Genomic DNA, 288,358 nt, shown 5'->3' with positions numbered 1-288,358 from the left:
TCTCGGTTTTTTATCTAGAAAAATAAAAAAGTTATAGAGATGAGCCACTTTTGAGACGCACCCGGTATAGATTATTCTATATACTTAATGAGTATACGGGGTGGTTCGAATTGTATTTGGGAAACTGCGGCAGTTGGCAGCATCTTCTGCAGTTTTAAATTAATTTTTTACTTATTTTTATCTGAATACAATTCGGACCACCCTGTACATCTCAAATTTGCCAACTTGGGTTGATTAACGCTGAAGGATGTGAAGAACTTGAACTTTTCTGGTAGTTTAATGTTTTATTTTGCTGTTGTAACACCAAAGGTTCCAACCCCCAACTGTAATGAGTGTAATGTAACTATGCCTAAATTTTAACACCTCGTTGAAATGCTTAATCGATTTTCAAAGTGTTTAATCAACAGGAGCTGTTGATGTTTTTAAGGCTTTAATTAAATATGCCTTAGATATGCCTTAAAATTGAGTCTTGCTACTGTTCTAAACCATTATAAACACTTTTTTTTAATTCCAAGCCTGAATTCCATCAGATATCCTAATTTAATATCAGAAAGACAAAAGCATGCAATTATGTCATGAAAATGGAAGATATACATCACAGACTGGGTATTGTACACAATAAAAATATCAAAATATTCAAGAAATTGCAGACTCCTACCGAAAAACAGTCAGAATATACAAACCAAATTTAGAAAACGTTGAAAATGATTAATTTATGCTACGAGTATTGTACAATACTTACAAGTACCGTATGATCGAATAAAAACGGCGCCAGCGATGGCTATGAAACGAAGATGGCTGTCATTTTATATGTAAAATTTTATTGGAGATGTCATCGATCGTCATTTCCAAGCCAACTGGACGCCATTTTTTTTCGATCATACGGTATTACAGTACACTATTTTTCCGTCCATTTTGTATAATAATTTCACTTTCCGATCGCGCAATTTTTCAATTTCTGACTTCGATTAAAATAATTATTGCCTACGTCTTAGACATTATATTTTTAACGTCGGGTAACCCGAAACCATATAGATTCTAAAAATAACATTTTTAAAACACACCAGCCATATTATTCAGTACAAACCGTATTAGAACATCAACGGTAAAGGCCTTTTAATCGTCATACTTTTTCATCCCATACTCACCAACCACTTGTTGATCAAGAATCAACAGGTCGTCAGCGATAGATGCAGAAAAACGGCCTAAAACAGAGCGTTTTTCTAACAATTTCTGACTAGTATATGCATAGAAATAACTATTTTTTAATAGTTTGTTATATATTTAATGGTTAAGACTTAATTTTGGGAAATAGAGGTTGAGAATTATTGCGCTTTTTAAAAATATCCGACGACCACTTGTTGAATCTTCTGATCAACAGGTGTCCTCGATTGGGACGCGCCACATTGAAATTTTCGGATAAATTTGCAAGCGTATAATAGAAAATTGAAAATCTGACGATATTTTAAACGATCCACTGCATTTTCTTCGTTTTCCTGTGGATCTGACCGTATAAGGTGCGGGGAATTGTCGATTTTAGAAAATTGAAATTTCGCATCGGGTGCGACAAGGACGGAAACATGGGAGCGTCGGCACGGGGGCGGGGGGGAAGGGGGGCCCGCTTGTTGCACACGACGCTAATCGTCGTCGCGACGCCCGAAATAATAATCGCGGTTTGCGAGGGCGAAAGACAGAGAGAGAGAGACGTAGCGAAAAAAATAAAGGACGGGTTACAGTGTTGATAGTTACCTACCTGAAAAATTTGACGTCTTTGAAAAATATCTGGTTTTCGCTAGGATGCTACGGTCTGTTTAGTTTCAGAAACGGAGCGGAGAAACGATGATTTATTCAGATAGTAATACTATTTTTCTCCAAAAAAATCCTTTATGGGTATTTCGCCACTGCACTGCAAAAAAATCTACAAAATAAAATAGTTATTTTTTGTAAACACTTCTGCGTTAAACCTAAACGGACGCTGCTTGTCAGAAGTTATGTTTACAGTAATACAAATTTGCCTAACAAAGCAAAAAAAAATGCTTAACGTTTCGGAAAGTTTTATCTCTTTCCAAACCAAAACAAAAAAATACAAAGAATAAGAAGAAAACTATTTAAAATATTTAAATTCAACTATTCGAGAACACTTTACTTTTTTAAAACAGATACGTCTACAAGAAACCGTTGACGTTCTGTCAAAATGACATTATATCAAGTTAAACTTAAAAATTAACAATTAACAACTTTCACAAAAAATAAAATACCCAATTCAAGGACAAAATCTGAAATAGAAGACTATTTTCAGTATATTTATCCAAAAAAAATAGTTCCATGACATTGAATAATTTTTTTTATAGGCCCTCAAAATTACTTTAATTTGAAATAATTTTAAAGTGCCAATTGATGACGTATGAAAAATACGCCCAATCACATTGCAGAACCGTGCTAGTGCGCCAGCCAACAACTGGCAACATTGCGATTTGATTTGACCAGCACCACCTCAACTCAAGGCCAATCAACATGATATGGGCAAGGCAAATATGGCGGCAAAGGCAGCGCATTATTAAATTGTTTACCTTTAACCTGAAATGCCGGTAGTGGTTTCTCGTTCCGATTGCATACCAGAAATAATTAATTATCTCTAGTTTGTTGTGCTTCTGCAACACGTTTGTTAAGAACTAAACAAACGTGTTGCAAAAGTGTTCAGTGCATGGTGTGATCAGAAAATTGTGATAAAATAACAGTGTAATAAAAATCCAAACCAGACATTCCACATAGGGAAACTCAAACTTTTGTGCTTGTCGTACTCCTTCTATTATTAATTATTTTAAGGTAAGAACTAGAAGTATTTATCAAGATATTACACCTAAATGAGTAAAAAACCTTCGCCGCCAGTCTGCATAGTACTTTATAATGGTTACTTACAATAATCAAAAGATAGGTGTTAAAGGGTAGGTATTAACATTTTATTGTAGCATGCCTTTTACATGCTCTGTTCCAAATTGTCACGGGAATTATAGAGGGAGTCCCACGGTTTCTGCTTTTATATTCCCCAAAAATGACGAGCTTCGTAAAAAATGGTTGACAGCTATTAAAAGAGATAATTTCACTCCTACTAGTAGTTCTCGGGTAAGAAGTGCATTAAATATGCCTCAAAAAGGCCAAAGGCCCCAAAGCCTCTGTTACCCTAGTGAAGATGTAGTTATGGCTACTGCTTACACTTACCTCACTATAAGTAAAATATTGGAAGAAGAATCAAGCTTTTTACATCAAAAGGATCACAGAAAGATATTGACAACATTGACATTTGAAAATATAAATGGCCTGGATGTAAGTCCTTTTTTAGGTCACAATTGCCCCTCGCATACGTCAGAATTTATTATTAAATCCATCTTGTTCAGAATATCCAATATTTTATTGAAGAACTAAGCAAAAAAAGGAATGACGTCTTTACCACAAAGACAATGCCCTATGTAAAAAGAAAGAGTAAAGAAAACTAAGCTAAGCGTAAGTTTTACTTACGAACCTCCAAAAAGGTATTTAGTTTTTTTTCTATATAAAATCTTGAAACACAAATCTTGTGAATGAGTTGAGAAATAAAGCTTCTTCGTCTAGCAATATCTCTACCTCGCCTGAGAACCTTAACCATTACTTTGTAAATGTAGCGAAAAACTTAACTAATACCATATGTCCTCCTCATGATCCACTTTCTTATCTCTCTAATGATAATGTAAACTTACACAGTTTCTTTTTTTCGCCCGTAGTTCTCGAAGAGCTTCGCAGTACAATTAATACCATCAAAAATAAATCCTCTTCTGGGACCGACGGGCTAACTTTAAAAATGTTTTCGAATCTGCCAGAAAGCACTCTGAATCACCTAACAACTTTAATAAACATGTCGTTCCAAAATGGTATTTTTCCAAAATGTCTTAAGACGGCAATAATCATTCCTCTGCCAAAGGAGGAGACAAAGATGAAGCTTCTAACTATCGCCCAATTGCACTCCTTCCAACGCTATCTAAGATCATAGAAAGGTTGGTTAAAAGAAGGCTGGTATCTTTTCTGTTTAAGTACAAAATACTTACTGAATATCAATTTGGATTTCTAAGCAACAAGTCCACAAATGACGCTATGTTTTCCTCCTTAATAAAGTTTACTCCAGCCTAAACAACCATCATTCTACAGCAACAATTTTCTGTGATTTTTCTAAGGCGTTCGATTGTGTAAATCATAAGATCCTAATTAATAAACTACAGCACTATGGGTTCAGGGGATCATCTCTCGAATGGTTTAAGTCGTATCTGAGCAACAGAAGTCAACTTGTGAGGGTGGATACCACGTTGTCTTCTAGCAAGCCAATAGAATGTGGAGTACCACAAGGCTCAGTACTAGGCCCTATTTTGTTTCTTCTTTTTATTAACGACATTGCTAACATAAACATCAGTGGCAAAATATGTCTTTTTGCGGACGACTCTAGCTTCACTTGGAGCAACAAGGACATCACGGCACTTCATAGGATTATATCAAATGACTTAATCACCATTAAATCTTGGTGCGATTCGAACCTCCTTAGTCTCAACATTTCTAAAACTAAAGCTTTGTCGTATAAAAACTCGTTGCAGCCTTTTGTACTTAACAACACCACCATTGACGTCGTAAAATCTGTAAAATTCTTAGGGCTTGTTGTGGACAATTCTCTGAAATGGGACATACATATCGAAGCTTTGTCGAAAAAATTGAGTTCTGCCTGTTTTGCATTAAGGTCTGTTTCTAAGGAGCTTAACTTGTCAGTGGCTAGAGCTGTTTATTATGCACTTTTTGAGTCGCACCTCAGGTATGCCCTTCCATTCTGGGGTACGTGTTGTGCGACTCAATTTGACCGCATTTTCAAGCTCCAGAAGAGAGCTGTTCGATATTCTAGGACTAAACAGCAGAACTCATTGCCGGGACTTTTTTAAAGAATTAGGAATATTGACTCTTCCTTCCTTATTTATATTTGAATCCGTTTGCCTAATACGTAAACATGTATCAGCTTCTCAAGAAAGGCCATCTCACACTTATCCACTCAGGAACGCGGAGCAAGATCTTTATCTACCTACCCCACGCTCAGAGTTAGTTAAAGTTCAATATTATACAACTCGAAAAAAATGCACAATCACCTGCCATTTGAAATCAAATCCATAACATCATTTTTTTCATTTCGCAAAGCATTGAACTCTTATTTACTAGACAAGGCTTTCTACGCCGTAAATGAATTATATTTGAATTGGAAATCGAATTTGATCTTGAAAACACTGGTCTAATGTTTGCTATTGCTATATTTACTAATGACATCGAAATTAATTTATTTAGAGGTCATTAATATTTTGCTATAAACTGGCTAAATATTTTTGAATATTATTTCAATTTTTTTGTTCTTTGACATTGTAAACATTTATAAATGTTTATTGTAACAATAAGACTGACAATATTATTTATATAATGTTTTGTATTATCTTTTGTTTGTTTGTTTGTGTACCTTGTTTTTTTTCTACTTTGTTTGTTAGTTTACCTTTGTCTACAAATTGAAAATTGTTTTGACAATAAAGGCATTTATTTATTTATAAAACCACACTTTAAAATATTTTTGTGAAAATATTTTTATAAAAATATCTCCCCAACGAAAATCACACCTATGAAACGTATACAAAAGGATTATTCATGGTTTTCATATAGAACATCAGTCAAATTCCAAGAAAAATAGTTCAAAAATTAACAATTCTTGTTACACACGTCACAATTTTTATAGTTTTTTTTATATACACATAACGCCCAGATGACTTTTTACAGTCTCTGAATTTCTCATTGATGATTGGCCGAATCTAATGTATGATTTGTATGTACTACTAAAACACTTAAAAAAATATACAGACCAGCCGAGTAGTAAGCAGAAATGCACGGTGGCCGATGATACATTGTTGATTTATTTGGTTTTTGCTCTAAACATTTATTGAGCGAGTTGTACAATAAAATGAGAAATTGAAAAGGAATTTCGTTTAGTTAAGCTTTGTTAAAATAGTCACTATGATATAAGTTAGCGTTCATAGAACTTTCAACGAAAATTGAAATGTATGTACTTGTATAGGGAACGATCAAGAATGATTGAAATAACGGAATTCAAATATCCCGAAGGAGAAATTTTTTTAGTGTTTAGTTAAAAAACATAATTTCTTGATAATATGGCAACATAGGTATTGGATTAAATTTACAAGAAAGAAAGTCCAGAAAAGATCCAGTGGTTCTCAAAAATTTTTTTAGCAAAAAATCACTTTTTTAAGAAAAATTTCAAAGTAAAATAACTCCGTTATTTTGGACTTATTTGAAAAACGATAAACAGAAAATATGTTTCTTTTATCGAGATCTACCACCAGTACCACCCCTTAAAATACTTGCACTTACTTCTGGGACACCCTATAGATTAGAATATATACCGTACGATCGAATAAAAACGGCGTCAACGATGGCTATGAAATGAAGATCGCTGTCATTTTATATGTAAAACTAGCGTGTACCAGCGACTTCGTTCGCGTCGAATTAATCATTTGTAAGCAGAATCGTGGTATAAAATACCCAATTTTTTGGAACACCCTGTATGATTTTTTAAAAAAATTCAAAATATGTAAAAAAAACAAATTATGCTTGTCCATGCGTTTTCCCGAAAGACTAACCGTTTTTTAAATAACAAATATTGTAATATTTGAGGGGCGTTTTCACCCTCTTGGAATTTGAGATTCGAGAAACCTCTCCTTATCGAACCTCTATACCCCACAGTCAATCCGTTTGCCAAAAATCAGCTTTAAACGTCAAGCAATTTAAGCAGAATCGTGATTACTCAATGGTCATTTATGAAACACCCTGTATAAATTTATAAAAAATCTTAAAATATTGTTACGTTTTTCGTCGGTTCCGTGTGGATAGAAAGTAACAATTTATTTAAACACTATTTATTTAACAGTAATTAACAAAAACAATAACGATAAAAGACTTAAAGAACTATTTACAAACGATTTATAACTAAGAATTTATTTTGAATTTTAGCGCATCAACTGTACTTGTCTATTTATAACTGCCCTCTTTAGGCTACAGCCGCCGGTTCTTATACCTACAGCTAAAGATTTCTAGAATAGTCCATAGATCGTTAGGTGCATAGAGAAGGTTTCGATTGTTCTCGTATGTACTACTCCATTCCAGTGGAACTCGATTCTTCCCGAATCTTCGAATGAATCATTACGGTGTCTATTCTTTTTTTTCCGAGGGCGGGCCATATAGTTAGGTTAGGTCGAGTCCACACCGGTCGGCAACAATATGTAAAACAACAAAATAAAATAAACGTGTTTAAGAGTTTTTCCGAAAAACTCACCGGTTTTTAAATCAAAAATATTTTAATATTTGAGGGATAGTTTCACCCCCTTAGAATTCGAGTTTCGAAAAATCCTCCATTTCGAACCTCTACACCCTAAAGTCAATCTGTTTTCCAAAAATTAGCTTTTTACGTCAAACGTTTTAAGCAGGATCGTGAATTATCAATGACCAGATTTTTCGAAACACCCTGTATACATTTTTAAAAAATTTTAAAATATGTAAAAAACAAAATGAAATATACGTGTTTAAGCGTTTTTTAAATAAAAAATATTGTAATACTTGAGGGGTGGTTTTACCCTCTTGGAACTGGAATTTCGAAAAATCCCTTCTTATCGAACCTCTACACCCTAGAATCAACCAAAATTGAGCTTCTTACGTTGAGTGGTTTGAGCAGGATCGTGATTAATCAGTATGTCAGTCACTTAAGGATTTTATATATTAGTATAGATTATATGGGAAATGCCATCGATCGTCATTTCCAAGCCAACTGGACGCCGTTTTTTTTCGATCATACGGTAGAATATCTAAATATCTAGATAGAATATTATATAGAATTTCTTAAATTAATTGCCAGCCAAACGAGCAAAATCAGAATTGCAACTATATCAATCATTGTTGATTGCTACGTACTATTTCCGTTCACAACATCATAAGGTACCATGCATAGACTTAAAATAAAATATAGACTGAGCATCTCATTCATAAATAGCTGGAACATGCGGTCAGAGACTGTCTTGTTATTGTTGTGTTATTGTTTTAGGTTATAACGAGTGCGACACTAGCGATAGATAGGTTGTCTCTGTCGTAACGGTCGTTCCCTGACGACTCTGCCGAGAAACACAACACTGTCTTTCGTTTCTCAAGTACACCTGAACTCTCCGTATCATAGCCGGGTATTTTTTTTATTTTAATGAAGCTATAATTAAATTAAAAATATATCGTATTTAAACTTTTTTATATTTTATTAAGATTTAGGACAGTTTTTTTAAATAAAAGTTTAGAAAAAACAATTTAGAGTCCAAAAAGGATAAAAATAATTAAATACACGTTATAGAAGAAATTTTATAATCGAAATTAATTAATAATAAATTATTAATTTTAGTCAAACATTTACAAACCCTAATATTAATCAAAACAGGATCTATTCCACAGATATAATAGAATCGGCGACAGGGAGAGAAAAAAAAATATGATTGTTGTAATTTTTTTTCTGGTTAAGTGATGTCTTATTATGTAAATTAGAGAAAACATAAATCTGTTCCATTAAAGCAAGGAAGGTGATAGGAAGGGGATAAAATAAAAACTACATTTATTTAATTCGGTACTGTCTTTATTATACCGGGTGCGTCTCAAAAGTGGCTCATCCCCATAATTTTTTTATATTTTCAAATAAAAAAACAAGATTTAGTATGTTAGTATATGAAATAAATTAGGATTGATTGACGCATTCAATTGTTTTTGGTTTTCTTCCTGTTTCACCGGAAATGACTATAACTTTTAATTTTTAAACGGCACCCTCGGTATATTTCTACTTTATTCGATAGAAAATGACACTCTGAATAAAATGACATATCATATGTCAACTTTTGACATTTTCGCATATGGTTTAATTGTAATTGTAACACGCGGTTCATAACGACAATTTGACTCGAAATACCAAGTGTGTGGTATCAATATATTCATAAAAAATGTTTTTCCAAATATGCTAATGAGTCACCATTGTTCCATTTGAAAAAATTGACATATGTATGATTAAAAATACGATTTGTACATCTTTTAACCGGCCTAGACAAGACACGAAACCTATTAGACGATCAAAACTATTTTTCAAGGCTCCTTGATTAAAACTTAGTGGATTGAAAAAAACTGGATTGAAATTTAAAATAGGATATGTTTTTAAGCGACAATGTCAAAAGTTGACATATGATATGTCATTCTATTCAGAGTGTCATTTTTTATCGAATAAAGCAGCAATATACCGAGGGTGCCTTTAAAAATCAAAAGATGTAATCATTTCGGTGAAACAGGAAGAGACCAAAAACAATTGAATACGTCAATAAATTCTAATTTATGTCATATACCTACTAACATACAAATCTGTTTTTTTATCTGAAAAAAATAAAAAAAATATAGGGCTTTTGAGACGACCCGGTATATTAAAAAATATTCTTTCATAATGTAATATCATTTTAAAATTCTTGTATGTTATTTTAGATTCTGAAGATAATTTTAGAATAAACCGGAATATATTTTTAATAAAAATATTATTAATTATTAACAGGGTTATAATTATGATTTTGTTACAATGTAAGTAAGTAAATAATGTAATGTAAAAGAAAAAAATCAGATTTTACATTTTACTAAAATATTATCTAAATAAGCGCCTTTCTACAACAACGCCACTGACTGCCAATGGGTAAATTGAGAGTTGCCTACCGGTCCAAAGTCGTTTCAAGACTTAAATGGATTATTTAAGTCAAATTTCTTGCAAATTTGGCACTGGCGAACCATATTTTATAGTTCCTGAACAGAAAAAGTCAATAAAATAAACACTTAAGGACTACAAGCTAAGAGAATGCGTTAATACAGCCGGGGAGATAGCGGCAACAAAGCTTTACCGCACACGTGCGACACGTACTACAAGGTAATAAATGAATGAATAGGCTCCCTCGCCTCTAATCGGTGTTGTCATATTGTAAAGAACTTATCCTTATTAAACAGTATCCGACTTATAATTTAGTAGTATAAGGACTATTTAATACATCTATGGAATATTAAAACCTACTTTATTAAACTGTAGTATTAATATCTCAATATATGTGTATAACAAGAAAAAAAATATTGATAATATTAAAGACGTGACAACATAGGCTGGATGAGGAAGGCTCGGTCGACTGTACCCAGAAGTAAACATGTGTACAAAAAAGGTTGTTTGTCCACGTTGAGATGTAAATAGTGTAGTCTATATTTTATTTTAAGTCTATGGTACCATGTATTTATAAATTTGGTTTGGTCTTAAATGTAGGTACTCTTTATTATAATAGTCGACTACTTGATATCTGACATGTGACAGTCTGTATAGCAAACAAACGATACGCATAATTTTCTTATTAGTCTAAAAACAAATTTTTCAAATTGTCCTTAACCTAAAACATAGAAATAGCGAAACTAACAAACCGGAGTTTTGTAGCACGTATTTTCGTGTAAACACGAGTTGAAGTTTTATCAAAAATTTCTTGCCATTGAGTTTAGCACGACTTAAGTGACTCAACTGATGCTATTTTTGTGATACCGGATGAATCGTACAAGGATAATGATAATTATTTAAATTTTATGTGCTCGGTTGTGTTCTGTAATGTAGTTTTCTGTACAAATTTAAATGGCGTGTGATCTATAGGTTTATGTAAAGATTTTTGAAACACTTTTTATTATTTCACTGATTGATGTCATGAAGCTGAAGAATAACTTAACTTAAGGATATGTCCTGAATTTTCAGAAACTTGTATGGAAACCCTAACTATAAGATACCTATTATCACAGAAACGTAGCATTTCTTCATTCTTTAAAAGTCGGTGATGTTCAATTTAAATTACATAAACACAGGATTTTCCGTTAAAAAAACATAATGAAGAAGCAGGATTTCTTTAGGTAGAATTTGGACAAATCAGCACCACCCTATATTGCGACGAATAACTTTTAATAAACTGTAATAAATCCCATCAAAAACAAAAAAAATGCCAAGTCTAGCAACACAATTCTTCCACTATAAAAAGTTGTGAGATCTCTTGTAAAACCAAGTCAGTTTATTTTATTTAGTCTCTCTTTAAGCATTACAGTTGAGGGTTGGAACCTTTGGTGATACACAGCAAAATAAAAACACTAAATCACCACAATACACCAAAACACTTTTACTTTTACACTGGACGCGCGTTTCGCTAACCATGTTAGCATCATCAGCAGATGATTATAAACTAAAGTACAGTCTACAAGTTGAGCGTTTATATACTCGCCCAGTAGGTACCGAGTGGGCGTGGCAAAATCTAGCCAACCGAGTCAGAGCCAGCTGAGCGTAACAGTTAATTTCCGCCACTAGAGTAGTAGGAACAAAGAACTTGAAGGAATTGGACCGTTGACTCTGTTCATACTATCTTTACATTTATTAATTCTGATGCTTTCATATGCATCTAATTGCCTGTAATTTGAGACTTGTTTAATTAATTTTAAATTATCAAGATCTATACAATGTTCTTTATCAACAATATGTTCGGCAACGCAAGGTTTATCCGGTCTACCATATCTTATCTGAGCTAAATGTTCTTTAAATCTAGTTAATATCGATCTTCTAGTTTGCCCAACATATTTCTGATTACAATCTTTACAAAAAATTTCATAAATACCCGACCTTTCCAGTGGAGGTGTTTTATCCTTTGGATTACCTAATAATTGTTGTAATTTATTATTAGCACTATACACAAGTTTATAATTGACATTCTTAAAAATTCCTTTTAGACCACGGGATAACTCTCTATCAAACGGTATTGAAAAATGTTTAGACGTATCTTTCTCCACTTGAAAAGTCGAATTTTCAGAAATCATTAACCTATACCTACGTTTTCTAATTAATTTATCAACTAGTGAAGGAGAATATCCATTACACTCCGCTACATTCCTAATGTAATCTTTTTCTATTTCATATCTTTCGTTGGAAAGTGGGAAACTAAGTAATCTATGAACTAAGAAATTTAAACTAGCCATTTTATGTTCAACACTATGATGTGATTCATTAGGAATATATCTGCGTGTGGTCGTATTTTTCCTATAGATATCAAATTCCAGGCAATTATTAGTATTTCTAATAACTAATACATCTAGAAATGGTAATCTGTCGTTGTTCTCAATTTCATGCGTAAATTTAATGGAAGGAAAACGATTATTTAACTTAGAAATAAAATTATCTATGGTGTCTGAATGTGTGTCAAAAACAGCAAAAATATCATCCACATACCTAAACCATACTCTTGGAAAATACTCAAACTGATTCTTAGCCTCCACTTCAAACCTGCTCATGAATAAATTAGCCAAAAATGGAGACAATGGATTACCCATTGCTGTACCTTCCCGCTGTTCAAAAAAGTTGTTATTAAATTGAAAACAATTTTGTTTCATACATAACGATGTAAGCTCAATATATTCAATCACAGTTTTGTTGACGAGACCATTTGCGTTCAGTAATTCCCTCAAGTAGCCTAAAGTCTGCGAAGAAAGATTCTCTACTATGTTTATGCCTCTTTGGAAAACATGTTTGTTTTTAGAGCTTTTTAATTTTTTAAACTTATTATTCAAAATGGACATTTTCTTAACAAATTTTGAATTGATAACCACAAACATATTTCTCTGAAAGAGACACCGACATTCATACTCTACATACGTTTTTTGTAAAGTCCATAGGCTTCAATTTCAAGCATACTTCGTTTACTATACAGAAATTTGATTTCTAAATCAAGCCTTTTTGGTTTTGCAATTTTCTCTACCTTATCACTAACGTTACTTTTTGGAATATCAACTTTAATAAAACTAGGATAAACTGAATTGGCTTTGCATGATTTAAGAAACCAAATATCTGCTCCTAATAACCTAATCTTAGTACTAAACTTACGATAAAGATTCAAATTATTAATTATTATTAATTATTAATTAAATATTATTGATTGATGTCAAGAAGCTGAAGAATAATGCCTGAAACATTTCCAGAAACTTGTATGTACATACACGATTTTCGGTTAAAAAAATAATGAAGAAGCAAGATTTTCTTTAGGTTGAACTTAGATAAATCTGCCCCACCCTATATTGCGATGAGTAACTTTTAATGAAATGTTAATAAATTACAATAATATAGGTACTACATTTGCTAGCATTTTTAGTTTAGCAAAGTCAATTTCAGGTTTTGATAATGAATACTAAAAAAAAATTAATCAGCTATCTTTCACTTAATTATTTCTTGTGATCATATATTGTGAAATGCTGAAAAGAAATTACGTGATTTTAAAGAAGTAAAATAAAATTTTGGCAATGGTATGCCTAATAAAAGATTTGCATAATATATTTTTGAACTGTATGTTAAATGTACTGCTTCGCGTGATTCCATTTAAGGAAGTAGTGATTTCATACCTAACAGAACTTACCACACGTCAGTGGCGGAGGTATTTAACTTTAGATATTTTTTTAGACTTAGTTTTAAAATTCAAAATAATATTTACTACTCAGTCGATAAGTAGTTCATCTATACTAAAATATAAAATCCTTAAGTGACTGACTCACTGATTAATCACGATCCTGCTCACACCACTCAACGTAAGAAGCTCAATTTTGGCATACAGGTTGATTCTAGGGTGTAGAGGTTCGATAGGAAGGGATTTTTCGAAATTCCAGTTCCAAGGGGGTGAAACCACCCCTCAAATATTACAATATTATTTATTTTAAAAACGGTCAAGTTTCCGAAAAAACGCTTAAATACGTATATTTTATTTTGTTTTTTTACATATTTTAAGATTTTTAAAAATGTATACAGGGTGTTTCGAAAAATCTGGTCATTGATTAATCACGATCCTGCTTAAAGCGCTTGACGTAAAAAGCTGATTTTTGGAAAACGGATTGACTTTAGGGTGTAGAAGTTCGATAAGAAGGGATTTTTCGAAACTCGAATTCTAAGGGGGTGAAAAAAAAAATCATACAGGGTGTTCACAACCAAAAAGTTGGGTAATTTCTTAACCACGATTCTGCTTAAACTGTTTGACGTAAAAAGCTTATTTTTGGCAAACGGATTTTTCGAAAGTCAAATTCCAACGAGATGAAACTACCCCTCAAATATTACCAAGTTATATAATAATATCGCCATATTGTTTTTTCTCATGCTGACATAAATGTGAGAAAATTTTATCCAGTTTGTATGTTAATGGAAATTCTTGCTTTGCTTTATCATCACCATTACAAATGATTAATTCGACGCGAACGAAGTCGCGGGTACACGCTAGTACAAGTACAAACTTATAAAACAAATGAACTATATATTATACAATTTTTTCATAGATTTATTCATAGGAAATCTGGCAGTAAATGAAGAGTACGCCTATGATTATTCTTTATTGTACTTTACATTAAGCTTTTCGTGGCTTTTACAAGGATATCTTCTTTGGTTTTAGGGTACTTACGGCAAAACCCAGCCGGCGTCCGGCGCGCGAACTTACGGCAGCGGCGGTGGTACTGTCAGCGGCGGAGGTTACGGGTCGTCGGGAGGTGGTGCCGCCGATAAACCGCACTACGGCAACAATCTCTCGGAACTGGATAGTTTACTGGAAAATTTGAGCAATAGCCGATACGCAAATATGCCAGGTGAGTGTTTAATTTGTATTTAATGCACTAATATTATTTTCTTATGGAAAATATAATTGCGTTATTATTAGATTGTACAGGGTGGGTCAAATTGGTCGTTTTTAAAGAGAAACACCCTTTTCTATAGGAGATAGACGAAAACTAATATCGGAGTCCGGAGCTCAATTTTTATCAAAAACATGATGGTGAAAACCGCATATCGATATTTATTACCGTTTCGGAGTTACGGGGTGTTTTTCAAAAATGTGCATTTGTAACAAATCGCTGTAACTTTTTTGCAATGGAAAATTTTGTAATTTTATGAAAACATTTCCAAACCACCTTTTTACGTAGAATTTAATGGTTTAAGTATAATTTTTTTAAAATTAATAATTCAGGAATTATCAACAGAAAATTTGATTTTTTATATGGGACACCCTGTATATTTTTAATTCATTGAAAAGAATTTAAAATTACCTTTCCAAAAAATGTAACATACTTGATATTTTGCTCGATTCCTCTTCGAGATATAGAGTTTTTAAAAACTCGCCCACTTTCAATAAGTAGGCTTTGAACAGCACCGGCTGTAATGCAAAATAATTCTATAGTCTGTCCAACGAGAAGATCCTTGACAGTGATAGATGTGTCTGTCATTTTAATTTCAAAGTAGTTTATTTTATTTTACAAAGAAATAAGTTGGTACAACTGGAACGCATAGCAGGAAATATTTAAAATTTGATTGACAAGATGACAAGTGATTACTTCAAAATATTGTGAAAAAAACTGTATAAAACTGAAAAAATGTAATCGAGTTATTTTATTTAATAAAAACGGTATGTGTTAATACAAAACAAACAAGAACAAGACACTACATACCAAAAAAATATAAAAAAGAACTATTATTTACTTTCAAGCTTTATGAAACTACCCGCATTTATGATTATATTTATCAATATAACTTATGTACAAATACAAATTTGTAATATTCCACAGGAATAAATAAAAAAACATAGGTAAATAAAACAAACTATTTTATTAATAACACCTACCAAATTTTATACCTTAAAGGTTGATTAATTAACTTTAATCTTAATTTTTTTTAAACCAGTACCTACCTTTTGACATTATTTTTCTGCAGTACTAAAATCCATTATTTACCTATCGTGTGATGTCGATATTTTACAGCCACTCCAGTTTTTAGTATGTGTTTAGTTTGATCCTTCTACCATATACGAGATGCACTTATCTACGACGAAATGGTATACAAACTTTATCGATGGCAACTTCATTGGTGTATAAGACTTTCTGCCTGGCGAGTATTAACCATAAACTGTGCTCTGGGTCTACAGTTAATTTTCACTCGATTTTTCCTCCACTTGACTTCAAAAGACACAAAACACGCGTAATAATACAAATCAAAATGCATCATCTTCCAAAACGCAGGGTATTTAACAAAAGTTGACACAAAATTATAACCTATAATTTGGCAAGACTTTGACAAACGTCAAAATGACAAAAATCTAAAGGCGAGTTCATACGCATCGGCGTCCGTTTGTCGTTCATCGTTCCGTCAAACCAATAAAATTGAAATACGATCTGTCATTTTTAAATAAACCAATAAAACTGGTTAAAAACAAGACACGACGCATGACGGATTTATATTTAAACCCATCCATAGATAACTTAAAAATTATTAGAAACTTTTTTTAGTAAAATAAATAGATTGGTATGGGACGTCATCTGCTTTTCTTCTGTCATCGTCTGTCGAAATCTTACCTGAGAAAAAAAACAGAGTATAGCTCAGTGGGGGTAAAAGAAACCCTCGTATAACCGCTAAGTACTTGTAAATTCTTGTCTAGATTATACGGGCAATTTAAAAATAAGAACCTTTATTCTTCCGCAAAAATATCCATAGGATTAGACCCATAAGCACTAAGTCAGGCGGCCTCGATGGCCAACGACTGGGATCTTGGTTAGCTATTCAACTATTCTCGAAATTAAATGCAAAAATTTGCTGATAACTTCAGCATTCTGAGGCGGTGCCTCGTCTTGTTGGAAAAATATGTTTTCGAGTTCTATTAGGGGCAGATCATCAATAAGGGGTCCAAAGCCTACTAGTTAAAAGTGTCAAACTTTTATAAATTCTGTATTTCGAAGGGGACTATAACAAAATATCAAGTGTGCTATATTTTTGGAAAGGTAATTTTAAGTTCTTTTCAGCTAATTAAAAATATATAGGGTGTCCCAAATAAAAAAAATACTTAAACCATTAAATTCTACGTAAAAAAGTGCTTTGGAAATGTTTTCATAAAAATAGAAAATTTTCCATAGCAAAAAAGTTACAGTGATTTGTTAAAATCACTGTAACTAGTGTTACTATCTCCTATGTTTCGTCTATCTCCTATAGAAAAAGGTATTTCCCTTTAAAATCGTCCACTTTGAGCCATCCTGTACATTATGATCATCAAATGATATGAACAAATGGTGTCTTTAAAAATTTCTAAATACAAACATTAATAATTGTTAAAAGTCCCGCTTATTTTTAAGAAAGAAAAGTAAATAAGAAAATAAAATCATAAAACATAAAAATGGTCAAAATTAACTTAAACTTAATACTTGTTAAACAACGAAATTAGTGTGTAGACTTTGGGGCGGATAAAATCTATATTTTATCTCCCACACTGTAGCAAATTATTTCATTCTCTAAAAATAGGTATGGTAGAATGAGAATGTCTTTTCAGTAGGCCGATACCTTTTTACGAAGAAACATGAATTTATTAGTTTCCTTCATGTTGTTAATTCATTTTCATAACTTATTATTATATTGATTTCTGATTCAAATCCACATCTATTTAGAATAATTTATTAACTAACACAATTATGTATGTAATTAATTAATATTTGGGCGGAAATAATGGTGTTATACTCTTTATTAAGATTTAAATAGTTTTCTTTTTGTATAAAAATGGGCTAGTAATATTATTATTTTTACCACCTGTATATTTGTACATTTGTTGCTTTAAAAACAATCTAAAATGTCAATATTCCATGGGTGTATTGATAAATGAGGTCTAAATTATAAGAAAATACATTTTCTACGAAAACTTGAAACGATAGGTAAAAATAGTATAATACAATTTGATAGACAATTAAATTGTGCATCTGATTCTCATAAAAAATACAGGGTGTTCCATTTAAATTAAACAAGTTATTGCCGTTTAAAGCTAGAAATTATTTAAACTAAATTTTCAGACACTCTGTATGAGGTAGTATTATTTTTATTATTGCAACATAATCACTGATCAATAAATAAACTTCAGTAAATATTCAGTATTAAAAACTTTAATACCCTTGTAGAAATGAAGCCTTAAAATTTTTACTGCAATTTCATAAAATTGAAAATATTTCAAAAACGGTAAGGTTTAAGTGTAATAAACCTTAATCAAAAAAAAAATAATATACAGGGTGTTCCATTTAAAAAAAATACAACAACCGATCTCCATGGGAATGTGTAGATAATGATCTCCTATTTAACCCCTCAAAAGTCCCATTCGGTCCCAGTGGGGGAAGTTTGAAAAAAAACGCCGCCATCTTGGATTTTTTCGTTTTTTTCAAATATCTCCGTTTGCATAACTTTTTTCGAAAATACTAAAGATATATTTTTTGTAGAGAATTCAATTTAGAATATTTTATCTTCAATCATTTTTTTTCTAAAATAAATAGTAATAGAGATAGAGCAATTTTTTACTATACGTTTTATACATTTTCCAGTTTTTTAAACCAATCAGCTATAATTTTTGCGTTAACAGTATAGTGTTAATATAGATAAACCAAGTATAAATTTAAGCATTAAAACAATTAAAAATAACGTTTGAATATTATTTATTAAATAAAATTATTGTTAAGAAAATTATTACTAAATTAAAGTTGTTAAATAAAATCTGTTATGGGGTCATCCTGAGCGTCATTTTCGTCCTCAACTAAAATACGAACGTTTGTGCAACTGATTCCGTAGCACTGACCACACTTTGAAGAACATTTAAGACCCAGTTTCTACAAGAGCAATTTTTAGAGCATTGAGTCTCTTTAAAATCCATTCTTGAATCTAAAAAATACAATTTATAACATTTCCTATAATAGATATATCTTTAGAGTTACCCGATAGTATGTCCTGAATAAATGGAGTTTTGCAGAGTTCCCAGTTGGAGGGAAATTAGCTAAATTAAAGGTAGTCTTAAGGGCTTGTCTCGATGTAATCCTATATTGTATAGAGTGTATCTCAGATGGTTAATATATTTGATATAGCTTGGGCAGTGGCTAGAACAAGAAAACAAAATTTGCCTGTCGATACTGAAAAAAGATGACGATCTTTATCAATATCTCGACGTATTTTTAGGAAAAAATGCTAACAAAGATGACTGGCTTCAGTCAGGATTAAATGATCTTTTAAAGCTATATCACTGCCCAAGGTATATTAAACATATTAATCATCTGAGATACACTCTGTACAATAGGATTGCATCAAGACAAGCCCTTAATACTCCTTTAATTTAGCTAATTTGCCTCCAACTGAGGACTCTGCAAAACTCCATATACTCAGGACTAAAAATTGCTCTTGTAGAAAACTGGCTATTAAATGTTCTTCAAAGTGTGGTCAGTGCTACGGAATCAGTTGCACAAACGTTTGTATTTTAGTTGAGGACGAAAATGACGCTCAGGATGACCCCATAACAGATTTTATTTAACAACTTTAATTTAATAATAATTTTTTTAACAATAATTTTATTTAATAAATAATATTCAAACGTTATTTTTAATTGTTTTAATGCTTAAATTTATACTTGGTTTATCTATATTAACACTATGCTGTTAACGCAAAAATTATAGCTGATTGGTTTAAAAAACTGGAAAATGTATAAAACGTATAGTAAAAAATTGCTCTATCTCTATTACTATTTATTTTAGAAAAAAAAAATTATTGAAGGTAAAATATTCTGAATTGAATTCTCTACAAAAAATATATCTTTAGTTTTTTCGAAAAAAGTTATGCAAACGGAGATATTTGAAAAAAAAACGAACAAATCCAGGATGGCGGCGATTTTTTTCAAACTTCCCCCACTGGGACCGAATGGGACTTTTGAGGGGTTAAATAAGAGATCATTATCCACTCATTCCCGTTGAGATCGGTTGGTTACTAATTTTTTCCACCTCAACCTCCAGATTGACTGGCCTAATTGTCCATTTTCATATTGATTTATAAATATTTTGTTTGTCCATACCAAATTAACATCATAAATATCCACTAATCGGGGCGATAAATTCAATTCTGGACATCATCCAGATGTCGGTTTTAAGTACCTTTTAACGCCTTGTAATATTTTTACGTTGAGCTTTTTAAAAATTTAAAACTTACATTAAAAAAATCCTAATTTTTCAGAAAACGGTTTAAATGGTACCGCTGTATCGCCAGGCGGTTACAATGGAGCTTACAGCGGATCTGGCGGTAGGAGTCCAGCAAGTTACTCCAGACCATCCAGCGCACAGAATAGTCTAAACAGGCCATCTGTGGATGACTTGCTAGAAGAACTGGATCACGGGTAAGTCATATAGTTGCGAAGTTTTCTTTCAATTATGTGTATTATTGATTGGCAAAAGTTGCGGTAATCCTAAAAGTCAGTCACCAAAAGTCGTTTCTTTATAAAATCTCTGTTTTTTAAGCATATTTTAAAAATATATACCGGGTGCGTCTCAAAAGTGACTCACCTCTATAACTTTCAGTTTTAAGATTTCAGTTAACGTCTCTTTTTTGCTGCCAGGGCTAATCTGGACGGGGCCTACTTTGCTTACGCGGAATCCGAACCGCGGTCCTCGGCCATATCATGGTCAATGGCCTACCGACTTGGCAAGTGTCTAAATCGACTCTTACTCACGAGATATCCGATCTCATCCGGCCTCGAACCAGCGTGAATGAGCAGTCTGTGTCAATAGATTTTACACTTTTGCCTTTTTTTGGACAACAGCACGATACAGAGTTTCGAACCGGTCACCCGTCCATCCACTAGTATCGCCTTACGTCGCTTAACTTCGGTGTTCTAATGGGAACCGGTGTTTCGATGTAGCTGGGCCGTTGCCCCGAACTGTTTTATTTTGTCAGATAAAAAAACGAGATTTGGTATATTAGTATATGACAGGATTGATTGACGTATTCAATTGTTTTCGGTCACTTCCTGTTTCACCGGAAATAACTAAAACTTTTTATTTTTAAATGATACTCTCGGTATTTTTTTACTTAACCAAAATGTCAAAAGTTGACATGTGAAATTTCATTCTATTTAGAGTGTCATTTTCAAAAGTTGTAGTCATTTCCGGTAAAACAGTTTTAAATATTAGTTATACAAATTTTACTTTAAACATGCAAATTTAAAACCTTTTGCAATTTTATAATTATTGATTAAAATCTAGAATAATAATGTCAAATAGCTAAAAAATGCTAGGAAGTCCTTAGTACTCAAATTTCAAATACAAAAAGTATAAGAAAATTAAAAAAAGTTACAGTGAAAATATGCCTTTATCTCAAAATTCATTACATCCAATGTTTGAGAATCTACATATAACTCTGTGCTAGGATCAAAGCAAATGGATAATATATACAATTTAATAAAATTCAAAGACAGGCTCAATAAATAAACAAATGGTTGTTTATTGGGAGATGTTCATTTTCATTAAATTCTTGTTCTTGAAATTTTATTTTCTCAAATTTACTTTTTTAGAAATAAGAAAATAATGAGAATACTTAAGAAAATATACATAAAAATATTGAATACCTAAAGCAAATTCTCAATACGTAGTAATAATATACCATACAAATATATGGTATATTATTACTACTAATAAGTAAAAAACAGAAAGCAGTACCAATTTGTAAATTAATATATGTGGCTTGTTTCTTTTCACACACAAATAAGTCGTTTTTTTATTGTAGTGTAGTAATATGTCTCGTCGATGTTGGCATTCTGCGACAATATTTACAGGATATGTCATAAATATCTTGTACAAACAATCTTTTTGCATAAAAATTGCCGTCATAATTGCCACCATATTCATATTAGTATTTTTTTAATTCGATAATAAAGGCACTTTACATTGAAAGTGGAAAAAACACCTGTTTAGAAAAATTGGCAATGACCCCACAAATTAGCAACGATGCCAAATTTTAATGGAAAAGTTCGTATATAGTATGTAATTCTGTTAAATTATATTTAGATTGCTTTTAATATTACTTTGTCATAATTTTTATTGTAATTATTGTTATTATTATTGTGTATCAAACCAAACCAAACCAGTAAAAAGTACATCTATGTATTTCATAGATTTAACTCTCACAGGATGATTTTACCACGGTTTTAAAAAACATATACAGGGTGTCCCAGAAATAAGTGCAAGTATTTTAACTGGTAGTATAGTTCAACCCCAGAAACACGCCTATGAGTTTTTTTTTCGTGAAAAAAAAAAAATAAAAATTCGAAATTTTTTGGATTTTTTTAGTTTTTAGTTAAAAAACAATTTCTTGGTAATATGGCAACATAGGTATTAGATATATTATTATTACATAGGTAAGAAAATCTAGAAAAGATCCAGCGGTTCTCAAAATTTTAGCAAAAAATGATTTTTTTGGAAATTAACTCCGTTATTTTTGACTTATTTGAAAAACAATAAAGAGAAAATATGTTTCTTTTATCGAGATCTACCGCCCAAATACTTGCACTTATTTCTGGGACGGCCCTGTATATCAGAAATGTATCAGTTTGAAGTTTTAACCACAACCTATTTATTAGACAGCCAGTCGACTATGCAAAAATTCTTAAGCAAAAATATTTACTAACTACTTTTTAAGTTTCCTCTGTACAACCGATAGTTTTTTTTATTACACAGGGATTACAGCATATTTTTAGGATATCCTATTATGTCAGCTCACATCATAAAATTATTCATTCACTTATATGGAACAGCTGACCTTACATTATTTGTTTTGTATATATTTGCATAAATATATTTTTATTTACATTCTCGATATTTATTTAAGATCTAGTAGTTAGTATGTAGTACACTATCGACAGAATAAGTTAATATAATGTATTAATTTATTTAAGTAAGGAAATATAGTGACTGAATTCAGTTATATATTTCTAGCTGTATATGGGATTTAAGTGATTTTTAGTGTTTGTTTTCTAGAAATAACATGCGTTATTCGGAGTACCTTTATTTGGAAGAGTAAGTGTTCATTAATATTAAATGCAAACTGGTGCATGGTAGTAATATAATGGTAATTTAAAAATTGACCTCTATAATAGAATAAAATTTAACTGTTACTATATCTCTACCACACAATAATTATTTAGGTTAAATTATTTAAAAACAATTATTAACATTTATACATATTTTAAAATTATCATTGTAGCTGAAAAATAATCCTATAGTTACCACTACAAAAATTATAACCATTTATTACTAAAGAAAATCATGATTATCCAAATTGAGTAGTAAATTACTAAGTAAGTAACCCATTAATCCCGTAATATAGTTATTACTTTTACAGTATGGATGATAACACTCTCATTAGAGAGATATTTACTTCAGTAATCGGTATGTTTTAGTCCAAATTTTATGTGTTATATTTTTGTTATTTTTAGCCCTATTTTCATGATTTTTTTAGCAAGCTGTATATAATTATTATTATCAGCTTTAATTCGTAAACTAACTGTTTTATAAACTTCAGTATTCAGTGTATTATACAGGGTTAATCGAAGGATTGTTTTTTTTACCTTAAATTTAAAACACCCTGCGCAATAATTGCGTGCATAAATTTTTCTAAAATATATATTTACGGTCAGAACCATGACTCCTGAGCATTTTCTTTGAGTAACGAATGAGCTGATCATGACCAATTTGCAATTTTTTCAATTATCATTACTTTTTGATGTAATTGAAAAAGAAAATTCGAAATTTGGCCCCCATATACGAACATAAACATTTCCAATGTTAAATTGTTAAAGACTAAAGATATAGTCCTGGTTTTAATAAACATTAATAACGTTAACAGAACCAACGATATTAAAGAAAACATCTGTAATACTCAACTACACAAACAGAAAAAAAAAATTGTAAAATATATCCTAATATTTTGTATTGCCTCCCTTGGATACTATAACTGCCTGTATATGTCCGTTCATACTGTAATTGAGGCTGCATATGTATATGATATTGAGTTATGTTTTCCCATTCTTCTTTAAGGAACAAACGAAGTTTATTTAATGAAGCTGGGGTGCGACTTTGTTCAAGTTAGCAACCGATCGTTTAGAAGCGATGTCGAAACCAGATCGATACTATGTTCATTGCAAAACTAGTGTCGCTCAAATGCTGCGAAATATGGTATCACTATCACACTCTTGCACACGTGTCTAGACTGTCGCCTCGCCACAAAGCGAGAAATCAGAATATCGCTACAAATCGATGTTGCTACTGAACATAGTGCATCAAGCTACAAATTACTTTGCTATCGCTTTGAAACATGAACAAAGTTGCACCCCTGGTACCGCTTCGCGACCTCTAACCCTCCTGCCAAGCATTTCCCAAACGTCGAACATGATGGGCAGTTCATAGTAGTATCACAGATTAGGTATACTATAAGCAGTCCTTCTATTAAAAGATCAGCCTACGGACGAGATTTATGACGTCACGCTAGTTAGATATAACGGATTAATAAATATGTTGTAGAAAACATGGAAAACATAATTATTCCTCAGATTTTTGGTTTGTATTTTAAAAATGATATAGTTTACATGAAATATACATAATATACAGTTAATAACTACAACATATATACCTATTTATAGTAATAAATACTTTGGCAAATAAACTATGAACCATACAAATGCAGCAAATGTTTTACAATGTACAAATAATGTATAGGTACTTAAGATAATGGGTAAAATGTAAATATATTTTAAATTTTGGGGTTTGAAAATCGATCTAATTTAACAAAAAACATTCAATATCTACTAATAGTGATGTATTATTATTTGCATTCACAAAATTTATATGTATATTTTGCAAGTATCAATGTTCGAAAAATCATATTTACAAATAATACAATATTATCTAAAAAAAGGCGTCAGCGATGGCTATGAAATGAAGATCGCTGGCATTTTATATGTAAAATTAATATAAAATTTTTGATTTTCTTGGGATTTTTAGGTTCGGGAACGCTGATTTAAGTTTTCATTTGGGTTTTCAATATTTTTATTTGGTTTAAAAAAACGTTTCGGCTAACTATAGCCTTCATCAGTGTTGTGTAATATGAAAAAAATAGTGTCGAATATAATCCAAAAAATTACATATACAATATAATTCACACCTCATAATATTTACGGCAATTAATAAACTAATATAAACTTATCAAAAGATAACCACATATTTTTTAATATTATTATTCTTAACGCTAAAATTATCTACATTGACTATGGAGTACGCAGTACGCAGTACGCAGTAAACATTATGTGCGCGGTGTAAATATTTTATATGTAATTTTTTGGATTATATTCGACACTATTTTTTTCATATGACACAACACTGATGAAGGCCATAATGTTTTGATGAAGGCCGAAACGTTTTTTTTAAACCAAATAAAAATAATGAAAAACCAAATGAAAACTTAATCAGCGTTTTTCCCGAACCTAAATCCCAAGAAAATCAAAAAATTTAGAATATTTAGAAACAAGGTTCAAGAATATCAAATTTTCCAAGATTGTAAAATTCTAGTTAATTATTTTATGTGTACAGTTATTTAGGGAATGTCATCGATGTTCATTTCCAAGCCAACTAGACGCCGATTTTTTTCGATGATACGGTATAATTCTTACATAAAATGTAAATAACATTCGACCAATTAAAACAAAGAAATATGAATTTCTTAGTATTTTTAGTAACACCTTTATTCTTAAAACTTAATTTTGTATTATGCAAATATACCAATTTTATTGTTATTTTATTCATATTGTATTCAGCCATCACTTAAATATTTGATATTAATTTGGTATTATAAATAATCAACACTATTCATTAAAAATTACTGAACAAAAATATATGTTATGCTTGACAACTTGACATACATTATAGGTATATTATCAAACAAAAACACATTCTTCTTTTAAACTGTATCAGTCTTGTCTTTACAAAAATCTTTTTTAAAATTTGAAATCAAAATAATAATCTTTTTCATGATCTTTAATACACATATTCTTTATTTTTCCCTAGATCATAATACCAACTTACGTGTTTGAATCTATCGAAGCTGAACCAACAACACTTGGAGTGGATATTCCACAATATGAATAAAATAAACATAATTGTCCAGTTTTCATTAATACCATCATGGGAGAATATTATTTTTAAATTTATTAAAGATATTTTCAATAGAATTCTCTTGATTTATAACTCGTACCCACTTTTCTTGCTCTTCCGGACACTTTAGGCTGCCTAGTATAACTACCCTTTCCACCAGGAACACAACAAAGATGAGGCATAGCATCAAAAACACACTCCACTTAAGCTTTATTGATGAATTGTTAGTCTTAAAAAACACACACAAAAATCACAATAAGTAAAAAATGTATGGGCACATTTAGGTTAAATCACTTACACAACGTGTAATTTTTCTATTTTTTTATGCGAAACCGAGAGTGACCCTATATCTAATAGTAGTTTATGTCACTTAAACACCAAAATAATTAGTTTTTTGCACTACAATAATAAATAATACCAAAAATCAAAGAGTTAAAACCAAAAATCAACCGACAAAATATGAAACGGAATCTAACCCAATATCTAAGTATGTACAGCTGATGAAGTAAACAAAAGTCCGCCCCCAGGCTGATCTTTTAAAGAATGGCAGTGCTATAAGTATATAGATAAAAATCTTGTCCCTAATTCGTGGTACGAAAATTGTTTTTTATGGCGATGTGCAAACGAGTAAAATTTCTTGTGCGCAAAAATAAACTCGCGCAAAATAACAATAAACAGCGTAATAGAGAGATATCGCTAAACCAAATAGCGTGCATGGACGTTAATAAGGCCAGGTGTTATTTCCTTTACGTGAGGTGGTATTAACTCTCTTCATTTATAGTTATCGGATCGGAAAGAATTCTGTTCGCGTCGCGTCCGCTATTTAAACTTAACCTAACTTTGAATTTAAAACTTTGAAATTGTTTTGTTTACTAGGTATTTTAAAACTAAAGGGCTAAAGTGCTTATTTCCAGTGCTTTATTGTTCAACGTCTGCCAGTCGGTTTAGGGCAACAAGCAACAAATTCTCTTTGAAGGGCTAAGTCGTCATCTGCTGTAAACCTAAGACTCTTTATAGGTTCTTTAGTATTGGAAGAGGTGGAATCCATATTTTGGGCCATATTTATTTAATCAAAACTAATCCCAGCTACCTAAATATCAAATTACCTAATAAAACTAAAGTAATAATTCAAACATAACCTAAAATAAAAGATCTCGCCGGCCGGTCCCGGTTGTCTAATACCCACACATGTCCATTTAAGCAATTTTTAAACGTTATTTAGAAATAGCGCTTGGTGTAATTGATCCGCAAATTACGTCAGGCGGTAACGTTATTAGCGGGTGTTGCGTTAAAAATTGACTCGCGCATATCGTAACCATGATAAGGTACGCATAAATACTGCATGACGCTATTGGGTTTTGCGATATCTCTCTAATAACTGTGCCGGTCAGGCGCTGTTCACAATATTAGAGGCCATAAGTGGGCGTGTTATGTGCGTAAACTAGTAACCTAACTAGTGCCCGATTCCGAAAATTGGAACCACGAAAAACAATAAAGAAAAAACAACGTTTTTAATCTGTATAATCTGTGGTAGTATATAGTTCACAATAATCACCAAAGCCGCCTTGTCATATTGAAAAATAACTTCAAAAAGAAATGATAATTGAAAAAATTGCAAATTGTTGTTGGCAAGTTCATTTCGCTCTCTTAAAAAATAACCAAGGCATGTATTGACATGTTCCAATAAACACAATGCTCAGGAGACATGATCCTGACCGCAAAAATATATTTTAGGAAAATTAACCCACGAAATTATTGCACAGGGTGTTTTAAAGTTAAGTTTACAAAAAACTGAGTTTAGTAATGAAAGTTGATGTAATTACATACAGCTTGGTAAAGAAATCATGAAAATAGGGCTAAAAATAACAAAAATATAACACTTTAAAGTTTGAGCAAAATTTTCTCTGGTTCGTTTTTTTTGCATCTCAGTGTAAAACATTCGTAACACTTTTGACTGTTTTCTTTTTCGAGAAATCCCCAAATACACCAAAATACGACACGATCTAGGTCTCCATTATTATTTTAACACAGATGTCAACCAAACGATTTTATCTTCCAATAAAATAACAAGAATATCTCTGCGATATCGGTGTCACGGGCAGTGGTAACCTGCCAACGTTTTTTTTCTTTTCGATTTTTAGAGATGTGATTTACACCGGCCCTAAAAAAGTGGTGATAACGGTGAAGGAGACCAAAACCGAAACGGGTTTCCCTGGTGAAACCGAACTGATATCGTCGCACGTCACTGCTACACACGCACCAGCGGCGTCCTCAGCTACCAGGGAGTTGGACGACTTGATGGCCGATTTATCCAACATAAAGGTACTGTCTGTTGTTTGCGTACCATAATTAGCATAAGTTTCTCATTTTCTGACGTCCTATACAGGGCGAGTCTTAAATAAGTGCAAATATTTTCAGGGCTTGTAGATCTCGATAAAATATGTTTCTTATATTTTGTCTTTACCGTTTTTCAGATAAGTCCAAAAAAACCGAGGTATTTTACTTTGAAAATGTCAAAAAATTGTTTTTTGCTTAAATTTTGAGAACCACCGGATCTTTTCTGGATTTTCTTTCTTGTAAATTTAATCTACTATCTTTGTAACGCTGGACATTATTTTCAATTTCGAACTTGAATGTCCGCTAAGGTTAATGAGAAAATCATCATATCTCATAAAATACAGTGGTGGGGCACTATTTTCAAAGAAAATTTACTACGGATGAAAAAAAATATAGTTTATCTCATGTAACATTTTTTTAAGCATTTTAAAATGTGAGTTAATTTTACATTTGATAGAACTTCTTTAAAACAAAATTAAAGACATCAAAACATACTTCTCTAAAGGACAAATTGATGTTTATGTATAGAGCTACCGAGAAAATTGTTTCTGTGGATTTTTAATCCAGTGGCTGGTTTTCATTTTTTATATAGAAACAGATTTTGATTTGATTTTTAAATCCTAATTTTGTGGAATCGCATATAATTAAGAAATTTGACCACACCACTAATATCTATAGTTCAAGGAATAGTTAAAAATATAGCTGTATTTTTATCAGTTTTACTTAAATATGTAGTAAACATTTTCGTTTGAATAAATTATGAAGTGACTCTGTGATTTTATTTAATTTTTCTTTTTTTGGCAACACATTCATATGTGTATTATAAAGATACATAATCATAACACATTTATCATGAAAATGTGATATTTTCACAACTAAAATAATAGATTATTTTTGACTTGACGATTTAATAAAGTTTAGTCTATGCTATTAATATTCCCTTTCAAATATCTCTCCAATTTGTTAGAGGTTCGTAAAAGTTAACATTTTTCTGTTGTCGTAAGAGTTTACTCAAAACTTTTTTTCCCATAATTTTCTGATAGCGTTATAAAGAGAAAATTTAGTCCAAACATAACGAATATTCTTTGATGTTTGACCATCAAAATCTTAAAAATAAAGAAATGGGCTCTTTCACTATATTTTGGAATTAGCATAATTGAATAAAGCAGTTAATTCTAGAATTTTCTGCTATCTCACTTTCGAAAAATTTGAAGTCGTTCTTAAGAAAATAAATAAAAACAAAAAAGCCCAGAATAAAAATCCGCACTTTATTTTTAATACGTCACACCTGGCATGTTGAAAAGCGGCAACACGGCCGCGGCTGGCCACCATACTGACCCACCACCACCTCCACACAAAGCCATTCAACCTTTTCCAATATGGCGGAGATAGAAGTGCCCTTGATTTGGCGCGTATTTTAAAACCTAAAAAACCTAATATAATTATTACCTAAAATAAAGGTAATTAAATTAAAAAAAATAAAATTTAATTAAAAATTACCTAAAATAAAGGTAAATTTGATTAAGGTTTATTATACTTAAACCTTACCGTTTTTGAAATATTTTCAATTTTGTGAAATTGCAGTAAAAATTTTAAAGCTTCATTTCTCCAAGGGTATCAATGTTTTTAATACTAAATATTTAATGAAGTTTATTTATTGATCAGTTATTGTGTTGCAATAATAAAAATAATACTACCTTATACAGAGTGTTTAAAATTTTATTTTAAATAATTATTAGCTTCAAACGGCAATAACTTCTTTAATTTAAATGGAATGCCCTGTATATTTTAGGAGAATCAGATGCACAATTAAATTGTCTATCAAATTGTATTATACCATTTTTTACCTATCCCTTCAAGTTTTCGTAGAAAATGCATTTTCTTATAATTTAGACCTCGTTTATCAATATATCCATGGAATATTGACATTTTAGATTGTTTTTAAAGCAACAAATGTACAAAATGTACAGACTAGTAATATTATCGTTTTTAGCAAAACGATAATATTACTAGCCCATTTGTATGCAAAAAGAAAACTATTTAAATCTTTATAAAAGAGTATACCATTAATTAAATATAACACCATTACTTCCGCCCATATACTAATTAATTACATACTTAATTGTGTTCGTTAATAAATTATTATAAATTGAGTCAGAAATCAATATAATAATAAGTTATCAAATTAAAGTCTCTGTTGTTATAAATAAGCATTTATTAAAAAATGAAATATCATTTTTAAGGTGTTACTTTTTATCACACTGTCTAATGCCCATACAAAATTCAGTTTTTTAGTATTTGGAGCAATTATTATTAATCAACGCAAACAGTCAGTTAATGTAGTTTGAATACTGGAATCATATTAATTGGTCCTCTTTAACAAATATTGAAACAGTTTTTTTTTTTTTAATGAAATAAACGAATTATATCGACAATATTAGTATCTGTACTCTTTAAAAATTTGGTACATCTTTAAAAATAATCTAAAATGTCAATAGTCCATGGGTATATTGATAAATAAGTTCTAAATTACAAGAAAATGCATTTTCTACGGAAACTTAAAGAGATAGGTAAAAATGGTATAATATAATTTGATAGACAATTAAATTGTGCATCTGATTCTCGTAAAATATACAGGGTGTTCCATTTAAATTAAACAAGTTATTGCCGTTTGAAGCTAATAATTATTTAAAATAAATTTTTACACTCTGTATAAGGTAGTATTATTTTTTATTATTGCAACACAATAACTGATCAGTAAATAAACTACAGTAAATATTTAGTATTAAAAACTTTTATACCCTTGGAGAAATGAAGCCTTAAAATTTTTACTGCAATTTCACAAAATTGAAAATATTTCAAAAACGGTAAGGTTTAAGTATAATAAACCTTAATCAAATTTACCTTTATTTTAATCGTAGAAACTAAAAATGCAATAATATACAGGGTGTTCCATTTAAAAAAATACAACTTTTGATATTTTTTACTTATTTGGGACACTCTGTATCTTGTAAAATTATTTTTAAATTGTACCTCTAATAGTCCGTCATCGAACCCAAAACTTACAATTTGTAAAAATCTCATAGTTTAGCTACAATACTCCGTGTCGTATGTGGTGAACAACCCTGTATACTAAACATGTATCATCGGCATATCGAGTAATCAAATGGACACTTACCTTAACTTCCTTCTTCAGTTTTGGGGAAAATACCAAGCCATTTTAACATAAAACGTTAAAGAAATGCCTAGCTGTTTCCAGTAAAATATTTTTTTTAACTTATAATTTTCTCGTTTTTAATTTATTAAAAGATAATTGAAAAAATTAACTGTAAAAATACTGAGAAATAGAAAATAATAAAATGAAAAACTCAGAATTCTCGTCGCTAATAAGACGAGATCAATAGTTTTCTATTTCTTCCAAGCGAATTATCATTGAAAAAGCGCGAAAAATCCTCGACGTTTGACCCATTTGAAACGGTTTCAAACCTCGCCGAGCGTAATGTTTGTAAATTACAACGGCCAAAAACCAAAACAAGCCAGTCCTGTGACATAATGGTCTTAAAAATCGCTCCACAAATAACTTACGTATTTTCGGAAACGGCCACGCGTTCATTCTCCATCCCACCGTCTCGTTTTCACACTTCACACTCAATAGTCTGGATTTTTAAACGTATGTCTTGTTAGACTTCGGATCTTTAAGTGGGAAGGGTGGGGAGCGCGTAGGAATTGGTCTTTACCTCCTCGGAAATCGCCCCGATTGAAATTTAGTTTCAGCATCGGCTTCTTCTGGGTCAGTTTTCCGATATATTCCAACATTTTTTTTTATCGTATAATTCGTTTTTTAATAGAGGCTTTTTTTATTCAGGTCAACCAAGCGCCCCAACAACACTCGGTGAACGAACAATACGCCCGACCGTCGAAAGCCAGTCAGACGCAGGGATCCTTGCCACCACCCAAGAACTTGGATTCTATGCTAGATAATCTTCACGCAGATATGAGTCGTCAAGGGGTAAACACCAGCCAGAAGGGATGTTGCAGCGCCTGCGAAAAACCCATCGTGGGTCAAGTGATCACTGCTTTGGGCAAAACATGGCACCCGGAACACTTTACCTGTGCCCACTGCACCCAAGAATTGGGCACGAGGAACTTTTTTGAACGCGACGGAAAACCCTACTGCGAACCAGACTACCACAATCTCTTCAGCCCCAGATGCGCGTACTGTAACGGACCTATCTTAGATGTACGTTTGAATACTCTGCGTTTGTTTTTATTTAAGTTTGTATTTCATTAATTCTTTCCAGAAATGTGTAACGGCGTTGGAGAAGACCTGGCACATGGATCACTTCTTCTGCGCTCAATGCGGGAAGCAGTTTGGGGAAGACGGTTTCCACGAAAGGGAGGGAAAACCTTACTGTCGCGACGATTACTTTGACATGTTCGCTCCAAAATGCGGCGCTTGCAACCGTGCCATCATGGAAAACTACATCTCGGCCTTGAACAGCCAGTGGCATCCGGATTGTTTTGTTTGCAGGGTGAGTATCGTGGTGGTGGGTACTTCTGAAACCTATTTATCACCACGAAAATCCATTAATGTTATTGGGTCACCTCCCTAAAATATTTTGCCTTCTTAACTTCCTAGGATTGTAAACTACCCGTTCAAGGAAAATCTTTCTACGCAGTAGAGGGAAAGCCCGTTTGTCCAAAGTGTATTGGAGCAGACGAAGAAGAAGATGAATGAACGTCCCAAAAATCTATATTAACCTTTCCCTGACGCTCCACGAGTTTTGTACTTATTCTAAGTCATTTTTAGTCGTAAGAGTTTTGTTTATATATTTGTAATATGTTACTATGTAATAAAGAGGAAATAATAAACCGTCTATGAATCAGTGAAACGAAAAACAAGGAGAAAAAACAAGCGCGATGGCGAGTTAAAAATAGTCAAACACCTGTCGCTAGTTGCCTAGCTTTCGAAGTCGATTTATTATTAGAGATCGTGTCAGATGTGATGTGGTTTATTTTTGGAGGATTTGGCACAGTTTTTATGTTTTGGAGGGTATTTTATAACCGCTTGTTGTTTCTCTACAATACGTTAAAAATTTTCGCAATTGGATTAAATTTATAGTCGTAATTTTTTGCATATTTTCAACTCAGGTAAATTACCTTGACATTGGCTTCATGTTTTAAAAATATCTTAAAATAAATATGGATCAAATTTAAGTTGATTTCCAACCGTCGATATATTTTTTTTAAAACCGTTTAGACATTTTTGGATGATGAATGTTATCTTGGTTAAACGTAACAGTCAAAATTCTAAATTATATTTTTTACAATTTTTGGACACTTTGTAGTTTTTATAACAAAAAATGATGGAAATTTTTTTTATATAATTTATTTTGTTGCTAAATACACTCAGCGACACGAAAAACAAGCACCTTCAAATTTTGATGTATTTTAAAGTTTAATAAATTTTGTTATAATGGGGCGATTTTGATGATTTTTTACTATCATTTGACTTTTTAGTATCTCTTTCTAAATTAAACATAAAAGTTTACATATTTCAATAATTATACGAGGGAAAACAAAATGTTGATATTTTGATGAAAGTTTGTAACACCCTGTGGAATATGTTAACAAAGCAAGGATTTTAAAAATCATTTTATCATCTAGGTACGTCTTTTCTCGAGAGTTTGGTTTTTGATTCATCGCAATAGCTCTAATTTTATGGGAGATATTCGTTTTTGAATAAGAGAGTAACGATTTACAGCAATTTTAGTATTGGTTTTGGATCCTCATCACTAGCGATGGGAACTATCGAATGAATTAGACTATCGAATGGTTAATGAATGAATGATTTCAACTATCGAATGGTTTTATTCGAATAAAATCATTCATTCATTTGTACTAAAGCATATGTGACAACCTCGCCGTGCGACTAAATGGTTATCGTTGAGCCACGACTATCGAATGCTTTTGATAAATGAAATTTAGTATTCGTTTGATTTTTGTATGCGTCAGTGCATTATTAGTTCTTCCAAATTTTTATAACTTCGCCGTATAAATACTGTGCTATTTTTGCGTTTATTAAAATAGTTAAAATACTAAAATAGTAGTTATTTTTTAATTTTATTTATTGACGATTGTGTGCATGTGCAGGTGGTCAAAATTTTTCCAAAAATTTGTGTGGTTTTCCGTAGTCCGATCTTTCAATTATTTAATTTTATATGGTATATGGTCTATTTTTTAATTTTGAGAAGTAGCAATTTTTAAGAGAGATGAGATGAACTTACAATTAATTTTAAAAATACATATTTGTATTTTAGATGTTTTAATAATATGAATTAGTTGAACTTAATAATCATATTTAAGTAATGTGGTTGTATAATCATATTTAAGTAAATGGTTATCGAACTCAAACTATGGGGTGAGAAAATTAAAATGAAAGTTTTACACGTGCCAATTTAAAAAAAAAAAAGTTAACGATGTTTGTATTTTGTTTATGCTAATTCTCTTACATGTAGTTTTTTGCGAAGAAATATTTCATTTATTTTTTAAAGTAAATGCCAGTAAAAGTAAATATAATTTTTAAATAGTAATATAAAGCACCTAATATAAATAATTTTGATTTCTAATTTTTTATTTATATTTTCCTTCCATTACACTGCATGCTTAGAAAATTAATAAATGTTTATATTTCATGATTTTAAAATTTGTTGTTAATATAACAAATTAGTTCTGTAATTATTATTAATTAATAAACCAACGTTGCCAAAAAATTTAGAGACTATATTATTTTTAAATAGGATCTAATATAAATAATTTTGACATCTAATTTGTTGTTTATATTTTGCTACTACTTAAAAGAAAATATTTATATTAAATGATTTAAAATTTTGTTGTTAATAGGTATAACAAATTATTACTGTTATTATTATTTATTAAACCAGTCTTTGCTAAAAAACATTAAAAATAATTTTCCTACATCCAAAATAACAAGTATTATTGCAGTGTAACAACAGAATATTAATAAAAAAAATGCAGAATATATAGACATATTATCCCTAATTAACTAAAGCCAAACAATAATATTCTTTGCTAATATCAACTAATACCAAAATATGGCAACAACGCCTTTCATAATGTATTTTCTGTGTAAATACTAGCACCTCAATAAAAAAAATAATGTGTCCTTATCTATATCTGACTCCGCAAAAAATCAAAGATGCCGGCTTCTTTCATAGCATTGCCACCGACCGCTGTCGGGTTTCTCGGAAAGAAACCTACGTCGCCGGGCGACAACTAAAATTCAGTTAATATTTTATTATAATCGATCCTGACGAATGAATGAATTTCATAAATGAATGAATTTTATAAATGAATGGTTTTTGCTGCCGAATTACTAGAATACAATATTTCAAGGCAGATGACGGATCTATTCGATAATTTTTACTCGAATAGTTTTCAACGAATGTTTTCATACTAACTATCGAATTATTCGAATGAATTGCAACTATCGAATGTTTCGATAGTATTCATTCGATAGTTCCCACTACTACTCATCACCACACTTAAAATAGTGTTTATTGTTTTTGTAACGTCACTGTCATTGAAAAGTCATATTATTATTGTTTATTGGCGTTTACTTTAGTAGAGATGGTTCTAAATTCTGAAGTATCGGCTATTGCTGCTTTAGATCATGGCAGAGATCAACTTTTGGACTTAAAACCATATCTACTCTAGTAACTGCCTAACAGACAATAATATAATATGATTTTTTTAAACACAGTAACATTACATAAATCATAAACATTATTTTATAGGTTTGTTGACTAGAACCAAAAGGGCAAGGACATTGTTTTAATGTAAAAAATACGAAAAAATATTAGTTCTTCAAAAGCGAATACCTCCAAAAAGAATAAAGCTATTTTGTGACGAATCAAAAAACAAGCTATTGAGCAAAGATACACCTAGATGATAAAGTTATTTTTCAATTCCTTGCTTTGTTAACGTACTCCGCAGGGTGTTTCAAACTTTTACCAAAATATCAACATTTTGTTTCCCCTCGCATAATTGACAGATATGGCAACTTTCATTTTTAATTTAGAAAGAGACACTAAAACGTCAAATAATTCAGCTACAAATTGATTCAAAAATCATTAAAATCGGCCCACTAGAACAAAATATATTGAACTTTAAAATACATCAAAATTTTAAGGCAGCCCGTTTTTTTGTGCCGGTCAGTGTATAATGTGGGTATATTTAAAAAGAAGTCAATGACCAGTTATTAAGTAACAGTTATAATATTTGACTCATAAAATATGTCAAATTTTGTAGGATGAGATTTATTATTAAACGTATCGTTCATTCGTCAAAATTGTCGTTCTTCATTTTTACATTGTTTTTTTATTTAAGTGTTGCTAGCAGGGTTCGGAAGTAGTTAATTAAGACGTAATTTACCTGCTTAACTACGTGTAGTTTTTCTTCAAAAATTACGTCTTTTCCCGTTCATTAACTACATGAAAACTACGTTAATCAACTATGTATTGATATTATGAATAATTTTCATTTGTATGAGGTGTAATAGAGATAATATGATGTAAATATTATATTTAAAGCCATATTTCTTCTGTTTTCTTAAATACATTATGTGGTTTTAAAGCTTCAACTTATTATAACCTCACCTCAAACCTTTGATATTTGAAAGTTATATACATAGGTTACATAAACTACACCCTCTACATAAACTACATTAACTACATGTAATGTAGTTTATGTAGTTTTTAAAAGTAACATGTAGTTTTCCGAACCCTGGTGGCTAGTTATATTATGCTGGTTACATTAAATTCTCTAAACCAACTTGCGAACGACAAGGCATCATACCATCGAAAAAAAAAAACCGGCGTCAGAGATGGATTGGAAATGAAGATATCTGTCATTTTGTATGTAAAATTATTAGTCTAAGAGCTAGCAACGTTTTCGAGGAAGTATTTTAAAAAATCTGGCTCTTTAATATATCTATTACTATGCTTTCATCATTACTATGCTCTCGAACAGCATCTTTACTACTGCGCAGCCTTTACTACTGCGCATCGGAAGAAGATCCTATATTTTTTTTTATTTAGTCCGTTAAATTCTAGAATTGAATATAAATCGAACAAGTTTCCATAGCGCAGCGCGCAGAGGTTCAGCCTATGACGAATATTAATTTAAAAAACAAGTCACTTTGAATTCCCTGACTTACGATTTTAAATAGTATGGACACTGTGAAGGGAAATTCAGTACAATAAACCTATGCGCTGACCTGTAATTTTTAGTTGGCCGACTATTTTTTAGTTGCGAAAGTGAAAACAATACATACTTATGAAGTCGATCGACCGACTGTTTAATTGCATGTGAGCGCGGCTCAATAAGGATATATCCGTTACAAATATGCATCTAAATAGTCGGCCGATTAAAAATTGCCTGTCAGCGCATAGCCTAAGGCAACGTAATCAAATATTGGGCCGTTCGGCTCCATAAGAATGTATTGTTTTCACTTTTGCAACTAAATAGTCGGCCGTTTATACAGGGTGTCCCAGAAATAAGTGCAAATAGTTTAAGGGGTGGTAGATCTGGCCAAAATAAACATTTTTTCTCTTTACCGTCTTTCAAATAAATCCAAAATAACTGAGTTATTTTACTTTGAAAATTTCCAAAAAAAAATAATTTTTTGCTAAAATTTTGAGAACCACTGGATCTTTTCCGGATTTTCTTTCATGTAGATTTAAGCTACTACCTATGTGGCCATATTATCAAGAAATTATGTTTTTTAACTTAAAATTTAAAAAAAATCAAATTTTTTTTCGAAAAAATCCAAATTTTAAAATTTTTTTTACAAAAAATACCTCATGGGCGTGTTTCTGAGGCCGAAATATACTACCAGTTAAAATATTTGCACTTATTTTTGAGACACCCTGTATAGTAGGCCGTACCATAATTATCCTAAAAATACTCACAAGAGAAAGGCAGAAAAATGCATGCTTCATTTATAAATAAATATTATTTTTATTCAAATATGCGATAATTGTTTTGAGTAGTGTATTTGTTTTTTTGAATCACCAGAATATAAACGAAAATAATAATATTTTTATAATTTTTATTGTTGTCGATCCAATAATATATAATGTGTTCTTTTTTTATAAATTGGATTAGGATCGAAAGAAATCAACAGAAGTCCTTTGTTTTAAATTTGTCGACGTTTCGCAAAATTTATTTGCATCTTCAGGACACTACAAAGTTAAGAGAGCAAAAATACAATCAAATAAAAGTTTTTTCAAAAATTTAACAAACAACCTAAAATACATATCAGTGGAATTCCACACATATACAATTGGTAAAACTACCCTAATGTTAACAATTAAATAAAATATATGTATATGTTACTCACATTTAAATCTGGACTTTCTTAGTCATATCCATTAATACACGGATGGTATAGAGGGGAGTGGTATATATCCCTTTTTTCCTTTTAAAACACATAACACACTTACATAAAAAAAAACATATAACACAATTATGTATAGAGAAATATCACGAAAATCTTTTCCTTTCACAGACAAGCAGTGCAGATGTACCTACGTTGACCGTATACAGAGAGCAACTAATTCTAGTTGATAAAATACTAATATAATTTTTACCTGGAGATAAAGAACAGTTGAAAAAAGAAACATATAAAAATATTATTTGGATTTAAACCATTATTTTGAAGTTATATTATTTAATTTTTGAAAGAATATTAAAATATGCTGTACTCAGGTTTTCTACGTCTGTTCTTTTATTAACGCAATTTTTGTTTTTTTGGATTTCTATCATCTCTGCAAATAATCTTTTCTTATAATTAGATTGTGTTTGTAAAATAGTGGTATTGTCAAAATCGAAGTTATGGCCTGTCTCTATTTTGTGTTCTACTAATGCGGTAGGATTAGATTTCAAAAGAAAGTTCCTTTGATCATTTTTATGTTCATTCAATCTTTGTTTTAAATATCTACCGGTCTGCCCAACATAGCTTTTAGGACATTGAGTACAAGGAATGTTATATATTATGCCGGATTTCAGTTCTTTTTATTCTTTGATTTTGTTTTTGAAAAGAACCGTCTCTTTATGGTGTTGTGACTCCTTGTTGTAATTTTTATTTTTTCCTGTTTTTTGTAGTATGACCCTTAAATGTGTTTTTAATTTGTTCTGACAGACAGTCGATATAAGGTATTTTACAATAAACTTCTCTCATTTTGGTTAGTAGATTTTACAACGGTTTTCTTGTTAAGAATTTTTTTTAATCATAGATATTGGATAATTATTTTTAATCAACATGCTTTCGATATATTTTAAATTTTTATTATGAAAATTAATTGATGATAGTGATGTAGCTCTGATTTTCAGGTTATTAATAACATTAATTTTTTGTTTCAAAGAATGTTCGGAGGAATAATTGAGAAATCTCTCAGAGAATGTCGGCTTGTGATACCAATCTGTCTCTATTAATTGATTGTATCTAATTAGTCTCACGTCAAGGAATGCTATGCTGTTGTTTATTTCTTTCTCCAATGTAAATTGTAGTTTAGGGTGATAACAATTAAATATGTCTAATATACTTTGTTCTTGATTAATAGGAATTGAAGTTATAATATCATCAACATAACGTTTAAAAAACGGCAATTGAAAAGGAAGTTTTTTAATACATTGATCCTGTAAATCCTGCATAACTAAATCAGAACAAATCGGTGATAAACAATTACCCATTCCCAGTTGATTTCTTTCGATCCTAATCCAATTTATAAAAAAAGAACACATTAAATAATATTTTTGACGATTTTTTACGAAAGATAGCGATTGTTGTAAATAGGTTTTGTGCTTCTGCTAAAAATAAGAAGGTTTATTCATTATCTCTTACTTCATTACAGCTTATCTGGCCATCACATAGACAATGAAATCTTTCAATCCATCGGTATATTTTTTTAATTTTTATTTATTTCAGCATTGTTCATCTAGGAGCTTCAAAGCCTGTTTCTGTACCTTCTGTTACTTGGTACCTTAAAGTATATATTATTTAAATAACATTTTCTATTTTTCTGTTACAGGATTGCCGTCAACCTTTCGTAGGAGGTTCGTTCTTCGACCACGAGGGCCAGCCGTACTGCGAGACGCACTATCACTTAAAGCGGGGTTCGTTGTGCGCAGGATGCCACAAGCCCATTTCCGGTCGCTGCGTCACGGCCATGTTCCGGAAGTTCCACCCGGAACATTTCGTTTGCGCCTTCTGTCTGAAGCAACTCAACAAAGGCACGTTCAAGGAACAGAACGACAAACCTTACTGTCATATGTGTTTCGAAAAACTATTCGGATAAAGAGAAATCGTTCGAATATTGGCGCTAAAAAGGTTAAATTATATAAAAAAATTCAAAAAGTCCGTATATAGTAAGAAGAAAATAGATATACATACATAGTTTATTGAAATTTATATACTTAAAGAATTTATTATTCGTCTGAATTTGTGAAGAAGAGAACAGAATACCTTGAGATATGCTAAAGCTAAAGGGCTCAATAATTCAGATAAGTTATATTACTACTCTCTGATTCTTAAAGATTATATACTATGTCTAGAAATGAATTTTTAAAATACAAAAGGTAGTGTAAAATGTAAAAAATAATTAAAACAGAGTTAATCTTCTAATTAATATTGAAATGAAAAAAAAATCTGTCACATCTACACCCATCATAGAACGGCGCAGTATATGTAGAAATAACATGCTAGTTCAGTGTGCAGAAATATAAGTTTGCAGCTCTGTAAAGTTACCTCAATACTAATAAAATAATAAGGAAAACATTAATGTATTTCTGAATGTAACAAAAAATTCTATGTATTTTTTTCTTGACTTACTTTTTTATGACCATAAAACAGCCTGTACTGCGAGTCCCCGAAATGTTTTACGAAATAATAGGAATGGATTGTTAACCCAGATTAACAATAAAAAACAAACAACCAATCACGGTGCGTCTCAATCTATTTCGGGAAACGTGAGAACTAAAAGTATCTTTGATTGACATCGGGTCAATCGAAAATTTTCTCAATCAGCTCTATATATTGATGATGTTGCCAGTATTACTCATCAAGCAATACTACTGTTATTATTAAATTAATTAAGACAGGCGTAAACAAACATAACATACAATTTTATATACTAACTAGCGTATACCAGCGACTTCGTTCGCGTCGAATTAATCATTTGTAATGGTGATGATAAAGCAGAGCAAGAATTTTCATTAACATACAAACTGGATAAAATTTTCTCACATTTATGTCAGCATGAGAAAAAACAATATGGCGATATTATTATATAACTTGGTAATATTTGAGGGGTAGTTTCATCTCGTAGGAATTTGACTTTCGAAAAATCCGTTTGCCAAAAATAAGCTTTTTACGTCAAGCAGATTAAGCAGAATCATGGTTAAGAAATTATGTAACTTTTTGGAACACCCTGTATGATTTTTTAAAAAAATTCAAAATATTTAAAAAAAATAAATAAATTATGCTTGTCCAAGCGTTTTCCCGAAAGACTAACCGTTTTTTAAATAACAAATGTTGTAATATTTGAGGGGCGTTTTCACCCTCTTGGAATTTGAGATTCGAGAAACCCCTCCTTATCGAACCTCTACACCCCACAGTCAATCCGTTTGCCAAAAATCAGCTTTAAACGTCAAGCAGTTTAAGGAAAATCGTGATTACTCAAAGGTCATATTTTATGAAATACCTACCCTGTATAAATTTATAAAAAATCTTAAAATATGTAAAACAACAAAATAAAAAATACGTGTTTAAGAGTTTTTCCGAAAAACTCACCGGTTTTTAAATATTTGAGGGATAGTTTCACCCCCTTAGAATTCGAGTTTCAAAAAATCTCTTCTTATCGAACCTCTACACCCTAAAGTCAATCTGTTTTCCAAAAATCAGTTTTTTACGTCAAGCGCTTTAAGCAGGATCGTGATTAATCAATGACCAGATTTTTCGAAACACCCAGTATACGTTTTTAAAAAATCTTAAAATATGTAAAAAAACAAAATAAAATATACGTGTTTAAGCGTTTTTCGGAAACTTGACCTTTTTTTAAATAAAAAAATATTGTAATATTTGAGGGGTGGTTTCACCCTTGTTTCACCCTCTTGGAACTGGAATTTCGAAAAATCCCTTCTTATCGAACCTCTACACCCTAGAATCAACGTGTACGCCAAAATTGAGCTTCTTCCGTTGAGTGGTTTGAGCAGGATTGTGATTAATCAGTACAGTACATCTGCTGGATCTGTGTCTATGAAAGGAATGCGGACAAAAAACATTTAAATAAACAACAATATATTTTATACGTCGACTTAACGAGTACGTCACCGCTAATCGCTCCGCCCACTCATTTTATTGGCTACTTGCAAATTTGTCGAATTTTTATTGATGGGACGCGTCGTCTAATTTTTTACGAAAAACATCGAGAGAATATCGTTTCCCCTATCACGGATACCCCGTAGCTACAGAACGGACAGACGTACTGTATGTTAGTCACTTATGGATTTTATATATTAGTATAGATTCCATTATAATAAAATTAAAAAATAAACATATTGTAATTATATTCCTGCAGATTGAGTGAAAAATTTTGTTCTTAAATATCTACTCTACATATTATTAAACCCGTGTTCAAATATTAATCTTGTGGAATATATATCAACATAAAATGAGATGTAATTAACGAAATACCATCGTAACAACAGCTATTTTCGAAACGTCTAGGTTTACTTATTTCACTGAAATTATGAAAAAAAAATCCTTTGCCTCGGGTACAGATACCGCCACGTTTTGGAAATAGCTCAAAACTAAACAAAATTGAACGAGGCAACAGGAAACGCCAAAAAAAATCCCCTACACCCTCCTCGCGAGTATTTTTCTGGCGCTTTTAATAATCGAAAGTAGGTCGAGGCAAACCGAAGTGGGTCAAGATAACTGGGAATAAATTGAAATGCGACAAAGTTGGACGACGAAATGCGACCTTGACCTGCTTCGAAGAGTTCTCCGCATAGTGTAGAGGCTGTATAAGGATCAGAGAGTTATTAAGAGCAGATTTAATACAAACAATAGGTCCAGTTTAAGTACTTAAATTAGTCGTTATATAATAGATGTAAAATTCTGACTTAATTATTACAGCTTTGTAAAAGTAATATTACTGAGCCCTTTAAACTGTATTTAACTTAAAATTCCGTGTCAATTTGTAAAAATGTGCTCTAAAATGTGATAGATCAGCCATATTGTATGATAGTACTAGTCAAACTGTCATCTTTTGTCGATTGGTATTGTACTGCGTAATATTCGTTGTTTATTGAGTGGTGTTTATAATTAACTAACCGATATTGCACATAAAAAGTTTAGAAGAAAAGTAGTCTATCTCACATATTTTGATGTAAATTATTGTCATTTATCAATTTAAATGCCAACTGGAAATTGCGATACACTAATAAGTAAAAATAAAAATGGAGGTTTTGAACGTTTTTAGCTAAACATTTTGTTTGAGATACCAACTAATGCAATTTAAATTATAAATTATACCGTATGATCAAGTAATGGCGGATGACAATGATAGAAAAAAAATGGCGTCGAGTTGCCTTTGAAACGACGATCTTGCGTTTCTAAGCCATCTCTGACGCCGTTTTTTTTTGCTCGTACGGTATTTTGTAGCTGTATTTTTAAAATTATTGGCAAAGAAATTGTGATTTTCTATTGTGTCATTACAATTTTTGGTCTTCGCGAAATTCGAATTTTATGAAGTACTTCAATAATTATTTTTTAACGAAATAAACACATATTTACAGGATAGAATAGATTTCACATTTTATACATTTTTTCCTTTAGTTTTAAAACATGCATTGACAGATTGATTTTTTTTTAATTTTTTTTTGGATTTCATGATATATTATGTAAATATTTTACAATATGAAAATAATTTTCTATAAATATTTGTTCACATTGAATCTGTCATCGCATACCTACACTGTATAGTACTGTATGATTGAAAAAAAACGGCGTCCAGTTGGTATATAATTTTACAGATGAAATGATAGCGATCTTCATTTCATGGCCATCGTTGACGCCGTTTTTTTCGATCATACGGTATATACCTGATTAAGTTGGTTTTAGATGAGGGCAGTTTAATACATTTTAAACAAGAAATGTTTGTTTATTGTCATCATCTAAAATCTCTTACTTTATTAAACTTTTTTTCAAAGCTTCACTTGTTATTTATGCATTTTTAATTAGACTAGTTTGGCAAATTTATTTTTTATAACAAAATGTTATTTGTTATTTTATATTTACTAATTTTAACAAAGTTATTTTGTGTACTAAAGTGTGAAATAAAGTTGAATGAATTTTTTATGGTTTAATTATTTCCCATTTCAACTATCCATCCAGAACAACTCTAAGAGCTTAAAAAGACGACCAGGGTTACAGGTTACAGAGACAATGTGATATTTTAGAAAAAAATTACTTATATTTGCATTCATGACAATAAAAACAGATTTTTATACTTGAACACAATAATTTATATATTTATTTATTTCCGTTTGCAAAATTAATTTTTCTAAACGACCATTTGATAATTATTAACTTCAAATCTCAATTGTCCATGTTAATGAATTTTTTATCAAGTTCACTTATATATAAAATAAATATGAATAAAGTATGTATTTGAATATGCTTTTCACAAATTAAAGTTTTTCTACACATTAAGCTTGATTTTCATGCATCCGTTGTCCGACGATACGATGATACGATATTAATTTTATTGGTTGAATTGAAAGGCTTCGATTGGTTAACCATTTCTAACGAATCGAAGACTTTAAATTCAACCAATAAAATTAATATCGTATCATCGTATCGTCGGACAACGGATGCATGAAAATCAAGCTTTAGGGTGTGGCATAAAATAAACATATACAGGGTGGTCCGAACTGTATTCCGGAAATTTCGGCAGCATATTCTGCAGCTAAAAATAAGTAAAAAAGTTCGTTCGGAGGTACAGGGTGTAGAAGTTTCATTTTTATTTAGATTTTTTCCAAATAATTTATGAAGTAATGTGAATATTTGGATGAAATGGTGTCTAGTGGTTTTTTGACATGAAAAATTTGATTTTGATTTCAATATGACTCCTACTTACAGAGGGCGCCACCTCCATATTTTTTAACTGTTTTGAGGAGTAATAACTTTTCGTCCATACCTGTATAAAACTACTGAGTAAAAATATACATTTACGACAGTTTTTTACGTAAATAAGATCTCTTGGTAAAAATTGCTATAAGTAATGGTTTTCGAGATATTTGGAATCAGTACCTGTCATCATTGACATAAACATGTTGAACAGAAACAAGTTCAAGTTCAACAGAAACTGTTTTATCATTATTTTTTCACAGAAAAATTTATGATTAAAAAAAAGTTCCAAATTTATTATTTCAGTCATATACCTAACTAAATCTACTCAACATGTTTATTTTTTGTAAATAATGACATTTATTGATTCTTTCCATTCTAAATATCTTGAGAACGGTTTTGTTTATAGCGATGATTCACCAAGAGACATTTTTTACGTAAAAAGTCACGGAAATGTATATTTTTTCACTCAGTAAGTTTATACAGGTATGGACGAAAAGTTATTACTCTTCAAAACAGTTAAAACCTTTGAATAAGAAGACTAAGGAAGAAGCATATCAAAAATCTTAGGTACACCGCGATGGGCCTCAAATATGGCCGACTTAAATTCCGGTTTTTCAGTGTCGTTCTAATTTTATTTAAAAAATGTAAAACTATGATGTAGGGTAGACGTGGGGTAGACTCAATAATTTGTTGTTTTATTTTACGTTGTGAATAAATGTTGGTAGTTATTAAAATTGTTATAAAAATATATAATTCTAATAAAAATAGATAAGTGATAATAAGTATTTATTAACACAAACATCCGGTACGCTACTGAAGCAGGTAAGTCAAATTAACGTATCTCAGATCTAAATTCTTTGACATCTAATCTTTGACAAGTAACAAAAAAAGCTAAAATGCAAGAAAAATATATAATTTAGTTAATTTAAGTGAATTTCATAAATGATGGGTTTACTACACGTATGTATATTATATAGTCACTTACTAGCGAAAAGTTGTTCCATTATTTCCTCGATTATTTCACTCAATTTTTGCCGAGATCTACCGCTACACAACCAACTATTTTAGAGTCTTTTTCGATAAATCGCGATAGTGTCACTGTTAATTTAAGTTCTGCCACAATTTCCATCTAGATTTACTACCTTTATACAACTATCAGTAGTAGAATAAATAATAAATAACATAAAATAAGCTCCGTAAAGACTGACAAATCCACAAAATTTCAAATTAAATTCAAATGTGTCAAATGAATCGTCAAACAGAACTGTCAAGGATCCCCACCCTAGAGTGTTTTTTCCGCCCACCATGCATGAATACATGGATAGCATTATGCTCCTTCCTTAGTCTTCTTTATTGGTCTTCTTATTCAAAGGTTAAAACGCACGTAGGCGGCCCCTACAAATAGGAGTAATATTAACATCAAAATCCAAATTTCTCATGTCAAAAAACTCCCAGACACCAATTTTCATCGAAATATTGACGTAACTTTAAAATTATTTGGAAAAAACGAAATAAAAATGAAATTTCTCCACCCTGTATCTCCGAAACTAAGCATTTTAGGGCATACATTCATAGGAACTTTTTTACATATTTTTATCTGCAGAATTATGTTATTTTTTTATATTTATTAACGATACATTAAAAAAGGATCTAAATCGGTGATAGATAAGTTACCTTTGTACCAAATTATTAACGAATCAGAATATTATGTTCCCAAAATTTCAATAAGATATAGAGAACAACGGCACATACTACAAACACGTTAACGTTTACGTACGCATGTGTATTTCTTATATTTTTTATACGCGTAAAAGATTCTTTACGTCTACGTATACGTGCCAGCAGCGGCCGATTCGACCGTAGGCCGTTGTTCTCTATTAGAGACACGTATACGTAGACGTAAAGCATCTTATACATGTTAAAATATAAGAGATGCGCGTGTGTACGTAAACGTTTACGTGTTTGTAGTCTGTGCCGTTGTTCTCTAATAATAATTATTAGAGTATATGCTTCAAAATAGTTGTGGCAGTAAAAAAATAAAAATAACTTTATCCTGAATGTCTCTCACTTTGCGGCAGCACCTCAATGGTACTGCTATCAAAGAATATACCTAGCTAGAAAAAGAATGGACTCTGCCATACTGAAAAATGGTCCTACAGAAGTGGCGCCATCTATTGAGTAGGGTTTGTTTTAAATGGATCGAAGCGCGGGCTTTTTAATTCAGCGTATTTATTGAATTTTACTCTAAAATAATTAAATTTGATTATTAAATCTTATTTTTTACACAAATTCAACAATAACAAGTATCGTTGTGATGTGTAAAAAATAAGATTTAAAAGTATAATTTATACAATTATTAGATAAAATTAAGGCCAAACATGTGAAATATTATTTATTATTTAAAATTTTTATTTATAAGTGAAATATTTAAACATCGTTTATTATAATACTACAAGACCAACGTAATACGCCCAAAGTTTTGTAAATGGTGTAAATATAAATAGGTACTCAAATGATGGCAAAAATAAAAGACTTACATTATACTTTTAGGGCCACAAACAAAAGGAATTGTCTAATTAAAACACATATAACAAATTATAGTTTGAAAAACGTTTTGATAATAATTTATTTGATAATATTATGATTGGCGCTATGACAACGACAATATTTTTTGAGAATTTGACAATAATATGACAATGGCGTTGGAAACTATGGAAACTACAAAAAATTCTGATTTAACGCCATCTGGCAATAACTAGTAGCAACTTCTTAACCTAAAAATTAATTGCACTACCACCTAGTGACTAGGGCTGGAACTATTTTATTTGAGATTTCCGTGGAAACGGTGGAACCGCTTTTGCTATTTTACTTTCCCGCCCCTGACTGCTATGGTACAAAACAGACAGTTTTTCGTTGACGTTTGTCTTCTAGCATGCAGCAAAGCTACAACTGGCTACAAACATGGAGCAATTACACAGAACTTAGGAGAAATATTAATAGAAAAAATAAAGCAAAATATTATTAAAAGACCAAATATATTTTTTACATACAATAAATATATTTATTTTCTTCTGCTTTGACGTCTGGAGTCTTCTTCACTACTATCGCCGCGTCTGTAACGGCTCGATTTCATTTTCCTCCTGTTTCTCTTATGATCTGAATCACTGTCGCTTATACTACTCTGTCTTGTTTTGCTTTTGTAACTACTACTCTTTTTGTGCCTATCACTAGACCTACCTCTGTCCTTATAATTAGATTTATTTCTATGACTTTTCTTACTACTGGTATATTCACTATCCGACGAAGAACTGCTTCTCCTTTTATATCTTGATTTCTTCGATTTTTTGTAATGCTCTTCTTTCGTATCTTTTTCCTCATCAGATGAAGATGCTTCACCTTTTATATGACCTCTATCTTCGTATTTATTAGTTTTAGAACTGCTTTTATATACCCTATGATCACTAGAACTTTTTTTAATATTCACTTCTACTTTTGAATCTTGTCTCTCCTGCTTCAATTTTCTGTCTGATATTTCTTTGAACTCTTCAAATTTTGCATTATCTAAAAAATATAGTAGTTAAATACATAAACCGTATTACCAATTTCAATATTCCCTTACTTAAGACTTTCGAACCCTTAGAAAATTCTTCTTTAGTTACAGGCATTAACATTATTTCGTTTATATTTATAATCTCCGATTTTGGATGTACTTTAATAATAACTCTACCACCGTCCTCATCAAATCCTTGAACCTATAATATTAATGTAATATTAAATGAAGTATTATTACAACTAGTGGTCGGACAAAACAAATTTATTGGGAAATAAGTTAAAAATATGGCTTAGTATTGCTTCAAATAAATAAAAAACAAATTCTGCCAATTCTTCCACTTTGTTCTATACACAACAAAGATTCTCTTTGCCTAAATTGTCACACTGAAATCTATAAAAATTCAGGAAAGTGACCACGTTTGTTCTTTGTAATTTTTGCCTGGAGGAGAGATAGTTTTTAAAATTTTGTAACTAATTTTTTCTAAACTATCCAACCACTAGCTAATTCACCCTATTTATAACACAATCTTTTTACCTGGCAGTAATTTCCCTTTTGTGCTCCAGCAATTATTTTTGCATATGCTCCTTTAACTAAAATCAGCTCATTTCCTTCTTTGTCTAATTGTTTATTGTTTGATTTTTCTGACTGAATCATTTTTGATGCTCCTAAACCTAATCCTTTTGGTCGAAGTTCTGGTTCAGGCAACACTGCCGATTTGGATACTTTTTTGCCAATAGGCATACCCTCCTTCCAACCCATTCCCCTCAGAAGGGCCAGGCCAAAATCAGCTATCGGTATGGATTCATAGTCTTCTAAAGTGGGTTGTTTTTCACCTTCTAGTGTTAGTTGCTGTTCTTTTATAGGTAGAATAGAAACTTTATTAGCATTATCTGAATCTCCATTGATTAATCGATTCTTAGCCTCTAAAAATAATATATTAAAATAGACAAAAGTAAACAATATTGGGATAAACAAACCTTTTAATAACTCTCTAGCAGCTAGTTCGTCAGGTGTTAGTTCAGAATCTGAGCGAGTGTCTTCTGTATCAGCCTTCACAACGCGGTTTTTTCCTTTAGCCTCCCTAATACGGTCTAAAAGACTTCTCTCGTTGTCTTTCATCGGTATAACAAGAGGTTCTTTTATCTCTTCAACAGCACTAAAGTTTGAGTTATAAGAAATTATAATTTTAAAGAATATGAATACTCACCCTTTAATTTTAATGGATTGTTCTTCCAAACATTCTATTAACTCTACTTTAGTCTCTTTAACTCTTGAAGTTGAAGGTATTATATTAGTTTTTTTCGAAAGTTTGTTAAAACCAAAAGATATTTTCTTTGAATCCATTTTAGGTATTTGTCAGAGACAAATTTTAATGGCTTCTTTTTACAGTTCTTACTCATGCGATTTATTCACTTTCTACTTTCTAGAGTTCCAGAGCAAAAAATTTATTTACATTTTTTATCACAAAAATACATAACCTAACTTTATAATTTCTTCTTATGAAAAAAGTAGGTATTAGCACAGAACAGATCTGCTCTGTGGTATTAGTACATTAGTCTTACGGCCATAGCTGCTAGGGCTTTCCGGCCGTCTAATAGAAGAGGCACGGATGGGACAATTTAATGAATTGGCTGTGATGTTATCAAGGATGGCATTCTTCCAAAAAGTAAGAATTTTTTTTTAAATATCGATAAGAAATTAAGACGAAATATCGATACGTAGGTTTACCGTTGTTTTTAAATTATAAAATAGGACCTCCTGAATCCTGAAATTAGAGCTTTACCCAAATCCCCACATCTCTTTGAGGAAAATACAACTAAAAAGACAATTTCTTTTATTCATGTTTGAACAAATTTTAGTTTTTTTGTGTTTAGGCTACACAGTTCCATTACGTAGAAAAAATATATAGAACAATTCTTTAAGGCCACTCCAAATTAATATCAATACAATCTAATGCAACTATGTCTGTTGAATAGCCCACTATAGAACATAAATTGGGGCAGGTCCTCTCAAGATCTCCATGTACAAACTCCTTTACGTATGTGCCTGCTTGGGTTACAATTTCTACTTCAAATAGATTTCCTAAAATACATACAAATACAGAGCATTCATAAATTAGAACTTTTAATAAACAAGTACCTACCTTCAGTCTCTTTGGCTTCCATTTTATGAATAGTTTTTGTTCTAGGTAGTAAACTTCTTCTATGTAATACCCTCATCGGAGTTGCTTGAGTGATTTCAAGTGCCTCCAGTGCATTGATTTTCTCTATTGCTTGTTTAATATCCGGAGCATCAGTTTTACACAGAGCCTTGTATGTTTTCTTTTTCGACTCTTCTCCGGTTTTTATCTTGTTCAAGTCAGAGGCATATACAATTTTTAGTTTTACAACAGCAGCTAATTCCGTTTTTAAAATGCTTTCTTCTATGGCTAACAGTTGACTTTTTAAGATATTTCTGTTGGCTGGATTTTCAATTTTGATATAAAATGGACGTCCTGTGCCCAACATTCGTACATCAAGGTCTTCCCTACCGCTCGCTGAAAAAGTCATCTGTTTTCTATCAAATCTACAACATTTTATGCTCATATATAGAGATCTAATATGTTTTAATAACATTAACTAACCCGAGTGTATCACAAATAGCATCAAAAATTATGTCTTGGACGTTGTGTTCAGAAACACTTACTCCATCAATAACCCAAGGAGTCTGTCCCACATTTCGCTTAAATTTAAAGTATCTTCCTCCAAGATATATAGGATCAGCGCACAAATCAATCTTTTCAATAGAAATTTCTTCTTGTGGAATAATAGGAGGTACCGGAAAGTATTTTTTAAATTTTTCTTCGTCTATATCTTTAAGAAGTTCAAATATGTTATTTCGACTGACTTCAAATTTGTTTCTTTTCTTTTTTCCTAATATGTTTGTTATAGCTTCTACTTCCTTTATAAAAATAGTAATACATATTTTTTAATGCAAATATTAAGTAAGTACTTACTGTATTATCATCTTTATATGCTAATGTAATTAATAAACTTAAATTGGATTTTGGGTGAAATGTTTTATTTAATGTTTTTGACAAGATACTAGATGCAACAGATCGAAAAATTCTGTGAGGTTGTTCTAACATTGTATCTAAAAATGTTATACTTGTTACAGAATTTTAAACTTTTAAAATACACACACTACCTACCTGTTGAATTATATAAATTTCCAAAAGGAGTATTCGGGAATTTTTCTACTAAATACAGATACATGCTATGTGCTCTTATAGATAAGCATTTTGGAAAGCTTACATTAAAAAAGAAAGTGTTGTATGCATTGTATTCCTTGCTTACTAACTTATAACTTTCTAATATTTTTTCTAGTGTTTCTGAATTATAACAGTTTAAACAAACTGGGCAAACATTTGCTTTAATTCTCTTAGGTTCAGGTCCTGTGTAGTTTTCTGTATTATGGAGAAGTTCTTTCAAATACTCTTTTGGGTTTTGATATGCTTTCTCGTTATCCAAAACATGTATGCCCAAGAAACGAACGATACATCTATGGCAGCAGCTTAATTCCGTAAGGAGGTTGCAAATTTTTTCCTTAAAACCTTGTTCCAGGGTAGTCATTATTTATATAAATATAAAATTTAATATAACTATTCAAAAAACACTTTATTAATGTTTTTAGGTGATGCCATAGATTTGGGTGATGCCAAATGTTGGGTTATGTTACTAGTAAGGATGTGACAAGAACGAATTATCGATTCTCGATGAAGTTTATAAGATCTAAGTTCTCGATACATCTACTGCCGGGTGTTTTAAATTTGAATACAGGGTGGCTCATTGTAAGACAAAGTGGCATGTCCTGGTATATTATGAGTTGTGAGCAGTATAACAATAAAATGTGAGTATACTGACTATTTTCTTTGTGTGTGTCAAAAGTCCGAGTTTGGAAAAATAGTGTCGAAGGTAGAGAAAAATAGGAAGATTAGATTTACATATTTTTTTACAAATAATATTTAACAGTTGTGCAAAATCTTCAATTATTATCCTCAAAGAACTTATTTGAGCTTCACATTTTGCTGCAATTGAATTTTATTCAAATTACTAAACAGAAATTTTACTGATTGAAAATCCAAGATAAAAATATGTATATAGAATTGAAAAGACAATTTAAACCTAATTACTGAAGTTAAATCAACATTAAATAACTACTAATACAAATATTTAGGAAACAAATAATAAAAACAAACCAATAATAGTTAACAAACCAATAAAAAATGAAATTATAAGATTGAGGAATATCTTCTGTACTAGTGGTATGTAACAGATGTATGTTCCAAAAAGGCTCAGACCTTTCAAAAGTAGGAGAAATAAATATAAAAATCTTAAATAATATTTAATCTACATCTGGCCACATTGTATAATAGTTACAGGAATTTTGGGTTTATTATTTGGTCCAGTAGGAACATTTTCAATCTTACGCATAACTAAAAGTCCATCAATAACTCTGCCAAATACCACGTGTTTCCCGTCAAGGAAATTACATTTAGCACATGTAATAAAAAACTGACAACCATTAGTGTCCTTTCCACTATTTGCCATAGAAAGTAATCCAGGACTATCGTGTTTCAATATAAAATTTTCATCAGCAAATGTCCCTCCTCCATAGATGCTCATCACTCCTGTTCCATCACCCTTAAAATTAATTAAAATACATATATATAAAAAATGGTAATGGAAAGAAGATATAAAATACATACATTTACAAAATCGCCACCTTGTATCATGAAATCCTTTATAACTCTGTGAAAACCAGCACCTTTATAACCCAGTGGTACACCATCTTTTCGAAATTCTCCGGTACAAAACTGTCTGAAATTTTCGCTGGATTTTGGTACAACGTCGGCAAATAGTTCAAAAATCATACGACCTATTTCCTATAATTAAGAGGATCATTAAAAAATGTTAAAAAATACTCTCTAAATTACTTACAGTTGTGCCTACAGAGACATCAAAAAATACCACAGGATTGGCAGGGTGTCTTAATTGACTCTGGATTTGATTCCAATTCGGCATTTTATTAATTATAAACAGTGAAAAAGCAAAGATTTTCCCTTTCCCTGTTCTTGTCTTCTGTTATTTAACCTCAAATGAAAACAAAATCAAATGTTCATCCATAGATTAAAGATTAAACAAGATAGCGTTATCTGCTCTATGGCTCTAATACCTAGTTGTCCATATTTCAGGGACTGTGGCTTCTGGCGGCTGAGGCCATTAAATCATACAAAACGTCAAACATTTAGCTACTAACTTCGCTAACCTGGTTTTTGTTTACATCTATTTTTAAATCACTTGAATTTTAGTATTTTGTTATCTACAACTTTATATTTTACGAAAATCTTATCAGTTATGAGTTAATACCTTCCCATAATTATTCAACAAAATCAGTAGAAAAGAAACACGTAAAAATGGATGACATCCAAACTGAGCATTTAGATTTCTCTAAATTTGATCATAAATCATCACAATTTTATATAGGTTTAATCTTAGCTATAAGTTCTTCTCTATTTATTGGGTCAAGTTTTATCATTAAGAAGCTATCCTTAAAAAAACTAAATCAAGTAGGTTTAAGAGCATCAGCAGGTGGATATGGATATCTTAAAGACTGGACATGGTGGATAGGCCTTCTTACAAGTAAGTCCATTGAGAACGTATTATCATTGAAAAGTAAATAATTTGAATTTTAACAATTTTAGTGGGCGTTGGAGAATTAGCAAACTTTGTGGCTTATGCATTTGCACCGGCTTCGTTGGTTACACCTTTGGGTGCATTAAGTATTTTAGTTTCAGCAATACTAGCTTCCAAATTTTTAAACGAAGCTCTTAGTACTAAGGGAAAGGTATTATTATAAACATACATTAAGCTTTTAATTGTCATAACTGATATTTTTTAGATTGGTTGTGTATTGTGTATAATAGGTTCAACAATCATAGTTGTATATGCTCCAAAAGAAGAGGAATTTCAATCTTTGGATGAACTACTATCTCGAGTTACTCAAATGGATTTCTTATACTATCTTTCTACTGTTTGTTTAATAACTATAATAGTGTGCTTTATGGGGCCAAAGTATGGAACTCGATACGTTATAGTTTATCTTTCAGTGTGTTCATCAATTGGTAGTTTAACAGTCATGTCTTGCAAGGCACTAGGATTAAGTATAAAGAGTTACTTCCTAGGTAGGTTTTATTAATCACTTTTATTCAGCATTTGCTTTGAATTTAATCTTTTGTTTTTAGATGAATTACCTATAAAACATGCCTGGATGATATTTGTCCTATTTCTTTTAGTGGTTGTATTTATCTGTACACAGATGAATTACTTGAACAAATCTTTAGATATATTCGATACAAGCGTAGTTACTCCTGTATATTATGTTATGTTTACGTCGATGGTTATAATAGCATCTGGTGTATTATTCCGTGAATGGGCAAATATGGATATCGTCAGTATATTCGGTACATTATTGGGTTTTACAATTACTGTTGGGGCTATCTTTTTGTTGAATGCCTCCAAAGAGAAGCAGGTTAAAGTAAATCTGTATAATAGGGTGCCATAACATAATAATTGACGAAAAATGCCAAAAAAAAAAAACAAATCCTTTATCTTATATCAGAAAAAAATTATCTCAATAGAAGTGATATAGTATTAATATATTATACATCCTTTTGTTTATAATTTTTAAAATGATTCAAAATCTTATCACACTCAATGCATAGGGTGTGTCAATTATTACATGAAATTATAATTTCTATATATAAATGATTGAGGATTTGATATATATCAAATTTTGATATATTTTCCTTTATTGAAGATCAAAAACTTCCAAGCAGTAGATTTGTCACACAAATAATTTATTCTGCTGATATAATTTATCAGAAATGCTTAATAATAATAATGTTTATGTCCAAAAAAAATCTACATGTATTTTGCAAAATACGGTAAAAAAGTTTTTTGCTAAAGAGAAAAATTTGTATTTTACAAATAATCTAAAATAATTAATTTATACATTATTTGCAGAAAATTTTTGATCTTTTTTTATTTTTTTTTGATCTTTTTTAAAAAAATGATTATACAGGGTTGTTCACCACATACGACACGGAGTATTGTAGCTAAACGATCAGATTTTTACAAATTATAAGTTTGCAAGATACAGAGTGTCCCAAATAAGTAAAAAATATTATAGTTGTATTTTTTTAAATGGAGCACCCTGTATATTATTCTATTTTTAGATTCTACGACTGAAATAAAGGTAAATTTGATTAATGGAGAAGCCTTACCCAAGAAGATACCCTTGGAGAAATGAAGCCTTAAAATTTTTACTGCAATTTCATAAAATTGAAAATATTACAAAAACGGTAAGGTTTAAGTGTGATAAACCTTAATCAAATTTACCTTTATTTTAATCGTAGAATCTAAAAATATAATAATATACAGGGTGTTCCATTTAAAAAAATACAACTATAATAGTTTTAACTTATTTGGGACACTCTGTATCTTGTAAAAATATTTTTAGATTGTAGCTCTAATAGTCCTTCAACGAACCCAAACCTTACAATTTGTAAAAATCTAATCGTTTAGCTACAATGCTCCGTGTCGTATGTGGTGAACAACCCTGTATATTATTGATTTACTTTTTTCACTATAAAATATTTGAAAATCAAAATTTTTAATTTTTGTTTTTTATTTTTTTGCTTTATACAATTAACTGAAAATGTACATTCCCAAAAAAGTTTTTCAGTCATTTCTTTTTTTTACTTTATTTATACATACTATTGAAATAAGTAAAAATAAAGTTACAAGTATTTATTTTATTTTATTTACATTTATAAAACTAATTATAGCTCTAAAGCTTATGTACAATGCTAAAATATTTAAATCCTTCTCAATCATTAAAATTGGGAGAAAAACATAGTGTAGATAAATTAAAAAATAAATTTTATTATTAAAGTACTTATAATAATTTGTTTAATAATACTCTATAGAACCTTTTTTTCTTCTATTTGTCAAAATGCAATTTATATAGAATATCAACATGTATCAAGGAGAAATAAAAATATATATATCAGCCTTCAGCCCATTAGTTGACAATAAAAACGAATATGGACTGGTAAGTCTCACTGTGTTTTCATTATCTTTTATTTTTATAATTTGTGTCCTTCAGTCATAAGGTGAGAAAATTCTGAAAAAATAAAAATAAAATTAGGGTCTTGTTATTAACATTAATTGTTTAACACACACAAAATTTAAAAAAATCGTTATCTAGATAGCACAGAATATCTAACTACGCAACAGAAGCCTCGTTACATTTATAAATTCGTAGGTATCAAAAGGAGACAGGGTTTTAAAGCCTGTCTCCAAATCAGATATTTTGATGCGGTAGTTTAGCTACTACATAATAGAGGGCGATAAATTTAAAAGAAAACAGTTTTCTACAAATGAAATTTAAAAGAATTTTGTGCAGTGTTGCCATTGTGTAATTCATATTGTAAAACTTCCGATAAAGCCTACCTTCAAATTTGCTACCGAGTTTAAATATTTTTGGCTACATCATTTAAACATATTAAAATAGATCAGTGCTCTTTTTTCAAACTTTTATGTATTTAACTTGCCATGTTAGTTGGAGTTAAATCTTAAGAGCTGAATTACAATCACTTTCTGACGTTTGATTATAATTGAATCCTGAATTTTGATTGTAATTCGGCGACAATATAATAAGTATTGTTCTAGTATTATGATACCACTTCCTGACGTCCGATTGTGTTCATACCGTATGATCGCGAAAAAACGGCGTTAGGCTATGAAATGAAAATCGCTGTAATTTTATATGTAAATTTATATGGGAAATGTTATCGATCGTCATTTCCCAGCCAACTGGACGCCGTTTTTTTCGCTATTATACGGTATTTGATATATACCTGCGTATTTTTTATGACATATTACGATACATGGCGTTTGATTGGGCTTAAACTTGGTATACTACGTATCTTCAGTGATATTGTAATATTATAGTACCATGGAGCATAAATATAAAGTGGTACCTTCTATAGTACCATATTATGATATCACTTCCTGACGTTCGATTGGGCTCATATTTGATATATAATTGTACCATGAAGCATATCAAGAGGTACCATAATAGTACCATATACGATACCATTTCCTGGGGTTCCTTTGGACTTAAACTTGGTATACTAAGTATCTTCGGTAACATTGTAAAATATGATGGTACTATGATGCATATAAAATGGTACCTTAATATAGTACCATATTGCGATACCACTTTCTGACGTTCGATTGGGCTCATATTTGATTTTACTTGCATATTTTTGATGACATTGCAATATTATGGTACCATAATATATATAAAGTGGTACCTTAATATAGTACCAAGTACCATATTATGATACCATTTCCTGGTGTTCGATTGGGCTTAAACTTTGTATACCACGTATGTTCGGTGACATTGTAATATGATGGTACTATGATGCATATAAAGTGGCACCTTTTATAGCACCATATTATGATACCACTTCCTGACGTTCGATTGAGCTCATATTTTATATATACTTGCGTATTTTTGATGACATTGCAATATTATGGTACCATGAAGCATATCAAGAGGTATCATAATGTAGTACCATATTACGATACCATTTCCTGGCGTTCGATTGGACTTGAACTTATAAAGTGGTACCCATATAAGGTGGTTACCTTTATACATATAAAGTGGTACCTTTTTTATTTCCTGGCGTTCGATTGTGTTTAAATTTGGTATACTACGGATCTTCGGTGACATTGCAATATTATGAGGCATATGGAGTGGTACCATAATATAGTACAATATTATGATATCATTTTCTGGAGTTCGATTGGGCCCAAATTTGGTATACTTGCGTTGCTTTATAAAGATTTGTTTAATTAAATTAATTTTACGAATTTTAATTTATTGTACGATGTCGTGACAGCAACTTTTATGCCGAACTAATATATTTATTAATTGTACCTGTGTGACTTTTTAAAATAAACGTTCCAGCATTAATAAATATCACTATCAATCGCCCAGTATATTATTAATTTTAAAGGAAAGGTAATTAAAGTTATTTTCTTAGTTAACATTATAAGGTAGTGCCAATTAAAGTCTTTTCGAATCTGGCAACTGTGCATATATAGCCAAGCTACAAGGCCGTCGACGTGCCGTCGATCCAAAACCGAATGTTCAAAATTTCCAATTATATTCTGATTATGATATTGTCGCGCCATCTAGTATTCTATTTGTGCAATTTTAGCTCTTTCATTTCCAGTATTTTTCTGTTGCGTAGCTAGATATTCTGTGCTAGATAGTCTAGATAGTGGTTCTCAGAAGTGAGGGACTAATTATAGACCTGATTATACACTGTATCAATTTGAAAACTTCCCACCATTAATATCTTTCTTGCAGTTAAAAATATGAACATCGTTTTAAAGGGCTTTTAATTCTCTTTTCAATGATATCCTACTTTGTTGCTTTTTGTCCAGAGGTTTCCGAATAATCCCGTTCCAAAGTTGCAGAAACAATAATTAAATATGCCCGCATTGAGATTTTGGTTTTCAGGCTAGTCTGTTTACACAAAAATTATTGCAATGGGTCTCTTTGTAGTATAAATGATTAGAAGATTAGGTGGTAACATGGACGTAGCCATTACATTTTTCTAGGGGGGTCGAAATATTAATAAACAGAAAACATCATAACCATTAACGTTTCTTTTCCCAAGTTATTTATTCAATTGATGAATAAATAAAATGAAACTCAAATTGATGCAGAGGGTAATCCACTTTTATAGGAGGGTTTGTTAATATTCCAGAAGGACGGTGCTCCACCTTGTTTTCTTCCGGTGCGACAGTGGTTAAACGAGACATTTCCGGGTACATGGATTGGCAGAAGTGAACCAACTGAATGGCCTCCAAGATCACCGGATTTAACACCCTTAGACTTCTTTCTTTGGGGACATCTTAAATCCAATGTTCATTTATTGGTATAGTAAAATTAAAAATTAATTATTGATTATTTTTTTTCTAATTCTTATAAGTCTAAGACATGAAAAAATAATATGATCATGATTCCTAAACGAAAAGCCGATTTTTAGTGGAGGAAAGAAAACTAAAATGTTCATTTTTTTAACCTTTGTGAAATATGTCACTCACTAAAAATCGTCAGAATATGTCTTTTATACTTCTCTACACTCAGGAATTTTTTGAAGTGGTGGAACAATATGAAAAAAATTAAAAACTCAGTTTCTTTCTAAAATCTTCTGTTTTAACTAACTTATATTTTTCTTTAGTTTAAAAAATCCAAATTTCGCACTTATAATAACTGAAATTATCATGTGTTTGATAAGATTTTTCTTTAAATTTCGTTAACAAGAATGATAGGGGTAGTTTATTTCAACCCCTTCCACTCTTTTTAAAAAAGTAAAAAAATTACCTGAAAGTGTGTTTTCATAACAGTAATGCTTCCATAAAATTTCATTAGTCTATCTCTTTTCGTTTTCAAGATAAAAAATAAAAACATTATTTTTCCGCCATCTTTGTACCGCGATATCTCCCTAATGGTTGACTTTTGACCCAACGTTTATAAAGCAAACTACCCTTTATTTTGAACAAGGAATCACCCCCTAAAGTTTTTCGCATTTGTTTTGAAACACCCTGTATAAAGTCATTTTTTATATAACAGATTTCAGCTAAACGAAAGTATTTAGAATACTAAAAACGCACCTCTGTAGTTAATTTTTCCATCCTTGTCAGTGTCGGCGATTTCCATAATATGGTTTAGCTGATCCTCCGAAATCTCCTCTCCTATCATCTCCATCGCTATTCGTAGTTCGTCTTTTGTGATGTAACCGTCATTGTCCAAATCGAAAACTTTAAACGCCGCCAACAAGTCTTGTTCTTCGTCTTCCGACGTATTATTCCTCACCGGAAACAAATCTTGAATTTGCTTGACGAACTTGAGAAAATCATTCTCGTCAATTAATTCTTTACCTAAAACACATATGGAAAATAATGCCTGATACTAATTACAAAAAAGGAAAATAAAAAATATTGTTTAATATTGTTTATATCGAAATGAAATTTTGGTAGCACATGTAGGTTAACTGAAAGCATTTTATAAAAAATATATAGGATTATACAGGGTGTCCCCAAAAAAAGTTACACATCAATGTTGTGTTTTTTCTAATGGAACACCCTATATATTAGTTCATTTTCGGATTCTAGGAAAAAAAATAAAGGTTTAAAGAGTTTTACTAAAGAAGCATATACCTAAAATCTAAGGATTTTGACATATTTCACATTTTGTGAAAATGAAGGATAAAATTTTAAATTTCGATAACAGATTTTTTACAATTTTGATTACTTACCCGCATGGCTAGCGCTTTTAATTAGTTGTTCTATTATGGTTTCCTTTACGTCTATACCTAAATTATTTAACATTATTTTAAATTCTCTAGTGGTGACTTTTCCATCTTGATTGCGATCCAATAGGTCAAACGCTGTTCTTAATTCTGGAAAATAAATAAATATATTAAGGAGATTTAAGTTCTCAAGCTTTTTTCCTTACTTTTGATTTTTGATTCATACAGTTTATACATTATACAGGGTGGCCCATCGAAAACGTTCCGCAAGGCATAACGGCCGGGGTAATTTTTTTTTCAGAAAATTCAGAAACACGTCAATTTTGTTTGTGAGGGGGACAACGTTTGCCCCAAAAATGATTTCAAAATCTTCAACCCTTTAAGCGGGGTGTCATCCCCCATTTTTTTCAAATGGGAAGGGGAGTACCGCAATGAAGAGAGCTTTCTATTCTTTATACTTTCCGGCTTCGTTTTTGAAAATAGGTCCAGTCATTGAGAAGAATGAAGGATTGAAATTTGAAAAGTTTATTTAAACATTTATCAGAGTAAATGATAACGATAAATTCCTTCGACCAATTTGCTGTTTTTTCTTATTATTTCTAGATGTTTACGCATTTTTTCACGTGCCACAAGGTTGAACGATCAGGGGCCTGTAACTCAAAATCTACAACTGTAACAAGTGTAGAACTTGTTGAAGATTCACTTGTGGCTACAATTCGTGTTAATTTCTGTAACACAAAGTTCTCAAAATGCCTTGTAATAACGGCGAATATTTCTAACAAGTGTAGCTAAAGCGCACAAGAGTTGTAGGACGGACGCACTAGATCGGTAACGTTCGTTTGTGTATTATTGCGTATGGGGATAAAGGACTTGTTTAGACAAGTTCGTTCTAAAATTAATTTTGGTAAAAATGTCTTCGAAACAAGCGGTGTTTGCTAGAAAAATGCAATGGCTTATGCAAATTAAAGAAAATAAAGAGGTTCTTTTTGGGGCATTCTCGGATACTCTTCGAAAAAAAGACAAGGTGAAGCAATGGAAAGAGTTAGCTTCTCGTCCTCAAAGCGTATGCTTAATGCCCTTAGAGAAAGATTGGACATGCGCAAGAGATACCCTTTGGCAAAATCTAAAGAAGAGTGCAGTGTTTTTATGTTGTATTTTGGATTAAAACAGATTCTCAAAATTACAAAAACAGAAAGCTTCTAATCGCGTATCTGTTTTGTTAGTGTATGTTATAATCATAGAGTGTTTTGCAAAAAAATACCTACTAATCCATAATAATTTAGCCTGCTATTAGCTTGCACATACATATACTATGACTATAGTATAGTGAAAGCTTTTGTTTCTTTTTCATATATCGCTGAAGAACGGAGTATTTGTTAGTATCTATTCTTTAAATCTCCTATTTTAGTTAAAATTGGATAATGCGAAAAATTTGTCCCCCATTGCCTAACCAGTGTAGTGCAATCAACATTTTCTGTAGAGGCTGCAGCCCATACCACCGATTACTGCTGTTTTTGTAGCTCCCGGGAGAGGTCTTCTACGAGATCCTGGCATTGCGCTCTACTTAGTCGAAATCGCTCCTCAAATTCTTTATCGGAAAGGAATGCAAAGTCAGTTCTCTCTCTGAATCGATATGGCAAACTTTTTTCAACATTTTCGTCATCACTTGAACTTGACCACATTGCGCTAGACGTGTGAATAAAGCAACGACTTCTTCTAAACTGTTTCTTGTAGAATTTTGTACCCACCTTTTAAGCATGGTTAAAATTTTCCTACAATTGTAATGGAATGCGTAACATAAACTTACAAGTGTTATCTTTGAGTTACAGAACAGAACTACAATTGTAAAATATTTTCCGTAATTATAAGTCCTACACAGGTAAGTACAAGTTGCCGTGTGTTACGAAACTTTACAAGTCTATATCCAAAAGCGTTTAAGTGTAGCACTTGTAGGTCTTGTGTTACAGGTAGCGATGGGAACTATCGAATGATTAGACTATCGAATGGTTAATGAATGAATGATTTCAACTATCGAATGGTTTTATTCGAATAAAATCATTCATTCATTTGTATACTAAAGCATATGTGACAACCTCGCCGTACAACTAAATGGTTATCGTTGAGCCACGACTATAGAATGCTTTTGATAAATGAAATTTAGTATTCGTTTGATTTTTGTATGCGTCAGTGCATTATTAGTTCTTCCAAATTCTTATAACTTCGCCGTATAAATACTGTGCTATTTTTGCGTTTATTAAAATAGTTAAAATACTAAAATAGTACTTATTTTTAATTTTATTTATTGACGATTGAGTGCATGTGCAGGTGGTCAAAATTTTTCCGAAAATTTGTGTGATTTTCCGTAGTCCGATCTTTCAATTATTTAATTTTATATGGTCTATTTTTTAATGGGAAATTTTGAGAAGTAGCAATTTTTAAGAGAGATGAGATGAACTTACAATTAATTTTAAAAATACATATTTGTATTTTAGATGTTTTAATAATATGAATTAGTTGAACTTAATAATCATATTTAAGTAATGTGGTTAAGTAAATGGGGTTATCGAACTCAAACTATGGGGTGAGAAAATTAAATTGAAAGTTTTATACGTGCCAATTTAAAAAAAAAGTTAACGATGTTTGTATTTTGTTTATGCTAATTCTCTTACATGTAGTTTTTTGCGAAGAAATATTTCATTTATTTTTTAAAGTAAATGCCAGTAAAAGTAAATATAATTTTTAAATAGTAATATAAAGCACCTAATATAAATAATTTTGATTTCTAATTTTTTATTTATATTTTCTTCCATTACACTGCATGCTTAGAAAATTAATAAATGTTTATATTTCATGATTTTAAAATTTGTTGTTAATATAACAAATTAGTTCTGTAATTATTATTATTTAATAAACCAACGTTGCCACACACAAAAATTTAGAGACTATATTATTTTTAAATAGGATCTAATATATATAATTTTGACATCTAATTTCTTGTTTATATTTTGCTACTACTTAAAAAAAATGTTTATATTAAATGATTTTAAATTTTGTTGTTAATAGGTATAACAAATTATTACTGTTATTAGTATTTATTAAACCAGTCTTTGCTTAAAAACATTAAAAATCATTTTCCTACATCCAAAATAACAAGTATTATTGCAGTGTAACAACAGAATATTAATAAAAAAAGCAGAATATATAGACATACTATCCCTAACTAACTAAAGCCAAACAATAATATTCTTTGCTAATATCAACTAATACCAAAATATGGCAACAGCGCCCTTCATAATGTATTTTCTGTGTAAATACTAGCACCTCAATAAAAAAATAATGTGCCCTTATCTATATCTGACTCCGCAAAAAATCAAACATGCCGGCTTCTTTCATAGCAATGCCACCGACCGCTGTCGGGTTTCTCGGAAAGAAACCTACGTCGCCGGGCGACAACTAAAATTCAGTTAATATTTTATTATAATCGATCCTGACGAATAAATGAATTTCATAAATGAATGGATTTTATAAATGAATGGTTTTTGCTGCCGAATTACTAGAATACAATATTTCAAGGCAGATGACGGATCTATTCGATAATTTTTATTCGAATAGTTTTCAACGAATGTTTTCTTACTAACTATCGAATTATTCGAATGAATTGCAACTATCGAATGTTTCGATAGTATTCATTCGATAGTTCCCACTACTAGTTACAGGCCCCAGGTGCGGTAGTTGCTAGATAGCTGTTCAGTGACTTATGCAAGTTCTTCTCAATATCGTTTAACTTTTTAATAATTATGGTGTACTCACTTGCAGAAAAAGTAGAAATAATCGAACTTTATTATAAAAATAATGAATGTGGCAATCGGGTTGCGCAGATATTCAATGATTGCCATCTTGACAAATACCTTGATGGCAAAATTGTTCGCGAGTTGGTAACAAAATTTCGCGAAACTGGTTCCGTGCCGTTATGAATAGAAAGAGGCAGAGGGAAAATCCTGTAGTAAATGAAGCTATGCAGGTATTCGTATTGGGCCAAATTGCCATGGATAGTACGCTGAGTACAAGAAAATTAGCCAATGAGACCGGCGTGAATCGTACAAGTGTCTAAAGTATATTAAAAAAACACAAGTTCCACTCGTACAAAATTCAGTTGGTACAAGAACTCAACGAAGACGATTTTGATCGTCGCTTGCAATTTTGTGAAACTATGAGTGAACGAATGATCGTTCAACCTTATGGCAAGTGAAAAACTGCGTAAACATCTAGAAATAATATGAAAAAAACTCAAATCAATCGAAGGAATTTATCCTTATCATTTACTCTGATAAATGTTTAAATAAACTTTTCAAATTTCAATCCTTCATATTTTCTCAATGACTCGGCCGATTTTCAAAAACGAGGCGGGGAAATATAGAGAATAGAAAGCTCTTTTCATTGCGACGCTACTTGACCCCCTTCCCATTTGAAAAAAGTTGGGGGATGACACCCCCGCTTGGAGGGTTGAAGATTTTGCAATCATTTTTGGGGCAAAAGTTGTCCCCCTCACAAACAAAATTGACGTGTTTTTGCATTTTTTGAAAAAAAGAATACCTTAGCCGTTATGCCTTGCGGAACGTTTTCGATGGGCCACCCTGTATGTATTAGATCAGTAAATATTATCTATTTACTTTAACAGGCTCTGGTTGAAAAATCGACCACCACCACCCCCCAACTCCCTTATTTGTTAACTTTTTGAAAAATGTTATTAAGAAAATATGCTTCCTTTGTGCTAGTTTAACAAACAACAAACAAACAACGCTTTATTGTGCAAAAAGCCAAAACAGCTTCATCGACAAAGCACTCACAAACAACAAAATCGCAAAAAAATACAAACAACAAAAAATACACAATACAAATAATACAATTCAAAAAAATTTAAGTCTTTAAAATTACGAAAAGAATATACATGGAAAATTTCAGAACAGTACGCAGTAAATAGATATAATTTTAAAGTTATAGAATATTAAATACTTGACCTTTGACCAGTGTGTGAGATGATAAAAATTTTAAAATTCAAAATTGTTCATAATTAAACATCAACAAAAAAGTCGTTTACCGCATATAGGGCTCTCTCCAGTAGGTATGATTTTAGAGCCTTGCGAAATGCGGGAAAGAACGAAAGCGATTTGATATTCAAAGGCAGATGATTGTACATTTTTTTGGCATTGTACAGTATTGAACCCTTAACTAGTTCTGAGCTCGGGTTGGCAGATAAAGATCGTGCTCTGCATTCCTAAGTGGATAGTTATGAGATGGCTTTTCGGGAATAGCAGGTATGTGCTTGCGGATTAAGCAAACGGATTCAAAAATGAATAAAGAAGGAAGAGTCAGTATTTTCAAATTTTTAAAGAAATTCTGGCAGTGAGTTCTACTGTTCAGTCCCAATAAATATCGAACTGCTCTCTTTTGAAGTATGAAAACACGATCAAATTTTGTTGCGCAGCAAGTACCCCAGAATGGAAGGGCATAACGAAGATGTGACTCAAAAAGGGCATAATAGGCTATTCTAGAGGTTGAGAAGTTAAGTTCCTTAGAAACTGATCTTAGCGCAAAACAGGCAGCGCTTAGTTTCTTTGATAGAGCTTCAATGTGAAAGTCCCATTTTAACGAGTTGTCTACAAGAAGTCCTAAGAATTTCACAGAGTCCACGACGTCAATAGTAGTGTTATTAAGTACAAAAGGTTGTATAGTACTTTTTATATGACAAAACTTTAGTTTTTGATAGGTTGAGGCATAGGAGATTAGAATCGCACCAAGACTTAATGGTGCGTAAGTCATTGGATATAGTATCATATAGCGCCGCAACATCTGGGCCGCTCCAAGTGAAACTAGTATCGTCCGCAAAGAGCCAGATTTTACCGCTAATGTCTAGATTTGCAATGTCGTTGATAAACACCAGAAACAAAATAGGGCCAAGTACTGAACCCTGAGGGACACCATATTCTATAGGCTTACAAGAAGACATAGACGTATCAGTCCTCACAAGCTGCCTTCTGTTGCCAAGATATGACTTAAGCCATTCGAGCGGCACTCCCCTGAAACCATAGTATTGCAATTTGTTAATTAAGATATTATGATTTATACAATCGAAAGCCTTAGAGAAATCACAGAAAATTGTAGCTGTAGAGTGATGGTTATTCAGGCTAGAGTATACATTATTAAAAAGGTCGAACATAGCATCATTTGTGCAACTGTTACTTAGAAATCCAAATTGATGGGTAGTAAGTATTTTATATTTAAGGAGAAAAGATAGAAACCTTTTTTAACCAATCTTTCAATGATCTTAGATAATGTGGGCAGGAGTGCAATTGGGCGATAGTTCGAAGCTTCATCTTTATCACCTCCTTTATACAGAGGAATAATTATTGCTGTCTTAAGGCAGTTTGGAAAAACTCCTTTTTGGAATGACTCCTTAATTGAAGTAGTAAGATGGTTTAATGTGCATTCAGGAAGTTCAGAGAACATTTTGAGAGTAAGCCCATCAGTCCCAGATGAGGATTTGTTTTTAATACTATTAATTGTACTACGGAGCTCATCTAATGCTACGGGCGTGAGGAAGAAACTGTGTAAATTCTCATTTGCTTTAGGGAGATATGAAAGTGAATCATGGGAAGGAGTTATGGTGTTCACTAAATTTTTAGCCACATTTTTTTTATATATTTTTTAAGTCAATTTGATCAAACTAGAAAATAATTAGTACTGCCCTATAAAGGGTTAATTTAATCATCTTTGCTTCTTGTTTACGTGATCCCTGTAGTGTGCATATTATATGGGATACCATGTATTTTTTTTATTTGGATACTGGAAAAACGATTTATATATTTTTTCTCTTTCAAAATTATTCTTAATAAAGCGTGTATTACCTAAAGCATATGACTTAATTTGGCTAGAATGTATACAATATTGATATTGTGCTGCGTAGGAATATATTATGTTTGTGAAGCATGTATACTTACTTAATAGACCTATAAAGATGATTTACGGAGATTTACTTGTTGTACGATTAGCAAGCATCAGGTGGATAATGTATTTTAAATTATATTCTTGGCAGTTAATCGCATGGTGCATATATTAGCGGCTGAAAATATCGACTGGCTGCTAAAATTATAAAAAGTAATGTTCGTGGACGGGCTACTTCACGTCTGGACGATCATCACTAATTATTTATGGCAGTATAGGTGCATTTTATAACTTGATTAATGACTAGGAACATATTTTTCAACGTATTAAAAATGCTTTCAACACCTGTTAGGTCTCGGCTATGATTTATTAGAGATGGAACTGATAACCATGTCTCAGACGTATCGGTCTTTGAAAAACCTAGCTGCGAGAGCTCCGAAGTCATGATTACTAAATCCCGCTTAAGTTAGGCTGGTCACGCATGCAGGATGCAAGAAAACCGCCTACCGAAATCTCTTCTTTACGTTGAGTTTGTAGATGTTAAGAGGACACCGGGTGGACAACTCAAAAGAAACAATGATATTTTGATATTTTCCACGAAAATTTAAACGGGATAAGCAGCGCATAATAAACTAATCGAAAAAAGTTAAGGATATCGTGTTTTAGCTAGGAAGAAAATTTTTCAGAAAAAATGTGTTATAACTATTAATACCTATGTCGTGTGTGTTTAAAAAAAATACTGTTTGTAAACATAAAAAATTGTACCCAAACAAATAAAAAGCATTATCATCAAAAATGTACAGGGTGGACCATTTTGGTTGTTTCTATAGGGTATCTAGGAAGCCGTGAGAAATATACAAATTTTGATGCTCCAGTCTCGGGTTCTTTTTTTGAAAAAATTACAATGGCGCAAACGGATCGTGGCTATCTTGATCGGTTTCGAAGCTACAGGGGATTCTCAATTTTTTTACTTTTTGAAGATGTTCGATAGTTTGTTTATTTCAGCAACCACGGAAAAATGGATTATACATTCGTAGTCAGACTTTTTTCGCAAAAAATATTTTTTGAGATATTAACTATACTTATGTTTTTTTAAATAGAACCCCCTGTATATTTTTAAATTTTCTTATTCAGCTTGGCATGGGCTTCTCGAAAATATATAACACACTATATTTATTTTCACTATTAACCTCAACATTTTAAATTTTTCTTAAAATATCTACTTAGTAGATAGTAGGCCGCGCCGAGTAACAAAGTAAACGGTTGTCACGGTGATCGGGACATACCTTTGATGGATACGTGACATTTCATTTCAACAGATTGAAGTGTGTGTATTTTAAATAATAAAAAAATGAGTAAATTTGAAAATTTTGAGAAATATAATATGTTAGAATGTTATATTGAGTCTAACAAACATAAGCAAATGGCAGCTGATTTATATTTTGAGCGGTATCCAGAGCGCGAGCAACCAAATCCAGCCATTTTTAAAAGGCTAGAAGATAGTTTAATCAGTTTTGGATCTTTTCAAAAACCGCGTCCGAAAAATTATCAGAAAGAAGATGGACGTCACCAGGACGGATAGCGTTTGTGGATTTATGAACCATACTGTATATAAGTAGAATTGAATATGTTCATTTGTTTTGAAGGATTATGGTAACAAATAATTCTCAGACAAGCTTAGTATGGTTTATTTTTATTTTTAGAACTATTATGATAGTCTAAAACTGAAAAATACTTTTAATACTAAAAATTATTTGCTGATAAAATTGTGTTAAATATTTCGTCGATTTGTATGGAGACTAGTAGTGGGAACTATCGAATGAATACTATCGAAACATTCGATAGTTGCAATTCATTCGAATAATTCGATAGTTTTAGTAAGAAAACATTCGTTGAAAACTATTCGAATAAAAATTATCGAATAGATCCGTCAGCTGCCTTCAAATATTGTATTCTAGTAATTCGGCAGCAAAAACCATTCATTTATAAAATTCATTCATTTATGAAATTCATTTATTTGTCAGGATCGATTATAATAAAATATTAACTGAATTTTAGTTGTCGCCCGGCGACGTAGGTTTCTTTCCGAGAAACCCGACAGCGGTCGGTGGCAATGCTATGAAAGAAGCCGGCATCTTTGATTTTTTGCGGAGTCAGATATAGATAAGGACACATTATTTTTTTTATTGAGGTGCTAGTATTTACACAGAAAATACATTATGAAGGGCGCTGTTGCCATATTTTGGTATTAGTTGATATTAGCAAAGAATATTATTGTTTGGCTTTAGTTAGTTAGGGTTAGTATGTCTATATATTCTGCATTTTTTTATTAATATTCTGTTGTTACACTGCAATAATACTTGTTATTTTGGATGTAGGAAAATGATTTTTAATGTTTTTAAGCAAAGACTGGTTTAATAAATAATAATAACAGTAATAATTTGTTATACCTATTAACAACAAAATTTAAAATCTTTTAATATAAATATTTTTTTTAAGTAGTAGCAAAATATAAACAACAAATTAGATGTCAAAATTATTTATATTAGATCCTATTTAAAAATAATATAGTCTCTAAATTTTTTGTGCCTGGCAACGTTGGTTTATTAAATAATAATAATTACAGAACTAATTTGTTATATTAACAACAAATTTTAAAATCATGAAATATAAACATTTATTAATTTTCTAAGCATGCAGTGTAATGGAAGGAAAATATAAATAAAAAATTAGAAATCAAAATTATTTATATTAGGTGCTTTATATTACTATTTAAAAATTATATTTACTTTTACTGGCATTTACTTTAAAAAATAAATGAAATATTTCTTCGCAAAAACTACATGTAAGAGAATTAGCATAAACAAAATACAAACATCGTTAACTTTTTTTTTTAAATTGGCACGTGTAAAACTTTCATTTTAAATTTTCTCACCCCATAGTTTGAGTTCGATAACCATTTACTTAACAACATTACTTAAATATGATTATTAAGTTCAACTAATTCATATTATTAAAACATCTAAAATACAAATATGTATTTTTAAAATTAATTGTAAGTTCATCTCATCTCTCTAAAAATTGCTACTTCTCAAAATTTCCCATTAAAAATAGACCATATACCATATAAAATTAAATAATTGAATGATCGGACTACGGAAAACCACACAAATTTTCGGAAAAATTTTGACCACCTGCACATGCACACAATCGTCAATAAATAAAATTAAAAAATAACTACTATTTTAGTATTTTAACTATTTTAATAAACGCAAAAATAGCACAGTATTTATACGGCGAAGTTATAAAAATTTGGAAGAACTAATAATGCACTGACGCATACAAAAATCAAATGAATACTAAATTTCATTTATCAAAAGCATTCGATAGTCATGGCTCAACGATAACCATTTAGTCGCACGGCGAGGTTGCCACATATGCTTTAGTATACAAATGAATGAATGATTTTATTCGAATAAAACCATTCGATAGTTGAAATCATTCATTCATTAACCATTCGATAGTCTCATTCATTCGATAGTTCCCATCGCTAATGGAGACGTTGAAGTTTTTTTTTGGTACAAACAGCAAATGGTTTTTTGTAGGATCGACGGGTAAAAACCGTTCTTTTTTACTGTAAGGAATCTTGATGGGAGGTAGGACGATGGTAACCGAACGTGGTTCGTGGTTCCCGACGGGAAAGATTATTTAAGCGACGGGAGCGCGAAAACGGGGGCCTTCCTGTTGAGACTAAGTACCGGTGATCTTTTCTAAGTAAACCTCGTGAGTTTAAGTCAATTCTGATCCTTTTTTTTTATCAGCGCTGCTGTAAAAAACCGAATTCTTGAGTTTTAAAGTAAAAGTACCGTACCTCCGTTTTTGATTTTAAATAAGTATAAATCGTGGTCCCAGAGATTTGATTTAAAATCAGTGCAAACCGTATTTCCGATTTATGAGTATAGATAGTTAAAAAAACCGAGCATTTAAGTTTTTTTTATACCTGACCGTGAATAGACAACCAGGCCGTTTCGTTTTGATGCGACGCCGATTTTCTTAAGTTTTCTTTATCCCTGACCGTGAATAATTAGTGTGACCGGATTCCGGGCTGCTGTACGCGATTCAGACAACCAGACCGTTTCGTTTGATCCGACGCCGATTTCCTTCAGAAAAAAAGGTAATCGCATTCTTTCTTTTTTTTGTAACCGCCAGATACCCCATCAGAGTTCTAGTAATCACAAATTTTAGTTTCAGCACAGTAGAGTTTTTGATTTTATTTTTATGGTAAAAAATTCCTTTACGGAGGAGGAGTTAATTAAGGTTCCTCTTTTGTTTTACCATGAAATTAACTGATTTAATTTCTCTGTGTTAGATTTTGCGATATTTCATGTTTTAATATTTTCTTCATATTTGATTTATTTGCAGATATTGGATTCATAATTAATTTATTTAAATAAACCTCGTTATGGAATATATTCGACTTTAACTGGCTTTTGCCCCATTTCCCTGGATTCTCCACTGTAGAAAAGCTACCCGTATTGGCCGAAGCGATCTCTCAAACATTTTAAATTTTGGGGGTGGCGCCCGAGAGAAAAAAGACCGACTGTTAGGCGTTAGTAATAGCTCTCTAGAAAAAAAAAGATTGTTACAGTATTAATAGCTATAACACATTTTTTCTGAAAAATTTTCTTCTTAGCGGAAACACAATATCCTTAACTTTTTTCGACCAGTTCAGAACGCAATGGAGAAGAATTGTGAACTCAGATAACAACGATAACCAAAAAGCAAAGAGGCAACAAAGTAATGACATATTTGAAGGTCCGGAGTGCGGAAGAGAGATAAAGAAAACGCCATCCGTAACTATCCTCTGATACGTGTTAAATACTCGTCGGCGAGTAATGGCAGTAAGTAAATATGCTGTAAATATACAACACAAATAATCTGAATAAGATATTTTTCTCACTAATATCGCACGAAACTTTTAAAATGAAAGCAAGACACATTTCTTATAAAGTGTTTTAGATTTTTTTTACCTTTTTGAGCTTTTCGAACTGGCAAAACAAACTTTAATATAGGCATTTTATTTTAATTTAGTATAAACAAAAACGAAACTGTATTATTTGCCCATAAATTTGAACACATGCACGCACTCGGACCACATTTTGTTTTTGAACAGTTCAAAAATACTTTATTGTTTCTAAAAATACTGGAAATTTGTCAAAATGTGCGCCGTTAAATTTATTTCTGTTCGAAAATTTTCTATATTTGTTTTTCTTTACAAATTAATTTCGTTAAAAATACATACCTTGAAGTTCCTTTTCCGTAAATTCCTTTTTTATTGATGAACTCTAAAAAATAAAAATAATTTTTAATTACATTATTTGAAAAAATAATGTACTGGGTATGAGAAAAGAAATGGAGAAGTTATAAAATGACATGTAATGAAATGAAGGTACAGAAATCCTGTGAACAAAACCTTTTTAATATACCCAGAAAATATATTTAACGCTTACTAAAAACTTCCCATCGTTATACTAGCCAAATGCCTTACATATTTTAATATAAGTATGACAAGTAATGGCATCAAATACAAGTTTATATTTATATTTCACTAAAATAGATTTTAATTTTAAAATAATATGCCTGGAAATAGAGTTAAATTTGTTATAATTTAATTAATAAACATTGTATATATTTTGAGGGTCCCATCATGCTAATAAGCATAATCCACAATGCATAATATTGACCGGTTTAATAATTTTTGTTGTTTACATAATTCTGTATCTAATTAAATAAATAATAATACAATTTAATTAATTAAAATTAACAAAAATGTACTAGGAAACAAAAAGATAAATAATAGGGTACTATGTTTCACGAAATATTTGAAATTTTAGGAGAATATGTAAGTTAACAAAGAAGAAGAACTGAAAGCATTTTATAAAAATACATAGAGTTCTACAGGGTGTCCCCAAAAAAGTTACGAGTCAAAGATATGTTTTTTTTGTAACGGAACACCCTATATATTAATTGATTTTCGGATTCTATATAAAAAATAAAGGTGAGTTTTATTAAAGAAGCATATGCCTAAAACGTAAGGATTTTGATATATTTCAAATTTTGTGAAAACGAAGAACACATTTTAAATTTCAATAACATCTATGTAAATTGTTATTTACCCTGTATAACCTGATATTTAATTGCAATAACCATTGTATGTTAAACCAAATTAAAATTTGACCCGAAAAGTTATACAGGGTGACACAAAATTAATATTGAATATTCGTAACATTTGAAAGCATGTTACTTCTCTATTTTAAATAGAACACCCAGTATATTATTCCGATGTTCAATGGAGAATTCATATATCTTGAAAATATTATTAAGGTTGCTGCCATTACAAAACTCAATATTCTAACTAATCATTTACTTTTCAAATTATCACTATACAGGGTGCTACAAATTCGAGGTGCGAGCATTGGTATCTTGGAAACCGTAATAGATGCGAAGATAGTTAAATTGGGGCAAAGTTGCCCCGCCCTTGGGATGTTCACCAAGATTCCATCAAAAAAGTTTTAAAAATTTCAAGGATTGCTGAGTTTTTTGGAAAAAAACGGATTTTTTTGAAAATCCATTTTATTTTTTCCTGTCGTTACTTTTTAGAAAATCAAAAAACTAATTGCACATTCTGATAGCCACTTTATTAGGACTATCTGATAGTAAATAAATAATAAATAAATAAATAAATGCCTTTATTGCCAAAAAAATTTTCAATTTGTAGACAAAGGTAAACTAACAAACAAAGTAAAAATACAAGGTACACAAACAAACAAACAAAAGATAATACAAAACATTATACAAATAATATTGTCAGTCTTATTGTTAAAATAAACATTTATTCAATATTCAAATATAAATAAGGAAGGAAGAGTCAATATTTTTAATTTTTTAAAAAAGTCCCGGCAATGAGTTCCGCTGTTTAGTCCCAGTGAATATCGAACAGCTCTCTTCTGGAGCCTGAAAATGCGGTCAAATTGAGTCGCACAACACGCACCCCAGAATGGAAGGGCATACCTGAGGTGCGACTCAAAAAGTGCATAATAAACAGTTCTAGCCACTGACAAGTTAAGCTCCTTAGAAACAGACCTTAATGCAAAACAGGCAGAGCTCAATTTTTTCGACAAAGCTTCGATATGTATGTCCCATTTCAGAGAATTGTCCACAACAAGCCCTAAGAATTTTACAGATTTTACGACGTCAATGGTGGTGTTGTTAAGTACAAAAGGCTGCAACGAGTTTTTATACGACAAAGCCTTAGTTTTAGAAATGTTGAGACTCAGGAGGTTCGAATCGCATGAAAATTTAATGGTGATTAAGTCATTTGATATAATCCTATGAAGTGCCGCGATGTCCTTGTTGCTCCAAGTGAAGCTAGTGTCGTCCGTAAAAAGACATATTTTGCCACTGATGTTTATGTTAGCAATGTCGTTAATAAAAAGAAGAAACAAAATAGGGCCTAGTACTGAGCCTTGTGGTACTCCACATTCTATTGGCTTGCTAGAAGACAACGTGGTATCCACCCTCACAAGTTGACTTCTGTTGTTCAGATACGACTTAAACCATTCGAGAGATGATCCCCTGAACCCATAGTGCTGCAGTTTATTAATTAAGATCTTATGATTTACACAATCGAACGCCTTAGAAAAATCACAGAAAATTGTTGCTGTAGAGTGATGGTTGTTTAGGCTGGAGTAAAATTTATTAAGGAGGGAAAACATAGCCTCATTTGTGGACTTGTTGCTTAGAAATCCAAATTGATATTCAGTAAGTATTTTGTACTTAAACAGAAAAGATACCAGCCTTCTTTTAACCAACCTTTCTATGATCTTAGATAGCGTGTAGCGAAAAACTTACTACTTAGTATTTTTAGATTTTCAAATTAGCTGATAATTTGTGAGATACAGAGCCCAACTTAATTATTTTAAATACGGACCTGCCTTTTTTATTTCATGTTTTGAAAGAACTCGGTCTCTTACAAACGAATTTCAAGTCCGGCTCTGTTTTTTATAAATATTTGATTTATTTATAATAACTACGATTCATATGATGCATATTATTAGATCGTACATTGAGATTTTAAATTCACAATAAAAAAAAAATAAAAATAATGTCTTTAAATTGCTTACTTAAAAGTATAAAGTGTGACGTTGTATTCGGGAGATCGAGTTCTTTCAAAACATGAAACGTGGCTAACGTCATATTCAAGGCCTGACTGTTTTGACAGTTCTACCGAAGTGGTCCAGAATTAGTAGTCGTAAACAAACCAATTGTTTTCATTAGTTTCGCAACAAATCTGTGTTTTTACGCGTTTCTATGCTAATAAAATTATACTAAATAATTTTGAGTGAATAGTGAACTATCTAGATCCGATTCATAACATTGAACCCGCAAAAAAAAACATACTTTTGGTAAAAATTGTAGTAACACCGGCAATGCCGGCTGTGTGTCCGTGCTAGAAAAAAGTTGGGGAATTTATATAAAATCATAACTAATAGCGTTAGTGTTAGTGTATAGTGTTAAACCAACGTAAGTGACGTGTATTTTTATGTAAAACAGTTTTCGTTTCTTTATTTTTACTTTGTGAAATAAAAAATTCCGCGACATTGTTCTGTGCCTGTGCCTTGTAGCATCAATTATAATAAGTCCTCAGGATCTGTCTACATTCTCTTTCCCAACAATATTAACTGTAACTAAGTCACGTCCAAAACCTACAGAACATGCTGTGCCTACAATTTTTCCAAATCAACCCTCTTATGAACCCTCTGTGCATGTTCCCATAAAGAGAAAACGTCCCGATGAAAGAAAACAAGATTTGGAAATTCAGGATGAAATAAATATTGAAAAGTATTATTATTATTATGAAATGGCAAATATATTTTAAAGAAATTAAATGAATTTGTACTTTATTTCAGTATTTTATATAAAAAAAATGATATCATTATCTTTTTATTTACGATTTATGGAGATGGTTACTTGATGAACATCGAACTACAAATTACTTAATCTTAATAGTTAGTTCTATCTGATATCCACATTTTTTAAATATGTTACGCAAATTTTTACAATTATTTTTAATTAAACTTTAAAATGTATTCTGCCGTTATCATATACAATACATTTTCTTAACTTGTCGATAAACGTATAGTTTTCAAATTTTTTAATATTTGGAAACTTTTTATCACAGGTATATTATCACTAGTTGCTAAATACTCGCTAACGCAATTTTAGGACACGCTTTTTATTATCTAGATTTAATTTTTTCATCTTATGCTGTAGTTTATGTCATATTAATATTCGTGCTTTAGATCTAAATTTTAATGCTATTCAGTTACTTTAACGCGATAAAAAGTTAATGTTATTTTTTAATACCTTTCTGTATAATATTTTTCATATTTATATCTGGCAAAACTATCAATAAATACTATTATTTATGCAAAACCTATATGCAGCACCATATGGCACAATACAAAAGCCGGACTAGTGCGGTGACGTCACAAATCGATGTCTCTGGCCTGTCTGTCATGTTGGTCATGCATGAAATAAAAAAGGCAGGTCCGTATTTGAAAAAAAAAATAATTTGGGCTCTGTATCTCACAAATTATCAGCCAATTTGAAAATCTAAAAATACTATCAGATAGCCCTAATAAAGTGGTTAGGAGAAAGTGTAATTAGTTTTTTAATTTTCTAAAAAAAAACTCAGCAATCCTTGAAATTTTTAAAACTTTTTTGATTGCATCTTGGTGAACATTTTTAACGAAAAAAAAATATTGGTACTCACCCTTCTTCTGCCTAGACCAGCCAATGCCATGACAAAAGCACTCTACTTTCCTTGGAGCAATCGGACCATTTAGTAATGAACAACCAAAAGTTTTTTTCCCCAAAATCTGGTTTTTTTTGTTGACGATTGTATCGTAGTAAAATGTGTTAGGAATTGCGGATCTCACACTTGTTTACATTGGATGGCACAAAAATAAGTTCGGCGATCGGTGCCAGCTTAGCAAACTTTCATCGCTCTAAACATGTCGCAAAACGTATATTTCATTTGGTGTCGTTTGGACCCCCCCCCAGTCTCAGCGAAGCTCTGAAATTTTTTCGAAAAAATATCAAATGGGTTAGCAGGAAGCGAGAAAATATCGAAATTGCACCGGTGTGAGTCATCCAGTGCTAACATTGACACTGACAGATGATTTGTTGATGTTTTGATTTTTTTTCTGGATTTTTGAATTAAGGCTTATTTTTAGAATGTAGTAAGAATGTTTACTTTTAAATCAATCAGTGCCTTCTATTAAAAGATCAGCCTACGGGCGAGATTTATGACGTCACGCTAGTTAGATATAACGGATTAATAAATATGTTGTAGAATACATGGAAAACATAATCATTCCTCAGACTTTTGGTTTGTATTTTAAAAATGATATAGTTTACATGAAATATACATAATATACAGTTAATAACTACAACGTATATACCTATTTATAGTAATAAATACTTTGGCAAATAAACTATAAACCATACAAATGCAGCAAATGTTTTACTATACAAATAATGTATAGGTACATAAGATATTGGGTAAAATGAAATATATTTTAAATTTTAGGGTTTGAAAATCGATCTAATTTAACAAAAAACATTCAATATCTACTAATAGTGATGTATTATTATTTGCATTCACAAAATTTATATGTATATTTTGCAAGTATCAATGTTCGAAAAATTATATTTACAAATAATACAATATTATCTAAAAAAAAGGCGTCAGCGATGGCTATGAAATGAAGATCGCTGGCATTTTATATATAAAATTATTCTAAAATTTTTTATTTAACTTGGGATTTTTTTAGGTGCGGGAAAAAACGCTGATTTAAGTTTTCATTTGGGTTTTCATTATTTTTATTTGGTTTAAAATAACGTTTCGGCTAATTATAGCCTTCATCAGTGTTGTGTCATATGAGAAAAATAGTGTCGAATATAATCCAAAAAATTACATATACAATATAATTCACACCTCATAATGTTTACTGCAATTAATAAACTAATATAAACTTATCAAAAGATGACCACATATTTTTAAAATTATTATTCTTAACACTAAAATTATCTACATTGACTATGGAGTACGCAGTAAACATTATGTGCGTGGTGTGAATATTTTATATGTAATTTTTTGGATTATATTCGACACTATTTTTTTCATATGACACAACACTGATGAAGGCTATAATGTTAACCGAAACGTTTTTTTTTAAACCAAATAAAAATAATGAAAAACCAAATGAAAATTTAATCAGCGTTTTTCCCGAACCTAAATCCCAAGAAAATCAAAAAATTTAGAATATTTAGAAACAAGGTTCAAGAATATCAAATTTTCCAAGATTGTAAAATTCTAGTTAATTATTTTATGTGTACAGTTATTTAGGGAATGTCATCGATGTTCATTTCCAAGCCAACTAGACGCCGATTTTTTTCGATGATACGGTATAATTCTTACGTAAAATGTAAATAACATTAGACCAATTAAAACAAAGAAATATGAATTTCTTAGTATTTTTAGTAACACCTTTATTCTTAAAACTTAATTTTGTATTATGCAAATATACCAATTTTATTATTTTATTCATATTGTATTCAGCCATCACTTAAATATTTGATATTAATTTGGTATTATAAATTATCAACACTATTCATTAAAAATTACTCAACCAATATATGTTATGCTTGACATACATTATATATTATCAAACAAAAACACATTCTTCTTTTAAACTGTATCAGTCTTGTCTTTACAAAAATCTTTTTTAAAATTTGAACTCAAAATAATAATCTTTTTCATGATCTTTAATACACATATTCTTTATTTTTCCCTAGATCATAATACCTACTTACGTGTTTGAATCTATCGAAGCTGAACCAACATACCAACAACACTTGGAGTGGAGATTCCACCAATATGAATAAAATAAACATAATTGTCCAGTTTTCATTAATACCATCATGGGAGAATATTATTTTTAAATTTATTAAAGATATTTTCAATAGAATTCTCTTGATTTATAACCCGTACCCACTTTTCTTGCTCTTCCAGATACTTTAGGCTGCCTAGTATAACTATCCTTTCCACCAGACCAGGAACACAACAAAGATGAGGCATAGCACCAAAAACACACTCCACTTAAGCTTTATTGATGAATTGTTAGAGTCTTAAAAAACACACACAAAAATCACGATAAGTAAAAAATGCATGGGCACTTTTAGGTTAAATCACTTAAACAACGTGTAATTTTTCAATTTTTCAATTTTTTTATGCGAAACCGAGAGTGACCATATATCTGGTAGTAGTTTCTGTCACTTAAACACCAAAATAATTAGTTTTTTGCACTACAATAATAAATAATACCAAAAATCAAAGAGTTAAAACCAAAAATCAACCGACAAAATATGAAACGGAATCTAACCCAATATCTAAGTATGTACAGCTGATGAAGTAAACAAAAGTCTGCCCCTAGGCTGATCTTTTAATAGAAGGCACTGAATCAATTATCCAATAGTTAGTAGACTTAAATAAATATACCTTTGTGGTGGGCTCATTCTGGATTGGATTCAATGAAGGAAAAATTAAAAAAAAAGAGAGATATAAGTACATATATAGCTTCAAAGCTTATATAAACATCATTTTTTTATTGAAAAATGATTTTTGTATGCCATTTTTAGAAAATTTTATGTAGTATTTAAGATTTTATTTATTATTGAATATCTATACCGGGTGCGTCTCAAAAGTCGCTCGCCCCTATAACTTTTCAATTTTTTCAGATAAAAAAACGAGATTTGGTATGTTAGTATATGACATAAATTAGGATTGATTGACGTATTCAGTTATTTTCGGTTACGTCCTGTTTCACCGGAAATGACTACAACTTTTGATTTTTAAATGACACCCTCTGTATTCTTTTACTTTATTCGATAGAAAATGACACTCTGAATAGGACGACATATGTCAACTTTTGACATTTTTGTATATGGTTTATTTGAAATTATAACTTGGGGTTCGTAACGAAAATTTGACCCGAAATACCAAGTGTGTGGTATCAAATTATTCGTAAAAAAATGCTTTTTCCAAATATGATAATGAGCCACCCTCGTTCCATTTGAAAAAATTGATATATGATTAAAAATACGATTTGATCATTTTCTGATTGGCCAGGACAAGACACTAATAACATTAGACGATCCAATCTATTTTTCCAAGGCTCCTTGATTAAGAATTAGTGTTTTTAACATTGCCATGGCACTCCAGATTGAATTTTAAAATACGATTTTTTATTAAGCGATAATGTCAAAAGTTGACATACGATATGTCATTCTATTCAGAATGTCATTTTCTATCCAATAAATTAAAAAAAAAAATACCGAGGGTGCCATCTAAAAATCAAAAGTTGTAGTCATTTCCGGTGAAACCGGAAGTGACCAAAAACAATTGAATACGTCAATCAATCCTAATTTATGTTGTATACTAACATACCAAATCTCGTTTTTTTATCTGAAGAAATAAAAAAGTTATAGGGGGTGAGCCACTTTTGAGACGCACCCGGTATACAGGGTGTTTCAAAACAAATGCGAAAAACTTCAGGGGGTGATTCCTTGTTCAAAATAAAGGGTAGTTTGCTTCATAAACGTTGGGTCAAAAGTCAACCATTAGGGAGATATCGCGGTACAAAGATGGCGGAAAAATAATGTTCTTATTTTTTATCTTGAAAACGAAAAGAGATAGACTAATGAAATTTTATGGAAGCATTACTGTTATGAAAACACACTTTCTGGTAATTTTTTCACTTTTTAAAATGAGTGGAAGGGGTTGAAATAAACTACCCCTATCATTCTTGTTAATGAAATTTAAAGAAAAATCTTATCAAACACATGCAAAAAAATTAATTTGGATAGTTTAGTTTGTTTAGAAACTTTTTTATCTCTTGTATTTTTTTTATAAAACTCACGGATTTGAAATTAAAAAATAAAATGTAAAGCATTACATGTCAGGACTAAAAATATTTTTAGATTAAGAATCTAGTGATAATAATGATAATAATAATAATCTAGATAATAACGTATTGCAGTAGGGTAATAAATAAAACAATATTAGAAACATCCTAAAAAGTGACAGCGGCCGACTAGATTTTTTCCTAAAAAAATTACAGCTGCCCACTAGATTCTTTATTATATTTTTGCATGTGTTTGATAAGATTTTTCTTTATTAACAAGAATGATAGGGGTAGTTTATTTCAACCCCTTCCACTCATTTTAAAAAAGTGAAAAAATTACCAGAAAGTGTGTTTTCATAAGTAATGCTTCCGTAAAATTTCATTAGTCTATCTCTTTTCGTTTTCAAGATAAAAAATAAAAACATTATTTTTCCGCCATCTTTGTACCGCGATATCTCCCTAATGGTTGACTTTTGACCCAACGTTTATAAAGCAAACTACCCTTTATTTTGAACAAGGAATCACCCCCTGAAGTTTTTCGCATTTGTTTTGAAACATCCTGTATATCATTGTAATTATTAACAAATATATTTTCATTTTTAAAAATACGTTCTACTCAAAATACTTACAATACAAATGCAATTAAATTTGTAGCAAAAATACGGTAGTTGCAACTTAATAAATTAATTAGCTGGTTTTATATAGCGCGTATGTTATTTTTGAACTAAACCTTACTAACGTTTATTGCGAAAATATTTGTGAAACCTGGCGAAACACAATGTGTAACGAGTGACAATTTTATCTTTTGATAACGCTTGATTATAACTTTTCAATGTAAATAGTTACATTCAAAAGTAGCATGTTTTTAAAAAGAATGATTTACAACATCCGTCGCTTTTGTTCTTGGGATTAAGATTAATCATTTGTTGTCCTGTACGAATTGTTTTTCTCTGCTTGTGTTTGACACACCATAACACTGAAGAACGAAATAGTTTATTTCAACTTATAGACTTATACAGGGTGGTCCGAACTGTATTAAAAAATTAAAAACTTGTATAAATAAGATATAAATATGTATATCCTACAATGTTTAGTTTCGGAGATAGAGGGTGTAGAAGTTTCATTTTTATTTCGATATTTTCTAAATCTATACTAATATATAAAATCCTTAAGTGACTGACATACTGATTAATCACGATCCTGCTCAAACCACTCAACGTAAGAAGCTCAATTTTGGCATACAGGTTGATTCTAGGGTGTAGAGGTTCGATAAGAAGGGATTTTTCGAAATTCCAGTTCCAAGAGGGTGAAACCACCCCTCAAATATTACCTACAATATTTTTTATTTAAAAAACGGTCAAGTTTCCGAAAAAAACGCTTAAACACGTATATTTTATTTTGTTTTTTTACATAATTTAAGATTTTTTAAAAATGTATACAGGGTGTTTCGAAAAATCTGGTCATTGATTAATCACGATCCTGCTTAAAGCGCTTGACGTAAAACGCTGATTTTTTCGATTTCGAGGTTCGATAAGAAGGGATTTTTCGAAACTCGAATTCTAAGGGGGTGAAACTAATCCTTCAAATATTAAAATATTTATATATTTTTATAAATTTATACAGGGTGTTTCATAAAATATGACCATTGAGTAATCACGACTCTGCTTAAACTGCTTGACGTTTAAAGCTGATTTTTGGCAAACGGATTGACTGTGGGGTGTAGAGGTTCGATAAGGAGGGGTTTCTCGAATCTCATATTCCAAGAGGGTGAAAAACGCCCCTCAAATATTACAATATTTGTTATTTAAAAAACGGTTAGTCTTTCGGGAAAACGCTTGGACAAGCATAATTTATTTGGTTTTTTACATATTTTGAAATTTTTAAAAAATCATACAGGGTGTTCCAAAAAGTTGGGTAATTTCTTAGCCACGATTCTGCTTAAACTGCTTGACGTAAAAAGCTTATTTTTGGCAAACGGATTTTTCGAAAGTCAAATTCCAACGAGATGAAACTATCCCTCAAATATTACCAAGTTATATAATAATATCGCCATATTGTTTTTTCTCATGCTGATATAAAAGTTAATTATGTTAGGTAGCATTGCTGTTTACATAAAAAGCCATGAAACCACTTATAATATTGTACAGAATATTCACTAATTTTAAAAAGAATAACTTATCACGTTTAAAAATATTTATATAATTTTTGAAATCTTAAAGTTTGTTAAAAAACTGTATCATAAATCGAGAAGAAAATATTTGTATATCTAAATTTAATTATTTTGTTTGCTTAAGTGTTATAAATCAATTTAGATATTAGATTGTAATGATTACGTGACGAATGATTTATCTCATTCATCATCGAGAATAAAAAAAATTAAATATAGTTAGCATTATAGGCAACTAAACATTCAACAGGTACACTATAGTTTTCTGTTTTATTTGGCAAATTAAAGTTGATGTAAACGCTAAATATATTTCGGTAATTTTAGGCAAGATTTTCCACTGAATTAGATAAAAATAAAATAACATTTAATCATAACCAAATCACCTTCACAAATTTTGATGAAATTAGACATTTGATTATTTTATGATAAGGTATGAAAAGATATTATGAAGTTTGAACCTATTGATATGGTAATATTTTTCAAAAAGAAGTTTTGAAAATATTGCATTGTCTCTTAATAATTAAAAAAATAAGGACAGGAAAACAATATAGCATACGAACATCTTTCAAAACCTAAAATACACTTAGATCCATTTTAACACACACTAAACCAATGAACACTGGACAACAAACAAAAAATGTAATATATAAAATACCATGTGAATGTGATAAATTTTATATTTGTAAAACATCTAAACCTTTAAATATTCGAATTAAAGAACATAAAGATTATTTAAGAAAGGGCGACTTTCACAAATCTAAGATTTGTTAGCATTTATGGGGCACAGGGCACAAAATGGATTTTAACTACGCAAAAATTGTAATGAGAGAAGCGATATCCTCTAAAAGAAAAATAAAAGAGGTTTTTTTAATACAATCTAATAAAAATAAATGTATTGCTCATGCATCAGTAGATGTTAGTAATGTATGGCAATCGCTTCTTTGATTTTAAAGAACCTAATACATAATATACGTAAAAATTAAAAACAAATTAAAAATAATCATACAGAAAGTTTGAAGCTTTTTGGTTTTACCTTATTGAGTAGTAATTGTTAGTTTTGAAGTTTAACTTTTTATAATGTTGGCAATACCTTTTAAAATTTAGTCTAAACATTTTCTTATGTTAAAAATCATTCGGTGTAAATTATGTTGGTACCCTTGTAATGGAAAATTTATAATAAACCTATTGAACCCTAACGAAAAAAATACGGAATTCCATTTCAAAATCTACAACATTTGGATAATATTTTGAATCACCATAAATATGCGGTATTGTTACTCGCATTATTTTCTGGAAATTGGATTGAAACTGAATTAAAAAACTTGATATGGAGCTTGTTCGGGGTTACCCTGTATTTATTGCACTATTGGTACTGTCTGAAAGGCTGCAATGAGAAAATCTACTGTCTGAAAGTGTTAATCTTCATTCAGAACCTCGCAATTAGTGAACTAAATTAGTGGTTTCAATTGAAGGGTGGCTGCAATAACCAGGCAGCTCCACTTTTTTACGAAAATGAGATTTTTACTGAATTGTCCTTTAAAAAATAGTCCAATCATTCCCCGCAGCAATCAGATAACTCCATTTTTAGAATTTTTTAGAATTTAGAATGAGTGGGAGGGGGGTTAATCACTTCGACCTTACAGATCCATTGTGTCCCCCTTTCTTGAATCATAACTCATCATACAGTCCCAGGGCTTTGACAAAAGCCAGTATCTGGGACGGTTTTATAGAGGGTAGTTCTCCATCTCCAATATCAGTCGTACCAAAATTCATGGCACGAATGGTTGTCGTCTCGGCGCACTCAGTGATGAGGTGTACTGGTGTTTCACCATCTTCCCCACAGAATCTGCATTCGCCGTTTCTTCTTAGTTTCAATCTACTGAGGTGTTCATGAGGAGACAGTGTCCTGTTAAAAACCCCGTGACAATCCGAAGATTGTTCTTACTTAAACCCAGGAAGATCTGTGATTTTTCTTAATCATAAGCCCTCAGAAACTTCTTCGAGTGTCTTAGACCGTTGCAAGATTTCCATTCCAGGTTGCGGATGGAATCTTCCAAGTTCTTGAGTTCCGCCTTGAGTTGGTTACCACTTGGAAAGCAGAACGGTTCTGGTCCAGTTAGTGGAGTGTTCGCTCCTTTCCTAGCTAGATTATTTGCTTTTTTATTGCCTTCTATCCCTTGGTGAGCAGGCACCCAGTGTAGGAGGACTTAGGAGTAACTCCATTTAACAGTACATAAATGACAACGTTATTTGGAGTTAACTAGTTTGACCAGTATAATTTTAATCTAACCTAACCAACTAGCTTTTAGTTCTATTTCTATTCGATGGTACAAAAATCCAGTGACAATATAACAAAAACAAGAATTTTTGAAAATTTTATTTTATTTTATTGTTTAAATTTATACGTAAACCTTAATCGAAATTAAAGCGCTTTAATTTTTTGCCAAATACATACCTATAATCTACCAGTAAAATTTTCGGCGCAACAAAAATTGTCCCTACTTTTCAAACCCTATTAATGATTTTTTATATTACATATTTGTTGTACCTTCTGGCTCTACCCGCCATTTTCATTGTCGAGTAAAGTCCCCTTTTTAACAATCCACATCTTCTAGATTCATTTTACGACACGCTTAAAATATAATTTGCTCCTAATATTCTTCGGTAAAAAATAAAATACTCTTTTACCTCACTAAATGATCAAATGTTTTTATTGTTCTGTTTCTTAGTTGTGACCACGTAATACACAATAAAACAAGTTTTATAATAGTTATATAACGCTGTGTAAAATAATTGCATAAGAGTTGTATACACTTTTTATAGAGCTTCTATACTACTAAACGGTTGTATAAAAATGGGCCTTTTTTGGTTGTAAAGCTATCATATTACGGTCTTATAGCACGTTATATGAATTGAGATATCCTATAAAAATTATCACATAGCTGTTTATACAGCCTTTATAAAATAAAATTTGCTACTTGGGGTCTGCTTGGTCTGGGCCCGGCATTAGACTTTCTCTATGGATACAACTGACTAACTCAAGCTGTTGCTAGGATATTCTATTAATTTTATTTAGTGTTTTTTAAACTTTGTGAATGATCGTAAATTAAAAAGTATAAAGTGTTTAATTTATTCCACTAATTGCGAGGTTCTGAATGAAGCTTTACTGTAATAATGCAGTGGCAATGTAAATTTTTAAACAATCAAATAATATCGTAATCGAGCAAGAAATTATTTTGTCGATAACGCGTGCAAACAATAAAAAAAAACTATATTAATAATGCAGTACAGTGGCAGACAAGCACCTTACTGTTCTAGCAAATATTTTATATATACCGACGTGGATACATGAAAATCGACAAAAAATCGATCGTCCACGTAATATATTCAGTTTTTGGCAGATAATGTACTTAATTCTAAAACGCACATAATTGAAGATTATTATTATTATCAGCTCGGCTAGGCTGTTAATCTGATATCGCTGATAAGCAAAGTAAGTAGGATCATTGTCAGAGACACTTTAAATGAGGCTTGTTTAGTTAAATTTGCACCTTGGTTGCAGGGACGTGTAAACGAAATAAAAAAATAAAATGGCTTCCCAAAAAGACCTAGATTTTGGAATGAGATGCATAAAGTATATGTTATGCGTCGCCAACGTGATGTTTGTGGTGAGTAAACTTCCTTTTCTAGTGCACTTCTTGAAAATACCTTTACTTGCTAATAATTAGAATCCTTAATTGATGTTGTGTTTTTGATTCATTGACCGGAAAGACGTATATATGTATTTAAAACAATCTCTAAAATTGTTCATAGATAAAACTACCTATCGCTATTTTTAAGTGATCAAAAATCACATGTGACGTGACCGTTACTATTTAGTTGATAACATTGTTTTACATACATGTTAAAATATAACATATCTGATTGAAGGAGAGCAAAACAACAACAATTAAATTTCACAGAGTCTAAATAACAATATTAATTATATTTGTTCGGGAGATTTTTCTTAGATAAGAGTACTTGAGAAAAAAGATATTTTCTTGCATATTTAATTTAAAAATAGACCTATATAATATACACTTGAGTCTTGAGTAAGGGGTATATTTCCATAGACTAATATTCTAGTTGTACTGGGTGTATTATTTTATTATTTATTTATTTATAAAATACCTGATTTTATGGTTTTCCATGTCCATCCTTCACAAAGAACAAAACGAGAGCAAGTGCAATTTCCTAAAATGACTTTATACAAATATATTTTTTATTTCCTTAACTAATAATTTTAAACATTTTTAGTAATATAATTTGACAGTAGCTTGATGTATTAAAAGATAACGTTACTGTTTTTTTTATTCTAATACAGTTATCCGGTATCTAATACACCTTTATAGATCTAAAACAATATGTAATAAATAATTAAGAAGTCTGTATAGAATTTCTTAACAATACTTTATACCTACTTATTACATGCTGTATTTATTGATTAAACTTAGTACAGGATATTTTTAACAATGACTACTGTTAATCGATCAAATTGCTATTAATTATAAGGAAAGCATGATCATTTTGGTCGATAATTACTAAATTTATGTTTTTAATACCTTGTTTTACCTTATTAAAGCACAATAATTCTTAATTATCTTCTTAACCGAATACGCAGATTTGTGTTAATCCTGTTTTATTAAAAAAAAATAACAAACAATAGATTAAAATATGTACATTTTTTCCCAATTATTGTTTTCAAAATTAAGTTAGATAATTTAGTATGTAAGATAACAGCTTAACCATGATTATCATCGAAGAAAAAACGGTGCCAAGTTATTTTTTAGAAAATCAAAAAACTATTTGCACATTTTCATAGCCACCTTATTAGGGTTATCTGATAGTATTTTTAGATTTTCAAAATAGGTGATAATTTGTGGGATACAGAGGCCGGCTTAATTTTTTTAAATACGGCTCTGCATTTTTTATTTCAGATTTTGCAAGAACTTGGTCTCCTGAGTACAATGATATGCCACACTTTTTATATTAAGTCCGGCTCTGTTTTTTTTTAATATTTAATCTATTCATCGTTACAATATTGATAAGCCTTCAAACTAAAATTGACGTTGGGTTAAACATTGTATACGAAAAATCAAATGCAATAAAAAATAAAAAAAAAACATAAAAAATAATATAAATATAATATAATATAAACAATCAAATAATTTCCCCGGAAGATGGATTGGAAATGGTGGAGCAGCATAATGGCCAGCGAGGTTCCTGAACCTGTTGCCAAGGGGCGCGGGCGGGGGCATTACCTTAACGTCATTTATAAAAGTGAAATCAATAGATCATATACATTGAGATTTCAAATTCACAGAAAAATTAAAAATAATATCTTTTAAATTGCTGACCTGATTGAAAGTGTGGCCAAAGACTACATAGACTATAATGAATAAATTCCTAGATAACAGTTGAGTATCAGATTTGAAATAAATACTGTCTTAAAGGTAGTTTACTCTTGACTCGAAAAATATCAAACCCCATTAAAACGTACGTCTATGAGGTATCGCATTTCTTGCCCTGGGCAAAATGTACGTCTTATAGCCATACAGCCTCCTGCCAAAAATGAAAAAGATCGCTCAACAAACAATCAAGATATTGGCTTGTATCCATCTTAAGTGGGACACCCTGTATATATTCTCCTACTATTTCCAGTATTGTGTTATTTCTTAGAATGTCTTTTCTTTCTACTAGTTTGTTGTACATATTATTATGCTATTTACTTTTAATATATATATTTTTCTGTAGTTGGTAGGATTGCTATTGATATCCATTGGATATACAATCAAGAGCATCTACACCAATTTTGAAGAATTTATGGAAACCTATTACTACAATCCAGCAACTCTTTCCATTGTAATTGGATTCTTCATCTTCATCATTGCTATGTTTGGCTGCGTTGGGGCTATTAGAAAGAGCACTTTCTTGGTAAACACGGTAAGTTGTTCTAATATTCCATTAAGATAAAGATTAAATATATTTAGATAATTCACAATTTTAAGTGATAATATGTTTCTTTCCAGTATGCCTTTTTGTTAAGTCTGGTCCTAGTTTTGGAAATTTCTGTGTGCATTGCGGCGTACGCGATGAGGTCCAACATTGAGAATAACATTGCTTATAATATGAGAGTTGCAATGAGTCACTACGATATGGAATATAATGCTTTCACCTGGAACTCCACACAGTACAATGTACGTATAAAAATATATCATATAGTTCAGTTGTAATATTTTACCGATTTTTATATTATTTTATTTACACTGCATAGGGTATGCAGATGACATAGTCATCATTGCACGGGGGAAACATGAAGGCACCCTGTGTGATATTATCCAAAGAGGACTCCGCCTCGCTGAGAGATGGTGCAGGACTGTCGGGCTGAGTATTAACACAGATAAAACCGCAGTAGTGCCATTCACCAGAAAGCGAAGTTTGAAAAACTTGAAAAGAATCCATCTAGATGGAAAGGAAATACTGCCATCACAGGAAGTGAAATATCTGGGAATAACCCTGGATAGTAAACTTCTCTGGAACAGGCATATTGAGAACATTACCAGCAAAGCCACAAAGGCTTTCATGATAGGCAGAAGACTGGCGGGAAATAGGTGGGGCTGCGCCCCTAACATTTTGCGCTGGATGTATACCATGATAGTAAGACCCATGATTACTTATGGAGCAGTTGCTTGGTATACAAAACTAGAGCAACGTACAGCAAGGCAAAACCTGTGCAAAGGACAGAGACTGGCATGTATCTGCATCACAGTGCCATGAGAACATGTCCAACAGCAGCAATGGAGGTCATTCTAGACCTAACACCACTGCACATTGTCGTCGGTAGTTACGCCAATGCGACAATGATTAGAATGGTCATTGACGGAAATAGTACTGGGAGAATTTTCAGGTCAGTGGCTTGGAACACCCTCAAAAAGAAAATTCCACTTCTCCAACTCCCAGTGGATGACATTCCAAGAATTTACAACTTTGAGAAACACTTCACTGTAGTATTGAGTAATAAAAAGGATTGGGAAGAAAGAAACGCTTAGTCAGCATATAAAAGATCATACCATCACGTGGTATACTGATGCTTCCAAAACCAAAGCAGGGACAGGGATAGGAGTATTTGGGCCGAAAACTAAATACTCCGAACCAATGGGCACCTACCTCAGTATCCTTCAGGCAGAAATTTGCGCTATCGAAAGATGCGTACAATTTATCTTAGATAGGAACTATCGAAAACAGGAAATTGCCATCCTATCCGATAGTCAAGCAGCACTTAACGCGATCAACTCAGTAACCATCATTTCGAAGTTGGTCAAAGAATGCCTAGAGAAGCTCAACAAATTAGGCAAAGAAAATAAAGTCTTCCTACTCTGAGTGCCTGCTCACCAAGGGATAGAAGGCAATGAAAAAGCAAATGATCTAGCTAGGAAAGGAGCGAACACTGCACTAACTGGACCAGAACCGTTCTGTTTTCCAAACGGGAACCAACTGAAAGCGAAACTGAAGAATCTGGAAGACTCCATCCGTAACTTGGAATTGGTGTCCTCCAACAACGGTCTAAGACACTCGAAAAAGTTCCTCAGAACTTATGACCGAGAAAAATCAAAGGTTTTCCTTGATTTAAGTAAAAACAATCTTCGGATTGTCACGGGGTTTCTAACAGGACACTGTCTCATCAACAAACACCTCAGTAGGCTGAAACTGAGAAACAACGGCGAATGCAGATTTTGTGGGGAAAATGGGGAAACACCAGAACACCTTATCACTGACTGCGCCGAGACGACGACCATTCGTGCCATGAACCTTGGTACGTCTGATGTCGAGGATGGAGAGCTGGCCTCTGTGGAGCCGTCTTAGATACTGGCTTTGGTTAAAGCGCTGAGACTGTATGATGAGTTATAACTCGTTATAACTCAAGGAAGGGGAACAAACAATAGATCTATAAGGTCGCAGTGATTAACTCCCCTCCTAAACATTCTACATTCTACATATTATTTTATTATATTTATTTTCAATTGGATCTTGGATCTCTACTAAAAAAAATATGGTATGGGATATATTTTTGAGTGTTGAGCAATTATATACAATTTTTGGTATAGGTACACTAAAAACAACAGCGCTCATTATACTTTAACATACAATTATTTATCCTCAATTTTGAGAAGAGCAACTGAAAAATTGGATTTTCTCTCATTTTTTGGTTCTGTCTGATGAATTTACTCGTTGAACAGATTTTACATATTACTAGTAATGTCATATCCTGTCAAATGTCTTAGTTATTTGTATAATCAATAAATTTTAAAAACAGGTTCTGTTATTACAGGGTGGTCCTGTCTTACAGGGTGGTCCTGTCACTGTATTCCGGAAACTTCGACAGCATATTCTGCAGATAAAAATAAGTAAAAAGTTCGTATAGATGTATGTCTTAAAATTCTTATTTTCGGAGATACAGGGTGTTGAAGTTTAATTTTTATTTCGATTTTTTTTAAATAATTTCTGAACTAACGTCAATATTTGGATGAAAATTGGTCTCTGGGAGTTTTTTGACATGAGAAATTTGATTTTGATATCAGTATGACTCATATTTGTAGGGGGCGCCACCTACATATTTTTTTAACTAGTTTGAATAGTAATAACTTTTCGTCTATACCTGTATAAAACTACTGAGTAAAAAAATACATTAACGACGTTTTTTACGTAAAAAAATGTCTCTTGGTAAAAATCGCTACGAGTAATGTTAGTTAGAGTACGAGTAATGTGTGTCGTCAATGACATAAATTAAACATGTTGTTGAAACTAAATAGTTATTAGACTAAAATCATAATTATTTTAAAATGTTTTTGTGCCAAACGTTTGACAGAAACTGTTTTATCATCATTTTTTCAACATTAATTTAAAAAAATAGAAACTTCCCAAATTTATTATTTCAGTTAAATAGCTATCTCCTCGACATGTTAATTTTTTTGTCAAGTTTGTAGTTTTATACAGGTACGGACAAAAAGTTTTTACTCTTCAAAACAGTTAAAACACATATAGGTGGCGCCCCCTACAAATACGAGTCGTATTGACATCAAAATCAAATTTCTCAAGTCAAAAAATTCCCAGACACCAATTTTCATCTAAATATTGACGTTACTTCAGAAATGATTTGGAAAAAAAATCTTAATAAAAATGAAACTTTAACACCCTGTATCTCCGAAACTAAGCGTTTTAGGACATACATTTATACGAACTTTTTTACTTATTTTTATCTGCAGAATATGCTGCCGGATTTGGTTTGATATTTTTTATTTTTTTGGGACACTCTGTATCTTGTAAAAATATTTTTAAATTGTAGCTCTAATAGTCCTTCAACGAACCCCAAACTTACAATTTGTAAAAATCTCATCGTTTAGCTACAATACTCCGTGTCGTATGTGGTGAACAACCCTGTATAGTGTTTCGAAAATTTTAAAGATTTTGAATATGTTTGGAGTATTAATACATATAGATCTCTCAACTCTAAGACACTAGAAAAAACAATATATATAGATAGCTTTAAGCAAATGTATTACTTTATAGTTATTTTGTAATTTGACCTCCAAGCTGTTTTTGGCAAATAAAGAAATAGCTAAAAACATTAAACGACTATTTTCACCAAGCATAAAACAACCCAAACGGGTTCATCTTTTCATATTTTTCAATTTTAATATTAAACACATCCTGTATATTAGAAGTATATTATACAGGGTTGTCCAAACTGTATTGCCGTTTGAAGCTAATAATTATTTAAAATAAATTTTTAGACACTCTGTATAAGGTAGTATTATTTTTATTATTGCAACACAATAACTGATCAGTAAATAAACTTCAGTAAATATTTAGTATTAAAAACTTTGATACCCTTGGAGAAATGAAGCCTTAAAATTTTTACTGCAATTTCACAAAATTGAAAATATTTCAAAAACGGTAAGGTTTAAGTATAATAAACCTTAATCAAATTTACCTTTATTTTAATCGTAGAAAGTAAAAATGTAATAATATACAGGGTGTTCCATTTAAAAAAATACAACTTTGATATTTTTTACTTATTTGGGACACTCTGTATCTTGTAAAATTATTTTTAAATTGTACCTCTAATAGTCCTTCATCGAACCCAAAACTTACAATTTGTAAAAATCTCATCGTTTAGCTACAATACTCCGTGTCGTATGTGGTGAACAACCTTGTATAAACTTGTCATTTTTAGTTCTGCACCTAAAAGAAAAAATAAAGTTGCAGGACTACTGTATGCATCCTTTCAATTAGTTAATTACATATATTTTCACACAGTTACAATGTTGTGGTGTCGATTACTACGAGGATTGGAACGTATATTCCGAAAGAACAAACTTTCCATTAGTTGCAGTTGAGGTCAATAACCAAACTATGCACATGCCTACAACTTGCTGTGAATTCGAAGTTTGCACTCCAGGTAGTATCTATCTGCGTGGTTGCTTGCCTAGACTTTCCAGCATCATTTCCCAATGCGCATTACTATTGGCTGTCGGAGCTCTCTGCGTTTCAATGATACAGGTAGGTACCATAGGAAATTAAGTAGTTTTATAGCATCAAATCATGGATTTTTATTTATTTATTGATTTAGGTGAAATATAAAATTGGTGTTCGGATTTGCTTTGAATTTGGCATGTTTCTTTCTGAATACTTTGTTGCTTTTTGTCCAAAGGTTTCCGAATAATCGCGTTTCAAAGTCGCCTAAAGGTTTTCAGGGTTGTGTTTACACAAAAATTATTGCAATGGGTCTCCTTGTAGCACAAATGATTTACATTTTTTTAGAGGAGTCGTAATACTAATAAACAGAAAACATCATAAACATTAACGTTTCTTTGATCGTGATTTGTATCTATGTGACAAAACTTTCAAGATTTTGTCCGTTATCATGGTAGTGTGGCCTTTATATTATTATTATAATTAAAATAATTTATTGAGCGGTAGGCAGAACTTGGATTAATGAGAGCACCGTCTTTTCAGAGCGTAAATAGAGTTTATTGTTTATATATAAGAAAACAAAATATAACCAGCTAAAATTAGAAATTAAAGGTATCGCACTTTTATAGAAGGGCTCTTTCTAAATTCAGTTACTATAAACTCTATTGCCACTTACCTTATTACGTCAACATCCATCAGCAATACATCAACAACAAGAACCTGTCGAAGATTTTACTGATCCCCTTGTAGATCTACCTCTTCGGTCTTGGACTCATACTTCAGATTGAACCACTCGACAGGTTATCACAGTGTTCTTTTAAATAACTTAATATTTTAGTGATTAGGTGAAATAAAGAAATAAAATGCCGATTTTTCACAACACCTAACTATATTTAATATAAAGAAATAAATAAATAAAAAAATAAAGAAAAAGATTTAACAACAAAACATTTATAATTAATGAAAAAGAAAGAAATTGAATCAAAAATAATTAATGACAATTAGAGAATTGAAATTAAAAGTCAGAGATGATAAAGTTAAAAAAAATACAAAATATTCTTCTTATTAGTCCAATTTAAATTATCTACAATTCGCATACACTCTCAAATCTCTCTTAGAATTATCGTTGGCAGAAAATTAATATGTTAAAAAAATATTCACCCAACAATTAAATTTAAATTAGAATTTAATAAAAAGAACAATTGCAAAATAATCACTTATGCAATGACATCTAAATTTTACTGAAGCGTTTAGAAGAAACAGAAAGTCTTAAATAATTAATAAAGAAAAATATTAGAGAAAATCCAAAAACAACAATTAAAATACTTTAAGCATGAATAGTTTAGAATTTCCTAACTTGAGAATTTATTTGAGACAATCTTTAGATAGAGAACTTACTAAAGCAATTAAAAAGACCACTGGATAATATAAGATCTACACGGAGTAAATTCGACCGTCTAATTTAAAAGTCAGTACCGAACTCATTTTGAAGATGAAAATACTGATGTTGGTACTATCTCGGAAAGGCGTTACTACATCTTCGGCACGCCCCTGTTTGAGGAACCTTCGAATACCCATCCAAATGCATATTTTGCACCTTTTTAATTGGCCGAAGGGTTCCTTCCCCGAAAGATCCCTAGACTTCTTTCACCTGTGTTTCTGGTCCTTATCCCGAGAGGGCATCAGCATGTCCTATTTATTAATTAAATGTAATTTTTTAAACCCTTCCGTGTAAATCTTTCTCTTTTACCAATTTGCTGAATAATATTCATAATCTAAGCCTTAACTAATACAAATGATATCGTGCCATAGGATTACCTTAGAAAAAAACCGCCTAGAAATTAACTCTTTATTTCTTCACATTTTTGTCTATTTCTATTTAACTCTAGGAACGGAAACAAAGATAATCCTATTTCTATCATTTTCAGACATTCATCTCGTGAACATTTGGATTCTGATTTTAAAACATATATTTAATACTTTTAATTTTCAATGTAAAACCTCTAGCGAGGGGATGATTTAATTTTACTTATTTCCTTAAGCATGCCTACCTGCTTTTTCTGCGTTGTTTATTTTGAGATATCCCTAGGGTACACAACTGGTACCACTCTGTCAAATAGAGTTTTGATAATAAGGGATGAATGTTTGTTCTACTTTACCCTCGTTTATGTGACTTTAAATTATTTAGAAGATTGTATTATTTGCTTAGTTAGTTTCTCAGGATATATGCGTACTTTTAGAGAGTTTATGTGTCTTGAATATCATTAGATTATTTGCTTAGGCCTTTTAAAATTCGTTTGCCTATGTCGACTGATAACTTCGTAAACTGAAATGGTCCCATCTTAGAATAACAAACCAAAAAGATAAAATTTTACAGAGCTTGATATTATTCTATTACATCTAAATATGCTTCAAGAGACTATTGATCCTCTTATCACCCAAGAGCTACAAACTCAAATTGATGCAGAGGGTAATCCAGTTTTGCAGGAGGATTTGTTAACACTCCAGCAGGATAGTGCTCTACCTCATTATGTTTTTCCGGTTCGACAGTAGTTAAACGAGAGATTTTTGGGTACATCGATTGATAGAAGGGGACCAATTGAATAGCCTCCAAGATCACCGGATTTAACACCTTTAGACTTCTTTCTTTGGGGACATATTAAATCCATTGTTTATAAAACACAATCTACTGATATTGATGATCTAAAAAAGCGAATTGCAGTAGAATTTCGGTCAATTCCCGGTGAAGTTTTCCGAAATGTTAGGGAGGAGTTTGAAAATAGACTTTATTATTGTTTATAGAAAAATGGAAAACATTTTGAACAACTTATAAGATAGGGCGTAAGTGGTGTAACCTAATCTTATAATCATTTGTGCTACAAGGAAATACATTGGAATCATTTATGTGTAAACACTAGTCTGAAAACCAAAATCTCAACGCAGGCGTGTTTAATTGTTTCTGCAACTTTGAAACGCGATTATTCGGAAATCTATGGACAAAAAGCAACATAGTAGGATACCATTTAAAGGAGAATTAAACGCTCTTTAAAACGATGTGCCACTTGATCCCCATTCCCATTTAAGATTGTAAGTTTGACATGTGGTTGACAAAAGACTAAAAATATTCATTTAATTTCAAAAGGACATTTTTTGAAACAATTATTGAGTTAGTGGCAGGTATTTTTGTAGTATGTAGTTTTAAACTGACAAAACTGAAATAATTTTTAGGTCCTGGGTATTGTATTTGCACACATGCTGGCTAAATCTATCAGGAAACTCAAGACCCAAATGCTGATTGCCAAAGAAGAAAGGAGAAGACATTTTTATGAACAAATGGTGAAAAATGAGAGCGAAAAATCTAAGAAAGACATATTTGCTCCTCAAGAATCCAATGCTTAAAAAAGACAGTACTTAAATTAATCTATATTGTAACGATTTTTTTCTTATCGTGTTCCTTCACAGGCTTTAACTGAATCATATAATTTGTTTGTACATTCTAGTATTTTATAACCTTATGCAAATTTATATTTTATTATATAGATAGAGATTAAAAATATGGTTAAACAGATAATAAAATTAATTTGTTTTGGAAAAAATCGAATTTTTTAATAAAGCATACTTTTTTTTCTCCAAAATTTTGATGTTAGCAAGATAGGTAGAAAAATAAACGAACAACTGAAATATTTTATTTTCAAATTAAAATATTTAGTGTCCTTGATGTGATAGGTCGTTACATACATAGGGGGTATCTATTGAAGTTGTTACCATCATTTTACAATATACTTTATATTACACGAATTTGTGTTTTGAATGAATAAAAATAAACAAAAACCAAAACAACAATAACTTACACGCTAGAAGTTTGCCATCATTTAATTAGTCAATATGTACAATTAGTTTATATTGAGAGTCGCCTATCTCTTATATTTTACTATGTGTTCAGTAGGGTGAGCCAAAAAAAAAAACAACCTATGGAATATGTGGGTTGAAATGAACCTAATGACCGAGAAAAAAATATCCCCGAGCTCAATTTTAAAAGGTGTCGGTGAACATTCAAAATTTTCCATGTAAATAACACGTAAAAAATCTTTTTCCATTAAAGGTACCAGAAACTTTGAAACGGTTTACCATAAAAAAAAATAGATCACGGATTCTTGTAGAGCGTGAAATTTCCTAAGAAAACTATCTGAGCGTAATTTTTTTCAATTCCGTAACTCGTATATTTGAAAGTTTTGAAAAGTGAAAAAAATCAAAAAATGCAGAATTAATAACGAGTGTATAAATTATTTCAAATGGTTGTGGTTTGGTTGTTTGTCGTTCGTAATCGTTCGAACAGTTGCTAAGAAGACTTGTTTGTTTCCACGGTTTTTGCCAAAATTCCAGCAAAAACCCCACAAGTCAAATAAATTCACGTCCTTCCAACCAAACCAAACTTAAAAATAATAACAAAAATAAAGAAAACTAGTTTTCTGTTATTTCAGATTATAACCAGAGCTCACACAAAAAAAACGGCAATTTAAATTTAAATGGGAGCGAGATACACGTTTTTTTTAGTTTTTCCAAATTTCGAAATATCTCGTAAGTATACACGGTTTTGGACCTGAACAACTAAAAGCAATTTCTAAGATAATTTTTGGAGCTGAATCCAAATCAGCAGTCCATATTTTAAGATGAAGACAACAGAAACGTTCATTTTCATAACTTATTATTATATTGATTTCTGATTCCAAATCTACATTTATTTAGAATAATTTATTAACTAACACAATTAAATATGTAATTAATTAATATTTGGGCGGAAATAATGGTGTTATATTTAATTAATGGTATACTTTTTTATAAAGATTTAAATAGTTTTATTTTTGTATACAAATAGGCTGGTAATATTATCGCTTTTAGCATCTGCACATTTTGTTGTGTTTGTACATTTGTTGCTTTAAAAACAATCTAAAATGTCAATATTCCATGGGTATATTGATAAATTAGGTGTAAATTATAAGAAAATACATTTTCTACGAGAACTTGAAGAAATAGGTAAAAAATGGTATAATACAATTTGATGGACAATTAAACTGTGCATCTGATTCTCCTAAAATATACAGGGTGTTCCATTTAAATTAAACAAGTTATTGCCGTTTAAAGCTAGATATTATTTAAAATAAATTTATAGACACTCTGTATGAGGTCGTATTATTGCTATTATTGCAACACAATAACTGATCAATAATTAAACTTCAGTAAATATTTAGTATTAAAAACTTTGATACCCTTGGAGAAATGAAGCCTTAAAATTTTTACTGCAATTTCACAAAATTGAAAATATTTCAAAAACGGTAAGGTTTAAGTGTGATAAACCTTAATCAAATTTACCTTTATTTTAATCGCAGAAACTAAAAATGTAATAATATACAGGGTGTTCCATTTGAAAAAATACAACTTTGATATTTTTTACTTATTTGGGACACTCTGTATCTTGTGAAAATATTTTTAAATTGTAGCTCTAATAGTCCTTCAACGAACCCAAAACTTACCATTTGTAAAAATCTAATCGTTTAGCTATAATACTCCGTGTCGTATGTGGTGAACAACCCTGTAAAGAGGGGAGAGATATATATAGGCAATTTTAATGCTGCTATGGAAAAAACAATATTTTTTAACAATATTATTCTATTTTATTTAAATCTAGTTTTTTTGCTAAATATGGAAATTTTTAATCAACAAACACTAAAACTGCATTTTTTTCACTTTTCAAAGCTTTTAAATATACGAATTATTGTATTGAAAAAATTACTCTCAAGGGCCGGCTACACGCACAGGCTTTACCGAAGACTTACTTGCGCAAACTGGTTTGTATCGGGAAGCCCGTGTATGTGGACGGTAAAACGGTAGCACGCACAAATCAACAAGTGCGGCCTGCGTAAACGTCGCGCTGCTAAAGTGGCGGCTATACGGTAGCGACTTGCCTGCACGGTATAGTTTGCGCAAACTAGAAGGAGCACCAGGCGGATGAAACTGCCATTTGAATTTTGGAAACACGGCGGAGTTTCTGCCAGTAGAGGGATAGATGGCGCTGCGTAGAAATTTCATCCAAAGTCCCTAGATATTCATCTAGGGACTTTAATTTCATCATGATTTTATCAAGTCATCCACAGAATATAGTTTAATTAACAATTCGTTTGATTCTCTGTGGAGTAATTGGAGTAGTTGGAGTAGTTGAAAAATATAAATATTTATATAAAATGTTGATAATTTAACAGCGATGTGCTTTGTTACCCTATGAATAAACATTGATATGAAGTTGCTTTCGCCAGAAACAATTATAATTAAATAATTTAATAAAAATTTAATTTCTAAGTGACCCGGATCAGTTAGATCAGTAAAATAAATTGAAAAATAAACGTCATTCCATATCTGGCAATGTCTGTCAGTTTCTGTGAAGTGGAAGTGAATTGTGATTTGTTTTTATGGGAATATTTACGGATTTTTGCGAATTTAGAGTATTTTGGACGATAGGATTGTGAAATTTAAAAGCCAAGTAGTTTCATATATAAGATTAATTAATCCCTGTGATAATTTTTATGAAATTTCTCATAATCAAAACAAATTCTTTCAACAAAATGGCTGTCTCAGAAATTTGGAAGATCATTAATTTTAAAGTTTTATTTAAGTGTATTTATATCGAATCAAGAATTTGTATAACATATTAAAAGCTTAATTTTAAAGGTTGTGCAGTAATTTATGTAAGTGTACGCTTTTAGATAAATATTAAATATACAAATTTGCAAAGACAAACAAGTAATTTTAAAAAGATCATTTATTTATTTAAACGAGTATAATCATTAATCATTAGGTTGAAAATATATTTGTATTTACTTATTTATATATTTTCTATACCCTTGTATTATTTATAAGCCCTATATGTCCTGTTTTATTTGAAAAAAAAATGCTTCGAGTCATCGAGAATAGATTTAATAACAATTTTGTCCCTTGGCTTTGTGTATTATATAATGTGAATTGTAAGATGTTTCTATTTGAATAGGTCATTAAAGTTGAGATTAAAGTTATACCAAATTATATTCACGGTAACTATATGTCTTTTATATAATGAATTATTTATTTATAATTTATAACCTTTTTTATAATTACTTATAACTGATTGTATAAATTCTGATAACTTTTATATATACTTGTATAGTGTTGAATGTGTTATATGTAATTTTATTAACAATGTTATAATAAAATAATCAAGTTACAAATTTTTCGTGTTTTATTCTAATTTCAGGGATAATTTCAACCTAGATTATTAATTTATTTGTATCAAAATACATTATTTTTATTTTGTAAAATGTTTTGTTACAAATAAGTTCATAATCTAGATTGAAATTACCAAATATAAGTAAAAAACTTATGAACTGGCAGTAAAGGTCCATTTAAAAATATGGCGCGAACTTTTAGTTCTGCCAGTAGCCCGCTTGGATCGCGTCGAGCGTTTGTTTCCAGGCTTTAACATAGCAGTTTTCATTTCTTTCAGTTAGTTATTCTATGAGAAGCACTGTGCGGTGTCCACACCATGCAAGTAAGAGCATACATTCATCATTATTTTTATTTTGAATTTGTTTCCGTTCGTGGAAATGTCAAGTAACGAATTACTGTTTTTTTATTGCTTATTGTTAAAGAAAAAAACGGCAAAATAAACGGTATAGTTCGAAGTGGAGTAAAAACTGACTTTTAAATAGAAAACCATTTCCTTGTACGCATCATTTTTTTCTGTTTGTATACACTATATACTGCTGTAAACCGTTTCGAAGTTATGGTACCTTTAATGGAAAAATATTTTTTTACGTGTCATTTAAATGGAAAATTTTGAATGTTTATCGACACCTTTCAAAAATGAGGCAAAATTCCTGCCTGCTGGGGATATTTTTTTTCGGTTTAACCCATAAATTCCATAGGTTAGTTTTTTTTTGGCTCACCCTAGAGTTCAGGTAACCAAAGTTTATGTTACATTACCAAACTGCACTTGTTTTCTTTTGTAAATTTATATGATTCGTTTAGAGTGCAGTTCATGACATAACATGGTTTGGAGATACCTTAATTAGAGTTTATTTTATTTTAAATATACATAGATATCAAAAAGAATGGAAGATATAAACAAAAATAATAATTTTAAATCTAAAAATTAAGTATATGTCAAGCAGACCTTGTTCTTTATCTTATGGACAATAATATCACTGACATAATTTTTTACACAGCCATTTGTACAGCAAAATCTTTATACGTCTGTTCTAAACATACAGTCCTATCTAAATTACATAAATAAATTATCACTAAAAATGATTAGAATAATAATATTTACAATAATTACTTTAAAGAAAATTAACATGTTCTTTTAAAATCTATACAAAGCGTCAGGATGTAAAATGCATTCCATAATCATATACTATATTTCTAGAGACCAAAAAATGTGTCGTCATAATATTTAATTATACAGGGTGAGTCTTAAATAAGTGCCACTATTTTTAGGGTAGTATATGTCGAGCCCAAACACGATATTGAGGTTTTTTTCCCGAAAAAAAAAAATTGGAAAATTTGGAATTTTTTTTAGTTAAAAACAATAATTTCTTGATAATATGACAACAATGCAGCGGTTCTCAAAATTTAAGCAAAAAATCATTTTTTTTTTTGGAAATTTTCAAAGTAAAATAACTCTGTTATTTTGGACTTATATGGAAAACCACAAAGAGAAAATATGTTTCTTTTATCAAGATCTACCAGCCCTAAAAATATTTGCACTTAATTAAGACTCACCCTGTATTTTTCAATATACAGGGTATTGTAATGACATGCTAATATTTAAAGGGATGATTCTTGGACCTATTCTTAGAGAAAAACTTCATATGAAAGTATATCCTAAGCACATGGGCGCCGGACAGGGGGGGCAAGAGGGGGCATTTGCCCCCCCCCTGGATCACTGAAACAATAAAAATAAAAGCTATCTTCTTATATCCGTCTGTAAAAAAAAATAATCATTATTATGAAATTGTTAGGTGTTACCTGTAAAATAAAAATGTGGTAATTGTTGGGAAAACTGGAAATCGTCCGATTTTCACCAAAATTGGTATACACACTATTTTGAGGTCGTAGATTGCGAATCTATTTTTTTCTTGGCGGTCTCTTACCGTTTTTCAGAAAAACGGAAAATTATTTCAACATTGAATTTTTCTTTATTTCGGCCCTATAAAGTAATAATTTCACTATATTTTCATTATATTATAGTTTATCTAAAAGCCACACTTGATTGGGGATAGAAAAGTGTCCAACATTTTACTGAAAAACACTTTTCTTAACAAAATAGCAAAGAAAATTGAGACCAGATGGAAGTTTGATATTTGATATATCCTTCTTTCTCTCTCCTATGTAATAAGAGAGACAAATATATTCTAGACCTAATCTAGAAATTTGAGAATTTACAACGTTGCCATATCTTCTATTTTTTCGGGTGATTACGGATTTTAAATAAATTACCTATTATGAGATCGACAATAATTAAATATACACCTATATCCACAAAAAGTGGAAGAGTTTTGATTGCATTGGTTTTAACTTCTTTGCGGAGGGGTTAATCTTTTTAGTTAATCTAATAATATAACAACAAAAGATTAACACCCTCTGCATGGAAGTTGTAACCAATGCAATCAAAACTCTTTCGTGCAACTTCGTGGGTATAAATAGTCAGATCTCGTTGGTAAAATAGCAGTTATGGGAAGGAGCCGTTCTTCTGGCGACCGCCTTTCGTAATTCCAGAATGAGCGAAAAAACACGCTAAATTTAGGTTTAGCATTGGCAACGTTGCTTTAAATGCCAGAAACACATAAACTTACTTCGGGTTTCTCTTATTACCGATTCTGAACCGTCCTAGAACTGTGATGCGTATGCGCAGAAGGAAATATGAAGACATTATTTCATTTGCGCATGCGCTGCGGAGTTCTTGGACGGTTCAGAATCGGTAATAACAAGAACCCGAAAAAAGCTATAATCTAACATTTTCAGATTGTTTACAAATTTATTTTAGCAAATTTTCCTCTATTATGCATAGAATTGGTTAAAAAAGTAACAGAAAATAGCAAAAACATTATCGATTATTGAATACCTAACAAAATATGTGCTAGAAAACCTTAAAAATATGAGAAATTAAGAAAAATTCGATATTGAAATTATTTTCCGTTTTTCTGAAAAACGGTAAGAGACCGCCAAGAAAAAGTCCAGATTCGTAATCTACGACTTCAAAATAGGGTGTATACCAATTTTGGTGAAAATCGGACGATTTCCAGTTTTCCCAATAATTACCAAAAATGTCAATTTTTTATTCATTTTTACCTTGCCCCCCCCCTAAATTTCATTCTTCCGGCGCCCATGCCTAAGCATCTTAATTTTCTGAGATCCAGGTTGGTAAAATTTTCTAATTTTTTTTTATAATAACTCTGATTTTATTACAGCTATCTTTATGAAACATGATACACGTCTTATGTGCATCAAAATACCTTTTTTGGTGTACAAAGAATTTTATTTATTTCGACCAGTGTCGTCCATACGGGTTTTACATTGAATATTTTTGGAGAAAAGAGTGGTACATCACTGACTTCTCTTAAAATAAAAATTAATTTCGAAAGCTACATTCATTTCTAAACATTTTTTATCTCTTGATTTTTCTCGTCCGATGCATATGTAGTTTTTGCTTAAAAAAATTAAAGTCAGTTTACTTCAGAGCCAAATTGCTCAAAATCTAATGCAGTGACTGTTGTGGGGAATTTATTTCTGAATCGGCCGAAAGAAGATTAAAAAATAAATAAATTTTTTTGTATATCAAAATAAGCGTTTTGATATATGGAAATCGTGTTTCATACATATACAGGGTTGTTCACCACATACGACACGGAGTATTGTAGCTAAACGATGAGATCTTTACAAATTGTAAGTTTTGAGTTCGATGAAGGACTATTAGAGGTACAATTTAAAAATAATTTTACAAGATACAGAGTGTCCCAAATAAGTAAAAAATATCAAAGTTGTATTTTTTTAAATGGAACACCCTGTATATTATTACATTTTTAGTTTCTACGATTAAAATAAAGGTAAATTTGATTAAGGTTTATTATACTTAAACCTTACCGTTTTTGAAATATTTTCAATTTTGTGAAATTGCAGTAAAAATTTTAAGGCTTCATTTCTTCAAGGGTATCAAAGTTTTTAATACTAAATATTTACTGAAGTTTATTTACTAATCAGTTATTGTGTTGCAATAATAAAAATAATACTACCTTATACAGAGTGTCTAAAAATTTATTTTAAATAATTATTAGCCTCAAACGGCAATAACTTGTTTAATTTAAATGGAACACCCTGTATATTTTACGAGAATCAGATGCACAATTTAATTGTCTATCAAATTATATTATACCATTTTTTACCTATCTCTTTAAGTTTCCGTAGAAAATGCATTTTCTTGTAATTTAGAACTTATTTATCAATATACCCATGGACTATTGACATTTTAGATTGACATTCTGTATAAGGTAGTATTATTTTTATTATTGCAACACAATAACTGACCAATAAATAAACTTCATTAAATATTTAGTATTAAAAACATTCATACCCTTGGAGAAATGAAGCTTTAAAATTTTTACTGCAATTTTACAAAATTGAAAATATTTCAAAAACGGTAAGGTTTAAGTATAATAAACCTTAATCAAATTTACTAATCCTCTATTTTAATCGTAGAAACTAAAAATGTAATAATATACAGGGTGTTCCATTTAAAAAAATACAACTTTGATATTTTTTATTTATTTGGGACACTCTGTATCTTGTAAAAATATTTTTAAATTGTAGTTCTAATAGTCCTTCAACGAACCCCAAACTTACAATTTGTAAAAATCTCATCGTTTAGCTACAATACTCCGTGTCGTATGTGGTGAACAACCCTGTATAACATCAGAGATAAATAAAATCAACTCCTTAAATCTTAGCATGTTATTAAGAAACACCCTGTATTTAATTAATAATAACTAACCTTAAAATTATAACATGGTATAAATTTTGATATTAATTTCAGTAAACTCTGGATTTTTTCGAATAAAAACATTTTCCTCTTGATTATAACAATTTAATTTAAGATCAATAAAATAAATTAAAACAATTTATATGATATAAAAATGGGACAAGGTCTGTTTGATTCACAAATAATTCAATGCTGTATTAGATAAATGTTTAAAAAAAAAGAAAAGGTATAAAAAATATACAATGCCTAATTGATACAACGTTTTTACATAAATATAATTTGAAATACACATTCCAATCTAATTTAATTTCTCAAAAACAATAAAAATAATTTATCTGTACAGATCGTAGCTCATAAAAAACTAAACACATATATAAATTTTTCTCTTAATATATTTTTATGTATTTCGTAACACTTATTCCTAAGTTCCATTATTTTAATATTTTCTTTCTTTGTATGTACAACAGTATCGGTGAGCATAAACCACACATCTACTTTTTTTTGTTTCTTTTAATTTGTTTATATTTTTTATAAGGTAAAAAGGTAAAGGGCTAGACTTCTTGGGGAAGGGATGCTAGGAAATATGACGTTATGCGATGCATAATATATAAAGGTGTATTGTGAATAGAATATTTATCTTACACAGCATTGCTCTGACAGAATTAGATGTATATTAGTTTTAGCAATTCTTAACTGAGAATTCAATACAAAAATACAAATTACAAAGGTAATAGTATTAGATATTTTAATTAGGAAATAGGAAAATTGGAAACAGTCATTAGTGTCATTCCTGTCATCTCCTGACGACAAGTATGGCCGCCTAGACAAGGACAGCAATGTTTCTCTCTAACTATTGTCTAACTTCACAGTTTAGAATTGACAGATTTCAGAGACAACTTCAGATTTGTTCTAGAATAAATTTCGACGCCATTTTAATTCTCTCCGTTTAGTTTTGTTTATATTTTGTTTTGTAAATTCAATTTGATATTTCGGCAGAAATTTATAAATATAAAGGTAATAAAGTATATAAAATATATATTACATGAAAAATCCTGGAGTAAAAGACGTTCTGCAGTACTAGGTATGTCCCATGTATATTAAAAATAGGTAGTAAATAAACACTATTTCTGTATTTTTTAGATGCAAGAAAATGTTGTTATGTTTATGATCGGCGATTTTTTTGCAAATGGAAACAATTTACAGCAAGGTAAGATCATTTTTAACTATAGTCAACATTAGTTATCTCCAGTATGTGCGATTTATTGTCAATAATGCAATAAATCTGACTGATACAATCCGATTGTTATCCGACTAAAAGTCTCTTTTTGCTTCTTTTTGATTTATAAACTCTTTGGGAATAATGGACGCTTTTTTTAAACAGTATATTTGTATTTTATACCTATTGATATTTTTACATTGTTAATTTTGTATAAAAAAAATTGTTTTTCTGTTTTCAGGTTTTTGTATAAGGCTCCCGTTTTCATGTTCCTGCCCCCGTTTTCTGTCTCTGATGGCTGTGAATACGTGTATTTATTTACAAATTACTGTAAGTCATGCTTATACCTTACTAATTTACGTTAAAATTTAAAATTGCATATAATTAAGTAATTGCTGTTGAAATCATTCAATTCTTTATTTTTTATATATATTTAGTCACGTTGTCTCATATTTCAAATAAATATGTTTGAATAAAATTTTGTTTTGTTTAGTTATGATAAAAAAGAGTACAAAATACATTTAAACTGAAAGAGGGCCCGCCGAATAACCGGAAACGGAAATAAATACGAAGCCATCATGTCAACCTGTCAATTGGAAAATTAGTTCTCTAGACGACAACGAAGGCTTTCGGTGGCGTATCGTGTTTCCACGATTTAACACAGAGTTGACACTTCTTTCTAGTTAATTATTTTATGTTAATAAGATCAATATGGGGCATTTGTTACTGCTTCTTCGGAGAATTTAAAATATCTTTTAGTAGAGGTAAATAGGCCAACAAAGTAAAATTAATATTTTGTTAAATAGTAATATTGTTGGTAATGAACTATAAATTGGTAAAATTGACAAATTACAATTTTTAGTTCAATACTTACTTTGAATAATACAATTAAATGCAAGAAAATGTAAAGTTTGTCAGGTAAAAATCCTGTACAAAAAAATGCGAATCATACGTAGTAAAATTATGAGTTTTTTGTGATCGTGATTAACAATAATAATCTATCATTAGTTTTGTATAATCTGAGATAAGAAGTTCGTATAAATGTATGTCTTAAAATGTTTAGTTTCGGAGATACAGGGTGTAGCAGTTTTATTTTTATTTCGATTTTTTCCAATTAATTTATGAAGTAACGTCAATATTTGGATGAAAATTGGTGGTCTGGGAGTTTTTTGACAGGAGAACTTTGATTTTGATGTCAATTTTTGTAGAGGACGGAGGTTATTACTCTTCAAAAGAGTTAAAACATATACCCCCTACAAATAGGAGTCATATTGACTCCCAGGCACCAATCTTCATCCAAATATTAAGGTTACTTCACAAATTATTTGGAAAAAATCGAAATAAAAATGAAATTTCTATACCCTGTATTTCCGAAACCAAGCATGTTAGGATACATATGAACTTTTTTTACTTATTTTTATCTGCAGAAAATGCTGCCGAAGTTTCAGGAATAAAGTTCGGACCACCCTGTATATCAATATTAATTTATTTTGGAGAGATTTACGTTTAATTAAAATATCGGTATAGAAAAGACGAAGACTGCATAGAGAATTATAATACTACTGATTAACTAAATAAAAACTGTATATTATATTTATATTCACAACAATTTTAACAAACCTCAATGCTGTTATCTAAGTTGTTATCTTTTCTAAGGAAATTTCCTGTGTTTGTGCTCAATTTATCGTAGTTAAATATACCGGATGTATGCAAGAAACATTATGAGGGAAGCTAAATAGGTTAATATGTCTTAAAAGTTTTAGTTACTGAAATTTATTAGTTAGTTTTTTGCTATATCCATAGAAATTATTCTCAGAGAGGCTCTGTATAAATAATAAGTTAATGATAGTTAAAATTGATTATACCGGGCACCTTAAAATTTTGATGTATTTTATCTTAAGTTTAATATATTTTGTTCTAGTTGGCCAATTTTGATGATATTTTAAGCAATTTGTAGCTGAATTATTTGACTTTTTAGTATCGCTTTCTATATTAAAATGAAAGTTGCCATCTGTCAATTATACGAGGGGAAACAAAATGTTGATATTTTGGTGAAAGTTTGCAACACTTGTACTCAATAGTTTGTTATGATTTATTTAACACTGTCTTTGAAAAATCATATATTATTGTTTGTTAGACAGTTACTTTAGCAGATATGGGGTTTTAAGTTCCAAAGGTAAAATATCTGCCATGATCATGGGCGCCGGAAGAATGAAATTTAGGGGGGGGGGCAAGGTAAAAATGAATAAAAAATTGACATTTTTGGTAATTATTGGGAAAACTGTAAATCGTCTGATTTTCACCAAAATTGGTATACACCCTATTTTGAAGTCGTAGATTACGAATCTGAACTTTTTTTATTGGCGGTCTCTTACCGTTTTTCAGAAAAACGGAAAATAATTTCAATATCGAATTTTTCTTAATTTCTCATATTTTTAAGGTTTTCTAGCACATATTTTGTTAGGTATTCAATAATCAATAATGTTTTTGCTATTTTCTGTTACTTTTTTAACCAATTCTATGCATAATAGAGGAAAATTTGCATAAATAAATTTGTAAACAATCTGAAAATGTTAGATTATAGCTTTGTTCGGGTTCTTGTTATTACCGATTCTGAACCGTCCAAGAACTCTGCAGCGCATGCGCAAATGAAATAATATCTTCATATTTCCTTCTGCGCATACGCATCACAGTTCTAGGACGGTTCAGAATCGGTAATAAGAGAAACCCGAAGTAAGTTTATGTGTTTCTGGCATTTAAAGCAACGTTGCCAATGCTAAACCTAAATTTAGCGTGTTTTTTTCGCTCATTCTGGAATTACGAAAGGCGGTCGCCAGAAGAACGGCTCCTTCCCATAACTGCTATTTTACCAACGAGATCTGACTATTTATACCCACGAAGTTGCACGAAAGAGTTTTGATTGCATTGGTTACAACTTCCATGCAGAGGGTGTTAATCTTTTGTTGTTATATTATTAGATTAACTAAAAAAAGATTAACCCCCTCCGCAAAGAAGTTAAAACCAATGCAATCAAAACTCTTCCGCGTAATTTTGTGGATATAGGTGTATATTTAATTATTGTCGATCTCATAATAGGTAATTTATTTAAAATCCCTAATCACCCGAAAAAATAGAAGATATGGCAACGTTGTAAATTTTCAAATTTCTAGATTAGGTCTAGAATATATTTGTCTCTCTTATTACATAGGAGAGAGAAAGAAGGATATATCAAATGTCAAACTTCCATCTGGTCTCAATTTTCTTTGCTATTTTGTTAAGAAAAGTGTTTTTCAGTAAAATGTTGGACACTTTTCTATCCCCAATCAAGTGTGGCTTTTAGATAAACTATAATATAATGAAAATATAGTGAAATTATTACTTTATAGAGCCGAAATAAAGAAAAATGCAATGTTGAAATAATTTTCCGTTTTTCTGAAAAACGGTAAGAGACCGCCAAGAAAAAAATAGATTCGTAATCTACGACCTCAAAATAGTGTGTATACCAATTTTGGTGAAAATCAGACGATTTCCAGTTTTCCCAATAATTACCACATTTTTTATTATTTGACAGTAAGTAACACCTAACAATTTCATAATAATGATTATTTTTTTTACAGATGGATGTAAGAAGATAGCTTTTATTTTTATTGTTTCAGTAATCCAGGGGGGGGGGGCAAATGCCCCCTCTTGCCACCCCTGTCCGGCGCCCATGGCCATGATCAATTAAAGCAGAAATAGCCTATACTTCGGAACTTAAAAACATCTCTACTAGAGTAAACCTCAATAAATAATAATAATATGAATTTTCAATAAGAGTGTCATTACAAAAACAATAAACACTATTTTATAAGTCAAAATCAATGCTAAAATTGCTGTAAATCGTTACTGTCTTAGTTTTGTGAAAATTGTTTGTTTGTGTCTTGGTTTTTTGAAACAGCCTCAAGAAACAATCTAACGAATTATTTGGTTGAATTGCCTTTGTAATTAATTGTGGAAATGTTAAAATTTCGTACATTTTGTTCTAAATTGGTAGTCGGCCAAAAAATATAGGCTGCATTAATGTTGACGATACCAATCTTAAAACAAAATTTCCTTCAAACTAATGCACTAATTTCCTGCAATAAACGAAGGAAGTATACATCGTATTCTGTCAGATAATAGACGAATGTAGTTATTCCGTTAAACACGACAACATAATGGACACAGTACGGTATGAAGTTCTAGGCGGCACGAAACCATACGACGTTTTCATGGAAGGAAAAAGTTCGACAGTGTAAAAGTCACGACATTGGTTTTTATTCTCTTTGTTTATTCTTGCTTTATTAGTGCGAACGGGTTGGATTTCTTGGGCGTTTAACTGTACGCCAGCAGAACGTAAGCGATGAATGCCAGCACGCCTAGGGAGGGCCCCATCCGTTGGTTGCCGCCATGTTGCATTGCTTCGGGATGTTCACCTAGCAACAAAAAAAGGAGTTAAAAATATATGTATCAAGAAAAAATCAAATATCAAGGAAAATTGTATAGAAATATACATAAAAATAATTAAAAAAGTTTGTATAATTGTATGTTCTAAAATGAACGATTAATTTAGGAAAATAAAAAGTTCCCAAACTTTAATTTCAGTGAAATAACGATCTACTCAACGCAGACAAAATTATGATTAATTTAAAAAAAATACAAATTTGCCAAATTTATTATTTCTACTCAACATGTTTATTTTTTGTCAATAATGACATGTATTGACTATTACCATTCTAAATATCTTGAGAACGGTTTCTCGTAGAGATTTTTACCAAGAGACATTTTTTACGTATAAAATCATGGAAATGTATGTTTTTTTTCACTCAGTAGTTTTATACAGGTACGGACGAAAGGTTATTACTGTTCAACCCTCTACAAGTAGGAGTCATACTGACATCAAAATCAGATTTTTCATCTCAAAAAACTCACAGACATCAATTTTCATCCAAATATTGACGTTACTTCAGAAAAAATCGAAATGAAAATGAAATTTCTACACCCTGTATCTCCGAAACTAAGCATTTTAGGACATACACGAAGATACGAACTTTTTTACCTATTTTTATCTGCAGAATATGCTGCCGCAGTTTCCGGAATACAGTTTGGACCACCCTGTATAGTGTCCACAAAAAATTCTGCATCCAATGGTATTTTTTAGAGAGATGAAAAACAAATAAAGTTTTACCACAATAGTTGTTATACTTGGACTAGATAGTTTATAAGTAACTAAAGCTCTAAGCTAACTAAAAGTTACTGTTTGATCCAGCTTGAAACAACAATTATTGTGTGTTGAGTATAGTAATTGTTTAAAAAAGTGATTTTAGTTCGGATCTATTTCCGATGTATTTTGAATATTTTTATAAAGGAAATTCCTTGTGATTCCAAAGTCCAATAATGTTAGTTTGTAAGGCCTTTGTAGGGATGTTGTTTTGTTAATCAACTCATTCAAACTGTTCTGATGACGGAAACAAATTTCTCGAAAGCTGAACAAATTGAAAAGTAGTTTTATTATCCTATGTGGTGATTATTGACTGTTTCCTCACTAAAATTAGTAGCTTTTTCTTAACTAACTAACAAAACCGCGTAGTTTTGTCATAAATATTTTAGATCAACCATGAGTACTCAGAATTGATCGTTACCTAGTTAACTGTTAACCAATTATGAAAAAGTTCGGAGTACCCAACAAATCTCTTACAGTGTGTAAGAAACAACAAGTCAAGAGTGTCACATCATGGATCACTGAGCGATCCCTTTCTAACAAATACAGAAGTTAGGCAGGGATGCGTTTTAGCGCCTATCCTATTCAACATATTCATGCCAGCGCTCTCCATTATAGTGGACAGCAAACTGCATGAAAGAGGATTGGGCATTAGATACAGATACGACAGCGGCGGCGGTCTGTTCAACATAAAAAGACTCATGGCAAAAACACGTACAAAACTCACCAGAGAACTTCAATACGCTGATGACTGCGATCTAGTTGCAAAAACGTTACATCAATTATGTGACAAATCTTTTCGGATTAATCACTTGTCTATGGGTAGCGTGACTATTTTATAATTATAAAAAACAACTAAGTTGAGCGGAAGGCAAACTTGGATAAAAAGTACACCGACTCTTTGGAGCGTATGTTTAATGCTTTGTCTTAGTGCTGTTAGTCTCTCAAATCTATTATAACTTACCTTAATTGCGGCCCGACCTCTGTCTGTAAATCTGTAGCTCATTTCTCGAGACTTTTCCGGACTGCTCTGGAGATATTCTGCCCGTTCATAAGGATCTTATTTATATACTTTTAAAACACTCTTATTTTTTACTATCTAAATAAAACGGCCGAGTTTTTAGAAAACATTTAAATTTAATATTAAAAAGAAAATAAAGAACAAATAAAAAAATATATATGTATATGATCGAAATTACTTGTTATTACTAAAAATGGAAAATAGATGGAAAAATACAAGAAAGTCTGGTGTCTGCTTTGTTGAAAAATCTGATAATTATATAATCAATTGAACCTTCATTACTAAATATTACTACAACACATTAAAATATTTTAGAAGAAAATTAAAAACATTTGACAAAAGGACATAAAAAAAATACTATTAGCAGATACCAGACTTAAAAACTTCAGGGGGTCACATCGTGAACCTTACCGAGTTTCGCGAACCCGAGAGAGAACCGTCTCTTTTAGAAACTTAAACCGAACTAACTTTTCTGCCTAAAAACAGCCCCGAGGTTCCAACATTACAGGGTTGAAGGGTGGTGCATTCGGTACTTCGCCAATAGGATCATCCCTAAAGGTACTGTTCTTTGCTTGATTGGTCAGCTTGACACCGCCCTTCAAACCAAATTGGTTCGACCTCCCGTTGTTAGATGGCAGTACTATGACCATTTTACGTATTTCATCCTAGTTTACGTCTAGATACGTGCTTTCCTAAAGTTCCCAGATCCTTTACAAACATCCGGCGATTGTTACATGCCATCAAGGGTGGTTATTGGTTTTACAATGTCCCAGCGTTTTTATCTAAGGTCTATCTTTACAATTTTCTGTTTACTTCTAAGTTCTACAGTTTATTTGCTTTGCCCTTCTATAAGTTTGGGAATTTAAAAATAGTCACGTTTGAAAGATGTTTGTTTTATTACTTCCTGCTAAAAGACCCTCTCCCGAAACTAATAACCGAAAACATCGACTTGAACGTAAAGGACATAGGAAATAATCTGTTAATCATATAAATAATAATATAAAGGAAATAATCTGTTACAATTACAAGAAATGCTGATTACATATACCTGGGCATACGAGCCTTTGGACTTTGAGCTGAACATCGATAAAACTAAAATCATGTGCACTCCCCCGGAAGATCACAACAATGTTATAAAAATCGGAGAAGAACTATTGAAATATGTAGCGGAATTCAATTATCTCGGCAGTTTGATTTTGGAAAAGGTCAATATCGACTCTGAAATTCAGCACAGGATTAGCAGCGCCTCAAGAGCATAAATTAAAAGACAGGGTTTTCTACAATCATGACTTGAGCACAAAAACAAAACTTGCTGTTTACCGAGCAATAATAAGAGACACCTAAGACAACTCTTGAGAATCAAATGGTTCTACCATGTCTCAAACGTATTGATCCTTGAAAAAGCTAACTTGGAGAGCGTTGAAGTCATGATTACAAAATCCTGTCTAAGATGGGCAAAATCCTGTCTAAGATGCTTTACAGTGAGCTTGTAAGGTGTAGCTGGTAAGAGGAAACCGGGTGGACGATTCAAAAGGTACAAGGATATTTTCCACGAAAACTTAAAGGGGATAAACATGCATAATGAGTGGGAAGAAGCAGCGCACAATGGAACGCAATGGAGAAGAATCGCTAACTCAGTTAACAATAAAGTAAAGAGGCAACAAAGCAATGAGCTTTTTGAATGTCCGGAGTGCGGAAGAGAGATAACATCACGTATCGGGCTTTTTAGTTACAGAAAGGCTCATGAAAGAAAATGCCTTACGTAACTATCTTCTGATGCGTATGAATTACTCGTCAGCGAGTAATGGTAGTATGTATGTATGTATGTTGTTGGAAATAATAAAAGAATATCCAATTAATCAAGGAAATTTTCCAAGAAAGTGGAACTTTACGGATATTTTATAGTTAAAGTTTAGAATATTTTCTAGTAGTGGGAACTATCGAATGAATACTATCGAAACATTCGATAGTTGCAATTCATTCGAATAATTCGATAGTTAGTAAGAAAACATTCGTTGAAAACTATTCGAATAAAAATTATCGAATAGATCCGTCATCTGCCTTGAAATATTGTATTCTAGTAATTCGGCAGCAAAAACCATTCATTTATAAAATTCATTCATTTATAAAATTCATTCATTTATAAAATTCATTTATTTATTAAATTCATTCATTTATAAAATTCATTCATTTATAAAATTCATTCATTTATAAAATTCATTCATTTATTCGTCAGGATCGATTATAATAAAATATTAACTGAATTTTAGTTGTCGCCCGGCGACGTAGGTTTTTTTCCGAGAAAGCGGTCGGTGGCAATGCTATGAAAGAAGCCGGCATCTTTGATTTTTTGCGGAGTCATATATAGATAAGGACACATTATTTTTTTTATTGAGGTGCTAGTATTTACACAGAAAATACATTATGAAGGGCGCTGTTACCATATTTTTGTATTAGTTGATATTAGCAAAGAATATTATTGTTTGGCTTTAGTTAGTTAGGGATAGTATGTCTATATATTCTGCATTTTTTTATTAATATTCTGTTGTTACACTGCAATAATACTTGTTATTTTGGATGTAGGAAAATTATTTTTAATGTTTTTAAGCAAAGACTGGTTTAATAAATAATAATAACAGTAATAATTTGTTATACCTATTAACAACAAAATTTAAAATCATTTAATATAAAAATTTAATTAGTTAGTTTATTAAGTTAAATATAAACAAAAATTAGATGTCAAAATTATTTATATTAGATCCTATTTAAAAATAATATAGTCACTAATTTTTTTGGCAACGTTGGTTTATTAAATAATAATAATTACAGAACTAATTTGTTATATTAACAACAAATTTTAAAATCATGAAATATAAACATTTATTAATTTTCTAAGCATGCATTACTTATATTAGGTGCTTTATATTACTATTTAAAAATTATATTTACTTTTACTGTCATTTACTTTAAAAAATAAATGAAATATTTTTTCTTCGCAAAAAACTACATGTAAGAGAATTAGCATAAACAAAATATAAACATCGTTAACTTTTTTTTTTGAATTGGCACGTGTAAAACTTTCATTTTAATTTTCTCACCCCATAGTTTGAGTTCGATAACCATTTACTTAAATATGATTATACAACCACATTACTTAAATATGATTATTAAGTTCAACTAATTCATATTATTAAAACATCTAAAATACAAATATGTATTTTTAAAATTAATTGTAAGTTTATCTCATCTCTCTTAAAAATTGCTACTTCTCAAAATTTCCCATTAAAAAATAGACCATATACCATATAAAATGAAATAATTGAAAGATCGGACTACGGAAAACCACACAAATTATCGGAAAAATTTTGACCACCTGCACATGCACACAATCGTCAATAAATAAAATTAAAAAATAACTACTATTTTAGTATTTTAACTATTTTAATAAACGCAAAAATAGCACAGTATTTATACGGCGAAGTTATAAAAATTTGGAAGAACCAATAATGCACTGACGCATACAAAATCCAAACGAATACTAAATTTCATTTATCAAAAGCATTCGATAGTCGTGGCTCAACGATAACCATTTAGTCGCACGGCGAGGTTGTCACATATGCTTTAGTTTACAAATGAATGAATGATTTTATTCGAATAAAACCATTCGATAGTTGAAATCATTCATTCATTAACCATTCGATAGTCTAATTCATTCGATAGTTCCCATCGCTAATATTTTCCTTTTCACTAGTAACACAAAATTAAAATTTAATTTTCTTAAAGTTAACTACATACACGCGCGAATAAACTCTTTACAAAGTTTATCCAGCCAAAGTTAAAATATTAAGACAACGTTACCATATATTTTTATTCGTACTTTATTGTTAATAATTCATAATTAACAACAAAAAGGGGGTTAATTTAGTTTATTCTGTGCAATATAACTGGCCGCTGAACGTATTAAATTTTCCACTAACTAATGCGGTGCATAAATACAAAGTTAACAGGCTTTATTACTGCTACTTTGTTTTCATTTTAAAATTGTTTTTAACAAAATTTATCTAAATTAATCTAGTTCCTTAGTTTATATGTAGGTACTGCAATCTTGTTTAAGTGTCAGTGCTTTTTCAATCATAAATAAACTATATTGCTTATTAAATAAAACTAGTTTGAATATTGTCTGAATAGAAAGTCCAACATAATGTCTAAGTGTTAACAATATCTTAGTGTTACCATACACGATGTTATAATACATTTTATTACTTATTGCCATTACTCGCTGACGAGTATTTGACAAGCATCAGAAGATGGTTATGCAAGGCGTTTTCTTTTATGAGCTTTTCTGTGACTGAAAAGCCCGAAACGTGATGTTATCTCTCTTCCGCACTCCGGACATTCAAAAATCTCATTATTTTGCTGCCTCTTTACTTTTTGTTTGTCGTTGTTAACTGAGTTTACAATTCTTCTCCATTGAGTTCTATTGTGAGCTGCTTCTTCCCACTTATTCTGCATGTTAATCCCCTTTAAGTTTTCGTGGAAAATGTCCTTGTATCTTTTGAGTTTGGCCTCCTCTTACTGACTACAAGCTCATCGTAAAGTAGAGATTTTGGTATGCGGTTTTCTTGCATTCTGCATACGTGACCAGCCCATCTTAAGCGGGATTTTGTAATCATGATTTCAATACTCTCGCAGTTAGCTTTTTCATGGATTGATACGTTTGAGACATGGTTGGTACCATTTAATTCTTAACAGTTGTCTAAGGTGTCTCTGTTGCAACTTGTTCAATGCGTTCGTGTGCCGAGGTACACTCAGCAATTTTCGTTTTTATGCTCAAGTCATGATTGTAGAAAACCCTGTCTTTTAATTTCCAGAACGCTTTTGAGGCGCTGCTAATTCTGTGCTGAATTTCAGAGTCGATATTGGCCTTTTCCGAAATCAAACTGCCGTGGTAATTGAATTCCGCTACATATTCCAATAGTTCTTCTCCGATTTTTATAGCATTGTTATGATTTTCCGGGGGAGTAAACATGATTTTAATTTTATCGATGTTCAGCTTAAGGCCCAAAGCCTCGTATGCCCAAGGTATATGTGTTTGACATTTCCTGTAATTTTGCTGTAAGGTTTTCGCAACTAGAGTGCAGCCATCAACGCATTGAAATCCCGTGATGTATTATATACGTGTGAGGCCCTGAGTCTTTTTATGTTGAATATACCGCCTGCATACCTGTTTTTAACACCTATTCCTCTATCCTGGAGTTTGCTACTGTCGACTATAATAGAGAACGCTGCCATAGATATGTTGAATAGGAGATAGCTAAGACACATCCCTGCCTAACTCCATGTTATAATATTCTGTTAAATAGAGCAATATTCTTCTAATATCGACTATAATAAATTATATACGATAATATGAACGTACTTAACATGGTGGACTTATTAGTTAGGTACTCTAGGAATATTAAGAACACAACTATCTAAAAGCAGTTAAGTGGCACGATAATTTTGGAAATTCAATGTACATATCGAATGAAAACCATATCGATCAAATAAAGGGTAATATGTCTTGAACTAACGTTTCAATTAGAGACTTTACGGTCTGAATTAAGCAATTTAATTGGTTACCGACAGCAAGCTTCCACCAATCCGGATTGAAAATACGGCGTACTCTCAGTGGCGCTACAACTATAATGTAAGAAGGGTACTGGAAGAAAATAAGACGTCCATTTTTGTCGAAATTGAGATTACTACCGCAATCTGTTGATAATTCCATTTACTATATATCTATACTAATATATAAAATTCTCAAATGACTCACTGATTAATCACGATCCTGCTCAAATCACTCAACGTAAGAAGCTCAATTTTGGCATACAGGTTGATTCTAGCGTGTAGAGGTTCGATAAGAAGGGATTTTTCGAAATTCAGGTTCCAATATTACAATATTTTTTATTTAAAAAACGGTCAAATTTCCGAAAAAACGCTTAAACACATATTTTTTATTTTGTTTTTTACATATTTTAAGATTTTTTAAAAATGTATACAGGGTGTTTCGAAAAATCTGGTCATTTATTAATCACGATCCTCCTTAAAGCGCTTGACGTAAAAAGCTGATTTTTGGAAAACGGATTGACTTTAGGGTGTAGAGGTTCGATAAGAAGGGATTTTTCGAAACTCGAATTCTAAGGGGGTGAAACTACCCCTCAAATATTAGAATATTTTTTATTTAAAAACCGGTGAGTTTTTCGGAAAAACTCTTAAACACGTATATTTTATTTTGTTGTTTTACATATTTTAAGATTCTTTAAAAATTTATACAAGGTGTTTCATAAAATATGACCATTGAGTAATCACGATTCTGCTTAAACTGCTTGACGTTTAAAGCTGATTTTTGGCAAACGGATTGACTGTGGGGTGTAGAGGTTCGATAAGGAGGGGTTTCTCGAATCTCAAATTCCAAGAGGGTGAAAACGCCCCTCAAATATTACAATATTTGTTATTTAAAAAACGGTTGGTCTTTCGGGAAAACCCTTGGACAAGCATAATTTATTTGGTTTTTTTTACATATTTTGAAATTTTTTAAAAAATCATACAGGGTGTTCCAAAAAGTTGGGTAATTGATTAACCACGATTCTGCTCTAGTTTGTATGTTAATGGAAATTCTTGCTTTGCTTTATCATTACCATTACAAATGATTAATTCGACGCGAACGAAGTCGCGGTTACACGCTAGTTTTATTATAAAAATATTAATCTTTGAGTGGTAAAGTAGTACTGCCACTGACTAGACTATTTCTTGCGGTAGGAATCTGATAATTGCTCTAGAAGGAAAAGCGAGTTGGAGCTGTTTTCTCTCTTCTAAAACTCGGAACCTTTAAAGAATTTCAAAGTGTCGACCAATTACCTTTAAGAAACGTCGGTAAAAGTTTCGCAACATTATTTATTGTTTCGTTTGAGTTTCACTTCTTTCAACTCTTAATCTGTTCTCCGTTATCAGTTTACGGGATGGTGAGCTCGAAAAGAATCTTCAAAGTTTCAAAAATTTAATAACATACATTTTGACCAATATTTTCTTATCGTTTTTATTCTAAAATTAATAATATATTTATATTATTAAAAAAACTCTACATATGCTTTTTTAAAATGAAAAGATCCTTTTGAAAAGACAATCGTTTTATGATGTAGCGTTTTTTAAACAACTACCACTGCGAACGGCAGCTTTTCATCGGAGAGCAGTCGTGGATAAGGTATTTCACTAGAGAGAAAATTAACCAGTAATAATTAACAAAAGATATATAGATATTGGGCGCCAGGCGTGTACAGAGAAAGAAAACACAGTTGTATAATACTTAAAACTAATGACTATATTTATTCATGATGAATTCTGATGGTAAATAGCATTGTACAATTTTAATAATTATTATAGTGGTTATTTGTTGAGTAAAACTATGTATGTAAATAATATTAAATATGTTCTATGAAAAAACTATGTAAAAATACAATGCGTGTAACGTTATAGAAAATATAAGAAAAGTAGCATTACTTTATTTAAATTGTCAAATTTTATGCGGTGTTAAATCTGATATATTGCAACCTGTAGATTCTAGAATCTATGTCTCGTTATTCATCTGTTAATATAGCGCAATAATAATATCTATAGAAAGTAATACTATTACAAGGCGTAATACAATGAAACCTAAAATCTAAATCACATTGTAACTACTGAATCGACATAAATGTTCTTAATAATCTAACCACTAAATATAGTCTGTACGATATTATTTAAAATGTACGTTACTGTTTAAGACTGAAAATATAGAAAATCTAAAACATAAAAAACTAGAACGTAAATCTACACTTAGCTGTTCTTTATGTAATCTTGCTTCAAACAGTAGCAGCGTGAGGTGGTCTCGGGTCTCTGTACTCAGCCATCCAACACAACCAAAGGGGCCAGCATGAGACACCATAAATTGGTACAGCCGTAACTACCTAGCTTACAGCTGGGAACGAAGCAGCATGGGACTCAAGCTACATCCACGCTGTGGCACTTATATGTAAGAAAAAATCGTTCTTACTGGGGACACTCGTCCACAGGACATCCGTACATAAGATAATGTCCGTACACAAGACACTACCTTGGACACAGTCCGTACCTTGGACACAGTCCGTACCTTGGAAATAGTCCGTACCTAGGACACAGTCCGTACCTGGGACGCAGTCCGTACCTTGGAAATAGTCTGTACCTTGGAAATAGTCCGTACCTTGGACACAGTCCGTACCTTGGACACAGTCCGTACCTTGGAAATAGTCCGTACCTTGGAAATAGTCCGTACCTTGGACACAGTCCGTACCTTGGACACAGTCCGTACCTGGGACGCAGTCCGTACCTTGGAAATAGTCCGTACCTTGGAAATAGTCCGTACCTTGGACACAGTCCGTACCTTGGACCCTAAAAATATGAAACTCTTGTTTAAAACCAAACAAGGTCTAATAAACAAAATAAACCTACCTCGAAATACTTCCGAGGGCTCAATAAATAATAAACAACCTGTCCTTTCTTCCATGTGACATTCTGGAGGACAAAAAGAAAAGGGACGCCAACGTGCCAGCAAAACACAAATACAAGTTGGGACATCCGTAACTCTACCCTAAAAATATTCAATAATAATATCGAATCTATAAAAGGTAATAACTCATCTTTACCTGTAGCCTCGAAATAGCAGCTGATTCAAATTATACAGCAAGACTTAAATAATCACCATTTCCAAAAGCTGGGATACAACAGAGCGTCAAAACAAAGTGAGGTTAAGCACGGAGAGAGTTGACAGAAGCGACGTTGACAGCGCGCGCCTCCACAGAATAGTAACAGGGTTGTGTCGAACGATAACAGGGTTGGCGACTAGGGAACGTAAAAATTACGCGTCAAATAAACTATCCGGCCTGAACGAGAGGGAATCCGGTGATGATAGGCCAGACATCATATATCATATGTAAAAAAGACATGTAACGAACTAAAAACGTTACAATGCAGTTAACAGGAAAGGAAGCATTTTGAGCATTTGCTTTCATCTAGCTAATTTTTGTCACATAATTATAGGTTTATATCTAGTTTTAATTGTGTAATAATTAGAATATGTTTTAAACGTGTATCTTTTTATTACCGTTGAGTATTTTACTCTACAATCTTGAATTTTTGTTAAATTAACAAAAGGTATATCATACAAATTTTTTCAAATAATAAAGATCTACTAATGCAAAATCATAAAAATTAAAATATCTAGGAAAATCATTATCTGAGGGGTAGGCAACCTTAATAATATTTTAAAGATATATAAATTCCCCATTGAACACCGGAAAAATATACTGGGTGTTCCACTTAAAAAAATGTATATAAACTTGTACCAATTAACTTTTTACAGCTTTAAACACAAAATAGGAAAAAAGGATTTAAAAAGAATTATTAGGGGTATTAGTCGGGCTACCCGCAATAGCTATTAATTTCATTGGCAAGCTACGAAAAAAGGAATTGTCTTCAATGGCTCGTAGCGCTTTGCGAGCGAACAAAAACCTGACCCGACACGAGGCTCCAAAACGGCCGACCTCGTTTTTTAACCAAGACCCATTTTACAGTAATTAATCAAAGCGATGTCAGAAAGTTATTGGAATTAGAGTATTTGTATTGCAAATGAAATTTCGAGCTTTAATGAACTGGCAAATGAAATTTTAATGTATTTAATACAGAGGCTCAAATAATAAGGTTCCTCAATATTTAGAAAAAAAAACTGCATGTTGTAATAGATATTTACGATACAAGTGAGTTAACAGCATCATTAAAATACGCGTGAGTACACAAGTATCTTAATGGAGTTAACTGGCGTGTATTGTACCGGGTGTCCCACTAAGATTAGCTCTCGGCTGTATCTCGGAAAGTATTCGCCGTAGGGGCTGCGGAAAAAAATATTTATAACTAAAGAGACTATGAGAAATTGTTGGAAATTATTTTCAAGTTTCTAGAACGACCGCTAGGGGGCGCAACTGCAACAAAAAATAAGAAAATGGAGTTTTTACACAATTTTGCCTAGATAAGGTGAACTATAAGTAACAGCTTCATAATCTTCAGTAAATTTTGAATATTTTTTGTTAGAGCCATTTTCCTCTATCCACCAAAATAAAGTGGTGGGGGAAGGTTAGATCTGTTTTTATTTAAATATTAATAACTCTGGACTGGATGATCGGTATCCAACAAACGAGGGCTCGTTTAAAAGAGCGTTTCTTACTCTATATTATACTATATAAACAATAATAATAAGCTTTTGAACGTAGACGCTAGGGGGCGTTGTCTTACAATTTAACAAACACTGCGCGTTTTTTCAAAAAAATTATATGCAATAGTATATGTAATTATAGGTGATCGGAAAGAGTAGTAAAAGATTAAAAAGTCAGCGAAAACCGCATCTTGATATCTTCTTTCAAACCGAAGATATTAGCAAAATTATAATAAATACCAAAAAATAAGCCCTTAATTACCTTGTTTTTACAATACGGTATCAGTAGCCCTCTTGATTATGCCCATTCTAACAAAAAATAAGATAAAAACAGTTAGTTTATTTTAAAATCGACGAAATACCACAATACCATAATGCCAGAGGTATTAATATCTAATAATTAAGATATTAATAACAGTGGACAAGAAACGATGATCCAGTGAAGTCATGGTAGGCTTTGGAAAAAAGTTGCTTTTGACGTAATAGTCTAAACGTCAAATTGTTATTAGATCAACATTTTGATAGCCTTAGCAGCGTTTTTTAATGCTTTTATTATTTGAAGTAGTTGAAGTTGTTGGTATTTTAAAAAAGCAATCAAAAGATAAAAAACGCTGCAAAGACTATCAAAATGTTGATCTAATAACAATTTGATGTTTATACTATTACGTCAAAAGCAACATTTTTGCAAAGCCTACCATGACTTCACTGATTCATCGTTTCTCTTGTTCACTGTTATTAATATCTTAATTGTTAGATATTAATGTGACCCACTCTTAGTAAAATACAATACAAATAGATATTAATACATCTGGTATTATGGTATTCTAGTATTTCGTCGATTTTAAAATAAACTAACTGTTTCTATCTAATTTCTTTGTTAAAATGGGCATAATTAAGAGGGCTACTGATACCGTGTTGTAAAAATAGAACCACTCTATTAATGGGCGAGTATTAATAAATTTATTTTCTAACATGTCTTGAAAACCTTTCTCTACAAAACGTAAGTAACGTTCACTGGTTAACGTATCCTCGAAACTGTATGGCCAAGAAAAGTTGAACCAATAATCCTACACGCTTTTCTTCATTTGAAAAACTCTTATTTACAATTTTTGTTTATTTTAATTCACAAAGATTGAATATGACAATTTCATATTTTTGAGAGCAACGACGATTGAACTTGTTTCCATGGCTAACTAAGTGAAATTAGTCAAGAAAGATAAGAATTGGCTATAACTCAGTAATTTTGTGAAAAAAACATATTATAGCTTATATCGCTGAAAAGCTTAGAAAATGACGCTGTTTATGAAGTCATGGCCAACTATGGTTTCCATTTAAAAAAACATATGTTTGTGTCATATGTCAAAAATGACAGGCTTTAGAAAAAATCGGAGAACACAATCTCATTAGGGATGTGAATATCTACAACTTTTATCTGAAAACTTTTTGTCTAAAATAGATTATAATGGAATTAGGGACAATTTTTAAAATAGCCAAAATTTGTTTTTTTTCGAAATATCTAGTAAGCCATGAACTTTTTCAAAAATCTGAAAGGCGCTTATTTATGATCCCATAAAACTGCAATTCTTTCCCTATTTAATTGACTCTCTATCTCCAGTAGTTTCCGAGATACCCGTAGAACATCGTAGGAAACTCACCCTGTATACCTATCCTAAAAATCAAATCAATTACCTTAATACCTTTGTTCAAATAACACCATGCATGGCAATGTCAATATGACAGTAAGTAATATTGATGTCACTAGTTTAGAAAATGAGCGATTCGGAAAGTATTTCCTCTGACATTGAAGAAGAGGCATTCAGAGCCATTTCTGGATTGCTTCCAGTAAGGTCGAAACAGAAGTACGAATATACATACTCTATGAAAAATGGCGCACCGAAACAAAAATAACACAACTTTGGAAATGAAAAGGTACTCATAACATATTTTTCCAATTTATCCGCTACTTATAAGCCCTTTGGGCTTTCTATTCAATGATACGTACGATGATATCTATTAAAATGAATTCAAACTGTATCATTAACATTTATAATAAATAAGTTTTCATGTTTTTATAATTATTATTATCAATTGAACAGTTTATATAAATATTTTTTCTCTTTGGTAGTCGTCTAAACAAGGAATACGGTAATGAAAATGCGTGAGTTAAGAGCTTCTTAACTCACTGACGTAGATAAAGTATATTATCAATTACTAACTGGTTTAAGAACAATTATAATTCAGTAAGGGAATCCACCTACAAACCGCTGTGTATTGAGGGTTATCATTGTCACGTGCCCTAGAAGGGATTGCAGAGGTTTAGAGCAAATATCCTTGAGTCCGATAAACAAGAGTAGTTTGGAGAGTTACGGGTCAATTTGGGAATTAATGAGGATATTGTAAGTCGGTATGTCTAGCTCTCGTCTCTGATTTGATTTAAACAAAGAAAATTGAAGAACCTTTAATAAATATTAAGAATAATTGGCGAAAATATGAAGTTTTATGTTAGTATCACAAATTATATTTGGCAATAAGATTCCAAACAGCTTAAAAAAATTGAAAAAAATTAAAATAATTCAAAAAATACGTAGTTGTTCTATGTCCACAGAATAATGGAACTCCCCGTATATTTTGTCGGTCTGCTATGGAAATTAAATCCTCCAAAAAATGTTTAAAAATTATGCAAAATATGAAGCAGACTATACAGGTATAAAAGTATTATTATAAAAGGTGTGTCATAATTTGACAAATTATGTATGAGTTTACTGATTTTGCTGGTATATAAAATAAAAAGGAAGGAAGGTTAGACGTATACCGGTTATGTATGGAAAAATAGGCATATATTAAAACTTACAGAACCTAAGTTTAGAATGTCTTTTAAAAAAGGACATTAAAGAGATTTAGAAATTTTATCTACTTTTCAGATGCACAAAATAAATAAAAAAAGAAAAATAATTATCTCATTTCTGGTTTAGACACGTAAAACAAACAATACATACCGTTTAAAACGTGTACCGTCACGTTGGCTGGTCTAGCGTTAGAAGGGTTGCACTGGTAGTTACCGGAATCGGATGGGCGTGCTTTCTGAATTAGAAGAACGCTTCTGCTGGTTTCGCCTCTCTCTGTAGCTACGCTGACTCCACCTCTTGAGCTTGAATAACTGATTATCTAAAAAATGCGTAAAACGAATGTCATTATAAAAGAATAATAAAAATTTTTGCTAAACTAAAAAAAAACACAGAAAGTTTAAAATAAATTGCATGTTTATCTGAGATTGGTTAGTTTCAGATAACATTTATTCAGTCGGAGTTAGAAATAAATTAAGCAATTCAAGGTTTCTGTAAAAAATTGTTTTAAATTTATACTGGATTGTTTTTACAAGAGGAAAATCTTTTTTGTTACTGACATTTTGAGAAAAATGCATTCTTCATAAAAAAATTGCTTGTACTAAAATTATTAATCACGTTTACACTTTTCAAAATGTCTATACCGTTTTAGAGAAAATAATATGGTTGAATTTTCTAATCCTAAAGATCAAAAAAATTCTAAAAATCAAAAGATGCTTCTATGGTAAAATAAATTCGATTTCAATCTTTGATAGATGGTTATTATTAATTTTGAATGTTTGTTAAAGTGTCACATGTTCCGATAACTATTATCACTCTTTCCGTAGCATTAAACTAAATAAATTTTGTGCTTCTTTAACATCTTAAATCAACAAAAAATATGATATTAATTAAAATTCTATCAATAACAATCTATCAAAGAACGAAAACGAAATTTTATTACCATAGAAACGCGTTTATAGAACTTTTAGGAAAAAATTCAACCATATTTTCATGTTTATTTTTTTGTTCTTTAAAACGGTGTGGAAGTTTGAACGGAATTAACCATTTTCGAACAAACAAAATTTTTTATGAAGAATGCGTTTTCTCAAAATTTCAATAATAAAAAAAGTTTTCCTTTTATTTTATAATAACGTTTAAAAAATAGTAGGAAAAAATATATACACCATAATATTATTGTGGTAAATATTTATTGCCAGTTTTACGAAGAAGGAATATAAGTAACAAATATATTTACGAGAAAGTTCTATATTCTCGCTAAGCCCCAACCTATTACTTAATGACAAATGTTCGAAGGCAATTTGCAAATTACCATTTCGTTCCTCCCTTCCAAAAACGCCACTTTGAATGTTTTGCATTTTAAATTCGTTACAGTTCAACCGCGAACGATACATAAGTGTACGTATGAGAGAGTGTTTGTGCGTTTGCACGTGTGTTACGGAGCAATGCCGCCTTAAAGACAAAAGGCTTCACTGACGTCATTTTATTAGATTTCTTTCTAGAACTAAACTAAATCCTAAAACTACCGAGCTTATACAGGGTGTTTCAAAACAAATGCGAAAAACTTTAGGGGGTGATTCCTTATTCAAAATAAAGGGTAGTTTGCTTTATAAACGTTGGGTTAGGGAGATATCGCGGTACAAAGATGGCGGAAAAATAATGTTTTTATTTTTTAACTTGAAAACGAAAAGAGATAGACTAATGAAATTTTATGGAAGCATTACTGTTATGAAAATACACTTTCAGGTAATTTTTTTACTTTTTTAAAATGAGTGGAAGGGGTTGAAATAAACTACTCCTATCATTCTTGTTAACGAAATTTAAAGAAAAATCTTATCAAACACATGCAAAAAAATTAATTTGGATAGTTTAGTTTGTTTAGAAACTTTTTTATCTCTTGTATTTTTTTGATAAAACTCACCGATTTGAAATTAAAAAATTAAATGTAAAGCATTATATGTCAGGACAAAAAACATTTTTAGATTAAGAATCTAGTGATAATAACGATAATAATAATCATCTAGATAATAACGTATTGCAGTAGAGTAATGTCAAATAAAATAATATTAGGAACATCCTAAAAAGTAACAGCGGCCGACTAGATTTTTTCCTAAAAAAATTACAGCAGCCCACTAGATTCTTTATCAGAAAATGTTTTTTGTCCTGACATGTAATGCTTTACATTTTATTTTTTAATTTCAAATCGGTGAGTTTTATCAAGAAAATACAAGAGATAAAAAAGTTTCTAAACAAACTAAACTATCCAAATTAATTTTTTTGCATGTGTTTGATAAGATTTTTCTTTAAATTTCGTTAACAAGAATGATAGGGGTAGTTTATTTCAACCCCTTCCACTCATTTTAAAAAAGTAAAAAATTACCAGAAAGTGTGTTTTCATAACAGTAATGCTTCCATAAAATTTTATTAGTCTATCTCTTTTCGTTTTCAAGATAAAAAATAAAAACATTATTTTTCCGCCATCTTTGTTCCGCAATATCTCCCTAATGGTTGACTTTTGACCCAACGTTTATGAAGCAAACTACCCTTTATTTTGAACAAGAAATCACCCCCTGAAGTTTTTCGCATTTGTTTTGAAACACCCTGTATACTAGAGCGGCTTAACCATGAGGTCAAATGGTCAATGCTCCCCCCAAAAAATCAGGAGGAAATTAGAAAAACTTATTTAAATTATACATTTTGAAAATCACTTTTTTTTATCCTAAAATATTCAAAACTATTCCCAATCCGTCCAATTTTCGCTTGAAAACATTTTATTTTACCCACTTTCTCTACTGCCGGTCAAAATTTAATTTTGTCCTTCGTTCCCGCTATGTTTGACACGCATTAAACTCCAAGTGCCGTGGCTCGTGACGTCAACAGGGTAAGGTATGTATAGAAAATATAATGGGTTAAGGTGCGATAGATATAGTTTATATTGGCCATTGACCGCGTCATTCATTAAAGGATTTGTAAGGTAGGCAACTTTATATACACTTGTATTTGGTAGTTTACTGACAGACGATATAAAAAGTGGCTGTTTTTGTCTTTGTCTAGAAACCAGCGTGTTATTATTAGTAGTGGGAACTATCGAATGAATACTATCGAAACATTCGATAGTTGCAATTCATTCGAATAATTCGATAGTTAGTAAGAAAACATTCGTTGAAAACTATTCGAATAAAAAATATCGAATAGATCCGTCATCTGCCTTGAAATATTGTATTCTAGTAATTCGGCAGCAAAAACCAATCATTTATAAAATTCATTCATTTATGAAATTCATTTATTCGTCAGGATCGATTATAATAAAATATTAACTGAATTTTAGTTGTCGCCCGGCGACGTAGGTTTCTTTCCGAGAAACCCGACAGCGGTCGGTAGCAATGCTATGAAAGAAGCCGGCATCTTTAATTTTTTGCGGAGTCAGATATAGATAAGGACACATTTTTTTTATTGAGGTGCTAGTATTTACACAAAAAATACATTATGAAGGGCGCTGTTGCCATATTTTGGTATTAGTTGATATTAGCAAAGAATATTATTGTTTGGCTTTAGTTAGTTAGGGATAGTATGTCTATATATTCTGCATTTTTTTTTTATTAATATTCTATTGTTACACTGCAATAATACTTGTTATTTTGGATGTAGGAAAATAAGTTTTAATGTTTTTAAGCAAAGACTGGTTTAATAAATAATAATAACAGTAATAATTTGTTATACCTATTAACAATAAAATTTAAAATCATTTAATATAAATATTTTTTTAAGTAGTAGCAAAATATAAACAACAAATTAGATGTCAAAATTATTTATATTAGATCCTATTTAAAAATAATATAGTCTCTAAATTTTTTGTGTGTGGCAACGTTGGTTTATTAAATAATAATAATTACAGAACTAATTTGTTATATTAACAACAAATTTTAAAATCATGAAATATAAACATTTATTAATTTTCTAAGCATGCAGTGTAATGGATGAAAAATATAAATAAAAAATTAGAAATCAAAATTATTTATATTAGGTGCTTTATATTACTATTTAAAAATTATATTTACTTTTACTGGCATTTACTTTAAAAAATAAATGAAATATTTCTTCGCAAAAAACTACATGTAAGAGAATTAGCATAAACAAAATAAAAACATCGTTAACTTTTTTTTAATTGGCACGTGTAAAACTCATTTTAATTTTCTCACCCCATAGTTTGAGTTCGATAACCATTTACTTAACCACATTACTTAAATATGATTATTAAGTTCAACTAATTCATATTATTAAAACATCTAAAATACATATATGTATTTTTAAAATTAATTGTAAGTTCATCTCATCTCTCTTAAAAATTGCTACTTCTCAAAATTTCCCATTAAAAAATAGACCATATACCATATAAAATTAAATAATTGAAAGATCGGACTACGGAAAACCACACAAATTTTCGGAAAAATTTTGACCACCTGCACATGCACACAATCGTCAATAAATAAAAATAACTACTATTTTAATAAACGCAAAAATAGCACAGTATTTATACGGCGAAGTTATAAAAATTTGGAAGAACTAATAATGCACTGACGCATACAAAAATCAGACGAATACTAAATTTCATTTGTCAAAAGCATTCGATAGTCGTGGCTCAACGATAACTATTTAGTCGCACAGCGAGGTTGTCACATATGCTTTAGTATACAAATGAATGAATGATTTTATTCGAATAAAATCATTCGATAGTTGAAATCATTCATTCATTAACCATTCGATAGTCTAATTCATTCGATAGTTCCCATCGCTAGTTATTATTGTAATTTGTAATACTGTTTATTAGTTGAGAATCAACATAGTTGATTAAGAAATATCGAATGCATTATTTCTATATAAATATATTACAGGATTTCAGTCATATCGCTGGAAAAAATTTTGCCGTTTGGGCAGTGCCATGCCCTTTCTAATTTGAAGTTCAATAAAACACAAGTTTACTTAATTAGGATGAGTTGCATAGAGGCCACTAGCTTTTTAATTTTAACAGCCGGGTGGTTGGGGTTCAAAGATATTAATAAAAGGTCGCCACGAGATTATACTCTATGAACGCGGCATAAAAGATGTTACTATTAAGTAGACTTCAACACTAACCTTGAACTGTTGCGTGTAACTACCATGAACTTCAAATATACTATAATTACTTGAACTTAAGTGACTCTAACTTAACTATGAGACTAGACTGTAAATAATACTACTAAAAATATTTAAGCAATTTATTAAAATATTAAAAAGTTAAATATATATAAAAAAAAACGAATGAAATGTAAAATGTAATACGTTAAGAAATTATTTAAATCGAAAAGTTGGAAAAAAATAGAATTTTAAATTAAATGTAATAACTAAACCTATGATGTCAAACCCCCTTATCTAACTTAATACTAGATACAATCAGGGTGGTTCAAACCCATAAATCAAATCTAAAATTATACAAATATCTAAACAGTCTTTCTCTACTCGTTGTGATATACTTGAAAACTTTCTCCGGCTGAGCTACGGCGTATAGCTACAGGGTTGCTACGGCGGTGTACAGCAGCTCGGTGTACTGTCACTGGAGCCCCCTGTAATGTCAGCAGAGGTACAGGTGAAAGGTAGGTGTTGAGAGTTCAAATGATGAACATAAAAAAACCCTAAATAACATTGGTTGTCTTAGAACAGAGCCTCAGTATTAGAACAAGGACTAGCACAACGTGTAGGAGTTAATAAAGGTAATAAAGAAGGACTAATCAAATCTGAACTTTACCTCAACGAGGGTTTATGATGTCCAACGGGTAACTCTACACACGGGCAACAGGAACGGATGGAATTCTGGACTGTTCTGTGCTGTACGGTCTGGATCGGTCTTATTGCTCTACAATTACGAACAACCAAATAAGATTTAAGAAAGATAACACTCAACTAATCTTTCTACACCACGTGGGCGTGGAAAAGTCGAAAACCAGACAACAATATGAACAAAAATCAGTTGAGCATTGACTTAGAATAGGCAGAAGAATTATAGTATACCTTGGAACTGTTCGGGGACTTCTTGGGCACGTGGAATCGAAATATCGGTCGGAAAATTTGGCTATTTTAATCCCATTGCGGAAATTGGTCGGCGGTCCATAAAAATCATCAAAATCCAACCACGTCTCTGACCAAACGTGTTTCGGAAGCCTTAATCCTTCTCTAGGAAGACCTGCTATTCACCAACAGGGAATGCTTCACGAAACGGCAGCCAGTTCTTCACGACGACATTCGGACGGTGGGTACACAAGAAGTGATGCAAGGATTTCATTTCCTTCACAAAATCAGATTTCAACCGGAAATCTCCCTCCAGGATATAGATAGAGAACTATATATCTTGACTAGTCCAACTCACAAAAAGGCATAAATATAAAACGATGTTCTAGAATATTTTCTCCTCAGCCATATTCCATATCCGGTCAATGAACGAACTTAACTCACAAATTCCACAATTAAATGAACAAGTTGCACATTGCGATCCACATCAAAAATAACCAATTTAACTACGAAATTTTATCTGATAATTATAAAATTTCAATAACCAAAACAAAGGATAAATAAATCCAAAAACATCTGATTTGATCTGACAGTGACAAGTGACAAGTGATGATCAAAGATATAGAGAGGTCGACAAAAAGCCTACTGCTGGTCGGCATCAGTGACAATAATGTGTAGCCACGGGGGTGTCACTTGTCTGGGAAAACAGGCAACAGTCAAATTTAAACGTGCCAGGACCAACGACAAAGAAAACAACATCTGCCAGGCATTGTTTTTCTTTGTCACTCACATTGCTTAAATCATGATACCGCGGCAATTTTGCCAACAAAGAAGCTGGCCGGGCTGTCCTGGCAAGTGATTTAAAACAATTTTGCTTTTTTACAATATTAAATTACCATTTGGATGTATTTAATGCGATTATTCAGTTAACTGGTAAGTCAGAAATTACACACAAATACTTTATTCGTAAATACAACTAAGGTGTAAACGTATTTTTGTATTTTTAGATATCAACTTTTGCAAAGACCCGCCGATAGAACTTGCCTGGCAGCGTACCTGTTTAACTAAACGTATTATTTCCTGATAATAATATCAAAACACGTAAGTACCTCTATAATTTATGATAAAAAATGATTTTGATTATGTTTTATATTATTTAAATACTTTCTAACCTCAAATAATAGTAAGATCCTAGTTTATATCGCACAGCCCGTTCAAAACTGTATTGTCTTGAAAAAATGTTTACAAAACAAACAATTATTACAAAAACAATGCCCTTTTAATCTGATTTATACCTCAGAAGGATGCCAGTAAAATTTTATTAAATCAACATTATATTATTTGGCCATTAATACGCAAAAAGGAGCATATTGCCTTAACTTAAATTTTCTTTTACTTCTCCTGACAATGTTCTCTATATTCTCTATTTTGAGTTAGTAAACTTTTGAACGGGATATGCGATATATAAAATACATAATATATCCAAGGGTATGATCTGATAAAAGTATTTTTTGATGCATTTTTTGGTTGTTTATGGACATTGGCTTGGTTTATGTTTTATTCAGCTTATATTTATTTGGTATAACAGTTTTTTTTTGCCTTTGGAATGGCATGCATTGAGGCTAGATAGTGTTTCATTAGATCATTAAAGGAATTTAAATTAGCATATATTTTTTGTGATATTAGTGTGTTATCATGATACAGGTAGTTGTATCATAGTGCCTTATGCATGTTATTTACCTATTATATACTTATGTATTATCAGTAAATAGATGATAACATACTACTAAAATGTCTTTTTAATAGTATGTTTATCTTTCCAATTCACTAGTTATTTGCAAAATGTATTTTGAACTAATTTAAGTCATTAATTGATCATCTTTCTTTTCAGGTTCCGGGATATTCTTTTTCATTGTTAAAAAAATATATATATATATTTCAATATTATTGTAATATAAATCGCAGCTCTAAAAAATAAATGATATTGTTTACTAATGTGTAATTTATTTACTATGAATTTTCTCTGAAAATAATAAGCCTTTAATAATATCATTGATTTGCTGTGTAAAGTTAATAGACATATTTTTTAATACGTTAAATTATATTAAAGTAATAAAAGATATGTTTATTAACTTTAAACAGTAAGTCAGTGATACTTATAAAAATATTTTTTTTTAAATTTCCCCTCTTTTAAGCCCCGCCCCTCCAATTCCCCTCAATTTAGCTAGTACTGCCAGGCGACACCAGGTGGCGTCTGTTTCCATTTTTCAACATGAAGTTAGCATTTCTTTAATGTACCTATTCTCTGTGTGTAGCTGAATAATATCGCGGTGTATATCGGGTTGCATAATTGTAAAATTTAAATAAAATATTATTTAACAATAAAATTATAGTAAACATGATGCAAAAATAATAGTTATTGGCGATAATTTATGAGCTAGCACACAGAGGTCGTTGCGAGGGAATTTGACTGTTACAGCAGTTTGGGTGTTGATAAAAACTCTAATTAGATTTCATTCATACATTCTATCTAAAGTTTTAATTCTTTTCAACAATTGTTTTCCTTAGTAGAATTCTCCATAACTAGATGCAACATCACGCGGAAAAGCTGAAGCTTTGGGTTTTTAGGAGGTATTGGTTAGATTGTGTATACTTTGCGTTGTGGCATAAATACGAACTAAATGAAGGTATTTCTCAAAACATGTCCTTTGACGTCACGGACACCCAGGGAAATGGAAACGGCTTTCTGAATAAACGTGATATCATAAAAGTTAAATAGCCACACAATAGCGTATTAAGCGAGGTGGGTAAATATGCGTTTCCACATGAGGAAATGGGATTTTCTTTGCCGTGAACAGAGTGTTGTAATTGCAAAACTGGTTTCTTCAACGTTGCTTTACAGGTTTTTAGAAAAAAAATCGGTTCTTGGGAATGCCTTAATATATATTAGACTAAGAGTTCTTTGAGAACTCATGGTTTTGTAGGAAATTCTCTGCTCTACAAAAATGGTTTCTTATAATTAGTCGATTAAATTAACCTTTTAAAAGATATTCATTGTCAAACTTCAATGCACAATAATTTTAACAGTTTTTTGATTGATAATTCGAACAATTACAATTTATTTATATTTTTTATTATTCCAGGATAGCTTCATTCGGCCTATTCCCCTTTTGTCCCCCTCTATTTTACCCTGGAGAATGAGACGCAGAAAGTGATAGTGTTCTCCACGTAGTATGTGTCCCAAATAGGCTATTTTTCTCTTATTGATGATTTCGAATAGTTCACGTTGTTCTAGACTAGTTCTTCTGAGAATGTCTTTATTCCTAACACGGTCGACTCAGGGCACCCTTAGCATTCGTCGTAGGGTCCGCATTTCGAAGGCTTCAATTCGGTTTATTGTTGCTACCTTCAGTGTCCATGCTTCCACACCACATAACAAAACAGACCAGACATATTCTGTATCTGAGGGCGAAGTTCAAGTTCCTATCTGTGAGAAACCTTTGAAGTTTAAGAAAAGTAGATCTTACTTGTTCGATCCTGCATTTGATCTCCTGATCTCGATCCCACGCTTCGTTAACCATGAATCCCAAATATTTAAATTGTGTGACCTGCTTGATGACCTTTATCGATTTTCGAAAGAAATCAGTACATGTATATTATTTCGTATATTTTTCATTTTATTCATGTTATGGAAAGCACTGTTCATTAAAATGTTGTATCCTATGTTATAGGGCTTGTTTCTCTCTACAATTTCCTGTCTCACAATGTACCGTTTGTGTCCGGGAAGGATTCATAATTTCATAGTTGTCGATTTTCGAAAGAAATCAGTACATGTATATTATTTCGTATATTTTTCATATTATTCATGTTGTGGAAAGCACTGTTCATTAAAATGTTGTATCCTATGTTATAGGGCTTGTTTCTCTCTACAATTTCCTGTCTCACTATGTACCGTTTGTGTCCGGGAAGGATTCATAGTTTCATAGTTGTCGATTTTCGAAAGAAATCAGTACATGTATATTATTTCGTATATTTTTCATTTTATTCATGTTGTGGAAAGCACTGTTCATTAAAATGTTGTATCCTATGTTATAGGGCTTGTTTCTCTCTACAATTTCCTGTCTCACTATGTACCGTTTGTGTCCGGGAAGGATTCATAGTTTCATAGTTGTCGATTTACGAAAGAAATCAGTACATGTATATTATTTCGTATATTTTTCATTTTATTCATGTTATGGAAAGCACTGTTCATTAAAATGTTGTATCCTATGTTATAGGGCTTGTTTCTCTCTACAATTTCCTGTCTCACTATGTACCGTTTGTGTCCGGGAAGGATTCATAGTTTCATAGTTGTCGATTTACGAAAGAAATCAGTACATGTATATTATTTCGTATATTTTTCATTTTATTCATGTTGTGGAAAGCACTGTTCATTAAAATGTTGTATCCTATGTTATAGGGCTTGTTTCTCTCTACAATTTCCTGTCTCACAATGTACCGTTTGTGTCCGGGAAGGATTCATAATTTCATAGTTGTCGATTTTCGAAAGAAATCAGTACATGTATATTATTTCGTATATTTTTCATTTTATTCATGTTGTGGAAAGCACTGTTCATTAAAATGTTGTATCCTATGTTATAGGGCTTGTTTCTCTCTACAATTTCCTGTCTCACAATGTACCGTTTGTGTCCGGGAAGGATTCATAGTTTCATAGTTGTCGATTTACGAAAGAAATCAGTACATGTATATTATTTCGTATATTTTTCATTTTATTCATGTTGTGGAAAGCACTGTTCATTAAAATGTTGTATCCTATGTTATAGGGCTTGTTTCTCTCTACAATTTCCTGTCTCACTATGTACCGTTTGTGTCCGGGAAGGATTCATAGTTTCATAGTTGTCGATTTACGAAAGAAATCAGTACATGTATATTATTTCGTATATTTTTCATTTTATTCATGTTATGGAAAGCACTGTTCATTAAAATGTTGTATCCTATGTTATAGGGCTTGTTTCTCTCTACAATTTCCTGTCTCACAATGTACCGTTTGTGTCCGGGAAGGATTCATAATTTCATAGTTGTCGATTTACGAAAGAAATCAGTACATGTATATTATTTCGAATATTTTTCATTTTATTCATGTTGTGGAAAGCACTGTTCATTAAAATGTTGTATCCTATGTTATAGGGCTTGTTTCTCTCTACAATTTCCTGCCTCACAATGTACCGTTTGTGTCCGGGAAGGATTCATAGTTTCATAGTTGTCGATTTACGAAAGAAATCAGTACATGTATATTATTTCGTATATTTTTCATTTTATTCATGTTGTGGAAAGCACTGTTCATTAAAATGTTGTATCCTATGTTATAGGGCTTGTTTCTCTCTACAATTTCCTGCCTCACAATGTACCGTTTGTGTCCGGGAAGGGTTCATAGTTTCATAGTTGTCGATTTTCGAAAGAAATCAGTACATGTATATTATTTCGTATATTTTTTCATTTTATTCATATTATGGAAAGCACTGTTCATTAAAATGTTGTATGCTATGTTATGGGGCTTGTTTCTCTCCAAATTTCCTGTTCACAATGTACCGTTGGTGTCGGGGACGGGATCATTGTTTCATAGTTGTCGATTTGACCTTACCATTTAAGTAAATTCTGGTGTTCGGAATGTTGTTTCTGCTGACAGTAATAAATTTAGTTTTTTATAGTATTTATGTTTAAATCCAGTCTTTGGTTTTCATTGTGAACCTTGTTTAGAAGCATTGTCTGCCAATATCACTGTGTCATCTGAATATCGGATATTATTAATTGGAATGCCATTTATTTTCAAATCAATGGGACTGTCGGAGATTGGCTTTGACTCTGAATGCTCTTTCCACATATAAATTAAACAACATTGGAGACAGAATACACCCTTGCCTTACCCCTTTTTTTACTTCAAAATCTTCTGTTTTTTAAATTTTTATTCAAGTTCATATCAATTTCTACGAAATACATAAATCTAAAAGTCCATCAAATTCTTAAATCTGAACACTGAATGAAATGAAACTGAAAACTTTAAACTTAATAACATCTCTTGTTATTATTAATCTTCCATTACGAACTCTATAATGTCTGTACGTTAAATACCTCTCTATTTCTTTTTGCTCTGAGCGAAAGCCCATCACGTCAAATAGCGCTCCTTTCCGAATCGAACCGTACGATTAAGCCCGCTTCTAATTGGCTATAAATCCGCTTATAAATTAATCGAGTAGACGCATATCAAAAATTAATTCTTTCCATTTTGAGGGTGAAGTGTTCATTAGATGCTGCGGTACTGCATTCGTAGCTCTATGCAAAATATCTTTAATTTTAAGTAACTGAACTTTAATTTTTAGTTAAAAAAAAGTTAGAAATAGCAAGTAAAAATCTAAATGTCTTCAAAATATTATTTTTTTTATTATTTATTTCGTTCTTTTAGTGACCCCAAAATAGTTAAAATTGTGACCCTTCCAAATAATAACAGGAAAAGGCAGGAGTAAAATAAGACACCTTAATAATGGGCTCCCTCAAGTGCAAATAGTTTAGAATAATTACTGCAAATAAATATTTTAGTAACTACTAATTTCGCTGCTAACTACTAAATCACAATGGATAAAAAACATTTAAGTTGTGTAGTTTGTAAAAAAGTTACTAGTGACAAAGTTATTGTTTTTGATGAAGGCAAACTACAAAAATGCAAAGAATTTTTAAAAGTGCGCCAACAACATGGTTTAAAATTTAAAGAAGTGGTTTTACCAGAAAACGTAGTCCCGACAAAAGGATACCATGTACAGAGCTAAAAAAATAAGTATTCTGGAATTTTATTAAAGTACCATTGTTAATCTTTCTAAATAGATTCAAAAGTAAGTAAAAGTGCTTTACTTTTATGCTTAGGCGTTAAAATGACTTTTTTATATTGTCAATCAGGTCGCAAAAATTAATAATAATATAATATGTCACAAAAGTATAATAATAATTATACTTTTGTGACGTTTGAAAAAAATATATTTTATATTATTCTAATTTATAAATAATTATTCGTCTTTTTATTCTTTCAGATACAAAATACTTAAATTAAAAAGTCTACTTATTGAAAGGATTTCAATCATACACTTTTATTAAGAAATGTTTCTTTTTATTTATTCAATATTAGTTATTTTTTTTTAAATTTTTACGACTCCAAAATGCTGTTACGTCAGCCGCATCGGCTGCCGACGGGTCTCAATAAACTATCTTTCTCGCGCTTATAGATACTCATAAGACTTTATTGTCGCGCTCATTTAAAATCTTTATTCGCGTCTGGCAAGTATTAAATCCCATTGAATTCGTCTGGCGCTGTAAAAATTTTAGAATGCCTAAAGTATGTTTTCCAGGTATAATAATTAAACATATTTGGAATGGTCGGCTTACACTTTAAACCCGAAAAAAAGTCTGGCATACTTATTTCTAGGTTAAATAGATGCTAAAATTTAAGAACAAACAAATTTCAAGTTGCCTAAAGAATGTTTTTTGGATTTATTTTTTTGCAAATGTTATGGGTTGCGCAGTAGCGAAATACCCCCAAACCCCCAGCCAGACTTAGGATTCTGGGTTCACCAGTTAATAAACTATACATTTTTAGTTATTCTAGCTTGCCTAAAATATATGTTCTCTAAATATGTCGTCAGCTCTTAGGCTATGAGTGTCTGCGGGTGGTCGTGTTGTAGTCATGTCCCATGACAAATCTTACTGTAGGCTTGCCCAATAAATTCTTTCTCCTTTAACTCTACGTATATTTCAGCTTGTTAAGCCTTTTTCAAGAGTTTTTTTAAAACTAACCATCTGTCACATCTGTCACTGTCAAGGATCCTCCCGTCGGACAAACTATATTAATATTTTATGTACCAATTAATATTAAAACTTTTAAACCCATATACTTTTACATATAAAAAAATATGGAAATATATTTTCATGCTTTTTTTCCTGGAAAGACTTGAAGCAAGACGTGCACAGACGATCACATATTTAGGGTTGTTGTCAAAGACTGGATAGGGGAAATTTAATATTTTTTTCTTTATGAATATATTCATAAAGAAATCAATTTATTCATAAATTCACGAATTTTCTTGTTCGGCTTTGGTTCCGTGACAGCTGTGACACTAACTAATCGAAAATTTCGCCGGGAAAAATTCCATTAACACGAAAAAAATATTTACAGCCTATAAAATAATAGGACTTTTATGGTAAACGTACTCTTTATATCCTTGAACGTCCCACAAGGAGATTAAAAATTAAATTACCAAGTAAATAAATAAATAGGATATGAATAAATCTCTTAATTATTATAAAATATTCTGTAGATCAGATAATAGAGCTATTAATGGGATATAACAATTTAATTACATTTTCTGGGTACTAAAAATAAATAGGTCGAAAATAGAATCGATCCAAGTAAACTCAATAAATAAATTAAAATGTTAAACAATAAACTTTAATGAGTATTGTGAATATTATAATGTGTTACGTAGTTAAATTTGGAAATTTAATACATTAAATCATAAACGTAATGAAATTAATAATAAAAGGAAGTTTGGAATAAAAATATATTTGATTTATTAAACTTATTGATTAAAATAAATTACTAAATTACTAAAAAATCAATTTTTTTAAAAATATTAGTATTTATTTGTAAAAACAGAACAAATAAGAAATATCGATGACAAAGTTTTAATAATTTAAGCCTAGAATTTAATTAAAAAATGGATGACTTCTCTTCTGTCTAAACCCGATAGCTAATTTAATAGAGAAACATGGATTGGGGTATCTAAAATTAGAGCCCTTTAAAGTTTTAGACCACTCTCCATGTCGGATCTATCCCTTACAAGACCCTTACAATAGTTTGACCGCGGTTAACCGCCACTTAGGCACGATATCAGAAACGGGTCGTGGAAATAAATGTCATACCAAAGCTGTTTATACTATTTGGGGCTTTAATTAAAACCCTAAAGAATATATTTAAGGTTTCGGTTTACTTCCAGCCTCTCGAGATTCTCACAAAACAGAACAAAACGTATAGTTAAATATATAACAAATTGTTAATAAAAACGAATTCAACAAAAAGAACCAAACATCTCATGATTTAAAAATATAATTAAAACCAAAGATATTTAAACTCGGGCGATACAATGATCCATTCGTAAAACGCTCTAATGCTTCATCACACATTGGTTTGCGAAAATCAACGAGTGCAAGAGAGAATGGATAGAGAAGGAAATAGGGGTATCTGCTCGATGGCAACAATGTAGTTGTGTACAAAGATTAGACGTTTGAGGTCAATTTCCAGTGGCGTGCCGATCGACCGACAGTATTTTAAGGAAATTAAAATAATTGTTTAATGAGTTAAAATAAAATAATAATAAAACTTACATCTTACATATTTGTCGCATTGTAAAAAAATAAGTTGAGGGACGATAGCGAAATAAAATAAAAACCGGCATAATTTTTTATTATAAGATGGCTTTTCACATAAGAATAACGATTAAAAAATTAATTACTTACTTAAGGCTTACTTTATTTTATTAAATAAAATATCAAATTTTAGGTGTATTAGTAAATGCAGTTTCAATATCTTGTTCCAAACTTTGTTCGTCTCCGGCGAATGAGATTCCCTCTATTAGCAATAACAAAATAAAATAGTTATTTTAACCTAATACAATATTTTATATATAAAATAATACAAACTTTATTATTATATAACTATATGAATTTATAACTACAATAAAAAACAGTGAATAAAATTTAAAATGTGCCTTATAATTTTTTAAACGGTTTTATTTAGCTTTAAAATTAGAAATTGAAATTTAAGTAGGTACCTTCCTGTTGTCAGATTGATCTGAAATTTGGTACACACCTTTAGTTCCGATGACAATACAATATAGTAATATCGATAACATTGTAAATCTAAGATGGCCGCCGGTACAAAATGGCGGATTTCATATTTTTCCACAACCCCCTCAATATGGGTATCAAATGAAAGGGCTACACTAGTAGAATACTGTGATTATGACAAAATTTAAAATCCAAGATGGACGTCGTTACAAAATGGCGTATTAGGTGAGGGCATGAGTAGTCGTGTCCAGAACAGTTGTGTCCAAGATTGTGTGACGTTAGAAGGACAGATAAAAAAATAGGTGATTAGATGTACCTACGTAGTTAGCGGTAGCTTTACCACCCAAGTTAAGGTAATAGGTTAAAACGTGCTTAGGACTGTATGGCATTAGGGTGGCTAAAAATGTAATGTCGCAAGCGTTTTCCCCTCAAGATTGGGCGCCTCTTGTTGTATATTATAGCCTTGCCCCTCTACTGAACCTCTGGGGGGGTCGACCGTTAAAATGTCCATTAATCGTGGGAACAACATGGAAACAGTAAATAAAAAAACAAACAAAAATAAAAAATCGGTAAAAAAACTTTTAAGTTAAACGGTTTTATCTTATGTGCACTGTAAACTAGAAAATAATAATAACAATTAGGTATTTTGAACTTCTAGTTCAGAAATATTTTAGTACTAGGCAGAATAGCTTTTAGGCATATTAGACTAAAATAAAAACGTGGGGCCCCTCTGAAATCCTACCTATGGCAAAGCATATCTTTATACTTTGGTAGATCATGAGCTCGGCGTTCGCTGGTGAAGCCGCCACGGCTGGTTATTGATTGTCAAAATCTCCAGTTACGATTATAGTAAGTCGATGCAATCCACACTTAGTATAGAAGAAAGTATTACAGCAATAGTTAATGGGCCCCACGTTTTTATTTTAGTCTAATATGCCTAAAAGCTATTCTGCCTAGTACTAAAATATTTCTGAACTAGAAATTCAAAATACCTAATTGTTATTATTATTTTCTAGTTTTCAGTGCACATAAGATAAAACCCTTTAACTTAAAAGTTTTTTTACCGATTTTATTAGTTCACAATTATTCATTAATGAGGGAATAAGAAGTAAGAAAATTCAACATTTATTTACATTAACTTTCATTTTAGGGATGTTTCAAACACAGTTAATCAGAACTGAAAATATAAGATGTATATTATACCGTATGCTCGAATAAAAACGGCGTCAGCGATGGCTATGAAATGAAGATCGCTATCATTTTATATGTAAATTTATATAGGAAATGCCATCGATCGTCATTTCCAAGCCAACTGGACGCCGTTTTTATTCGATCATACGGTATGTGTATATCTAAACAAAATTATTTGATATTATAATACACAGTCATCAGAAAAGTCTAGCGATAATTTTACAAAATCATAAATAAAATAAAATGGTGATTGTTTAGTAAACGGTTCTTTGTTTAAAAAAATATTTAGTTTTTTTTCTCTTGTTTGCAAAGGAAAATTCATATTGTGTATAAATGATAAAAAGTGCATGTGCAAAGAATTTCAATACAATAAAATGTAAGAAAGTCATAAAATTCATGTAATAAGAACATTAATTATATGTATGTCAAAAGATGTCCATTTACATTATAGCAACCAAAATTTAAAAATAAATAAATAAATAAATAAATGCCTTTATTGTCAAAAAATTTTTCAATTTGTGGACAAAGGTAAACTAACAAACAAAGTAAAAAATAACAAGGTACACAAACAAACAAACAAAAGATAATACAAAACATTATACAAATAATATTGTCAGTCTTATTGTTAAAATAAACATATATAAATGTTTACAATGTCAAAGAACAAAAAAATTAAAATAATATTCAAAATATTTAGCCAGTTTATAGCAAAATATCAATGACCTCTAAATAAATTAATTTCGATGTCATTAGTAAATATAGCAATAGCAAACATTAGACCAGTGTTTTCAAGATCAAATTCGATTTTCAATTCAAATATAATTCATTACGGCGTAGAAAGCCTTGTCTAGTAAATAAGAGTTCAATGCTTTGCGAAATGAAAAAAATGATGTTATGGATTTGATTTCAAATGGCAGGTGATTGTGCATTTTTTTCGAGTTGTATAATATTGAACTTTTAACTAACTCTGAGCGTGGGGTAGGTAGATAAAGATCTTGCTCCGCGTTCCTGAGTGGATAAGTGTGAGATGGCCTTTCTTGAGAAGCTGATACATGTTTACGTATTAGGCAAACGGATTCAAATATAAATAAGGAAGGAAGAGTCAATATTTTTAATTCTCTAAAAAAGCCCCGGCAATGAGTTCTGCTGTTTAGTCCCAGTGAATATCGAACAGCTCTCTTCTGGAGCTTGAAAATGCGGTCAAATTGAGCCGCACAACACGTACCCCAGAATGGAAGGGCATACCTGAGGTGCGACTCAAAAAGTGCATAATAAACAGTTCTAGCCACTGACAAGTTAAGCTCCTTAGAAACAGACCTTAATGCAAAACAGGCAGAGCTCAATTTTTTCGACAAAGCTTCGATATGTATGTCCCATTTCAGAGAATTGTCCACAACAAGCCCTAAGAATTTTACGGATTTTACGACGTCAATGGTGGTGTTGTCAAGTACAAAAGGCTGCAACGAGTTTTTATACGACAAAGCCTTAGTTTTAGAAATGTTGAGACTCAGGAGGTTCGAATCGCACCAAGATTTAATGGTGATTAAGTCATTTGATATAATCCTATGAAGTGCCGCGATGTCCTTGTTGCTCCAAGTGAAGCTAGTGTCGTCCGCAAAAAGACATATTTTGCCACTGATGTTTATGTTAGCAATGTCGTTAATAAAAAGAAGAAACAAAATAGGGCCTAGTACTGAGCCTTGTGGTACTCCACATTCTATTGGCTTGCTAGAAGACAACGTGGTATCCACCCTCACAAGTTGACTTCTGTTGCTCAGATACGACTTAAACCATTCGAGAGATGATCCCCTGAACCCATAGTGCTGCAGTTTATTAATTAGGATCTCATGATTTACACAATCGAACGCCTTAGAAAAATCACAGAAAATTGTTGCTGTAGAATGATGGTTGTTTAGGCTGGAGTAAACTTTATTAAGGAGGGAAAACATAGCGTCATTTGTGGACTTGTTGCTTAGAAATCCAAATTGATATTCAGTAAGTATTTTGTACTTAAACAGAAAAGATACCAGCCTGCTTTTAACCAACCTTTCTATGATCTTAGATAGCGTTGGAAGGAGTGCAATTGGGCGATAGTTAGAAGCTTCATCTTTGTCTCCTCCTTTGTGCAGTGGAATGATTATTGCCGTCTTAAGACATTTTGGAAAAATACCATTTTGGAACGACATGTTTATTAAAGTTGTTAGGTGATTCAGAGTGCTTTCTGGCAGATTCGAAAACATTTTTAAAGTTAGCCCGTCGGTCCCAGAAGAGGATTTATTTTGATGGTATTAATTGTACTGCGAAGCTCTTCAAGAACTACGGGCGAAAAAAAGAAACTGTGTAAGTTTACATTATCATTAGAGAGATAAGAAAGTGGATCATGAGGAGGACATATGGTATTAGTTAAGTTTTTCGCTACATTTACAAAGTAATCGTTAAGGTTCTCAGGCGAGGTAGAGATATTGCTAGACGAAGAAGCTTTGTTTCTCAACTCATTCACAATAGACCATGTTTCCTTAGCAACATTACCAGAATTGACTATTCTCCTATTATAATAAAGGTCCTTAGCGGCTCTTATAGTCTTATGATAAATTTTTCTGTATAGTTTTACGTAATTGTGGAAGAAGAGACTGTCTGAGAATTTTTTTAGTGAGATAATGAACGCATGTTTTTAGAAGATATGCGTAGACCTTTAGTGGTCCAAGGTTTATTATGCTTATTTTTATAGGCCTAAGAGGAAAGGATTTGAACGCTAGACTGGTTAATGTTTTTACGAAAATAGAAAATTCGGTGTCGACATCATAAGAGCTAGTATCCCAGTTGGTTGTTTTACATAAGTGACCGAACTTTTGAGCATTCTTTTCTGAAAAAATACGGCATAATTTACGAGGGGCATTTTTGATTTTGGACTTTATCGAAAATTCAGTTAAAACTGCTTCATGATCAGAGAGACCCGAGCTAAAGACGTTGCAGGCGATGGAGTTAGGATCAAAAGATGACACAACATAGTCTATAGTACTAGAACTGGTATTGGATATTCTGGTAGGTGAGCCTACATGCATGACCATTCCAAAAGAATCAAAAATGGACTGAAGAAACTCCTGAGCAGCACATACACTAAGAAAGTCAATATTAAGATCACCACACAAAATTAATTTGCTTTTCAAGGGCAGGGACTCAAGCAAGCTTAGTGGATTATGACAGAATAATTGCACGTCAGAGTCAGGTGTTCTATAAATACAAATAATGTAAAGGTCATAAGCATTATGGTGGACAATGGAAAATTCGAATACTTTTTCAGATAACAAATCATTGTACCTAGTTACCTCGGAAAAGTCGTTGTTTAAAGACATTATCATAGTACCTCCATGAGAAAAATTTGTTCTATCAAATCTGGCTACTGTGGTATAATTTTTAATAAACACAGGCTCATCAAAATTCAACCAGTGCTCAGTTATGGCAATGATATCAGGAAATTCAAGTTCTTCTAGTAAAAGATATAAACAAAAGCCGTTTAAAATTGTAACGGAACAAAAAAAGTAAGGCCGCAAAATTCCATCTTTGGTACACCCCAATAAAATTTTCACAAAAGGTAGGTAATGGTTTATCAAACCCAAGTAGGTACCTAGATTAGATTTATTCAGATAAGAAAGTACAGTTTTTCGAAAATAGATGTTGTTTATAAATTACAGGCGGTTTATAGAACTTAAATTTAATTTTTAACATTCAATACCCTTTCTTAAAAGGGAAACAGAAATTGTTATTAACTTATTGGTAATTAGTATGTACCATGTATCTTTTTCCTACAAATAATTTAATTAATAAATATATAATTTAAAAAACATAATAAATATATGATTTAAAAAATAAACCTTAAAATATAATTTAGAGATCTGCTATTTTTTATGTCTAGGTACGCCTCTGATCTACAGAGAATAAGATATAATAATATACCTAACCCTACTTATTTGTATTTACCGGTGAAAAGTTAAATTTGGATTTAAATGATACACTCTCTTGTACACAATACATGAATGCATCATATTTTCAAATTAATGTCCACAGAAGTCCACAAAATAACGCACAAATACTATAATACTGCAAATAAAGAATATGGAGCTTGATCGGCGGCATAGCAACATCGCAAAAGGAGAATCTAGGATTTTCCATTCATCCTCGAAGTACGTCGTACTACGCCGGCATATTTCTAAAACTGACGTTGCCAAACTGCTTTTTCTTATTAAAAGAAACACGACCATGATATTTTTATTCCATTATAAAATTTAAAATAGTAAAGCAGTTAAGAATACTAATACCAATATACAGGTAAATCTGGCAAATGTTTTCTGTGTAAGAGAGATGGGAAAATAAGGATAGAATAATGGCTGATGAAGGAGAAAGGTAAACAATTGTATCCCTTGAGTTTAAATATCTTTGATTAAACCCAATTATTTTTATTAAAAAAAACCAGTTTGCGCAAATTAAATGAGAGTGTAAACGGCTCTTTAAACTTTTTCGTTTTTGTTTTGAAGTTTTGAAACACTCTGTATAGATATTAAATATAATGCGAGTGGTAGACATAAACAGCTTAAGGAAAAGCAAGGAACAAATTTATATATTAAACTCTGGGAACAGTTCCTGTTCCCGATCATATTTCATGGGATATAAAAGAACTTTCCTAATAATAAAAATGTCTTATCGATTATGTCCGACATACCCTCGGAGCATTTCAAAATATTTTAAAGTCAAATTTAACTTCATCCCTGTCTTGCAACTTTTTTTATGAATAATTATTCCGAGCTATGTTTTTTTACTAAAGGGGAAGAGAAAAAGTGCTTTCTTTAAATTTATCGTTCGAGTTTTATAAAGCCAAGAAAAACAAAACTGTTTTCTTTTTTTAATCTGACTCGCAAAAAACATTTTGTAATCCGCGAAATTTCTAGAGGCACTTTAAAACTGTCTGCGTTAGTTTGCGTGTTTTTTTTTTATCTTAATTTTAATTATTTGGCCAGTCATATTTTAACTAAGCTTGCAAATTTTTCTCAGTCTCATAAAATGTCGATGCCTAAATTTAGCTATGTTCAGAGTGTAGTACTTTATTATTATCTGGTTCAAAACATCAAAATTGTTAGAAAGTATCAATGGTCTTTCGCCATGTAACAAAAAATATTTTTTTTACTATTTTCACAAGTTTCGAAAGTACCAAAAAAAAACAGAATGTCGAGTCCCGGTTTCTTGAGGTCTTGAAAGAAGTGGGAATTTTCGGTAATTTTGGTACCGGAATTTCCCGGTTCTGTACCCTAGTTCTGACCAATTAAGAAAATATAGTATTATACAGGGTGGTCCAAATTGTATTTCGGAAATTCGGCAACATCTTCTGCAGATAAAAATAAGTAAAAAAGTTCGTATAAATGTATATCCTAAAATGCGGAGATACAAAGTGTAGAAGTTTCATTTTTATTTTGATTTTTTCCAAATAATTTAGTAACGTCAATAATTAGATGAAAATTGGTATCTGGTAGTTTTTTGACATGAGAAATTTGATTTTGAGGTCAATATGATTCCTACTTGTAGAGGGCGCCACCTACATATCTCTTAACTGGTTTGAATACTAATAACTTTTCGTCCGTACCTGTTTTTGTGTCAAAAGTTCGACAGAAACTGTTTTTCTTTGCCGAAAAAATTATGATTAAATTAAAAAAATAAAAATTTCCCGAATTTATCATTTCAGTCAAATAACTATCTAAATAAACAAAATACGAGTAGCGGAAAAAGGGGCCAAAAAACCCTACATATATGCTTATTCTCTGCATTAAGTTCATCAGACCGAAGGGCACATATTGGTGCCCCCTTTCTCTGATAGATATGTTAAAGACACCCGGTAAAATAAACGTAAGTAGTTATATTTATCATCTTATTAAGAAAAAAGTAGAAGTAGTAGTGTCAAAAATATTTCGAACCCCTTAACATAACAAATTAATACAATTTTTTTCATTTTTTGGGTAGGTAGTTTATAGCTGGTTTATAGTAACCAGAAACTTTATTAATATACCTATTTTACTTCCGTTTTAAGATTAAAACTGAACTTGAATATGATTCAGGATCATGATTCTCGTAAAGTCTTCTTTGCTTGGATATTCATTTTGTTATTGCAATTAGGCAGTTTTTTCGAAAAATGCTCCTAATGCCCTTTAAAAAAATTGGCCGATCGTTTCCTGCAACAGTCAGTTCTTCTGCATTTAAAATTGGTAGGTGGATGGAATAAACACTGTTATTTTTTGTTATTATATTATAAAAAGTTTATTTATTTTAATGTATAAATAAATATGTTTATAAAACAGTACAATTTTTGCCTTTTTTATAATTTCCCTTATAATAGTAGTATTCTTTCGTTCTGAAAGAAACTGCAAATTTTCACTTAAACTGATTTATTCCCTACACCACGTTCCCTTTACGTGGTATAGGGAATAAATCAGTTTAAGTGAAAATTTTCAGTTTCAGAATGAAAGAATACTACTAATAATGGCTAATTTAAATTTTCCGCCAGCCAGAATGTGCGATAATGTCTTACGATACGTTTGATACCTATCTCTTTCTTTTTCATATAAAGCACACATAATAAAGAAAGATAGCAATAAAGACGGACGTCCTGCCATGGGGAACGCGGTCCCACTCTTTACTATGGGATTTGTCAGACTCTTTTTATTTGTTTGTCTATGCCCTCGATCTGACCAACGAAAGGCAGAGAATAGCATTTGAGTACAAAACGTACTACTATGGTGAGAGTGCTAGACGCTCTACGCCATCTAGCGGCAGCTGTGACAATCACAGATCGTACCGACAAAATTAAAACCAGCGGCCTACTGGACAAACATGATTGCTTCATCCACGTTACCGTAGATGGAGCTAAGAAGGCTTAGGTAGGGTATATATAAATAAACAAAATACGAGTAGCGGAAAAAGGGGCCAAAAAAAGAAGGCTGTTCCCTTCTGTCTGATGAACTTAATGCAGAGAATAAGCATATATGTAGGGTTTTTTGGCCCCTTTTTCCGCTACTCGTATTTTGTTTATTTATATATACCCTACCTAAGCCTTCTTAGCTCCATCTACGGTAACGTGGATGAAGCAAATAACTATCTAGTCAACGCGTTTATTTTTTTGTCAATAATGACATGTATTGACTATTCTATTATAAATATCTTGGGAACGGTTACTCGTAGCGATTTTTACCAAGATATTTTTTTAGGTAAAAATTCACGAAAATGTATATTTTTTCACTCAGTACTTTTATACAGGTACGGACGAAAAGTTATTAGTCTTCAAACCAGTTAAAAGATATATAGGTAGCGCCCTCTACAAATAATAAGAGTCATTTTGACCAGTGGCGGCTTAACCATAAGGCCAAATGGTCAATGTCATCAAATCAAAAGAAAATTAGGAAAAAACTATTCAAAATATACTTTTTCTAAAACACTTTTTTTCATCCTAAGATATTCTAAACTATTCCCAAAAACCATCAATTTTTTAGATTTATTTTCCTTTAACTAAACGTACAAGTACTTTGTAAGAAACCCATTAAATTTGGGCGCGTCTTAAAAAAAATCGACGCAATATTTTTAGATATTGACCTCCCTACAATAATTGACATCAAAATCAAATTTATCATGTCAAATAACTCCCAGACATCAATTTTCATCTAAATATTGACGTTACTTCAGAAATTATTTGAAAAAATCGAAATAAAAATGAAACTTCTACACCCTGTATCTTCGAAACTAAGCATTTTGGGACATACATTTATACGAACTTTTCTACTTCGGACCACCCTCTATAGCTTCCTTACCACTCTGAACACATTCGCATGTGCGTCTTTGGGTACTTACCGCATCGTTGTGGTTCCAGAAAATGTAAGCGGGCGGCTCGGGACTGTGCCGGACCACGCAGGTGAGATTGATGGTGCTGCCGCGATCGATGAACAGTTCGGGGCCGCCCACGATCTCCGTGTCGGGCTCTGAAAAGTTAAAACCGCAGGTTAGTTCTGGGAAAGGCCGTGGGGGCGCCGCGGACCGCAGCGGCCGATTAGTTTCGTTCCAACAATTATTTTACCGTTATCGGCAAAATAATTGTAAATGTTTCGCGTTGATGCGAAGGCGGATAATGTACGTATTCGAATAGAGGACTGGATTTGTCCTAAAATATGAATGAAAAGGGTAATTATAAGACTAAATTGAACGGGAGATTGTTTTTGTGACAAATAATATCGAATTGCTTCAATGCCCCTACAACAATTGTAGCGTTTTTTTAAACCACTACCACTGCGAACGGCAGCTTTTCATCGGAGAGCAGTCGTGGATAAGGTATTTCACTGGAAAGAAAACTAATTAAGAACAATAAACAAAAAAATAGATATTGGGCGCCAGGCATGTACAGAGAAAGAAAACACAGTTGTATATTACTTAAAACTAATGACTATACTATATTTATACTATATTTATTCATGTTGAATTCTGATGGCAAATAGCATTGTACAAATTTTTTAAATTGTTAAATTTTATGCGGTGTTAGATCTGATGTGTTGCAACCTGTAGATTCTAGAATCTATGTCTTGTTATTCATCTGTTAATATAGCGCAATAATAATCTATAGAAAGTAATACTATTACAAGGCGTAATATAATGAAACCTAAAATCTAAATCACATTGTAACTACTGAATCGACATAAATGTTCTTAATAATCTAACCACTAAATATAGTCTGTACGATATTATTTAAAATGTACGTTACTGTTTAAGACTGAAAATATTTTAGCTGTTAAATGTAAAACTAGAACTTAAATATACACTTAGCTGTTCTTTTATGTAACCTTGCTTCAAACAGTAGCAGCGTGAGGTGGTCTAGCATCTCTGTACTGTCTGTCGGCCATCCTGTTGGCCAAAACAACAAAAGGGGCCAGATTGAGGACACCGTGAATCACTTAGCCGTAGCTACTGACTAGGCTTAGAAATGGGAGTGAAGCAGCATGGGACTCAAGCTAAATCCACGCTGTGGCACTTATATGTAAGAAAAAAATCATTCTTACTGGGGACACTCGTCCACAGGACATCTGTACATAAGATAATGTCTGTACATAAGACACTATCCGTACCTTGGACACAGTCCGTACCTTGGAAATAGTCCGTACCTTGGACGCAGTCCGTACCTTGGACACAGTCCGTACCTTGGACCCTAAAAATATGAAACTCTTGTTTAAAACCAAACAAGGTCTAATAAACAAAATAAACCTACCTCGAAATAATTCCGAGGGCTCAATAAATAATAAACAACATGTCCTTTCTTCCATGTGACATTCTGGAGGACAAAAGAAAAGGGACGCCAACGTGCCAGCAAAATACAAATACAAGTTGGGACATCCGTAACTCTACCCTAAAAATATTCAATAATAATATCGAATCGATAAAAGGTAATAACTATCTTTACCTGTAGCCTCGAAATAGCAGCTGATTCAAATTATACAGCAAGATTTAAATAATCACTATTTCTAAAAGCTGGGATACAACAGAGCGTCAAAACAAAGTGAGGTTAAGCACGGAGAGTTGACAGAAGCGATGTTGACAGCGCGCGCCTCCACAGAATAGTAACAGGGTTGTGTCGAACGATAACAGGGTTGGCGACTAGGGAACGTAAAAATTACGCGTCAAATAAACTATCCGGCCTGAACGAGAGGGAATCCGGTGATGATAGGCCAGACATCATATATTATATATAAAAAAGACATGTAACGAACTAAAAACGTTACACAATTATTCTTTTGTTTTCAGTTTATCCTTTTCTTTCTCATAATAACTTTCTAAAAAATAAGAGTTATATAGATACAAAAATACAACGAGTTATTCTTGGTTACAAGTGCTGAATTGACTAATTATTTATCTGAAATATTATATATAGAACTCTAATTTAGAACTAAGCTAAAACCAACATTTCCCCAATTAGCATGTTGTTGACTTGAGCTAAAATAGACTAAACATCAGTTAGTTCTGTTTCAAGTTTTAATTAGAGCATTCAATTAATAAGAATTAAATCGAACTGTAGGTGTCCGAACTTAAAAGTCAAAATGTTAATGAACAATACATTTTAGTAAAACAATTTGCAGAGGTAACTATAATTAGAACTACAATTAATTGTGTACGATTTTAATTTTATAGTGTTTAAAAGTTAAGATTACAGATATTAATACTTTTTTAATAGTCATTCACTCTCTTTTTTATATTTTTTTTATATGATCAAAAAAAAAATTGGTCAAGTGCGAGTTGGACTCGTTCACGAAGGGTTCCGTACCATTTATTATCTATACAACATTAGACACAATATATTATTATAAACTTTTTTTTTCCGATTTAACTGAAATTTTGAATGCGCGTATAAGTAATTAAAAAAAATATGAAGAAACACATTACTAAAAATTGTATTAATCAATAATAAATATGTAAAAAGTAAAAATAAATATGTAAAAATTAAAAAAAAACGATTAAAAAAAGTCGCCTTGACTGGGATTCGAACCTGCCTTACGTCATAGCAGGGTAAAGTCCGAACGCTTTAAAAACGCGGCCACCGAGGACTTGAAAGATTCTATGTAAAATTCTTACTTAAAAGATATTGTTTAGTGAAAGTACTTTTTTATAAACATTTATTTAATTTAGTTTTTAGTATTTGTTCTTATAACGGCAACATAGATACATTATCTGCAACAAATTCAACTGTCTAGCCTGGACGGATAGCGAAGTCTTAGTAATAGGGTTCCCGTTTTTACCTTTTGGGTACGGAACCCTAAAAACTAAGTTAGGATTTTGGATTTAACATAGTTTGCTTCTACGGTAGAGATCGTTCATTGGAAATATCTTAGACTTTTTATATATTTATAGCGGTCTGTTAAGTGAAAAGTTTAATTAGTAAAAATTACTGTTACACAGACCATCGAATTTATTATATATTTTCTAACAAAACGATAATCATGGTTTCTAGAATTATGATAAATTTGTATTGCAATAAATTGTATATTTATTTTTTTTTAATTCGAGTAAAAATTATATTTTGAGTAATTTAAAAATTAAGTTACGGAGAAAAAGAGAAGTCGGGTTTGATTGAATACCTTTAATACCTTTAAATATTTGATACGGATATGTTACAAAATGGCGAAGAAGAATTCGCAATAAAAAAAAGAAATGAATAAAGGATCACCTCTCTATACGGCTGCCTGAAATATTAAGCAAGGATCGAGATATGATAAAAACAAAAAAAGTAATATTTTTTTCTTTCTACGTATATGTAGGCCAGAGTTCAAGGTGTGTCTTATAGCATATATAGGAGTATAGAAAAACCAATATAAAGAAAATCTGCCTTATAAAATATATCTTATTGTTATATAGTATTTTACTTTAATATAAGTTTGTTATAAAAATATATTGTATTAAAAAAGCTTTAAACATAAGCAATGATAATTAAAAAAAGTTCGTATAAATGTATGTCCTAAAATGCATAGTTTTGGAGATACAGGGCGTAGAAGTTTAAGAGATACCGGGCGTAGAAGTGTTTTTTTTCGAATAAATGATATTAAAACAGTTTATGTTGAACTTTTGGCTGAAAAACATGTCAATTTATGATTTCAATAATCTAATCTAGTCTAATAACTATTTTTGCTTGCTTCATCCACGTTACCGTAGATGTAGCTAAGAAGGCTTAGGTAGGGTATATATAATAAATGAACAAAAATACAAGTAGCAGAAAAAGGGGCCAAAAAACCCTACATATATGCTTATTCTCTGCATTAAGTTCATCAGACCGAAGGGAACAGCCATTCGACGACCGGTCAGGCCGACTTTGCTGTAACCCTCGATCTGACCAGCGAAAAGCAGAGAATAGTATTTGAGTACAATAAGTACTACTATGACAAGAGTGCTAGACCTGGATTTAGACCAGATTTTGGCGGTACGATCTGTGTTTGTCACGGCTACCGCTAGATGGCGTAGAGCGTCTAGCACTCTTGCCATAGTAGTACTTATTGTACTCAAATGCTATTCTCTGCTTTTCGTTGGTCAGATCGAGGGTTACAGCCAAGTCGGCCTGACGATGGAGAAAAATCTCCGAAACCCGTCGTCGAATGGCTGTTCCCTTCGGTCTGATGAACCAGGTGGATGACACTTCTTATGGGAGAACTGGCAATAATTGAAAACTTGACTACAAGCGATTTTCTAGGAATCTTCCTTACCGATAAATTATTGACAAGAATGACAGATAAAGCCTTGACATTCTTTCAGTATTCCAGCTCATCTCTTTTTCTTTCTAAAGTGTGCGTTGAAAGGAGACAAAAACAATTTTTGGTGACCCATAATTTGTTATTCGAACACCACTTTTCTCCTTGTCGGGTCGTTGACGTTGACTTGACTTGTCGCCATTTTATTTCTTTTGTTTACACGCTGCATTTTGCTTTGCAAATTTAATACATAAATTATTTAGGCAAATATAGGTTTTTAATAAAACTCCTCGGACTAACGTGTAGCTAAGTGTTGATAATTTTTTTTTTCATCTTAACATGCTCATTGTCGTTCTCTTGATTTTAGGTGACAGAAAAGGATCATAAAATCAAATTGAATTTTTGTATTTTCCTTCCTATTTATCCTTCCTAAATATCAACGAGATGAGCCATCGGAAGAAAGGGACCATAGTACAAAACAGAAAGGTGATCTTGTTTCTTTCCACTTCGGATATTGAAATTATTATATACTGTAGTCCTGTTCGGCATTATGCTCTGAGAAATATAGATAAACAAAGAACAACAGATATAAAGCATCCCAGAGGAAAAGAGAGGCAATACCTGTATGTACTCTCTCTGATATTTGTGAAAGTTACAGCAAAGTATTGTTGTAAATGTCATCTTTTTGATCGACCTGAAAATTCGAGCAAAAAGATGACACTTTCAACAATACCCTGACAGATATCAGAGACGATACAGGTTTTTCCTCTCTTTTCCCCTGGAATACTTTTAATTTATTATTCTTTGTTTATCTAGATTTCTCAGAGCACTATGAACGAACTCAGCTTGTATGTTTGAAATAATCGTCCAGTTGGCTTAAAATGATGATCGAAGATATTTCCCATATAATTTTACTTTCAAAATTACGATATATCTTTTATTTCTAAGCCATCTATGACGCCATTTTTTTCAGTTTTGTTATAATTAATTTTGTCTCTTGATCTACTTGTAACATTATTCTTTTAATTTTATTAATTTATTGTGGTGAAATTAATTTCTGTTGTATATTTGATATTGATATTAAACATATTTTTAAAAAATGTATATATTGACATCAAAATAAAATTTCTCATGTCAAAAAACTCCCAGACACCAATTTTCATCCAAATATCGACGTTAGTTCAGAAATTATTTGGAAAAAATCGAAATAAAAATATGACTTCTACATCCTAAAGTATTTTAGGACATACATTTATGCGAACTTATTAACTTATTTTTATTTGCAGAATATTCTGCCGAAGTTTCCGGAACAACAACATAAAGATATTTGAGTAATACTTATAATCTAACCAGAATTAATATTTTTAATTTGAGTGTTTTATCTAAATTTCCACAAACATTTAGACATATCTAGAAGGATCAGATATTATATTCATTGTTGGAATAACCCGTCCCATAATATTAAACATACTTAACCCAACCAAAAGTACAATTTCAGACCTTTCGACCACATTCTGACCCAAAAATTACCGGTAAATTTAGGAAAGTTTTGTTTATGCTATTAAAATTAATTCTAGAAATTTTGCCGTCCATTCCGTTTCGGGGATCTACCTAAAGCAATTTTAATAACAACGCCAAACTTCCCGTTTAACGTGTAAGTGTAATAATTTCTGGGCCTCTTTAGAAGTTCCACTTTATGGACTAAGCTATTATCTGAACTAAAAGGGGAAGGCTATGTTTTAGTTGTTACTTAGCTGTATTAGAACGAGGCATTGAGTCTCGCGGGACCCGGTGGCATCATGCCTGGATAATAGCCATCTGAAATGTTTTGTTTACGGTTTCGGGAAGTTTGGTTTAGGCGACACGTTTTGTGGATAAAGGGAGGGCATTGATTTTTGTTTTTTATCCAGATTTTTAGAGAGTTTTTTCTCGATTAAACGGTATACAGGGTGTTTCTCAAAAGTGGCTCGCCCCAATAATTTTTTTAGATAAAAGAACGAGATTTGGTTTGTTAGTATATGAGAAAAATTAAGATTGATTGAATAACCAAAGCATGTGGTGACATGAGCCAAAAACAAAATGTTCTATGAAAATTTTGTCACTAAATTATTGCATAGGGTGTTTTAAATTTAATGTAAAAAACAACTCTTCTACTAGCCTTGTATAATAAGTTAGATACCATACCTGTATAATAGCGTTAACCATAAGTAGTAGATTAAATTTACAAGAAAGAAAATCCAGAAAAGATCCAATGGTTCTCCAAATTTAAGCAAAAAATCATTTTATGGGCTATCTCTCAGTTATTTTGGACTTATTTGAAAAACGGCAAAGAGAAAATATGTTTTTTTTATCGAGATCTACCAGCCTTGAAAATATTTGCACTTTTTTAAGACTCACCCTGTATAAATTATAGAAACTGATAGCTGATATAGACATTTAAACTTATATAAACCCTATCCTTTGAATAAGAAGACTAAGGAAGGAGCATAATGCTATCCATGTATTCGTGCATGGTGGGCGGAAAAGCCACCATAAAAGCTCTCTAGGGTGGGGATCCTTGACAGTTCTGTTTGACGATTCATTTGACACATTTGAATTTGATTTGAAATTTTGTGGATTTGTCAGTCTTTACGGAGCTTATTTTATGTTATTTATTATTTATTCTACTACTGATAGTTGTATATGTTGAATGGCACAGTCAAACTCAGTGAATCGAAAGAAAACGTATTTATTTATAGCTTCTAATTGGTTTAACAATAAACAATAAGTTCTTCAGACTGTGTTCAGACTACGACTTCTCGCGTTCTTTTTTTTAATGTTCTTTTTACATCCACAGATTACTAACTACTAATCTGGTTATGCAACCAGTAATTCTTAGTATTGTCATCAACACCCCCTTTCAATACTACAAACTTACATACTAAAATCCCTAGTTTTTGATATCTCTCTAATAACCTTCAAATTTCAATATTTACTATAACCTAAATGTTACAAAACATTAAACAATAATTTCTTATCATTTTTATACATTGAAATCAAATTAAAATATCGTTAAACCAAATAAACATTTATAACAATTGCTTGTGTATTAATTTATACCAAAACAACATTCAAACAATCTCTAAAATAACAAAACTTAATTTTTGGTAAGGCTTTAGTAAAAATGTCTGCTTGTTGCATTTCTGTCGAGATGTACAATAACTTAACTTTGTTTTCTCTAATACAGTCACGTATAAAGTGATGTTTTATATCGATGTGCTTTGTACGTTTCGACTCAAATGTCATAGCCATTTTAATGCAAGACTGGTTATCTTCATAAATCGTAATAGGAAATACATTTATATTTAAAATTTCTGAAAGCATTTGTCCTAAATATAAATTTTCAGTTATACACAATGATAGAGCTACGTATTCAGACTCTGCACTTGATAATGTAACTACATTTTGCTTCTTAGTTTTCCAAAAAATAACATTATTATTTAATTTTATTACAAAACCACTAATACTTTTTCTATCAATTACATTATTTGCAAAATCTGCATCAACATAAGATTTTAACGTTATCTCTGAATTATAGCTTTTTGTAAATTTTAAACCATAATCTTTAGTTTGATTTAAATATCTTAAAACTTGCTTTAAATGTTTCCAATGTTCTTGTGAATAATTATTTTGAAATTGACTAAAATAAGTAACACAATAACATAAATCTGGTCTAGAGCCTAACATAATATACATAAGACAACCTATCAGTTCTCTATATGGTAAGTTTACATCTGTTACATTATCATCTATTTTTAATTGTAACTTCGATTGCATTGGTATTTCAGCAAATTTTGATTGTGTCATATTAAAACGATCTAAAGTCTTTCTTATCAAATCTTTTTGAGTGATATATAGTTCATTTTCATACTTTTTAATTTCTAATCCTAAAAACATTAACTTTGAATTTTCAAATTCTTTCATTTTAAAGTCTTTAGAAAGCTCTAACTTTATATAATCCAAATTTTGCTGATGCTTAGAAAATAAAATCACATCATCAACATAAACTAATAAAAACGTTACTTGGTTAAAGTAAAAACATGGATCTTTCTTTGATCTTTGTAAACCTAAATCAGTAAGCTTTTTATGAAATAAATCGTTCCAAGTTTTTGGTGCCTGTTTTAAGCCATACAAAGATTTTGTTAACTTACATATAAGTTTAGGATTTTCATTCAAACCTTCTGGTTGTTTCATAAATACTGGATTTTGAAGAGTTCCATAAAGAAATGCACAGTTAACGTCTAGTTGTTGAACATATAAATTCAGTTCTAGGTAGAGTGATAGTAAAACACGAATTGTAGCTAGACGAGCTACTGGTGCATATACTTCTTCATCTAATGCACTTTGCTTAAAACCACGTGCCACTAGTCGAGCCTTTTTCACCACAACACTATTGATTATTTTTTCACGAAACACCCACTTTGAGTCTATAATTTCTTCATTTTCTGGTAGTTCAACTAACTGCCATGTTTCTCTTTCTTTGAGTGAGTTGAGTTCTTCATCAATTGCTGTCTTCCAATTCTTGTCTTTTATAGCTTCCTCAAACGACTCTGGTACTTCAGATAGTAAATTTCCAGTTGTTAAGGCAGCCATTAAGTTGGATTCAAAATCTACATCATAATTTTCAAGGTATTTGGGTTTCTGTCTTTTTCTTGTACTTTTTCTTATTTCATTAGTTATATCTTGGTCTTCTTCACTTGAACTATTATTTTTCTGATCTTCTATGTTTTCTAAGTCTACTTCTTGATCTATGTCTTGAACTGTTCCAGATATTGTTTTTATTCTCAACTTTTCATCAAAAATTACATCTCTTGATGTTATTATTTTCTCTTTCTTAGGATCCCATAGTCTATATCCATTCGCTGTATATCCCATTAATATCATTTTTCTTGAATGTGCATCTAATTTTCCATGTCTTTCTTCCTTAGGAACATGTACATATGCATCACATCCAAAAACTTTTATTTTATCTAAATTTAGTTTTCTTTGATACCAATGTTCAGCTGGGGTCTTGTCAGCTTTTAGTACTGTTGTGCGTGTTCTGTTAATCAAATATATTGCTGTCAATATAGCTTCACTCCAAAACTTTTTATCAATATTGGCTTCATATATTAAACATCTTGCACGTTCCATTACTGTTCTGTTATACCTTTCTGCTATACCATTCTGCTGAGGATTATAGGGTATGGTATATTGTACTTCAATTCCTTCTTTTTGACATAATTCTTTAAAATTCTTTGATATATACTCGCCACCATTATCACATCTTAGATGTTTTATGTTACAACTAAATTTTGTCTTGATCATGGCTAAGTATGTTTTAAATTTTTCAAATACTTCATTTTTATGTGTTAACGTATAACCTACAGTAAAATGTGAATAGTGATCGATAAACAACACAAAATACCTTTTTCCATCATGAGATATAGGTGTTATCGGTCCACACACGTCTGATGACACTACTTCAAACATTCTTTTCGGTTTTCTTTCCTCTTCCAGACTCCTATAAGATAACTTCGTTTGTTTTCCCTGTAAGCATGTTTCACATATCGATTTTGTAGGATACATTGAACTGTGACCCATTCTACGATGCATTAAATCATTATCTACATCTAATAAATTTACTTCATTCATCTGTATTTCAAAATTGATATAGTATAGATTTCCTACTAGCTTACCTTGTGTTATCTTCTTTTCTTGTTTCATAATACTTACAATTCCATTCTCAAATATTACCTTTAGTTTGCTTTGTTCTATTCTTTTTACTGACATTAGGTTGTGTGATAAATTTCTACATACAAGTACATCTTTCAACTTTATTTTCATACCATTTGTATTCAATAAACAAAGATTTCCTTGCTTATATGCTTTAATCACTTCTCCTTGTTTGGCTACTTTAATATCAAGATCTACATTTATGATATCTGTCAAAAATTGTTCTGCCTTTGAGGTAATTAAGTGATTTGTAGCACCACTGTCAATAACAAAAGATATTTCGTTCATTCGGTTGGAATTTATGACATTTTCTGATGATAAAAATGCTATGTCTTCATTTTCATCTGTTTCTGCCACGTTGCCTACAAACTTTTGCTGTTTTTCTACTCTTTTCTTCTTACAGTCTACTCGTTTGTGTCCTTTTTCGCCGCAGTTATAACATTTAAAAGGAAATTCTGACTTTTCTGAATAGTTTTCTCTTGTTTTTCCTTGATACTTTTTGAAATTTTTCTTCTTACTTACGAAAGCTTGTACTTCTTCTCCACTTTGTTCTTCTCTTTGCTTCTCCTGTCTTGATTCTTCCATTAACAGTTTGTTCTTCACAAAGTCTAGAGTTATATTTGTGTTTCCTTGACAGAAAACTACGTCAATAGCTGTTGATACTACTTGATAGCTTTCGGGCATTGCTGCAAGTAACTGGGTTATGATTTCTGAGTTATCAATTGATCCACCGCTGTTCTTGATTTCAGTAATCGTCTTTTCAAAATCAAATAGGAAGGTACTTAGTTTTTCTTTTCCTGTAAACTTCATGTTACGTAACTTTCTTTGTAACATTATTTGATTTGCTATTCCTTGTGTTTTAAATGTTCCACTTAATTCTTCCATAATTTCTTTGGCTGTTCTTTTGGATTTTACCATTTCTAATACGTTATCTGCCAGAAATTGTACGATTATATTTCGTGCTTTTACGTCATTCTTCTTGAAACTTGCCAAATCAGCTGGATCTTGTGGAGGTTCTGTTTCAATTACTTCTAATACTCCATGCTGTTCGAGACACAACTTTACTCGAAATTCCCAGTTGGAATATCCATTTCCATCAAAAGGTTTTACATTTGCAACCTGCGAAATCGATGCCGCCATTTTGTCTTTTTACCAGAACTTTCTTCCGTTAGCTACTTCCCAATAAAACCTTTAATTTCGTTCACTTTTTCCGATGTTTGGGTGCCTGGGCCCATAACCTGTTGAATGGCACAGTCAAACTCAGTGAATCGAAAGAAAACGTATTTATTTATAGCTTCTAATTGGTTTAACAATAAACAATAAGTTCTTCAGACTGTGTTCAGACTACGACTTCTCGCGTTCTTTTTTTTAATGTTCTTTTTACATCCACAGATTACTAACTACTAATCTGGTTATGCAACCAGTAATTCTTAGTATTGTCATCAACAGTATAAAGGTAGTAAATCTAGATGGAAACTGTGGCAGAACTTAAATTAACAGTGACACTATCGCGATTTATCGAAAAAGACTCTAAAATAGTTGGTTGTGTAGCGTGCGGTAGATCTCGGCAAAAATTGAGTGAAATAATGGAACAACTTTTCGCTAGTAAGTGACTATATAATATACATACGTGTAGTAAACCGATCATTTATGAAATTCACTTAAATTAACTAAATTATATATTTTTCTTGCATTTTAGCTTTTATTTATTACTTGTCAAAGATTAGATGTCAAAGAATTTAGATACGTTAATTTGACTTACCTGCTTCAATAGCGTATCGGATGTTTGTCTTAATAAATACTTATTATAACTTATCTATTTTTATTAGAATTATATATTTTTATAACAATTTTAATAACTACCAACATTTATTCACAACGTAAAATAAAACAACAAATTATTGAGTCTACCCCACGTCTACCCTACATCATAGTTTTACATTTTTTATATAAAATTAGAACGACACTGATAAACCGAAATTTAAGTCGGTCATATTTGAGGCCCATCGCGGTGTACCTAAAATTTTTGATATGCTCCTTCCTTAGTCTTCTTATTCAAAGACCCTATCCAAAAAATATCAATCTCTAAACAGTCGGTTACCTTTGGAAAGAGAAAAGCCAAATTATCAATTGCGTAACGGGAATGTATTAACGTAAAATTACGGCTATAATTAACGACCCTATTGTAATTTACGGGTCCGTGACAAAGCTTATTGTTTTTGAATGGAATAGTTTCTGTTTGGATTCCAATTTAATTCGTATTACGTACTTGCGCCCTAATCCTTATTGGTTTGTACTGGTTGCGGTTTTCGATCCCATCTGCACCCTGCCCGAATAGTAAATGGGCCTCTCATTTACATCGGTATAACAAGAAATTGCCCGATAACTATTCGATTTTTCGCTGGTTGACATCGTTTACTTCAGGTACTCTACAAAGGCTGCAAACCTATCCATATTGTAACGATGTTACTTAATTTTTGTGATAATTAATTTGTAGTGATTAAATTAATTAGCTTTTAATTATCAAATTATTTATAAAATCATTATTTTGTTAAAAGCAAGTAGTAGAGTCTTGGTTCGTATCGATCGATACTCGCGGGGATACGGCGCGTGCCGTTGTCCCCACTGTGTGCTCCTGTCTCCACCATAGAGAAAGTTAATAGTTTAGAGAGTGGTGAATCGCGTGGTAAAATGTTGGGAGATTGCGCTTTTAGCGCCCTCTACTTGGCTACAGGTACGAACTATGAAAGAGCGGGAGATTTAAATTATTATTATACTTATTATTTTTAAGGCAATTGTGTCTTAGAGTGCCCTTAACAAAAACAGTGATATAAATGGAGATACCTACTCAAATTTTATATTATCATGATACTAAAGGATATAAATACAGCATTTATAATCCTTTTACACCTTTTTATTCAAAGTCTTACACGCTAATATAAAATTTGACTATCTCCATTTACTTCACTATTTTTGGTTAAGGGCACTCTTAATTTTAATTTTCCTTTTTTTATGGGAAAATGATTAAATGGGAAGAATTGAATGGGAATGGAAAGAATGACCAATTATTGTATTTTGTATTAATTTATAATACCCCTATTCTACTAAATATCTAGCTACATTGTACTTACAGTTAAATAGCTACATTGTACTAGTTATATACATATTTACAGTTTTATGATGGCTATTATTTCTTTTCATCGTGCTATCAATTGATTCGCTCCGACTTGAGTACTATACCTCGAGATGGCTCCAGGAATTATTTACCTTTACAGGCCTAGAATATGAAGATTCACAGTAGAATTTTTGGTTTTACTGCCTATTAGTAACAAACCTACCCCCCTACATCAAGGGACATACAATTATGCCTTGTTCTCGGCCATGATATTCCTTCCATTCTATATCCAACATCCAACTTAGCAGACCTTCTGGTTCACAACAGGGCCTAGACTGGTCGGATGATATTTTAACAGAATAGCACTTGATATCTTTTTCACACTTTCATTTAATAATTAAATAGGAGGGCTGGATGGTATAATTTCTAGAAAGAATAGCCAGTGAAATAAAAACTTAGGCATGGACATTACCTTTCTTACCTTTGTCTGCTATTTTTTAATAAAAAACAACTGTTTAGTTTGCAGAAAAAATAAAATTAACAATCAAAAAATTTCTTAAAAATGATCAAGCCTTTGTACTACGCCGCGTGCCGCTTTTGAACAAACAACAAACAAAAGAATGACGTTAGCGGCGTTGCCAATGTCAATTTTCTAAACTACCCAAAAATCTAAATTAAATTCGCCAATTTGGGGAGAAAAATGTCCCGATTCACCAAAAATTCCCCATATGATTATTTTAACAAAAAAAAAATAATTTTAATAAAAAATACAATATTTATTATATATGTTAGAGAGATTAAACTGTAAATTACCTCCTTGTTTTTAATCCCTTCCCTAGTAGTCATTAAATAATTTGAGGTCACTAAATTTTCTTTCAACTGAAGCATTTGCAAAGGGAAGCACAAGTAAAAAGCAGATTATAATTTTTAAGTTGGGAAAGATATATCGTCCCGCTCCATTTTTAAAGCTAAAAATTTTACGCCATTTTCAATCAGCAATAAAATGTTGAAACTCCCCTTATTTTCGCCCCCTATTGCTAAAATCCCCACAAAACTCCCAATCGGCTCCGGATTCCCCAAAATTTGGGGAATTCCCCGCAAATTGGCAACGCTGGAGGTTAGCGTGTTCTTTCTGAATATGCTAAGACTAACGGACTAGTGTCGAAACACAGATAGCTAGATGGACGTATTTCGGCACTTGCGAAATACGTCCCTTATATAAATTATAAGGCCGATTATTATATACAGCCAAACCACAAACCATTCGATAGTTGAAATCATTCATTCATTAACCATTCGATAGTCTAATTCATTCGATAGTTCCCATCGCTACTAATAATCGATCGTTTCCATACTTAACAGCGACCCTGTATATTACGTTCTAGTGGGCCGATTTTGATGATCTTTTAAGCAGTTTGTAGCTAAATTATTTTACTTTTTAGTTAGACCATCTGTCAATTACACGAGGGAACAAAAAATGTATTATTAAAATGTTGTTTTGGTGAAAGCTTGGAACACCCTGTGAAAAAAGTTAAAAAGGGAATTCATTATAGAATTTACGAAGAAGCAATATAATTTCCAAACTTTAATGAAACATCAGACAGGGATAAAGTTAGAATAATAGGTTATTAATAAGTATCAAAGAGTTCACAAATGTCGTTACAACAAATGGAAGACTATGCGAATGAGAATTTGGAATGTTTATCGTGATATTAACAAAGAGTTATTGTTACGAACCTATTGTTTCTCCGCATAATTGTATTCGGTATTATTCAGGAAAAGTTTTGAGTTCTTGAGTTATATATAGAGGGGACTTAAGGGAGATTAATACTGATATTTGAACTAAAGCACCTGGCAATATTTTATGAAAAAAATAATTAATTAATACGACTCTGGTTTCCTTTCTATCTTGTATTAAATTTTAGATTTAATTGTTACGTTTTTCGTCGGTTCCGTGTGAATAGAAAGTCACAATTTATTTAACACTAATTAACAAACAAATAAATCTTCTCTGTTTAAGTACAAAATACTTACTGAATACCAATTTGGATTTCTGAGCAACAAGTCCACAAATGACGCTATGTTTTCCCTCCTTAATAAAGTTTACTCCAGCCTAAACAACCATCACTCTACAGCAACAATTTTCTGTGATTTTTCTAAGGCGTTCGATTGTGTAAATCATAAGATCCTAATTAATAAACTGCAGCACTATGGGTTCAGGGGATCACCTCTCGAATGGTTTAAGTCGTATCTGAGCAACAGAAGTCAACTTGTGAGAGTGGATACCACGTTGTCTTCTAGCAAGCCAATAGAATGTGAAGTACCACAAGGCTCAGTACTAGGCCCTATTTTGTTTCTTCTTTTTATTAACGACATTGCTAACATAAACATCAGTGGCAAAATATGTCTTTTTGCGGACGACACTAGCTTCACTTGGAGCAACAAGGACATCGCGGCACTTCATAGGATTATATCAAATGACTTAATCACCATTAAATCTTGGTGCGATTCGAACCTCCTCAACATTTCTAAAACTAAGGCTTTGTCGTATAAAAACTCGTTGCAGCCTTTTGTACTTGACAACACCACCATTGACGTCGTAAAATCCGTAAAGTTCTTAGGGCTTGTTGTGGACAATTCTCTGAAATGGGACATACATATCGAAGCTTTGTCGAAAAAATTGAGCTCTGCCTGTTTTGCATTAAGGTCTGTTTCTAAGGAGCTTAACTTGTCAGTGGCTAGAACTGTTTATTATGCACTTTTTGAGTCGCACCTCAGGTATGCCCTTCCATTCTGGGGTACGTGTTGTGCGGCTCAATTTGACCGCATTTTCAAGCTCCAGAAGAGAGCTGTTCGATATTCACTGGGACTAAACAGCAGAACTCATTGCCGGGGCTTTTTTAGAGAATTAAAAATATTGACTCTTCCTTCCTTATTTATATTTGAATCCGTTTGCCTAATACGTAAACATGTATCAGCTTCTCAAGAAAGGCCATCTCACACTTATCCACTCAGGAACGCGGAGCAAGATCTTTATCTACCTACCCCACGCTCAGAGTTAGTTAAAAGTTCAATATTATACAACTCGAAAAAAATGCACAATCACCTGCCATTTGAAATCAAATCCATAACATCATTTTTTTCATTTCGCAAAGCATTGAACTCTTATTTACTAGACAAGGCTTTCTACGCCGTAAATGAATTATATTTGAATTGAAAATCGAATTTGATCTTGAAAACACTGGTCTAATGTTTGCTATTGCTATATTTACTAATGACATCGAAATTAATTTATTTAGAGGTCATTGATATTTTGCTATAAACTGGCTAAATATTTTTGAATATTATTTTAATTTTTTTTGTTCTTTGACATTGTAAACATTTATATATGTTTATTTTAACAATAAGACTGACAATATTATTTGTATAATGTTTTGTATTATCTTTTGTTTGTTTGTTTGTGTACCTTGTTTTTTTACTTTGTTTGTTAGTTTACCTTTGTCCACAAATTGAAAAATTTTTTGACAATAAAGGCATTTATTTATTTATTTAATAACGATTAAAAAAAACTTAAAGAACTATTTATAACTTATTTACAATTTATCTAACTATTTATCTAACAGGAATTTATTTTGAATTAGCGCGGCGATTGTAACTGTACGCGTCGACCGGTTGTTTTTCTCTGTCCTTCTCAGGCCTCAGGCGTCTGCTTATATATGAGAGCAACAGACAATCCAAATTTGTCTCGACTTATTCTCTCTCATTCTTATTCAGTTCACAGGGGTCCGCAACACTGCCCCCTTCTTAGGTACATGCTCGTCCCGAGATGTACACGCTGAATGAAGGTATTTGCAAAGCTGGCCCCTGGTACATTGAGAAGTCTGATAGAAAAAACAGTTTACAGTTTTCTCGCCCGATCTCAGCTTTGGGTTGTAGCAGCAAACGAGGATCTCGATTCCCGTAAATCTAAACAAGACTTCAATCATGTTCCGGATTGTACGCCAGCTCAAACCATCGAGTCCACACGCCAGCTTCGGAATGGCTAATCGTGCAATGTTGTTGTTTAGCAGGGCTTCTCTCAGTTCAATCAGGGTCTTCCATAGATTGAGATAAGTCGGCTTACTCGGGGTGTATTAAGCCATCTGCTTCGATATTATTTCTAATAAATTATAAAGTATAAAATATAGCCAGTCGCCGAAAGAAATGTAATTTCGAGCAGAGGAAAACAGATCAAGACGTCTAAAAACTCTTTGTTGTAAAATTTAATCTTATCAAAGTCGAGCCGGAGATACGGAGACAAAGGAAACGAAAAATTAGAGCTTAAAAAGAACAAACCGCTTTATCTTTTTCCGTTGAAATTATAACAATTATTTTATCGAGAGCGTTTTAGTCCGCCCGGCCTTTCGCATCTATGTAGTGTCTGTCGGGGCGGAGCCTTTTGAAAATCTCCGAATTCAAAGGGACGGGTGAAATTAAAAATATTTCCCGTTAGTTTAAGCCCTGATCCGAAAAAGGAATTAATAACTCGAGAAAAGATACAAAGAGAAAAACGTAAAAGGGGGAAACACGTAGCTGTTATTAATACTGAAAAATTTAACTCTCTCGAGTTTTCTTGTAATGCTTTTAGGGTTATTTTAATTTTAATTTTCCGAGAGCAAGCGTTTTTGAATTTATTCTTTCTAAGAGAAAGAAAAAAAAACGTACTTACTGCTCTAAGATTATTTACTTTTGTGTATCACAAAAAGGGAAATGTAAAATGGCCCAGTGCAATTTCTTTATACTAAACGAGAACAATAGCTTTGTTCCTGGTTACTTTACGAACCGATCCTGAGCTAAAAGCGAACCAATTTAGTATTGTTCAAAAAAATAGACACAAAGACTACAATAATTCGAATTAACCACATAGGTAATTTAATTAGAAAGATAACTAGTTCTTTTCTGTTAATATTTATAACTATTGTAAGTCTTGTTTTCCGTTAAAAAAATTGTTTATATTAAATTGTGTTATTTTAAAAAATAATATTTTATTTGAAACTCTAATTGACTTTTCTTGGCCGCATTACAATGGAAATTATAAATTGTCGTTTCCTAGACGATGCGGTTTGCATTGTTGATGATTATTTTGACTGACGTCGACATTTATCAAAAAATGTTAAATTCAGATTATAATTGTGTGGAAAATATTTCTGGGACTGAATAGAAGGAATGAAGTATTATACAGGTGAGTGTATTTTGTTCACTCACGGGCATTACTGGGATTTGTATGAGAGTAGTTTAATATTTAGTTAACAGTTATTGAGCTTTAGTAGTAGATAGAGAAGGGTATTTTAGTATTACTTTTGTGCGTGTGTTTTATAGTAGACAAATATTTATCAAAGGGCATTTTAATATAGTTTAGTTAAAAGATAGATGTTTATCAAAGAGTATTTTAGTGTTATTTATTATAGATACGTAATGGACAGCTATTTATCAAAGAGTATTTTAGTAATATTTATTGGGTGTGATTTATAATACCTGGCAAATTATCAAATGGTATTTAGAGATTAAGACGCCTTGTCGCTTAGCTGCGGAACAACAATATTAAGCTATGTCGCTTTGTGGCCATCCCTTTTGTACGTGGGAAAGACGCCTTGTCGCTTAGCTGCGGAACAACAATATTAAGATATGTCGCTTTGTGGCCATCCCTTTTGTGTGTGGGAAAGACGCCTCGTCGCTTAGCTGCGGAACAACAATATTAAGCTATGTCGCTTTGTGGCCATCCCTTTTGTGTGTGGGAAAGACGCCTCGTCGCTTAGCTGCGGAACAACAATATTAAGCTATGTCGCTTTGTGGCCATCCCTTTTGTGTGTGGGAAAGACGCCTCGTCTCTTAGCTGCGGAACAACAATATTAAGCTATGTCGCTTTGTGGCCATCCCTTTTGTGTGTGGGAAAGACGCCTCGTCGCTTAGCTGCGGAACAACAATATTAAGCTATGTCGCTTTGTGGCCATCCCTTTTGTGTGTGGGAAAGACGCCTCGTCTCTTAGCTGCGGAACAACAATATTAAGCTATGTCGCTTTGTGGCCATCCCTTTTGTGCGCGGGAAAGACGCCTTGTCGCTTAGCTGCGGAACAATAATATTAAGCTATGTCGCTTTGTGGCCATCCCTTTTGTGCGTGGGAAAGACGCCTTGTCGCTTAGCTGCGGAACAACAATATTAAGCTATGTCGCTTTGTGGCCATCCCTTTTGTACGTGGGAAAGACGCCTTGTCGCTTAGCTGCGGAACAACAATATTAAGCTATGTCGCTTTGTGGCCATCCCTTTTGTGTGTGGGAAAGACGCTTCGTCGCTTAGCTGCGGAACAACAATATTAAGCTATGTCGCTTTGTGGCCATCCCTTTTGTGCGCGGGAAAGACGCCTTGTCGCTTAGCTGCGGAACAATAATATTAAGCTATGTCGCTTTGTGGCCATCGTTTTTGTGCGTGGGAAAGACGCCTTGTCGCTTAGCTGCGGAACAACAATATTAAGCTATGTCGCTTTGTGGCCATCCCTTTTGTACGTGGGACAGACGCCTTGTCGCTTAGCTACGAAACAATATTAAAATATTTAACTATTTTATATACTAGATTATGGTGATGTGATCATGTGCGTTTCCAGTGATGCTCAAGTATATTTTATTTTTATAGATTGCAAATTGCGTGATCATAGAGTGAGAGCATTACACAAGTGTCCCGGCATCTAAGGTGAGTTTAGCTTCTTTTGTTTATGTTGTTTGAATATTAAATTGATATTAACACCATTCATATATTATGCTATATAAATTAAAAAAATTATATTATATTTTTTTTATTCGCTCTTACACAAGGTATATATGTTTCATTCAAAGCTTTCAACTAATTCGTCTGCGTTAGATGTCAAACACACGTCTAAGTGCTCTCGAACCCGCGTTATTGATAACTACCGCCCGGCCTTCACGACCCTATATAAACATTTCGAAATGCGGTAATCGCCAAAAGGCCGCAACGAAATGCGGCCTAGAGCCCCAATCGACAAACATCGACGTTCCGCTATGTTTAACTTGGCGATATTGAGGCCACCTGGCGGTTTTCCTACACCACGAAAAGCCCGAGGCGTTCCAACTCTCGAAGATAAATAATTATTAATAGTAATGGTGAGTAGAAGCATATGACATTGTAGCATGTCTTTTATTATTCTACCTTTTTTAATAATAGCTTATCTATATATTTATTGTATGCGACTGTTAAAATTGCCTTATATCTATCAAAAATAGTAGATAAAATAGTACTTTAACCACAAGGGTAGATTAAACAGCGAGGATAGGTTAAAAACTTTATTTCTTCTCGCACGTTTTTAAATTACTTAAATCACTGAAAAGGTATTTTTTGATTTATCAGCAGTCATTGTCAAGTTGACAATATACAGGGTGTTTTCGAATTAGTCTAAACAAATTATGGTGTGATTCCTCATGTGTTCTTAAAACAATTTTTATATAACCATTGGGTCTAAAGTACTTCCTTTCTGATCTACAGGGTGTTAAAAATTAAAAAAAAACGATTTTTTTGCTTAACATAAATGGTACACCACTGCTTTTTTTAAAGAAAAAGTATTTTTTTCTTGACTGGCCATCCTTTTTCAACAAAATTAATCTTTCGAGTTTTTCTTGTTCATCAAACGGTTGTCGAGAAAAAAATAAATATACTTATTAAGAGCCCGCCTTAATTCGTTTTCTAACAATTTTTTATTTTTTAGATTAATTAGGAAACACCCTGTATATGCATATCACAGGCAACTAAATAAACTAGTAACCTCTAAAAATTATTTTTCCTACCACTAGCGACATACCGTGTTTTTAGTGTGTACTAAATTATTTTATCAAAATTTCACCATATAAATTTCCCGGCAATGGTCGACAGCACAGAGAGTTGACAGAAGCGATGTTGACAGCGCCTCCACAGAGCGATAACAGGGTTGTGTCAAACGATAACAGGGTTGTGGACTAGAGAACGTAAGAATTCGTCAAATAAATTATCCGGCCGGAACGATAGGGAATCCGGTGATGATGCGCCAGACGTCATTATATCATAATCAAAGACATGTAACGAACTAAAAACGTTACAATATAGTAGTATACATTAAGCTGTAAGAATTTTGTTCATTTCATATAATTTCGTAGCTTTTATATTCTCTACCTGATATGTATTGATCTCGTGTAATCTAATTTATTTCTAAAAGTATGAGTTAATACCGTTGACAAATTGAACCCGATGTGCTGGTGAAGCGTTTCAAACTAAAGAAAATTGAGATTCGGTAAGCGACGTTTTATAGCCAGCAAATTTAATTTTCTTGTTCGAGGCTTATTTGGTTCATTATAAAAAGACCTTTACTGCTTCCAAACAGTATACTACGCGTTCAAGGGGAATTTGATTAAATAAATTGAAACACTGGAGCAACTTAAATAATTAGGTACATTAGCTCCGTTATAGGGATTCCGCAAAATACTCCTTTTACATTAAACGTGCCCGTTAGGCGAATTTAATTCTATTATCTTTTCCCCATATCAACGAAACGGCGACATAGTTCTGGCAAACTTGGAACTGGATGGAGATTCTCAATCGCAGTCGGAACTGAGCTAGTATTTAAGTTAGATCTAGCCAGTAATGTCTACCTCTCTTTTATGTACTCCCATTAGAAGTTTTGAATGTTACAGGATTATCAAAGATTAATTAAACATAGCGTGTCATTCCAACGATAGCTATTTCCATTATATTTACATCGTTTTCATTCTCTTGTTCTTTATCTGTTGTAGCATTTTCATTTTCCAAATGCTACTTTGTTTTATTATAGACGGTATTTTATTATTGTATCGATATTCTTTTTACATTCCTACAACACATAAATTTCGGAACGCTCTCTATCGAAAATATTGGATCGTACCCTGGTGTATCGACAAGACGGGAAACGTCAAAATCGTCACCTCGGATTTGGCCGTTACCGAGGTCACTGTGCCATTTTGAGAATTAAATTTATTTGGCTAGTATTTTTCACAATATGGGAAAAATATTGTGATTTTGTTATCCAATAGATGGTTGAAGGTATATTCTTCATTTTATTGATTTTATGGAAAGCACTGTTCATTAAAATGTTGTATCCTATCCCAAGTAGCATCTATCTGACTTCGAACTAAATCTGACCTGAAGCGACGTCAGACTTTGTGCAAATTTAGGTCGGGTGCTGGTGATACGACCTGTGACGTCGCTTTCCTATTAAAAGCGACGTCGTTGGATCCAAGTCGGTAAATCCAACGATCTGTCGACGTACAAAATCTCAACGTACCATTTTTATTAATTTCCCAACGTCGTTCCCACGTTGGCTTGCACGACGTACATATACTTGAACTAGCCCGACGTCTACCCGTTGTCCGAATAGGATACGTCTCACTGATAATCTCTAAACTAACGTCCAATTATATTTTGTTGTATTTTATGTTCATATTTATAACCTAATTTACGTATCTCTATTTACGTCCGTAAATACAACCCATTAAGTAGCATTTGCGACCTAATGAACATCATGAACATAACCTAATAAAAAGTTTTTGCAAACAAACTTAATTTTTTTTATTATGCCTAAAAAAACACTAAAAAGGCATTTAGACATTCATCTACATTTTACAGAAAAAGGTCGAGGCTTTTGCAAACTAATAATAGTAGTAGTGATGTCTTGCCTCCACCCGTAAATGCTTTTTATCCGGAAGAGATGCTGCATTACTGGTGCATCTTAATTTCATTTTTTTAGCTTAGAAAACCAGCAGACCCCATCCTCCTCCGACATGTGAGGTTAGGCTTAAAAAAGTGGCTGCCCATTTTTTTTAAGGAGAAAACAAAAACTAAAATATAGTTGCACAAATCCACAAATCACTGATACGCAAAGTGAGGTTACGTGGCGTACGTTGGAATTAGATACGTCATAATACGATTGCCGGTCGTCCGGTTTGATGACTTCGGTCGTGTGAGACGACTAATGTTGGAGACCCGGTCGGAATTGGTATATTGGTAGTTCATATTAAGTCGGACACAGAAATCCGCCATTCTTAACACGTATCTGATTGTCAGCCATTTTAAAATCGTTTTTTGTTTTTAAAATTTATATTCACATTTCGATTTCTAGTAGAATAATATTGATAAGGTTGAGTTTGGGGAACCACAGTACAGTTTATGATTAAACCAGCTAGAAAATTAAAAAAATATTTTGCGAGTTACTTTTTTATAGATATTTTTATTTCATAAATCTACCTAATTTTGAAGGCGCTCGTTGTTTTCCGGAGTATTTTAATCAGATATATCAAGAAAGTGACTTCCGTTGACAAAACTGATGTCTGGATTAATGATTCAGAATTATTATAATATTCGATTTAGATAGGCACTTATAGTTATATTCGAGGAGTGATTATGAATCCATTTGTAATTAGGTAGTTTGGTTAGGTTTTTATGTATTCTTGGTAGCGAATATGAAACCAAACGTAACGTAAGTGCTTAGCGACGAATTTTAAGTAACTAAAATCCAACGTAATATGACGTTGGTAATTGGTAGAATTACATTCCCTATTAGGTCAGATACCGACGTCGAGGCGACCCGAATCTGTATTCCCCATTTAGGTGCAAATAAGGGTCGTCAGGCGGTCGAACCGACGTTGGTACCCGACGTCGGGTTTATTGAACGCGACGTATACCCGACGTTAGATAACGTCCAAATGCTACTTGGGATGTTATAGGGCTGGTTTCTCTCTACAATTTCTTGTCTCACAATGTACCGTTTGTGACCAGGAAGGGTTCATAGTTTCATAGATGTCGATTGTCGAAAGAAATCAGAACATGTACATTATTTCGTATATTCTTCATTTTATTGATTTTATGGAAAGCACTGTTCATTAAAATGTTGCATGCTATGTTATAGGGCATTCTCTCTACAATTTCCTGTCTCACAATGTACCGTTTGTGACCAGGAAGGGTTCACAGTTTTATAGATGTCGATTTTCAAAAGAAATCAGAACATGTACATTCACGATTTAATTTCGTCTCGTGATAGTTTATTTGTTTATTTATTTCTATAGCTTGTAAATTTTTAAGTGCAAGTTAGAAACACTTGCACTTTACGTAAAAATAAGTGGAATTGAGTTGGTGTTCGACAGTGGTCGCGCTATAAGAACTCTGAATTCAAAAATCGATATCTCGAAATCCATTAGAAACGATTGTAGCTTTTTTCAAAAACTTTCTTAATAATTCTGCTATATTTCCTTCGCAGGCAGTACGTGAGAATCTTTATAAATAAAAAAGTTACACGATTGCTGAAAATTGCTATGTACTAAAAGTAAATAGATGGGTTTTTTTAAATTTTTGAATGAAAAAAAAACAAGTCTATCGAATTTTTTTATTTAAACATCTTGTAAAAGTTCCGAACATTAAAATAAAAAAAAGTTTCAATATCTAAAGTGGTTCTTGAGTTATCGCGTGTTCTGTGTTAAAAAGTCGAGTTTTTAAATTATCGTGATTATTGACGTTTTCTCGTTATAAAAAAATGAACACCCTAACGAGCTACACCCTAACGATATCCTTATAATTCCATTTCAGATCCTCAGAAACATATTTAATGGTTTTATCTAGCTGTCATTTCAAAAAAAGTCTTCCACACATGTAAATACCGATACAAAAGTAAGAGTTGCCAGCACGGTATAGCCAGTTTCATTTTATTCCCATTAGGGAGATTAAAATTCGATATCATCTAATTAGGGTACAATAAATATAATCTAATTATATAATTAGATTATATTTATTGTACCTTTATATAAAGGAGCATATTATTGTTTTATAAATATTAGTTTTTAATTATATTAATATAATAATAATATTAATATAGTATATTAATTCTTAATTTACGAAACAGTGACTATTACAAATTTAATCTTCGATGACAGAAAAATCTATTAATATTTGGCCAAAGAAGAAAACGAGGAAATTGTCAGAAAGAAATCCTATAATTTAAAAATTTAAGAAAAACGAAACTAGGAAGGATAGTAGAGTGGATTTTCCGGATTGCTTTTTGCATACTTTCCAAGAAAATGGAGGAATAAATTTTTTTGGCCATGAAAATGGAAGTTTTTTTCGGAAGTTATGGCATTATTAGCGGAAATGTCGTCAACCGAGATAAATAAATGAGAGACTGTTCAATATGAAATTTTATACGTCGTTAGAAGCTCAGGGTTTGATGTGTTTGGATTTTAACGAGCCTTTTTGAATACCTTAAAGAATTTGATACTTGTATGGTACCAGACTGGAATATTTTATTTTAAATTATATTTATTTATTTTTAGGAATTTTAAATGCTTTTTCAGGGTTCTTTTATTTTTGATATACAGGGTGAGTCTAAAATAAGTGCAAAATAAATTTAGTAAAAACTAAAGTAATGTACTAAAGGAAAGGAATTCACCACCAAACATCAAACAACTGATATAAAACTCTTTTAATTATATCAATTTTATCTACTAAACTGTACTACAAAATTCTTAGCTGTCTTTTCAACTTTTCGTAGAAAATGGATAATTAACAATAATTCTAGGATTTCTAATTTTCTAAATATTCCAATATTTATAATTCGTAAAAATCTAATCATTTAGTTAAAATACTTTACGTCAATTATACAAGACGATAAAATGGTATTTTATCGTCGACCGGAAAAGATTAATTCACGAACGATGAAATCGCGAGTGAATTAATTTCGGAATTAATTTCGAAATATTTTTTTCCATAGCGAGTTACGTTTTAAAAAATATTCAGAAATTATTATTTTAATGAACATATGACGAGTAGAACCTTTGAATAAGAAGACTAAGGAAGGAGCATAATGCTATCCATGTATTCATGCATGGTGGGCGGAAAAAGCACTCTAGGGTGGGAATCCTTGACAGTTCGGTTTGACGATTCATTTGACACATTTGAAGTTGATTTGAAATTTTGTGGATTTGTTAGTCTCACAAAACATCCCCCTTTAGAACTTTTTCTTTAATAGCCATAAGCGGGAGTAAAAGACCAACCGCCCGAACAAACACTAGAGGCGCCACCGGTCATCAAATGGTGTAAAAATTGGGAAAATTTAATCATCTAATTTTGACACAAGGGGTCGCGCTTAACTTTTTTAATTTTAATTCAATATTCATTGTTTTCAAACTATATTATTAGACTTTGTTGTATTTTGTGAATGTATAAATGTTTTCTTAGTATAAAGTTGCATTATAGGAATTTAAATTATATTACATACATATTTAAGATTCAAATATTATGACATATAATGTCAGTTGCCGTCTAAAATGTCATCTTGATAACAAAAAGTTAGTTATTGTCAAAAGTAGTTAAAATCATGTTAAAATATTAAAATTTACAAGTTATAATTAGATATTTTATATTATTTCAACAACAAACATATAATAGTACAGCGTAATGTTGATATGCAGGTCCAAAACAAAAAGTGCCGTTATATTTTTCAGTTTTCGTTGTCAGCCGCTGAAGTTTCAGTGATTTTAGTGTTGTCGGATATTTTTATTTGTGAAATAGAAATATTGCGTTTGGATTGCAAAACTAAAAGTGGAAGTTTTATTGCAATGTAAGTAAGCATTTGTCCATTTTATATTTTACTTTTTTCATACCTACGACAAATATACATATATTGAAATTTTATAATTCGATTTATTTAAAAAATGTTAGAAAACAAACTTGTAATCCTGTAATTGACATAATTGTTATGTAATATATTCCATTTAAATCTTATATTACTTTACAATTAAAAAAATGTAAATTTAAAAAATATATTAAAAATATATACAGGCATTAATTGAAATTTTTTGAGTGCGAACAAACACGAGAGGCGCTTTATTATATACTTTCATTTCTTAACATGACAGATGAAGTTCTAAAGGGGGATGTTTTGTGGTTAGTCTTTACGGAGCTTATTTTATGTTATTTATTATTTATTCTACTACTGATAGTTGTATAAAGGTAGTAAATCTAGATGGAAATTGTGGCAGAACTTAAATTAACAGTGACACTATCGCGATTTATCGAAAAAGACTCTAAAATAGTTGGTTGTGTAGCGTGCGGTAGATCTCAAAGCAAAATGGAGTGAAATAATGGAACAACTTTTCGCTAGTAAGTGACTATATAATATACATACGTGTAGTAAACCGATCATTTATGAAATTCACTTAAATTAACTAAATTATTTATTTTTCTTGCATTTTAGCTTTTATTTATTACTTGTCAAAGATTAGATGTCAAAGAATTTAGATACGTTCAAAGAATATACCTAGCTAGAAAAAGAATGGACTCTGCCATACTGAAAAATGGTCCTACAGAAGTGGCGCCATCTATTGAGTAGGGCTTGTTTTAAATGGATCGAAGCGCGGGCTTTTTAAATGAGCGTATTTATTGAATTTTACTCTAAAATAGTTAAATTTGATTATTAAATTTTATTTTTTACACAAATTCAACAATACTAATGACAAGTATCATTGTGTTGTGTAAAAAATAAGATTTAACAGTATAATTTATACAATTATTAAATAAAATTAAAGCCAAATATGTGTAAATATTATTATAAAACAAGACCTACGTAATACGCCCAAAGTTTTGTAAATGGAGTAAATATAAATAGGTACTTAAATGATGGCAAAAATAAAAGACTTCCGTTATATTTTCAGGGCCAGAAACAAAAGGGATTGTCTAATTAAAACACATACCTATAACAAATTATAGTTTGAAAAACGTTTTGATAATCATTTGATAATATTATGATTGGCGCTATGACAACGACAATATTTTTTGAGAATTTGACAATAGTATGATAAAGGCCGTTGGAAACTATGGAAACTACAAAAAAATTCTGATTTAACGCCCTCTGGCTATAACTAGTAGCAAAGACTAGTAGCAACTTCTTAACCTAAAAATTAATTGCACTCCCACCTAGCGCCTGAGGCTGGAACTATTTTATTTGAAATTTCCGTGGAAACGGTGGAACCGCTTTTGCTATTTCACTTTCCCGCCCCTGAATTTAGATACGTTAATTTGACTTACCTTCTTCAGTAGCGTATCGGATGTTTGTGTTAATAAATACTTATTATAACTTAGGTATCTATTTTTATTAGAATTATATATTTTTGTAACAATTTTAATAACTACCAACATTTATTCACAACGTAAAATAAAACAACAAATTATTGAGTCTACCCCACGTCTACCCTACATCATAGTTTTACATTTTTTAAATAAAATTAGAACGACACTGATAAACCGGAATTTAAGTCGGCCATATTTGAGGCCCATCGCGGTGTACCCAAGATTTTTGATATTCTCCTTCCTTAGTCTTCTTATTCAAAGAGTAGAACAAATATTGTACTGGGTTGGCGTTGGTTTCTATGTAATTTGACAAACAAATAAAGCTGTCTGTTTAGTTGTCAGTTTTGAGTCAATATTTTTTAATTCTCTTTCGTGTCGATTGCTGATTGAATTGGAGCCAGAAATGGCTCAAAACGAAATAAGTAAATTACCAACAGATATTCAGGCTGAAATGGAAGCAATTAAAGCAAAATAAAGTTTTTAACCTATCGTCGCTGTTAAAGTATCATCTAATCTACTCTTGCGGTTAAAGTATTATTTTATCTACTATTTTTGATAGATATAAGGCAATTTTAACAGTTGCTATAGAAAAAATGTTTTTTAACCTTGACAAAAGATGAGAAAAACATCAAAATATTTTATGGGTCAAAGTTAATAGAGCCATCCTTAAGCTTCTTCTCCTACGCAGTACTTTAACATCCAAAAAACAAAATCAACAGGTTTTCGAGCCAAAAAACGATCGCATTAGTAGTGGACCGGAAGAAAAAGTTGGTCGTTGTCAGGAACAACGAGTTCTATAATTCAAAAATTTCAGAAAAAAAAGGAAAACAAAACTACGAAGTCTCGTAGGGAGGATCTTTTCTGGATCTCTCTTTGCATACTTCTAAAAAAAAGTAGAAAAAAAGGAATGAATTTGGTATTCAGAATAAGTTTTTGCACCAGAAAAGGATCGTTTTTTCGAGGGTGAGTTTTGAAAAAAAGTAATTTAATTTTAAGTTTTGCTCAATACTTACATATAAATTAATATTTTTGATATCTAATGTTTAAGATTTAATTTTATTAATGATTGGTTTGGTAGTTTTTTTCTACAGTATGTTTCCTGGTTGTCTTTACAGGAGGAAAAAAATTGAGAAAAATGCATTCTTCATAAAATCTTCTGCTTGTTCTAAACTGGATAATTTCCTTTATGATTTTACAAATTTCTATACCGATTTAAAGAAAAATAAGAAAAATATGAAAATATAAATATAATATAAGATAATTTTGATTAACGTCATTTTTATTTGCTGTTTTAAAATGTTAAGGAGTATAAAATTTATTTAGTTCTACGGAAAAGATGACAAAAAATATCATCGAATTTAAAAACTATAGTATTATTCCTGCATAAAGCTGTTTCGGGTAGTAAAAAATAAGTGAAAAAGAATCCGAACTAGGCGTCGTATAGTGTTGTGACAATTTCAAATGTTACTAAAATTGCCGAAAAAATGTAACGCATAAAGGAGAGAGTAATTAGGGCGTTGTTAGGTGCAATAATATTCAATAACTCAACTTTCCTTGATATTCAACTCTCCCGAAGCAACATTTCATAGCTTCATAGTTTCTCACACCGACCGATTTGATCGAATGCCAAAATGGATTCAAGCAGTTCAACGAAACAAGTGAGTAAACAAAGTACTCATTACATAATCAAAAAATTAAATAGACTATGAGAGAATAAAATTTAATTTGTAATATTAATGGTATGGATTTTTTAATCCATTAGTGATTAAATGGTTTTATGAACTTCTTCTAATATTATAATTATGTACCCTTAAAAAATTCGTTATAGACGAAACAGCCCCAATTATGACCATACTAGTAAAACCAGTACGTAAAACTATGCTCGCTACGGTAGTTGAATTCATCTAAAAAGTTTGATTAGTTGTAATACCATCAACATTATGCGAATGTGGTTCAGAACAAACAACCAGACATCTATATAACTGCCCTGTGTCCAGTTTCTTGTACGTTTGACGACCTGTTGCAGTCCACAGGAAATGCCGTCGATGTTGCTAATTTTTGGTCTGATAATATTTAGTGTTTGTACAATGTTCATTTTTTTTTCTTGTTTTTTTTTACAATTTTTATGTTTGTAACTGTCTTCAATTTTACCTTTGCAATTTTCTTCTGTTTGTCTTTATACACCTTGTATATATTTTTTTTATTAGTATTTTTGTACATATATATATATATATATATATATATATATATATATATATATATATATATATATATATATATATATATATATATATATATATATATATATATATATATATATATATATATATATATATATATATATATATATATATAAGTGTTTCAAAACAAATGCGAAAAACTTTAGGGGGTGATTCCTTGTTCAAAATAAAGGGTAGTTTGCTTTATAAACGTTGGGTCAAAAGTCAACCATTAGGGAGATATCGCGGTACAAAGATGGCGGAAAAATAATGTTTTTATTTTTTATCTTGAAAACAAAAGAGATAGACTAATGAAATTTTATGGAAGCATTACTGTTATGAAAACACACTTTTGGGTAATTTTTTTTTCACTTTTTTAAAATGAGTGGAAGGGGTTGAAATAAACTACCCCTATCATTCTTGTTAACGAAATTTAAAGAAAAATCTTATCAAACGCTTGCTTGAGTCCCTGCCCTTAAAAAGCAAATTAATTTTGTGTGGTGATCTTAATATTGACTTTGTTAGTGTATGTGCTGCTCAGGAGTTTCTTCAGTACATTTTTGATTCTTTTGGAATAGCCATGCATGTAGGCTCACCTACCAGAATATCCAATACCAGTTCTAGTACTATAGACTATGTTGTGTCATCTTTTGATCCTAACTTTATCGCCTGCAACGTCTTTCGCTCGGGACTCTCTGGTCATGAGGCAGTTTTAACTGAATTTTCGATAAAGTCCAAAATCAAAAATGCCCCTCGTAAATTATGTCGTATTTTTTCAGAAAAGAATGCTCAAAAGTTCAGCCACAACAACCGTTCAGTAAAACAACCAACTGGGATACTAGCTCTTATGATGTCGACATCGAATGTTCTATTTTCGTAAAAACATTAACCAGTCTAGCTTTCAAATCCTTTCCTCTTAGGCCTATAAAAAATAAGCATAATAAACCTTGGACCACTAAAGGTCTACGCATATCTTCTAAAAACATGCGTTCATTATCTCACTTAAAAAAATTCTCAGACAGTCTCTTCTTCCACAATTACGTAAAACTATACAGAAAAATTTATCATAAGACTATAGAGCCGCTAAGGATCTTTATTATAATAGGAGAATAGTCACTTCTGGTAATGTTGCTAAAGAACATGGTCTATTGTGAATGAGTTTTTTTTAATATATATATATAAACACTCCTGTATATATATATATATATATATATATATATATATATATATATATATATATATATATATATATATATATATATATATATATATATATATATATATATATATATATATATATATATATATATATATATATATATATATATATATATATATATATATATATATATATATATATATATATATATATATATATATATACATATATATATATATATATATATATATATATATATATATATATATATATATATATATATATATATATATATATATATATATACATATATATATATATATATATATATATATATATATATACAGGGTGTTTCAAAACAAATGCGAAAAACTTTAGTGGGTGATTCCTTGTTCAAAATAAAGGGTAGTTTGCTTTATAAACGTTGGGTCAAAAAGTCAACCATTAAGGGAGATATCGCGGTACAAAGATGGCGGAAAAATAATGTTTTTATTTTTTATCTTGAAAACAAAAAGAGATAGACTAATGAAATTTTATGGAAGCATTACTGTTATGAAAACACACTTTTTGGTAATTTTTTCACTTTTTTAAAATGAGTGGAAGGGGTTGAAATAAACTACCCCTATCATTCTTGTTAACGAAATTTAAAGAAAAATCTTATCAAACGCTTGCTTGAGTCCCTGCCCTTAAAAAGCAAATTAATTTTGTGTGGTGATCTTAATATTGACTTTCTTAGTGTATGTGCTGCTCAGGAGTTTCTTCAGTCCATTTTTGATTCTTTTGGAATAGCCATGCATGTAGGCTCACCTACCAGAATATCTAATTCCAGTTCTAGTACTATAGACTATGTTGTGTCATCTTTTGATCCTAACTCCATCGCCTGCAACGTCTTTAGCTCGGGTCTCTCTGATCATGAAGCAGTTTTAACTTAATTTTCGATGAAGTCCAAAATCAAAAATGCCCCTCGTAAATTATGCCGTATTTTTTCAGAAAAGAATGCGCAAAAGTTCAGCCACTTATGTAAAACAACCAACTGGGATACTAGCTCTTATGATGTGGACACCGAATTTTCTATTTTCGTAAAAACATTAACCAGTCTAGCGTTCAAATCCTTTCCTCTTAGGCCTATAAAAAATAAGCATAATAAAGCTTGGACCACTAAAGGTCTACGCATATCTTCTAAAAACATGCGTTCATTATCTCACTTAAAAAAATTCTCAGACAGTCTCTTCTTCCACAATTACGTAAAACTATACAGAAAAATTTATCATAAGACTATAAGAGCCGCCAAGGACCTTTATTATAATAGGAGAATAGTCAATTCTGGTAATGTTGCTAAAGAAACATGGTCTATTGTGAATGAGTTTTTTTTAACTATATATATATATAAACACCCTGTATATATATATATATATATATATATATATATATATATATATATATATATATATATATATATATATATATATATATATATATATATATATATATATATATATATATATATATATATATATATATATATATATATATATATATATATATATATATATATATATATATATATATATATATATATATATATATATATATATATATATATATATACAGGGTGTTTCAAACAAATGCGAAAAACTTTAGTGGGTGATTCCTTGTTCAAAATAAAGGGTAGTTTGCTTTATAAACGTTGGGTCAAAAGTCAACCATTAGGGAGATATCGCGGTACAAAGATGGCGGAAAAATGTTTTTATTTTTTATCTTGAAAACGAAAAGAGATAGACTAATGAAATTTTATGAAAGCATTACTGTTATGAATACACACTTTCTGGTAATTTTTTCACTTTTTTAAAATGAGTGGAAGGGTTTCAAATAAACTACCCCTATCATTCTTGTTAACAAAATTTAAAGAAAAATCTTATCAAACTGCAAAAAATTAATTTGGATAGTTTAGTTTGTTTAGAAACTTTTTTATCTCTTGTGTTTTTTTGATAAAACTCACCGATTTGAAATTAAAAAATAAAATGTAAAGCATTACATGTCAGGACAAAAAACATTTTTAGATTAAGAATCTAGTGATAATAACGATAATAATAATCATCTAGATAATAACGTATTGCAGTAGAGTAATGTCAAATAAAATAATATTAGGAACTCTTAAAAAGTAACAGCGGCCGACTAGATTTTTTCCTAAAAAAATTACAGCAGCCCACTAGATTCTTTATCAGAAAAGGTTTTTTGTCCTGACATGTAATGCTTTACATTTTATTTTTTAATTTCAAATCGGTGAGTTTTATCAAAAAAATACAAGAGATAAAAAAGTTTTTAAACAAACTAAACTATCCAAATTAATTTTTTTGCATGTGTTTGATAAGATTTTTCTTTAAATTTCGTTAACAAGAATGAATGGGGTAGTTTATTTCAACACCTTCCACTCATTTTAAAAAAGTGAAAAAATTACCAGAAAGTGTGCTTTCACAACAGTAATGCTTCCATAAAATTTTATTAGTCTATCTCTTTTCGTTTTCAAGATAAAAAATAAAAACATTATTTTTCCGCCATCTTTGTACCGCGATATCTCCCTAATGGTTGACTTTTGACCCAACGTTTATGAAGCAAACTACCATTTATTTTGAACAAGGAATCGCCCCCTGAAGTTTTTCGCATTTGTTTTGAAACACCCTGTATATACGCCACCGGGTAACGATTCACTCTTATACGGGTACTTGCCAGCAGGGTATAAAATAACGGCGATTTCATTTTAGAGTCATCGCTGCCGCCCTTTTTTTTCGATCATATTGTATTTAATAAAAAAAACTGTTCAATCGGACTCAGTATTTCCGCAATCATACCTAAACCAGGTCAATTCATTCTATCTGGCGTGGTACATTTTTAATTCCGTACTCGATAAAACCGAGAAACAACTCGAATAAAAACGTAAAAAAAACACCGGCTACACGAGTGGTCGAAGTGATAAAGCGAATACCGTTTCGGTTATTCGGTTAAAACGTGGAACGTAATAGGTAAATTTGTCTTGATCATTCCAAAGAGAGAAGACCAGATCAATCTAAATAAAGTTCCCCTTCCTCCTCCTCGCCGTACCACTTTTAGCTGTAAAAAGAGTAGGCGATAGGTAGGATCGGCCCGTCCGGTATATCGATTGCTTTCCTGTTCGTACGGTTTCAATGAAAACAAATTATACCGACCGGAATAGCGTTTGAACTGTTTGTACGATGCGGGAGGGGGAATAAATGGAGGGGCAGAAGCGAGTGGTACACATCGCCAAGTTTTCTAGTGCTATCTTCAGAGTAATAATGACGTCAAAGCATTAACAGTGTTTTTTTTATAAAACTAAACTAAACTCTTGTTTTTTAAATAACAGCAAAAACAAGCCACTAACAAGTTAAGCTCCTTAGAAACAGACCTTAATGCAAAACAGGCAGAGCTCAATTTTTTCGACAAAGCTTCGATATGTATGTCCCATTTCAGAGAATTGTCCACAACAAGCCCTAAGAATTTTACATACATTCGACGTCAATGGTGGTGTTGTTAAGTACAAAAGGCTGCAGCGAGTTTTTATACGACAAAGCTTTAGTTTTAGAAATGTTGAGACTCAGGAGGTTCGAATCGCACCAAGATTTAATGGTGATTAAGTCATTTGATATAATCCTATGAAGTGCCGTGATGTCCTTGTTGTTCCAAGTGAAGCTAGTGTCATCCGCAAAAAGACATATTTTGCCACTGATGTTTATGTTAGCAATGTCGTTAATAAAAAGAAGAAACAAAATAGGGCCTAGTACTGGGCCTTGTGGTACTCCACATTCTATTGGCTTGCTAGAAGACAACGTGGTATCCACCCTCACAAGTTGACTTCTGTCGCTCAGATACGACTTAAACGATTCGAGAGATGATCCCCTGAACCCACAGTGCTGCAGTTTATTAATTAAGATCTTATGATTTACACAATCGAACGCCTTAGAAAAATCACAGAAAATTGTTGCTGTAGAATGATGGTTGTTTAGGCTGGAGTAAACATTATTAAGCAGGGAAAACATAGCGTCATTTGTGGACTTGTTGCTTCGAAATCCAAATTGATATTCAGTAAGTATTTTGTACTTAAACAGAAAAGCCTTCCAAAAGATACCAGCCTTCTTTTAACCAACCTTTCTATGATCTTAGATAGCGTTGGAAGGAGTGCAATTGGGCGATAGTTAGAAGCTTCATCTTTGTCTCCGCCTTTATGCAGAGGAATGATTATTGCCGTCTTAAGACATTTTGGAAAAATACCATTTTGGAACGACATGTTTATTAAAGTTGTTAGGGATTCAGAGTGCTTTCTGGCAGATTCAAAACATTTTTAAAGTTAGCCCGTCGGTCCCAGAAGAGGATTTAGTTTTGATGGTATTAATTGTACTGCGAAGCCTTCTTAAAACTACGGGCAGAAAAAAAGAAACTGTGTAAGTTTACAATCATCATTAGAGAGATAAGAAAGTGGATCATGAGGAGGACATATGGTATTAGTTAAGTTTTTCGCTACATTTACAAAGTAATCGTTAAGGTTCTCAGGTGAGGTAGAGATATTGCTAGACGAAGAAAAGCTTTGTTTCTCAATTCATTCACAATAGACCATGTTTCTTTAGCAACATTACCAGAAGTGACTATTCTCCTATTATAATAAAGATCCTTAGCGGCTCTTATAGTCTTATGATAAATGTTTCTGTATAGTTTTACGTAATTGTGGAAGAAGAGACTGTCTGAGAATTTTTTTTAAGTGAGATAATGAACGCATGTTTTTAGAAGATATGCGTAGACCTTTAGTGATCCAAGGTTTATTATGCTTATTTTTTATAGGCCTAAGAGGAAAGGATTTGAACGCTAGACTGGTTAATATTTTTACGAAAATAGAAAATTCGGTGTCGACATCATAAGAGCTAGTAATCCCAGTTGGTTGTTTTACATAAGTGTCTGAACTTTTGAGCATTCTTTTCTGAAAAAATACGGCATAATTTACGAGTGGCTTTTTTGATTTTGGACTTTATCGAAAATTCAGTTAAAACTGCTTCATGATCAGAGAGACCCGAGCTAAAGACGTTGCAGGCGATGGAGTTAGGATCACAAGATAACACAACATAGTCTATAGTACTAGAACTGGTATTGGATATTCTGGTAGGTGAGCCTACATGCATGGCTATTCCAAAAGAATCAAAAACGGACTGAAGAGACTCCTGAGCAGCACATACACTAAGAAAGTCAATATTAAGATCACCACACAAAATTAATTTGCTTTTTAAGGGCAGGGACTCAAGCAAGCTTAGTAGATTATGACAGAATAATTGCACGTCAGAGTCAGGTGTTCTATAAATAGAAATAATGTAAAGGTCATAAGCATTATGGTGGACAATGGAAAATTCGAATACTTTTTCAGATAACAAATCATTGTACCTAGTTACCTCGGAAAAGTCGTTGTTTAAAGACATTATCATAGTACCTTCATGAGAAAAATTTGTTGTTGAAAAGTTTGTCTGAAATAATGACATGTATTGACTGTTTCCATTCTAAATATTTTGAGAACGGTTGCTCGTAGCGATTTTTACCAAGAGACATTTTTTTATGTAAAAAATCACGGAAATGTACATTTTTTCACTCGCTTGTTTGTAGCGTTTTATTTTTCTTTTTATAAAATTCCAAATTTTAATATTGCTGGCGCCATCTATTCGCTAGATGTTAAACTTCATTCAGTACAGGTAGCGGTTCCTTTCCATAAAAACAAATTTCATTCGGTATAGACGATAGAGTTCACTTAATTGCCTTTGGTCATATGACTTGTCAATTCGAAGACTTCGGTTTTGCGAAAAGGAGGAAGGAGGTTTTTTCCGAGAGATTGAGATCAGAAAAAGACGCGTGGTTCAGCGTCCGACGAATCTCAGAGAAAAAGGGCTTTCTGAAACACTTTTCCTAACAGTAAAGGCACGGGTATCCAAAAGTGGAGATTTGAAATCCTGTAGAATATACTGTTCAGAGCCTAGTTCGTGTTTTTTTGGCCTTTTCCTGGAATAAGATCACATTATTCCCGTTTTTTATTTATTTTGATAATGTTTGATGTTGCATTACTGGTTTGGATCGGCATTTAGTTTGGCTATATTTTGGAATGTGTACAGCTGATTTTCAGACCAGTAACTGGCGTATAAGTAATTGGCATGTGAGTAACCACTTTTGAGACAGTATTTATGACTCTACATTTATTCTACTGATATCGAAGACTCCTGCTACTATCGAAGAGTCTACATCCACTTCCGTTAGTCTGGAGACTGCCTGCCTACCTGTTCACTACGTCATAAATTAAAAAAAAAATACAGATAAGTTCTAAGTTCAACACACAAGGTATTCCCTAAATTTTTTTTACTTTGAGATAATATTTTGAATATCTCTGTAAATTGTTGTCATTTATTCCATATATTATAGTCAAAATTTACCTTTTAGTTAACATTATAAGTCATGCTTTGTCCTTAACGGTACGTTTTACTTCAGTATGATCTTTTATGTGAGAATCGCTAACACGGATTCATTTTTGAAGGTTATTGTACACGATTTGTTTCGAAACATCATCGTATTGGTACTTACATAAATTTCACCTGTTTATATATTACGTAGTATAGTATACTGAAGAGAACTTTAACTAAATTTGAGTTTACTTAAAGCAACTAACGATTTCATTGGGATAATTGAAACTGGGTTTAAACTGATTGATAATTGTGTTCGTTTTTAAATAAATGTTCAACGTAGGATATTATATCTGACTTTTTATTCTTGATGAACATAATAGACCCTTATTGCTGTTGATTATTTTATTTTAGCTATTTCATGATCAAATTTTCTTACTGGTTTCTTACTTTACCTTTTCATACTCAAAGTAAGTGGCGCCCTTTTTACTGTCTTTGACCATTACTATTTGAATACTTAACATCAATTTTAGAATCTTTGCAGCCTATACATTATTACTTTTATTTTATTATTTAACAACATTATTAAGTCACCACATGTTTTATACGGGTACGGACGAAAAGTTATCACTCTTCAAAACAGCTTAAACACATGTAGGTGGCGCCTGCTGCAAATAGGAATCAAATTGACATCAAAATTAAATATCTCATGTCAAAAAACGTCCAGATACCAATTTTCATTCAAGTATTGACTTTACTTCAGAAATTATTTGGAAAAAATCGAAATAAATATGAAACTTCTACACCCTGTATCTCTGAAACTAATCATTTTAGAACATACATTTATACCAGCTTTTTTACTTATTTTTATCTGCAGAATATGCTGCCGAAGTTTTCGGAATACAGTTCATAATAATTGAGTACATAATAATATCAAAATATTTTCTGGATACTTGCAAAAAAATTGCAAAACCTTTGTTTGATTTTTCCTCTAAATTTAATGTAGTATAAAAATATAGTTCCAAGTTGCAAAAAAACCGGTTAACTATAAAATTAAGTTCTGGTATGTTAAAAATTACAGTTGTAGAATGTAGAATGTAGAATGTTTAGAAGGGGAGTTAATCACCGCGACCTTACAGATCTATTGTGTGTTCCCCTTTCTTGAGTTATAACGAGTTATAACTCATCATACAGTCTCAGGGCTTTGAGAAAAGCCAGTATCTGAGACGGCTCCACAGAGGCCAGCTCTCCATCTCGACATCAGACGTGCCAAGGTTCATGGCACGAATGGTCGTCGTCTCGGCGCACTCAGTGATAAGGTGTTCTGGTGTTTCCCCATTTTCCCCACAGAATCTGCATTCGCCGTTGTTTCTCAGCTTCAGCCTACTGAGGTGTTCGTTGAGGAGACAGTGTCCTGTTAGAAACCCCGTGACAATCCGAAGATTGTTTTTACTTATATCAAGGAAAACCTTTGATTTTTCTCAGTCGTAAGTTCTGAGGAACTTTCTTGAGTGTCTTAGACCGGTTGGAGGACACCCATTCCAAGTTACGGATGGAGTCTTCCAGATTCTTCAGTTCCGCTTTCAGTTGGTTCCCGTTTGGAACACAGAACGGTTCTGGTCCAGCTGGTTCGCTCCTTTCCTAGCTAGATCATTTGCTTTTTCATTGCCTTCTATCCCTTGGTGAGCAGGCACTCAGAGTAGGAGGACTTTATTTTCTTTGCCTAATTTGTTGAGCTTCTCTAGGCATTCTTTGACCAACTTCGAATTGATGGTTACTGAGTTGATCGCGTTAAGTGCTGCTTGACTATCGGATAGGATGGCAATTTCCTGTTTTCGATAGTTCCTATCCAAGATAAATTGTACGCATCTTTCGATAGCGCAAATTTCTGCCTGAAGGATACTGGGGTAGGTGCCCATTGGTTCGGAGTATTCAGTTTTCGGCCCAAATACTCCTATCCCTGTCCCTGCTTTGGTTTTGGAAGCATCAGTATACCACGTGATGGTATGGTCTTTTATATGCTGAGTAAGCGTTTCTTTCTTCCAATCCTTTTTATTACTCAATACTACAGTGAGGTGTTTCTCAAAGTTGTAAATTCTTGGTATGTCATCCACTGGGAGTTGGAGAAGTGGAATTTTCTTTTTGAGGGTGTTCCAAGCCCCTGACCTGAAAATTCTCCCAGTACTGTTTCCGTCAATGACCATTCTAATCATTGTCGCATTGGCATAACTACCGACGACAATATGCAGTGGTGTTAGGTCTAGAATGACCTCCATTGCTGCTGTTGGACATGTTCTCATGGCACCTGTGATGCAGATACATGCCAGTCTCTGTACTTTGCACAGGGTTTGCCTTGCTGTACGTTGCTCTAGTTTTGTATACCAAGCAACTGCTCCATAAGTAATCATGGGTCTTACTATCATGGTATACATCCAGCGCAAAATGTTAGGGGCGCAGCCCCACCTATTTCCCGCCAGTCTTCTGCATATCATGAGAGCCTTTGTGGCTTTGCTGGTAATGTTCTTAATATGCCTGTTCCAGAGAAGTTTACTATCCAGGGTTATTCCCAGATATTTCACTTCCTGTGATGGCAGTATTTCCTTTCCATCTAGATGGATTCTTTTCAAGTTTTTCAAACTTCGCTTTCTGGTGAATGGCACTACTGCGGTTTTATCTGAGTTAATACTCAGCCCGACAGTCCTGCACCATCTCTCAGCGATGCGGAATCCTCTTTGGATAATATCACACAGGGTGCCTTCATGTTTCCCCTGTGCAATGATGACTATGTATCTGCGTACCCTATGCATATATTGTCAAACGCCCCTGCAATGTCCAAGAAGGCACAAAGTGTTGTTTCTTTTGCTATCCAGGCTTGCCTGTATTAGCTCAGTTAACTGGTACAGAGCAGTTTCTGTGGATCTGCCCGCTCTATATGCATGCTGACCATCGTGCAGTGGCTTAACCTGTAGATGATTTACTCTAATATGGTTGTCCACTACTTTCTCCATCGTTTTTAATATGAACGATGTGAGACTAATAGGCCTAAATGATTTGGGGTTAGCCCAGTCAGTTTTGCCTATTTTGGGTATGAAGATGACTTTAGCTCTTCTCCAGATGGTTGGTATATATCCCATCGCTAAAAATTACAGTTACAAAACTTCACAATTTCTTAGGATATGATTGTCGTGTATTTATACAAATCCAGGCAACATTATTTTCAAGTCTATACCCTTTTTATTTTGTATCTTTAAATTAATTTAAATTACATTTTTTAATACAAAATTAGAATAACTCATTTTAATATTATAAATACGAATTAAAAGTAAGTTGGTGATAAGGAACTTCAAGACCTTCAACACTTAAAGAAAAGAAAATATTACAATTTTAGCATTATTAGTCATTAGCAATAATATTTTTATGATCACTGCAAAGATTTATTCTTTAGTTTAGAAAATATATAATTATTGCAAAATACTTTCCTTGTGACGACTTTTTCTGTCATCACTCAAACAGAAAGAAAAAGGTATCCGTTGCTCAGGGTTAGAGGAGAGCTGGGTTCGTAGGTAAGGCTTGTGACCTGTGGTGACTTAATAATGTTGTTAAATAATAAAATAAAAGTAATAATGTATAGGCTGCAAAGATTTTAAAATTGATGTTAAGTATTCAAATAGTAATGGTCAAAGACAGTAAAAAGGGCGCCACTTACTTTGGGTATGAAAAGGTAAAGTAAGAAACCAGTAAGAAAATTTGATCATGAAATAGCTAAAATAAAATAATCAACAGCAATAAGGGTCTATTATGTTCATCAAGAATAAAAGTCAGATATAACTATCCTACGTTGAACATTTATTTAAAGACGAACACAATTATCAATCAGTTTAAACCCAGTTTTAATTATCCCAATGAAATCGTTAGTTACTTTAAGTAAACTCAAATTTAGTTAAAGTTCTCTCCAGTATACTATACTACGTAATATATAAACAGGTGAAATTTATGTAAGTACCAATACGATGATGTTTCGAAACAAGTCGTGTACAATAACCTTCAAAAATGAATCCGTGTTAGCGATTCTCACATAAAAGATCATACTGAAGTAAAACGTACCGTTAAGGACAAAGCATGACTTATAATGTTAACTAAAAGGTAAATTTTGACTATAATATATGGAATTTGTATCTGTATTTTTTTTTATTTTGTGACGTAGTGAACAGGTAGGCAGGCAGTCTCCAGACTAACGGAAATGGATGTAGACTCTTCGATAGTAGCAGGAGTCTTCGATATCAGTAGAATAAATGTAGAGTCATAAATACTGTCTCAAAAGTGGTTACTCATATGCCAATTACTTATACGTCAATTTCTTATACGCCAGTTACTCTATAAAAAAAACTCTCAGAACAGTCACCGAATACCAAAAAAATAACTTACGGTCTGAAAATCAGCTGTACACCTTCCAAAATATAGCCAAACTATATGCTGATCCAAACCAGTAATGCACAATCAAACATTATCAAAATAAATAAAAAACGGGAATAACTGAAATAAAATTTAGTTAGACATGGCGATACAAAATGGTAGAATACACTTACTGTGATCTTATTCCAGGAAAAGGCCAAAAAAAAAACACGAACTAGGCTCTGAACAGTATATTCTACAGGATTTCAAATCTCCACTTTTGGATACCCGTGCCTTTACTGTTAGGAAAAGTGTTTGGAAAGCCCTTTTCTCTGAGATTCGTCGGACGCTGAACCACGCGTCTTTTCTGATCTCAATCTCTCGGAAAAAAGCCTCCTTCCTCCTTTTCGCAAAACGGAAGTCTTCGAATTGACAGGTCATATGACCAAAGGCAATTAAGTGAACTCTATCGTCTATACTGAATGAAATTTGTTTTTATGGAAAGGAACCGCTACCTGTACTGAATGAAGTTTAACATCTAGCGAATAGATGGCGCCAGCAATATTAAAATTTGGAATTTTATAAAAAGAAAAATAAAACGCTACATCCTATATAAATAGTTAATATAATATAAATATTTCGGATTTAAGTTTATTCAAAAACTTTTACTAAATAAACAAACAATTATTAAATAGCAATTTTATAAATACTTCGTATAAATAAAAGGTCCAATTACAATATTAATCAAATAATGTTAAAATTATTCCGACTTTTTATTACTCTGAGGTGTCATCGATGTTGGTAAAGTTCCGCATGTTCCAGAATTAACGATCGTCCGGTTGATTTGCAGGAATTTGTCGCCGTCGATGCAAATTGGATTGGGAAAAAGTGCCGCTACTCTATCTAGAGCTTTCTCTCCTTTTTTATTCATTACCGGATAAAATAGTACAATGTTAGAATATCAAATCGATGTGAAAATTGTTACCTCATTTACTCTATCTACATTAATCTAATGAACTTTTTTTTATTAACGTACGATTTATTACAGTACAGTTATCCAACTCACAAACAAAATTGACGTATTTTTGGATTTTTTGAAAAAAGAATACCTTAGCCGTTATGCCTTGTGGAACGTTTTCGATGGGCCACCCTGTATAAATCATTGTACAAGTAAAAATAAAAAAATGAGCATATAAATAATAATGTAATTATTTTAATATAAATAAAACATTACTATCAATAATTACTTCTAAATCCTGCAATATTATGAAGCTGTAATATAATAGTCTCAGAAAATTAACTCGAATCTAAAGTAAATTAGACAAATCTGTATAAAAATAATAAAGCACAAAGCAAATGTAAATCGAATAAGCTTCACGAAAACCCCTAGCAAATATAAATTGCAAATTATATTTTGAAAGGAAATGAGAAAAAAAACGGCGAATCGTTAAATTGACCAGAAAGGTCGTCGAATTCAACTTATTTTTTCATCTCTCCCTCCTTTTTGACTTTGCGCAGGTAGAGGAGAGAAAAAAATTACCTTTGATAAGTCGTTGGAAAAGGACAAAAGAACCTTTGAATGATACTTGAAAGGACCCTTTCATCCTCGAATCAAAACAGGATTGTTTTGTCTGATATTTTCTCTTTGATTAACAAAAACGTAAATAATTCGTGCTGGCGAGTGTTTTTTTTTGTGAAAGCGCTTTTGTAAAACACAAAAGTCCTGTATTTAATTACTGCTGCGTAGAAAGTAAATATTTTTCTAGCTCTAATTAATAAATGTTCGGTATTTTTTCACATTTTCTGAATTAAAACAAACAAAATTGTATAAATACAGGTTTGTGTGGTATATATTGGTGTACTTGTCGGATTAACGTCAAAACACTGCATATTTAGTTATTAATTGTTTGATTGATTTTCTGCGCCCTGAAATGAAAGCAGAGGCAGTAATAATAATTAATTACTGGATTACATTATAATAATTTCATGTGTAATAATTTCATGTGTGTGTAGATATAGCATTAGTTGCTATTCGTATTTTGTGTATAATTATTCTAGCTTATTATAGAGCGCTATTTTAAAAGCGAATGTGTGTAATTAAACAGATCGATAATCGATAATTAAAATTTAAAATAAATTTGCAGGTTGGCTTTTCTTTTGGTGGTTGGCTTTTCTTCTTATCGAACCTCTACACCCTAGAATCAACCTGTATGCCAAAATTGAGCTTCTTACGTTGAGTGGTTTGAGCAGGATCGTGGTTAATCAGTATGTCAGTCACTTAAAGATTTTATACAGGGTGTTTCAAAACAAATGCGAAAAACTTCAGGGGGTGATTCCTTGTTCAAAATAAAGGGTAGTTTGCTTCATAAACGTTGGGTCAAGTCAACAAATTAGGGAGATATTGCGGTACAAAGATGGCGGAAAAATAATGTTTTTATTTTTTATCTTGAAAACGAAAATAGATGGACTAATAAAATTTTATGGAAGCATTACTGTTATGAAAACACACTTTCTGGTAATTTTTTCACTTTTTTAAAATGATCGGAAGGGGTTGAAATAAACTACCCCTATCATTCTTGTTAACGAAATTTAAAGAAAAATCTTATCAAACACATGCAAAAAAATTAATTTGGATAGTTTAGTTTGTTTAGAAACTTTTTTATCTCTTGTATTTTTTTGACAAAACTCACCGATTTAAAATTAAAAAATAAAATGTAAAGCATTACATGTCAGGACAAAAACATTTTCTGATAAAGAATCTAGTGGGCTGCTGTAATTTTTTAGGAAAAATCTAGTCGGCTGCTGTTACTTTTAGGATGTTCCTAATATTATTTTATTTGACATTACTCTACTGCAATACGTTATTATCTAGATGATTATTATTATCGTTATTATCACTAGATTCTTAATCTAAAAATGTTTTTTGTCCTCACATGTAATGCTTTACATTTTATTTTTTAATTTCCAGTCGGTGAGTTTTATCAAAAAAACACAAGAGGTAAAAAAGTTTCTAAACAAACTAGACTATCCAAATTAAAGCATTTGCATGTGTTTGATAAGATTTTTCTTTAAATTTCGTTAACAAGAATGATAGGGGTAGTTTATTTCAACCCCTTCCACTCATTTTAAGAAAGTAAAAAAATTACCTGAAAGTGTGTTTTCATAACAGTAATGCTTCCATAAAATTTCATTAGTCTATCTCTTTTCGTTTTCAAGATAAAAAATAAAAACATTATTTTTCCGCCATCTTTGTACCGCGATATCTCCCTAATGGTTGACTTTTGACCCAACGTTTATAAAGCAAACTACCCTTTATTTTGAACAAGGAATCACCCCCTAAAGTTTTTCGCATTTGTTTTGAAACACCCTGTATGTTAGAATAGATAAAAAAAAATTATATATAAAGTAAAATTTATATTATCTAAATTGTTCCACGTATACGGATATAAATCACAAAAACCGTTACCTACTTTACCTCTCCGAGTTTAAAACAAACTTGCGGCGGTGCCACTCCCGCAAACTATCACAACAAACGCGGAAATACCGCATCAGATCAACAAATCGTTATTTATGAACGAGAGGGTTAAGGTCAGAGCCCATTTGTTTCTGGACGGTGGTCCCTGTAGTGCAACGTCCGAAATAAAACTGGATTAAACGACAAATCTTTATATTAATTAGTCGCAATCCGACAGGGGTAACAGTCCGAAAACGCGGACGAGGCTTAAGTGGAATATATGGACCGCAAGAAGAGATATACTATCTGATGCGGAGTGGACACTGCGTTGGATTTACGGGATAGATATATACTGTGGTAGTCTGATGTATCAAACGAAAAATATTACTTTTTGCCGCCGTAAATTTAAGATTTTTGAAAGTCGTGACTTTGTAATAATTGTGTATTATCCAACAATATCAGTAGATCTTTCTTATTTGATAAAACTTAGGTGGCTGTGTAGAGTATCACAGTATCGCTACTCAAAATACTCAACGGTACTAAAAATATATATTTTAATTATTACAGAACTGTAACTAGATATAAGCGTAGAATTATGACACAAAAAATAGTTAGATGAAATAAAATGCCCATGTAACAGATTATTTCCTTTATATTATTATTTATATTATTAACAGATTATTTTCTATGTCCTTTACGTTCAAGTCGATGTTTTCGGTTGTTAGTTTCGATAGAGGGTGTTTTTAACAGAAAGTAATAAAACAAACAACTTTCAAACGTGAATATTTTTAAATTCCCAAACTTATAGAAGGACAAAGCAAATAAACTGTAGAACTTAGAAGTAAATAGAAAATATTTAAAGGTAGACCTTAGATAAAAACGTTGGGACGTTGTAAAACCAATAACCACCCTTGATAACATGTTTAACTATTCCCGGATGTTGCAAAGGATCTGGGAACTTTAGAAGAGCACGTAACCTAGATGTAAATGGTGCCAAATGAGGATTAAATATGTAAAAAGGTAATAGTACTGTCATCTAACAACGGGAGGTTAAACCATAGTATAAGGAAACTAGTAGTTTTACTCCTTGTCAAATCCTTTGTTCTTTTTCTGCCACTTTATATGACCTTGTTCTCGCCTCCGTAGCCGACGATGTAGCTGTATTGTTGTGGTCTAACTAGGCAAAGTATAGACGTGACACTCGCCATAGTTTCACAGATATGTATTTAGGAAAATATGAGTTCACAATAAAATAAAATAAAAAAAAAATGATCATCGAGTAAAAACTTGTGTAGGTAACAATTCTTCTGTATCTGAAAATCTTCTGATGGGAAGAAATGCGGAAAAAATATGTAATGACATATTTTTATATTATTATCTATTTCAGAGATTTTCTACGACTTGTTTTTGATTTAAAGCAAGTTTAATTTTCTGTAGATAACTGGATTCGGCATAAAATTATGCTATAGTACACTGTCTTTATTTAAAGCACACTGCGGTGTTGCCAATCTATTTCTTATTTACTAAAACTTTGGTTAAAAACATTATATACGAAAAGTGGTAAAAAACTAGAGTGAATATAACCTTATTAATACTATGCTATGTTTTCTTAAACATGAAGGATATCGGAATAAATTCGTGTAGAAAAAATTACTTTATCGTATACAGGATATTTTTTATGGCGTCACCAAAATCGTAATATTTAAAAAATGTTGTATCTCATTTTTTTTAAATGCAACACCTTGTATATTATTTTTCTTTTAGATGTAGAATTGAAAGGTGAACATTTTTTGACAAGACAAGATAGACAAAGATCATATTAGGTGGCTTTGAAAAAAAATTACTGTTGAAAGAGCCATATGTAATATAATACTGCGAATATCTGCGATAGCGGTAAAAATTTAGAAATACTTTAAATTAATAAAAAAATGTTCACTTTTTAATTCTGCATCTGACAGAAAAATAATATACAGAATGTCGCATTTAAAAAAGTTGAGATATACCGTTTTAAATATTGCGATTTTGGTGACGCCATAAAAAATACCAAATATAGAATAATGTATATAGAATGATGTAAAATAATAAAAAAAATCAAACTTTACCATAACTTTTTTTGTGACACCCTGTATATAACAAAATATTTTAGGATACACCCCTTTATAAGCCTTGAAACATATGAATAAAACTTTTTTCACATCGTCGACAACGACGACGATATTAACTTCCTCGCACTAATGGGCCACCCTGTATATTTACGGTGGTTTAAAGCTAGGTGTGGCACTTTTCTTCCCTCAAATATAAACTCAATATTTTGTCTATAATATTTTGAATATTGTTATATTACGACCACTTATAATAAAAAATAAATAAAAAAACATAAAAAAATACAGTCCACTAAATTTATAAGAGATTATGCTATTATTAAATTCTTTCAATTAAAAAATATGAATAATTTGCGGAGACTTTAGATGTACAAAATATTTACTCTAAAATTGTTTCAAAAACTTTTTACGTTTTATTCTTCTTTAAAATTATTTTAATGTGTTGTAGCAAGATTTAGTAATGAAAGGTTTAATTGATTATATATATAATTATCATATTTTTCAATAAAAGCATACGCCAGACAATTTTCTTGTATTTTTTCCATCTTTTTTTTATTTTGAGTAATAATGAGTAACTTAATTTTTTATATATATTTTCTTTTTGTTCTTTATTTTTTTCTTTCATATTAAATTTAAATGTTTTCTGAAAACTCGGCAGTTTTATTTCTCTAGTAAAAATAAGCACGAGTGTTTTAAAAGTATATAAATAAGATCCTTATGAAGGGACAGAATATCTCCAGAGCAGTCCAGAGAAGTCTCGAGAAATGAGCTACAGATTTACAGATAGAGGTTGGGCCGTAATTAAGGTAAGTTATAGTAGATTTGTGTAACGAACATCATTTTTTAACACTAACAGACCTTTTCATGTTAAAAGGCATAATAATATGTGAAGTTTTACTTCGAAAAGCCAGTCACAATCATTTCTCTCATGTTGTCGACAATAGTGGAGTTTTGCAAACACTGTCTTTACCCCAATAAAAAAGTCAAGACTAGATAAATTTGGAACATTTAAGTATTCTATTAAATGGTGAATGCACACTGCAGTCACCAATTAAGACAATCATATCAATTCTCTCTGATGTAGGATCTGTTTCCATTTTTGGCAATTTCCTTTTATTAATTTCAACTGACACAAAATAAAAACTAGTTATTAAAGTTGAACTAATTTTACAGCTATTTGTGATAGAGAAATCATTTAAAACCATTTTCAAAACTGTGGCATTTTTTATACCGATTTCTCGAATTTGAATGGGCTGAATGAGGTTTTACAAATTTTGCAATTAATAAGATAAGTCCCATTTTTGGCTAATATCTTATTTTTAAACATTTTACCAAAAGATGAAATTTTCCTGTATTAGTCCAATTATAAATTGAATGAAACAGGCTAAGACAGGCTAACTCTTGTGACCCTCTATCCCCTTAGAACATAATCTATTAAGGGAAACGACAGCCCTGCTTTTAATGGAGTCCCATCTTTGACAGGCGAGACCAAACCAAACCTAGCGGGAGTTATATATTTTTTTCTCGTGCTAATGTAGAATTTACGCTTTGTGTTGGTAGGATAAAGAAAATGGAATTTTCTTTTAAATTTTCCATTGAAGTGTCATCTGTTCTTTTTAGTATCATACATATATTCAATGTAGTGTCATTTTTAATGCATTAAAGCAGTACAGAAATATTAGAGCAATCGTTGTCTTTGATTCGACAAGCCTGAAATTTTTGTTGTCATATTTCTGTAGCTCTCTAAAATTTTAAATTACTATATTATACAGGGTGTTTCAAATAACATGTGCCATTTCTCGTGGGGAGATTCTTCACGTAAATTCACGTCCGATTCTGCTTTATTTCGTAGCTACAGGGTGTTAAAATCTTAATATTTTTTCGATTTATTATACTTTTTTTCCAAGTAATTTTATCGTTTCGAATGAAATTTTGAGGGTAAAAGTTACTATAAACGCGACATATTTTAAAAAAGGCTAAACATTTTTGCCATATTCACCAGCGACGTGCATTTGGGTTATCAGTGAAATGTTTTTATAAAAAAAGCATGTACGCCACTGACTTTTTTTCTTTTGTTAGCGAAATTATTGTAAGCAGTTTAATGCCGATTAAAAGTTGTTTCTTGAAATTTTGTCAATTTCGGCCTCCTTGATGAGATAATCGCAATTTTATTAATTTGCCTTGATCCAAGTCTAACAGCAACGTTAAAAAAAATAATATCATTAACTTGCGAAATTTTAAATGAGTACTCATTAATTCCACATCAAAGAATATGAAAAAAAGTTCCCATAAACATGGGTATGGTTTGGTTTGGTTGTAAAAACTTTTTAAAATTAGGTTTTTAGTAATTATTTTAAATACCATAATTTTATTACTTGAAATTACTGCATGTTGGACTAATAGTAACAATAACTAATAGTAATAATATTTAATAATAAATTAGGTAAAATATATAATTTGTTAATTTTATTTTTATTTTAATTTCATTAATTGTAATTAATGAAATTGCGTTTATCTCATCAAGGAGGCCGAATTCGACAAAATATCAAGAGATAACTTTTAATTGGCATTAAACCGCCTACACAATTTTAATATCAAAAGAAAAAAAGTTTAAAATATGTAGCAGATATAGTAACTTTTACCCTCAAAATTTCATTCGAAACGATAAAAGTACTTGGAAAAAAAGTATAATAAATCGAGAATTATAAAGGCTTTAACACCCTGTAGCTACGAAACAAAGCAGAATCGGACCTATGTTGATATGAAAAATTAATCTTATTTTTACGTGAGGAATCTTCCCACCAAAAACTTGAAACACCCTGTAAATACATATCAAAATTCGAAAATTTATGGAAAAAAATCAGAATCTGAAGTATTACGATCAGAAAACTTATATTTTTCATCTTTTACATCCGCAAACTTTCCACACACATCATCTGTTACTTACCAATGACAGTCAAATGGATGAAATGGCTGAGGTGCGGGGTGGAGGACACCTGGCACTCGTACACTCCCGAGTCCCTATGCTGGGGATACTTGATTTGCAGCGTCCAGTCTTCGGAATGGGACTGATGGATGGCCCTGAAGCGCTGGTCGCTCGTGTACGTATACCGGCCGACGGTCAGTAAGTGGACGTCCCGATGTCTGACCCAGGACACCTGAAAAAAGGTTTTGCCAGTCTTATGAATTTTGTATGGGACGGTAAAAGCACGGATTTATTTTTATTTCTTTCCTTTATAAGTGAAAGTGAGTCAGCTTATATTTAATTTTTTTAAATGTTCTATTCAGGGTAAAAATGTATTTTTTGTGTCCTGTCTGTAAATCTTTTCATTCAGAACCTTGCAATTAGTGAAATAAATTAGTGGTTTCCATTACATTTTATACTTTTATACTGTTTACGATGATTCACAATATTTAAAAAAAAAACAATTTTCGAAAATTTTGAAGTATAATTAGTGGAAAAGTTAAAAGTTTGATAACTTTTTGTACTAATTGAAAATTCCTACCACTAATTTTGACGTTCTGATTGCTTACATTCAAATTATAGTAACAAACTTCTACGCTAAGTAAGAAGTGCACTAAATATGCCTCAAAAAGGCCAAAGGCCAAAGCATCTGTTACCCTAGTGAGGATGTAGTTATGGCTACTGCTTACACTTACCTTACTATAAGTAAAATATTGGGAGAATAGTCAAGCTTTTTACATCAAAAAGATCACAGAAAGATATTGACAACATTCACATTTGAAAATATAAATGGCCTGGATGTAAGTCTTTTTTTAGGTTGCACAATTGCCCCTCACATACGTCAGAATTTATTATTAAATCCATCTTGTTCAGAATATCCAATATTTTATTGAAGAACTATGCAAAAAAAAGAAATGACGTTATAAAAAGGTATTTAGTTTTTATTCTATATAAAATCTCGAAACACATATTATATTTTTTAGTTATCCTCACCTATTATAGTTTAAATTTATTCCCATTTGTGTAATGCTGCAAAACATAGAAAAAATATTCCATATTTTTTGACCCAAGCCAGTGTAGTTTATAATTCCAAGAGCATTTACCAAGGCTTTTACTAAGACAAGTAACTTCCATAATAGGTATATATTTATCAAACGTGCAGTAAATTCTAATACTATGGTAGGTAAGTGTTTGCAATTGAATATTTAGTTTATATTGCTATTTTCTGTTATATATTTCTGGTTATTTCTTTTTCCGATGATTTTGAACACCCCCTATATATGCTACCTCAAGTTTGAATATTTACACACTAGTACACTATCTACCTATTTTCTGAGAAAGCAAACCTTTTTATAAAAAGTAACTGATGTTTTCATAAAAGTAATAATACAAAAAATTCCATACTGATGTGGAGAGCATTAGACTCCCTGTATATTAAAAAATTAGTGAAATATTACGTAATCTAACCCGACATTTGTGTGAAAAATGTCTATTTGGAAATAAAACAGGTTTTAAAATACGCGCCAAATAAAGCACTTCTAACTCCGCCATATTGGAAAAGGTTGAATAGCCTTGTGTGGAGGTGGTGGTGGGTCAGCATGGTGGCCCGGCCGCGGCCGTGTTGCCGCTTTTCAACATGCCAGGTGTGACGTATTAAAAATAAAGTGCGGATTTTTATTCTGGGCTTTTTTGTTTTTATTTATTTTCTTAAGAACGACTTCAAATTTTTCGAAAGTGAGATAGCAGAAAATTCTAGAATTAATTGCTTTATTTAATTATGCTAATTCCAAAATATAGTGAAAGACCCCATTGCGAGGTTCTGACTGAATTTTTACTTACTAATAAAACAATATACTATTATAATATGGCCATAAAATGGCATTTATAAACTTGAAAATTTATCGACACAATACTAATATTAATAATTTGTTGTTTTTATTCTGTAATTGTTAAATTTTCGTTGGTGTGATGCTCGTGGACGCATAATATGAACATATGATGTAAAAGTAATTTTTGTACAATTTTGTTAGTATACAATGTTCAACGAGAGGATCAATAACAGTGAAAGTTGTGTCTATTATTTTAGTTCACAGTTAAATTGTATTTTCTGCCAAATCTTGCCTCACTCAGAGGATAGAATACCGGGTGAGCCACTTTAGAGACCCACTCGGGATATATGTATTGATGGTATTAACATATAAACTAAATACCCTGCTGGCAAGCGAACCATTAGGTCGGCGCTTACGTGTATAGGAGTGAGTCGTTATGGCAATCTAGTAAGTCGGAATGAGAAAAAATGCGAAGTATTTGTTACAAAACTACTTAACCTGATGCTAGATTCCATGCGCTTGGAAAAATACTTTTCTGTCTTTATTCAGAACATCTTATTTTACTAAGCGTGTCGACCGTACTCTTCGTACACATGAAAACCGGCACCCAAGACCAGAAATGCCGACTCTTGGTATATTTATTTAGTTTATAACTAATATCTCTACTTATAGTTTTTTTATTACAAACTATGTAAATATGTTAATACATTATAATTAATGTACCTACTTAAACAACTTCTCTTTATTTTATTTATGCATTATTTGTCTTTATGTGATAACCATTTAAATAATTACACGAAATAACAGTATAGTCAATTTTAATACAATTATTAGAATGAACTATACTGTCATTTAATCAATTGTTGTTTAATTAATTAGACGACCATCATATAAAGACAAATTATGAACAAATAATATAAAGAAAAATTATGTATTTCTATATGACAGTTTTACTATTATAGAAAAAAATTGGGGTCTGCTTCGATTCCTAAGCACAAGTCAAGGACTCATGTGTTTGTATGGTTTTAACTACAGAGGCCATCAAACCCTGAAGCGTTTATTTTCCACAAGAAATAGTTACAATTTTCATCATTTTCAAACTTTTCAGCCCAAATTCTTAACATGTAACGGATTATCATACAAATCGAAATAAGCAGAAATAATTTTGAAAGGTTCAAAATAGTTTATCAGGAAAGCTACAAGCTCTTTGCTTCGACTGTTTAAACGCTTTGGCATATATTTTCGACGTACTATTTCAAGAAATGCAATAGAAAAACTCGAAAATTTAGTTCTTAAAAGAAATGTTTGCGGTTAAAACTAAAAAACGAGAATTACTCCCAAAGATTGAACAACAACACGATATTATACAAAATAATGACTGACATTATGATAATTCTCAAATAATAACCTTTTTTCATTCTGTTAAATCAAAATTATGTTGGCTTATCCTAAATCCCGACTCTTCTAATCCCATTATCTTGCCTACTTAATGAAATATTAAATAAAGTACAAAACAATTTTAAGAACGTTTTCTCTAGGCACATAACAACTTCTTTCTAAAACAAAAAGTAACATGCAGAACTTTGAAATCATTTCTAAAATAGCAAGTGCAATTCTATGAAATGGCAATACTGTACGATCTTCCTTCCAGTCGCCCCGACACGCGGCGGCGGTGACAAAGGAATTAGGCCGAAAAAACTTTATAAAGGAGTAGCCGAACAGGGTTGCCGGGTTTGTTAGATTATAATTCCATACAAGAACAAAATTCTCGGTAGATCTTCAACAAAAATCAAAAGTACAGAAAAAAAATTTAAAAATTAATCATAAAAAATCGCTTTAAACTAATTTTTGCAGCTTTAATCTAAATTAAATATCTGTTAAAATCATTTGCCTTTTGAAATAAAATGAAGAGCCTAACCGGTATCTTAAATTATACAATTAATTTAAACATTTTTGCCAAAATTTAATTTAGTCAGGTTTATAGGCTTTAGTGTCAAGTTCGATATGATTGATAACGTGCATGGGAAAATGTTTTGCGATTACCGTATGTAAGTATTCTTTGTTTTAAGTATTCTATGTTTGCATCGTTTATGCAGTATATTTTTTAAACGGGTATATCTGAGTGAAAAGTACACAATACGATATGATTTTCTCCAAAACCTAAATAAATCTTCATTTTATTTCTATCCAAAACACGTCAGGGCAGGCTTCTAACTTCTCTTTGAATTTCCTTTCCCACCTGAAAACAATAGACAAGTGGGAACAAAGGAAGGTCGACGGGTTTAAAACAAAAAAGCCAAGTCGGCTTCATAGTCGATACAGCCCAAGGTCGTCTTTGCCTCGTAATAAATTATTTGTTTGAGGTGCTTGTGCGTACTGGTATTTGCTTGCTCTGGAAAGTTTTGTGGCTCCAGTGCTGCTTGCCGCAGGTTTCATACGTTGTTTTTTATTATTATATTTAATTTGAAGTTGGATTAGTATATTCTTTTGATGATAATAATGTTATTTAATAATGAATTTATACCCTCCAATACAAAAATCATACTTCTTGAGCTAATGGTAAATTGCTGATGGACATATGCCATCAAATTCAAAAGGACCCAGTCCAGGTCAGTTTTCTCGTTATAATTCGGTTTTAGTATATTCTTTTGATGATAATAATGTTATTTAAAAATTAATTTATACCCTCCAATCCCAGAATCATATATCTTCAGCTAATGGTAAACTGCTGATGGACATATGCCATCCAGTTCAAAAGGACCCAGTCAAGGACAGTTTTCTCGTTATAATTCGGTTTTAGTATATTCTTTTGATGATAATAATGTTATTTAATAATGAATTTATACCCTCCAATCCAAGAATTATACTTCTTCAGCTAATGGTAAACTGCTGATGGACATATACCATCCAGTTCAAAAGGACCCAGTCCAGGACAGTTTTCTCGTTATTATTCGGCTTTGCTATATTCTTTTGATGATAATAATGTTAATTAATAATGAATTTATACCCTCCAATCCAAGAATTATACTTCTTCAGCTAATGGTAAACTGCTGATGGACATATGCCATCCAGTTCAAAAGGACTCAGTCCAGAACAGTTTTCTCGTTATAATTCGGTTTTAGTATATTCTTTTGATGATAATAATGAATTTATACCCTCCAATCCAAGAATCATACTTCTTCAGCTAATGGTAAGCTGCTGATGGACATATGCCATCCAGTACAAAAGGACCCAGTCCAGCACAGTTTTATCGTTATAATTAGTATATTTTTTTGATGGTAATAATGCTATTTAAAAAATTAATTTATACCCTCCAATCCCAGAATCACATTTCTTCAGCTAATGGTAAACTGCTGATGGAGATATGCCATCCAGTTCAAAAGGACCCAGTCAAGGACAGTTTTCTCGTTATAATTCGGTTTTAGTATATTCTTTTTGATGATAATAATGTTATTTAAAAATTAATTTATACCCTCCAATCCCAGAATCATACTTCTTCAGCTAATGGTAAACTGCTGATGGACATATGCCATCCAGTTCAAAAAGGACCCAGTCCAGGACAGTTTTCTCGTTATTATTCGGCTTTGCTATATTCTTTTGATGATAATAATGTTAATTAATAATGAATTTATACCCTCCAATCCAAGAATTATACTTCTTCAGCTAATGGTAAACTGCTGATGGACATATGCCATCCAGTTCAAAAGGACTCAGTCTAGAACAGTTTTCTCGTTATAATTCGGTTTTAGTATATTCTTTTGATGATAATAATGAATTTATACCCTCCAATCCAAGAATCATACTTCTTCAGCTAATGGTAAGCTGCTGATGGACATATGCCATCCAGTACAAAAGGACCCAGTCCAGCACAGTTTTATCGTTATAATTAGTATATTTTTTTGATGATAATAATGCTATTTAAAAATTAATTTATACCCTCCAATCCCAGAATCACATTTCTTCAGCTAATGGTAAACTGCTGATGGAGATATGCCATCAATTCAAAAGGACCCAGTCAAGGACAGTTTTTCTCGTTATAATTCGGTTTTAGTATATTCTTTTGATGATAATAATGTTATTTAAAAATTAATTTATACCCTCCAATCCCAGAATCATACTTCTTCAGCTAATGGTAAACTGCTGATGGACATATGCCATCCAGTTCAAAAGGACCCAGTCCAGGACAGTTTTCTCGTTATTATTCGGCTTTGCTATATTCTTTTGATGATAATAATGTTAATTAATAATGAATTTATACCCTCCAATCCAAGAATTATACTTCTTCAGCTAATGGTAAACTGCTGATGGACATATACCATCCAGTTCAAAAGGACCCAGTCCAGGACAGTTTTCTCGTTATTATTCGGCTTTGCTATATTCTTTTGATGATAATAATGTTAATTAATAATGAATTTATACCCTCCAATCCAAGAATTATACTTCTTCAGCTAATGGTAAACTGCTGATGGACATATGCCATCCAGTTCAAAAGGACTCAGTCCAGAACAGTTTTCTCGTTATAATTCGGTTTTTAGTATATTCTTTTGATGATAATAATGAATTTATACCCTCCAATCCAAGAATCATACTTCTTCAGCTAATGGTAAGCTGCTGATGGACATATGCCATCCAGTACAAAAGGACCCAGTCCAGCACAGTTTTATCGTTATAATTAGTATATTTTTTTGATGGTAATAATGCTATTTAAAAATTAATTTATACCCTCCAATCCCAGAATCACATTTCTTCAGCTAATGGTAAACTGCTGATGGAGATATGCCATCCAGTTCAAAAGGACCCAGTCAAGGACAGTTTTCTCGTTATAATTCGGTTTTAGTATATTCTTTTGATGATAATAATGTTATTTAAAAATTAATTTATACCCTCCAATCCCAGAATCATACTTCTTCAGCTAATGGTAAACTGCTGATGGACATATGCCATCCAGTTCAAAAGGACCCAGTCCAGGACAGTTTTCTCGTTATTATTCGGCTTTGCTATATTTTTTTGATGATAATAATGTTAATTAATAATGAATTTATACCCTCCAATCCAAGAATTATACTTCTTCAGCTAATGGTAAACTGCTGATGGACATATGCCATCCAGTTCAAAAGGACTCAGTCCAGAACAGTTTTCTCGTTATAATTCGGTTTTAGTATATTCTTTTGATGATAATAATGAATTTATACCCTCCAATCCAAGAATCATACTTCTTCAGCTAATGGTAAGCTGCTGATGGACATATGCCATCCAGTACAAAAGGACCCAGTCCAGCACAGTTTTATCGTTATAATTAGTATATTTTTTTGATGATAATAATGCTATTTAAAAATTAATTTATACCCTCCAATCCCAGAATCACATTTCTTCAGCTAATGGTAAACTGCTGATGGAGATATGCCATCCAGTTCAAAAGGACCCAGTCAAGGACAGTTTTCTCGTTATAATTCTGTTTTAGTATATTCTTTTGATGATAATAATGTTATTTAAAAATTAATTTATACCCTCCAATCCCAGAATCATACTTCTTCAGCTAATGGTAAACTGCTGATGGACATATGCCATCCAGTTCAAAAGGACCCAGTCCAGGACAGTTTTCTCGTTTTATTCGGCTTTGCTATATTCTTTTGATGATAATAATGTTAATTAATAATGAATTTATACCCTCCAATCCAAGAATTATACTTCTTCAGCTAATGGTAAACTGCTGATGGACATATGCCATCCAGTTCAAAAGGACTCAGTCCAGAACAGTTTTCTCGTTATAATTCGGTTTTAGTATATTCTTTTGATGATAATAATGAATTTATACCCTCCAATCCAAGAATCATACTTCTTCAGCTAATGATAAACTGCTGATGGACATATGCCATCCAGTTCAAAAGGACCCAGTCCAGGACAGTTTTCTCATTATAATTCGGTTTTAGTATATACTTTTGATGATAATAATGTTATTTAATAATGAATTTATACCCTCCAATCCAAGAATTATACTTCTTCAGCTAATGGTAAACTGCTGATGGACAAATGCCATCCAGTTCAAAAGGACCCAGTCCAGGACAGTTTTCTCGTTGTAATTCGGTTTTAGTATATTCTTTTGATGATAATAATGTTATTTAATAATGAATTTATACCCTCAATCCAAGAATCATAATTCTTCAGCTAATGGTAAACTGCTGATGGACATATGCCATCCAGTTCAAAAGGACTCAGTCCAGAACAGTTTTCTCGTTATAATTCGGTTTTAGTATATTCTTTTTGATGATAATAATGAATTTATACCCTCCAATCCAAGAATCATACTTCTTCAGCTAATGATAAACTGCTGATGGACATATGCCATCCAGTTCAAAAGGACCCAGTCCAGGACAGTTTTCTCATTATAATTCGGTTTTAGTATATACTTTTGATGATAATAATGTTATTTAATAATGAATTTATACCCTCCAATCCAAGAATTATACTTCTTCAGCTAATGGTAAACTGCTGATGGACAAATGCCATCCAGTTCAAAAGGACCCAGTCCAGGACAGTTTTCTCGTTGTAATTCGGTTTTAGTATATTCTTTTGATGATAATAATGTTATTTAATAATGAATTTATACCCTCCAATCCAAGAATCATAATTCTTCAGCTAATGGTAAACTGCTGATGGACATATGCCATCCAGTTCAAAAGGACTCAGTCCAGAACAGTTTTCTCGTTATAATTCGGTTTTAGTATATTCTTTTGATGATAATAATGAATTTATACCCTCCAATCCAAGAATCATACTTCTTCAGCTAATGGTAAACTGCTGATGGCCAGTTCAAAAGGACCCAGTCCAGGACAGTTTTCTCGTTATTATTCGGTTTTAGTATATTCTTTTGATGATAATAATGTTATTTAATAATGAAATTATACCCTCCATTCCGCATTTCGCTTTCTATGTGAAAACAATAAATAATTCAAAACAAAGAAAGACCGACCGACTTGCCGAGACAAGACAAGGCAGCAAAATCGATGGTGTAGGCGATATGGCCCAAGGGCGACTTTGCTGCTGCGTGAATTATTATTATTCTTCGTTCTCGCCGTCTGTTAACCTATGCGTGCCCATGTACGGCTGCTCTAAAAAGTTTCGTGGTTTTGGCTTTAGCTGCCGCCGGCGGCGAGATACGATGCTTTCATATTTTATAAGTTTAATTCGGAGTTCAATTGGCTCGGGGCGCCACTTGTTGTGGCAAAAATAGCTACCTTTTACGTATTAGCTGGAGGTTTGGGCCCAAATTAAATTACAGGTAATAAATTGCTTTATATTATATATCTTTTTAGGGTGACTGTTGCTGGGGGGCTTTGTGATCTGAGGAGAATTGATAATTATATATTTTTATATATGGACTTTTAAATGGCACTCTCGTTTTTTTTACTTTATTCGATAGAAAATAACATTCTGAATAGAATGACATATTGCAAAACCTCTAACGAAGGGTAGGAGAGTCAAAACCTCACAATCTTTTCAAAATGTTTGTTTCAAAAATTATTTTTTTAAAGATGGGGCAACATGTTTCGGAAATCAGTTACTTCCCATCATCAGACTATAACCAAATGGGAAGTATGTAACTGATTCTCGAAACATGTTCCCGAATAATTTGGTACCACAAACATTTAGCATCATAATTTGAAGGTTTTCAAATATATTTAGAGATATTTTTAACATTATTTTTATATTATATATTTCAATATTTTTGTAATAAGATGTTTAGATAGAATGATTGTAAGAAATATTGTTCGATTTTGATTCGAGACTATTATATATTTATTTCCTTGCCATGTGCATATACATAATATACTTATAGCTTCATATCTACATATTCGTACTTGTTAAGGTTTTAGAGTTTACTTATCGGAAATAAATATCTGAAAGTATTTTGACCATATTTATGTAGTACAGAAAGCAGCTTTTCTATAAAGGGCTCTTTTTCCAAACAAATAGACGTTTTATTGGAAACTGGAGAATAATATTTCTCGAACAAACGTATTCTAGTTTCATTGGAAAGCCTTGTATAACGCTTTATACTACACTTTTCTTGACAAAGGCGTTTGTTGTTGTTTTTCGCTTATAAGAAAGTTTTTTTTGTAACTTTTGTCCTTTTCCGAGATTTGTATGTAACCTTGCCTCCACTCTTTTCTTTATTCTAAAAATATTTTAGAAAAAAGGTGTAAAATTGCCGCATTTATTTATTCGTTTTGGCACTTTAGTTTAAATAAATAGTAGTGTGATTAAGCTTAAACACGTTTACTAGCATACCTTGCAGCCGAACATTGTTCTTTTTGGAACATCTTTTAGTGCGAAGTGTACAGGGTGAGTCAACGATAGAGTAAAGTCCATTATCTCATTTGTTTCGAGGTTTACAAAAAAATGTTAAATACAAAAGTTATAGGGAAGGTTAAGATACACATTTTAAAATTATTATAGAGTATACAGGGTCCTTCAAAAATGTGTGGCGGATATAACATATGTTTTTTTAAATGCAACACCCTATTTTTTATTTTATTTTTAGATTCTGCATAAAATTCTATAACTTTTTTATATATAATGTTATATACCTAAAATTAATGGTTTTTGTAATATTTAAATTTGTTTATACAAATGTTAAATTGCAGTGTGGTAAAAAATTGTCAGTTGTACCATTGTTTCTGAAGTTGGAATACCAAAATTTGGTATGAAAGTTCTATAGAGATTAAAAAGAAGATATATGTTAAGATATTTTAGTTAAATGCTACAGGGTGTTTAAAATATATTTATGAATTTCAACTATTTAAACTTAAAAAATCTCAAATTTTTTAAATGGTACACCCTATATATTTTCATTTTTTCAATTGGAATAAATCGCAAATTATTAAAAATAGGTATATGACATACTTAATAAAAGTTGAAGAGCTTTGCAAACTCTATAAGAAAAAATCAAAATATATAGGGTGTACCATTTAACAAATTTTAGATTTTTTAATTTTAAGTAGTTGAAATTTATAAATATATTTTAAACACCCTGTAGCATTTAACTAAAATATTCTTTTTAATCTCTATAGAACTCTCATACCATATTTTGGTATTCCAACTTCAGAAACAATGGTACCACTGACAATTTTTTGCCACACTGTAATTTAACATTTGTATAAACAAATTTAAATATTATAAAAACTATTAATTTTAGGTTTATAACGTTATATATAAAAAAGTTATAGAATTTTACGCAGAATCTAAAAATGAAATAAAAAATAGGGTGTTGGCCTTTCAAAAAACATATGTTATATCCGCCACACTTTTTTGAAGCACCCTGTATACTCTATAATAATTTTAAAATGTGTATCTTAATCTTCCCTATAACTTTTGTATGTAACATTTTTTTGTAAACCTCGAAACAAATGAGATAATGGACTTTACTCCATCGTTGACTCACCCTGTACAAGACAGCTTAATAGCCGTAAAAAACTCATCGCAACTTTATTGAATATTTTGAACGAAAAAGCGGTAGCTTTGTAAACCATTTAACAAATTTTAGATTTTTTAATTTTAAGTAGTTGAAATTTATAAATATATTTTAAACACCCTGTAGCATTTAACTAAAATATCTTAATATATATCTTCTTTTTAATCTCTATAGAACTCTCGTACCATATTTTGGTATTCCAACTTCAGAAACAATGGTACCACTGACAATTTTTTGCCACACTGTAATTTAACATTTGTATAAACAAATTTAAATATTACAAAAACTATTAATTTTAGGTTTATAACGTTATATATAAAAAAGTTATAGAATTTTACGCAGAATCTAAAAATGAAATAAAAAATAGGGTGTTGGCCTTTCAAAAAACATATGTTATATGCGCCACACTTTTTTGAAGCACCCTGTATACTCTATAATAATTTTAAAATTTGTATCTTTATCTTCCCTATAACTTTTGTATGTAACATTTTTTTTGTAAACCTCGAAACAAATGAGATAATGGACTTTACTCCATCGTTGACTCACCCTGTACAAGACAGCTTAATAGCCGTAAAAAACTCATCGCAACTTTATTGAATATTTTGAACGAAAAAGCGGTCGCTTTGTAAACCATTTAACAAATTTTAGATTTTTTAATTTTAAGTAGTTGAAATTTATAAATATATTTTAAACACCCTGTAGCATTTAACTAAAATATCTTAACATATATCTTCTTTTTAATCTCTATAGAACTCTCATACCATATTTTGGTATTCCAACTTCAGAAACAATGGTACCATTGACAATTTTTTGCCACACTGCAATTTAACATTTGTATAAACAAATTTAAATATTACAAAAACTATTAATTTTAGGTTTATAACGTTATATATAAAAAAGTTATAGAATTTTACGCAGAATCTAAAAATGAAATAAAAAATAGGGTGTTGCCTTTAAAAAAACATATGTTATATCCGCCACACTTTTTTGAAGCACCCTGTATACTCTATAATAATTTTAAAATGTGTATCTTAATCTTCCCTATAACTTTTGTATGTAACATTTTTTTGTAAACCTCGAAACAAATGAGATAATGGACTTTACTCCATCGTTGACTCACCCTGTACAAGATAGCTTAATAGCCGTAAAAAACTCATCGCAACTTTATTGAACATTTTGAACGAAAAAGCGGTAGTAATGGCCCTTTTTGTCCCTTAAGTGCTGTTAAGAAGGTCAGTTTTGGTTGATATAAATAATAACTGTTTATATATTTATAATTAACTAATTTTTCTTTCCTAAAATATTTTGATTAAATGAAAATATGTAAAAGTGGGCGACGCTGTGCTGGACAAGCTTAACCACGTCACTCAAAGTTTATTTGATATGAACTATATGTTCCTATTCGTTTTACCCACTATATCTCATTTTCTTGCAGTATTTAGAAATATATATGGGATAACGCCAATAAGGTCTTTATCAGATGAGTCTTTATTGCCATAATTGTGGTAATTTTATAAATAATTCATACTGCTCGTAAAATTAATTTTTAATAAGCAACAGACAATGCGACATATACCTACAACTTGTTCTATTAATATGTTATTAACAGGGAACGTTAAATTAAAAATTTAAGAGATCGAACCCCGTTTTATCCAATTTAAAACATAGTTCTGTTTCTTAATCGTGTAACCAAAAGTTTATTTGGTATGAATTGTACTCATAGACTTAAAATAAAATATAGACTGAGCATCTCATTCATAAATAGCTGGAACATGCGGTCAGACACTGTCTTGTTATTGTTGTGTTATTGTTTTAGGTTATAACGAGTGCGACACGAGCGATAGATAGGTTGTCTCTGACGTAACGGTCGTTCCCTGACGACTCTGCCGAGAAACACAACACTGTCTTTCGTTTCTCAAGTACACCTGAACTCTCCGTATCATAGCCGGGTAATTTTTTTTATTTTAATGAAGCTATAATTAAATTAAAAATATATCGTATTTAAACTTTTTATATTTTATTAAGATTTAGGACAGGTTTTTTAAATAAAAGTTTAGAAAAACAATTTAGAGTCCAAAAAGGATAAAAATAATAAAATACACGTTATAGAAGAAATTTTATAATCGAAATTAGGTAATTTTTGAAATTAATAATAAATTATTAATTTTAGTCAAACATTTACAACCCCTAATATTAATCAAAACAGAATCTATTCCACAGATATAATAGAATCGGCGACAGGGAGAGAAAAAAAAAATATGATTGTTGTAATTTTTTTCTGGTTAAGTGATGTCTTATTATGTAAATTAGAGAAAACATAAATCTGTTCCATTAAAGCAAGGAAGGTGAAAGGAAGTGGATAAAATAAAAACTACATTTATTTAACTCGGTACTGTCTTATTATCTTACTATCTATTATACCGGGTGCGTCTCAAAAGTGGCTCATCCCCATAATTTTTTTATATTTTCAAATAAAAAAACAAGATTTAGTATGTTAGTATATGAAATAAATTTGGATTGATTGACGCATTCAATTGTTTTTGGTCACTTCCTGTTTCACCGGAAATGACTATAACTTTTAATTTTTAAACGGCACCCTCGGTATATTTCTACTTTATTCGATAGAAAATGACACTCTGAATAGAATGACATATCATATGTCAACTTTTGACATTTTCGCATATGGTTTAATTGTAATTGTAACACGCGGTTCATAACGACAATTTGACTCGAAATACCAAGTGTGTGGTATCAATATATTCATAAAAAATGCTTTTTTCCAAATATGCTAATGAGTCACCCTTGTTCCATTTGAAAAAATTGACATATGTATGATTAAAAATACGATTTGTACATCTTTTAACCGGCCTAGACAAGACACGAAACCTATTAGACGACCAAAACTATATTTCCAAGGCTCCTTGATTAAAACTTAGTGGATTGAAAAAAACTGGATTGAAATTTAAAATAGGATATGTTTTTAAGCGACAATGTCAAAAGTTGACATATGATATGTCATTCTATTCAGAGTGTCATTTTTTATCGAATAAAGTACCAATATACCGAGGGTGCCTTTAAAAATCAAAAGATGTAATCATTTCGGTGAAACAGGAAGAGACCAAAAACAATTGCATACGTCAATAAATCCTAATTTATGTCATATACCTACTAACATACAAATCTGTTTTTTTATCTGAAAAAATAAAAAAAGTTATTGAGCCACTTTTCAGACGACCCGGTATATTAAAAAATATTGTTTCATAATGTAATATCATTTTAAAATTCTTGTACGTTATTTTAGATTCTGAATATAATTTTAGAATAAACCGGAATATATTTTTAATAAAAATATTATTAATTATTAACAGGGTTATAATTATGATTTTGTTACAATGTAAGTAAGTAAATAATGTAATGTAAAAGAAAAAATTCAGATTTTACATTTTATTAAAATATTATCTAAATAAGTGCCTTTCTACAACAACGCCACTGACTGCCAATGGGTAAATTGAGAGTTGCCTACAGGTCAAAAGTCGTTTCAAGACTTAAATGGATTATTTAAGTCAAATTTCTTGCAAATTTGGCACTGGCGAACCATATTTTATAGTTTTTGAACAGAAAAAGTCAATAAAATAAACACTTAAGGACTACAAGCTAAGAAAATGCGTTAATACAGCCGGGGAGATAGCGGCAACAAGGCTTTATCGCACACGTGCGACACGTACTACAAGGTAATAAATGAATGAATAGGCTCCCTCGGCTCTAATCGGTGTTGTCATATTGTAAAGAACTTATCCTTATTAAACAGCATCCGACTTATAATTTAGTAGTATAAGGACTATTTAATACATCTATGGAATATTAAAACCTACTTTATTAAACTGTAGTATTAATATCTCAATATATGTGTATAACAAGAAAAAAAATATTGATAATATTAAAGACGTGACAACATAGGCTGGATGAGGAAGGCTCGGTCGACTGTACCCAGAAGCAAACATGTGTACAAAAAAGGTTGTTTGTCCGCGCTGAGATGTAAATAGTGTAGTCTATATTTTATTTTAAGTCTATGATTGTACTTCTTAAACATAATTCAAATAAGCATTTTAAAATTATATTATACACATAAATTGCCGATGCCGAATCGCCTACCTCCCTTTTGATTTTCAAATTGCAACGTTCGGAGCATCTGTAGGATTTGACAGCTGCTCCGAAAGGGCATTTACCAATCCGCATCCACACCAAACTCCAATCGACCGATATTAATACTGGCTTATCTTGGCGCGGTGAAAATATGAAACGTGACCTCCTTCCGAGGCTATGTTCGGTCAATTTTCCTGCGCCACATCGAGTAGAAGAGAGATCCATCAATTTTAAGACATCTTATACATCGTTTTATCATTAATCTTTGCCCAGCATCCGCCGCCTTTATACTTTTCCAATAGGGGGCCTCTCCGGAGGAAATTACTTAATAATTCGCCAGAAACGCTAACCGAAGACCCCGAACAATTCATTTCTATTCATATTTTTTTTGTCGGTGGTTCCCCGTTGTGCGTGATTATAATTTGTAACACTTGTTGGTTTGGATCGAGTCAATATTAGGTTTATATGAAATAAATTGGAAGCATGGATATTAGGGTGGGGGTAAAAAAATCGACTATTTTTTTTTCATTTTATACTCTGAAAAAAAGGTTGGTAGACACCTAAAAAAATTAATCTCTAAAAGTATGACCTCTTAATTTTAATCTGCCTTTCAGTTTTCTATTTTTTCATGATTCTTAGAAAGCAAAATTCATATCTCGGTATATACAATATGGAAAAAATATCTCGTCCAACACGTTTGTAGGAAATTGAATTTTCTACAAAAAATGTTTCTTACAATTTTTTTGTAAACCTCATCGTTTGAAAGTTATTAAAGGTTGAAGTTTGATTATTTTAAGGCAGTTTTCTTTTTTCTCGTTAACAGAAAATTCGTTCGCGTCGAATTAATCATTTGTAATGGTGATGATAAAGCAAAGCAAGAATTTCCATTAACATAAAAACTGGATAAAATTTTCTCACACTTATGTCAGCATGAGAAAAAACAATATGGCGATATTATTATATAACTTGGAAATATTTGAGGGGTAGTTTCATCTCGTTGGAATTTGACTTTCGAAAAATCCGTTTGCCAAAAACAAGCTTTTTACGTCAAGCAGTTGAAGCAGAATCGTGGTTAAGAAATTACCCAACTGTTTGGAACACCCTGGATGATTTTTTAAAAAAATTTCAAAATATGTAAAAAAAAAACAAATAAATTATGCTTGTCCAAGCGTTTTCCCGAAAGACTAACCGTTTTTTTAATAACAAATACTGTAATATTTGGGGGGCGTTTTCACCCTCTTGGAATTTGAGATTCAAAAAACCCCTCCTTATCGAACCTCTACACCCCACAATCAATCCGTTTGCCAAAAATCAGCTTTAAACGTCAAGCAGTTTAAGCAGAATCGTAATTAGTCAGTGGTCATATTTTATGAAACACCCTGTATAAATTTATAAAAAATCTTAAAATATGTAAAACAACAAAGTAAAATATACGTGTTTAAGAGTTTTTCCGAAAAACTCACCGGCTTTTAAATAAAAAATATTTTAATATTTGGGGGATAGTTTCACCCCCTTAGAATTCGAGTTTCGAAAAATCCCTTCTTATCGAACCTCTACACCCTAAAATCAATCCGTTTTCCAAAAATCAGCTTTTTACGTCAAGCGCTTTAAGCAGGATCGTGATTAATCAATGACCAGATTTTTCGAAACGCCCTGTATACATTTTTAAAAAATCTTAAAATATGTAAAAAACAAAATAAAATAAAGGTGTTTAAGCGTGTTTTCGGAAACTTTACCGTTTTTTAAATAAAAAATATTGTAATATTTGAGGGGTGGTTTCACCCTCTTGGGACTGGAATTTCGAAAAATCCCTTCTTATCGAACCTCTACACCCTAGAATCAACCTGTATGCCAAAATTGAGCTTCTTACGTTGAGTGGTTTGAGCAGGATCGTGATTAATCAGTGAGTCAGTCACTTAAGGATTTTATATATTAGTATAGATACTAGTCGTAACATTTTTATGAAATAAACATTTTTGATATGTTTTAATATACAAATATAAATGGTTCTACTTAAAAACAACTCTATTTAAATTTCGTTATAATACACACTGCCTATATATAGAGAATTAATTATATCTACATATAATTTACATTGAAATGCAATAAAATATTTTGTATGGAATTCATTAAAATATAATTTAATTAAAATATAATTTTAATAATACATATTATTATTAGAAATGTATACGAAAATTAACGAGCATTTTATTGAACCTAAACTGAATTCAGTTCCAAAGAATATTATTAATCAATGAATCACTAAACAATATAATAAATCTTCTTCGGTGTCTGTTACGCTGTAGGTACTGTTCGGTGTATGGCCGAATGAAATATACATATATTATATTTCAGAAATCTGCCTAAATCTTAGCCCGATCTTGTCGTGTTCCAAAACACACGTGCTTTGATCAAGGCTTGATTAAGCTTTGCAGAGCTTCAGAATTTGCCATAAAATAGCGAGAAATTTGTTACAAAACCATATAAATTATACAGGGTGTATCGGATTTTAATCGGGAAAATTTAATAGACGATAGAACTTGCAAAAATAAAACAAAAAGTTCATATCAACTTGTAAGATTTAAAGCTTCCTTTTCGAGATACAGGGTGCTAAAGTTACTTAAAAAAGAAAAAAAAAATTAAGATATTTGAAAAACTATTTAATCGAGTTTGATATAACTTGACCCGTTTATAATACTTACTATGGGACTTAATTTGATGTAATTAGATTTAAGTTTAATGGCCAGGGGCGGCGGTGGGGCATCACTGTTAAATTATTTTAAAGGAAAAAATAGGCACGCCACTGCTTTTTTAGAAGTTTAATATTATTTTTGGAATTAGTAATTAAAAATATAATTTTTTTGTCTCCTGACTTTTTTGTCTATCTTGCTTACTTCTTGCGAAAGAAATTAAATTCATTTATTCACTCCACCCTGGACAATAAATTAAATGATAATGGTTAGTTAAAACAATTATAATAATTGTTCGAATTGATAACCACTAACATCAACGCATTGGTTTCTGGTATTGTTGCCGTCAACGATATTTCATATTGTTTACATTATAAAAAAATCGATAAATACACGGATCCAACTCTTAATCACTGGATCCAACTTGATGGAGCACCTCCCCATTATGGACGAATTGTTAGACAATGGTTAAACGTAAATTATCCCGAGCACTGGATTGGTCGTTTAGGGCCAGTCGCTTGGCCACCTATTTCCCCAGACCTTACCCCTCTGGATTTTTATTTCTTGGGGATAATAAAAGCAAAGGTGTATGAAACAGCAGTTAACACTAGGGAAGAGCTAATTTTTAGAATCCAAAACGCAATCAATGATGTCAAAGAAAATCCGGTCCAGATTTCAAGAGCAGTTCATTCCGTAGTTAGTTGTTGTAGAAAATGCGTTGATGTTAATGGTTATCAATTCGAATAATTATTATTGTAATCGTTGTAATTAGCCATTATTATTTAATTTATTGTGCAGGGTGGAGTGAATAAATAAATTTAATTTTTTTCGCAAGAAGTAAGCAAGATAGGCAAAAAAGTCAGGAGACAAAAAAATAATATTTTAAATTACTAAATCCAAAAATAATATTAAACTTTTAAAAAAGCAGTGGCGTGCCTATTTTTTCCTTTAAAATAATTTAATAGTGATGCCCCACCGCCGCCCCTGGCCATTAAACTTAAATCTAATTACATCAAATTAAGTCCCATAGTATTATAAACGGGTCAAATTATATCAAACTCGATTAAATAGTTTTTCAAATATCTTATTTTTTTTCTTTTTTAAGTAACTTTAACACCCTGTATCTCAAAAAAGAAGCTTTAAATCTTACAAGTTGATATGACCTTTTTGTTTTATTTTTGCAAGTTCTATCGTTTATTAAATTTTCCCGATTAAAACCTGAGACACCCTGTATATCACTGTAATCATAAAACTTCAATCTATTTCCGTATTGTAACGGAATTTTAAATTATTTTCGAGAAAATTTAGTCCAAACATAAGGAATATTTTGTTGATGATTGACGATCAAAATTGTAAAAATGAAGAAGTTGTCTAAAATGTACTGTAATCATTTATATTTAATTTCCTTCTTCATTTGTGTAAAAATACCTAGCCAGTTTAGTTAAAAACTAGTCCCAATTTCAGAGTTCGATTTCTCGCGAACCACTCGTTAGATTTTGATGATTTTTTTTTAAATTGTAAATTAATTCCTTCTTAACGGATGCTACGTCAGAAATTTTTATTCCGAATTTGTTTTGAGCATATACAGGGCACAACAATAAGACGAAGTATTTTGCTCGAACTTTGTGACCCCCTGTAGGGTGCAGCAGTTGTAGTAGCTATTGCTAAATTAAATCACTCTGTAGCCTCACCTTTTGTGAGCATTTTGTTTTTTTAATCACGATATTATCTCTGTTTGTATTGGAGAACCGTGACCAAACCAATTCACATGTAAACGCGCAAACTGAATACGTGCTCGACGATGTCTTGGAAACAGCTGGGGTCCTGTGGCAGGCCTCCTTGCAGACAAGCTGTTTTCTTTTAGTCTTCGTTGGATTGTTCTCTCACTGACTTGAGTTCTACGCACGGCTTGTAGCAGATGTTGATTCTGAAACGCTGTAATTCTACGATTTCGTAGAGTATTCAGGACATTAAAGCGGTCGTTACTTGCATTTGTCTTCTGTTTTCTTCCGGAACCCAATCGCCTGGTGAAATTTCACGTTTCCATATACCGATATGGATATACAGGGTTGTTCACCACATATGACACGGAGTATTGTAGCTAAACGATGAGATTTTTACAAATTGTAAGTTTGGGGTTCGTTGAAGGACTATTAGAGCTACAATTTAGAAATAATTTTACAAGATACAGAGTGTCCCAAATAAGTAAAAAATATCAAAGTTGTATTTTTTTAAATGGAACACCCTGTATATTATTAAATTTCTAGTTTCTACGATTAAAATAAAGGTAAATTTGATTAAGGTTTATTATATTTAAACCTTACCGTTTTTGAAATATTTTCAATTTTGTGAAATTGCAGTAAAAATTTTAACGCTTTATTTCTCCAGGGGTATCAAAGTTTTTAATACTAAATATTTACTGAAGTTTATTTATTGATCAGTTATTGTGTCGCAATAATAAAAATAATACTACCTTATACAGAGTGTCTAAAAATTTATTTTAAATAATTATTAGCTTCAAACGGCAAAAACTCGTTTAATTTAAATAGTATGTGTATATTTTACGAGAATCAGATGCACAATTAAATTGTCTATCAAATTATGTTATACCATTTTTTACCTATCTCTTTAAGTTTCCGTAGAAAATGCATTTTCTTGTAATTTAGAACTTATTTATCAATATACCCATGGAATATTGACATTTTAGATTATTTTTAAAGATGCACCAAATTTTTAAAGAGTACAGATACTAATATGGTCGATATAATTTGTTTATTTCATTAAAAAATAAAAAAAACTGTTTAAATATTTGTTAAAGAGGACCAATTAATATGATTCCAGTATTCAAACTACATTAACTGACTGTTTGCGTTGATTAATAATAATTGCTCCAAATACTAAAAAACTGAATTTTGTATGGGCATTAGACAGTGTGATAAAAAGTAACACCTTAAAAATGATATTTCATTTTTTAATAAATGTTTATTTATAACCAGAGAGACTTTAATTTTGATAACTTATTGTTATATTTATTTCTGACTCAAATCCACATTTATTTAGAATAATTTATTAACGAACACACAATTAAGTATGTAATTAATTAGTATATGGGCGGAAATAATGGTGTTATATTTAATTAATGGTATACTCTTTTATAAAGATTTAAATAGTTTTCTTTTTGCATAAAAATGGGCTAGTAATAACGATAATATTACTAGCCTGTACATTTTGTACATTTGTTGCTTTAAAAACAATCTAGAATGTCAATATTCCATGGGTGTATTGATAAATAAGGTCTAAATTATAAGAAAATGCATTTTCTACGAAAACTTGAAGGGATAGGTAAAAAATGGTATAATACAATTTGATAGACAATTAAATTTTGTATCTGATTCTCCTAAAATATACAGGGCGTTCCATTTAAATTAAAGATGTTATTGGCCTTTAAAGCTAGAAATTATTTAAAAAAATTTTTAGACACTCTGTATAAGGTAGTATTATTTTTATTATTGCAACACAATAACTGATCAATAAATAAACTTCAGTAAATATTTAGTATTAAAAACTTTGATACCCTTGGAGAAATGAAGCTTTAAAATTTTTACTGCAATTTCACAAAATTGAAAATATTTCAAAAACGGTAAGGTTTAAATATAATAAACCTTAATCAAATTTACCTTTATTTTAATCGTAGAAACTAGAAATTTAATAATATACAGGGTGTTCCATTTAAAAAAATACAACTTTGATATTTTTTACTTATTTGGGACACTCTGTATCTTGTAAAATTATTTTTAAATTGTACCTCTAATAGTCCTTCATCGAACCCAAAACTTGAAATTTGTAAAAATTTAATCGTTTAGCTACAATACTCCGTGTCGTATGTGGTGAACAACCCTGTATATACATCCCGGACTGTTGTTCGGGGTATGCCCAGGGTATCGGCCACATAACGTTGACTTCGGTCATCCTCAATTAAAGCCACAATACGAGCAACATCCGTCACAGATAATGGCATTTTTTAATTTGACAACCGTTGTTGTCATATTGCAAATACTCATAAATCCGTTTTCGTCTATGTCGCCTTGAGCATAAAACTTTCTGCCTGCAAAAATTTTTCCAAGACGTTCGTTTCAAACCAGAGTATCTCCAATAAAAAGAGAGATAATGTCGTGATTAAAAAAACAAAATGCTCACAAAAGATGAGGCTACAATGTGATTTGATTTAGCAATAGATACTACACCTGCTGCACCCTACAGGGTGTTACAAAGGTCGAGCAAAAAACTTCGTCTTATTGTTGTGCCCTGTATATGCTTAAAATAAATTCGGAATAAAAATTTCTGACATAGCATCCGTTAAGAAGGAATTAATTTACAATTTAAAAAAAAAATCATCAAAATCTAATGAGTGGTTCGCGAGAAATCCAACTTTGAAATTGGAACTAGTTTTTTTTTGCCGGTCAGTTTATCTTCCTTCATTTAATTCTAAATTCAGCCATTTAGGAATATATTCGAGACTTGCTCTTCTTTAACAAATTGGAGTAAAGACAGTAAAAACTAAAAAAAAAAAATTTCCATAAAAAGGAAAATTAGTGTAAAGCGTATAAAAACGAGTAAAATAAGCTACGTGTCGGCAGCCCTTCTAACGTCAAACGGGGCCCTTTTTTATGTCCAGGCGACCTATAAAAACAAGCTTTAGCATTTGTCAAAGTCAACGGACGCGGGCAGACGAACAAAAGACAATAAATTGTCAAACAACGTTGCTAAAAAGGTCACGTGTTTCCTTCTCCAGTAGGTCGGTCGGCAAAGAGAAAAAAAATGTATGTTGTCGTTGGTGAATATGAGATCGACTGTGACAATGCGAGATGTATTTTGAAAATTCAGGACGGTCTACTTTAGTTGCGGTGCCCTAAACGACACAATGGATTTTACGAGGGTATAAATTCAGCAATACAGCGAATGTAAATTGTGTTTTGTCGAAGTGAAATATTTCCGTATGACCTATATCACGATGTTGTTTATTTATATTGTCATAGCATTCGGAATTTCAGTGTATAGAATACACATATAAACTTACTACTGTGTACCGTTTCAAAAACTTATTTTGCTTGGCCTAAATAAACATAAAAAATTGTTAGCACAGCTTACTTATAGACAGCTTGTCAACTAACAACGATTTACCCTCCGTTGTTATTTTGTTGGTTAGGTGTTAGTTTGCGGTGGTTAGTTGTTGGTCGTGTTGTTTGTTTACAAAATAGCTGGCTAGTTTTAAAAATAAAGCAAAATATTTTTTTCAAGTAGTATTTATATATTAGTATTTTAATAAAGCACGCTTTTAGATGTTTCAAAAAACTTTTAATAAGAGTAACTTTAACTCAACATATATGTTTCCATATATATTCCATATAAATCCAACAATTGTGACAATGTTAACAAGGTGGTAAGTACACAAAATAACAGTCTTTTTGCATTTCACCCTACACTTATTAATTTATCAAATATTACTTTTTCAAATGATGAAATTTCAATATAGGAAAAAGGATTAAAATATTCCCCAGCTGTTTTTAACAAAAAAGACATAGAATTGCTAGCAGTTAACACCGAAATCGCAGTTGGGACTTTACCTCATGCCTCAACATGTAATAAATATCGCATACTAGAAAATCTCAATAATTGTAACAAATATTTAAAAACTAACAGTAAAGAGAAAAATATCATACAGTCTATAACCAAGAAAATAAATGATAACAATTTAATAATTACAAAAGCCGATAAGGGCAACACTATAACAATTCTTACAAAAACAGAATATGATAAGAAAATAGCTGATATTTTAAATAGTGGAGATTTTACTAAAATTTCTATCCAACATGTAATTTTCAAAAACAAATTCTTTCTATTTTAAAAAATAACAAATCTATATTACCTAATAACAATGAATACTATGCCAAAATAATGAATCCTTCACCCCCATTACTCTATGGTTTACTAAAATTACATAAAGACAATAATCCAGTTAGACCAGTCGTCTCGTACATAAATGCTCCCTCTTATAAATTATGTCAAATACTAGCTAAAACACTTCCTTCCATGATCAATTTTCAATCAAAATTTGCCATAAAGAATTCTTTTGAGTTGCTAGATAATTTGAAAAATATTGAAGTTCCACATAATGCAACACTCGTTTCTTTCGATGTCAAAAGCCTGTTCACTTCTATCCCAACCCATGAATTGTCCTCTATTATTTATGAACTAATTGATAAATCTAATCTTAATATAATAGTAAAATCAGATTTAATAACAATAATTGAAACTTGTTTAGAACAAAACTATTTTCAGTATAACAATGAAATATTTAAACAGAAAGATGGGTTACCGATGGGTTCCCCAATTTCACCGTTATTCGCAGAAATATTTATGGCAGATTTTGAAAAGAAGCTATTTAAAAACAAGAGTAGTTTAATATCAAAAATAAATTATTGGGCAAGATATGTAGATGACATTTTTTGTATTTGGTCAGGCACCGAGAGAAATTTAAACAGTTTTTTAACATTATTAAATTCAATTAACCCGAGAATACAATTTACTATTGAAAAAGGTATTAATACCATCAATTTTCTTGATGTTACAATTATAAAACAGTCTAATAGATTACAATTTGATATTTACAGAAAACCCACTACCACAGACACTGTAATACATAGTCAATCACACCAATCCTGGCAAATCAAAATGTCACCCTTTCATAGTTTAATTCATAGATTGGTAATGTTTCCACTGAGCCCAGAGAATTTTAAAAAAGAGTTAAATATTATTAAACAAATCGCCATCAACAAAGGATATAAGTGTTCCCTTATTGATAATATGCTAAAGAAAAAACAAAAGAAAATATTAATGAAAAAATTTTATTCCGCTAATTCTAAAGACAATAACAATTATCGACTTTTAAACTACATTCCTAATTTAACTAACAAAATATTAAATAATCTCAATAAAATAGGATGTAAAATTATTAACGTAAATAAAAGAAATTTAGGTCAAATTTTATTAAATAATAAAGACAAAACTAATGTCAAAAATAAGTCGGGTGTATATAGAGTGGATTGCAATGATTGTGATGCCGTGTACATAGGCCAAACAGGTAGAAATTTAGATATAAGGATTAAAGAACATGTAAAGTCTATTAATAATCTCCAGCAAAGTTCTGGTCTTGCAACTCATTGTATAGTAAATAATCACAAAATTAATGAAAACTCAATTAAGTTACTACACAGAGAAACAAAAGGTAGACGCTTAAATTACATTGAACAGTTAGAAATACTAAAATCTGTTAAAAACGAAAATAATGTTAACGACCAACAAGGATTTCTAAATTCTCTCTACATTTTTTATTACCCCTATTGTAAACTCTCTGAACCCACCCCCATAGTAAATATATATATAGTTACAGTGTAGTTAGACGATTAGTTCTTAAAAAACTCTTGAAAAAGGCCTAACAAGCCGAAACATATATGTTGAGTTAAAGTTACTCTTATTAAAAGTTTTTTGAAACATCTAAAAGCGTGCTTTATTAAAATACTAATATTTCAACGATGTTTCACAAGGAACCAACCACAGCTTCAGTACAATTTGTTAGTATTTATATAATCAACAAAATTGTGTTAATTAACTAATTCACCTATTGATATTGACTTCAAAAAATCTGTAGTTATTCTTAACCGTCTGATATTTTTAATTATTTACACAAATCATTCTTGTATGGCTGTAACCCAAGTAGCATCTATCTGACTTCGAACTAAATCTGACCTGAAGCGACGTCAGACTTTGTGCAAATTTAGGTCGGGTGCTGGTGATACGACCGGTGATGTCGCTTTCCTATTAAAAGCGACGTCGTTGGATCCGAGTCGGTAAATCCAACGATCTGTCGACGTACAAAATAACAACGTACCATTTTTATTAATTTTCCAACGTCGTTCCCACGTTGGATTGCACGACGTACATATACTTGAAGTAGCCCGACGTCTACCCGTTGTCCGAATGGGATACGTCTCACTGATAATCCCTAAAGTAACGTCCAATTATATTTTGTTGTATTTTATGTTCATATTTATAACGTAATTTACGTATCTCTATTTACGTTCGTAAATACAACCCATTAAGTAGCATTTGCGGCCTAATGAACATCATGAACATAACCGAACAAAAAGAAAGTTGTAAACAAACTTAATTTTTTTTATTATGCCTAAAAAACACTAAAAAGGCTTTTAGACATTCATCTACGTCTTACAGAAAAAGGCTTTTGCAAAATAATAATAGTAGTAGTGATGTCTTGCCTCCACCCACGAATGCTTTTTATCCGGAAGAGATGCTGCATTACACTGGTGCATCTTAATTTCTTTTTTTAGCTTAGGAAACCATTAGACCCCATCCTCCTCCCACCTGTGAGGTACTGATTCCAATTCTTTTAAATTTTGTATATATACTATCTTAAAAAAGTTGTTGCCCATTATATTAAGGAGAAAACAAACTGCACAAATCCACAAAGTGAGGTTACGCCTACGAAACCCTTGAACCGTCAAACATTTTTTGACAACAAACAATTGACCTATCATAGACCAATAACAGACAACGTCGGGAATCGTTTACCAGGAATACGAAAAATTGTATGTTCTGTGGCCGACGACGGATGCTCCTACGTATGCCGGTTGATCGCAAATTTTACGTGGCGTACGTTGGAATTGTATACGTCATAATACGATTGACGGTCGTCAGGTTTGACGACTTCGGTCGCGTGAGTATATTCACATTCCGATTTCTAGTAGAATAATATTGATAAGGTTGAGTTTGGGGGGAACCACAGTAAAGTTTTATGATTAAACCAGCTAGAAAATAAAAAAAAAAATATTTTGCGAGTTACTTTTTTATAGATAATTTTATTTCATAAATCTACCTAATTTTGAAGGCGCTCGTTGTTTTCCGGAGTATTCTAATCAGATATATCAAAAAAGTGACTTCCGTTGACAAAACTGATATCTGGATTAATGATTCAGAATTATTATAATATGAAATTAGGTGGGGCACTTATAGTTATATTCGAGGAGTGATTATGAATCCATTTGTAATTAGGTAGTTTGGTTAGGTTTTTATGTATTCTTGGTAGCGAATTTGAAACCAAACGTAACGTAAGTGCTTAGCGACGAATTTTAAGTGACTGAAATCCAACGTAATATGACGTTGGTAATTGGTAGAATTACATTCCCTATTAGGTCAGATACCGACGTCGAGGCGACCCGAATCTGTATTCCCCATTTAGGTGCAAATAAGGGTCGTCAGGCGGTCGGCGTTGGTACCCGACGTCGGGTTTATCGAACGCGACGTATACCCGACGTTAGATAACGTCCAAATGCTACTTGGGAAACTATATTAATATATATGTAGAAAATTTTCAAACATTTTTCTTTGATATATTTTTATCATAGAAAAATGTTAAAATAGCATTTTTAGTCTTAAATTTATAGTTTTCAGTGGTATAATAATAAGGATTAAATATAAAAAAAAACAAAAAGATTAAATATAATATATAAAATTGCAATTATTTTTCTTAGAATTTAAACATCGTCTATTTTCTCTTCAATTTCAAACTAAAAACACAAAATGCAGAATATTTTATTTATAATAATAAGAATGTTCAATTTTTCAGTAATAATAAGCCAGTTCGTTTTTCAATTTTCTATAGGGAACAAAACAGTTACCTATTTTTATAAAACAATCGAAAGCTTTATTTGCAGTTGCATTTTTAGGGTAGAGCATTCTGTAGTTTTTTCATCGCCATTAAAAGTTTTAACGACTGTTGCTAAACGTTTTCCTCTTTTGCTAGTTTAGTTTTTGAAAACAAGCGAATGAAAAGAACTGCTATTTAGAGGTATCGGAAAACATTTTACTCACGAAAAATTATTTAGTCTTACTATCCAGTTCTATGATTTCAGAATGCCAAAAAATTATAATAGTTCTATATTATTTTAATTATCATACTTACTACTTACTATAAAGAATAAATTTTAAATACAAAAATCCGAATAAATAACGTACAATAAAATATAACAAAGTATTAAAATTTGAACTTAACAAGTTAGGTGGTAATATTCTTTACCTGAATTTCATATAAATGAGAGTGAATAAAACATAATACAACCCCATAGTCATTCATCAAAATATCGTTTAACACGTCAAACATAGCCTGTCCCACTTGATCTGCTAACCAGAGGGATTTGACCCTGATTTAGAGTAATAAAAAGACAAAGTTTCAGAATATTACATTATTTTCATATACAGGGTTATCCGAATTGTATTCGGGAAATTTCGGGAGCATATTCTGCAGATAAAAATAAGTAAAAAAGGTCATATAAATTTATGTTATTACAGTTGAGGGTTGGAACCTTTGGTGTTACACAGCAAAATAAATCAGCAAAATAAAAAACACTAAATCACCACAATACACCAAAACACTTTTACTTTTACACTGGACGCGCGTTTCGCTAACCATGTTAGCATCATCAGCAGATGATAATAAACTAAAGTACAATCTACAAGTTGAGCGTTTATATACTCGCTCAGTGGGCACCGAGTGGGCGTGGCAAAATCTAGCCAACCGAGTCAGAGCCAACTGAGCGTAACAGTTAGATTTCCGCCACTAGAGTAGTAGGAACAAAGAACTTGAAGGAATTGGACCGTTCACTCTGTTCATACTATCTTTACATTTATTAATTCTGATGCTTTCATATGCATCTAATTGCCTGTAATTTGAGACTTGTTTAATTAATTTTAAATTATTAAGATCTATACAATGTTCATTATCAACAATATGTTCGGTAACGCAAGATTTATCCGGTCTACCATATATTATCTGAGCTAAATGTTCTTTAAATCTAGTTAATATTGATCTTCTAGTTTGCCCAACATATTTCTGATTACAATCTTTACAAGAAATTTCATAAATACCCGACCTTTCCAGTGGAGATGTTTTATCCTTTGGATTACCTAATAATTGTTGTAATTTATTATTAGCACTATACACAAGTTTATAATTGACATTCTTAAAAATGCCTTTTAGACCACGGGATAACTCTCTATCAAACGGTATCGAAAAATATTTAGACGTATCTTTCTCCACTTGAAAAGTCGAATTTTCAGAAATCATTAACCTATACCTACGTTTTCTAATTAATTTATCAACTAGTGAAGGAGAATATCCATTACACTCAGCTACATTCCTAATGTAATCTCTTTCTATTTCATATCTTTCGTTGGAAAGTGGGAAACTAAGTAATCTATGAACTAAGAAATTTAAACTAGCCATTTTATGTTCAACACTATGATGTGATTCATTAGGAATATATCTGCGTGTGGTCGTATTTTTCCTATAGATGTCAAATTCCAGGCAATTATTAGTATTTCTAATAACTAATACATCTAGAAATGGTAATCTGTCTTTGTTCTCAATTTCATGCGTAAATTTAATGGAAGGAAAACGATTATTTAACTTAGAAATAAAATTATCTATGGTGTCCGAATGTGTGTCAAAAACAGCAAAAATATCATCCACATACCTAAACCATACTCTTGGAAAATACTCAAACTGATTCCTAGCCTCCACTTCAAACCTGCTCATGAATAAATTAGCCAAAAATGGAGACAATGGATTACCCATTGCTGTACCTTCCCGCTGTTCAAAAAAGTTGTTATTAAATTGAAAACAATTTTGTTTCATACATAACGATGTAAGCTCAATATATTCGCTCACAGTTTTGTTGTCGAGACCATTTGCGTTCAGTAACTCCTTTAAGTAGCCTAAAGTATGTGGGATTGGGACACTTGGGAACAACGAAGATACATCAAAGGAGACCAAAATTTCACCTTCATGCAATGTTATATCTTTAATTTTGTTAATGAATTCAATATTATTTTTAACTGAGAAAGAAGGTTCATGATCAGGTAAATTTTCGAACTCCCTTGATAACCATTTTGCCAAATTATAAGTCGGAGAACCTACAGCCGAAACAATTGGGCGCATAGACTTGTCCGGCTTATGAATTTTTGGCAAAGCATACAATTTTGGTAATGAGGGATTGGATACTTGCAATTTCCTCTTTAAAGAAAGATCAATAAGGCCTCGATAATAATCCCTCAACTGTAATAAAATAAATCACTAAATCACCACAATACACCAAAACACTTTTACTTTTACACTGGACGCGCGTTTCGCTAACCATGTTAGCATCATCAGCAGATGATTATCTACTCAGCATGTGTATTATGTATTGACTATTTCTATTATAAATATCTTGAATTTTCCCAAGACCCCTTTTTCACGCACAAAATTACTTAAATGTATATTTTGCCACTCAGCAATATTATACAGGTATGGACAAAAAGTTATTACACTTCAGAACAGTTAAAAATCATGTATTATACTACAACAAAATATATTTAACAAACAATTGCGTATCAAAGACAAGAATATTATGACTCTTATTCTCAATTGAGAAATTTATTGTAATTAACTAATTAATAGTACTAATGGAGAAAATTTGGGCAAATATAAGCAACAAAAAATAAAAAATTATAATGTAAATTTATTTGTGTGTACGTATAGTAAATTTAATGTTCCGTACAATAAGAAATACTGAACAATTAATAATAACAAATAACAATGTTTTATTATCTTAAAAGAACAATTAGGAATTTTAATTCTTATTTAAGCCAAGAATTTGTATAACATAATAAATTTAAGAAATTTCGGCGGTTGATATATTATACAGGGTGTCCCTGAATTAAGTGCAAGTATTTTAAGGGGTGGCAGATCTCGATAAAAGAAACATATTTTTTCTTTATCGATTTTTAAATAAATCCAAAATAACGGAGTTATTTTACTCTGAAAATTTCCAAAAAAAATTTTTTTGCTAAAACTTTGAGAACCACTGGATCTTTTCTGGATTTTCTTTCTTGTAAATTTAATCTAAAACCTATGTTGCCATATTATCAAGAAATTATGTTTTTAATTAAAAACTAAAATAATTTCTAAAATAATTTTCAATTTTTTTCGCGAAAAAAACCTCATAGGCGTGTTTCTGGGGTTGAACTATACTACCTGTTAAAATACTTGCACTTATTTCTGGGACACCATGTATATTTATACCATCCTGGCAAGCAAAACCTTGGGTGGGCGCTTACATGTATAGGAGTGAATCGCTATGGCAATCTAGTAAGTCGGAGGGAGCAAAAATACGAAGTATTTATTACGTAATCAGTTAATCTGACGCTAGATTCCATGCGCTTGGGAAAATACTCTTGTGTCTTTATTCAGAACATCTTATTTTACTAAGCGTGTTGACCGTACTCTTCGTATAGTATACGAAAATCGGTACCCGAAATGCCGACCCTAGTATCTGCACAAAATTTTATAAGTAATTTTTTACACTGCGGATTTTTAGTAAATTAAACTGTACCACAATACCTAAATAACACCAGAATTTAGCTTTAAGAGATTTTGTTCCACGGGCACTCTAATTTAAAATAACTTCGCTGCTTAGTTGCACATTATTTTCGAAATATCACGTTTGTTTATCTCTTCCTTTACCAACTACATTTTCCTTATTTATTGCTCTGATTCCTTTACCCCGATCGAAATCAATTCGCCAATTAGGAAGCAGGGGCCACACCTGGGGACGAATAACCTTGTTTGCTGCCATTGCCGGTCGCGCCAATATCAAAGACAATATTTGTTTAGGCGAACACCAGATGCCGTTGCTGGTCCGCCCTCATATAATCATCGCATTATTTAGTATTTCCTGGTCATTTTCTAATTAGTGACGTAGCAACGAACGCAACCGGAAACGAGATTCTTGTTTGTCCTCGGCCCGGAAATATGATTAAGGAAAAGTAATGTGCAAACAGGGTGCGAAATAAATAACGTCAGAGAAGAGGAATATATTTGTTTTTTTAAGGTTCCGTACCCAAAGGGTAAAAACGGGAACCCTATTACTTAAGACTTCGCTGTCCGTCCATCCATCCGTCCGTCTGTCACAAAGGTCTATCTTATGAACCGTTATAATAATAAAAAACCGCATTCTTCCATCTTCACTAAAAACGGAGATACATACATGGGCGCCGGAAGAATGAAATTTAGGGGGGGGGGCAAGGTAAAAATGAATAAAATATTGACATTTTTGGTAATTATTGGGAAAACTGGAAATCGTCCGATTTTTACCAAAATTGGTATACACCCTATTTTGAAGTCATAGATTACGAATCTGAACTTTTTTCTAGGCGGTCTCTTACCATTTTTCAGAAAAACGGAAAATAGTTTCAATATCGAATTTTTCTTAATTTCTCATATTTTTAAGGTTTTCTAGCACATATTTTGTTAGGTATTCAATAATCAATAATGTTTTTGCTATTTTCTATTACTTTTTTAACCAATTCTATGCATAATAGAGGAAAATTTGCTAAAATAAATTTGTAAACAATCTGAAAATGTTAGGTTATAGCTTTGTTCGGGTTCTTGTTATTACCGATTCTGAACCGCCCAAGAACTCCGCAGCGCATGCGCAAATGAAATAATGTCTTCATATTTCCTTCTGCGCATACGCATCACAGTTCTAGGACGGTTCAGAATCGGTAATAAGAGAAACCCGAAGTAAGCTTATGTGTTTCTGGCATTTAAAGCAACGTTGCAAACCTAAATTTAGCGTGTTTTTTTCGCTCATTCTGGAATTACGAAAGGCGGTCGCCAGAAGAACGGCTCCTTCCCATAACTGCTATTTTACCAACGAGATTTGACTATTTATACCCACGAAGTTGCACGAAAGAGTTTTGATTGCATTGGTTACAACTTCCATGCAGAGGGTGTTAATCTTTTGTTGTTATATTATTAGATTAACTAAAAAAAGATTAACCCCCTCCGCAAAGAAGTTAAAACCAATGCAATCAAAACTCTTCCGCGTAATTTTGTGGATATAGGTGTATATTTAATTATTGTCGATCTCATAATAGGTAATTTATTTAAAATCCCTAATCACCCGAAAAAATAGAAGATATGGATACAACGTTGTAAATTTTCAAATTTCTAGATTAGCTCTAGAATATATTTGTCTCTCTTATTACATAGGAGAGAGAAAGAAGGATATATCAAATGTCAAACTTCCATCTGGTCTCAATTTTCTTTGATATTAAAAGTGTTTTTCAGTAAAATGTTTAATAGTGTGTATACCAATTTTGGTGAAAATCGGACGATTTCCAGTTTTCCCAATAATTACCACATTTTTTATTATTTTACAGGTAACACCTAACAATTTCATAATAATGATTATTTTTTTACAGATGTAAGAAGATAGCATTTATTTTTATTGTTTCAGTGATACAGGGGGGGGGGCAAATGCCCCCTCTTGCCCCCCCTGTCCGGCGCCCATGGATACATACTGTGTGATTTCAACCAAAATGGGACACTTTGTATATCGCAACGGTGTATATGCTACACTATTGCAATTCCAGCATATGAAGTGTAGAGATGAGGAGAAATATCTCTTATCGGACTTTATTTGAAAAAGTGATCACAAAAATGGGAAGAATAAGGGTTCACCAAATGTGACCACAGTGGTGCTAATGATGTATAATGTAAAAAATGAAAAGTAACCATAGATAAGAGAATAAAAGTAACAAAGAAAAGTAAGTAAACATTACCCAAAGAAAGCTTGGTTTTTATTTTTTACAATATAAAACAACCATTTTTATATACAAGAGGCTCAGTATATTTCTGCTGAATTAAAATTAGTAATTAATTTTATGTCACACTAGCGTGCACCAGCGACTTCGTTCGCGTCGAATTAATCATTTGTAATGGAGATGATAAAGCAAAGCAAGAATTTCCATTAACATATAAACTGGATAAAATTTTCTCACATTTATGTCAGCATGAGAAAAAACAATGTGGCGATATTATTATATAACTTGGTGATATTTGAGGGGTAGTTTCATCTCGTTGGAATTTGACTTTCGTTAATTTTTCGTTAATATTTCTCGTTAAGAAATTACCCAACTTTTTGGAACACCCTGTATTATTTTTTAAAAATTTCAAAATATGTAAAAAACCAAATAAATTATGCTTGTCCAAGCGTTTTCCCGAAAGACTAACCGTTTTTTAAATAACAAATATTGTAATATTTGAGGGGCGGTTTCACCCTTTTGGAATTTGAGATTCGAGAAACCCCTCCTTATGGAACCTCTACACATCACAGTCAATCCGTTTACCAAAAATCAGCTTTAAACGTCAAGCAGTTTAAGAAAAATCGTGATTACTCAATGGTCATATTTTATGAAACACCCTGTATAAATTTATAAAAAATCTTAAAATATGTCATAAGTTTGGAAACAAAATGTAAAAATGTTAAACAGATCCCCTATTTTAGTATATAGTAGCAAAACCTTTTGCTTGTAACACAGCTCTACACCTATTTTGCATAGAGTCCACTAATTTTGCACATTTTTCCACTGAGAGTTTTCTCCACTCTAAGCTAATTGCAGTGAATAAATCCTCTATTCTTGATGTTGTGAATTCTGATATCCCTATCAATTTGATCCCACAAGTTCTCAATAGGATTGAGATCTGGAGATTGAGGTGGCCATTGCATTACACTGATGTTTGTCTCTTGGAACCAGTTTTTCACTAATCTTGCCGTATGTTTCGGATCGTTGTCTTGTTGGAATTGCCAGATCAGCGGCATATTTTCCTCAGCATATGGTAGCATATGACGTGTTAGTATGTCTAAGTATACATACTGATCCATTATTTGATCTATACGGACAACTGTGCCCGGACCGGACCTTGAGAAACAATCCCCACACCATGATTCCACCTCCTCCATGTTTAACTGTTGGTAACTGGTACTTGGGATCAAATCTTTTTCCAACTGGACGCCTAACAAACTTGATACCGTCACTCCCAAAGAGCAGAAATTTACTTTCGTCGCTAAATAATATGGTATTCCATTTTGCAGGTGTCCAAGAGAGGCGCTCTCGAGCAAAATTTATTCTCTTCTGTCGATTTCTCGGAGAAATTAAGGTTTTTTTTACTGGGCGACGTCCTAGCAACCCGTATTCAACCAATCTGCGCCTTACCGTTTCAGTTGAAATATCTTTGACTAATTGCTGATCACAAATAAGCTCCTGATGAATTTGTCTGGCAGTTTTTCGTGGATTTGCTGACGAAATACGCCGTATTAGACGATCAGTATACACTGAAGTTTTCCGAGGGCGGCCACTTTTGAAAGATGTTTCGACTGTACCTTTTTCTTTATATTTTTTTATTATCTTGGAAACGGTTCCTCGATACATATTGAAATTTTTGGCTATATCATTCATTTTTGTACCATGTTGATAGGCTTCAATTATTTTAGCCTTCAAATCCAAAGATAATAATTTTGTTTTTGCATATTCACGAAATATTTAGAACCTACTTTAGTGACACCTTGACTAACAATAACCTATTGACAAAGTAAAGAATTTATAAACATTGATAAGGCTGTATATTTTTTGTTTATCTGATGTTTCCAAACTTTTGTGTTTTGCAAGCCGATCAAAATAACAGTGTATGTGGCAAATTTGAAATAACAATATGTATGAAGACCGGCACCTATGGAATGAAAAGAATAATTCCTGATTATTTATTGACTATACAAAAATTTAAAAAAAAATCAACTTGTATAAAATATTTTTATTATTATTATACTTTTAAATGTATGTTTCCAAACTTTTGTGGAGTACTGTATAGATGAAAATAAAATTTATATTTTTTTGAAACCCGCGCCTTCACGTCAAATATTTATCTCTTTTGAATCATTTCCTCTTCTTAAAATTTTCGGCGCATATTTTAAATTTTAGGTTTTTGCTACAGCAGCGCCATCTTAAGTATTTCCCTGTTTATAAACCATTTTTTAATGCACGAAGATATTTCTCCTTAACAGAACGTCAACGGTTTCTTGTAGACGTATTTGTTTTAAAAAAGTAAAGTGTTCTCGAATAGTTGAATTTAAATATTTTAAACAGTTTTTTTTCTTTATTCTATGTATTTTTTTTTGCTTCCGACGGCGGAAAGAGATAAACTTTCCGAAACGTTAAGAATTGTTTTCTTTGTTAGGCAAATTTGTATAACTGTATGTTACTTCAGACAAGCAGTGTCCGTTTAGGTTTAACGCAGAAGAGTTTACAAAAAATTACTATTTTATTTTGTAGATTTTCTTGCAGTTCAGTGGCGAAATACCCATAAAGGATTTTTTTTGGAGATATTTCTCCTTACCTCTACATTCCATACAGGTATTTCATTTTACTCCCAGCACTTGGACTGTAATTATCTCTGTCATGTGGAATTATTTTTCAGGCTTTAGTTCTAAAAATCAGTGTCATTTTCAGGAAAAACTGATAATTAGACATTTAATTTAAATTAAACAAGACATAATCTATTCGAAGGTAAACCTAATTAATATTTTATGATTGAAAGCGTTACGTCGGATATGATGGGCTTTGGGCGTAATCAAAATAAGATTAGCACCCGAGTCGCTACTGGAGATGTTCCGTGACATTTCCGAGTTTTGCGGATCATATTCCAACTAATAGGCAAATGGAAAGCCATTTTCAGGTATTTTCTAAAGTCGTTTGCAGCTCAATGAGTTTTAAATTGAATGCCAGTGTCGAGTAAGGGTTAACTTTATTCCGACCGTTACCTTGGATGAGTTTTCATTAGGGTTTATATCTCGGGGTGTTGATTTTTTTTGTTGATAGAAAATGCGAGTATCTGATAAGCAGAAATTGAACATTTGGAAGCGAAGACGGTATATTTAGATATACAGTAGTTTAAAGTAAGTTTAAGTAGTTTAATGCCGATTAAAAGTTGTCTCTTAATATTTTGTCGGTTTCGGCCATGGTACAAAGAATACAAGGTATGATCGATAGCGGCTCCAATTTCGTTCAGTTCGCGCATACCACCTGTGACGTCAGTAGGAAAATAATGAATAAATATAAAATAAAGAAAGTTGATAGGAGATCTGCATTTTTTGGGGTTATGGTTAAGAATTGTTTATTTTTAACACTTTTTAGTTCGTTTAATTTAATAATTACTAAAACCAGCAGTTCCAAAAATATATTTAAAAATAATTATCTATTGACATGGATTTGGACGATAATAATAGGTAAGAATACTAAATTTATTTCTATATTCGGTATAAAATTGTTTATTAGGTTTTTAGTTTGCGATGTTTATGGTAAATAATTTTCATGTTCATTGCCTCTGAATTCACATGAGGACAGAGATGAGGATATCTATGGAAAAGTAACCACAAGAGGAATTGTTACATCATTTAAAATATGTTGGGAAGTTGAAGTTTCCCATCAAAAAGTAGAAAATGCCAATGCAGATGAATGTATTGTAATTCTGATAGAAGTAATTCTAAGGGTGAAGTTTATTATAATTAGTGGAAGTAATTAGTGACCTGTGCTTCTTTTTATATGTAGATGTTTCAGGTTTTGAGAATAAATCGGTTGAACGAAACCCAAAATTTAGAGGAAGTATTTGCATACTCAGAATATGCCCATCAAGGATTATATAGCTCAAATTTCCTTTAATGGTAGGCAATTATTCAATGCAAATTAACTTTTTAAGTGACTGAAATATTAAATAGTTTACAATATGGTATATCACTAAAAATATATTACTTTTAGGTACAATTAGGGCCCGATACATTACAAAAGTAGAATATTATTTTATATTAAATGAGGTATTGTGTCAACAATCAATTTATATTAATACCGGAGATTAAAAAATAACAGAATAAATAGTTCTTTTTTTTTATACTACAAAAATAAACTATAGAATACAACAGTATTTAAAAAATAAATAAAAAGTTATGTCCCGGCCGAGAATCGAACTCCGGTCTCTCGCTTCCTAGCCCGACTCCTTACGCACTGCTCCACAGTAACTTGCTTAGCGATAATTCAATGACGGTATATAAACAAAAAAACAGGTTTATAACAATATCTTGATGATTTGAACTGGCGCGCGGAGAGTGCTGACCAATAGCGCCTGTTATCACCTGTGACGTAGCGACCAACCTGCGCAATATCATACCTTGTATTCTTTGTACCATGGGTTTCGGCCTTCTTGATGAGATAAACGCAATTTTATTAATTTGCCTTGATCCAAGTCTAATAGCAACCTTTAAAAAAATTTAATATCATTAACTTGCGACAGTTTTAAATAAGTACTCATTGATTCCTCATCAAAAAATATGAAAAGTTCCTATAAACATGGATATGAAAATGCACAGTTTTTTGAGTTACAGGATGTTAAAACTTTTTAAAATTAGTTTTTTTTATAATTATCTTAAATACCATTACTTTTTTTTATTTCAAATTGCTATAGGTTGGACTAATAGTAATAATAACAAACAGTAATACTATTTAATAATAAATTAGGTAAAATATATAATTTATTAATTTTATTTTCATTTTAATTTTATTAATTGTGATTGCGTTTATCTCATCATGAATGCCGAATTCAACAAAATATCAAGAGATAACTTGTAATTGGCGTTAAACGGCCTACAAAATTTTGATATCAAAAGAAAAAAGTCAGTGGCGCACATGATTTTTTTTATGAAAATTATATTTTTAAAAATATAAGAACTGTCCTCAAATGAAAACTGTATTAGGCATTTACTTTACATGATGTGTACTTACTTTGCTAAAAATATCGTAATTTAAAATCATACAGGGTGCTCAAAATTCTACGCCAAACTTTCTAATAAATTAAATAAATTTTCTTTGTTTTTTTTTTAAATGGAACATCTCCTATATAATTTTTTTAATAGATGGATAATTAAAAAATAAAAATTTTTTGTATTTAGAGTATTTCAAAATTCTTAACGGTTTCGCAGATATTTGTGGTTTTATATTTCCTATGGCATTTTCCACAGTGAATTTTTATCAAAGCCACCAAATATTTTTCATTCGAATTTTACCGTTGAAAAAGCCATATGAAATAATACCGAGTATCTGCAAAGCTGTTAAAAATTTTGAAATACTCTAAATATAAAATATGTTGATTCTCCATCTATTAAAAGATAATATAAAGGGCGTTAAGTAAGTACAGACCATCTAAAGTAAGAACCCAATATAGTTTTGATTCCAGGCCAGTTCTTGTATTTCTAATATTTTTTTTAAAAAGGCTGAAAAAAAATATTTTTTATTTATTTATTAATTTCTCTGAAACTGTCAAAACGTATTTAAAAATATCTTAGGATTATGTAAAGTGCTCAGAAAGGAAGCCAAAAAAGCAATAATATATGGGGTATTACATTTAAAAAAAATCAACCTGATCCACTCACACTTTTTCGAGCCACCCTGTAGAAGTTAAATTATTTTCTTGAAATACATCCTAATACATACTTTAGGTTTGCACTTAAATAAATTTTATACGTTTTTTAATTTAGCTACAGATGCCCGACGCACTTTTGCCGTACCCTGTATATACATTTATTTATTTTTAAAAAAATTAGTTTTACGAGCCCTAACAACTATATGTTGGGACAAGGTCATATTATTCAATTATTGCCCTGGTTTTTCAAAATGGCTGAAAAATATATGTTTAATTTGTTAAATATAAACATAGCCATATATCCTAAACAACTTGACAATATTTTTATGAATTTGTAAATCAATCCATATTTACAGTAGCGGATTTTGTTCATAAAAGGACAACTTTGCTGACAACTAAATGTTGGGACAAGTATTTTTAAATAATTAATTAAGCTTTGCTATAAACGTCACAAATGTCGCAAACTGCTTACTTCAGCATTGACAGCTTGTAAGTGACTCGATACTTTGAGTAGTGAGATTTACTGTAAGATTTTTTTTTTAATTTTCAATTTTGTTAATTTAATCCAAAGTAATGGTCCGTGGAAAAGCTACAAATTACAACTACGGGAAATTATCATTCGTCAATACAGTACGGGGAAAACAATTCGAAAAATTTCTGAGGATTTAATTATTCCAAAAACTACGGTCTTTAATATAATAAAAAAATACGGCGAATATGCCAATGTAGACGTTAGAGGTAAAAGTTCGGGAAGGCCAAAATTTGTATCTCAGAGAGATTTACGAAATTTAGTAAAAATTTGCAAGTCTGTGAGAAGAAGTACTCTTCGCGAAGTAACAGTTAAATGGAATACTGTAACTGGTTTAAATATATCAAGAGAATGTTGCCGAAAATATATCCACAAATGCGGTCTGAGGTTTTACAAGGTTTTACAAACTTTATTTTGTGTGGATAATCAAATACCTGAAGATTATTGATACAAATTCTTATTTAGGCCAAAGAAAAACCGCTACTGACAGAAATTCAAAAGAAAAATCGCTACAATTGGGCAAAATCTAAATTATCATGGACACAAAATGATTGGAATAAGGTCATATTTAGCGATGAGTCTAAATTTGATGTTTGCGTTGGAGATCATCGAAAACGAATAATACGAAATAAAGCAGAAGCCTTTCATAAAGATTGCTTAAAGAGGGTTATTAAATTTCCTAAGGGGATTATGGTTTGGGGTTGCATGTCAGCAAGAGGTTTGGGCAAATTAAATTTTATAGATGGCACTGTTAACGCCCAAAAATATCAACATATTCTTGAGACCTCAGTTTTGCCTAGTGCTCAAGAATTGTTTCCAAACAAAGACTATATTTTCCAACAAGAGGGAGCATCCAAGATGGAGTAATAATAATATAAAAGTTCTATCCCATCCTTCAAGTAGTCCGGACCTCAATGTTATAGAAACTGTGTGGCATAAAATGAAGCAATATTTAAGAAACCACCCGCAACGAACAATTTTTGATTTGCGGACAAAACTGCAGGAAATTTGGGATAATTTTTCTCCTCAAATGTACCAATCTTTGGTAAATACAATGCCATTAAGAGTTCAGGCAGTTGTTAAGGCGAAAGGTGAAGTAACTCCGTATTAAACAAATTTCTTGTTGTGCTGTCCCAGTATATAGTTGTCAGCAAATTTGGCTTAATTTTGTCAAATTAAGCTATTATCAAAAGTGATTTGTTTGCAAAGTTGTTTGCAAAATATTAGTTTTATTATTGGTACATAATACAGTAATACTTAAACATTTATGTTTTAACATGAAATTTATTACATATTATAATGGTGAGATGGCCTGCTTATTTAAAAATAAACATTATTTCTTTAAATTCAAAACATTCAGTTTTAAGACACTCTGTATACGTAAGTAATTATTGATTTTTAAACTATTTACTCGTAAACTAGGGAGAGGGAAATCAGAGGACGAACAGAGATAATAGGTGTGTGTTAGGTAATAGTGTTTAGACTACCGCTCGAGACGCATCGAAGTTATTTTGGTCTGCAAGTTTTGGGGTTATTGTTACAATGATTGTGTTAAATGACTGATGTTAAGTGACTGTATTGTGTTAAAAGGTAAAGTAAATGTTTTCTCATTAATTCACTAGTGTTAACTAAAACATACAGCTTATTTTCCTCTTGTAGTATTCTGTGCTAAAGTTTTTCCTTATTTATTTCATCTGAGACATTTATAATAATATACAGACTGTCCCAGAAATAAGTGCAAATATTTTAACTCGTAGTATAATTCAACCCTAGAAACACGCCTATGAAGATTTTTCCGCGAAAAAAAAAAATTAAAATTCGAAATTTTTTGAAAATTTTTTTGGATTTTTTTTAGTTTTTAGTTAAAAAACATAATTTCTTGATAATATGGCAACATAGGTATTAGATTAAATTTACAAGAAAGAAAATCCAGAAAAGATCCAGTGGTTCTCAAAATCTTAGCAAAAAATCATTTTTTTTGGAAATTTTCAAAGTAAAATAACTCCGTTATTTTGGACTTATTTGAAAAACGATACCCCTTAAAATATTTGCACTTATTTCTGGGACACCCTGTATAAAATCCTTAAGTGACTGACATACTGATTAATCACGATCCTGCTCAAATCACTCAACGTAAGAAGCTCAATTTTAGCATACAGGTTGATTCTAGGGTTTAGAGGTTCGATAGGAAGGGATTTTTCGAAATTCCAGTTTCAAAAGGGTGAAACCACCCCTCAAATATTACAATATTTTTTATTTAAAAAACGGTCAAGTTTCCGAAAAAACGCTTAAACACGTATATTTTATTTTGTTTTTTTACATATTTTAAGAATTTTTAAAAATGTATACAGGGTGTTTCGAAAAATCTGGTCATTGATTAATCACGATACTGCTTAAAGCGCTTGACGTAAAAAGCTGATTTTTGGAAAACAGATTGACTTTAGGGTTTAGAGGTTCGATAAGAAGGGATTTTTCGAAACTCGAATTCTAAGGGGGTGAAACTATCCCTCAAATATTAAAATATTTTTTATTCAAAAACCGGTGAGTTTTTCGGAAAAACTCTTAAACACGAATATTTTATTTTGTTGTTTTACATATTTTAAGATTTTTTATAAATTTATAGGGGGTGTTTCATAAAATATGACCATTGAGTAATCATAATTCTGCTTAAACTGCTTGACGTTTAAAACTGATTTTTGGCAAACAGATTTACTGTGGGGTGTAGAGGTTCGATAAGGAGGGGTTTCTCGAATCTCAAATTCCAAGAGGGTGAAAACGCCCCTCAAATATTACAATATTTGTTATTTACAAAACGGTTAGTCTTTCGGGAAAACGCTTGGACAAGCATAATTTATTTGTTTTTTTACATATTTTGAAATTTTTTAAACAATCATACAGGGTGTTCAAAAAAGTTGGGTAATTGATTAACCACGATTCTGCTTAAACTGCTTGACGTAAAAAGCTTATTTTTGGCAAACGGATTTTTCGAAAGTCAAATTCCAACGAGATGAAACTACCCCTCATATATTACCAAGTTATATAATAATATCGCCATATTGTTTTTCCTCATGCTGACATAAATGTGAGAAAATTTTATCCAGTTTGTATGTTAATGGAAACTGGTACACGCTAGTATCATATAAAATGTGTAGGTATTTAATGGAATCGATTAAGTTGTGAATAATTTCAGTTTAAAAGTAATCTCAATACAATCGTTTACTGTTCATTCGCGCCAAATTTTTGGTTCAGGGTGATAATAAGGGCCTCGTTAGCTGGATAATATTGAACACTGAAATAAAAAAAAAATTATAAAGAAATAACTTTATTAGATTTAAATTAAATTTGAGGATTATGGACCTGAGTGATTTTTTATTTTCTAATTAGTAAGCAAAGTTCGAATAATAGTCTGTATTTTATAGACAATTATATCGGAATCGTCGGGAATGGTGCTTTTGATGGTCCCTCAGCACGATCATTTTATAGCTAAGTCTTTAGCCTCGGTCTCAAGCGTAGAATAGCGCCGTAGGAGTTTTATGGGTGACATATTTTAACTTTCAACATTTAACTACAATAACTACAATGTTCCCGCTTCTAAAACCTTTTCTAATCTCCCTTAATTGTATTATTTTATATGTATCGTCGCGTCGTATGTACGTATACTTGTACTCGTTAAAGGTTCAGCAAAATGAATGGTCTTTTTTTTACCCAATTTTTGTGTGGCCGAAGGAAATATATATTATATTTCAGAAATCTGCCTAAGGCTTGTCGTAAGAAAACAAAGTCCTCCTATGTAACAGATTATTTCCTTTATATTATTATTTATATTATTAACAGATTATTTCCTATGTCCTTTACGTTCAAGTCGATGTTTTCGGTTATTAGTTTCGGGAGAGGGTCTTTTAGCAGGAAGTAATAAAACAAACATCTTTCAAACGTGACTATTTTTAAATTCCCAAACTTATAGAAAGGCAAAGCAAATAAACTGTAGAACTTAGAAGTAAACAGAAAATTGTAAAGATAGACCGTAGATAAAAACGCTGGGACATTGTAAAACCAATAACCACCCTTGATAACATGTAACTATCGCCGGATGTTTGTAAAGGATCTGGGAACTTTAGGAAAGCACGTATCTAGACATAAACGAGAATTAAATACGTAAAATGGTCATAGTACTGCCATCTAACAACGGGAGGTCGAACCTATATGGTTTGAAGGGCGGTGTCAAGCTGACCAATCAAGCAAAGAACAGTACCTTTAGGGATGATCCTATTGGCGAAGTACCGAATGCACCACCCTTCAACCCTGTAATGTTGGAACCTCGGGGCTGTTTTTAGGCAGAAAAGTTAGTTCGGTTTAAGTTTTTAAAAGACACGGTTCTCTCTCGGGTTCGCGAAATTCGGTAAGGTTCACGATGTGACCCCCTGTAGTTTTTAAGTCTGGTGTCTACTAATAGTATTTCTTTTATGTCCTTTTGTCAAATGTTTTTAATTTTCTTCTCTAAAATTATTTTAATGTGTTGTAGTAAGATTTAGTAATGAAGGTTCAATTGATTATGTAATTATCAGATTTTTCAACAAAGCAGACACCAGACAATTTTCTTGTATTTTTCCATCTCTTTTCCATTTTTAGTAATAACAAGTAATTTCGATCATATATATATTTTTTTATTTGTTCTTTATTTTCTTTTTAATATTAAATTTAAATGTTTTCTAAAAACTCGGCCGTTTTATTTCTATAGTAAAAAAATAAGAGTGTTTTAAAAGTATATAAATAAGATCCTTATGAACGGGCAGAATATCTCCAGAGCAGTTCCGAAAAGTCTCGAGAAATGAGCTACATATTTACAGACAGAGGTCGGGCCGTAATTAAGGTAAGTTATAATAGATTTGAGAGACTAACAGGCACTAAGACAAAGCATTAAACATACGCTCCAAAGAGTCGGTGTACTTTTTATCCAAGTTTGCCTTCCGTTCAACTTAATTGTTTTTTCATAATTATAAAATAGTCACGCTACCCATAGACAAGTGATTAATCCGAAAAGATTTGTCACACCTACACTGGGTGCCTGCTTACCAAGGGATAGAAGGCAATGAAAAAGCAAATAATCTAGCTAGGAAAGGAGCGAACACTCCACTAACTGGACCAGAACCGTTCTGCTTTCCAAGTGGTAACCAACTCAAGGCGGAACTCAAGAACTTGGAAGATTCCATCCGCAACCTGGAATGGAAATCTTGCAATGGTCTAAGACACTGGAAGAAGTTTCTGAGGGCTTATGATCAAGAAAAATCACAGATCTTCCTGGGTCTGAGTAAGAACAATCTTCGGATTGTCACGGGGTTTTTAACAGGACACTGTCTTCTCAATGAACACCTCAGTAGATTGAAACTAAGAAGAAACGGCGAATGCAGATTCGGTGGGGAAGATGGTGAAACACCAGTACACCTCATCACTGAGTGCGCCGAGACGACAACCATTCGTGCCATGAATTTTGGTACGACTGATATTGGAGATGGAGAACTACCCTCTATAAAACCGTCCCAGATACTGGCTTTTGTCAAAGCCCTGGGACTGTATGATGAGTTATGATTCAAGAAAGGGGGACACAATGAATCTGTAAGGTCGAAGTGATTAACCCCCCTCCCACTCATTCTAAATTCTAAAAAAAAATCCACACCTAAAATTCCAAACACACGTGCTTTGATTAAGGCTTGATTCAGGTTTGCAGAGCTTCAGCATTTGCCATAAAATAGCGAGCAATTTGTTACAAAACCATTTGAATTATATATCACTGTAATCATAAAACTTCAATCTATTTCCGTATTGTAACGGAATTTTAAATTATCGCTTTATTTTCGAGAAAATTTAGTCCAAACATAAGGAATATTTTGTTGAAATTTGACGCTCCGCAATTTTTATTTGAGCGTTTTTTTTCTAGTTCTTACCGTTTCTACGATATTTCGAAAAAATAGTTTTATTTATTTACTTTACCCTTTTTGGGGGTGAATTTAAAACATCTTTTGCAATTCGTTTTTACATCTTTCAAAGTAATTTATATCAAAAATTCAAGTTTTTACCAAAAGTTCGTATTTGAAGGTCTATAATTCAAGTTTTTACCAAAAGTTCGTATTTGAAGGTCTATTTTCTTGGACTAAAATTAGTGTTAGAGAAAAGCGTTGCTCTTGTAACTGTTAGAGCCCCCAGAGACGGTCAGTTTTAACTCTGCAGGCTAGTTTGCGCAGTTTTTAACTGCGCAGCGTTACGCTAAATTATTATTATTTTTTCTAGATTTTTCCTAAAAGAACTTTATAAAGTATTAATATTTTTAATAACTGCTTCCATGTTTACTTCGGAATAACACAAAATCCTTATTTACTATTTTCCGTAAACATGGCAAAATTTTGTATATTTCAATACATTAGCATAAAAACTAGTAGTGGGAACTATCGAATGAATACTATCGAAACATTCGATAGTTGCAATTCATTCGAATAATTCGATAGTTAGTAAGAAAACATTCGTTGAAAACTATTCGAATAAAAATTATCGAATAGATCCGTCATCTGCCTTGAAATATTGTATTCTAATAATTCGGCAGCAAAAACCATTCATTTATAAAATTCATTCATTTAGTCGTCAGGATCGATTATAATAAAATATTAACTGAATTTTAGTTGTCGCCCGGCGACGTAAGTTTCTTTCCGAGAAACCTGACAGCGGTCGGTGGCAGTGCTATGAAAGAAGCCGGCATCTTTGATTTTTTGCGGAGTCAGATATAGATAAGGACACATTATTTTTTTTATTGAGGTGCTAGTATTTACACAGAAAATACATTATGAAAGGCGCTGTTGCCATATTTTGGTATTAGTTGATATTAGCAAAGAATATTATTGTTTGGCTTTAGTTAGTTAGGGATAGTATGTCTATATATTCTGCATTTTTTTTATTAATATTCTGTTGTTACACTGCAATAATACTTGTTATTTTGGATGTAGGAAAATTATTTTTAATGTTTTTACGCAAAGACTGGTTTAAAAATAATAATAACAATAATAATTTGTTATACCTATTAACAACAAAATTTAAAATGATTTAATATAAATATTTTTTTAAGTAGTAGCAAAATATAAACAACAAATTAGATGTCAAAATTATTTATATTAGATCCTATTTAGAAATAATATAGTCTCTAAATTTTTTGTGTGTGGCAACGTTGGTTTATTAAATAATAATAATTACAGAACTAATTTGTTATATTAACAACAAATTTTAAAATCATGAAATATAAACATTTATTAATTTTCTAAGCATGCAGTGTAATGGAAGGAAAATATAAATAAAAAATTACAAATCAAAATTATTTATATTAGGTGCTTTATATTACTATTTAAAAATTATATTTACTTTTACTGGCATTTACTTTAAAAAATAAATGAAATATTTCTTCGCAAAAAACTACATGTAAGAAAATTAGCATAAACAAAATACAAACATCGTTAACTTTTTTTTTTAAATTGGCACGTGTAAAACTTTTATTTTAATTTTCTCACCCCATAGTTTGAGTTCGATAACCATTTACTTAACCACATTACTTAAATATGATTATTAAGTTCAACTAATTCATATTATTAAAACATCTAAAATACAAATATGTATTTTTAAAATTAATTGTAAGTTCATCTCATCTCTCTTAAAATTGCTACCTCTCAAAATTTCCCATTAAAAAATAGCCATATACCATATAAAATTAAATAATTGAAAGATCGGACTACGGAAAACCACACAAATTTTCGGAAAACTTTTGACCACCTGCACATGCACACAATCGTCAATAAATAAAATTAAAAAATAACTACTATTTTAGTATTTTAACTATTTTAATAAACGCAAAAATAGCACAGTATTTATACGGCAAAGTTATAAAAATTTGGAAGAACTAATAATGCACTGACGCATACAAAAATCAAACGAATACTAAATTTCATTTTCAAAAGCATTCGATAGTCGTGGCTCAACGATAACCATTTAGTCGCACGGCGAGGTTGTCACATATGCTTTAGTATACAAATGAATGAATGATTTTATTCGAATAAAACCATTCGATAGTTGAAATCATTCATTCATTAACCATTCGATAGTCTAATTCATTCGATAGTTCCCATCGCTAATAAAAACTGTTTACTACTTATTTCCATTTAATAATTAATAAATATTTAAGAATGACCGATAAGCAATTTAGATTTCACTACAATTTGTAGTTTTGATTCAGATCGCAGATGTCATTTTTACTACAATGGAACTTATTTTACTACAATCTTTAAGGAATTATTACTTTATATGCAGTTTATAACCTTAAATACTTCCACATTAAAACCTTCTACAAAATTATGAACTGCTTCTGCAACTTTCTAACTACAAAAAATAGTAAATACAGTTACAACTTGTATTTGGCTCATATTACCATATACCACTATAATTTGCAACAAAGGATTTTACAATTGTGACATTATTAACAATTTTTCTTCCGTTATACATGTCTCATCTCGTTCTTCTTTTAGGCTTCAAAGTTTTGACAAGCAGGCTGTATTCAAGGACTGTATTATGTCGAACAGGCACAGTCGGCCTGAACTATCCGAGATATCTGCACAAGTCAAGTTTGCACAGGCGGCCTGAGCAATAAAACTGAGCGTCTGCAGGGACCTTTACGCACAATTTGAAGAGAATAGCAACTATAATAGAAGTTTAGAAGAATGCATAATAGAAGAGCTACATAGATTCACGAGCAAAGTTTGGTAAGTATTAAATTTCTGTCATAAAATTCTGTTGCGGCTGTCACGTTAACTTGAAGGTAATAGCATTTGGAGAATATAAGAGCAGCTGTTACGAGTTCACTTGTGGCATTTCTTAGTTGTCAATATTACACGAATATCTTTGATTTACTTAGAATTTCTAAAACACATTTATTTTTTGATTTTTTCACACTGGTGGGATGCAGATATAACATTGATTCGGACAATGCCAAAATAATATTTACCTGTTAAAAATAATGATTTTAAAAACTTACCAAATTTCTTGTGATTAAAATTAAATCTGATAATTAATCAGTTAGTGTTTTTTTTTATTGCCCAATTAGCCAGACATCGAATAACATTCTGTATTTTATAGGCAATTATATTGGAATAGACGGGAATAGAGCGTTTGATGGTCTTTCAGCACGGTTATTTTATAGCCATATCTTTAACCTCTCCGTCCCGACAGTAGAATATCGCCTGGGGAATTTTATTACCGACATATTTTAACTTCCAACGTTTAACTACAATTCCTAATGTTCCCTCTTCTAAAGCTTCTCCACTAATTTCTGTTAAATGTACAATTTTCAATGCATTGTGTGCCCGTTTGAACTCGCTATAGGTTTAGAGAACTAAACGGTCTAATACTTTTCAGGTTTCAGACGTTTACTGCCATTTAGGGTTTTGCTTACTAAGCAATTAGGGTTATAATAAATGTTGCTCTCATGGATGTTGCGTTAATTTGAAGTTAGAATCGTAATTGTGGACAAAATAAGAGCTACAGTACCTTTTTAACTACTTGCGTAATTTTATATTTGTCCATTATTATAAATTTTTATAAATATTTTCTCTGTTTAAATAAATAAATAAATGCCTTTATTGTCAAAAAATTTTTCACTTTGTAGACCAAGGTAAACTAACAAACAAAGTAGAAAAAAAATAAGGTACACAAACAAACAAACAAAAGATAATACAAAACTTATATAAATAATATTGTCAGTCTTATTGTTAAAATAAACATTTATAAATGTTTACAATGTCAAAGAACAAAAAAGTTAAAATAATATTCAAAAATATTTAGCCAGTTTATAGCAAAATATCAATGACCTCTAAATAAATCAATTTCGATGTCATTAGTAAATATAGCAATATCATTAGACCAGTGTTTTCAAGATCAAATACGATTTTCAATTCAAATATAATTCATTTACGGCGTAGAAAGCCTTGTCTAGTAAATACGAGTTCAATGCTTTGCGAAATGAAAAAAATGATGTTATGGATTTGATTTCAAATGGCAGGTGATTGTGCATTTTTTTCGAGTTGTATAATATTGAACTTTTAGCTAACTCTGAGCGTGGGGTAGGTAGATAAAGATCTTGCTCCGCGTTCCTGAGTGGATAAGTGTGAGATGGCCTTTCTTGAGAAGCTGATACATGTTTACGTATTAGGCAAATGGATTCAAATATAAATAAGGAGGGAAGAGTCTTTAAAAAAGTCCCGGCAATGAGTTCTGCTGTTTAGTCCTAGTGAATATCGAACAGCTCTCTTCTGGAGCTTGAAAATGCGGTCAAATTGAGTCGCACAACACGTACCCCAGAATGGAAGGGCATACCTGAGGTGCGACTCAAAAAGTGCATAATAAACAGCTCTAGCCACTGACAAGTTAAGGTCCTTAGAAACAGACCTTAATGCAAAACAGACAGAGCTCAATTTTTTCGACAAAGCTTCGATATGTATGTCCCATTTCAGAGAATTGTCCACAACAAGCCCTAAGAATTTTACAGATTTTACGACGTCAATGGTGGTGTTGTTAAGTCTGCAACGAGTTTTTATACGACAAAGCTTTAGTTTTAGAAATGTTGAGACTCAGGAGGTTCGAATCGCACCAAGATTTAATGGTGATTAAGTCATTTGATATAATCCTATGAAGTGCCGTGATGTCCTTGTTGCTCCAAGTGAAGCTAGTGTCGTCCGCAAAAAGACATATTTTGCCACTGATGTTTATGTTAGCAATGTCGTTAATAAAAGGAGAAAGAAAAGAGGGCCTAGTACTGAGCCTTGTGGTACTCCATATTCTATTGGCTTGCTAGAATTCAACGTAGTATCCACCCTCACAAGTTGACTTCTGTTGCTCAGATACGACTTAAACCATTCGAGAGATGATCCCCTGAACCCATAGTGCTGCAGTTTATTAATTAAGATCTTATGATTTACACAATCGAACGCCTTAGAAAAATCACAGAAAATTGTTGCTGTAGAATGATGGTTGTTTAGGCTGGAGTAAACTTTATTAAGGAGGGAAAACATAGCGTCATTTGTGGACTTGTTGCTTAGAAATCCAAATTGATATTCAGTAAGTATTTTGTACTTAAACAGAAAAGATACCTGCCTTATTTTAACCAACCTTTCTATGATCTTAGATAGCGTTGGAAGGAGTGCAATTGGGCGATAGTTAGAAGTTTATTCTGTATTATTGTCACGATTTTTTTCTCTTTTCAAACGTTCACTGGCACTTTGTGATTTGCTTATTAAATAATTAGAGACAGAGAAAATGTCGCTTTTACGGCTGTCACGTTAACTTGAAGGTAATAGCTTTTGGAGAATATAAGAGCAGCTGCTAGGAGTTCACTTGTGGAATTTCTTAGTTGTCAATATTGAGTATAAATTGGTTCACACAGTATTTTTCTAATGATATAGGTATATTTAAACAGTTAATACCGTTCTAAACTGTGTCACACCATTTTTGGGAGTTATTGCTATCTAAGACTGTAAGCAGATAAAATTAGAAATAATAGAACATAAATTAGAAGGAAAAAAAAAGTACGGAAATCCGCTATTGATCGAAAAAATGCTGAACAAGAAGGAATAATATAATAAATAACTGCTAAATATTTATAAACGAATTTCGTTCAGAAATCTGAGAGTGTATCGCTATTTTTCTAAAATGTCGTCGCCAATAAACAATTACTGCCAGAAAAAAATGTTGTTAAAGAAGAAAATCTCGTAGATATAGTTTTTCTTTTAGACAAATTATTTTATTGGCGTGGAGAGAATAATTAAAGATCCGCAATATTCGATATTTAAATTGTGAATTTGAAATCACAGGTTAATTAAACCAAATGACCAAAATTTCACCTTCATGCAATGTTATATCTTTAATTTTGTTAATGAATTCAATATTATTTTTAACTGAGAAAGAAGGTTCATGATCAGATAAATTTTCGAACTCCCTTGATAACCATTTTGCCAAATTATAAGTCGGAGAACCTACAGCCGAAACAATTGGGCGCATAGACTTGTCCGGTTTATGAATTTTTGGCAAAGCATACAATTTTGGTAATGAGGGATTGGATACTTGCAATTTCCTCTTTAAAGAAAGATCAATAAGGGTGTTACATTCTTTTACAGTTTTTTAACGTCTGCTACCGTCTTAGACAAAGGATTCTTTTTCAAATTTATGTAGGGGCCATTATCGATTATATTATCGAAATATGCTATAATATACAGGGGTTTCTATTTAAAAAAATGAAACTTTGATGTGCCACGACTTTATGACCGACCCTGTATACGTAAATTTATTACACGCCAATAGACATTTAAAAGCGCTATAATTTCTGTATTTAACTTTTTGCGGTACCATGTATATTTTACCTAATAATCGATCGTTTCCATACATAAAAGCAACCCTGTATTATCTTAAAGGCGAATAATGGCTTTAATAAAAGTGTCGAGAACAATCTGTCACAAAACTTACCGTTCTATTGGCTAAGTTTTTTACTCTGCAATTTAAGTAGGCTGTTTTTCCGAGCAGCGCCGTAACGTTTTTAGAAGCTGCTGCGTCAAAGTGGGGTCCTCTGGTTGTGGTCTCCACCAGTGAGTTGCCAGCTCCTCCTCCACCAGATCCTTGTACAGCTGAAGAAACTAAAACAAATAGACCTCAAATTAGTTATCTTATTATTATACAGAGAAGAGCAGGCTACTAGTAACATAGCAAGTTGCCGGACGAATTTACGTTTACCCGTTTTGCGTTCGTACTCGAGATTCACTGCCGGCTAGTCGGCTGGTCAGGCAGTACGCAATTGCAGTTGCGCTTGGACGGGTCGGTCGTGACAGACTAGGAATACGACGCGGGGAGTGCCGAGTATTTATTATTTTCATTTAAAGTGTTTACCTTCACTTAAGGTAACATTTAAAATGAAAATACTTAAATATTTATTATTTGAGTGTGTTTACAAGCCAAAACTAAAAATAAATAAATTCTCTAAACCCAAAAAAAACTAAAATATTACTCTAAATAAAAAAAAGTTATAACAAGTGTTCAAAAAGACCATCTTCTTGTGTTAGACAGAAGCCTAGGCGGTCGTAAAATCCCCGTCTGACATTGGCTAACATAGTAGGGCTAATAGTTTGGAAAGCCTCTCGTATTTTTACTTGAAGCTCATCCAGATTATTAGCCCTATTATGACCATACACTTTGGATTTTACATAACCCCACAAAAAGAAATCATTGGGAGAAAGATCTGGTGATCTAGCGGGCCACAAAATAGTTCCATATCCACTAATTAAACGGTTGGGAAAAGTATTGTTCAAATATCCTTGAACAATACGGGCATTGTGCAGGGCAACCACCTCAGCAATTTGATTACTTGAAAACGTGGGATTTTGATCCGCGGTAGCACAGACGAACACTTGCTTTAACTCCTGTTCTTCATTAATCAACACATCAGGCTTTTTGTGTTTTTGTGGGGACACGTACCGATGTGTTTCAAAATTATTAATAACTTTTGATATAGTAGATAAAGATGGAATTGGCCTGTTTGCAAAAGTTTGTGGAAAAATTGTTTGTATATCATCTTAAACCGTAAAAAGTACCATCTTAAACCGTAACCTGGAACGGATGTGCTCCAACGATCTAAGACACTCGAAAAAGTTCCTCAGAACTTACGACCGAGAAAAATTAAAGTTTTTTTTTGATTTCAGTGAAAATTTCACACCTCTACTTTTCAACCAATAACATGCTTTAATGTTGACTAGTTACCATGGCAACTGAAAAAATTTCCGGAAATTTTTTCGAGGCGCCACGACACTTTAGTGGAAATTTTTTGACAGTTGAAAAGGTAAACATAAGATCTACAATCATAATGTGAATGAACTACAATGTCTATATATTGAAATATTACCCATTTGAGTTTTAGCATTTGATGTAACTAAGGTTGGTAATATTTTTTATTTAAGGAAATATGTTAGATATACCTACATATGAATTTCTTCGAAATTGCCATGTTCTAAAAAATATAGTTCTGCCGCCTTTATTTAACTAAAGCTGGTATTTTTCTATTTAACGAAATATGATGGATATATCTATATGATTTTTTTAGAATTTATTTCATGTTGAATTATCTTCAATGCCAAATCTTTAATGATATCGACTAATATAGCAAAATAATAACGAAACACATTTAGTAATTATAGGTTTTATTAATATTAAAAACACAATTATTGTAAATGTTTGTAGGCTGGCTTGAATTGGTGGTTTGAATCTGGGTATTTTCTGTTTTATTTTGCATTGTGCTCTGATCATGATTGAACTGGCTAGTACTTGATGAAATGCTCCTCATGGATTCAATCATCTGTTGATGATGTTCAGCGTCCAACTGTAAGTAAGGTTTGATCGACTGACTATTACTATGTCCAGTAATTTTAATGAGCTGTTGTTCACCAACTCCTTTCTTGGCCAAATTCGAAACAGCTGTTGCTCTTGCAGAATGATTGGTTATTTTAACTTTTTTAGTGTCAATTCCTATATCTGAAGCTGCTGATTTAAACCATGAAGATACAATGTTCTTACCAACTGGGCTATTCTTGTACCATCCTTTCGAATTGGGTTGATTCCAGTATGGGTTTGGTGTTAAGAATAGTCTGTCGGTTTGAATAAGATTTCCCCTTTTTTCCATCAACTTTCTAAACAAGCGAACCGGACACATTTGTGGATTTTCGAAATTTCTAATCAACCATTTACTATCCGACAGTTTTTTAGAACCACCTTGTGTGGTTTTAGAGAAAATTGGATTATATTCTATCCGACCTTTTGGGTTTCCGAAATTATCAGTTTCTTCTTTGAAGTATTGGATACAAGCAGAATGTCCTTCCCCTCCTCTCCATGCCAGCTCATGTGAAACTATGTGAAAAAATTTACGCTGCAACCCATCTGGAGTATTTTCATCCCACATTTCAATAATTTTTTTGTATTCGTCACTGGTTAAGGCTGAAGCACTCACTTTTCTTTTTGCTGAATCTCTCTGTAGTATTTTGCGCTTAGCATCGCGTGCAGCTCTGGCGGTCACAAATTCCACATCAGAAAACGGATTAAATTTTATTTTATATTTTTCGTAATAAATTTCTTGCAACTGCTTAGCAGTAGAGTTCCACATCACTTTGACCACACTTTCCTTATAATCTTCAAAATTTTTCTTTTTCATATTAAATGCGTAGTCCTCCAGTATAGTAGCCAGCTGTACTACACTCATACACTCATGAATATTATACGACTTTTCATCACAAAATTCAACAAACTGTTTCCATACACTTGATTTTGATTTTCGGGTGTTATCTGGTTTTATATTTTCAATTTCTTCTTTAATGACTTGTTGGTTTACTTTTCCAAATCGCGACATTTCGCTATACACTTCTTACTCTACGTACAGATGTTTTAAAACTAGTAATAGCTTAATGACAGACTTGCAAACAAAAATGACAAAACACATAATATGTCAAAAACATCAATACCTTGGCCAACTTAACAAATTGAAATTATTTTAAAATGTCATGTTGGATTAATATTTTTTGTTTCAAATTTAGGTGTGAAATTTTCTTACCGAATACCACGCAAGCTTAAATTATTCCTGGAAATTTTCTTTCGGGCACGAATATTTTAGGAAAATTATCCCTCGTCTTCGACTCGGGATAATTTTCAAAATATTCGTGCCCTCAAAAAAATTTCCGAAAATAATTTAAGCTCTTGTGATATTATAAGTGAAAACAATCTTCGGATTGCCAAGGGGTTTCTAACAGGACACTGTCTCCTCAGCAAACACCTCAGTAGGCTGAAGCTGAGAAACAACGGCGAATGCAGATTTTGTGGGGAAAATGGGGAAACACCAGAACACCTTATCACTGAGTGCGCCGAGACGACGACCATTCGTGCCATGAACCTTGGTACGTCTGATGTCGAGGATGGAGAGCTGGCCTCTGTGGAGCCGTCTCAGATACTGGCTTTTGTTATAACTCAAGAAAGTTGAACACACAATAGATCTGTAAGGTCGCGGTGATTGGCTGCCCTCCTAAATATTCTCCATTCTACAGGTAATATTCTGTTGACTTCCTTTAATTAAATGAACATTATAACAGTATTTATATTTTTAAAAATGTCTTTTCTATCAATCTATTTTATTTGATTTCTAAAAAACGACTTTCAATTTTGTGCGCAATAAAACTTCTTGTGAGTTTTATGGCACCCCAGGACTGCAGTAACTCAAAACTTCTTTTCACGGATCTATCGATTGACAGTTTGAAAAACGGTATTTGCAGTTTTCACTTTTACTCGAATTAATAACGGTTTCGATATAGCGTTTCTATCTTTTTACTGTTGAAATATATAGTGGAAGTTTTTAATGCGATTAAAATAGAAACTATAAATTGTATGTAATGTTTATTGCTACTAAAGTTTTGATAACTTAATACGGATATGTTAACGAAGCAAATAATTTAAAACTCATTTTATTATCTCGATAGTTTGTTTTTTGATTGATCTAAATAGCTTTATTTTTGTTGGAGATATTCGCTTTTGAAAAAGACAGTAACGATTTACAGCAATTTTAGCATTGATTTTGGGTCCTCATCAAAACACTTTTAAATAGTGTTTATTGTTTTTGTAATGTCACTGTCATTGAAGAGTCATATTATTATTGTTTACTAACGTTTACTCTAGTAGAGATGAGAATGTCCAGACAATAACGAATAAGAATTAATACCATAAAACAACAAAAAATGGGTATAGATGGCACACTAACACAGGATGTAGAGAAAGCAGCTGATCTGGTACGGATATGTAAAGCGAATGAAGGATACAAGATGGCCCAAGAAAATAATCAATTGGCAACCAAAGGACAGAAGAAATTAAGGAAGACCAAAACTGGAATGGCAAAAAAGCGTACACAAAGCGATGAGTGAAAGAAACCTGTCAACAGAGGATTGGTACGGATACCAAACCAAACCAAACAGGCTGGAAATTGGGTATCGGACAACGTAGAAAAACGTTTTAAACCGACTAATATATATACAGGGTGAGGAGTCTTGAATAAGTGCAAATATTTTTAAGGGTAGTATATTTCGACCCCAGAAACACGATTATGAGGGTCGTTTTCGTGAAAAAAAATCGAAAATTTGGAATTTTTTTTAGTTTTCAGTTAAGAAATATAATTTCTTGATAATATGGTAGGCAACATAGGTAGTAGATTAAATTTCCAAGAAAGTTACGTTAACTCGGTTATTTTGAACTTATTTGAAAAACGGCAAAGAGAAAATATGTTTCTGTTATTGAGATTTCACCCTGTATAGTTGCGAAATTGAACAGTTCAGCACCCTCCCCCCCCCCTAAAAGTGTCCTCGCTACGCCACTGTTCGCAACCGTTGTCTAAACATTTAAACATCATTCGCCAGAATCAAATTCGTTGTTTTCCTTTCCGCACCGATAAGCGAAAAGGACGGCCCGCACCAATTCCCCAATTTGACGTTTCTCTCCGTGAATTCGAAAACATTGTGGATGGGGAAGGGAAACCGGTCGGACATCACAACTCAATAAATGGAGGGTTTATTGCTTTCCGATAAGATTACCGAGAATGGACCCTTTTGTTCATTATCAATTCGATTGTCTGTCGGCTCCGGTCGCTGTATTGAACAAATACTTGAATATTTCTGAATAAGGGCGTGCAGAAGCTTTGGGTGGCAGTCTGCCAGCATTTGTCTTAAGCTAAATAATAAATGTTCATTATAGCGAGTGAAAATTAATTATACTGTTCTTAAAAGTGAATACAAAATATACACTTATGATTTTCTAAGCAACTTGTAGCTAAATTATTTTAAGAAATCTTTTTTTAGAATTCACTTGGAAATCGAAATCAAGAATTTACTTCGAAGTTAAAATTACAGACAACAGTCTCTGTCATGTACCTTTTTGTTGGACAGCCTTTGTTTCACCGTTAAAGTTCTGACATTGTTGTTCTACGCTATAGAGTAAGCTATTAAAGTTTTTTCTGCACAACTTTAAAACCAAAAAAACAAAAAAGTTACTTTCAGATATTTATCTTTAAATTAGCTATTTTAAGTATCGTTTTAAAGGAGTTAAGGAGTGAGTTTACACGAAGAAAATTTCGTTTATCGATTCGCAACGATGCAATATTCAGTTAACGTTGGACTAGGTGCAGCTAATTTCAGTAGCGACTGTAAACTCTATTTTAATTAAAAAGCTTAAATAGCTCATCCGAGGACGATGATGGGAACGCGCCAAAACGAGGAAAGCGGTTACAAAAACAGGAAAAAAGAACCGGAACCGGAAAAGCCACACGTATATTCGTGGAAAGTTTCGGATTAACTGGAAATTTTAAACGAGACGTTAACATTACACCGAACATAAAAAATAATTTGTTGCCAACGGAATTTGTCTAGCGAATATATAAAATAAACCTGAAGTTCCAGTGGATATTTTTAATAATATACCAGAAAAATGACAATATTTTTTTAATATTCCAATTATAATAAAAAAAATATATATAATTATACCATATGATCGAATAAAAGCGGCGTCAGCGATGGCTATGAAATGAAGATCGCTGTCATTTTATATGTAAATTTATATGGGAAATGTCATCGATTGTCATCGATCTAAGCCAACTGGATGCCGTTTTTTTTTCGATCATACGGTACTATATCCGTATTTTAGCACATTTTTAGTCAACTTCTTTATTTTTAAGATTTTAATCGTCAAACATCAACAAAATATTCCTTATGTTTGGACTAAATTTCCTCGAAAATAAAGACATAATTTAAAATTCCGTTACAATACGGAAATAGATTGAAGTTTTGTCATTACAGTGATATATAACTTATATGGCTTTGTAACAAATTTCTCGCTATTTTATGGCAAATGCTGAAGCTCTGCAAACCTTAATCAAGCCTTAATCAAAGCACGTATGTTTGGAATTTTGGGCTTGGCTTAACACGGCAGGATCGGGCAGATTTATGATCATTGGGAAACAACGATGTGCAAAAAAATCTCCGATCTATAATATTGAAGTCTTCTAGAAACTTCCAATGCGCGCTCAGCCTGGGACACCCTGTATAACGTTAATTTTCGTTTGGAAATATATATCTACCACAACATAAAATAACCCAACAAATATTTATTGAACAAATCCCTAGTGAACTAAATAACCGTTTCGTGATCAACCCTAATCCATTTTTATATATTGTGCATGGGTTGTGGTCGTAACTTGATAAAACTATGAAATAAATATACGTAACCTTTTGAGGTCGAATAAAAACGATTTAACAGAACAGAATAAAATTAAATTAGCCAGAACAAAACATTTAAGTTGCCAATAGCGAAATAATACATATTCTGTGTAATTCGATTTTGTTTTACATAAAACACTAAATTGCCTTTGAAATATTTACATAAACTAGTTATTTAAAAAGCATTTGTACGTAAAATTAATACAAAATAAAAAAGTTACAATGAACATTTTGTAAACAAATTAAATAAATCGTACATTGTTATTTGTCCTAGATAGATTTTTAATAAACTAATGTTTGTTGTTTAATTTTTAATTTAAATATCCAAATTACCTGTTGTTTTATTGACTTTTAATGCCTGATAATTTATTTAATGACATAAAATCGTTATTTATTAAACTGTGTATAAGTGTATTGTGCGATAATTTTTTAAACGAGATGTAATTAACGAAATATCATCGTAACAACAGCTATTTTAGAAACGTCTAGGTTTATTTATTTCACTTAAATTTATGAAAAAAAAGTCCTTTGCCTCGGGTACAGATACCGCCACGTTTTGGAAATAGCTAAAAAAAAACAACATTGAATTTGAATGAACATTGCTTTTAAGAATCGAAAGTAGGGCGAGGCAAACCGAAATGGGTCAAGACAACTGGAAATAAATTGAAATGCGACAAAATTGGGCAACGAAACGCGACTTTGATCTGCTTCGAAGAGTTCTCCGCATAGTGTAGAGGCTATTTAAAACTTGTCAGGGAATTGAATCTACAGTACTACCTGAGTCTGAAGACAATCTTATATTAAAGGATTTTAAATAATAAAATTAATAACCTTGTAAAAATTTATGTGTGTTCTAATGCAATCGGCCAAAAATCGCCTCTTCAATCTCATAATTCTGTGAAAGATCGCTTAGATCTGAATGCGAGAATAAATTTGAGGGTAACGAAGTTTCCTTTACCGAATATCAAATGGAGAGAAGAGCAATTATGCCAGTGAGACAAAGAGACGTGTGCTAAATGCATAGTTAACCGTCACTAATGTGTATTCAGTGTTTGTTTTTCGAACAAAGCGTAAGATATGTCCTAAAATGGTTTGCGTAGATGATCGTTAATTTTAAATAAATTTAGTATTTTAGTTAGGAGTATAAATAAATAAATAAATAAATAAATACCTTTATTGTCAAAAAGTTTTTCAATTTGTAGACAAAGGTAAACTAAAGAAACAAAGTAAACAATCAAGGTACACAAACAAAACATTATACAAATAATATTGTCAGTCGTATTGTTTAAAATAAACATTTATAAATGTTTACAATGCCAAAGAACAAAAAAATAAAAACAACATTCAAAAATATTTAGCAAGTTTATAGTAAATATCAATGACCTCTAAATAAATCTATTTCGATGTCATTAGTAAATATAGCAATAGCAAACATTAGACCAGTGTGTACAAGATCAAATTCGATTTTCAAAATATAATTCATTTACAGCGTAGAAAGCCTTGTCTAGTAAATAAGAGCTCAATGCTTTGCGAAATGAAGAAAATGATGTTATGGATTTGATTTCAAATGGCATTTTTTTCGAGTTGTATAATATTGAACTTTTAACTAACTCTGAGCGTGGGGTAGGTAGATAAAGTTCCTGAGTGGATAAGTGTGAGATGGCCTTTCTTGAGAAGCTGATACATGCTTACGTATTAGGCAAACGGATTCAAATATAAATAAGGAAGGAAGAGTCAATATTTTTAATTTTTTAAAAAAGTCCTGGCAATGAGTTCTGCTCTTTAGTCCCAGTGAATATCGAACAGCTCTCTTCTGGAGCTTGAAAATGCGGTCAAATTGAGTCGCACAACACGTATCCCAGAATGGAAGGGCATACCTGAGGTGTGACTCAAAAAGTGCATAATAAACAGTTCTAGCCACTGACAAGTTAAGCTCCTTAGAAACAGATCTTAATGCAAAACAAGCAGAGCTTTTTTTCGACAAAGCTTCGATATGTATGTCCCATTTCAGAGAATTGTCTACAACAAGCCCTAAGAATTTTACAGATTTTACGACGTCAATGGAGGTGTTGTTAAGTACAAAAGGCTGCAGCGAGTTTATATATGACACATTTGTTTATTTGTCAAATATTGAAATTTCTGAATTAAATACATTAAACATCAATATTTTGCTGAAAAATATTGAAACGGATGTAGATTCGTGTATACTAACAACTCTAAATAAGGATTTAACAGTAAAACGTTTTTAGTTTGTCAATATGAACAATATTAATTGCACAGACTACAGATTTGGTGGGAACTGTACAAAATAAACTATAGACTAACGAAATTATCTTTTATAAATTATGAAGGTGTAGTCTCCAAAAATCGCTATCGATTTGGTCTATAGATATGAACGATCCTCTTTAATTGATTATGGTAGAGATCAACTTTTGGACTTAAAACCATATCTGCCAGAGTAACTGACCAACAGACAAAAATAATATGATTTTTCAAAGATAGTGACATTAGATAAATCATAAACACTATTTTATAGGCCTATTGACTAAGACCAAAAGCAAATTCATGGCTTTAAAGAAAAAAATTCGAAAAAAAGTTAGTGTCTCCTTTAAAAACGAATATCTCCAAAAAAAGATAGAGCTATCGAGATGAATCAAAAAACAAACTATCGAGAATAGATATACTTAGATGATAAAGTGATTTTTAAATTCCTTGCTTTGTTAACGCTTTGTTAATTTTGTTTTTCCTCGTATAATTGCTGGCGTAAACCTCTGGACGAAGCCCACAATCCTGGGCGACTCTGGTTCTTGGCTGCAAATTGGGGCTTTAGGCTCCCGTTTGCTCCTTTTATTTTCCATCATAGATTTTCGTTTCTTCGTCACGTTTTTTTCCATCTCCTGGGATGCACACGGTGCCTCGTTGCATTGTTTGCTTCCTGGTTTTTTGTGTTTTGGGACCGGTTTTATCGCTTCTTGGTTCCTTACCGTACTGATGAGGCCTGAAGGCAGTAACATCAGTGTACACTAGTGTAGGTGTGGTTGTGTGAGAGTGTGAGTGTGCGTGTCTGCACTGGTGTATACGGTTGCGAGTTGTTGAGGGCTGAGCCGTTTAATCTTTTTCTTCTTTTTTTATACATTTTTAAAATACATGAAAATTTTAAGGTGCCCGTTTTTCGTGTCGGTCAGTGTGTATTAACTATACAAAATTATTGTCAAAGTTAAACCAATATGCTATTTTAGGAATTACTTTATTGAAGTACGGATTAATTAGTGTCATAACGACCTAATTATAATTAATATTAATAATATTATTATATCAGAATAGATTATAATATTTTGGCCGTGAACATTATTCGAGTTGAGCTTCATTCAGAACCATGCAATTAGTGGTTTCAATTATTACGTTTATAATTACAGTATTAAAAAAACTCTTTCTCTAATGATTATATCAATATAAAACGCAAAATCAGCCGCTCGTTTGTTACGGGCTAACAAGCAAAACGCGTTAGTATAAAAGTTATATCCATCTTAATTAGTCTTAAAGCTGTCATCGGACTTAACGTATACAATACATCAAGTGGCGAAACGAAACAATTAGAGAAGGAAGAAAGGGGAAGAAAAGAACAAAAAAAAGAACGAAAGATAAGTAAAATTACCAAACATTAAAACTTCGATGATGTTTCTCAAACTTTATGAATTAATTTTCTGGCAAAATTCCCTGTTTTAATGAAAATGTCTGTCGGTAAAACTCAAACGGACTAATCTCATGCTGCTCAATTTCAGTCAAAATTATTAGGTCGTGTAAACAAACAAAATGTAGGAAATTAACAAATTGATATAATTAAATACTGGACTGTTGTAATGGAGTAATTCAAGTGTATATACAGTATATTCCCGGATTGTCTTTACAAGAGGAAAAACTCTTATTATTGACATTTTGAGTAAAATGTATTCTCGATAAAAATGTTGCTTGTTCTAAAACGGTTAATCCCGTTTATACTTTTTGAAATTTCCATATCGTTTAAGAGAAAATTGAAAAAAACGTGAAAATATGGTTTTATATGATAATATATATTCGATTTCATTCTTTGATAAAATAAACCACCAAGAAACCCTGTGGACAATATTTAAATGAATATTTATTGCTTTTAGGTTATGGTACCTTACCCCAAAGTGTAATTAACACCCTCTTATCCAGCAAGCATTGAAGAATACAAATCAGTGGATTAAATCCAGGAATGTTCAAATCTAATGAAAATTATTAAAAGAATAAAGAAAATGGTAGAAAAAACGAGAACAAGATAACTTACCTTATAAATGGCCAGATGGCGATCCGAAAAAACATCAAATTTACTTTTGATTTAGGTAATTTTTGTAATAATCATTAACACTTTTTCAATAATCTCAAAAAACTCTTCTCAACCTTTAAGATATATAGGGTGTCTCAAAAAACATGTGCCATCTCTCGTGGGGAGATTCCTCACGGGAAAATAAGAATTACTTTTCATATCAACATAGGTTCGATTCTGCTTTGTTTCGTAGCTATAGGGTGTTAAAATTATAATATTTTTTCGATTTATTTTTAGCGTTTCGAATAAAATTTTGAGGGTAAAACTTACTATAAATACGACATATTTTGAAGCTAAAGAAGTGTCGACATATTAACCAGGGACGTGCATATGGGTTATCACTGGAATATTAAAAAAAACATGTACGTCACTGACTTTTTTTCTCTTGTTAGCGAAATAGTTTAAGGAGTTTAATGCCGATTAAACGTTGTCTCTTGATATTTTGTCGATTTCGGTCTCCTTGATGAGATACACGCAATTTTATTAATTTGATGTGATCCAAGTCTAATAATAACCTTGTGATTAATAAAATTGCGTAGGCCGAAAAAAGTAGCGAGGCCGAATTCGACAAACTATTAAGAGATAACTTTTAATTGGCATTAAACGGCCTACACAATTTTATTATCAAAAGCAAAAAAGTCAGTGGCGCACATGTTTCTTTTTTTGAAAAATATTCCAGTGAAAACCCATATGCACGTCACTGATGCAGTTAATGACACTTTTTTAGCATTACCATATGTAGCACTTATAGTAACTTTTACCCTCAAAATTTCATTCCAATCACTGAAAGTACTTAAAAAATATGAAGACTTTAACACCCTGTAGCTACGAAACAAAGCAGAATCGGACCTATGCCGATATAAAAAATAAATCTTATGTTTCCGTGAGGAATCTCCCCACGAGAGATGGTACATGTTTTCCGACACACCCTGTATAAATAATAAAATTCTTATAGGGAAAGATGAAAGACAATCTCCTCCTGATCGTCACGCCAGTATAGCGATCGGAGGGAAAAGCACAATGATCGACTCCCGCCAAATGAACCTCAAAAGAATTTGACAATCCAGAAATGACATAAGCGGCGTTGCCGTGCTGATCAAATAAACAGATATTTTGCGGAAAAATATTAGAAAGGTAAATTGAAAAGAAACTGTCAACATTGCGTAGCTCACCTGCTGCTGTTAAATAAACATAAAAAATATAAAAACATATTTAAATATTATAATTAATTCAGAGAAAATTATAAACAAATCATTATTTAATAATAATAAAAAAAGATAAGTTTATTTTTATCATTATTTAATAATAATAATAAAAATAGATATGCCTATTTGTGAAAAAGTTAGCATCAGTGGCGGATACAGGAATTTATTTTAGAGCGGCATTATTACTGTAATCTCATTAACACATTACCCAAAAGCCTAATATTTAAACCAATTTATACACTTTAGGGGGGGCCTTGGCCACATGGCCCCCCTCTGTATCCGCCACTGGTTACCATATTTTAAAAAACATGCCTAATTTGAGTTAATTTCTCTTGAACTTATTTCAAAATTACCTAGAAATAATTTATTTAATTCGACGGCACAGTTTGGACGTTAGCTACAAAATGGTGAAAAATATATTTCCACGCGATTTACAAATTCTATAATGGCGTACTGTACAAAATTATGAAAGCCAATAAAATTCGGTCCGCAAGTAATTTACGAATAATTGCTTCCTAACCGCCACCAGCGTTCGTGGCTCGAATAGATTTTGGAATTAGTAAGCACTTTGCATCTATGGCTAGAGGTTTGCGTTATGCTCAGAGGTAAACTAATACTGTAATAGAATAATATCAAGCTTTGTAAAATTTTATCTTTTGGTTTGTTATTCTAAGATGGAACCATTTCAGTTTACGAAGTTATCAGTTGACATAGGCAAACGAATTTTAAAAGGCCTAAGCAAATAATCTAATGATATTCAAGACACATAAACTCTCTAAAAGTACGCATATATCCTGAGAAACTAACTAAGCAAATAATACAATCTTCTAAATAATTTAAAGTCACATAAACGAGGGTAAAGTAGAACAAACATTCATCCCTTATTATCAAAACTCTATTTGACAGAGTGGTACCAGTTGTGTGTACCCTAGGGATATCTCAAAATAAACAACGCAGAAAAAGCACGTAGGCATGCTTAACGAAATAAGTAAAATTAAATCATCCCCTCGCTAGAGGTTTTAAATTGAAAATTAAAAGTCTTAAATATATGTTTTAAAATCAGAATCCAAATGTTCACGAGATGAATGTCTGAAAATGATAGAAATAGGATTATCTTTTTTTCCGTTCCTAGAGTTAAATAGAAATAGACAAATGAATGAAGAAATAAAGATTTCATTTCTAGGCGGTTTTTTTAAGGTAATCCTATGTCACGATATCATTTGTATTAGTTAAGGTAGATTATGAATGTATTCAGCAAATTGGTAAAAGAGTAAGATTTACACGGAAGGGTTTAAAAATTACATTTAATTAATAAATAGGACATGCTGATGCCCTCTCGGGACAAGGACCAGAAACAAGGGTGAAAGAAGTCTAGGGATCTTTCGGGGAAGGAGCCCTTCGGCCAATTAAAAAGGTGCGAAATATGCATTTGGATGGGTATTCGAAGGTTCCTCAAACAAGGGCGTGCCGAAGATGTAGTAACGCCTGTCCGAGATAGTACCAGCATCAGTATTTTCATCTTCAAAATTAGTTCGGTACTGACTTTTAAATTAGACGGTCGAATTTACTCCGTGTAGATCTTATATTATCCAGTGGTCTTTTTAATTGTTATAGTAAGTTCTCTATCTAAAGATTTTCTCAATTAAATTCTCAAGTTAGGAAATTCTAAGCTATTCATGCTTACAGTATTTAAATTGTTGTGTTTGGATTTTCTCTAATATTTTTCTTTATTAATGATTTAAGACTTTCTGTTTGTTCTAAAGGCTTTAGTAAATTTTAGATGTCATTGCATAAGTGATTATTTTGCAATTGTTCTTTTTATTAAATTCTAATTTAAATTTAATTGTTCAGTGAATATTTTTTTAATATATTAATTTTCGAAAGTGTATGCTAATTGTAGATAATTTAAATTGGACTAATAGGAAGAATATTTTGTATTTTTTTTAACTTTATTATCTCTGAGTTTTAATTTCAATTCTCTAATTGTCATTAATTATTTTTGATTCAATTTCTTTCTTTTTTATTAATTATAAATGTTTTGTTGTTAAATCTTTTTCTTTATTTTTTATTTATTTATTTCTTTATATTAAATATAGTTAGGTGTTGTGAAAAATCGGCATTTTATTTCTTTATTTTACCGAATCACTAAAATATTAAGTTATTTAAAAGAACACTGTGATAACCGGTCGAGTGGTTCAATCCAAAGTATGAGTCCAAGACCGAAGAGGTAAATCTACAAGGGGACCAATGAAATCTTCGACAGGTTCTTGTTGTTGATGTATTGCTGACGGATGTTGACGTAATAAGGTAAGTGGCAATAGAGTTTATAATAACTGAATTTAGAAAGAGCCCTTACCATAAAAGTGCGATGCCTTAATTTCTATTTTTAACTGGTTATATTTTGTTTTTATATGTAAACGATAAACTATATTTACGCTCTGAAAAGTCGGTGTTCTCATTATCCAAGTTCTGCCTACCGCTCAATAAATTATTTTAATTATAATTATATAAAGGCCACACTACCATGTTAACGGACAAATCTGGAAAGTTTTGTCACAATACACCTATTTGATAAGATGGGTATAGCTAATAAACGATTACTGTTGTTTCTATGTAATTATTATTATCGCAAATAGAAATATTTTTATTAAGCTTATATTAAAGTTAATGTAAGTAATATTTGAATGCATGTCGTAAAATAGGGAGCGGATACACGGAATAAAAATTTTATTAGGTATAAAATTGTCGTAAACCTAAAGTGAATCTATGATAAGCCAAAGAAAGGAACATCGTAATGCACAATATATATGTCGATATGAACCGTCTATTTAAAAATAAACACATTTCTTCAAATTCAAAACATTCGTTTTTAAGATATTGTGTATAGGTAAATAAAATTATTGCATCATATAAATAATATATCAATATATTATTTTAGTGGACCGATTGTGATGATTTTTTAAGCTATTTGTGGCTAAATTATTTCACTTTTTAGTACATCTTTCTAAATTGAAAATGAAGGTTGCCCTCTGTCAATTATACGAGGAAACATAAAATGTTGATATTTTGGTGAATGTTTGAAACACCCTGTGGAGTACGATAACAAAGTAGGGAATTTAAAAATCATTTTATCATCTAAGTCGATAGTTTGTTTTTTGATTCATCTCAACAGCTTTATTTTTTTTGGAGATATGGGCTTTTGAAGGGGACACTAACATTTTTTCGAATTTTTTACTTTAAAGCCATCACCTTGCTTTTGGCCTTAGTCACCAGACTTATAAAATAGTGTTTATGATTTATCTAATGTTACTGACTTTGAAAAATCATATTATTATTGCCTGTTGGGCAGTTACTCTAGCAGATATGGTTTTAAGTCCAAAAGTTGGGATCTCTACCATGATAAATTAAAGCAGCAATAGCCGATACTTCAGAACTTAAAAGCATATCTACTAGCAATTAAAAAGTCTTTAGAGATGAGCTAGGAATAAACAAGGACATGGAACAACAAACGATGGTAACATGGCCAGAACTTTCTTCAGATATCACGAAGTAACCTCGCGAATAACTGATATAGACAGCAACCTAATTGATCGGTTTGCAGTTATCCTTCAAGTCACTTCATGTGAGAAAAAAATTAATATCGAAAAGTTTCGTGCATACTTGAATGTCACTGCAGAGATGTACATATATTTATACAGCTGGTATTATATGCCCTCAAGTGTTCACATCCTTTTGATACATGGAGCAGACATTAATTTGTAAACATTTTAATTTGATTCCAATTGGGAAAATGACCGAAGAAGCTCTCGAAGCTAGAAATAAAGAATTTAGGAAATTCCGTCAAAACTTTTCTAGAAAAATTGGCAGACAACAAAAGATGAAAGATATTTTGCATAATTTGTTAATTTCGTCAGACCCACTAATTTCATCTATTAGACAAAAATACAGTTGGAAAAAGAATTTCTCACTATATCCAGAAGCGCAGGAATTATTAGATGATATGGATATGGAAGTAGGAGATGAGGAGAATGATTCGTATTAACATTATTTACAATTAGGTAAGAATATGTTGTTTTATTTTTAGCACTTCTTAAGATCTGTGATTTTTTTGTTTCTAAATAAACTTATACCACACGCTCTGTAATAATAAATTGAAAAAATATTTTCGCTCAATTTTATCAATATTCATGGTAATTATATCAATACTAACATTCGCTAATTTAAAATCATTGATGTCCATTGTTTTTCAATTTCGTCACACTGTGCGGTGCCCTGACATTTTAATGCATTAATATTGATTATTTCCCTCATCGTGAAATGGACCAATCAGCTAATCTAATTTTTCGAATAAGTTTTGTTTAGATGAGTGAGATTAAATCCCTAGACCAGTTTAATCGCAATTATTTTTTCGGCTTCCTTTTGGGCTTTTTATCGTTTATCACTAATTCTGAGAGATTTTGGCAACTGTTCATTTAAAAACATTGATTTACAACTTATATGTATGACTGAATAACGATTTTAATCGGTGAAAACCCCTTATTCGATATTACACACCGCACAAAAATTATCGCATCGCCAATGTTTCCAAGTATTTTTGGCTACGTGCTTTTTAAACATATTTTTTTCAGTTTGATTTATTTCGGACTTTTGAAATTGCATAAACCATAAATAAAAGTTTTCTTTTTAAATATAGGGTAAATAAAAAATATCAAATCGAGTTTATTATAATTTTTATGGGATTTATTACAAAAAAATAAATTCTTCGCAAAACAACATTTTTTAGTATCTTGTATTTTTTAGTCCTCTTGGTCTTATTACAGCCAGCATTCGTCTTGGTAGACTTTCAAACAATCTACGTATATATTCTTGCTCCATGTTGTTCCATGTTATGGTTATTTCATGTTGGAGTTCATTAAGGGTTCTGAACGGAGCTTGACGCCGCTGGACTCCCCTAGCCAGGTGATCCCACACGTGCTCTATGAGGTTGAGGTCTGGGCTGCGAGCTGGCCAATTTAATGTAGCAATATTTACTTCCTCAAGATATTCGTGCACTATCCTGGCAGTGTGCGGTCTGGCGTTGTCTTGCATTAGCACGAAATTTTCACCAATGAAAGGCCTGTATGGAACCACATGTGGTTCTAGGGTGTCTGTTATATATCGATCGGCCGCCATCCAACCATCATTAACACCTACTAACTCCGTTCGTCCGTGAAGAGAAATTCCCTCCCATACCATTTGACCCACCGCCAAAACTTTGCCTTTCACGAAAGTTGCATTGGAAATACCGCTCGCCTGGTCTTCGGTATACGTCTATCTGAAGTGAACAAACAAACTCTAGACTCGTCTGTAAAGAGGATATTAGACCATTCTTCTAAATCCCATCCAAGATGGTCTCTAGCAAATACTGGTACCATTGCACGTATATTATGCTCTCTAAGTCGATTAAGTACGGTTTGTACGCAAATCTGAATATTTCGAGCAGCTAAAATTTCATTTCGGAGCATTCGAGCAGTGCAGTGTCGTGTTCTTAGGGCCGAAAGTCGTAGAAAACGATCATCTAGAGCTGTTGTAACTCTGCGACGACCTTGTCCCTCCCTTCTAGAGTGCTGCCCCGTCTCCCTATACCTTCGAACAACTCTTGAAATGGTACTCTGTTAAACACCAATTACATTTGCCTCATATCTTTGACTTCGCCCGTCTTCAATTAGCGCAATTACTCTGACAGCTTCTTAATCTGTCAAATAACGTGTTAAACGTTGGGGAGCAGCCATTATACACACCTCTAACACACGACTTAATACCAAAGCAGAAAACACAGAAATAAACAGCATATTGCAAATCAGAATAATTTGCTATCAGCATTTTTTCTAGCAATAGGAAAAAAGAACCTAATAAAAGAAAAAAGGATACATTTCTTTAACTCGAAATTATCAGTTAAAGAATGCCTATTCGGGAAGTAGACAAAAAATTAAAAAAAATACGTTATACGTAGTTACAATATTTAGAAACATTGGTGATGCGATAATTTTTGTGCGTTTTTTTCTTTATTCTTTGTATTTTTTTTGCTTCCGACGACGGAAAGAGATAAACTTTCCGAAACGTTAAGCCTTTTTTTCTTTGTTAGGCAAATTTTTATTACTGTAAACATAACTTCTGACAAGCAGTGTCCGTTTAGGTTTAGCGTAGAAGTGTTTACAAAAAATAACTATTTTATTTTGGATTTTTCTTGCAGTGTAGTGGCGAAATACCCATAAAGGATTTTTTTGGAGAGATGAATCCGCCACATAGGTATAGACATTTTTTTAATATATGTATATTCCTGACTTCAACAGTCCAAAATTTCCAATATTTTTACTCCAAACGATACTCAAAAAAAAAGAATCGAATTGCGGTGTTGGTACAATTCTGCTCTTGTGTTTACCGCTGGCGGCTTGTTCGTTTAATTCGATGCAAATTTCTAATTTATGTTTCAATTTCGTGACGTCGTTAGTTAAAGAAGAAAACCGAGTTCCGAAAAAGAAATACAATGTTAATTTAGCCGCAAGAATGGAGGAAATGGCGGACACGAAAGCCCGCTTGCTTGCATTGTCGGAATTATAATGCGGCAGAAACTTTGTTTTATGGCTTTGCGTAGTGCCGTTGGGTCTGTTCTTTTTCTGCGAGAAGCCATTGCGTGGGTTGTCTATAAGTTAAACAGCAGAGCCAGAGAGTATTTGAATAAGTTAGGATTTGTGGCTACAGGAAATGAACTGAGAAGTACAAAATACACTCACCGGCACGAAAAACGAACAAAATATTGATGTTTTTCAAAGTTATATATATATAATATATTGTGTTTCAGTAGACCGATTCAAGAAATCAGTACATGTACTCTATACAGGGTGTTTCAAAACAAATGCGAAAAACTTCAGGGGGTGATTCCTTGTTCAAAATAAAGGGTAGTTTGCTTCATAAAAACGTTGGGTCAAAAGTCAACCATTAGGGAGATATCGCGGTACAAAGATGGCGGAAAAATAATGCTCTTATTTTTTATCTTGAAAACGAAAAGAGATAGACTAATGAAATTTTATTGAAGTATTACTGTTATGAAAACACACTTTCTGGTAATTTTTTCGCTTTTTTAAAATGAGTGGAAGGGGTTGAAATAAACTACTCCTATCATTCTTGTTAACGAAATTTAAAGAAAAATCTTATCAAACACATGCAAAAAAATTTGGATAGTTTAGTTTGTTTAGAAACTTTTTTATCTCTTGTATTTTTTTTATAAAACTCACCGATTTGAAATTAAAAAATAAAATGTAAAGCATTACATGTCAGGACTAAAAATATTTTTAGATTAAGAATATAGTGATAATAATGATAATAAATAATAATCTAGATAATCTAAATAATGGATACCGAATCGCTGGAACACAAGGTGAAAAGCTGTCACATTTGTTCTATATGGATGACCTCAAGTTATACGCCAGTAATAGTGAACAACTTAAAAGCGAACTTGAAATAGTTAAAAATTTTAGTAAGACTATAAAAATGGAATTCGGTCTAGAAAAATGTGCAGTTCTTAATGTAAAAAAGGGCAAGGTAGACAACAAAGGGGAAACATTACTATCCGATGGAACAACGATTGAGCATCTGAAAGAAGAAGAAAGTTATAAATATCTAGGATTCAAGCAAGCCCTAAATATTAAAACAGCAGAAATGAAAGATTACCTTAAAGCTAGACTTAAACAAAGACTCAAAGCAATATTAAGTACACAGCTTAATGGAAGGAATGCCATAACAGCGATTAACTGCTGGGTTTTACCCATTATAACTGCATCCTTTGGAGTTCTCAAGTGGTCAAAAACAGATATGCAAACACTCGATCGCCTAATACGTACCACACTTACTGATTACCGAAGTCATCATCCAAAATCGTCGACATCGAGACTATATATATCTAGAAATCAAGAGGGTAGAGGTCTACTTAACTTAGAAGACGCGTACGAAGTACAAATAAATAAACTAATGCGGCACTTTAAAAAGCACCAACATTCCTTGTATCGGTGTATATCTCAAGTTGACAAACACTTTACAGCATTAAACTTATCGGAACCATCTGAAGAAGATATCTCAACCAATGTAAATAAAAGACATGTTGACGAATGGCGATCTAAAGTATTGCACGGCAGATTTCATGCAACTCTGACAGGAGACCAGGTAGATCATAAAAACACCGGAAAATATATGGCGAAGGGAATACTAGACCGCGAGACAGAAGGGTTTATTCATGCTATCCAGGACCAAGTAATTCCTACTCGGAACTATGCTAAACATATATTGAAACAAAACGTAACATCCGAATTGTGTCGAGTGTGTAATAAACAAATAGAGACAATACAACATATAAGTAGTGGCTGCAGCAGTATAGCTCCCAGGGAGTATCTGGACAGACATAACGACATAGCAAAACTAATTCACAGTGAAATATGCCACCTGAAAAAACTGAGTTCATCAACAACCCCTTATTACAAATATACTCCTCAGGCAGTCGTTGAAAATGACAACTGGAAAATATACTGGGACACATCAATAATAACCGACAAAGAAATAACACACAACAAACCCGACATACTTCTTATTGATAAAAAACAAAAAATAGCACAACTGATAGATATAGCTGTACCACTTGATGATAATCTGGGAAAAACATATGCAGAAAAAATTAATAAGTATCAAGACCTAAGCTACGAATTAAAACGCGTGTACAAACTGAAGAAAGTTCAAATATTACCGCTCATCATATCGTGCAACGGACTCATTGAAAGAAGATTCATGAACAACTTACAAACGCTGAATCTAAAGAACTCATTAGCAGGAATTGCACAAAAGGCAGCTATTCTGGGCACCTGTCATATAATTAGAAGATATTTAGTAAAGGATTAATAACCTTGGTCGATAAAACCCGGTTATACTCCTTCATACCAACCGCAAAAAGCGAGAGATTTAAAAAAAAAAAAAAAAAACTAGATAATAACGTATTGCAGTAGGGTAATGTCAAATAAAACAATATTAGAAACATCCTAAAAAGTGACAGCGGCCGACTAGATTTATTCCTAAAAAAATTACAGCTGCCCACTAGATTCTTTATCTAAAAATGTTTTTTGTCCTGACATGTAATGCTTTACATTTTATTTTTTAATTTCAAATCGGTGAGTTTTATCAAAAAACACAAGAAAAAAAAGTTTCTAAATAAACTAAACTATCAAAATTATTTTTTTTTGCATGTGTTTGATAAGATTTTTCTTTAAATTTCATTAACAAGAATGATAGGGTAGTTTATTTCAACCCCTTCCACTCATTTTAAAAAAGTGAAAAAATTACCAGAAAGTGTGTTTTCATAACAGTAATGCTTCCGTAAAATTTCATTAGTCTATCTCTTTTCGTTTTCAAGATAAAAAATAAAAACATTATTTTTCCGCCATCTTTGTACCGCGATATCTCCCTAATGGTTGACGTTTGACCCAACGTTTATAAAGTAAACTACCCTTTATTTTGAACAAGGAATCACCCCCTGAAGTTTTTCGCATTTGTTTTGAAACACCCTGTATATGTATTTCGTATATTTTTCATTTTATTGATTTTATGGAAAGCACTGTTCATTAAAATGTTGTATCCTATGTTATAGGGCTTGTTTCTCTCTACAATTTCCTGTCTCACAATGTACCGTTTGTGTCCGGGAAGGGTTCATAGTTTCATAGTTGTCGATTTTCGAAAGAAATCAGTACATGTATATTATTTCGTATATTTTTCATTTTATTGATTTTATGGAAAGCACTGTTCATTAAAATGTTGTATCCTATGTTATAGGGCTTGTTTCTCTCTACAATTTCCTGTCTCACAATGTACCGTTTGTATCCGGGAAGGGTTCATAGTTTCATAGTTGTCGATTTTCGAAAGAAATCAGTATCTACATGTATATTATTTCGTGTATTTTTCATTTTATTGATTTTATGGAAAGCACTGTTCATTAAAATGTTGTATCCTATGTTATAGGGCTTGTTTCTCTCTACAATTTCATGTCTCACAATGTACCGTTTGTGTCCGGGAAGGGTTCATAGTTTCATAGTTGTCGATTTTCGAAAGAAATCAGTACATGTATATTATTTCGTGTATTTTTCATTTTATTGATTTTATGGAAAGCACTGTTCATTAAAATGTTGTATCCTATGTTATAGGGCTTGTTTCTCTCTACAATTTCCTGTCTCACAAATTACCGTTTGTGTCCGGGAAGGGTTCATAGTTTCATAGTTGTCGATTTTCGAAAGAAATCAGTACATGTATATTATTTCGTATATTTTTCATTTTATTGATTTTATGGAAAGCACTGTTCATTAAAATGTTGTATCCTATGTTATAGGGCTTGTTTCTCTCTACAATTTATTGTCTCACAAATTACCGTTTGTGTCCGGGAAGGGTTCATAGTTTCATAGCTGTCGATTTTCGAAAGAAATCAGTACATGTATATTATTTCGTATATTTTTCGTTTGATTGGTTTTATGGAAAGCACTGTTCATTAAAATGTTGTATCCTATGTTATAGAGCTTGTTTCTCTCTACAATTTCCTGTCTCACAATGTACCGTTTGTGTCCGCGAAGGGTTCATAGTTTCATAGTTGTCGATTTTCGAAAGAAATCAGTACATGTATATTATTTCGTATATTTTTCATTTTATTGATTTTATGGAAAGCACTGTTCATTAAAATGTTGTATCCTATGTTATAGGGCTTGTTTCTCTCTACAATTTCCTGTCTCACAATGTACCGTTTGTGTCCGGGAAGGGTTCATAGTTTCATAGTTGTCGATTTTCGAAAGAAATCAGTACATGTATATTATTTCGTATATTTTTCATTTTATTGATTTTATGGAAAGCACTGTTCATTAAAATGTTGAATCCTATGTTATAGGGCTTGTTTCGCTCTACAATTTCCTGTCTCACAAATTACCGTTTGTGTCCGGGAAGGGTTCATAGTTTCATAGTTGTCGATTTTCGAAAGAAATCAGTACCTATCTACATGTATATTATTTCGTGTATTTTTCATTTTATTGATTTTATGGAAAGCACTGTTCATTAAAATGTTGTATCCTATGTTATAGGGCTTGTTTCTCTCTACAATTTCCTGTCTCACAATGTGCCGTTTGTGTCCGCGAAGGGTTCATAGTTTCATAGTTGTCGATTTTCGAAAGAAATCAGTATCTACATGTATATTATTTCGTATATTTTTCATTTTATTGATTTTATGGAAAGCACTGTTCATTAAAATGTTGTATCCTATGTTATAGGGCTTGTTTCTCTCTACAATTTCCTGTCTCACAATGTACCGTTTGTGTCGGGGGAGGGATCATAGTCCCATAGTTGTCGATTTTCGAAAGAAATCAGTACATATGTATATTATTTCGTATATTTCTCATTTGATTGATTTTATGGAAAGCACTGTTCATTAAAATGTTGTATCCTATGTTGTAAGGCTTGTTTCTCTCTACAATTTCCTGTCTCACAATTGTCAAAATAAACGAATATATTACAACGAGATGCGCTATGCATCAGAGTTGAGAATGCAATGCCCCTTAAACAAAGAACAACAAAAGAGTTAATAAAGCGAGAATTATCTATCGAGGTTAAAAGGTTTTAACATTCTTCGCCTCTTCCGGCCGAAACACAATTTATTGAATTCTCTTTTCAGCGCCGAGATAAAATTAAATATTTCCCCGGAAGAAAAATCTAAGTCGATTCGTGCTCAAATCCCCGAAGTACTTTTTTCCTCGGGAGGATCGCAATAAAACTTAGCAAATTACACTTAAGCAGATGAGGATTAATGAAATTTCGTTCTTGCTGCGTCAGAATGGGCACCGACAATTAGTCTTCTGCGAAATAATTCAATCTAGCCGAAGAAGAATAAACAGAGAACGCTGCTATTGCTTTAGCTGTTACACAGACCTTTTGCTAATCTAAAACTAACGAAATGAGGATTTTCATTTGAGAAATGTCTACAAAAAGGGGCAACAGTTTTTCGGATTATATTAATCCAAGAACATCTTATATATTATATTATATTTACTTAACAGTAAAAGTGAAATTTTTAAAAAAATGTGTAAATTTTCAGGAAAAGTGTAATTTTTCATAAAATGTGCAATTTTTTAGAAAAAGTGAAATTTTCAGTAAAAGTGAAATTTTTCAGAAAAAGTGAAATTTTCAGTAAAAGTGAAATTTTTTAAAAAATGTGTAAACTTTCAGGAAAAGTGTAATTTTTCATAAAAAGTGCAATTTTTTAGAAAAAATGTAAATTTTTTAGAAAAAGTATAATTTTTCAGAAAAAGTGAAATTTTTCAGAAAAAGTGTAAATTTTTATAAATAATGTAATTTTTCATAAAAAGTGCAATTTTTTAGAAAAAATGTAAATTTTTCAGAAAAAGTGAAATTTTCAGTAAAAGTGAAATTTTTTAAAAAATGTGTAAACTTTCAGGAAAAGTGTAATTTTTCATAAAAAGTGCAATTTTTTAGAAAAAATGTAAATTTTTTAGAAAAAGTGAAATTTTTCAGAAAGTGAAAATTTTCAGAAAAAGTGAAATTTTCAGTAAAAGTGAAATTTTTAAAAAAATGTGTAAATTTTCAGGAAAAGTGTAATTTTTCATAAAAAGTGCAATTTTTTAGAAAAAGTGAAATTTTCAGTAAAAGTGAAATTTTTCAGAAAAAGTGAAATTTTCAGTAAAAGTGAAATTTTTTAAAAAATGTGTAAACTTTCAGGAAAAGTGTAATTTTTCATAAAAAGTGCAATTTTTTAGAAAAAATGTAAATTTTTTAGAAAAAGTAAAATTTTTCAGAAAAAGTGAAATTTTTCAGAAAAAGTGTAAATTTTTAGAAATAATGTAATTTTTCATAAAAAGTGCAATTTTTTAGAAAAAATGTAAATTTTTCAGAAAAAGTGAAATTTTCAGTAAAAGTGATTTTTTTTAAAAAATGTGTAAACTTTCAGGAAAAGTGTAATTTTTCATAAAAAGTGCAATTTTTTAGAAAAAATGTAAATTTTTTAGAAAAAGTGAAATTTTTCAGAAAGTGAAAATTTTCAGAAAAAGTGAAATTTTTCAGAAAAAGTGAAATTTTTCAGAAAAAGTGAAATTTTTCAGAAAAAGTGTAAATTTACAGAAAAAGTTATATATAGTATTATATTTACTTATTATTTACTGTATTATATTATATTTCAGATTTTCATCTGCTGCCTTCGATTAAGAAGATAAGATATATTATTATAATTGTAGTTATTTCAGATTTTTTCTTAATATAACGTTTTTTTACTGTAAAGCAGTGACGGCTCGTGGTTATTATTGTAGGGAGGTCAATATTTAAAAATATTGTATCGATTTTTTTTAAGACGCGACCGAATTTAATTGGTGTCTTACAACGTTACTTGGACGTTTACATAAAAAGGAAAATAAATCTAAAAATAAATACAAATTATGTTAAAATGAAACCTACCCTTACATTTATAAACAAATGTGCCATTTCACTAAAAATCCAGTCAATGTTCTTTACACAAATTTTCCACGGTACGATTTAAAAGACACTTAAATAATAATGTCACAAAAATATAAATACATATATACACTATACACATACAGGGTCAGAATTTGAAAACGAACGGTATTTAATATTACCTCTATCGATGATAGTATGAAAATTTGGCAATATACGACAATTTACATATCAAGGGTCACAATTTTTGAGGCATTTGTTGTCGTGTTATTTTCAACCCTTTGACCCCCAAGGCACCTATCCCTAAAATTTTAAATGGCAACCCCTATTTCTTTTACCATTTTTGTGTTCCTTATAAAATTCTCATAAAAATAATGCAGTTTATGTGGAATTCTATAAGAAACACAAAAATGGCAAAAGAAATAGGGGTTGCTATTTAAAATTTTAGGGGTAGGTGCCCTGGGGGTCAAGGGGTTGAAAGTAACACGACAACAAATGCCTCAAAAATTGTCCCCCTTGATATGTAAATTGACTTGTTTTGCCAAATTTTCATACTATCGTCGGTAGAGGCAATATTAAATGCTGTTCGTTTTCAAATTGTCACCCGTACACATTTCTAAAAGTTTTATTTCACATTTTTTTTTATATTTTAAGTCAACTCTTTTTTCGAAATTTAAGCAATTGTTTTCTTTTAACCGCACCTTACAGTTGAGGGTTGGAACCTTTGGTGTTACACAGCAAAATAAAAACACTAAATCACCACAATACACCAAAACACTTATATTTTACACTGGACGCGCGTTTCGCTAACCATGTTAGCATCAACAGCAGATGATTATAAACAAACTATTTAGTTTATAATCATCTGCTGATGATGCTAACATGGTTACCGCACCGTTTTACAAACTAAACACCATATCGTCCCATTGGTGCCAAAAGTAACTAATTTACTTTTTATTACTTCCTAGAAAAATGCATCTAAAGATGAATTGCATTGCATAAAGATGTTATAGTTAGTAATTATTCGGTATTAAAATAAAACATAAATAGCCAGAAATCGTAGTTAATGACTTTTGCAATCGATTATCCGCTTCAAAACATAGTTAGTGATTGAATTTGGTTGTTCGGAAAAATGTTAGTTAGTGACTTTTGGCAGCAATAGGACGATATGTTGTCTATTTGAAAATATCTATTCCAGAATCAGTCAACAAGAGTTCATCATTTATTCAGAACCAGAAAATTATGAATTATTACCTACACAAATTTCGCGCGGCATCTCAAACCATCGGCTACGACAAAGCTACGGCAAATAAAACTATTTTTTTTATTTTAAAAATTTAAATATTGATTTATATTGACTAAACCAAACATTATACGCGATAAACGATACAAAAACTTAGGTTGTTTTATAATTTGAGTTTTCATAAACACCCAAACTGCCCAAACGGCGAAATTTTTCCAGCGATATGACTGAAATCGTGTAATATATTTATATAGAAATAATGGCACTCGATATTTCTTAATCAACTATATTGATTCTCAACTAATAATCAATATTACAAATTAAAATAATAACACGCTAGGGTTTCTAGACAAAGACAAAAATCGCCACTTTTTATATCGTCGTCAGTAAACTACCAAATACAAGTGTATATAGAGTTGCCTACCATACAAATCCTTTTTTGAATGACGCGGTCAATGGCCAATATAAACTATATCTATCGCACCTTAACCCATTATATTTTCTATACGTAGTATACCTTACCTTGTTGAGCCACGAGCCGCGGTTCTTGGAGTTTAATACGTGTAAAACATAGCGGAAACGAAGGACAAAATGAAATTTTGACCGGCAGTAAAGGAAATGGGTAAAATAAAAAAGTTTTCAAGCGAAAACTGGACAACTGGATAAATTGGGAATAGTTTTGAATATTTTAGGATGGAAAAAAGGTGATTTACAAAAAGTATAATTTAAATAAGTTTGTCTCATTTTTTCCTAATTTTTTTCGGGGGGCATTGACTATTTGACCTCATGGTTAAGTCGCCACTGCTCTGAAGGTAATACAATGTACTGAAAGTTTTATTTTTAGAGTATTTAGGCATACTGGGGTAATGTAAAGACCTCTTTGTTAATGATTTTACCATAATTAATTTTTTTGTGTAGTAAGGACAAATGCATTTATTAATTTGAAATTCAATTGATATTGGACAAAAACATTATGAGACTTTGCCATTGGATCACTCTCAAACTTGGGATAATCTAATTGGGATAATCTGGGCGTGTACCCGCGACTTCGTTCGCGTCGAGTTAATCATTTGTAATGGTAATGATAAAGCAAAGCAAGAATTTCCATTAACATACAAACTGCAATTTAAGCAGAATCGTGGTTAATCAATTACCCAACTTTTTGGAACACCTTGTATGATTTTTTAAAAAATTTCAAAATATGTAAAAAAAAACAAATAAATTATGCTTGTCCAAGCGTTTTCCCGAAAGACTAACCGTTTTTTAAATAACAAATATTGTAATATTTGAGAGGCGTTTTCACCCTCTTGGAATTTGAGATTCGAGAAACCCCTCCTTATCGAACCTCCACACCCCACAGTCAATCCGTTTGCCAAAAACCAGCTTTAAATGTCAAGCAGTTTAAGCAGAATCGTGATTACTCAATGGACATATTTTATGAAACAGCCTGTATAAATTTTTAAGAAATATTAAAATATAAATAATGTGTAAAACAACAAAATAAAATATACGTGTTTAAGAGTTTTTTTCCGAAAAACTCACCGGTTTTTTAAAAAAAATATTCTAATATTTGAGGGGTTGTTTCACCCCCTTAGAATTCGAGTTTCGAAAAATCCCTTCTTATCGAACCTCTACACCCTAAAGTCAACCCGTTTTCCAAAAATTAGCTTTTTACGTCGAGCGCTTTAAGCAGGATCGTGATTAATTAATCAATGACCAGATTTTCCGAAACACCCTGTATTCATTTTTAAAAATCTTAAAATATGTAAAAAAAAAACAAAATAAAATATACGTGTTTAAGCGTTTTTTCGGAAACTTGGTCGTTTTTTAAATAAAATATATTGTAATATTTGAGGGGTGGTTTCACCCTCTTGGAACTGGAATTTCGAAAAATCCCTTCTTATCGAACCTCTATACCCTAGAATCAACCTGTATGCCAAAATTGAGCTTCTTACGTTGAGTGGTTTGAGCAGGATCGTGATTAGTCAGTCACATAAGGATTTTATATATTAGTATAGATTAATTATTATAAAACAATTAAAAAAAATAAATACATTATATTAACCCATTTCCGGATGATTGTTGTTTCAATAAAGAGTTATATTATCGCGTTCATTCCCTCATTTGAACGTCGATAAAGGAATTTTGGCGTATTTTAACGGTTATCCGTAAACCGCACATAACTTTTAATGCGTACATTTTGTGGATATGAACGGTCTTCTGGCGCCGGATTGAATGACAGCTTTAAATGACGTTAGGGATCTGATAATAGCCAATGGAAATACCATAAATTGGTACTTAAAATTTTATGGTATTAATATTTATAATTTCAAATTTATAGTTTCGAAACAAATCACAGACCTAGTTATAGTAGAGGCCAACGATATTTGGACTGGAACAAAATACATGTAGGTTGATTCATACATACATAAATAAATAAATAAATAATAAATAAATGCCTTTATTGTCAAAAAAATTTTCAATTTGTAGACAAAGGTAAACTAACAAACAAAGTAAAAAACAAGGTACACAAACAAACAAACAAAAGATAATACAGAACATTATACAAATAATATTGTCAGTCTTATTGTTAAAATAAACATTTATAAATGTTTACAATGTCAAAGAACAAAAAAATAAAAATAATATTCGAAAATATTTAGCTAGTTTATAGTAAAATATCAATGACCTCTAAATAAATTCATTTCGATGTCATTAGTAAATATAGCAATAGCAAACATTAGATCAGTGTTTACAAGATCAAATTCGACTTTCAAAATATAATTCATTTACGGCGTAGAAAGCCTTGTCTAGTAAATAAGAGTTCAATGCTTTGCGAAATGAAAAAAATTATGTTATGGATTTGATTTCAAATGGCAGGTGATTGTGCATTTTTTTTGAGTTGTATAATATTGAACTTTTAACTAACTCTGAGCGTGGGGTAGGTAGATAAAGATCTTGCTCCGCGTTCCTTGGTGGATAAGTGTGAGATAGCCTTTCTTGAGAAGCTGATACATGTTTACGTATTAGGCAAACGGATTCAAATATAAATAAGGAAGGAAGAGTCAATATTTTTAATTCTTTAAAAAAGTCCCGGCAATGAGTTCTGCTGTTTAGTCCCAATGAATATCGAACAGCTCTCTTCCGGAGCTTCAAAATGCCGTCAAATTGAGTCGCACAACACGTACCCCAGAATGGAAGGGCATACCTGAGGTGCGACTTAAAAAGTGCATAATAAACAGTTCTAGCATTGCCACTGACAAGTTAAGCTCCTTAGAAACAGACCTTAATGCAAAACAGGCAGAGCTCAATTTTTTCGACAAAGCTTCGATATGTATGTCCCATTTCAGAGAATTGTCCACAACAAGCCCTAAGAATTTTACAGATTTTACGACGTCAATGGTGGTGTTGTTAAGTACAAAAGGCTGCAACGAGTTTTTATACGACAAAGCTTTAGTTTTAAAAATGTTGAGACTCAGGAGGTTCGAATCGCACCAAGATTTAATGGTGATTAAGTCATTTGATATAATCCTATGAAGTGCCGTGATGTCCTTGTTGCTCCAAGTGAAGCTAGTGTCGTCCGCAAAAAGACATATTTTGCCACTGATGTTTATGTTAGCAATGTCGTTAATAAATAGAAGAAACAAAATAGGGCCTAGTACTGAGCCTTGTGGTACTCCACATTTTATAGGCTTGCTAGAAGACAACGTGGTATCCACCCTCACAAGTTGACTTCTGTTGCTCAGATACGACTTAAACCATTCGAGAGATGATCCACTGAACCCATAGTGCTGCAGTTTATTAATTAGGATCTTATGATTTACACAATCGAACGCCTTAGAAAAATCACAGAAAATTGTTGCTGTAGAATGATGGTTGTTTAGGCTGGAGTAAACTTTATTAAGAAGGGAAAACATAGCGTCATTTGTGGACTTGTTGCTTAGAAATCCAAATTGATATTCAGTATGTATTTTGTACTTAAACAGAAAAGATATCAGCCTTCTTTTAACCAATCTTGCTATGATCTTAGATAGCGTTGGAAGGAGTGCAATTGGGCGATAGTTAGAAGCTTCATCTTTGTCTCCTCCTTTATGCAGAGGAATGATTATTGCCGTCTTAAGACATTTTGGAAAAATACCATTTTGGAACGACATGTTTATTAAAGTTGTTAGGTGATTCAGAGTGCTTTCTGGCAGATTCGAAAACATTTTTAAAGTTAGCCCGGTGGTCCCAGAAGAGGATTTATTTTTGATGGTATTAATTGTACTGCGAAGCTCTTCTAAAACTACGGGCGAAAAAAAGAAACTGTGTAAGTTTAAATTATCATTAGAAAGATAAGAAAGTGGATCATGAGGAGGACATATGGTATTAGTTAAGTTTTTCGCTACATTTACAAAGTAATCGTTAAGGTTCTCAGGTGAGGTAGAGATATTGCTAGACGAAGAAGCTTTGTTTCTCAATTCATTTACAATAGACCATGTTTCTT

At 31.5% G+C, this 288,358-nt stretch overlaps 9 protein-coding genes and 2 long non-coding RNA genes across 17 annotated transcripts in view; 5 read left to right on the top strand and 6 right to left on the bottom strand.

Moving 5' to 3' along the window:
• Positions 1–41,050, top strand: part of LOC115885587 (leupaxin) — a 73,042-nt gene extending 31,992 nt beyond the window's left edge. For 3 of the 6 annotated variants that reach the window (XM_030904543.1, XM_030904541.1, XM_030904544.1), the window contains exons 3-9: positions 14,595–14,784; positions 20,201–20,360; positions 22,996–23,034; positions 28,305–28,485; positions 32,366–32,740; positions 32,802–33,032; positions 40,614–41,050. In XM_030904543.1, the coding sequence (XP_030760403.1) occupies positions 14,595–14,784; positions 20,201–20,360; positions 22,996–23,034; positions 28,305–28,485; positions 32,366–32,740; positions 32,802–33,032; positions 40,614–40,880 (1,443 nt within the window). In that variant the 3' untranslated portion in view covers positions 40,881–41,050. Of the gene's footprint in view, positions 1–14,594; positions 14,785–20,200; positions 20,361–22,995; positions 23,035–28,304; positions 28,486–32,365; positions 32,741–32,801; positions 33,033–33,139; positions 33,374–40,613 lie in introns of those variants that run through there. The other 3 variants (XM_030904545.1, XM_030904542.1, XM_030904546.1) reach the window with 3 other exon arrangements.
• A 7,690-nt stretch (positions 41,051–48,740) lies between these two features.
• On the bottom strand, positions 48,741–50,745 carry LOC115885597 (G-patch domain and KOW motifs-containing protein). The gene is made up of 5 exons (XM_030904559.1): positions 50,479–50,745; positions 50,249–50,427; positions 49,806–50,194; positions 49,338–49,470; positions 48,741–49,279 (listed from the first exon to the last, which is right to left on the bottom strand). Exons 1-5 carry the CDS (start codon positions 50,613–50,615, stop codon positions 48,780–48,782), a joined length of 1,338 nt encoding a protein of 445 aa, XP_030760419.1. The 5' UTR covers positions 50,616–50,745; the 3' UTR covers positions 48,741–48,779.
• Positions 50,746–51,088: 343 nt separating this feature from the next.
• On the bottom strand, positions 51,089–53,106 carry LOC115885561 (putative tRNA pseudouridine synthase Pus10). The gene is made up of 5 exons (XM_030904512.1): positions 52,462–53,106; positions 52,267–52,403; positions 51,895–52,211; positions 51,415–51,836; positions 51,089–51,353 (listed from the first exon to the last, which is right to left on the bottom strand). Exons 1-5 carry the CDS (start codon positions 52,880–52,882, stop codon positions 51,190–51,192), a joined length of 1,461 nt encoding a protein of 486 aa, XP_030760372.1. The 5' UTR covers positions 52,883–53,106; the 3' UTR covers positions 51,089–51,189.
• Positions 53,107–53,635: 529 nt separating this feature from the next.
• LOC115885564 (peptidyl-prolyl cis-trans isomerase H) lies at positions 53,636–54,413 on the bottom strand. Its single transcript, XM_030904514.1, has 3 exons — positions 54,251–54,413; positions 54,019–54,195; positions 53,636–53,953 (listed from the first exon to the last, which is right to left on the bottom strand). Exons 1-3 carry the CDS (start codon positions 54,332–54,334, stop codon positions 53,660–53,662), a joined length of 555 nt encoding a protein of 184 aa, XP_030760374.1. The 5' UTR covers positions 54,335–54,413; the 3' UTR covers positions 53,636–53,659.
• Positions 54,414–54,585: 172 nt separating this feature from the next.
• Positions 54,586–56,366, top strand: LOC115885563 (magnesium transporter NIPA2). The gene is made up of 4 exons (XM_030904513.1): positions 54,586–54,952; positions 55,015–55,157; positions 55,212–55,494; positions 55,555–56,366. The coding sequence occupies exons 1-4, from the start codon at positions 54,727–54,729 to the stop codon at positions 55,872–55,874; spliced, it is 972 nt and encodes a 323-aa protein (XP_030760373.1). The 5' UTR covers positions 54,586–54,726; the 3' UTR covers positions 55,875–56,366.
• A 740-nt stretch (positions 56,367–57,106) lies between these two features.
• LOC115885565 (calcium-binding protein E63-1) lies at positions 57,107–83,453 on the bottom strand. Of its 2 annotated transcripts, XM_030904515.1 has the most exons (6): positions 83,309–83,453; positions 78,485–78,787; positions 73,952–73,994; positions 61,714–61,857; positions 61,070–61,336; positions 57,107–57,497 (listed from the first exon to the last, which is right to left on the bottom strand). In XM_030904515.1, exons 2-6 carry the CDS (start codon positions 78,512–78,514, stop codon positions 57,460–57,462), a joined length of 522 nt encoding a protein of 173 aa, XP_030760375.1. In that variant the 5' UTR covers positions 78,515–78,787; positions 83,309–83,453; the 3' UTR covers positions 57,107–57,459. The 2 variants fall into 2 exon arrangements, with proteins under 2 accessions (XP_030760375.1, XP_030760376.1); XM_030904516.1 differs by lacking the exons at positions 73,952–73,994; positions 78,485–78,787; positions 83,309–83,453 and adding an exon at positions 73,680–73,802.
• A 4,854-nt stretch (positions 83,454–88,307) lies between these two features.
• On the top strand, positions 88,308–98,954 carry LOC115885577 (CD63 antigen-like). The gene is made up of 5 exons (XM_030904529.1): positions 88,308–88,514; positions 90,640–90,828; positions 90,915–91,082; positions 95,203–95,445; positions 98,587–98,954. Exons 1-5 carry the CDS (start codon positions 88,437–88,439, stop codon positions 98,755–98,757), a joined length of 849 nt encoding a protein of 282 aa, XP_030760389.1. The 5' UTR covers positions 88,308–88,436; the 3' UTR covers positions 98,758–98,954.
• A 13,539-nt stretch (positions 98,955–112,493) lies between these two features.
• LOC115885613 (lachesin-like) lies at positions 112,494–262,016 on the bottom strand. Its single transcript, XM_030904576.1, has 6 exons — positions 261,962–262,016; positions 256,753–256,919; positions 204,111–204,321; positions 153,005–153,132; positions 128,153–128,321; positions 112,494–113,089 (listed from the first exon to the last, which is right to left on the bottom strand). The coding sequence occupies exons 1-6, from the start codon at positions 262,014–262,016 to the stop codon at positions 112,989–112,991; spliced, it is 831 nt and encodes a 276-aa protein (XP_030760436.1). The 3' UTR covers positions 112,494–112,988.
• On the bottom strand, positions 166,191–166,520 carry LOC115885575. The gene is made up of 2 exons (XR_004050762.1): positions 166,461–166,520; positions 166,191–166,399 (listed from the first exon to the last, which is right to left on the bottom strand). It is a non-coding gene; the product is annotated as an uncharacterized LOC115885575 (long non-coding RNA).
• On the top strand, positions 171,396–172,961 carry LOC115885576. Its single transcript, XR_004050763.1, has 2 exons — positions 171,396–171,458; positions 172,905–172,961. It is a non-coding gene; the product is annotated as an uncharacterized LOC115885576 (long non-coding RNA).
• A 14,547-nt stretch (positions 262,017–276,563) lies between the features above and the next one.
• LOC115885612 lies at positions 276,564–278,045 on the top strand. The gene has a single exon (XM_030904574.1). It carries the CDS (start codon positions 276,564–276,566, stop codon positions 278,043–278,045), a length of 1,482 nt encoding a protein of 493 aa, XP_030760434.1.
• The last annotated feature ends 10,313 nt before the right edge of the window (positions 278,046–288,358 follow it).

The sequence above is a fragment of the Sitophilus oryzae genome, unplaced genomic scaffold (genome assembly GCF_002938485.1).
Source record: "Sitophilus oryzae breed Bouriz unplaced genomic scaffold, Soryzae_2.0 scaffold_402_pilon_pilon, whole genome shotgun sequence".
NCBI lineage: Eukaryota > Metazoa > Arthropoda > Insecta > Coleoptera > Curculionidae > Sitophilus > Sitophilus oryzae.
The sequence above is the reverse complement of the archived record's forward strand: the minus strand, read 5'-3'. Positions and strand labels throughout refer to the sequence as shown.

What these genes read in the sequence shown, in the direction of transcription:
- LOC115885597 (XM_030904559.1), bottom strand. Translation starts at nt 50,615, where the DNA reads ATGGATTCAAAGAAAATATCTTTTGGTTTTAACAAACTTTCGAAAAAA. An exon ending in CAATCCATTAAAATTAAAGG is followed by an intron (nt 50,428 to 50,478) that starts GTGAGTATTCAT and finishes CTCAAACTTTAG; the next exon opens with TGCTGTTGAAGAGATAAAAG. An exon ending in TAAGGGTTCGAAAGTCTTAA is followed by an intron (nt 49,280 to 49,337) that starts GTAAGGGAATAT and finishes TATATTTTTTAG; the next exon opens with ATAATGCAAAATTTGAAGAG.
- LOC115885561 (XM_030904512.1), bottom strand. Translation starts at nt 52,882, where the DNA reads ATGACTACCCTGGAACAAGGTTTTAAGGAAAAAATTTGCAACCTCCTT. An exon ending in AAATTTATATAATTCAACAG is followed by an intron (nt 52,404 to 52,461) that starts GTAGGTAGTGTG and finishes TAACATTTTTAG; the next exon opens with ATACAATGTTAGAACAACCT. An exon ending in GGAAGCCAAAGAGACTGAAG is followed by an intron (nt 51,354 to 51,414) that starts GTAGGTACTTGT and finishes TATGTATTTTAG; the next exon opens with GAAATCTATTTGAAGTAGAA.
- LOC115885564 (XM_030904514.1), bottom strand. Translation starts at nt 54,334, where the DNA reads ATGCCGAATTGGAATCAAATCCAGAGTCAATTAAGACACCCTGCCAAT. An exon ending in ATGTCTCTGTAGGCACAACT is followed by an intron (nt 54,196 to 54,250) that starts GTAAGTAATTTA and finishes TCTTAATTATAG; the next exon opens with GAAATAGGTCGTATGATTTT. An exon ending in AAGGTGGCGATTTTGTAAAT is followed by an intron (nt 53,954 to 54,018) that starts GTATGTATTTTA and finishes ATTAATTTTAAG; the next exon opens with GGTGATGGAACAGGAGTGAT.
- LOC115885563 (XM_030904513.1), top strand. Translation starts at nt 54,727, where the DNA reads ATGGATGACATCCAAACTGAGCATTTAGATTTCTCTAAATTTGATCAT. An exon ending in GTGGATAGGCCTTCTTACAA is followed by an intron (nt 54,953 to 55,014) that starts GTAAGTCCATTG and finishes TAACAATTTTAG; the next exon opens with TGGGCGTTGGAGAATTAGCA. An exon ending in CTCTTAGTACTAAGGGAAAG is followed by an intron (nt 55,158 to 55,211) that starts GTATTATTATAA and finishes GATATTTTTTAG; the next exon opens with ATTGGTTGTGTATTGTGTAT.
- LOC115885565 (XM_030904515.1), bottom strand. Translation starts at nt 78,514, where the DNA reads ATGGCATTGGCTGGTCTAGGCAGAAGAAGG. An exon ending in CTGGTCTAGGCAGAAGAAGG is followed by an intron (nt 73,995 to 78,484) that starts GTGAGTACCAAT and finishes TTTATTTTTTAG; the next exon opens with AGTTCATCAATAAAAAAGGA. An exon ending in TAAAAGCGCTAGCCATGCGG is followed by an intron (nt 61,337 to 61,713) that starts GTAAGTAATCAA and finishes TATGTGTTTTAG; the next exon opens with GTAAAGAATTAATTGACGAG.
- LOC115885577 (XM_030904529.1), top strand. Translation starts at nt 88,437, where the DNA reads ATGGCTTCCCAAAAAGACCTAGATTTTGGAATGAGATGCATAAAGTAT. An exon ending in GCACTTTCTTGGTAAACACG is followed by an intron (nt 90,829 to 90,914) that starts GTAAGTTGTTCT and finishes GTTTCTTTCCAG; the next exon opens with TATGCCTTTTTGTTAAGTCT. An exon ending in TCTGCGTTTCAATGATACAG is followed by an intron (nt 95,446 to 98,586) that starts GTAGGTACCATA and finishes AATAATTTTTAG; the next exon opens with GTCCTGGGTATTGTATTTGC.
- LOC115885613 (XM_030904576.1), bottom strand. Translation starts at nt 262,016, where the DNA reads ATGCTGGCAGACTGCCACCCAAAGCTTCTGCACGCCCTTATTCAGAAA. An exon ending in CATCCATTTGACTGTCATTG is followed by an intron (nt 153,133 to 204,110) that starts GTAAGTAACAGA and finishes TTAACTTTTCAG; the next exon opens with AGCCCGACACGGAGATCGTG. An exon ending in TCTGGAACCACAACGATGCG is followed by an intron (nt 128,322 to 153,004) that starts GTAAGTACCCAA and finishes CGCATTTTTTAG; the next exon opens with ATAATCAGTTATTCAAGCTC.
- LOC115885612 (XM_030904574.1), top strand. Translation starts at nt 276,564, where the DNA reads ATGGATGACCTCAAGTTATACGCCAGTAATAGTGAACAACTTAAAAGC.